The sequence below is a fragment of the Erpetoichthys calabaricus genome, chromosome 4 (genome assembly GCF_900747795.2).
Source record: "Erpetoichthys calabaricus chromosome 4, fErpCal1.3, whole genome shotgun sequence".
NCBI classification, from domain to species: domain Eukaryota; kingdom Metazoa; phylum Chordata; class Cladistia; order Polypteriformes; family Polypteridae; genus Erpetoichthys; species Erpetoichthys calabaricus.
Genome location: NC_041397.2, coordinates 136,579,569 through 136,814,103, shown reverse-complemented (window position 1 = coordinate 136,814,103; position 234,535 = coordinate 136,579,569). Strand labels below are relative to the sequence as shown.

General features: G+C 38.8%; 1 protein-coding gene across 4 annotated transcripts; it reads left to right on the top strand.

The window, feature by feature from the left end:
- The first annotated feature begins 85,533 nt into the window (after nucleotides 1-85,533).
- Nucleotides 85,534-233,974, top strand: phka2 (phosphorylase kinase, alpha 2 (liver)). 4 transcript variants are annotated; one of them, XM_028799823.2, is made up of 33 exons: nucleotides 85,534-86,001; nucleotides 144,781-144,939; nucleotides 149,202-149,249; nucleotides 150,587-150,755; nucleotides 160,202-160,284; nucleotides 161,828-161,908; nucleotides 163,652-163,750; nucleotides 166,176-166,322; nucleotides 170,764-170,817; nucleotides 172,483-172,605; nucleotides 176,221-176,316; nucleotides 176,572-176,679; nucleotides 183,249-183,327; nucleotides 184,399-184,533; nucleotides 187,900-188,009; nucleotides 190,667-190,811; nucleotides 195,743-195,821; nucleotides 196,049-196,218; nucleotides 203,753-203,929; nucleotides 204,454-204,545; nucleotides 207,311-207,444; nucleotides 209,089-209,245; nucleotides 211,637-211,716; nucleotides 213,835-213,913; nucleotides 219,733-219,862; nucleotides 220,141-220,242; nucleotides 220,326-220,444; nucleotides 224,007-224,030; nucleotides 225,147-225,200; nucleotides 227,608-227,781; nucleotides 230,617-230,670; nucleotides 231,258-231,458; nucleotides 231,637-233,974. In XM_028799823.2, the coding sequence occupies exons 1-33, from the start codon at nucleotides 85,924-85,926 to the stop codon at nucleotides 231,808-231,810; spliced, it is 3,714 nt and encodes a 1,237-aa protein (XP_028655656.2). In that variant the 5' UTR covers nucleotides 85,534-85,923; the 3' UTR covers nucleotides 231,811-233,974. The 4 variants fall into 4 exon arrangements, with proteins under 4 accessions (XP_028655656.2, XP_028655655.2, XP_028655657.2 ...); XM_028799822.2 differs by having other exon boundaries at nucleotides 207,308-207,444; XM_028799824.2 differs by lacking the exon at nucleotides 224,007-224,030 and having other exon boundaries at nucleotides 207,308-207,444.
- The last annotated feature ends 561 nt before the right edge of the window (nucleotides 233,975-234,535 follow it).

Sequence of the window (234,535 nt, the reverse complement as noted above, 5' to 3'; positions counted from 1 at the left end):
AAACAAAACATTCACAATCAATAATACTTGAGCATTCTACAGCTGCCAAATTAACCTAACATGAACATCATTATTATAAATAAACAGAAATCTCTGGAGGAAACTTACATGAATACAGGGAGAATGTACAAATTCTCCTCATTGGACTCCTGGCCATCTGACCTTATCATCGTACACATTTTTAGTGACTTGCAGTATAGTATTATATATAAGGACTCTACTTTTGTAATAATTATCTATCTATGTTATGTTAATCTATATTGATTTATTTTTGTTACATATTAATTATTATTCTTCCCTAAATTAATTTGCACCTATTTATATGTCGTTTGTGAAGCACTTTGAACTATATCCTGTGCCTGAAAATGTGCTATAGAAATAAATGTTGTTAAAATCAATGGAATATGAGGTTACAGATATAGCTACTTCACAACCATGTCATTTCAATTCTATTAAAATTAATTATTTTATTCTTGTATTGTATACTTCACATTATACTATTTAAAACTGAAACACAAAACACCATGTAATGGCATACATTTAAATCTACACTATGTCACACACGTGCACTTAGGAGGCAGTCAATAAGCCCAGAAGTGAGTGAAATATCGTGAGACAAGGGGTTGATATATGGTACTAGCGCCTCTCTCTCACTCTCTCTCTCATCAGACAAAAAGAAGAAATATAAAGTACCTTTCACACTTCCGGGTTCCCAAGATGGCGTCCAACTGTCACTTCCTCCGCTGACTCCCAAGGACCACGTCACTTCCGGCGCCCTCGACATGACCTCACTTCCGGTTCTTTCCCAATGACCTCACTTCCAGTTCAATGTCATTTCCAGCTTTCCAAGATGATGTCACTTCCGTCTGACAGCAATGACATCATTTCCTGCCAACTCACTTCTGTCCACTATTTTGACACTGTATAAATACGCCATTTTTCCTGATGTATGTTGTTGAATGACTGTTAAGTAATTTAACCACATTTATGGCTTTTTTGCATTTCTTGTCCTTTGAACATTATACAGGGATGGTCCCCAAATCTTTTTTGTTGTTGTGGAGTATTATTTTTATCACAACTGTCATATCGAATCATATACAGGTGTGCTCCGTGGGGAGCTCCCACAGAAGGCATACCAGACAAGACCAGACAACTGCCCAAATAATATTAAATAAACTAAGATAAGATACATTCAACTTAGGCCTGCTTGGAGAGGAAACAATCTTATTTCTATGGACCTTGGATAAAAATGTACTCCAGAGCAGTGCTTTCCAAAGTTTTTCCATGGCAACCTTCTAGGATCTTTGAAATTTTTGCTCAATACCTATGTGTACTCGCACACTTAACTAATTTTTAGGTGAGTAGAAAAAAATCCATGTTTACATTAAAATCAAATTGTGTAATGAGAGATTCTCTACAGTTAGTGACTCACATATGACTGGTGAGTATTACAAATTCCTTTGATGTTAGATCGAATGTTTGACAAGTTATCTCTTATTTCTTCATCAAACATTTTAAAGTTCCACATTTTAACCTTTTTATACAGTTTAATTTCTGGTAATCATTTTGTTATTAAAATGTCTTTAAAGTCCCAATTTTAAAGAGCCTTTTGCAGTAAAGTTCATTTTAACTACCTCAGGCAAAATGCAGTTAACACTTAGTCTGTGTCATATGCCCTCATTACATTATACAACTTTTCCAGCAATTTTTAGTTGTAGACTTGGTTTACATAGTCTTAGTGAGTGGAGGCAATCATGGTCAGATCCCAAACTGGCCTGGGACTTGCTCTGAAAATCTTTGTCTTGGGTTGTATGGGCAGGTGCATGCGTGTGTGAGAGCTGACAACCAATAAGCCCACACCCTAAAACAATAGTGTATATAATGCATTTGCAAGGAAAGGAAAAAAATGGGTGTTTTGAATCCTGAAGAAGACAGACTTGTCAGTCTGATGTCTTGTATCTGTAGTTATACCACAGAATGGAAAAAATAAAAAGATAGGCTGAGATTGTAGCTGAACTCCCCGTATCTGGAAAATATTAGTAAAGCCTCTGGCTCTGTCAGGCAACACATGACTTGGCTGTTAGCGAGCATGAAATACTTTATGCAGAGTACATGTCAAACTTAACAACTGCAGTAGCTGGATCTCATCACTTTGAAGGTGTCAGATTTCTTTACTAGGAATCAGAGGGGATGACAGATTACACAACTGCCTCATGACTTCTCAGCCCAGTTTTGAATTCAATCACAATAATCGCCACCATTACACTTAAAAAATAAGTTACATCTGAAAATTATGTATTCTGAATGTCTTCTGCAGCATCGCTCTAGATTATAATAAGTTGAAATAGTTATCAGTCTTAATTTAAATGGCAAGTACAGTTTGGATGTCATATTACTAAACTCTCTGTCTTCTACACTAGTTCTGTTTATCCTTTTGATATGAAGCAGGCTTATGTCTTGAGATTGTAATCTACAACCTGAAGTAAAGGAGTTATAAATTCTTTAAGGTAAATGGGCTAAACCCATTATGGCATTATATGTAAAAAGGTGGGTTCACTGGCGGCCAATGGAGTAATTTAAAAAGTAAGGCTATATTGTTGTTCTGCATCCATTCACCCATCCATACTTCCATTTTCTAAACCTGTTTTTCCAGAGCAGAGTCATAGAGAAGCCTGAACTTATCTACATACCTTTAATTATAATCCGTGCTGCTGTGCTTTGAATTAACTGTTCAGTAGAAAGCAAATTATTTGAATGTGTTGACAATTAAGCAATATGGTAGCTAATTCTACCTGAAAAGACTGAATTAAGTATTTGTTTTTCTTAATGCTGTATATTAAGAATCCACTATTATTTTGTGGCCTTCCTAAGCTGCAAGAAACAGATCTTTGAAGATTTCACAAGTTACAAATGAATTACATATTTTTTTCACCATTATCATAGCTTGCTCAGTCTCTGCATGATGACAGAAAAGGAAACTGAGCACGCTGAATACTTCAGGGCCCGGCCTCTTCTTGCAGAAAGACAACGGAAGTGCATATACTTGTACCAGACACACCCATGAAGGACACCAGGAGCAAAGAGAGCCTTGCTCCACCAACACAGGTTTGAGAGGTGAAGAATGAAGGGAGAAGGTCATTCAGGCAACACCTTTCCTGGGTAGTATAAAAGAGGGCAAATGGAAGTGAAGTTCAGTTTATCTATCATGTCTCAAGAGAAAAGAAACTCTGCTTTTAGGGGGCTGCTTCAAGAATTCTGTTAAGGAAAAGCCTTTCAGTAGTTAAAGAAGCAGCCGATTCTATATTTTAACTGTAAATAGACACATATCGGTATGCCTATGATAGATTAATTGATTCAGAGTTCTGTCTTTAGGTTTACTAGGCATTCCCTACAAGTGATGAACTGGCATATGAAGATACTTCATTTTAAATAATATACACTGAACATAATTAAAATGCTTTTTTTTATATCTATTGCGCAATTGTTTCCTCATTTTCATTTACTTGCAAGTTAGTTTACACTTTGATCAGCATTATACCTGCAAGTTTGTGGTTTACATTTCACAGCCTTAAACACTACTTATACTATGTTAAGCAATTCTTCAATGCTTTGCAGTATACCCAATGCATGCATAATATGTAGAGCTGCAGTTTCAAACAGGAAGGAAAATTTGGCAACCTTATCTTAGGAGTGGCTCATTCTAGTTAATAAATGAAAGGCATTAAAATATTACATTTCTTGGTAAAAGGGCATGAATTGTTTAAGCTAACAAATAAATCTGATTAAAACTGAGAGCCAGTGGACCGCAACGAGACTTAAGTATCCCATACTGATCCTCTTAGACTCTGAAGGTTTATGCTTGACTTGTAGCCGGTACTGCTATAAAACATGAATATCAGCATCCGTGTGCTCTGCACACTTGAATAAAGATTAAAGTTAGCGAAATAAATTCTGAGCCTGCTCCATTACCAAAAAACAATACTGCAGGCACATGGTGTATTTTGGCAAAAAAACAACATAAAGACTTGACCTCAGCATTTAAGAGGTTTATTTGCCTCCTTAAATTAGCACAACAATCCCCATGTTTTTATCTTAACACAGGCTTTATATGAAATGTTATGTAATGTAAGTATTTAGCTCAATCATTATTTTGTGAATCTCATCTTTATACTTTTATGGACTCCTTCTTCTTATTGGGGGGTCTGAAGAATTCTGAAAAACCATTGCTAAATTCTAAAGTAAATGGGAAATAAATGAAAGGTGATCACATTTTAGACACAATAATAGTCAGTAGTAAAGGCAGAAAGTAGTCTTAACACAACGCCCTGCATCCGAATAGAAAATTAGTTTCTATAAGTAAGAATAGTGCAACAAGAAATAAAACTTATGCTTTTTTATTTATTTGTGGTAGTCATAATTTCCCTTTCCAGTAACGGTTGCTGCTTTTCATCCAACATTGTATAGATATACAGCAGTCCTATGACCATAAAAGGTATTAGGTAGATTTGAAAATGGATGAATTAAGGGATGCATGGATAGATAGTCAAAGTCTCACACAGTGTTTTAAAGCTCCCTGGCTATTTCTGAATGTGTGAAAGAAATATAACTGGATACATCTGAATGAGCGAAGTTCATCCATTCATTTCCTGAACCTGCTTATTCCAATACTGAGTTTGAGGATCCCGTCTCAGCCTGATTTGGCACAAGCACAAGAACTGTCCCTGCTTAAGATACCAGTCCATCAAAACACCCTTACACTTTAGGAAATAAATGAACCACATAAATTCTGTATACTAAAAATACAGTTCTTTAGGCTATAGTATTTTTCCTACCATAATGTCCTCTACTGGAGGCATCCCCACCTCAGCCTGCTAACCCTGCGAAAAAGAAAATGGCAATCTCCCCACACAAGATGCCCTATGTCTACTTTATTTTTTCAGTCAGTCAAGATATGCAGACAAAGTATAGCATAATAAAGTGTTTATTAGGATAGAATAATAACAAGTGAACAAAATTAAATAAATGGTGGAAAATATAAATAAATATTAAATAACAGAAAAGTCTGGATGTGACATCTTAATAAAAATACACTCTTGCTTTCAAATAAAAAAGCTTAAACAATAATGTATGCAGAAATACAAAAACTGAAGAGTAACATCAAAGGGAATAACTGTGTTAAAGAACAGCCTTAAGTTTAAGTAGTGGGTTATCTTCAATGTCCATGAGGATGGAGTCTCTCTCTCTCTCTCTCTCTGATGGAATGAAGTCTGTCTTTTACGCTGAGGCAATCCATTCTTTATGCCAAAAAGCTCATGTGACGTTCCATACCTCATGAAGTCACATACAGATCATTGGCTAGCTACTGTGGTGCTGGGCAGAATTCCCTAAAAGCTTTAATCATGAAAATATGTACAAAACACTATCTTGTCAAGGATGTCAAAGATATTTATCTCTAATACCCTTTGGAAAGGTACTCCCACCTAATATTTTATCAATAAACTGGTTATTCTGTCCTAAGATTTTAATTTGAGTTATACACTTAGGTAACATAAAAAGGAAAATGAATTAAAAAAGTCTCAGTTTAGCATAAACTTCTGTAATTCGGGTGTTCATGAGAATAATGAGGTAGAAGTACATAATAAACAAGAACAGTTGCATCAGATATTTGAAATATTAAAATGTGTGTTTCAATTTAAATATTTAAAGTTTAATTATTCTCAACTGTAATAGATAAAAATGAAAATTTACACCACATTCATATAATTGACCTTGAAATAGTCTAAAACAACACTCCATATACTTATGTTTTTTAATTGATCATTTTTAATTTTCTGGGAATGGCCTTTAGAGGGCTAATACAACCAGTAAGAAACCACATATAAAAACATATATATCATATTTATGACCAACAACCTCAAAATAGCATAAAATGACCATACATGCCTATACTAGTTTTATAAAAAGGAGTAAGTTTGACCCCATGTATCCCATTAGGGGGTAAATCCCTCGGGTGTGGTGATGTGGCATGCATAATTTCAAGTCCTGGTAATCATTTTCACTAAAGAAACCTATTGGCCTACTCATTAACATAAAGGTGTAGTTTCCTGCACAAAATAAAGCCCAAAATGACCTAAAATGAGGGGTGTTCCGGTCTAGAGAGCCAAAAACAGGGAGGGACCCCCAAAAAGCTGGATGTCTTGCATAACTAGACATCAAAATTAGTTGAATATCATATGTGGGGGTGGTGAGTCAGGAGGAGCAGGACTAAAAAAGCAGAAATGATTTTTAAAGTGTTCATATGTAATTCTTATTATCATAATACAAAACAGAAACATTCTCACAGTGCCACTCCCAGTGCCTCATTGCACTGATCTGTATGAAATAATTTTGATTAAAGCTCCAGAGTAAGTTATTTTACCTGTCACAGCAGTGGTCCAGTCCATCTGGGCAAAAATTTGTAAATGAGGCAGATTGTAGATGGCTTTTCATATAGTGTTTGTGGTCCCTAAATGATGCTTGTCCACTCCATAACACATGGTAAGGAGTCCTGCCCAGGTTTTAGCAGCAGCAGAAGATAGTTAGTTAATCAGATGAAGTTAGCTGGAAGCCACTCGGCTCATTTTGTTTTGTTAGTTTCTGTACGCATTCTGCAGAGAAGACTTGACACATTGCATGGAAAGACATATTTTGATTTTGGAGTGGTAATGTTCATACAAGCTGATGTGGATTCTTGGAACAACACACCATTGTTAATGATCCCGCAAAATACATAATTCTGTGCCCTAGAGGTTGTTGCTGACAATGTAAGATCACATGGAAAGATATTCTTATAAGTCAACATCATGACGGTCACGTCATTATGTACTCCATGATTTGAGGGCAAATTTTTCATGTGCCACACAGAATAAAGCTGACTATCATCAGTTTAACAATGAAACTAAATACCTGATGCATATTTGAACCAAGAGGGAGACAAAATGTAGTAAAGAATACAATGTTATTGTACAGGTCACTGAAACAAGGAAAGGTTGATCATTTCAGTTATCCTGCTGAATAAACTGAAATGCCTTAGTTAAGAGTGAAAAAGTAATGAAACCTTGATGCCAGAATTATGTAAAGAAGAAAGACATTATAAAAGTAGTGCATGGAATATGGTGTCAAATACTGCACTGAGATCCAGAAGGATGAGAATACTAAGTAATCCAGAATCAGTAGCTAAAAAGACTGATGTATGTGAATTTTATCAAAGCTGTTATAGTGCTAAGTACACAGCATGCTTCAAAGTTTTGTTGAGAAAGTGAAAAGTGGAAATCTGGTGGCAGATGCTGACATTATTGTATTTACTACTACCATTTCTGATTACTGAGGCAATAGTGTGTACTTCTAAGACAATCTGAAACCATAACATAGGAAAGAACAGAATTATTAACAGCAGTTAAGAGCAGAATAAGAGGTTGTAAAAAAGCTTTGATTAAAATTGTAGGAATGAGGTTAATCTGACACCAGCTGATTTTCAGATCAGCTCAGATACCAAGAGATCACTGACTGGAGAAAATGTTGAAAGAAATCTACTTTAGATTAAGGAAATACCATAAGAACCAAGAAAGAACATTAACAAATCTATAGAAACAGAAAAGAGAAACCTTATAAAAGGTTTAGAATCTCCCTGATAAGCACTAATAATGTAGGAGTAAAAGGTGCATTTAACAGATGACAGCACTTCTTTATTTTCTATAAATTGTTCAGAATATTGTTTAACACATACAGTTTGGATGCTTCATTTGGAAACTAGCATATACTATGGTGCACTATGACTAAATGAAAAACACCAGGTTTAAACATATGTGTGCAGACAATGAGATCAGTAGTTATTATAATATACAACTAATTCAGTAGTGAAAATGTTAATTTTAGGAAATGTTTCATGGTAATAATACAAGATAGGCCAGTCAAAGGCTGGATTATGAAAAGAAATTATATGTTTATGAAAATGGTCCTTAAAAAAACACCTGAAGAATGATGAAAAATAAACTTAGGAAAGCCACTCCTTAGATGAAGAAAACATACAAGTATGAAACTGAAGAAAATAAAAGAATCTCTAGATAAAACCATTGTTGGGGGCTTCAAATTACAAAGATACACAGGAAGTTACTTGTGGTTATGGAAGTGAACTGAAGGCAAGACATTTCTGTATATGTTATCTCTACCATTTACTACATTTGTGTAACCTTGAGTAAGTCATTTAACTGGCCAACTACATGATATAATTATGAATCTGTTAAAATTGTGCCATGCTAAATCTATTCATTTTTGAAAATGTGTTAATTCATTTTACAGGGTTTAGAAAAGCTGAAGCATATATCCAGCCTATTATTTAAAGGACACAATCCCCTACTTACTCAGGATAACTATGGAGTTGCCAATCAATCAAACATACACATCTTTGGAATGAGAGAGTACATGCAGAAAACCAGCCCACATAATATGAGGATGCCACTAGAATTTGAACCTAGGTCTCTAGAGCTGTGAGGCAGCAGTGCTGAACTGTAGTGTTTATTAAAATACTGTAGGTCGCAAAATAAGACAAAAAAGAACTTCTTTAGGGAGTTAAAAACTAAATTATTTCCCTTCTTCTTAAATTTAAAGCTAAGGTTGGAGAAAGAAATAAAATAAAGGAAATAAGGTTAACGTGGTATGGGCATGTAATGAGAAGAGACGTAAATAATGTGAGAGGAGAATCATGGGTATGGAAGTGTCAGGACAGAGGAAAAGAGGATGACCAAAGAAAAAGTGGATGGAGTGTATGAAGGTGGACCTAATAAAGAAAGCAATATCAACGGAGGAAGTATACAACAGACTAGAGTTAAATAGGCTGATCCAATATAGAGCTTCACGTGAAAGTGTGAAGAGCTTAAGAAGAAGAAGAATCCTGCAAAAATGTTAACTATTAAAACTTGCTTGTTTTTTTCATTATCTAGAAGTAAACTAGAAGCACTAAATATGTCAATTTTTTTCCCATTTAGTTTGTTCCTTACCCCATATTTTCCAGACTAGGACTGTAGGGTACTAGAATCTGTCTCATAAGAAATGAATGCTAGATAGGACAATGCCCTGGATGGTAGGCAAAATGACCTATTCACACCTTTCCAGCTTTCGTTAATCAATCTAAAGGTCTTTAGAGATTTGAAAAAAAATGATACCCATGTAAGAATATGCAACTCAATATAGAAGGTACCCCAGTAAGCAAATGAATCAAGATCCAAGTGCATTGAGGCTACAATACCACCTGAAGTTCCACCATGCTGGCCACATCAAGACTCAGGCACAGCCGAGAGTGGAACCCTTTTCAGCAGCTCTGTGTAAGACTTTACTTTTGTGCCTTTTATTTTTCTCTTTTTTTATTATTTTTTTATTGATCACTCCTATCACTTTCTTTTATGTGGATTCGTTCCCTGGACACTTTTACTTTTACAACATGGACATGGATTTTAACACACCGAGACTCATCTATTCAAGCAGTCAACTTCAAGCGCTGAGAACAAATGCCAGTGTCGTTGTGGTTCCCTATTTACCCGATGAGGTAAGAAGGCAGTATCGTGGCAGCAGAGCCGGCACTAAGCTAAAAATGAAGCAGCTTGCGAGAAAGTGGTGTTTTAAGCCTTCGGTGCCTTCTGTGATCCTTTGAAATGTGAACTCAATATCAAATAAGATCGACGAACTGGCTGCGCTGGTGAAAAATGTCAGAACCTACAAAGAATGCAGTTTGTTGTGCTTTTGTGAAACGTGGCTAACTACCACCATCCCAGATGCTAACGTGGAGCTACCCAGGTTTAGCACAGTTAGAGTGGACAGAGACGCAAGTACCTGCGGGAAGCACAAAGGAGGAGGTCTAGCTCTCTATGTCAATACAAGGTGGTGTAACTCTGGACATGTTAATGTCAAAATCTCCACTTGCTGCAAGGACATCAAACTGTTGGCCGTAAGTTTGCGTCCCTATTACTTGCCCAGAGAGTTTGGACACGTCATTGTTGTTATTGTTTACATCCCTCCTCGGGCGGATGTGGAGATAGTGAGTGACATCATCCAGCATCCTGAGGTGCTTGTGCTAATCGCTGGAGATTTCAACCATGTGACACTGGACAAAACATTACCTGCCTTCTCCCAGTATGTGGACTGTAACACCTGGGGAAATTAGCCTATTGACTTTCTGTATGCAAATGGTAAAGACACATACAGCGCCACCCCGCTGCCTGCGCTTGGGAAAGCAGATCATAACCTGGTTCTGCTTTAGCTTCACTACAAACCAAGAGTGAGGGAGCTCCCTACAACCACATGCTCATTCAGGAAGTGGTTCCCTGAGGCAGAGAAGGCTCTGAGAGAATGCTTTGGAACTACGGACTGGGATATCCTGTATGGGATCACATAGTGAGAGCATTGAGGAGGTTGTTGACTGCACTACTGACTACATCAACTTCTGTATGGAGAATTGTAGTTCCAGTAAGAACAGTACGCTGCTACGCTAACAACAAGACATGGATTACAAGTGACATCAAGGGCCTTTTGAACCAGAAGAAAAGGGCTTTTAAAGGTGCTGATCAGCATGAGCTCAAGCGCGTGCAGCAGGAACTCAGAGTCCAGCTCAGGGTGGTGAAGGAGCAGTACAGGAGAAAGCTGGAGCAGAAGTTGCAGAATAACAGCATGAAGGAAGTGTGGGATGGGATGAAGATCATCACTGGCTGCAGCTCGAAGCAGGGTGCCACCATCGAGAGAGATATGAAGAGAGCAAACCAAACGTCACATGTGATGAAGACCATGGAGCAGCTGCTGCTTCACCACCTGAGGCCACAGGTATGCCACACCCTCAACCTTCTGTAGTTCACATACCAGGAGAAGGTGGGAGCGGAGGATGCCATCATCTATATGCTACACCGATCCCTCTCCCACTTGGACAGAGGCAGTGGTGCTGTAAGAATTATGTTTCTAGACTTCTCTAGCGCCTTCAACACCATCCAACCTCTGCTCCTTAGGGACAAGCTGACAGAGATGAGAGTAGATTCATACCTAGTGACATGGATCGTGGACTATCTTACAAACAGACCTCAATATGTGTGTCTCGGGAACTGCAGGTCTGATATTGTGGTCAGCAACACAGGAGCGCCACAGGGGACTGAACTTTCTCCGGTCCTGTTCAGCCTATGTACATTGGACTTCCAATACAACTCGGAGTCCTGCCACGTGCAAAAGTTTGCTGACGACACTGCTATCGTGGGCTGCATCAGGAGTGGGCAGGAGGAGGAGTATAGGAACCTCATCAAGGACTTTGTTAAATGGTGCGACTCAAACCACCTACACCTGAACACCAGCAAAACCAAGGAGCTGGTGGTGGATTTTAGGAGGCCCAGTCCCCCTCCTGGACCACATGATCATCAGAGGTGACTGTGTGCAGAGGGTACAGACCTATAAATACCTGGGAGTGCAGCTGGATGATATATTGGACTGGACTGCCAATACTGATTCTCTGTGCAAGAGAGGACAGAGCCGGCTTTACTTCCTTAGAAGACTGGCGTCCTTCAACATCTGCAATAAGATGCTGCAGATGTTCTATCAGATGGTTATGGCGAGTGCCCTCTTCTACGCGGTGGTGTGCTGGGGAGGCAGCATTAAGAACAAGGATGCCTCATGCCTGAACAAACTGGTGAGGAAAGCACGCTCTATTGTAGGCACGGAGCTGGACAGTTTGACCTCCGAGGTTGAGCGACGGGTGCTGAGCAGACTCCTATCAATTATGGAGAATCCACTGCATCCACTAAACAATGTCATGTCCAGACAGAGGAGCAGCTTCAGCGACAGACTGCTGTCACTGTCCTGCTCCACTGACAGACTGAGGAGATCGTTCCTCCCCCAAACTATGCGACTCTTCAATTCCATCCAGGGGGTAAACGTTAACAGTATTCAAAGTTATTATCTGTTTTTACCTGCATTTTTATTACTCTAATTTAATATTGTTTTTTTTGTATCAGTATGCTGCTTCTGGAGTATGTGAATTTACCCTTGGGATTAATAAAGTATCTATCTATCTATCTATCTATCTATCTATCTATCTATCTATCTATCTATCTACATAATCAAAATTCACCTGTAGGATGTTTTGCAGCTTTTTGTTACCATAATCACATCTGGTAACATTACGATACCCAGACAGCTTATAAAATGAAGAACATGCTAGTATTTTCATGCTTTTATTTATACATACAATTATTTATTAGATGTTTTTAATTTCCCTAAATATACCTTTTTTGTCTTTATATTGAAAGAATGACCACAAAGTGACAATCAATTTTGAAAAATTCTTGACAAGATATATTCATAGACAGTTCTCAGTTTGTGAAATTATACAAGCCAGACTACACTCAACAACTACTTTTGACAAAACTTCTGATTTCAAAATTTTCCTGAAAATGCACTGGTATGCTCTAAAACAGTGTTTCCCAAACTCAGTCCTGGGGACCCCCTGTGGCTGCAGGTTTTTGCTCCAACCAGATTCCTAATCAGTGACAACACCTGATAGCACTGGGCTCATTTAATTAGCTGGTATTTTTGTTTATTTTATTCTACATTCAGAAAAGAACAGCAGCATGAGTTTTACATTTATAAGACATTTAGAAATATTTCTCATTTTTGCTATTGATTTAAATGCTTTACTCTTTTGTTGATTTCATTATATTTTGTCCTTTCTCTGTGCAGTTTTCCCCCTTTATTGTATCTTATTAATGACAATTAAAAACGAGAAGAGCAGACACCCAGGCAAACAACACTGAATAATCAAAGGCTGCAACTACTTTAGCGTCAGACTCACTAATTAGTAAATAATGGATTAATTAAGCAATTAGAACATCTGGAAAAGTAGAATGAAAATCAATATGAAAATATTGTTAAAAAGAAAAAAAAAACATTATTCCCATATGAATGCTTAGTACATTTTAATATATTTTTTTTTTACCAAACTTCTAATTTCTATATTGTTCCCAAAACACAGAACTTGGGAAATAACAGTTCATTTAATTAGCCCAGGAGTTCAATTAAAAACAGAAGCTGGATGGAACAAAAATCTGCAGCCACAGTGGATCCCGAGGACCGAGTTTGGGAAGCACTGCTGTGGAACATGTTTTGTCTTTGTATAAACCTGCAGAAGCAATCACTTCACATGAATTAGCTCATGCTCTTAGGGGATTCATTACAGTTGCTTATAACTGAGATACAAACAGTTTACTAAGACACTGAACACCTCCACTAACAACATGCAGAGGTGCTCCAGACACTTCATAGAATTCAGGGCATACACTTAATGTCATGGCAAATAAAGCAGTTTGGACCAGGAAACTGAAATGAGAAACAAAGGGCATGCAAGTAAGCTTTCTTTATTTCATAAGTTATTTTTGTAGCGGAAAATAGCATTGTCTCAATTTTTTTTTCCATGATGAAGCGAGACCTTCATTTCAGTTCTAAGCTGTCTTCATCTGATAAGGCAATATTATTCACAACAAGATAACAGTATCTCACAGACAGTCATGTGTCTCCTCATGGCCTGGCAAATAATCACAGTAGCCATAACACTTAATGAACAAACCTCTGCAACATTAATGCCTAAAAGAACCTGGGCCTGCTTGAGAACCCAATTGGAAATGTCAGCTTCACTATTCATAATGAAGTACAACAACCAGCTTCCTCCCTATTACAGGCAAGTTTAGATATTCTTCTACTCCAAGGAGAATTGTAATGCAAAGACCTCAGTTGCATAGAATAGTCTGTAACTGAATTTGACATGGGTTACACATTGAGTCCTCATGCAAGGAAGTGGAGGTGCATAATGCAAGTAACACAACATCTCGTTGAAGCAAAAACTAATTACTAGTGATGAATGAAATGATCAGTTTAAAACTGAATTAGCATGAATACTTAGGATTTCTCTCTATTATATAAAAAAATCCTGGGACAAGATGTGACTGTTCCAGAAACATACTTTCAAGTCCCGCGAGACGAGACTTTGTGCCAAGAGATTTAACCACACCCAGGGCCGGAAATAAAAGACAAAGAGTAGATGACAAAGTAGAACATTGTAAAGAATACAAAAATGTTGGCGCGATACACATATAGAGCAGGTTAGAGATAATGAAAGTACTAAAATTCGAAAGTCTCAAAAAATGAAATTAAAGTATCGCATCAGCATAAACAAACAGAAATTATTAATTGGTGAAATAACGGAACAGCAAAGAGAGATTGAGTATATTGTTCGGATTTAAACTTTAAGTGAGAGACTTGTAGATCATCTAATTTGTGTGGCCATCAGGGAAAAGTAGTGTTTCTTCCCAATGAAGAATTAAATAAATGAAAACATTTGTTGTTTGGTGAAAGTGAAATCCACATACGTGAGCGGCAAAGACACGAAGTGGCTGGCGCATAGCACAAGCTGAGGGGTTAGCAAGTGGAGCGAACAGGGGGCAAAGCCCCCTAGTTGTTTCACAAATAAATTCTAGGAAAAAATATTTTTTTTCTGACCAGTGAAAGTCATTCCACTGATACTGGAAGAATGTGTTTGCAGTAGCCCCTGTCTGGAAGGGTTTTCGTGCCTTAAGTTCATGTGTGTCTGCGTGTCATTTATTGTTTAAGTAAAGTTCTCCAGTGAAAATAAAAATTCTCTGGACTCATTAACTGTCACATGCAGACATTTTTTGATGATCTGTGGCTGTTCTGGTAGTATGATGACCACTTTGCCAATTACAATGACAATCTAGACAAGCATAGTCCTAAGAATGAGTTGGATATGGAAATGAATCTCAGCAATTGGAGCATGCATATCTTCAACCTCATGTGCAGGAATCAAGAAATATGTAGCAGCAGTTGCTAGAAAACCTGAGGGACAAATTACCATGAGGAGAAAATACAGAAAACATGTACATGATGTCACATTTTTGAAAAATGCAATGCGCTCCTCCTATGTGAATGGTATCCATAGCACAGTATAGATTTCACCAGTGAGTTGTGGATTATCTATGTTATGCTAATGTGGAAAAATGCCTGAAAAAAACTAAATACCCCAAAAAACTACCTTTAGCAAATTTTACATTTTGCACTGATGAAATTGCAAGCAAATTAAATTTTAGTTTCAATTCTACAAAGCTGCGTGCAAAACAAAAAGCATTGTTGCTCATCTCTACAGATTACTCAGTGTCTGCAGACTTATATTTATGCTAGCAAGAGAAGATCACCATGAAAGAGTATGAAAAACTGTAACTGCAGTTTGGAGGCTGCAAGATGCAATTAAACAAAGAGACCTAGACAACATAACGCAAAGTACACTGTCCTTCCACATGTCCCAGTGAATCCTATCTGTTGATTCAGAAGACTTTGGATAAAGCATTGCCTTCAGCTAATGATATGATGGGAACTGAGGAAAGTCTATTTAATACTGATTTGTAGGCTAATACCACATTTTAACCATGCAGCTAGAGTAAACATTAGCAAACATATTAGTATGTGTGTTTCTTGTTATAGGTGGTACTTAATGTGATGGTAATAATCTTTGCATAAGGAACATCTCTAGCTTCTCCAAGTTCTGTTTTCTGCAAATGTATTAGGAAAATGAAACTCATGAAATCAAAAGTTTTGTACATTAAGCCAGCAGCTGCTGACTCCATGCCTACAAAGTGATATCAGGCTATTTGTCTGATGTCACACACATATTCAGAGACAGACTCTGAATGAAACAATCTCATTTTTAAAACAATGTAGGCACTGAAGAATAAAAAAAAACAAAATGAAAGGTTTCTCATATTATTAACATACTTTACTGAAAACCTAAACTAATTAACCAACAGGGATCAAAGTATCACAAGGAGCTAACTAAACCAAACATCAAAGTCAGAGTGCAGACCACAGCTGAACTCAAAGAAAGAAGTACTGTATGGTTTGTAATATTAACTTGTTTTTATTTCCATCATCTATCTAATCAAGTGGTTTATTTTGGATTTTCTTTACAAAGTTGATCCAGCATTTAGATAATGAATAGCTGTATCCAGAATCTTATGCAGGGGAAGCACATCAGATCATGTGGTCTCCAAAAATGTGACCAGCAACAGACATAAACAACAGAGCTACAAAATGGTGGCAACCAAACAAAAACAGCAAAAAATGGCATCACCACAATAATGATCAAAATATAATATACCACTTCAAATAATTACACAAAAAAATCTGAAAATGAAATAAATTGAAGCAGACGAGTCAAAAAACAGGGATTCACACATGAGAAATATTGCAAGGGAATTACAGTCTGGATCAAAATGGAAAGTATTTTCCAAGGCAATTCTTTGGACAAAAATTAAAAATGGAAATATCTCTCTATTATATAAAAAAAACTTGGGATGAGATGATACCTGTTCAGAGAGACAAGACGTGACCTTCTCAAAAAGACGCTTTGACGTCCTGCGAGCAAAGCGAGCAGAGGGCAAAGCCCCCTAGTAATTCATAAGATTGTATATTTTTATAGCAGAAAGAAAAAAATAAATGCTGTCAGTAAAGATATTGTGTTGTTTTTTTATTTTCTTTTGTATTGATATTGTAACAAACCCTGAAGAAACCAATTTCTTTAATAAACCTGGCCCTACTGCAGTTTCCTTTTGATCAGAATGGTATTAAGGTTTTCAGAATCCCCTGAACAAAAGAGAACACAACCATCTATGGCCTGACTCTCTGTCCTAGCTAGCATTATTCTTCATTAGCTGTGTCAGTCTACTCTGTTGCTTCTGTCTTAAATCATTTTGTTTCAAGCTTCATCTTCTCTCCCTTCTTTTGTTCTCAGGACTCTGCCCTCTTTGTTTTGCTGCTTATTCTGTTCTTCCTCTTAATTATTTTATTACTATTGTTTTTTTTTTCTATAAATAAATTGAATTATTTTGTTTATTGAAGGAAGACATTTTTTGGATTATTTGCAGAAAAATAGTCAGCCTGTTCTTTCATGAAGGAATACAAAAGTTAATAAATCAAAGCTTATTTCTCCCCATACCTTTGTATAGTGAAAAACCAACCCATGGCAAAGGCACTTAACAATTTCAGAGATATAGAACAATTGTTTATCTATATTCTTTTAAACTGAGGCCAGGAAAGGTTAAATGACTTACTCAGAGCCACAGGGTTTAGTGAATTTGAGCACTGAGCTGTCAAATGTCGAGGATTAAAGTCCAATGCCTTAACCACTAAACCTCACAGTTAGAGCTATAAGAAGGGAATAAACAGAAGAAAAGCAAGAGACATAGCAAAGTGCTGTCAAAAACCTATGGCATAAGGTAACAAACATGAATGTCAACTGGGTTGTAAACCAAAAGTGCTACAAATTGAAATAAAATGAACACCAAGATCAAACATTGGCATAAAAGTATGCAAATTAATAATTAATGTAATGAATAAATTAATTAAGTTAATACTAGACAGGATATATACCTGCATAAGTTAAAGATTGATTGTAGGAGCAGCTTACCCCCTTTAAATCATTGACTAATTGGATGAGGAATGAGGCCTACTAGCACAAAAGTACACATTTGTAGGATAAAAGTCTTCAGCCAAAACCATTTGATAAGGTCATGAACTGACCTCCCTTGCTGAAGTGCAAAGATATCCAACCCAATTATTACTCCAATGGAGAAATATTTGTATTATTTGACATTTTTCAATAGCAGCTGTCAGCACAACCTGTTCTTACTCCAGTAAACAGAATGGGATTTGCAATACTGTATACCTCAAGACTGACCTCCTATAGCTACAACTGGAAATTTTGGACTCCACAATAGGATTAATATTTTTTTTTGCAGCAGTTCCTGTTTTTGTCATAACAATGCAGGATGGAGATGCTTGTCTCTTTAAATATTTAGGCCAAAACTGGGTTTATCAGACTAGATTGGATCAGATTAGATTAGAAAAACTTTATTAATCCCAAAGGGAAATTTGGATGCATATAGCAGCAGAAGATTAAAAACACAACAAAATTTTGCCGTCTGTATGGAAAAAATTAAGCAAGACTTGCATAGATGGTCAACCCTTCATCTCACTCTAGCCGGAAGAATTAACGTTGTTAAGATGAATATCCTTCCTAAACTTCTTTTTTTATTTCAAAACATTCCAATATATATCAATAAATTGTTTTTTAAGCAATTAGATTCAACTATAACCTCATTTATTTGGAACTTAAAACACTCACGTATCCGAAGAGCGACCCTACAAAGACCTCAGGCAGAAGGTGGCATGGCTTTACCTAATTTTCAGTTTTATTACTGGGCAGCAGACATACAAGCCATAAAAACCTGGACACAAACAAACGAACATACACAGGCTTGGCCCGCAACAGAAGTAAAATCCTGTAGTACTTTTTTATACTCCCTGCTCTGCGCTCCAATAAATGCAAGTTATCGCAAATATACTAATAACCCAATTGTGCTTTACTCACTCAGAATATGGAACCAATTTAGAAAGCAATTTAAGATGGAAAATCTTTTATCTGTGGCATCCCTGCAGGAGAACCACCTCTTTTAACCCTCACAAACATATCCAGTTTTTAATACCTGGAAAAGATTTGGGATTAAATTGCTCAGAGATCTTTATATAGACAATATCTTTGCATCCTTTGAACAATTACGTTCCAAATTCAACCTCCTAGCTACACATTTCTTTCACTATCTTTAAATTAGAAACTTTGTTAAACAGAAACTGTCCGATTTTCCTCACCTCGTACCCTCCACCATGCTGGAAAAAATACTGCTCAATTTCGAGGAATTAGACACCATTTCCACATTATATAAAATTTTATTAGAGTCCCTTCCTTTCAAAGATCCAAGAGGACAATGGGAAAAAAATCTCTTAATTAATATATCAGAAAAGGAGTGGAAGGTAGCATTGCAGAGAATTCACTCGAGCTCCATATGCGCAAAGCATAGAATTATTCAACTTAAAATTATATATCGAGCTCATCTGTCTCGCTTAAAACTGTCCAAAATGTTTCCAGGGCAAGATCCAACCTGTGAACGCTGCAACCCAGCTCCTGCCTCACTGGGTCACATGTTTTGGGCATGCACCAAATTAACATCATTTTGGACCAAAATTTTTAAGTGCCTTTCAGACAGCCTTGGTATCACAATCCCTCCTAACCCATTAACAGCTGTGTTCGGTGTTCTTCCAGACGGAATTGAAGTGGAGAAGGACAAGCAAACTGTGATTGCATTCACTATACTTTTGGCATGCAGACTTATTTTGTTAAATTGGAAGAATCCTAACTCTCCTCTGATAAGTCAGTGGGAAACCAATGTTTTATATTATTTGAAATTGGAAAAAATCAAATTCTCAGTTAGAGGATCTGTACAGAATTTTTTCAAACCTGGCAGGATCTAATCAATAATATTTTAGAATAAGAAGAAATAATTATTTCCGCATTTCTTTCCCTTCTCCATTTATATATATATATATATATATATATATATATATATATATATATATATATATATATATATATATATATATATATTTTTTTTTTTGTTTTTCCTTTCTTTTGTTTATTTTTGCCCTATTAAAAAGCCCTAAGCAATTCTCCTTTGGCCATGCTCTCCTTCTCAAAGGTGGGGTTTGATTTGTCTTCAATTCTTTTTTGTATAAATTGATCTATTTGTATGGAATGATTACAATAAAATTAATAAATAAAATTAAAAAAAAGAAGATTAAAAACAAAGATACAGACTCATAGGACAAATAATACAATCAACCAATCGATCGATTGATCGATCGATGGATCAATCAATCAATCAATTAATAATAGATAGATAGATAGATAGATAGATAGATAGATAGATAGATAGATAGATAGATAGATAGATAGATATTGTGCAGAAATTGCAAAATTAATTTAAAAAGCAGAAGCATTTAGTTTGGGATGCTAAGAGGAAGCATTGAATTACCTGATAGCAAAGAGCAAAAATGACACCCAGAGGTGCACACAGTATAGGAATGGGCATGAAGCTAAAAGTGTTCCAAGAGAGTGCATCCAGTAGGACATCCAATTTTGCCACCATCATCATTTCCACAACAGCTTCCAGCATATCCATTGTTTGCCCTGTCAAGAAGAAGGGCAGCAGCAAACCTTTTAAGTTTGTTTAGGCATTGTGTGTCTTTTAAGCACAATTTACCTCCCAGGAGACCACAGTCTAGAACAATACACTGGCTACTATGGACTGGTAGAACATTTTCAGCCGTCTATTGCATACCTCAAAAGACCTGAGTCTCCTCAGGAAGCACAGTTTGCTCTCGCCCTTCTTGTACAGCACCCAGTGTTTTGACAGATCAGTCCAGTTTGTTATTTATATGGACCTCTAGTTACTTGTAGCTCTGCACCACTTCCACATCCTTTCCCTAAATAGTGACTGGCCTCAGAGGATCTTGGCATGCTGGAAGTCCAACAATGACTCTTTTGTATTACTGATGTTTTGCTGCAGGTAGTTTTCCCTGCACCACAAGACAAAGACCTCTACAAACCTGCTGTATTCTGACTCACTTCCATTTGTAATGCAATGTATCATCTGAGATTTCTGCAGGTGGAAAGCACGAGTATTATACTGGAAGTTCATTGTGTAGAGGGTAAATAGGAAGGAACACATGACAATTCCTGTGGCATTCCAGCATTACACACCACCATTTATGACAAAAAGTCTCTGAGCCTCACAAACTGCTTTCTTTTGGTCAAGTAGTCCATTATACAGTTATCTCAGCCAAAAACAATGCAGCATATCTTATTTAATAACAAAGAATTAATCTGAATTAATAAAATGTGTTTGATATATATTTGTTTGCCACGTGTAGTTGCATCTTAGCATCCTTTGTGAATCAAACCACATTTCTTGGCTAGTACAATTTTCTCCATTTTCTGGGAACATGAAAAGATTGACGCATTCCATGCACAAAAAGCTGACTATGGCATAACGTTCAATAATGAGAAATTTAAAAGCAGAGCTAAAGAGATTATTTCTTGAATGTGCAATGCAGAAAACTGGTGAGACAAGATTAGACTTGCCTTACAATGTTGGTATGATCACCTTGGGAGTATTTAATTACTTAAGAGGTTAAAAGCACATGGAATTATCCCTCCCATATATTGGACTCTATTAAAATGCAGAGATAAACAATATCAAAATGTTAAAAATTTTAAAATGTATGTTATGATTATATCATTGTTCTTAACTTTTTTGTTTTCATTTTTTTAACCCGTATATAGTGTTGGTGACACCTTCAAGTGTTGCCATTTTCAAATTGGTTGCCATCATGCCACATGTCTCCAAACATTGTGTTCTGCATACAAACATGAGTGCATAACAGTCTTTGATACTTGCCTATAGAGTAGTCAGTGGGTTTCAAATCTCAGACCAAACTCTTTTCATGTGTAGCTCTTGTCTGGTGAAACGAGCTGCCCACCTCCATCCAAACTGCTGATCATCTCAATGTATTTAAGAACTGTGTGAAGACTCTTTTGTTTGGTAAATTTCTCTGTAACTAATATTACTGTAGCTGAAAAGTTTTATGATCTAGAAATGGTTTTTAGCTTGTAGTTTGTCCTGAGCTCTTCACTTGTGATGATCAAATTTTTTCCCTTGTCATGTAACACTTGTCCCCAAACAGTCCCACGGATTAATGTTTACTTGATTATGTTGGCCTCCTTTGTAAGTCACTTTGGATAAAAGCTTCTGCTAAGCAAATAAATGTAAATGTAACCATCAACATAACTACCCCAGAATGGCAGCACCCATTAGACAAGCAAAATAGTGCCACGTGAGAATATGAATCATATTTAATTGGTCACTACTGAATATGCCCCGGCATCCCAAATCAGGGTGGTGTGGCATAAGGTGTATCAGACATATGCAAGTAGGGAACAAGTACAAGGCTATGGTAAGTAGGGTAATACAAAAGTCCTACTCCATCCATCCCAGATGGAATATAAGAAAAACTTAAGTCGGTGTTCATTGTGGAACTGAAACTGAGTGTGCAACATCACCACACCAGCAGCGACTTATTACTGAGAAAGTTTAATTTACTATGATTCTTCATTTGTTTTCTCCTCATAACACATAGCATACCCTAATGGTACCCCATCCCTTTCTCTTAATTTGTGCTTTACCATGCAGGTGAAAACCAAAGCTCAACAAGAGGCCAGTTCATTATTGAGCTGTCATGATTTTGAGTTTTGAACACTGTATAGTGCATTCCTTTGCATTATTTATGCTTTAGTTTTATTGTTGTAAGAATATTTTATATTACAGTATGTTTATGTTTCTAAACCACCATTTTGGGTATTGTTTTATACCACAACAACCACTGTCTGTTTTGTGAGAGATTATGGACATATTATTGATAGCAGTGGTGCTGTGATGCTACCATATGACCACTGGAGGTGATGATATGTGGTGTCAAGGATTATTTAAGGTGGCAGCATTCTGCTTTTGTTTTTCAACTTTCCAGATAAATAAATAATCTTTCAATAGATAGAACTAGTCCCCAGGGGGAAATTTGGCTTTTTTACAGAAGCTCTTTAAATAAATAGATATACACACAAACACACACACTTTGGACTGAACACAGACCAGAATGTCTATAAAGTAAGAAAATTAAAATGACAGAAATGTTTTGACTTGGCTGTCACAGTCACAGTGAGCCATTATCCAGATGTATTGCTGTTGGTATAAAGTAGCCCCAGTAGCATTTCTTGACACACTTCTGCTGAATGATTTGTTGACTGAAAGTCCTCAGTGTTAGTGAGAGGATGTGCAGTGTTGTTCATAATGGCACTCAGTTTTGTTTTAATTATCTCCTTCACTACTACATCCAGGGTGTCCAGCATGTATCTTATAACTGAGTTTGCCCTTTCAATTAGTTTGTTGATACGGTGGGCCTCTCTTGAAGTAATGTTACCAGCCTAGCAGACCCCAGTGTAGAAAATCACTGGCCATTTTAGAGTTATAGAAGATGTGAAGGATGCCACTTCCCACATTAAAAGAATGCAGTCTCCTAAGAAAGAAGAGCCTGATCTGCTCTTTCTTTCTTTCTTTCTTTCTTTCTTTCTTTCTTTCTTTCTTTCTTTCTTTCTTTCTTTCTTTCTTTCTTTCTTTCTTTCTTTCTTTCTTTCTTTCTTTCTTTCTTTCTTTCTTTTATAGTTCCTTTGTGCTCTGATACCAGCCCAACCTGTCATTAATGTGGACCTCCAAGTACTTGTAGGACTGGGCCACCTTCTCATCATCTCTTTGAATAGTGACCGGACATAAAGGCCCTTTTAGTGCGGAGAAACTCAATAACCAGTTCCTAGGTTTTGCTGATGTTAAAATGCAGACAATTCTCTTTGCACCAAACAAAAAAGTTCTCCATCTGACTTCTATACTCTGTCTCATCCGCTTTATCAATACACCCCAATCTTTGCCATACATTTAGTTAATATCAAACTTATGGAGCTAAGAGCTTTGCTGTTTTTGCTGTCTTAAAGTTATGGTACACATCCTGGGTTTAGGTATTTACGGAATGTTTAACCTCTGGGTTTTTAACCTTAGTATGTTCTGTGACCATGATTTTTCTTTTATTTCTTGGTCCTTTATTTTCTGGTTCTTCTAAATCATGATGGGCTAATTTAGAGTCTTCAGTTAACACTACCTGTAAATATTTGAGATGTGGGAAGAAAATCTACACAGGTAATTTGTAGGCCAAACCTACAAAACCAGGACTGTGGAACAGTGTGGTATTGTTATGAACACATAGTGTGCCTGAAGATTTCAGCCATTTACCTTACCAATAAGACAGCCACCATGTACAGCGCCATCATGTCTGCCAAAGCTAGTTTGCATCAAAATAAATGAATGATGGGTTGACCTAGGCCACAGAGACATGATATTTGCCAGTCTCATCTTGGCATCACAAATGACTTGTGCATTAATAGAACATAACACTTTAAAGTTAACAAAAGCATCTTCATTCTTGCTAGTTGCCCTTTTTGCAATATGAGTGCAGTAAAGTGCTCCAATAACATTAGGAGAATTGTATACTGCTGCAAATTGCCTTTTAATGTTGGCAAAAATATGTTATATTTTATGTATAGTATATACAAAATGAAAACTAGATATAGTGCTTCCTCGCTCAGCTAATGGCGTTCAGTATAGCAGGTTTGATGGAGTGAAGCTTGACTGAGATATTCCTGATCAATTCCCTTAGAAGTGACAAACAGACAGACAATATTAACTGAAGAGGAACCAAAAAAGTTGTATTGGGCCTCTTAAAAGGGAACTAAAAAAAGAGTCTGTACATCATATGCACTTTTTAGGTGCAGTAGGAGCATGGGCATCCTTGCTGGCAAGGAGGATGGTTTATTATCTGGACAGGAGGCCAGAGGGAAACGATAAATGCATTGGCCGGCGGGATGAAAAAATATCTCTGTGTCTGACTAGTATAAAAAAAAAGACAGACAAGTGGAATCTGAGAGTTGGGACCTGTTCCATCCACCATACGCCAGGTGGCAGTGGTCCTCATATGGTAGCCCAGTCAGAACACCCACAGGTGTGCTTGGGATTTGGAGCCAAAAAGTGCAACCCTGTCAGGGTTCCTGGGTACCGATAGAGGGCACTGTTGGGGGAGAACATCCCTACTTTTTTTATGGCCTGGAAGTGCTTCCAGGAAGACACAGCATAACCCCAGAAGCATTCCCAGGTCCAGCTTAAAATGAAGCTCACTGCCTCACAACTCTGACTCATTAATGTGAGGCAACACTGAATGGGAGGGAGCCGTTATTATAATAAACTAGCTGTATACGCCAGTGCTGTAAAAAGCCCAGGCTCCTAGAAACTATTGAAATCGTCAGAAAAAAAATTGAAATGCAGAATTGTCGGTTTCGTTTTGCGAGATTGTCTCCGACTCGTTAACTTGGGGCCGCCTTGCTGGCTCTTTGAGCTTCATGCTGGAGCCTTGCACTTTTTTCTTCTTTCGATTCATTAACTTTAGGCCACCTTGCCAGCTCTTTCAGCTTCATTGCTGTAGCCTCGCATTTCCGGGCCACCTCACACTTCCGGGCTGGACAGACAGACACACACTCACTTTCACATGTAGACATTTATATATAAGATTATAAGATTATAATCATGCGTGCAAGTTGTCATTTAGCTGGTTTGGCTGCATTTCCCCCCTTGATCAAGAGTGTCCTCATTTCCCATTTTCCCCTAAATATTGCGAATGCATGGATCAGAGTTGCAATAAATATATACAAGCTTTCAGGTCATGTTTTCTTATATAAATCCTGACATTTGCATGGGAAATTATGTGTGCTCCTTTAGAGTCTGTTTTTTACGCGTATGCAAGTATTATAAATAGTCCCCTGGGGTTAATCAGAATGTTGGGAAGACATGATCATAAAGGAAAAGCACAGGTCAAAAGCCAGGGTACAGAATGACAATAAGCAACCAAAATGAGAGAGCAAAATGAGAGTTGAAGTCAAAAAGGAATTGCAGTTCAAAACCAGACAATCAAATCTGATTTCAGGGCCTTCTAGCATCAGAACAAAAGCTAATTAATTCTTGTAAATGCCAGAGGAGTTGGACGGTCATCTCCACCAGAGAGAGAGATGGTTCCTTACCCAGACGGGAGGCTCTGAACAGACAGATGGGCATCCTGAACAGGAAGAAGGCAGGAGCCAGGCCCGGAAGTGATGGCTGGAGTGGATGGACGGACAACCCACCAAAGGATGCTGAAGGGGATGTGTTATTCCCCCAGAACGAGCAGAGAATGCTGGGAGATGTAGTCTGGCAACACAGCCCTGTTGGGGACCATGGGCGCTGCAAGGGGGTGCTGCAGGGAGGTGAGCTCCGTAATAAGTGGGACTTCTGCGTGACCCGGAAGTACTTCCATCGGGCAGTGGCCCTGGCACAAGGAGGTACTCCTAGGTCCTTAATAAAACGGACCAAACTCCCTTATCTAGGTGAGTCAGAGCTGGGAGGACGTGGAGCAATACTTAACTGGAGGAGAGTAGTGCGGAGGTGAAAGGATAGGTGAATTGTGAGGCAAGAGAGAAATTACTTGTGCTTGTGTTAATTTGGAATTTGGTAAATAAACTATCCTTATTTTAAACCTGGGACTCTGTGTGATCGTGTTTGCGGTTTGCTGACGCCCATGGTTCCATCACACACTGAAGAAATTGACAGTCTGCATTCATCGAGGGATAACTGGAAAGTGCAATCAATGTCATATCTATATGCAATGCATAGTGACATTGACGGTGCAATGGTCATGTTCACATGATTAAAATTAATACAATGTGTAAACAAGGAAAATCACAGATTAAAACCCAAGAAAAATCTATTTTTATTTCATCTGAAATGAATAATAAATATTAAAACAAGATTCTGCAAGTATAAAATCAAAAATTACACCGAAATACATGCATAAAGATGTGTGAGCATTACAGCTAACAGTATTATCCACTGAGCTGTCTTGCTAAATGGTATATAAAACAGGTATTTCAAAAGATGCGAGAATGTATTTTGTTCCACACAGAGTGGAATGATATACATTTATTTAACATCTTGCCTGCTTTTTTTATTATTATGACATTATTATACATAATGGTAGAAAATGCTTTGAGTTGGAGGTACTGCATTTTGCTACAGTAGAACTGATCTACAAGCAACTTAGTAGTTCAGTAAAACAATGCAGAATATTGTTCAATAAGTGAGGTTGTATTGTTCATTTCATTTGTTATTTTAAAAGTATTGTTTTTCTGTTGCAGAGTTGCTTTAAAAAGGACAGGTTGTGAAAATGGGGTAGAAAATGACAGAACAAGACATAATTTGGGGATTAGGAAGGAGCTAAAATCATGAAAGTGATGTGTTGTGATGTACCTGCTTTAACATTAGAAGTAAAGAAAAACTAACTGTTTCACCCACAAGCCTGTCTGTTTCTTTTCCTTCAGTCGCCATCAGGACAGGTCATGTTGGGGAGCATGCACTGGTGCTGCACGTTGCCACACCGACACACAACGAAGCGGCTCAGGATCCCAGTTGGCAATACCCAAGGCAGACACACGGTCCAGTTCCACCTTCCAGAAATTACCCTCTATTTGCCACAGCCAAGTGCTACATGGGTGTCCCCTTTGCCTGGTCCAGCCGCTTAGGTCCTCAACAAAGAGGATCCTGTGAGCCAGTTCGCCGCCGTGGAATTGTGTCGCATGACTGTAGTGCCATAACTAATGCTCCCTCACAATGCAGGTAAAGTTCCTCATTTGGGACTCCGTGAGCAACCACATTTAACACAAAGTCAAACTGGTGATATCCAAGGATTCTCCAAAGAGATACTGTACCAAAGGAGTCCACTCATTGTCTCAGGTCACTGGATAGCATCTATGTTTCGCAATCATATATCAAAACAGGAAGCACCACGACTCTAAAAACTTAGACCTTTGTCTTTTTGCAAAGATACTGGGAGCTCCACACACCCTTTTCTTGCAATCTCATGACCTTAATAGGAAGATTCACCAGGGACATGAATGTCACTTCCAAGGTAAGTAAACCTCTTGAAAAGGTCAGCATTTACTCTGCAGACAGACACTCTGCTGATAGCTATACCCAAGAGGTCATTAAAGGCCTGGTTATTGGTTTTTATCCAGTACACTTGCAAGCCCAGACACTCAGACTCCTCTTGAGAGCCCTGATCATAGCCCCCATTGACTTCAGGAAGATCACAGTACTATCAGCAAAGTCAGGATCAATGAATCTTTCTTCACCAACAGACGCCCCACAGCTGCTGGACTCAACGACCCTGTCCAACTCCCAGTCCAAGCAAACAATGAACAGAGTAGAAGCAAGAACACACCCCTAACGAACCCCAGAATTAATTTGGAAAAAACACAGAGGTTCTGCCTCCACTCTGCACAGCACTCACAATACCAGTGTACAGGCCAGCCATGATATCCAGCAACTTTGGAGGGATCCATGAAGTCTCAGGATGTCCCACAAGGCAGCTTGATTAACTGAGTTGTACGCTTTATGAAAATTGACAAAGGCTGCAAAGAAACTCTGCCAATATTCGTGTTTGCATGCAATGAAAACCCTCAGTATCAGAATGCGGTCCATGGTAGACTTTCTAGATATAAAACCAGACTGCTCCGGTCGCTGGTAGGTGAATGCAACAACATCTCAGCATCTCACCTTTCAGGCCCAATCATATCCCATAAGAACCTGTGAATTAAGTAATCATTTTGGGGCAGGTAAAAGCTGAAGAAATAATATAATTTTCAGACTCTGTGGTAATTTATTCAGTAAATTATTTCTTATGTTAATTATTGTTTAACATTTGCAGAAATAATTTAAATTAAAAATGAAATTAACATAGAGATGATACAAAGCTTTCCAGATGTGAATATTTCTCTCATTTTCTACTGTGGAACTGCAATGGCTGTAAGTATCATACATCTCCTTATAATGAGTAAAATTTAATAAACTGTGAACAGATAAATGCTTTATATTATTTTTAATGAGACATTTCTTTATAAAGGTGCAGAATATATGGAGCTCTTAGGATCTTTTGAGTACTGTTGATGTGGACATAGTTTGGATTATTTACAATAATACATAATAGATCTGCAAAATAAAACCATGGCCTTGGAGACTCTTGGGGGCTGCAGGTTTGTGTAACAATCAGCTGCTTAATGAATGAGTAATTCATGTCTGTGCTTAATTAGATTACTTGTTCATCTAATTCAGCCTGCATAGACAATTGTGGTGTACTTTTGCCTGCAATATTCTTTGTTACATAGGACAGAACAAAAAAATCATTGTACATTTTAGTCAGTTGTCACAGTAGAATAATGAATTATTTTTTAACTATAAGTAGAGTCTTCAATGGATAGTATTTGTACTGTGTGCTGAAAAGAGTCATCAAGCCTAGTTGAGTGTAAGGAAAGGAGTTATTCATCTATTCAATTGTTTAATGAACTCACTCTCACCATTAAGTAGCGAATGGGCTTATCCAGAGTTTATTCCAGCAGCATCATCATTAAATGGGTCATCACAATTGGTCAGGTAGCAAGTCTTTTTGCTTGTCTATGTGCCTCAGTGTTTTATCTTCATATTGTTTCACGTTCTTTGCCACTTAAGTGCTTTTTGTGATTTGCTTGGTGCCCAGCAGATGTGTCTGCTCTTATTCATCTTCTTCCTATTATGGGGTTCTTTGTCATACAATTGGCCTTTGTGATTTTCTTATTGCTCAGTAGATGCCGTTGCTTTTTTTTTTCTTTCAGTCATGCCACTTGATTTTGCAACCTCTTGCTATAATAAACCAATGGCCACAAACTACGTTGCTAAGGTTGCCACTACCTTAAATTTGTTGAACTTCTAGAATGCATCAAGCCATAACTAACTATTCAATTAAGATCAAGATGAAGGTTCTAACATCAGTAATTCAAGAGTGTTTGTGCAAGAGACCTTAGCACTCTGCCAGCGATCAGCAATCCGCTTTATTTCAAAAGATCAGGTATGGCTCTGCTGGTAGAGCTCATAGCACTCACAGCAGCAGTAATATGTTGCCATTCAATATATTTGTACTTGTTGGTAACACCTATGCTTAAGTTACCAAATAAAGGTTCTTTGTGTGCCTGTGATTTAGAGACAAGAATTTCTACCTTGCACTATTGGATGCATCATATGGAGGCTACTCTACCAACCAATGAAGGTCTGCAGCTTTGTGGTTACATATGTATGATGAGGTTCATTAGAGCTGAGGACAAAGAGCTCTGTCCAGTAATGAATAATATGTGAAAGTAAGACATTCATTGGTTGATAAATGGCCTATAGCCAAGGATGTTGAGCCTTTGTATGTTCAAATACTGTATATTCTTGGAGACCAAAAGTAATATTTAGTTCTAAGATATATCTAAGACATCGTATGTTGTTCATGCCTATGATAAGTAAGTCTCTTGGAGTAGTAGGGAAAGTGGACTGTGCATGTGCTATTCATACGGTACTTGTGTGGGTTAAAGTGCTAGGGAATAACATGCATGTCTATACATCTTTCATATGGCACTTTTGTGGTTAGGGTCTGTGTGTATGCGTATATCTATGTATGTGTGTGTTAATCTTAAGGTGCAACAGCAGTCCAACTCAGTATTGAACCTCATGAGTATGCTTATCCCTGAAGAAAATAGGTAAAGGGTAAGAAGAAGGAAACATCATAATAATACACCATCCTTAGAATATTTTGGCCAAAAGCTGTATGGAATGCTATTAGAAGATGTGGAAGCTGTTTTTTTTCTTTTCCACTAACACAAAACATTTACTACCTTCATAAAATGCATACTTTTCCTTATTTGCAAAGGTGCATTAGATCACTCAGTACAAATGAGCGATTGATTGCAAAGCAGTGAATCAGCAAGAGAGGTGTCTAATCATTATTTTGACTATTATTACCAGTGAATGACTTAGGGTATGCTTATAGAAAATATGTATGATAAATAGGCTGATTAATCTGTGATTATGCATCCATAATCCACAATTAATTGTCTTTGCTTGGACCCATAAAGGCAGCAGTCCAATCTGCAAGTGCATAGTCGGCATACCCAATTGCTATGTCACTGGATACCAATGTATTGCATCCAGCACAGAAGTTACAGAAATTCCTCATAACCTATCATACAATATTTTGTTCAAATCAAAGTCTCTTCTCTTTTAATACTTAATGCATTCTTCTTTTCCTTTTTCTGTCTTTCTTTCCTGTCTGCTTGCTCTTTGTGATCTTCAGTCAATGCAGCAGAGGAAACAGAAGTGTCATTGTTGGAGATGGACTGTTCAGGACAACATTGCTTTAAAACTACTATAAACAGTGTTAATGTTTGTAATTGAGAAATTGTCCTTGTTGGTTAAATAGTGCTCCATCCATGCATTTCCTAGACCTGCATAATCCAATTCAGGTTTCTGGTCAATTAAATATAATCTCAAAAGTATTTTTTTCCATCCATACATCCATCCAATACCAAGCCTGTTTAATCAAGTTAAATGTTGCTGGACCTGAAAACTATCCCATCAGCACTGTTTGCACAGTAGCAAATTAATTTTTGTACACACACCCGCACACACTCAGACAAAACTCATTTAAAGTGAAAATTTGACCTAATCGCCATGTGAAGGAAAACTGAGAACCAGAGATTTGGTGCAGTTATGTATTTTAAGATTATACAGTACTAACTGTGCTACCCATCTAAGACGAAATCCATATCCAATGCATATGTTTCTGTTATATGGCATTAGATATGGGATTTGTAAAAGCAGTGCTAATATTTGTGATGTGCCATCAATTGGAATGACAAATGCAATGAATTTCATTACTTGTGAGAGAATAATTTTAGGGTAATATAGCATTTATCTTAAGAAACAGCATAAAGGGTTAATAAATGTCCGAAATCTGTTCAAGTATATTTGCTTATAAAATAGACCTCTGGCCTTATTTCTTTGACCATTCTGATCAACCTGTGACAGACTGCTGTGATAAATGCTCCCTCTTTGGAATTTGCTGTAGAGTAATTAAAGATGCAATGAAAATGTTTCCTCCTGCCTGGTTTCTGACATTTTGTGAAACTTGTCCTAGTATAGGATAAGTTTATTTCCTTAATTAATATGTCAGTTTATTTCACATACTAAAAATGTGATGCTAATTTTTTAGGAATGACAGAGACATAGAAACCAGACAGAAACACAGACAGACACAGACACACTTATCCTTTCATTAAGGTGGATTAATCCAGTTTTTGGAATATAAATGCTGTATCATGTAAGGTCAGCTAAGGTGCATAGTTTTTTCATTTCAATACAGTTAATTTTTGTATGGTGCGTTTCATTGAGTGCAGGCTCAGAACACTATAACAAATTCACATTTAAAGTACAATTACAAACCTCAAAAAACAATAATTACATAATGCATTCAATTAAAATACAGATTAATCTAAACACAAAGAACAAACTAATTTGTTCAAATTCCAGCTGGAATGAGGTCTGTGTGGAGTCTGCACATTTTTCCGATCTCTGTGTGCATGTTTATCCAGGTGCTACTGTTTCCCACATTTTATAGACATACATGTTAAATTAATTAGATTAACATTAAACTGACTCCATGAAAGAATATTTGAGCATACCCTACAATGGACTGACACTCAGTCCAAGGCTGGTTGCTGCATTATGCTTGAAGCTGCCAGGATAGGCCATGGCCCCAATGACCCTGTACTGTATGATATAAATTTAACTGTTATGTGAATGACATGATGAATAAGTTATGAGGTAAGTTTGGATTTACATTTAGTACCTGAAAGCTTTCACACTACTGGAGCTTTCTGTCTGAATTAAATATACAGAAATGCTAAGAGTTATAAATTTATTATGTATGTAAAATATATCCTTGCATTTTCTTTGGCATGCCTTTAATGATGAGAATTCAGATTTATTAAAATCCTCAAAAATAATATACATTTCACTACCACAACATCATTTATTCATCCATCTAATTTCTGAGAGCACTATTTTTTAAAATGTCACAGGAGGACATGACCAAACAATAAGCCATAGAAGAGACACCAATCCATTTCATTCACAAGCACATGTTTGAAATGTGGTTAGAAACAGGACTGCCTAGAGAAAAAACAGTTGACCAGAGAGAGAACATCCAAATTCCATACAGTGACGAGGCTGGAAATTAAACCCAGATCCCTTTAGTTGTGACATGGCAGTGCTAGGAAGTGTTTCACTGTTCCACCTTGCAGACTCAGCTTTGTTGCTACATGCTGTGATAGGAGAAGAAATGATACAGTGGTCAATATGTGCTGCTGCTGTACAGCCCCATTTAGACTGGGTTTGATTCTTAACATAGTTGCATAGTTGGAGTTTAGGAGTTCTACCCTTGTATTCAGAGCTACATCAACCTTTCTTCTATATTCCACAAATGTTGTACATTAAGGTTTTTCAATTCAACCCCCACCCAAGAGAAAGAAAGGAGAGCCAGCAACCAAACCTACTTTTTAAAAGCAGCCAACAAATGAAGAGTATCCTTTTCCCCAAAATGGAACCTTATTCTAAAATGTTTTTGATTAGATCCTGCCATATTTAAAAAAAAAAAGTTTTGATCAGATCCTCTAAGTAAGAATTTGATCTTTTCCAATTTCAAATATTTTAGAACAACAGTTTCCCACTGACTTGAAAGTGATGGGGTGGGATTCTTCCAGTTGAGCAAGATAAGTCTGTGTGCTAGTAGTAAGGTAAAGGCAATTACGATGTGTTTGTCCTCCTTCACTTTAAGCCCATCTAGAAGTACACCAAACACAGCTATCAATGGGTTAGGAGTGATTGTGACACCAAGGCTGTCTTATAGGCATTCAAAGATTTTTGTTCAAAATGATGTCAATTTGGTGCACGTCCAGAATACATGACCCAGTGAGACTGAAAGCTAGATTACAACATTCACAGGTTGAATCTTGCCCTGGAAACATTATGGACAATTTTAAATGAGATAAATGCACTCAATAAAAGATTTTAAGTTGAATGATTGATATGGAGCTAGAGTGTATTCTGTGCATGGCTACCTTCCACTCTTTTTCTGAAATACTGAGTGACAGATCCTTTCCCTAATGTACCCTGGGGTCTTTGAAAGGAAGGGACTTCATAAAATATTTGTATAAATTGTAGAGATGCTATCTGAGTCTTCAAGACTGATCAACATTTCTCTTGGAATAGAACAAGGTGGGAGGTGACAGATAAAAGCTTTTCTGTACTTCCTACATTGGTTTCATATTCTGAGAGAATGAAGGGCAATTGGATTATTAATGTATTGATGATCATTTGTATTAACTAGAGCTCAGAGCAGGGAATATAAAGAAGTACTGCAAGATTTAATTTTTATTGCAGACCAGGCTTGTGTATATTCATCGATTTCTGTCAATGTCCATGTCTTTATAGCTTGTATAATTGCTGCCCAGTAATGAAATTGAAAGTTAGGTAATGCCATGCCCCCTTCTGCTTTAGGCCATTATAGAGTCACCCTTTTGATATATGGATGTTTTGAACTCCAAATAAATGAGGTTATAATTGAATCTAATTTCTTAAAAAAATTATTTGTTAATGTATTTGGGGATGCTTTTAAATAGGATGAGAAGCTTGGGAAGGATGGTCATCTTAACAATGTTGCCTATCCCTGCTAATGTAAGATAGACAATCTATTCATGGCTTGTTTAATTTTTTCCATGATGACAGCAAAATTTTGTTTAAAAAGAACTTATTATTTACTTGTGATATTTACCATTAGATATTTAAACTGATCTGATAAAATAAATGGAAAGGTGCCCAGTCCAATATTGTGTGCTAGAGAATTCACTGGAAAAAGAACACTTTTATTCAAATTGATTTTGAGTTCAGATATCTTTTGAAAATCTGCTAATGCTTTTATGACTGCCTTCATGGAATTTTGTGGGTCAGATTTATACAGTATCATATCACGTGCATATAGTGCTCAAGTCCTTCTCTGAAAATCCCCTTTATCATGGATGCATTTCGAAAGTTTACAGCCAGTGGTTGAATGGCGAGTGCAAAGAGAAAAGGTGATAAGGGGCATCCTTGTTGAGTACCATGTTCTAGTTTGACATAGTCTGCAATAACGTTGTTAGTACAAACTGAGGCTTTTGGATTAGTATAAAGTAGTTTGATCCATGCACATATGTTTGGGCTGAACCAAAATTTGTGCAATGTAGTGAATAGGTAGTCTCATTCAACCATATCAAATGTTTTTTCTTCTTCTAAAGTAAATAAGATCTCTGGGGTGTTAGATTTAATGTGTGAATATATTAAACAAATGTTGAAGGTTAGAAGTTAAGTGTCTGCCATTAATAAATCTGGTTTGGTCTTGTGATATTACAAAAGGAAGCACTTTCTCAATCCTTCTAGATAGAACTTTGGAAAGTATCTTAACGTCATTATTCAGAAGTGAGATTAGTTTGTATGATGCATGTTGTCCATTAAGTTAATTAGAGAATGTAAACTATCCTGATGTGGAGGACTGTTGGTGTGTGTGTGTGTGTGTATTGCCCTGTGATAGACTGATGACCTATCCTCAATTGGTTCCTGTCTTACACCTGATGTTGCCAAGATAAGCTCCAGCCTCTACAAACTAGACTGAGCAAACCTGAAAAAGAATGGATGGATGGATGGATGGATGGATGGATGGATGGATGGATGGATGGATGGATGGATGGATGGATGGATGGATGGATGGATGGATGCATGCTGCAAACTAACTCACTATAGTGATAGATTTCAAACCAAAATTATGCCAGACCACAAATCAAACTACAAAGTGGTCCAGAATTTCCATTTGTAGTCTGCTACACACAGATCATAAAATACCATTACTCTTTACTACTATATGTGTTTGGGCAGGGGTAGGATAGGAGTGCTACCATTAAAACAAATTCTGTAGTTTTGCTCATTGTGGTGTTGTGGTAAAGGCATATAAATGGCAAGAGTGTTGGATCAGTTTCTGCCTTCAACTCACAGTGTGACTGTAAGAAAGTAACTTAAGCTGCTAGTACCCCAATTTTATTTTTTAAAAATATGCTAACAATCGTAATGCAACCTTTTCTAATATGCTTCCTTGGGTAGAGGTATCTGCGAAATACAGTATATGGTAATATATATTTTTTAATAAATAAAATGCTAAATGTGCATAGGAGTAAAATAAAGTTCATAGTCACTTTCAGACATTAGACCAAAATAGACATGTTTATTCACACAAACATACCTGCTGCTCAGTAATATCTAGATTACTACTAGGCTATGATCATCAGCCACAGATATGGTTGTAAATTAAAAGCATGTATAAAACTTCACTTCTTTGGGTTGGGCAATGTCTCCACACTGAGAACCAGGCAGGCAATATATGAACAAAAGTATGTGGACACCCCTCCAAATTACTGAATTCAAATGTTTCAGCTGTACTTATTGTTAACAAGTGCATAAACCTAAGCACATAGCCGTATAATCTCCATTGACAAACATGGGCACTAGAATGGGTCATAGTAAAAGGTGACTTTAAATGTGGTACAGTCATAGGATGCCACCTTTGCCACAAGTCAATATGTGAAAATTCTGCTTTGATAGATCTGTCCCAGTCAGTTGAAACTGCTATTATTGTGAAGTGTAAGTGACTAACAGCAGCAACAACTCAGCCACAAAATGGTAGACCATGCAAACTCACAGAGTGGAGCTGCGGAGTGTCGAAGTGCATAACATTGACAGTTGAGTTCCAAACTGCCTCAGGAAAAAACAACAGCAGAAGAACTGTGTGTCGAGAGGATTATGAAATTTATTTCCAGGGCAGCTACACAAAATCATAAGACCATTTTGTGCTAGCATTGGCCAGAGTGGTGTAAAGCACACTATCATTGGATTCTGGAACAGTGGGAACTTGTTTTTTGAAGTGATGAAACACGCTTCAATAACTGGCAGTCTGATGGATGAATATGGGTTTGATGGTCACCAGGAGAATGCTACCTTCCAGGCTGGATTGTGTCTACTGTAAAGTTTGGTGGAGGAGAGAAAAAGGTCTGGAGCTGTTTTTCAAGGTTTAGGCTAAGATTCTATGCTGTCACATACAAAGACATTTTAGATTGTACACTTCCAACTTTGTGGCAACACTTCAGGAAAAACCCTTTTTGTTCTAGCATGACTATGCCGCTGTGCACAACAGTAGGTCCATATATATAGTACAAAGTTTGAGGAGTTTGCTATGGAGGAACTTGTGTGGCCTACACAGAGCCCTGACCTCAACCCTATTGAACACTTTTGGAATAAATTGAAATGCCAATTGCAAGCCAGGTCTTCTTCTCAAACATCAGTACTCTTTGGGTGAATGGACACAAATTTCCACAGACATAGTCCAATATCTTGTAGAAAGCCTTCCCAGAAAAGTGGATGTTGTTATAACGGCAAGCTGAACCAATACTGATTCTCTGTGGAAGAAAGGACAGAGCCGCCTGTACTTCCTTAGAAGACTGACATCCTTCAACATCTGCAGTAAGATGCTGCAGATGTTCTATCAGATGGTTGTGGCGAGTGCCCTCTTCTATGCAGTGGTGTGCTGGGGAGGCAGCATTAAGAAGAAGGATGCCTTACGCCTGGACAAACTGGTGAGGAAGGCAGGCTCTATTGTTGGCATAGAGCTGGACGGTTTGACATCCGTAGCAGAGCAACGGGCACCCAGCAGGCTCCTATCAATTATGGAGAATCCACTACATCCATTAAACAGTGTCATCTCCAGACAGAGGAGCAGTTTCAGCGACAGACTGCTGTCACTGTCCTGCTCCACTGACAGACTGAGAAGATCATTCCTCCCCCAAACTATGCGACTCTTCAATTCCACCAGAGGTGGTAAACGTTGAACATTATTCAAGTTATTGTCTGTTTTTTACCTGCATTTTTTATTACTCTTTAATTTAATATTTTTTGCTGCTGGAGTATGTGAATTTCCCCTTGGGATTAATAAAGTATCTATCTATCTATCTATCTATCTATCTATCTATCTATCTATCTATCTATCTATCTATCTATCTATCTATCTATCTATCTATCTATCTATCTGAATTAAAGCTGAAATGAAAAGAGTCTGAGCTGTTGCTGCTTTTCATATTGAATTCCTTACAAACAGAAGGATATCCATGCCTTAATTGAATCTAAAATGGTCTGTTTTTCACAACCCACTAGACTCCATCAATGGACTAAAACATCTTGCTTTTATTTAGTAACTAGCCGACGCCCGCCGTATGTGTCAAAAACATACGACTGTCCATAACCTGGAGATGTAGAAGTGTTAGCGTATAGTGGAGAGATTTGGTGATAAATTTGCCCATGTATTTTAAAACAGTATGGTCCGTGGCCAGGAGGTTGAGATATCTGTGCTCCCATGGAAGCAAACGCTAGAGAAGAGTTAAATTCTCAAATGTGTTCACGATGATTTTTAGCTTCTGATGTTTGCTGTGTAAGAAGCTGTTGTAAAGACACAGGTGGCTCTTGCAAAGGTGGTAAAGCTACTTTACCGATGTGGCAGCACCTTGAGTATTTGTTGGATGTATTATGCTCAGCAGGCCAGTATAGTGCATGACAGTGTTTGCACTGCTGGTCTGGAGTCCCAATGCAGCGTGGGGAAGGGTTTGGAAGAGGACAAATAGGAATCGAGAAATGCTGTGTCAGCTGCGTGTGGGCGAGACCGGTTTTGAAGTGGAAGCAGAACGAACCAGAAGAGAAATATATATAAGAGATGATCCTACAGTACATGTCTCCATAAGGCTATTCTATGTTTTTGTGGTAGTGTGGAAGAATAATTTTAGGGTAGCAGAGCATTCATCTTAAAGAAATAGCATAACCAGAAAAAGATCAAATGAACAGCAAAATGTACTGAAAGATGACTAAGAAATCAGCAGATGTCCTCTAAAGCAAGGATTTACAAGGTCAAGCTTAGATTTGAAGTATTAGTGAGGGCTCAGTTAGCAGTGGGAAGAGAGGCCAAGGTGTGGAGAAAAAGTACTGTACCGGAATCCTGGAAGGTGAGCAATGCTTAATTATGTACTTGTCAATAAGTGAACCAGCCATCCCACATGATAGACCCTTTAAGTTCACTCTACTGTTTCAACATTCTATTATAATAAAACACCTTCATATTTTACCCTTATTACCTCCTACATTCTTATCTTGGTTCATGGATAGCTAGTGAGAACCTCCTAGTCTACATACTACCCATTATTAGGTAAATCTATCTATCTATCTATCTATCTATCTATCTATCTATCTATCTATCTATCTATCTATCTATCTATCTATCTATCTATCTATCTATCTATCTATCTATCTATCTATCTATCTATCTATCTATCTATCTATCTATCTTGCTCCATCTTATATTTTGGAATGTCTTACACCTTACACTCCAAATCGTAACCTTAGATCTTCAAATAAGCGTCTACTTAGAATTCCAAGAGCTAAACTCAACAGAAGTGGTAAGGCGGCCTTCTGCTCTTATGCACCTAAAATCTGGAATAGTTTGCCAATAGGAATTCGCCTGGCTAATACAGTGGAGCACTTTAAAAAACTGCTGAAAACACATTACTTTAACATGGCTTTCTCATAGCTTCATCTTAGTTTAATCCTGATGCTCTGTATATTCAATTAATTATCATTATAATTCATGGTGGCTCCAAAATCTGTACTAACCCCTACTTTCTCTTCTGTTCTTTTTGGTCTGTGCCACCACCACCTAATCAAAGCACCGTGATGTCCTTGCATTGATTGATTAAAGGCCAGAAGTCCACATGACCATCATCATCAAATTTTTCCATAAGAACCCTAAATACAATGAGGACTGATTGAGGTCATTTATGTTAGGTACAATGCCTAGTGAGGGCTGGGCGGTCTTGTGGCCTGGAACCCCTGCAGATTTTATTTTTTTCTCTGGAGTTTTTTTTTATGTTTTTTCTGTCCTCCATGGCCATCGGACCTTACTTTTATTCTATGTTAATTAGTGTTCCCTAATTTTAATTATTTATTTTGTCTTTTTTCTCGTTCTTCATCATGTAAAGCACTTTGAGCTACATTGTTTGTATGAAAATGTGCTTTAGAAATAGATGTTGTTGTTGTTAGATCAAACATGATCCTCCGTTTAGCCTGTGTTATCAGGGTAACAAGGCCCTTGGATTCAAATTTACACCTTTGGCTAAGCACCAGTGGAGTTACTTCTTCTAGCTAACCCAGAAGTTAATTTCCTTTTTTCCAGTCTTACCTTCATAAAGTTCCTTGGTCCATGACCTGAAGAGTTATATTTGAAGCATCTGGAGATTCAAGTGTTTTTGTCTATGGTTTTCCTTCTGCTCCTGGTCGGTTCTCAAAAGGAGCTGGAATGAACTGTAACACTGTCTATCTATCTATTGTAAAGGGTTCACACATACAAATTCAGTAAAAATCAGTTTTTCCTATGGTCCTCTGCAAAGACAGCTGGCAGCTATCATAGTTGTCAGAAGGGACAGTATGCCTACTTATACCTGTACCTATTAACCCACCCTTTCAACTTTCATTTATTCATTCATTCATTCATTCCCTTTTTTAAATGTTATTGATTTTTCAAGATTTCATTAAATTTACTAGCATGAGGAAACAGCTTTTACTACTACTGTAAATGCTTCAATTTCTAAAATGAAGTGGGAAGAGTGTTGAGATTTTTGGGACATCAGCCATGAAGGATAGCTATTTTCCAACATGCATTCATGATTTTATAGACTACATTTGTTGTTTGAGCAAAATCCCATGGTTGATGAATATAAGGGCATATCTAGGATATTTCTTTCAGTCGAGGTCAGTTTTAGCTAGGGAGCATGCACTGGTACAGTGCATTAGCGTACCCACCACATGGTGAAACATCTTGGGATCGTGATTGGCAACCCTCCTGGCAGACATGTAGTCTAGTCCCACCCTCCGGAAATTACCATCTCTCTGCTGCAGCCAGGTGTTACGTGGTCATCCCCTTGGGTCCTCAGAAAAGAGGATCCTGCAAGCCAGATCTCCTTTGGGGAATTTCGCCACATGTCTGCAGCACCATAACTGATGTTCACTCACAATGCAAGTAATGTGCCTTGTTTGGGACTCCATGAGCAGCCACTCATTTAACACAAAGTCAAACTGGTGGTACCAAAGGACTTTCCGAAGAGACACAGTACCGAAGGAGTCCAAACTTCATCTCAGGTCACTGGATAACATCCTTGTCATGAAACCATATTGCAAAACAGGAGGCACCACGACTCTAAAGACTTGGATCTTCATCCTTATGCCAAGATATCAGAAGTGCCACACATCCCTTTCTATCCCAGTCCGTCTACTGACTTCATAGGAAGAGTCACCAGAGACATAAATGTTGCTTCTGAGGTATGTATACCTCTTTTTCAGTATTTTTTCTTTACTCAAGATGGCTGCTGTATGTTTTGTTAATTAACAAAAATGTGTAGTTAGTAGTTTAGGCTCTGCCATCATATTAGAAAGAGAGTATCGATGCATCAGTGAATTGGGTGTGGCTGAGTCACTGCTCTGCTGTCATGTTCTAATTTAATGCCTAGAAATATAAATAATTTTCAAGGTGATTTTGGGCATTTGTAACTTTATCATGATTCTGTTATACAGTACACCCCCAAAATTTGCGGGAGTTATGTTCCTAAAGCACCCGCGAAATGTGAAAAACCGCAAATTTTGGATGTGGTTAAAAATGCTTATTTTTATAGTTTAAACCCTAAATATGCACCCAAAACACTTTAATTTAATTTCAAACTCAGCTTAATACATTACCTAAAAAAACGAATGTAAAGGTAAACCCGTATACTGTACAGTACTGTACTGATATGTCACCCGCAGTGCTAGAATGTAAAATACCGATGTTACCGCTATATGTACTGTAATTCACGCAAGCGCGTTTTCATTGCCAGAAGCCTTAGAAGGTGCAGGGCGTTTCAACGGCATCTTGGGGCTTTAACCCTTAAACTGCCACATACTTGGGGGTTAATGCATCCCTGGACGCCAAATACTTTTGCTGCACTTTTTAAGTAAACGTCATAATTAATAAAGAAAAAATGAAATTTTAATGGAACACATTTTTTTTTTCATGCAAACAGTATCACAATTACTGCAACACTGATCATTTTACACACTGCTAATGAACCGTAAAAACTATTAAAAAAACTATTGGAACAAAATGTACAAGGTGCATCTGACGCCATTGATGAAATCCAGTAAATCATAGAGCCAACTGCGCTTGAGTTGGCTGCACGCGAGCACACAGAGGTAAACGCTGATACTTGCAGGCTAGTCTAGTGCAGCGGCTCAATCCCAGAGACAGTGAGGCTGCAGTGCTGTAGAAGGCTGCAGTGGTTATGAATTGCCTGCTCAACAAATGTACGGCACTGACTGATCAGCTCTGGTGTGCTGGTAAATTGCACTAGGAACTGACTATAGCCAGTTACGGTGTTCAATGAATGTACGTTGCTGAATATACTCAGCTGGAAAACACGAGAACAATCAGCTGGAGATACGTCACAGGGTAGCAGTCAATCAGCAGCAAGGAGAATTAATAATGCTCTTGGATTGGCTAATTTTACCATCCCAAGCCGCGTTTTCCTCTACGGTTGCTTCCTGTTCTCTCTACAGTACAGTATTGTCACAAAAAAGGCCATAAAAAATTGTGGAGAATATTTGCGGTTTTTGCTAACAATTATTAATTAAGTTCTAAGGAAAAATCCGTGAATGACTGAGGCTGCGAACTCTGAACCGCAACTTCGCGGGGGTCTACTGTATTTCTGTTTGTTTATCCATCTTATTTATAAATTTACTGAATCCTGTTTAAGGTATCGGAGACTGAACAAGCAGGACACACTCAGACACCCACTCATTTACTCAAATGGGACTGTCTGTAGTCATCAGTTGATAAATCTAACATGCATATTTTGGGGATGAGGGAGGAAAATTAGATATCAATATCAATTATTTGAACCCAGTAGTTTTGATAAACAGTATGAGAAAACATGGCCCTATTAACGTTTCCAGAAAAATTAAAATATTAAGCTATTGACTAGTGCTCACAGATCTCTTATCCACACTCAGATTATTTAGCCTGTGGACCAACTTTAGATGAACCTGGGAAGGCAGCAGTCAGTGAGTGCAGTTTAACCCACTGTTTTGGACCTACCAGTGAGTCTATGTTTTCTTATTTCTATATTTCTCTGTATTTTATGTTTTGTAAAGATATTTTTGAGTCTTGCAACTATTGTTGTAATTTAGATACACAGTATAATTTCTTTACCAACTATATATTGTAACAAAAGGCGCTATATAGGCACCTGACCTGACACAGATTCACACTGGAGGCACGTATAAAATAAATAAACTTTATTTTTCTTCAGCTGGAGGACACATCTTCCCCATGTCCCCCAGCCACAACACAGTCCCAAAAAGACAACCACACAAAGCAAAGCACTTTCCTTCTCCACCACAACCCAATTCTGGCCACTGAGTGGTGGTTGCTGGCTCCTTTTATTGGGCACCCGGAAGTGCTCCAGGTGCTTGATTGCTGACATACGCCTGCACTTCTGGGTGTGGCAAAACTAGTGCCCAGAAGAGTCCAGCAGCTCCTGCTGCAGCAACCCCTGGCGGCGCCTGCAGAACCCAACAGGGCTGCACAAAACTCCAACCCCCATGAAGCCCTGGGGGAGTCTGAGGCACCGCTGCAACCCAGGGAGGCTGCCATCTAGCGTCCAGGGGGAGATGTTGTGTTTCCCATGCTTGCTCCCCTGGTACATATACTGCAGGGGCATCCCGGTTGGGCATGGGCCCCAGCCATCCGTCACAATATACAGGGAGATTCACTCAAAAGAAGCCCCGAATATTCTGTAATAACTGTCACTAGCACAAAGCAGTCTGAGTGAAACAATGTGCAATGTGCTCCTCAGTATATGGAGCTTCGAACAAGCTTGGATGGCTGTGTGTCGGAGAGCGATGAGGTAGGCGACAGAGAGCCGTCGCAACATTTAACCTCTGTTTGCAACTTCTGGGTGCATACTGCCTCTGCCCCTTCACTCGGTCACTCAACTTCTCATCAGGATGGTGGTGTACAGTTTTGAGCAGCACACCTTCATGGTGCGAACCTATTGGGCCACCAATTTGTTTAAGCAATGTCAGACTCAACTGGATGATTGTGAGTTAACAGAAAGTTACTTCCAGCAAGATGAAGCAACGTGTTACACATTGGCAAGGAGCATGACAGAAATTGAGTCCTTTGGCAACAGAGTAATTTCAAAGGGGCTTTGGTCACCATGGTTGCCGGATCTGACACCACCAGACTTTTCCCTTTGGGGTATGCTCAAAGGAAAAGTCTATCGGAACAAGCCTCCCACTGTGGAAAATTTGAAGGAAAACATTCAACATGAAATTGCTGCTATTCCCCCGGAGATGCTTGCAGATACGTTCAGGAACATGGAGCGCCATGTCGAAATGTGTTTGGTAGAAAATGGAAACCACTTCCAGCATTGCATGTAATTCAATCGATTACACATACGTCAAGGTATATAGCATATTTTTTTGGTTCAGATTGCTTCATCCTAACAGGAGTTACAACAGAATATTTGGGGCCTCTTTTGAGTAAATCTCCCAGTATTTTGACATATTATAGTAAGATCTGCCCTTTAAAATGATACATAATGATACAAAATCCATAGGTTTTCAATAATGGATATTTATATACTATGGATACGTATTTGAAAATAGTAAATGCAAAGAACAAGAATCCTGTTTTTTTTTCAAAACAGTAAAACTAGATATTTGTTTACATTTTTTTCTGTGTGTTCCTGACACATTCACTGACAATTTTATAGTGTTTGGAAATGTTAGTGTTTTGAAATAACTTCCAAAGTACATTTTTTGGTAAAAACATTACTGGATTTTGAAACTTACTCTAACATAACATATGTGTAGAACTTAACTACTAATTCTCCAGCTGTAAAAATTCTGAAACAGAAATGTCTGACCTTTATTTTAATGAGTAGAACATCAATATTGAGAGAAGGATGATGATGTTATAGCCAATGTGGAAGATCAGCCCATCCCAGACAGAGACGCAGACTCACAATGTCCAAACAGCACACACGGTTTTATTTTGTTTTCTCCTTAACAGCATAATGAATCCAACAGCCCAAATACTACTCAGTCCTATCTTTATTTTCTTCTCCTTTCTCTCATATCTTTCTTCTGTCGCCTCCACTCCTCTCCCGCAAGCTCTGTCCTCTGCCTTCCGACTCTGGCTCCCAGAATGGAGTGAGGTGGCCTCTTTTATATTGCACCCGGATGTGCTCCAGGTGCACCCTGATGATCTTCCTGCGGCACTTCCTGGTGTGGCAGAAGTGCTACATGGGCACCAGGAAACACTCCAGGTGCACCCAGATTCTCTTCCGGCACCACTTTCTGGTGTGGCGGAAGTGTTGCAGTCCATGGCTCCAGGAACTGTCCAGGCGCACCCTGCTGCAATCCAGGAGGGCTGCCCTCTTGCGTCCTGGGGGAGATACTGCCTCTCTCCCAATCTTTCCATTCTCCAGGCGTCTCACTGGGGCACGGTCCCCGGTCGTCTGCCACACCAGTTAAATTAAAGTAGCAGAAAAGAGCCAAAAATAAGGCTGAGTTTATAAGGTTAAACCTTTATTCCTTCTTCTGCAACACACTAATGCATTATCTTTTTCAAATGCTTGATGTGATACAGTTTTCAAAATGAGGAAATTAAGAGATTTATTAAACATGTACCAGTATGGCAGATGTTTGAATATAACAAATACTGTATCATGGCTCCATCAAGACTGCAAATAAAAGAGGGGACCAGCTGCTTGAATAATTTTAAGGACAGATCTGATGACTTGATGGAACTACATTTTAAAAGTGGCTACAGATCAAGGAATAAAATAAATAAAAACAATACAAAATTAAAAGAAGACCATTTCATTTCTTGCATGCTATCCTCTTTTCTCAGTTGCTAGGTGATGGATTTACAGAAGTGCAGTAGGTCATCACAAACCTGTAATCAATTAATTAGGATGAACATTTCAACGTCTTCATTGCTTGTAACCAACTGGTTTCTGAACACATTCTAACCAGATTGTAAACCCATTTGGGACTACAGTATAAGGAAGGAGAAATGGTGTTCACCATTTGTCACTATTCAACAGGAGAGTTCTTGATTCAAAGAAAACAAAGTTTACCTGTCTGCCAGGATGTGCTTCCTGGACTTGTTTATTTCTTGGTAATAGTCTTCTCTTATGTATTATGATTATATGTAAAAATTATGTTCTCTTATCTCCCTTGCATATTGTGGGTACCCCAGAAGACATGGCCAACCTGATGTCACCACTCTCTGTTATTATTTGGAGTTTCCTCTGAAGAGCAGTACGATGAGGCATCCACAAAAAAGCTACAAAGCAGGCCAGAATCCAGCCTGGTCTACCAAGAAAAGGCTCACCAGACTTCATCCAGGCTCCAAGACAATCTGCTGACTCCTAATGGGGCAGAAGGAGCTGGCAGAGCAACTGAAGCAATATCAAAAATATATAAAAAGCCGTACAAGAGGAGGATGACTGAAAACCTTGGCTTGTGCACAGAAGGGCAACAAATTATCTTTATAAATGAAAGCGTTCATTTTCTAAAATTCAAAAATACAAAGAAAAAGCTAACAAGAGCTGAAAAGAAGCACAAAGTTGCCTAAAGGCAGTTCAAAGGCAACCAAGTCCAAATATGCAAATCCAGTAACAAAACTCAACAAACAGCAGAAAAATTAAGAAGGCCAGAAAATCCAAGAGAGAATAATACACTACTTACAATTCCTTAAATACCCACAATGATTTCCACTGAACTACCAGTCTCCACAGGCCCCAAAACGGACTCTTGGGGCTCCATCCACAAGGAACATGGAAAATATTCACATTTAAAGAGACAGTAAGTAATTACAAAACATCAGAAAATACATTAAAATAAAACACATAACTCCAAAACAATAAAAACAACAATAAAATACGAGGGCAATCCCAAAAGTAAGGTCTCCTATTTTTTTTAGAAATACAAACAACCGTTTATTTTCTATAATCTTTACATCATTTTAAAGGTTAAACACTTATTTATTTTTCTACATAATCGCCATTTCGGTTGATGCATTTTTGTACATGCTGTGGTAGTTTTAGAATGCCCGTGTCATGCCAGCTCGCCGCCATGTCCTTCAGGAAGTGTTGAATATCATCTTTCACCTCTTCGTCGGAGCAGAATCGCCTTCCAAACAAATGTTCTTTCAACTTAGGGAACAGGTGGTAGTCACTGGGTGCCAAGTCTGGACTATAGGGTGGGTGGGTGATGAAGTTCCAACTGCTGATCTTTACGCATGTTTTCCTCAACCTTCGTGACTGTCTCATCGGAAATTGACGGTCTCCTCCGCAAATTTCACACTTGGCGGTAGCATTCAACGGGAGCTCCATTTTCAAGGGCTGCCAAGCCAAGATTGAGCATCCCAGCGAAGCTGCACATGCTTGTTTGGGAGTGGAGAAAGCACCAATCACAACAGTGTGGCCAACAGCCATACGAACAGTTTCTCTACGTCCCCACCACTTTGGAGACCTTACTTTTGGGATTGCCCTTGTACATAAACACATGGAATACCATAAAACTCCCTCTGCCTATTTAAAAGTCTGCTGAGAGGGATCAGGATCTGGAGATCAATTGTTTGATTAGTATATCTGTGAATGTTCCTATTTCTATTTGGCTTTACTTTTTTTGTGGTTGTTGTTCCCTGTTTTCTTGGGTTCTGTCTATGAATTATGTTTTTGGTATTCGTTTCTTGTGAATTGTATTTTTAGGCACATCCTTTTGCCTTTATGATCTATTGAACATTTTTGCCTAATTTTCTATTTTGTTAATAAATCTTCATTTTATAAAGATTCTTTGTTATATTTTACATTCACAAACTGGGGGTTGAAAGTTATCCTCCCTCTTGTGGAGCTGTTTGTTAGACTTTTATGTTTTTGAGTTGTTTTGCCCGCTCCCCATTTTTGGGGCCTGCTCGGGTTGAATCCAGCAGGTTTTATATGAGGCTGGGCTAAGTTAAAATGTACCATTGTGAAGTCAGTTGAGGAGCAGTGGAGTGAATCTGCACAGTTAAACAAGTTCATCTCAAAATTTAAAAGCAGTAAAAAATTAAAGAGATCTCTATGGTGGATAAATAAAGACCTGAAAAAGTACCCATCTACCTGGCAGGGAGAAAATTCTTTGTTAGTTGTTGTAATTACAACTCAAAGACACATGATATCCTATATGGTGTTCCACGAGGCTCTATCCTGGGTCCGCTGCTCTTCTCAATCTACATGCTTCCGTTAGGTCAGATTATCTCAGGGCACAACGTGAGCTACCACAGCTATGCTGATGACACACAGCTGTATTTATCAATAGCACCTGATGACCCCGATTCTCTTGATTCACTAACACAATGTCTGACTTGTATTTCAGAATGGATGAATAGGCTATTAGAAATAAACTGGATACATTAGGATTAAAAGTCAAGACGGAGGTAAAAAGCTTAGGGGTAACTGTTGACTGTAATCTGAATTTAAAATCGCATATTAATCAGATCACTAGGACAGCATTTTTTCACTTAAGAAACATAGCAAAAGTTAGACCTCTTATATCATTGAAAGATGCTGAGAAATTAGTTCACGCGTTTGTTTTCAGTCAACTAGATTACTGTAATGCAATCCTCTCAGGAATACCCAAAAAAGACATAAATCGTTTGCAACTAGTGCAGAATGCAGCTGCTAGAATCCTAACCAGGAAAAGAAAATCCGAGCACATTTCTCCAGTTTTGATGTCACTACACTGGTTACCTGTGTCATTCAGGATTGACTTTAAAATTCTGCTTATGGTTTATAAAGCCTTAAATAATCTCGCCCCATCTTATATATCGGAATGTCTGACATTTTATAATCCAAATCGTAACCTCAGCTCCTCAAATGAGTGTCTTCTTAGAATTCCAAGAGCAAAACTTAAAAGAAGTGGTGAGGAGGACTTCTGCTGTTATGCACCTAAAATCAATAGGAATTCGCTAGGCTAATACAGTGGAGCACTTCAAAAAACTGCTGAAAACACATTATTTTAACATGGCCTTCTCATAACTTCACTGTAATTTAATCCTGATACTCTGTATATCCAATTCATTATAATAACTATTCATGGTGGCTCTAAAATCTGTACTATCCCCTACTCTCTCTTCTGTTTCCTTTTCTGGTGTCCTTTTGGTGGTGGCTTGCACCACCACCATCTACAATGCATCCAGAAAGTATTCACAGCGCATCACTTTTTCCACATTTTGTTATGTTACAGCCTTATTCCAAAATGGATTAAATTCATTTTTTTTCCTCAGAATTCTACACACAACACTCCATAATGACAACGTGAAAAAAGTTTACTTGAGATTTTTGCAAATTTATTAAAAATAAAAAAATTGAGAAAGCACATGTACATAAGTATTCACAGCCTTTGCCATGAAGCTCAAAATTGAGCTCAGGTGCATCCTGTTTCCCCTGATCATCCTTAAGATGTTTCTGCAGCTTAATTGGAGTCCACCTGTGGTAAATTCAGTTGATTGGACATGATTTGGAAAGGCACACACCTGTCTATATAAGGTCCCACAGTTGACAGTTCATGTCAGAGCACAAACCAAGCATGAAGTCAAAGGAATTGTCTGTAGACCTCCGAGACAGGATTGTCTCGAAGCAGAAATCTGGGGAAGGTTACAGAAAAATTTCTGCTGTTTTGAAGGTCCCAATGAGCACAGTGGCCTCCATAAGTGGAAGAAGTTCAAAACCACCAGGACTCTTCCTAGAGCTGGCCGGCCATCTAAACTGAGCAATTGGGGGAGAAAGGCCTTAGTCAGGGAGGTGACCAATAACCCGATGGTCACTCTGTCATAGCTCCAGAGGTCCTCTGTGGAGAGAGGAGAACCTTCCAGAAGGACAACCATCTCTGCAGCAATCCACCAATCAGGCCTGTATGGTGGAGTGGCCAGACGGAAGCCACTTCTTAGTAAAAGGCACATGGCAGCCCGCCTGGAGTTTGCCAAAAGGCACCTGAAGGACTCTCAGACCATGAGAAAGAAAATTCTCTGGTATGATGAGACAAAGATTGAACTCTTTGGTGTGAATGCCAGGCGTCACATTTGGAGGAAACCTGGCACCACCCCTACAGTGAGGCATGATGATGAGTCTCCTCTCTTGCTCCTCTGTGATTTCAACCTTCCAAGAGACGGAATACACACCAGTGGACTTGTGATGCTTCTGTCGTCCTTTGGTCTATCTCTTGGTGACTCTCCTCCAACCCATAAAGCTGGCAACACTCTTGACCTGGTATCATTCAGATCACTTCCTATGTTCAATATATTGTCTACTCCTCTACATGTCTCTGACCACCATCTTCTGTCCTTCAGATTTCCTCTTCTGACTTACTCTTCTCAACCACCTTCTACCCCCATGACTACCCGCAGAAATCTCAATTCTCTTTCTCTATCTTCTCTCTCCTCAGCTGTCCTATCATCCTTATCTCCCCCTAACTGTGCTGAACCAAGCACAGCAACTGTTGAGTCTGCTACCAACAGTCTTCTCTCCTCTCTCCACAACTCTTTTAATCAACTCTACCCTTTGTCTTCCAGGCCAAAACGTACTTCTCCTCCAACCCCATGGCTGTCGGAGACACTACGAAACAACCGCAGACAACTAAGAGCAGCAGAAAGAAGATGGAGGAAAACGCATCATAACAGTGACCTCCTCTCTTTTCAATCTCTCTTATCAAAGTTTGCTACTGACCTAACTTCTGCCAAATCTTCCTTCTACAGAACCAAGTTTGATGAATCCATATCCAACCCTCGCAAACTTTTTGCCACTTTTTCTTCACTGCTTAAATCACCATCTCCTTCTGTCTCCCCAGCTCTCTCGCCAGAGGACTTTGCTACATTCTTTGAGGATAAGGTTGCTACTATCCGTAGTTCCTTCCCTCAGACTGACATGTTGCCCACCCACTCTCAACCAACCTGTGCTACCCAGCTTCATCACTTCACTCCACTTTCTCACGAGGAAGTGTCTCAGATCCTGATGGCCAACAACCCCACAACATGTTCACTCGACCCGATCCCCTCAGGTACGTTTCAGCTCATCTCTCAAGATTTTCTCCCACACATCACACACATAGTTAATGGCTCCCTAACGACTGGCCATGTTCCCACTGCCTTTAAGTCTGCTGTTGTCACACCAATTCTTAAGAAACCTACTCTGGACTGCTCAGATGTTAACCACTACAGACCAGTATCCCTGCTCTCTTTTCTTTCTAAAGTACTGGAACGAGCAGTTTATAACCAACTTATTGTGTTTTTGTCTAATAATGCCCTTCTTGACCCTCACCAGTCTGGATTCAAAGCAGCTCATTCTACCGAGACTGCACTTCTTGCTGTCTCGGAAACACTTCACACAGCCAGATCTACCAACCTGTCCTCAGTCCTCATACTTTTGGACCTATCTGCAGCCTTTGACACGGTCAACCATCAGATACTTCTGGAAACTCTCTCTAGTCTTGGGATCTCAGGCACTGTCTGGCAATGGTTTGCTTCTTACCTTGCTGACCGGACATTCCAGGTTGCCTGGCAAGGCTCCCAGTCAGCTCCACGAAGACTGACCACTGGTGTTCCTCAGGGCTCTGTCCTAGGACCCCTTCTCTTCTCCTTATACACAGGTTCTCTTGGGAAGGTAATAGCTGGACATGGATTCTCTTACCACTGCTATGCGGATGACACTCAACTCATTCTCTCCTTTCCACCAGATGACCAGCAGGTCTCAACCCGCATCTCAAACTGCCTTGCTGATATCTCCTCTTGGATGACTTCCCACCACCTCAAGTTGAATCCCAGCAAGACTAAACTCTTGTACATCAAAGGCAACTCCTCTCCGAATCTTGACCTTGCAATCTCTTTTGACAACTCGGTTATCGTCCCCTCAAAAATGGCAAGAAGTCTTGGTGTCGCTCTAGATGAAGAATTGTCTTTATCTCCACACATCAGCAACCTCTCTAGGTCCTGCAGATATCTTCTTTACAACATCAGGAGAATCCGCCCCTTTCTCACTACAGAGGCTACTCAGCTTCTCGTCCAGACCTTGGTCATCTCTAAGCTGGACTACTGCAACTCTCTGATGTCTGGACTTTCACTAAAGGCAACACGACCACTTCAATTGATCCAGAATGCAGCTGCAAGACTCATTTTTAATATTCCCAAATTCTCACACACTACACCTCTGCTGCGGAACCTGCACTGGCTCCCTGTGGCTGCCCGCATCAGGTTCAAAACCCTAACACTTGCCTTTAAGGCCAAAACTGGAACTGCACCACCTTACATATCAGCACTGGTTAAGAAGCGTGTCACTTCTTGCTCTCTCAGAACATCAAGCACTGCTCGTCTTGAACCACCCTTACTTAAAAGAAGAGGACGACATGCATCAAGACTCTTTGCAGTATTGGCTCCTCAGTGGTGGAACGAACTTCCTCTTGCTGTACGAACAGCGGAGACCCTCGCTGTCTTCAAACGTCGTCTGAAGACACACTTCTTTAAACAGCACTTTTTTTTCCTACCCTTTCTCAAAAAAAAAAAAAAAAAAATTTTTGTACTTAGTATTTTCTTCTAGCATGGTTTTGTGTACAACTTGGTCAGCGGTAACTTGTTTAATGACAGTAGATTTAATCCTAGCCTTAAAGACTGAAGAACAGTCGTAGACTACTAAGCACTGTTGTAAGTCGCTCTGGATAAGAGCGTCTGCTAAATGTTGTAAATGTAAATGTAAATGTGGTGGCAGCATCATGTTGTGAGGATGTTTTTTGGCGGCAGGAACTGGGAGACTAGTCAGGATAAAGGGAAAGATGACTGCAGCGATGTACAGAGACATCCTGGATGAAAACCTGCTCCAGAGCGCTCTTGACCTCAGACTGGGGCAACGGTTCATCTTTCAGCAGGACAACGACCCTAAGCACACAGCCAAATATCAAAGGAGTGGCTTCAGGACAACTCTGTGAATGTCCCTGAGTGGCCCAGCCAGAGCCCAGACTTGAATCCGATTGACATGGCTGTGCACCGACGCTTCCCATCCAACCTGATGGAGCTTGAGAGGTACTGCAAAGCGGAATGGGTGAAACTGGCCAAAGATAGGTGTGCCAAGCTTGTGGCATCATATTCAAAAAGACTTGAGGCTGTAATTGCTGTCAAAGGTGCATCGATAAAGTATTGAGCAAAGGCTGTGAATACTTATGTACATGTGATTTCTCAGTTTTTTCATTTTTAATAAATTTGCAAAAACCTCAAGTAAACTTTTTTCACGTTGTCATCATGGGGTGTTGTGTGTAGAATTCTGAGGAAAAAAATGAATTTAATCCATTTTGGAATAAGGCTGTAACATAACAAAATATGGAAAAAGTGATGCGCTGTGAATACTTTCCGGATGCACTGTACTCAAAGCACCGTGATGTTCCAACAGTGATGGATTAAAAGCCAGAAGTCTGCATGACCATCGTCATCAAGTCCTTCCGTGAGAACCCTAAATACAAAGAGGACTATTTCATTTATGTTAGGTAGAATGCCCAGAGGGGACTGGGCGGTCTCATTGCCTGGAACCCCTGCAGATTTTATTTTTTTCTCCAGCCGTCTGGAGTTTTTTTTTTGTTTTTTCTGTCCGCCCTGGCCATCGGACCTTACTCCTTTTCTATGTTAACTAATGTTGTCTGATTTTAATTTATTTTGTCTTTTATTTTTATTTTATTTTCTTCATTATGTAAAGCACTTTGAGCTACTTTTTTCTATGAAAATGTGCTATATAAATAAATGTTGTTGTTGTTGTTATTGTTATTGAAAAGGACATTGCAAAGGAGAAAACAGTATTATAATGCGTACAAGGTAATTAACTTTAGCACTTAATGTAGAGCTTATATGAGCACATGGGCAATGATTAAAAATGATTTTACAAAATAGAGAAATTTTGCTGAAAAAGCAAAAGATAACCCAAAGAGTTTCTTTGAGCATTTTAGTGGTAAAATAACAGTCAAGGAGGAGCTACAAGGAAAGAAGAAAAAAATGGGTGTTTTGAACCACAAAAACAGAAGAGACTCATCTGTCCAATGTTTCATGTTTGTCTTACCATGGCAAAATGGATATAGGAAATTGGCAGGAGAAGAATGCAGCTAAACCCACCTCACTTGGAAAACAATTATCCAACTACCAGCATTATCATGCAGTTGCCTGTCAAAATGCAACAAGCTTATGATACTGTACTTTGGAAATTTGAAACTGTACTTTGAGTTGTGTAATCTGGCACCTCCTATGATTCCTAGTCCTGTAATGTGATTATCTTCAAGGTCATGTGATCCAGCAACTGCATTTATTAAGCTTGGCATGCTCTCTAACTGAAAGTCATATAGTGTGCATCTGGTCGTAGAATAAATAGACTGAAATCTAAAATAGTTGGCAGGAACAGAAAACATTTATCCAAGAAAGCTTAATGGGGGTTAGGGAACATGTATTGTAAGAAAAATAATAGGGAGATGAGAAAAAGTTGGGGGACCAACTGGGTACACTGTTTACTACAAAATCAAAATAGATGTAAACAAAACGTTCAAATAATATTGCAGACGTCACATGTCCTCTGTACCTTTCCCTAAAGCTTGGTTAACAACTGCTTGGTGTTGTGGAGCCCCATCCTCTGTGTGAAAACAGAACTGTACCTTCAATAGGGTGCAATTTGAGAGCTTAGGCATTAAACTAAACTGGAATTCAAGATGTAGTGTTTAGATGGGTGTAAAATAGGTTTATATGGTCATTATTGTCACTATGCACTAATATAATGGCACTGGAGAGTGGCAACGTGTTGCATTGTTGTTTCAAATATGACATTGGCTTAAACATCAGGAACAAAGGGTTATAGTGACAAGATCTTTTTCAGAATTAGGTGAGTTAAAAGAGGTGTCCCTCAGGAATCAGTGCTTGGATTACTATTCTTTTTAATATATGCAATATACAGTGGTCTTGATAAGTATAAAAAACAAGCTGTATGAGTTTGTAGATGATACCAAAACTCAGAGGAAAATTTTACTTCTTGAAGGCTCATCTTTGATGGATCATGAGACTTAAAAGAAATTCTCATTTATGTTTCATTTAGGAGAAATAACTTTAGATAAAAAGGAGACATAAGATACAACTAAGGTAAAAGGAGTAAAAATTGAGAATTTGGTTTGAAATACACATATACATAAACAGTATATACTGTATTTATATATACTGGGGGTGGGCAAAAGTAGGTTTACAGTCATGAGTACGCAAAGCATATATTTTTTAGGTAATTTGAGCCCTTACGAGACTGTACCTAAGTACACTGTGCTATTTTGACATTCTTTTGACTTAATAAAGCTGTTGTAATAATCCTAACCTGCATGTCTTTTTTCATATGAACAATTGTAAATCTACTTTTGCTCGCCCCTGTAGTGTGTGAAAATTCACTTTATATTTCTTTGAAAGTTACAGCATGTTTCAAAAAAATGAAAATCCATCATTAATTTTTGACCTACTTAAAAAATTGCAACACTTTTAGAGTCTTGCTGTTTTCATTTTAGGAAAGATGGAGGAGGTCCAAGTCAGGCATCTGAGCTACTGTAGATGAGGATGATAATGAATAAATCTGAATAATGAAATAAAGCATGACAAGCACTGGTGTGTCCGCTGCAACACAGATACATGGAATTCCAAAACCTATTCTTACAGCAAATGAAAGAAGCCACCAGACAGCTGGCAGCCTATAACAGCAAAGCCACATTTCTACTAGATATTGTGTGCTCTGCAAAAGATTCCAACCACTAATTTACTGAAGTTCCAAACAGGAAAAAATAATACATTTTCCATTTTGATATTACATAAAATCACCAAGTAATATTCTCCTGGCACAATGTGAATTTGTTTTCTGCACATGGACCATGAGACATGATAAGCATGTTCAGGACAATACTTAAGACCTTTTCATATTTACCTAACCTTTGTTGCAGTTTTACTAATATATTTATTTTTCCTTTAGCTGTGTTATTCAGCATCGTAACACCTTTTACACATAAACCAGCAAACCAATAAGTGTGTTTACACCTGAAGTTGTGCAACACACTCTATTGTAGCAGTCCTCAAAGTGTGGGAGGATTTGCTTGGCAGAGTGAAGCTGTACAAGGCTGCTTGCTAACAAGAACAAACATGCCTGAGCAGCCCTGCTGGCATTCTCAGAAATGCTGCTGGGGGAGTTCAGTCATAGACAGAATGCCTCTCCAATAACAGACTCCAAGTTAAGCCGCCTGGAATGCTTCATATCCGCTACCTGATGATTGGAATATTAAGCTTCTTGCACCTTTTCCCCCTAACTGGCCCCTTGCTAAATCACTGAATAATTTTAAGTACATGAAGTGGTTCAGAAAAGGATAATTTACAGTGATTCAAGGAACAAATTATTCATCTTGAATCAAGGCTGCACCCCCTAATGCCATGTAGCTCACGTAAATGTACTAGCATCTAGCAATTACAGCTCTACGAAAGTGTATTCTCCTAAGTGCTAATGCAGGGGTCCACAAATGTTCTAAAAATGTATCTACTGGCAGCAAAACCTTGCATTTAGCTGTCAAGAGTCAACGTGAGCAAAGCATTCTAGCATTTCCACTCTTGCTGTAATTTGTTACTTGCCTCAAAATCTTTAACCCATCAGGATGAAGTGGATCTTAGAGTCCACTACTTCCTTTTATGCTCTGAAGCCTTAATAATGCCTTTTCCTATTAGGTATTCCAGTTGTACTTTCACTAAGATACACACATATTAGTGATGTGTACTTAAAGCTGTCAATGTGCAAGTAGCAACTCTTAAATCTAATGTGAAAACATCAAAAACTAGATTGTCTATTTTGGCTTCTGGTCTTAGTGAATATGCATCACAATTTTAAGAGGTGTCGTAAACTTAATTGTATACCACACAAGCCATGAAATGTGCCCATTCACTTCATACAGGAACAGGCTTAGTATTTCATTCATAGAGAGAAAATTTTGGTAGTAAACCTGGAATCTGCTAGAAAAACTAGTTTAATTTACTGTAGTTGAGTGTCAGAGGGTACATGAGAATCTGGGCATAATAGTTAATAAGAAGGCAATGGTTTCAAAGTTCAATCCATTTCATTTGAAAGTCTGATGAATAATATTTAAGGTGAAAAAGACAAACACTGCACAGTAATTAAGGCTATGCAAAGTGGGACCAAAAGTCTCTGGCAAAAATGTCATAACTCTGGAGGCATGAGAAATACAGAAAATTCTTGAAAGGAATAAAATTGAATCCAAAGCTTAGAGCAAAAACCAAATACTGCTGAGATTAATAGAAAGGAAACAAGTGCTAAAGGGAAGAAATAAAACAAGGATCAATACTCCTCTTCTGGGTTATCCCCCACTGGTCTGAACATCAACTTGTTAGGTGGCATGAACTGTCCATTTGCCCATCTCCCAAGTGCCATCCATTGCTCTCTCTCTCTCATCTCCAGGTTCTCCTTTTGAGGCCAGCAAACTTTCACCCCAGCTTTCTTGTTGAACCTAGACACATTGCATCCCTGCCATTTTAGGGTTACTTCTGGGCCAACGTCCCAAAGCACTTACATGGGTCAATATTTTTGGCTACAGAGACATAAGGTTAGTGTCTGCCAATATTCTTAAGCCTCTAATCCCAGCTAATACATTAAAGGACTAGGTCTGTTACTCTGAAAGAGTTCCATTGTCTTCTTTGTTTTAGTCAGAAACTAAATAACTGTGAAACTAAATAACTGCCTGAGGGTAGTGCTGCAGTGTCACCCTTAAAAAATGCAAGGTGGTCCTAGACTCTGTCACTAAAAACCAGGAATAACACTTTAGAATAGGAACAACTTAGAGCACCAACTAGTTAGTTACTGTTCTATAACAAGGTCTTAACAAACTGTTTGCTTGACCTTAATAAAACATACAAAGCATCAATGACACTTTAGAACAGGCAATACCTATAGAGCATCTATTAATTATGTACTTACTGCTGTGTAACATGACCTTGACATGTTTTTTTTTGTTCTAAATACAATACAATTTACTTTTATATAGCCCAAAATCACACAAGAAGTGCCGCAATGGGCTTTAACAGGCTCCTGCCTTTTGACAGTCCCCAGCCTTGACTCTCTAAGAAGACAAGGAAAAACTCACAAAAAAAACCTTGTAGGGAAAAAAAATGGAAGAAACCTTGAGAAAGGCAGTTCAAAGAGAGACCCCTTTCCAGGTAGGTTGGGCATGTAGTGGGTGTCAAAAAAAGGGGGTAAATACAATACAATACACTGAACAAAACAAAAGTAATTCTCAATACAATATAATAGTGCAATAGAAATATTACAAGTACAGAGCAGAATTCAACAGTAGATGATATAACATAATACAATTTGGATTTGTTCAGAATCCTGGAGACCTTGGCCATCAAGCTGCCTCCCCCTATTGGCCATTCCTCAGCTGAATCAGTGCTGGGCCAGGCAATCTGATGAAAGGACCCTCTGCCCGACGATTCCTGTGATCCTCCATCAGAGATGACTTTACCTTAGGTAGGCAAAACAACTTGTCAGGTGGGCAGTGGCACCAAGTGCCACATTTGTATACCAAGAAGAGAAACAGAATAGGTAAGGGTTAGTAACAAATTATAACTATCATATTACTTATGTTTTAGTGCTAATAACTAACAACATGGATGCAGTCTGTACAGTTAATCAGCAGCTCTAGTCAGAATATGCTAAACTGAAGTAGTGAGTCTTCAGCTGGGATTTGAAAGCTGAGCCCAAAGGGGCATCAGTTATGGTAGCAGGCAGACCATTCCACAGTTTAGGGGTTCTGTAACTAAAAGCTTGACCTCCCACTTTATTTTATTAATCTTTGGAATCATAAGCAGACCAGCATCTTGAGATCTTAATGTGTGCTCTGGTTTGTAAGTCATGATAAGTTCAGACAAGTAAGCTGGACCTTGGCCATTTAAGGCTTTATATGTTAAAAGGAGGATTTTGAAATCTGCCCTAAACTTGGTAAGGATTTAAGAACTGGAGTTATGTGTTTGTATTTTCTTGTTCTTGAAATAATTTTTGTAGCAGCATTTTGGATTAACTGGAAGCTGTATAAAGAACAGTTTGAACATCCAGTGAACACAGCATTGCAACAGTCAATCCTACTAAAAATAAATGCTTGAATTAATTTCTCTGAATCCTGCTTATTTAGAAAACGCCTTAATTTCCCAACATTTTTAAGATGGAAGAAACGTGATTCAGACAACTTTTTAATGTGCGTTTCAAATGACATGATAGAGTCAAAAATAACTCATAGAATGCGGGCTGATTCAGTAAAATTAATGGTGATTCCAACTAAGTTAAAAGATGACAAAATATTGTTATGATCAGCATCATTCCCTCCAATAATTAACATCTCTGTTTTATCAGTGTTTAAAGACAAGTAGTTCTCATTCCTTCCACTCCTTTAATTCACTAACTAATTAAAGACAACATTGGTGAAACTTCATTTGGTCTAAAAGAAAGGTATAACTGGGTGTCATCTGCGTACGAGTGAAAATTAACATTACGTTTCCTAATTAGAGATCCCAGTGGAAGCATGTAAAGTGAAAAGAGTAAAGCTCCCAGGCCTGCGGGACACCATATCTCAGTTCTGTGTATAATGATGGAGTACTGTCAGCACATTTCTGTGCGTATTATTACAGGGACAGTGCCTGTAAGCCCAACATCATTTTCCAGCCTGTGCAGTAATATAGAATGGTCAATGGTATCAAACGCTGTGCTTAAGTCTAACAACATAATTACAGTGGAGTTTTCTTTATTAGAGGATATCAGAATGTTGTTTATAACACGCGTTACTGCCGTTTCTGTACTATGACCAGTATGGAAACCAGACTGGAATTTCTCAAATAAATTGTGATACATAAGTTGTGACTGAAGGTGATTGGCGACTACTTTTTCAAGTATTTTAGAGAGAAAGGGTAAATTTGAAATGGGTCTATAATTAGTAAGTATATGTGGGTGTAAGTCTGACCTTTTAAGTAATGGTTTGATGACTGACACTTTTAATCCACCATTTTCTCGTTAAAGAAGTTCATAGTCTGTACTGCTAATATCTGTTGGTATTTTGCACTGTAGGTCTGAATTCCCTTTTGTTAAATTAGACACTGTTCTAAACAGTACCCAAGGATTTTTATCATTGTTATCTACTATTTTAGAGTAGCAATCTGTGAGAGCTTTAAAGAGAGCTTTTTATATTTTTAACACTCTCTGTCCATGCAATTTGAAAGACATGCAGTTTTGTTGTTCTCCATCCCCACTCGAGTTTTCGACACTCTAATTTAAGAGCTCAAGTGTTTTCATTAAACCAGAGTGAGTTTCTATGTGCTTTGATCACTTTTGTTTTAAGGGGATCCGCTGCATCCAGAACATCTCTCAATGTCGTATTATAATGTGATGTTAGCTGATCTAAATCAAAGCACCATGATATCCCTACATTGATGGATTAAAGGCCAGAAGTCCATGTGACCGTCATCATCAAGTCCTTCCATAAGAACCCTGAATACAATTAGGACTGATCATTTATGTTAGGTAGAATGCCTAGAGGGGGCTGGGCGGTCTCATGGCCTGGAACCCCTGCAGATTTTATTTTTTCTCCAGCCGTCTGGAGTTTTTTTTGTTTTTCTGTCCTCCCTGGCCATCAGACCTTACTTTTATTCTATGTTAATTAGTGTTCTCTTATTTTAATTCTTACTTTGTCTTTTTTCTCTTTCTTCATCATGTAAAGTACTTTGAGCTACATTATTTGTATGAAAATGTGCTATATAAATAAATGTTGTTATTTTCCATGTTTACATTTGATGTTAAATGATCTAAATGATTTTCCACAATTACATTTGACTTACTCAAAGTATCTATAAATTTTGAAGCAGAATTACAGTCTAGATGTTGCACTGTCTTTGTTTTAATCTGTGAGTGTATTGATAAGGGAGGAACCAAATCAAACTTAATTAAGTAGTGATCAGAAATAACTTCATTTAATGGAGTAATATTTAAATTTTGAATTTCAACTTTGTAAGTTATAATTAAATCTAATGTGTGTTTATGATTATGAGTTGGACCTTTGACAATCTGACAAACTCCTACTGAATTTAAAAAATAAGTAAAACATTTCCTAAAAGTGTCAGTTTCCACATCAATCTGTACATTAAAATCCCCCATCAATACTACTACCAATGATCATAATTTATAGCCAAATCAGATAAAATGTTACCAAATTCAGTCATGAACAATGAATATGACCCTGGTGGTCTGTAGACTAGCACTACAATTGTGTTGAATTGTGTTTTAATATTTAAAACGAATGCCTCAAAGGATGTGAAGTCGCCTACATTTTTAGAATTGATTTGCATTTTGTTACAATGAATTATTCCAAGGCCTCCTCCTCAACCAGAATCTCTAGACTTATGAAGGAACGTGTATCCATCTGGTGATGCCTCAGCTAGGGGAACAGTGTCAGATTTACTAAGCCAAGTTTCAGTGAAAAGACACAGATCAGATTTTATACTTAATATAATATAATTTACCAAAACAGCTTTACTTCCAAGAGTGTGAATGTTCAATAAGCAGCATTTAAAACTGCATACTTCTTTATGAACTGGTGATATATTTTTGGTTTTAATTTGAGCTAAATTTCTATTACAGGTGTCCCTGGTGGAGGGTCTGGTTTTATCTCTTGGTCTAAAGAGATATATACCAATAATTTAATAGATATACTACAGGAAGCAATTATAGCCCCTTCTATAAAGTTTTACTGGACCATATGTTTCCACATACCTCAGTCTCTCACTGCCAGTGTGTAGGTTTCCTTTGACACTTCCTTGCTTTGAGCCAACATGTAGGTATCCTTGCATCAAGAAAAACTTTACAGCTCAAGCTACTGAAGTACGCTTACAAAATAAAGCAAACTCTGCATGCAGCGAAAATGTACTTCTCCAGCTAGATTCAATGCTCAGAACCATCAACCCCTTCGCTAAATCATATAAACACATGCATGAAATCGCTCACTCTAATCCAACAGCATCTGTACGAATGGTTTTCAAGGAAAACCCTAGGCAGGATTTACGACGATACAATGCCCCGACATGTCACACCGATGTTACAGCGATTTTCGTCGGAGATGGCGAAACGCCTGCCGAAAGGGACATTTGCATCTATCCCATAGGCAACTCCTGTAAACAGATTTCCACGCTCAATATGAACTGTGATCCTATGGTTTACCCACTTCTATTCCCTTACGGAGACATTGGCTGGCACAAAGATTTACAACATGTTCTCGATAAAAGAACAGCCAAGCGAATAAGGCTTACTCAATGCCAATTTTACGTGTACAGATTAGCAATGAGGAATAAGTTTAGTATTTTGCACTCCAGCGGCAAACTATTCCAACAGTATGTCGTAGATACGTACGTTAAAACAGAGGGTGCGCGTCTCAACTATTTCAATTCCATGCGCAGATCTTGTTGATGTAATCTATCAGACGCACTGCAAGCAAACGCTGAAAATAACGTACGTGTAGGCAAAATGATCATATTACCGTCCACATTTCCAGGAAGTCCAAGATACATGCAACAAAACTATCAGGATGCCATGGCCATAGTACGTAAATTCGGAAAGCCTGATTTATTTATCACTTTCACATGTACTATAATCCTACTTGGCCGGAAATTTTACATGCACACTGCGTCTTTCAAGAAGTATTTATTTCTTCTTGATTTCTGAATTCCTTTCTCACCATTTTCCGTTCCTATTCTTACACCGTCGTATGCTACGGCGGGCATCAGCTAGTAATGTATATAATGCATTTGCAATGAAAGAAAAAAAATGGGTGTTTTGAATCTTGAAGAAGACAGGCTTATCGGTCTGATGTCTTGTATCTGTAGTGAGACCACAGAATGGAAAAAATAAAAAGATAGGCTGAGAGTGCGGCTGAACTCCCCGTATCTGGAAAATATTAGTAAAGCCTCTGGCTCTGTCAGGCAACACATGACTTGGCTGTTAGCAAACATGAAATACTTTATTCAGAGTACATATCAAATTTAACAACTGCAGTAGCTGGATCTCATCACTTTGAAGGTGTCAGATTTCTTTACTAGGAATCAGTGGGGATGACAAATTACACAACTGCCTCATGACTTCTCAGCCCAGTTTTGAATTCAATCACAATAATCGCCACCATTACAGTAATCCCTCCTCCATCGCGGGGGTTGCGTTCCAGACCCCCCCCCGCGAAAGGTGAAAATCCACGAAGTAGAAACCATATGTTTATATGGTTATTTTTATATTGTCATGCTTGGGTCACAGATTTGCACAGAAACACAGGAGGTTGTAGAGAGACAGGAACGTTATTCAAACACTGCAAACAAACATTTGTCTCTTTTTCAAAAGTTTAAACTGTGCTCCATGACAAGACAGAGATGACAGTTCCGTCTCACAATTAAAAGAATGCAAACATATCTTCCTCTTCAAAGGAGTGCGCGTCAGAGAGAGAGAGAGAGAAAAAAAAGCAAACAGTCAAAAATCAATAGGGCTATTTGGCTTTTAAGTATGCGAAGCACCGGACAAAGTAGCTGCGAGGAAGGGAGCAAGCATTTTTCAACATTTTTTAGAGGAGCATCCGTATCCTCTAGGCCAGTATGCGAACAGCCCCTCTGCTCACACCCCCTCCGTCAGTGCGAGAGAGAGAGGAAAGCAAACAATCAAAAATCAATACGTGCTGTTTGATCTTTTAAGTATGCGAAGCACCATGCGGGAAGCATATCGCTTGCAAAGCAGCCACATGTAAGCCCAGCAAAGAAGGGAGCACTGTGAAGGTAATCTTTCAGCGTTTTTTGAGGAGCGGCCGTGTCCTCTAGGGGTGCGAACAGCCCTCGTGCTCACAATATATTTGAGGAATTTTATTTAATACATAATATGCGCTGTGGTTGGGTAGCTTCTCAGCCATCTGCCAATAGCGTCCCTTGTATGAAATCAACTGGACAAACCAACTGAGGAAGCGTGTACCAGAAATTAAAAGACCCATTGTCCGCAGAAATCCGCGAACCAGCAAAAAATCCGCAATATATATTTAAATATGCTTGCATATAAAATCCGTGATAGAGTGAAGCCGCGAAAGTCGAAGCGCGATATAGCGAGGGATTACTGTACACTTAAAAAATAAGTTACACCTGAAAATGATGTATTCTGAATGTCTTCTGCAGCATCGCTCTAGATTATAATATGTTGAAATAATTAGTTATCAGTCTTAATTTAAATGGCAAGTACAGTTTGCATGTCATATTACTAAACTCTCTGTCTTTTACACTAGTTCTGTTTATCCTTTTGATACTGTATGAAGCAGGCTTATGTCTTGAGATTGTAATCTACAACCTGAAGTAAAGGAGTTATAAATTCTTTAAGATAAATGGGCTAAACCCATTATGGCATTATATGTAAAAAGGTGGGTTGAAAAATCTGCGCTAAATTTCACTGGTGGCCAATGGAGTGATTTAAAAATTGATGCTATATTATTCTGCATCCATTCACCCATCCATACATCCATTTTCTAAACCTGTTATTCCAGAGCAGAGTCATAGAGAAGCCTGAACTTATCTACTTACCTTTAATTATAATCCGTGCTGCTGTGCTTTGAATTAACTGTTCAGTAGAAAGCAAATTATTTGAATGTGTTGACAATTAAGCAGTATAGTAGCTAATTCTACCTGAAAAGACTGAATTAAGTGTTTTTTTTCTTAATGCTGTATACAGGGCCGTGCTTAATAGTTTGGGCACCCTACGCGGTTCAGAAATCTGCAGGTCCCGGATGGGGGGGGAGGGGGGGTTGGGTTTAGGGGGGTCCAGGGGGAAGCTCAGGAAGGTGTTCTAATAAAACATCTGGAAAAGGCTTTAGATGACCAGTAGGCCTATATGTACGCTTGTGTGTATGCAGAGTGGTAAAATATTGATTTTGTTCTGGATCTGGTCAAGGCCGGTAATATAGGGATATTTCATGATTTTATGGGGATCTCTCTGAATGAATCCGAAATGAATCTCTAAAATTAACGTTTGCTATAGTGCATTTGGCAAAGTTACGACGGCGTGACAATATTATTAGGGATTTAGCTGAAGATTGCAATTTGGATAACAAATTACCATTGTTAATAAGACTAAGAGATGCACTGAACTGAATTTCCTGGGACTGGCACAGACGGCTGCAGTGCCAGGGGCATGACAGGGGCCCCAGGCCCACAGCCCGAAAAAAAAAAAAAAAAAAAAAAATTGTAGTTCAACAAAACCTCCATGATGAATACAAAATTTGGACAGCGTTTTCCCTTGACCGGACGCGGGTCACCGGGGCCCCCCTCTGGAGCCAGGCCTGGAGGTGGGGCTCGATGGCGAGCGCCTGGTGGCCGGGCTTACACCCATGGGGCTCGGCCGGGCACAGCCCGAAGAGGCAACGTGGGTCCCCCTTCCCATGGGCTCACCACCTATGGGAGGGGCCAAGGAGGTCGGGTGCAGTGTGAGTTGGGTAGTGGCCGAAGGTGGGGACCTTGGTGGTCCGATCCTCGGCTAGCGAGATCCTGCCCCAAGTGGAGGAGTTCAAGTATCTCAGGGTCTTGTTCACGAGTGAGGAAAGAATGGAGCGTGAGATCGACAGGCAGATCGGTGCGGTGTCCGCAGTGATGCGGGCTCTGCATCGGTCTGTCGTGGTGAAAAAGGAGCTGAGCCATAAGGCAAAGCTCTCAATTTACCAGTCGATCTATGTTCCTACCCTCACCTATGGTCATGAGCTATGGGTAGTGACCGAAAGAACGAGATCGCAAATACAAGCGGCTGAAATGAGTTTTCTCCGCAGGGTGTCTGGGCTCTCCCTTAAAGATAGGGTGAGAAGCTCAATCATCCGGGAGGGGCTCAGAGTAGAGCCGCTGCTCCTCCGCATCGAGAGGAGTCAGATGAGGTGGCTCGGGCATCTGATCAGGATGCCTCCTGGACGCCTCCCTGGTGAGGTGTTCTGGACACGTCCAACTGGAAGGAGGCCCCGGGGAAGACCCAGGACACACTGGAGGGACTATGTCTCCCGGCTGGCCTGGGAACGCCTTGGGATTCCCCCGGAAGAGCTAGAAGAAGTGGCCGGGGAGAGGGAAGTCTGGGCACCTCTGCTCAAGCTGCTGCCCCCCGCGACCCGACCTCGGATAAGCGGAAGAGGATGGATGGATGGATGAAAAAATTGTAAGTTGGGGCCGGGCCAGAGGCCCCCCTCATGGTTGGGGCCCTACGCGGATGCGTAGTTCGCGTATGCCTAAGAACGTCCCTGCTCACACCTCTAGAAATCTTGCTTATTTGTAGTCTTACCCCAGATATTTGTGGTGTTTATGTTTTCTCAGTGGCAGAACTGACTTTCTCTGGTTTCCCAGTATGACTTCCATATACCAAGAATGTGAATGATAGTCTTTATGTGAATGAATGAGCCCTGTAGTAGATTCCCTTCCACAGTTGTTTCCTATCCCCACCCAATGCTAGTAAGAGTAATATTGTATGAGAAAATACTGGTTTACAAATCCATATTATTAACCGAGAATGCTAAACCGGATGATGGACGCAGGCACATCCGGCAATGGGCCGTAGCTGCAAAAAGACGTACTGCGCAGGCGCAAAAAGAGTCCGCGAGAGTCGGCTGAGGAGCCGAGAAAGGCGGACAAAAGAGGGCGAGAGAGGCGGATGAGGGGCCGCGAGAGGCGGACAAGACCACAGAAAAAAGGAGTGAGCACAGGAAAAATGGAGAAACGAGGCGCAAAGAGCACAGAAAAAAGGAAAAGGCACATAAAAAAGTATTCAAACGCAAGCAAAGCACGAAACACATTGCACACGAAACTAGACCCAAAAAAAAAAAAAGAGGCTCGCGCACAACAGCAAGGCACCCCCCCCCCCCCGCCCCCTACAGGCACCAGACGGGACACACACCAAGAGGGGGATTCAACAAGCCCATAGAACACAAAAAAAGAACACAAAACCACCCCACAGACCCTACAAGCAAGGGACGGGACACACACAAAGAGGGGGATTCAACAACACACAGGAACACAAAAAGAAAGAAGACGCTCGCGAGACAACAATCCTCAACACCCCCCCCCCCACACACACACACACACATCCATAAGAAGTGACACCCAAAGCCACATATTCTAAAGTGAACGTCAACACCTTCACACTAGACAGCATACGTGTCAGCATAGGTGGATCTCCTTACAATAAAGCACTATTAACCGTTCAACTGCAGAAAAGGAAACATATTAACAGTGACTGCGATCCTCCTTATTACTTATCCATATTTCGCATGCTGAGAAAGAAACAAGTCATGAATACACGGTCACGGGTACAAAACGAAAAGGAAAGGATAACAGGAACAAACACACGAACACGAAAGAAACAACAAAATAGACGGCTATGCAGCATAGGTGGATCTCATTACAATAAGGCACTATTAACCGTTCAACCGCAGAAAAGGCTCCATATTAACAGTGACTGCAATACTCCTTATTACTTATCCATATTTCTAAAAGAAAAAATGTCTCGACTCCAAAAACGCAAAGCTCAACTAAAGCTTCTAACTAACGATGTACCTAAAAGTAAAAACTTTATGAACTGCATTAGATCCTACAATAGTTCATTTGCTTTTGCATATACCGGAGTAAATATCAGGCCACCAAAAGGCAATGGCCCATACTGCTTTCGCATATGTGCACAAATACTGCATCGCATTGGAACAGTGCACCCTGAAACAAATCAACAACGCAAATATGCACAAATCTACATCCTAGATCCACATTACGCAAACTATCAATCAAAGTGCTGCATCGCAACAGGCACGGATTCAAAACGAAACACCTCCCGTCTCAGACATATGTTAATGGCAGCGAAGGCTACAACGGGCTTCTCACACAGCACAGGCAAATCGATTACAGCTCCAAAACAACACGTCCCAAATACTACACATGCAACAACGCGCCTCTCAAACGGCACAAGCAAAACATACACCAGGAAAATTCATTCGGATTAATGAATGTCATTTGCAATCATTGTCATTCAGTTCACTTCCCTGAAGAAACAACTGGCAATACAAGTTATACATTTACACGTTGTTGTCAAAATGGTCAAATTAGACTGCCTTCTTTACATTCATATACTGAATATCTACAGAAGCTTATAACTGACGATGTACCTGAAAGTGAAATCTTTATCAACTGCATTAGATCCTACAAATCGGTATCCACTATGAACATTAACGGTGGCACTGCACGTGACATCCGTCTTGAAAAAATGTTGTTTATTGATGAATGTTCAATGGCATGAAGTCACTTACTCAACATCATTCATAAACTTCTACAAACGTTTAGGAATAATAATATTCGATTTGGAGGAAAGGTACTTTTATGAGGAGGAGATTTTAGACAGTGATTAGCTATTCTTCCAGATGCCATGCACTCAGCTATTGTTCAGTGCACCTTAAAATACGCAGACAATTGGCATTGCTTTCAAAAGATACAGTTAGTAAAAAAGATACGATGTCCAGAACCAGATCATAACAATTGCTTATTACAACTGAGAGATGGTACACTCACCAATACAGATGGACTTCAGCCACATATTATTACAATTCCTCAAGCCTTTATCTGCGACGACTTAGTTACAGAGACATTTGGAACAGCAATCTCATTAGACCAAATGCCCCTTTTAACACAACGCACTATATTATGTCCAAAAAATATTAATGTGGAAAACATTAATACCCAAGTCATTCCATTACTTCCTAGAGAGACACAACTCTTTCTAAGCTCTGACAAACTTGACTCTGATCACAACAATAACCATCTTAAATGACCTTACAAGTTCTGAGCTGGAATTACCTTTTACACTTAAACGGCGTGTACAAAGAAATTTTCAAATAAACCTTTACACTGTGCCACACACTTTATTGTTTGCTTTCTATTTGCATCATCTACACCGTCACACTATTCTATATCTCATTCATACATCACGCTCTTTGTCATTCCCAACACCAGGGGTTGGCGAGCAAAGCGAGCAGGGGGCGGAGCCCCCTAGTTGGATTAGATTGTAAGGCTGCTAGGACCAGTCTGAACAAAGGGTGTGTCTGATGCAAAAGCATGCTGAGAATTATATAGACAAAGGTGTAGAGAGAAAGAGAGAAAAAGAGAAAAACATAAAACGTTTTGGACAATGTTTGGAGTTAGGTAGGCTAACCAGGCAATCAGGGCAAAACCTGTGGTTGTAAGGACCAGAGTTGATTGTGGACAGTAGTTTTTAATTGTCTATGTACAATATTTTATTTGCTATTCAGTGTTCTTCCTCTGGTATGCATTATATTCCTGATAATGTGAGTTCTGCCTGGCATTTTACTCTGGGATTAAGTGAACAAGGGGAAATGTTTTTGCAATACATGTATGACATGTGTGTGTCAGTTTATCATTGCATTTAATGATTTAAAAATATTGTCATCCTTTTAAGATATTACTGTATAATAAATTAACTGTTTATGCATCAGAACTGTCATGGCCTTCAGTTCTACGGGTTTCCTGCTATTGTGTATGTTGCCAGCAGGTGACAGCCTATCATCATAATTACAGAGTGACAACAGAGGTCAGATTGGTTAAAAGCACTGACTTAAAAATCAGCCAGTCATTATTTTGGCCTCCAATTAATCAGACAATAAATTACTTTTTATTTTATTCAGGAAAATGGCATCACTTTTAGCTTACTTTCTACAGGAAATAATTTCACCAAATAATAATTACCACTTGCAGACAAGCTTAATTATATATAAACAAATATAACAATAATTATTTGAGATGGAGACTGCAATGGACATTAAGAAACTAGAATATGAGATGAGAGAATTTATAAAAAACATACAACAGAACAATATTAGAGGCTTGATCATAGAAAGTAGCTGTAATCCCAGTCTTAAAATGTATACTTTAAATGGTAAGGATAATAAGGATTCAAAATACAAAAGAACACTGCAATGCATTATTTTAAAATTACATCTGTGTTTACAGTAATGGGTTTTTGGGGGCAGAACTCTGCTTTTCCTTCCAGGTCACAATGCTTTATCCATCCATTTTCTCACATGCTCTTCTTTTTTGGGTTCCCAGGGAGCTGGTCCCAAGGCTACAACTGGCAGGGATGGTTCACAAGTTTCAATTCATGTGTGTTACGTCAAGTGGCAACTCTAAATTGGCCCATTGTGCCTGAGTTCATGAGTGTACCATGTGATTTTTAAGCACCCTATCTAGGGCTGATTCCTGTCTTGTGCCTAAACATACCGAAATTGGGTCTGACCCCTCATGACAGGGAATAATATAATATTGTTATTTCTTCTAGGCTGATACATGAGACAGTAGTCAAGGAAATTCATTGGAGTAAGATAAAAAGCAACCACAAAGATAAAAAAGAAGGAAAAAAGAATACTTCTGTATGGGTTAAACTAGGGAGGAATAAACATTGGAGCCTAATAATTGAATTGACATCTATGCTGCTGTGTCAGGGGCATGGTGGCACAGTGGTTAGTGGTGCTACTTTACAGTTCCATGGACTGAAATTTGATTATTTGCCACTATTGTCTATTCATGTCAATTTTGCACATTCTCCTTTTGTAAAGGTGGTGTATCTCCAGGTATTCTAGTTTTCAATCCAAAAATGGGGAGGTTAGGTTGATTCACAGCCTACAGTTGTCCCCAATATGAGTAAGTATGGGTGTTCATGACCATACCATAGGAATAATAAGTACTGTGTTCAGTTCTGTTACAAAAGGCTCCGGCTCCCAGTTGTTGTGTTATCTTAGAATAGGATTTTTTTTCCAGGAAAACAGAACAGATTATTTCAGTGGCACAGATCAAATTAAGTCTTTCTTTAGGGCTAAGCAGAAGAATTGTCAGGGACTAGACAAAGGTTGAAACACAAGACATTAGATTGCTTACAAATGTACTAGTGCAAAACTAATAGTCTAAAGCAAACTGTTATTTAAATGAATCAGGTTTAGTGTTGTTTTTACATAACAGACCATCTTACATATCATGGCTGCCATAATCTTACAGGTTACATGAGGCATATGTCATTTGCCTAACAACCATGCAGTGCCATAGCAACCAGACACACAAAAAGGTGGTGTCGCTGTGAACAAACCCTGCTTTGGAAAATAAAGGATCTGAAAACTTGATGAACGGAGCAGAAGCGGAAATTATGGATACTTTAGAGTTCATTTGCAACAGAAGTTAAGAGTGAGTCACCTGCAAAAGAGGAAATAGATTTTCTATCTAAAGGAAGCTTTTTTCTTTCTAAATCTATCAAATCATTGCTTGTCTTTGTGCAAACAGTGCAGAGCCAGTGGAATGGGTAGTCTGCAGAATTGTATCCAGATGAGGGCAAAACCTTTGTGGAGAAAATAGTCTGTGAATAAACACCCATCCATCCATCCATCTCCTAAATGTGCTTTATGCAGAGTAGGGTTGTGCTGAAACTAGAAAGTAAGCACAGGGAGCAAGGAGGAACAATCCCTAGACGGGGTACCAGTCCATTGCAGAGTTTTACACAATGACATACACATCTGGGCTCACCAATCCACCTAACCTGCAGGTATTTAAACTGGGGGAGGAAACCAGAACACCCTGAGAAAAACATGCACAGTCTACGAAGAGAGGACCCAGGCTATGAAGCCCAGTCTTCTTGCTCCAAGGCAGCATCACTACCACTATGCTACCATGCCACCCAAGAATAAACATATAAGCCCATAAAATTCTAAATTAACCAAAAAAAGCTCCCAAAGTACAGAGAAATAACCTCACATGATACCAAATAATCACACCATCAGGGCTACACATGTACAGATATCATGTTTCCTAACAATGAAGTCAGGGGTACTCTCTGTAAATATACAAACATTCATAAAAAGCACCATATATGCAATAATTTTGGAAAGTCTGTGTTTTAGACTGAACTCCAACACTTAAGAAAAGCATTATAAAATGTAAAAAGGACACAAACACTGTTCATTAATAGACAGCAACAGTTGAAAGACAGTCTAAATGAACTTCAGACAGACTAATCCAAGAATATTCAAGAACATATTTCTGCAAACAAAATAAATATGTTAGAACCCAAGAGTGTAAGACATTATATGCATGCATCCACTTGCAGATTTCATTTAATTTAGTTTTATGCGTTAGGGAGATAGAGCTTATCTCCACAATTTGGGTACATTATGGGACCAACCCTGGAAGAGATGCCAGGCAATTAAAGGCCACAAAAAATATTTGCTCTATTGATCCAATTTATCTAATCCCTTCTGGTACATTTTAATTTTCCTGTGTCTGCAGTGCTACACCTACAGGTTAGCTTGGTGCATAATTATATTTATATGTCTTGATTTAGTATTTAATAGGACAGAACTTGACTTATTGCATTAATTTAGGGCTGACATAAATAATGGTGACCCAAAACACACTGTTATATTCAAAATGTGTAGCAGCTGCACAAAAATGTGACTTTTAGAATTTTTTTTTTTTTAAAGTCAGTGAGTTTTACTAAATGCCTTCACAATTCTGAGATGAAAAGATAACATTTAGGATGTAAGGTGAGTTGTAAACAAACAAACTACCCTAAATGCAGCGGAAAATCCAATACAGTCAATGCTGGGTCAAATTGTCGTGAAAGATATGGAAAAGTTTAAAAAAATTGAAACTGTACAAATTATGAGACACAGTATTTAACTTTTTTCACTGCTCATTAATATGGGGAAATATGATAAACGACACAAAGTTTCATTCTGGACAGATGAAATTTATGGTGCTTTTACATTTCATACTCAAAAATGAGTCAAATTTGACCCAAAAACATTGTAAGGCAGGATGATGAAAAATCAAAACTTATCCTGACAGCATAAGACTCAAATTTGATGAGATGTCAGTCCACTGTAGGGTGCAATTATACACACATACACATACACCATTTATACACAAATTTGGGATATGGGAGGAAAAACAAAAATTCCACAAAAACAGTACCCTGGTTTGGTAAAAAGTCTGGTCTTGACGCTGACAATCTTAACAACTTTCTGCCTATCTCCCATTTACCTTTCCTGTCAAAAGCTCTTGAGCGTGTTGTAGCTTCCCAACTCACTAACTACTTAACTTCTAATAATTTGATGGAACCCTTTCAGTCTGGTTTCAGGGCACAGCACAGCTGTGAAACTGCCCTGCTATGAGTAACCAATGATTTGCTTATGGCAGCAGACTCTGGACAAACCAGCATATTGATTCTATTAGACCTCAGTGCAGCATTTGACACTGTCAAACATGACATTCTTCTGTCCAGAATGGAGAACATACTGGGTATCTCTGGCACTGCCCTCCAGTGGTTCAAGTCCTATTTGACTGATAGGCTAGAGTTTGTTAGTCTTGGAAACAGCAGATCCAGCTCAGCGCCAGTCACACAAGGAGTTCCTCAGGGCTCCGTCCTTGGCCCTCTTCTCTTCTGTATTTATATGCTTCCACTTGGCCATACTATTCGTAGCTTTGGACTGGGTTATCATTTTTATGCACATGATACTCAACTTTATTTCAATGTTAAAAGTGGAACTTCATCAGAGCTCTCTCAGCTCACAACCTGGTTCAGTGAAACTAATACCTGGATGGACCAGAACTCTTCAAAATTAAATTGCAACAAAACTGACCTCCTGCAAATTGGGACTAAAGTGCAACTTAATAAAATGAGCTCCTTCCCAGTCTATCTTGGTAGTGATCTCATCAGACCTGCCTCTACTGCAAAGAATCTTGGTGTCATTTTTGATTCCTCACTTTCTTATTCTGCCCACATAAACCACATTAAGAAATGTTCTTACTTTCACCTCTATAACATATCCCGTGTTCACTCCTTCCTCTCCTTTTCTAATGCTGAAAAACTTGCCATGCTTTTATCACATCCTGCATCGATTATTGTAATTCCCTACCCCTTCTAATCTTATATCACAGCTTCATCTTATTCAAAACTCGGCTGCAAGAGTCCTTACTCGAACCAGCAGCAGCGAGCACATCACACCCATCCTGCTCCGCCTTCACTGGCTCCCTGTGTCTTATAGAATCGAATTTAAATCCTACTAATAACCTACAAAGCCTTAAATGACCTTGTGCCAAACTACATCAGTGACCTTCTCCATTACTATGTGCCTGTCCGCCCAGTAAGGTCCTCTGATTCTGGCAATCTTGTTGTGCCCCACACTAATCTACATTCCATGGGTGACAGGGCCTTCAGCTGTATAACGCCCAGACTCTAGAATGACCTACCGAAATTAATCAGGTCGGCTGACTCCATGAATTCTTTTAAAAAAACAACTCAAAACTCATCTGTTCAGAGAAGGCTTTTAGCTCTACTTGACTTTATTACCCTTCTCTCAGTTTACTTCTCTGTCAAGATGCTCATGTAACCTGTATGTGTGTGTGTGTGTGTGTGTGTGTGCGAGACCATCAGTTATGTTGTCTGTTAGGCTTTTTCTCTGAATTTACTGTCGTAACCTTCTTTATTTATTTATCTGGTTTGTACAATGCTATATACAAAATGCCCTGCTGTTCTATCTTAAACTCTGTGAAGTTCCTTGAGCATGGGAAAGGTGCTATATAAATAAAATATATTGTTATTAATATTATTGGTACTGAACCCTAGTGCCTGGGGCTATGTGGTGGTATCACTATAGCACATGCTCAGATATATTGTGAAGGATACAACAATATTATCAACCATATTTTTTATGAAATATCTACTGTAAATACATTTTTAGTGATTGTTTTTGCATTATGATGGGAATCAGTTCTATGTTGTATTGTGTTTATGTCATAGTAGAAGATTTTCATTTTGCTTGGACTATCCTGCCTCACAGCTATGTCCTTTCAGGCTTAAGTGTTAAATTGGTTCTCCCTTTTTTCACCTCCTGCATTTCTGGCACAAGTCAAAGGAACAAAGTTACTTTGTTTTGTGTCCAGTAATGTACCCAGTGTATGCAAGTCTGTGGTGTATTAGCATCTCATTCAGAGAGGCTTTCCACTTGTTTTCACTGACAGTTCCATGCACATTAAGGGTGGAGATAAAAACCTATTCTCTGATATGGAATAGGTTGGGCTAGGTTATGTGATGTAAGGACATGACTTTTTAGTTGATACCATTTGTGGGGATAATTATGCACTAGTTTAGCCTACATCACATACCTCTGTCATAATAAAGTAATAGCTGACATCACTTTACTATACACTGTTTTTAAAAGAAAACTTACTTCAGTCAGGGAAATTGTTTTACTTGTTAAAGCCAGTCAGTCAGTCTCCCATTCTCATACCTGCTTAATTTAGCTCAGAGAGTCAGGGGGCATCAGAACCAATCCCAGTAAGCTGGAGCACAAATGAGGAAATATCCCTGGATATGGAGCCAGTCTACTACACATCCACACTAATTTAGAGTCACCAATTAACTTAACATGCATGTCTTAGAGATGTGGGAGGAAAACACAACACACGCAGAATTTGAAAACTCCACATGGCCAAATACTGGGGAAGGAATTTGAACTCTAAAAGGTGGATCTGTGAAACAGCTCTGCTAACCAATGCTAACAACTGAGCTGCCAACCTACGCTTCACATACTTTAATGCAGAAATTAATATGGATGTTAAAAAGACAGTTCTCAAAGAATAGCAACCATCCAATAACAAATAATACTTGTGGAATTTGCAACAAATCCATTTTCACAAAGTTGAGACAGAGTCATAAAAAGGTTTGGGGCAGCCACCCGTATAATTTGTTTCCTGGCTGCAAAATTGCTTCTTTTAAAGTATACAGCACTGATGTGCACACAACCAAGTCCAAAACAAGACTGACAAATAGGGAAAAGGGGCAGGCTTTTAAACGGGAAGACAGGAAGTGAGGTCATAAGGATCGGGCCCATGTTCTTCAGCCATTGGTTCGGTCCCGGAAGTGACGTCAAGAGAGCCAGATGGAATCTCCCGGGAATGGTCTACAGCAGTGGTTCCCAAACTCGGTCCTGGGGACCCACTGTGGTTGCAGGTTTTTGTTCCAACCAGATTCACAATCGGTGATAGTAATCGATAACAACTGATCTCATTTAATTTGCTGATCTTTTTTTACCCTTCTCTTATTATGCATTCCGAAAAATACAACAGTATGATTTTTACATTTATAAGACATTATTTCTATGTTTTTCTAAAGGTATAAATGCTTAACTCTCTTTTGTTATTTTCCTATTATTTTCCCCTTTTCCTGTGTAGTTTGCTCCCTTCATTTAACCCTAATAGTGACAATTAACAACCAGCATAGCAGACAACTGGGATGATGAAAGCAGCAACAACTTCAGTGTCAGACTCGCTAATTGGTAAATAGTCAATTAAATAACCAGAAAAAACAGAATGAAAATTAGGTTGAAAATACTGTTAATGACTTAAAAAAACTACATATTCCCCATATAACTGCTTAATACATTTTAATAAAAATCTACCAAACTTAGTTTGTAATTTCTACATTGTCTCCAAAACACAGAAACTAGGAAATAATAACTCACTTAATTAGGCTAAGAGTCCAATAAAAAACAGAAGTTGGTTGTAACAAAAACCTGTAGCCACAGTGGGTCTGCAGGACCGAGTTAGGGAACCACTGGTCTACAGGAAAGGGAGAAAAAGAGTCAGTGCACTCTGCCACATCCCGGCATGCCTCAAAACTGCCTTCACTCAAGCCCTTTAGCTGCCTCCCATGCGCACGTGTGTGACAAGGCCCCCCCCTTAGACCAGACCCGTCGGTTCGGGCGACCCTAACTGAGAGGTCGTGAACCCGAGAAAGAGCATCAGCGTTGGCATGGAGAGCGCCTCGGCGATGAACGAGCGAAAACTTATACGGCTGTAGGTCAAGAAACCACTGGGTGACCCGCGGATTCGACTCCTTGTGCAGGGCCATCCACTGTAGAGATGCATGGTCCGTGACTACCAACAGGTAGTACCTAAGCTGAGTAAATCACCCATTTAATCGGCAAAGCCTCCCTTTCCACCGCTGCATACCTGGTCTCCCGGTCCAACAGCTTCCGGTTAAGGAACATGATGGGGTGTTCCACATCATTGACACTTTGGCTCAGCACGGCCCCCAGGCCTGTGTCCGAAGCGTCCGTCTGGAGGATGAAAGGCAAAGAAAAGTTAGGTGCCATCAAAATAGGTGCGGACGTAAGGGCCTGCTTCAAGTCAACAAATGCAGCACCTGTCTTCTCAGTCCATACCCTCTTCTTTGTTAAATCAGTCAAGGGCGCCGCTCTCTTCGAGAACCGGGGTACAAACCAACGGTAGTACCCCGCTAACCCGAGAAAGGCTTGGACCTGCCGCTTGGTTCGCGGACGGGGCCATTTCAAAATGGCATCTACTTTGGAGAACTGTGGCCTTACGGTACCCCGACCCACCAGGTAGCCTAAATATTTGGCCTCACTCAATCCAAAGAAGCATTTCTTGGGATTAATCCGGAGCCCGGCCTCACCAAGTGTCCGCAATACCGCTCGGACATGCTGTAGGTGTTCCCTCCATGTGCTGGAATAGATGACCACGTCATCCAGGTAGGCAGCACTGTATGAGTTATGAGGCCGGAGCACTTTGTCCACCAGACGCTGGAAGGTTGCTGGAGCCCCGTGTAACCCAAATGGAAGGACACGATACTGCCAGTGTCCACTAGGGGTAGTAAACACGGTTTTAACCTTCACGGAGTCCGTTAAAGGAAACTGCCAGTACCCTTTTGTCATGTCCAGAGTGGACAAATATCGAGCCTGCCCAAGCCTCTCGAGGAGGTCGTCCACTCGTGGCATTGGATAGGCATCAAATTGGGAGACTTGATTAAGCTGACGGAAATCATTGCAAAACCTCCAACTCCCGTCAGGCTTACCAACCAGCACAATGGGACTGGACCAAGGACTATAACTTTCCTCAATCACACCCAGTTCCAGCATGCGCTTGATCTCAAGCTCCACTTCAGCCCTTTTTGCCTCGGGAAGACGATACGAGCGTTCACAATGTTGTGCTCAACCAGAGAGGTCCTTCCAGGGTTCTCACTGACTACCTCCCGAACGGACGGGATAACTGCTTCCATCTCCTGCCGTTGTCTGGGACTTAAATCTGCACCGAAGTTAAGGCTAGCTGTGTGAGCGAAGAGTGAGTGGGGCTGGCTGGAGGAGGGATCGGGATCCCTGTCCTTCCACAGTTTCAGCAGGTTCACATGATAAACCCGCTCCTTCGGCCGACGATTGGGTTGACTCACCAAATAGTCGACGAGCCCCTTCCTCTCCTTAACTTCGTAGGGGTCTTGCCAATGGGCAAGCAACTTAGAGTGGGAGGTAGGCACTAGTACCATGACACAATCTCCCGGGCGGAACTCCCGGAGAGACGTGCCGCGGTTGTAATAACGGACCTGTGCTGCTTGGGCCTCTTCCATGTGACTTTTAAGGAGGGGCCGAATCTTTCCAAATCTATCATATAATTGCGCAATATACTCTAGTATGTTTGTAGAGGGAAGAGCTTCTTCTTCCCATCCTTCTTTTAGGATATCTAATATGCCCCAGGGTTCTCGCCCATACAGTAATTCAAAAGAGGAGAACCCCGTGGAGGCTTGTGGGACTTCCCGATAGGCAAAAAGGATGAGGGGGAGGAGCTGATCCCAGTTCCTTCCATCCTCGCTGACCACCTTACACAGCATTTGTTTGACAGTCTGATTGAACCTCTCCACTAAACCGTCGGTTTGAGGATACACCACGGTCTTTAAATGCTTTATTTTCAGTAACCTGGCAGTCTCCTTGAACGTCTCCGAGGTGAAAGGTGTCCCCTGGTCCGTCAAGACTTCCTTGGGGATACCCATGTGCGCAAAGACCCCTAGTAATTCCCGTGTGATGGCTTTTGAAGTGGCTGAGCGCAACGGAACAGCTTCGGGGTATTTGGTAGCATAATCCACGAGGACTACGATGTACTTGTGTCCTCGGGCTGAGGGCTCTAGAGGTCCGACTATATCGACCCCAATTCGATGGAAGGGAATGTCAATCAAGGGAATAGGAACGAGAGGAGCACGGTCCTTTCTTGTAATTTGTTGCAATTGACACTCCGGGCAGGAAGTGCAAAAGCGACGAACCTCCTCATTGATTCCCGGCCAGTAGAAACGGAGCTTGATCCGCTCCAGGGTTTTTTCGGTGCCCAAGTGGCCACCTAGGAGGTGGGCGTGTGCTAACTCACAGACCTGCCGCCAGAAGGTTCGCGAGATTAGCAGTAGCCTTCTGTCCTGTCCGTCATGCATTGCTACGCGATAGAGAAGGTCGTTGTCTAACACAAAGTGAGGACCCTGTGGCATTGACTGGTTAGCGCGCTGGCTGTTGACTAGGACCATTGCATTTTTTGCAAATTTCAGGGAATCATCACTCCACTGCTCCCTTTTAAAGGAGGCCTGCGTCTCTCTAAATTAGAACCGTAAAAGGGAAAGAGGGTCTGTACCGACCTCAAGGGGTGTGGTTTCCTCCTGCTCCACCGCGGCGCTGGTGGGATGACGTGTCGGCACGCGACGGCCCAGGAGTTGCCACGTCACTCAGGATGGCCGCTTCGTCTCTCTGTGCTGGCTGATTACATGGCATGGAGGCAGCTTGAGACGGCTCATCCCCGTCCATAACTAGGCCCAAGTTAACCCCAGGAATGGTATGTGTCTCGCCGCTTTTGATATTAGATCAGTCCCGCCCTAGTATCACCAGGTGTGGAGGATCAGGGAGGATCGCCACGGTTAATTTCTGAACTGATCCTCCGTAACTGATGACACAAGCGGCGGTCCTGTACCAGCGGGTTTCTCCGTGGACACAGGTTATACCAGTCTTAAATTTCAACCACTGTTGTGGTAGCATAAATCAGCGGGCAACAATGGAAATGTTGCTGCCGGAATCAAACAGAGCAGAAGTTTTATACCCGTTAACGATCACCACGCCTGTGTGTGGGACCGCCAACGGGTTTGTCAGAGCACACCAACCACTCCACCTCCATTCCACCTCATTCCCAAACGGTTTGCATGCCTGCGACTTCGGGGATGTCAGCACAAGCTCTGGGTTGTACAGGGGGATGCTAGGCTTTGGGACGTACTCCGGTTGAGTTCGAAAAAGGGACAGTTCAGCTCCCCCAGGTTGTGAGGCCGTCCTTTGTATTTCTACGAGCTCTATGAGCTCTGCCATGTTTTTGAACTGTTTACCCCAGACTGGCTGGGTGAAGCTACGGGGTAGTGTTTCCAGGAGCAGGTAGCAGGCCACCTGCTCTATTATATGGGAGGGCTTGTTTTCCTGTGGCCATAGCCACTGCCCTACCTTTGTCCATAAGGACCAGGCTTGTTGAGGGGTCGGCCACTCTGGGTCGAACCTCCAGTTTTTCAAACTATTCACCTGCCAGTCTGGGACACCCCTAGGTGGAAATCAGGGCTCTGGCTTCACAGGGAGGCGGGCACTCTCATCCGAGAGAGCATAAATAGCCCTCTTTGCCTCCCCCTTCCAGAGCAGCCCAATTCTGTGAGCCCCTCTTGCACACTCCCTGGCCTGCCTAGGTTGCCTAGTGAAGCATGCCGGGCGCAGAGCCTGTACCGGGTCACTCCAAAATACGGGACACCCTCCCCGCCTGGAAACTCGGCCACAGTATGCTCCCACCTGGGTGTGTTGCAGGTCCTGTCCCCTTCTCCTCTGGGACTTCTCCATCCTGCCGACTGCGCCAGTGTCACAAAGTTGAGACAGAGTCATAAAAAGGTTTGGGGCAGCCACCCATATAATTTGTTTCCTGGCTGCAAAGTTGCTTCTTTTAAAGTATACAGCACTGATGTGCACACAACCGAGTCCAAAACAAGACTGACAAATAGGGAAAAGGTGCAGGCTTTTAAAGGTGAAGACAGGAAGTGAGGTCATAAGGATCGGGCCCCTGTTCTTCAGCCATTGGTTCGAGCCAGGACGTGACATCACAGGGGCCGGAGCCGGTAAGGTCTCCTTCCATTGGCTCGGTCCCGGAAGTGACGTCAAGAGAGCCAGATGGAATCTCCCGGGAATGGTCTACAGGAAAGGGAGAAAAAGAGTCAGTGCACTCTGCCACATCCTGGCATGCCTCAGAACTGCCTTCACTCAAGCCCTTTAGCTGCCTCCCATGCACATGTGTGTGACACCATATATGACCTTCTCCACCCAATACCAGCCTGGGCTGTATTGATTCACAACTATTTTTTAAAACCCTATACCTTGTTCATTTCTCCCTCATAAACTGATTGCTTTTGGTTCATGGGCATTTGCTTGGTGTGGCTAGCAGCCTTCAGAAAAGGCTTAAACCACAGTAAGTCACTTCAACATACAACTCTAAATTGCCCTAGTATGACTTAATAAAGTTATTTGCGTCTAAATATACCACAAGATGGAAGATGCCTTGTTAATGGTTGGTTCCCACCTTGTGTTTTTGTGCTTCTGAGATAGGCTTTAGCTCCCCACTTCCCTTAAAACTAAGCATAATACAAATATGCAGCTTGTGTAAAAGTAACTAGTGTATGTACATATAACAGAGAAGAAAAGCTCAAAATGTCCAGGATGCAGGAAATTCTGAGCAAGAATGATTCCCCAATGGCCTGCATTTCTTTGCATGAATATACTGTAATATCGAGAGACTTGAACCACTTGACTAATGAGCACTTTACTGAAAAGACTGTCCAGGTGCGTGTATAAAAATTATGAATGGAGGTGGGGATTAATTTGTAACCTCTATGAATTTGGAATACCAAGAAATAATCAAGGATCTCTGTTTCTACAATACTAGGGGGCTCCGCCCCCTGCTCGCTTCGCTCGCCAACCCCTGGTGTTGGGTAACCCGAAATACATTGATGTATGTATGAGATATATTGGAGTGTAAAGGTGTAGATGACGAACAAAGGAAGTAAAGAACCCATAGCATGGCACATTAGAAAGATTTATTGGAATATTTCTTTATACACAACATTTGTAGTAAAGATGGTGTGTTGTCCTTGAATGAGTTTTCCTTGGTATGGATTATCTATACACGTGATCGTTTCTGTGCTTGATGTTTTTTATATCTGGAAATGAGATCACTCCATCCTTCTTGGCCAGTTGGAAACAAAATGGGGTATGTCAAAGTATCAAGTTTTGGAAAACAAATGTTTATGCGTTGGAAGATAGGTTTGTTGGTTCCATCAGGACGTAAATGCAGGACAATATCGCGGTCAAATGGAGGCTCACCATCTTTACTTTGAAAGACAATTGCAACTTCATTAACGATGGGAAAATTGTATCGTCTTGGAACTTGTTCTTTGTCCTTTATTAACACTAAAGCAATTGTAGTTGGCGCTACACCTTCTACTTCTGCTTTTGTATTGGCCTCTCTTTCAAACTCATGTAGCATTTTTATAGACTTAGCTAATGGGTGATTGTTTATGACTTCAGCAACGTTTCTCATTATCAGCTCTGTGCATTGCTTGTTTTCAGGAAGGTTCATTCGTTGATAGATCGCGTCATCTGGATCTAACACGCAGATCTGTGCATATTTGCGTTTGTGATTTGGCTCAGGGTGCACTGTTCCAATCTGATGTAATATTTGTCCACATACGCGAAAGCAGTATGGGCCATTGCCAGCTGGTGGCCTGATATTTACCCCGGTAGATGCAAAAGCAAATGAACTATTGTAGGATCTAATGCAGTCCATAAAGTTTTCACTTTCGGGTACATTGTTAGTTAGAAGCTTCCGTAGATATTCAGGATATTCATCTAAAGGAGGCAGTCTAACCTGACCCTTTTGACAACAATGTGTAAACTCATTAATTGTATTGACAGTTGTTTCTTCAGGGAAGTTAAGTGAATGACAATGACAGCAAATGATATTCATTAATTCTAATGAATGTTCATTAGTTGAGATGTTTCGTTTTGGAGCCGTGACTCCTTTGGTTGCGTTGTTTGAGAAGCGCGTCATAGGCGCCTGCGTTCATTGTTTTTATCCAGGCGGGCCCGTTTTTGTAGCCTCGTCAGTCGAGCTCTTTCTTTTTGGAGCCGTGCCTGCTTTGCTTGCGGCATTTCAGACGCGCGTTGTAGGCGCCTGCGTTCATTGATTTTATCCAGGCGGGCTCGTTTTTGTATCTCCGTCAGTTGTGGTCTTTCGTTTTGAACCCGTGCCTGCTTTGCTTACGCAGTTACAGATGCGCGTTGTAGGCGTCAATGTTCATTGTATTTGTCCATGCGGGCTCGTTTTTGTAGCTCCGTTAGTCGAGCTGTTTGGTTTTGGAGCGGAGACAGTTTTGCTTCTGCGGTTTCAGACACGCGTTGTAGGCGCCTACGTTTATTTTTTTTATCCATGCGGGCTCGTTTTTGTACCTCCGTTAGTTGAGCTGGATCGTTTTGGAGCCGTGACCATGACTCCATTAGTTATCCGTTGTCTACCGTTAGTAATATGGATAATTGCACTTACTGTTAATACGGAGCGTTTTCTGTGGTTGTACTGTTAATAATGCATCACTGTAATGTGATTCACATATGCTATATGGTTTGGACGTGTGAGGATGCCGTACGTTTAATACAGAGAGTTCGTTTATTCTTATTACCCGGACCATGCTGTGTAGTGTGGACGTTTAGTTCAGAAGAGCGTTGTAGGCGCCTGTGCCTTTCGTACTTTCTCGCACCTTCCGTACTATCTTTCTGGACTTTTGCGGACTCCGTAGTGTCTTCCGTTTGACTCTGGGGTGCAGTGCAGAATCCTCTTTTCTGTGTGGCTGTGTCATTAGTCATTAGCTATGGGCGCGTTGTTGCTTCATGTCTTATTTCGTTAGTTGAGCTCTTTCGTTTTTGAGCCGTGACTCCTTCGTTCGCGGTGGATCAGACTTCGCTTGCGGTTTATGAGACGCGCGCTGTAGGCGCCTGCGCACTATGTCCCCTGGGTCCATCGCCGTACACCTGCGTCCGTGCCTTCCGGTTTACCATTCTCGGTTTGTAATATGGATAGCACAAAGATAACATAATCTAGTATTTTCAAATCCACTTAATCAAATTCACTGTTATGTGAGGCAACAGCCTATCCAGACAGGAATTAAGCTCTGGAGAAGACACTCCTATGAACACCAATACTCAAACAAGACCAATTTGGAATTACCAGTTCATCTAAGTATGTAGAATGTTTACTGTTCATTCATCAAAACTCCTTGAACCTGGCTTAAAAACCCATACTCTTTTATTAAAATTGGTCCCACCACACTTTTTCACCGATTTCAGCAATCTTATTTCATCTTTACAAAATCTTTGCAATGAAACTTTATTATGTCGGTTATTCAGAGAAAAATGGCAGCAGTTTAGCTGGAGTTTATTAACAAACCATGAAGCCTGAATCAAACAGTGGATGGAGGGGTTGCAAGTACATACCTACTAATTAGTTCAGTCATTGAGTTCTTATTTCATATGGCATCATTAACAGCATATGTCATCGCAAAACATGTAACAGAACAAACACAATTACAAAACAGCAACAGATATACAAACTCATCATCCATAAGCTAATTTTCCGTACTTGCATTTCCAATTCAGGACGCGCTGGGTCATTCCTTGAGCATCAGGCACACAGATACCAATAGTGGATGGGATGCTTATTCAATAAAATTAGGATATTAAAAAATGCAGGAGAAAGAGCTACTAACAAAATATTGGAATTGTCTGGACGGGATGCCAGTTAATCGCATGGTATGCGCCCTCACTCACTCCAGGCCGCATTAAAATTCCCAGTTCACCTAATCTGTACGTCTTTGGGATCCGGGAGCATTTCCAGGGTACACTGTGACCTACTTACAGCAATCCCAGCACAGAAAGTGCCTGAGGATGATATCGTCGATAAAAATATTCACTTTGTGTTAATACATTGGGTCTCAGGGGGCTGGCATCGGGGTCGAAGCTGAAAATGCCTCTAGACAATTGACAGACTCACTTGTTTATAATAATACTGGTTTAAAATGACAGTTAAACGCAGACACACTCACTTGTTTATAATAATATCGGGTTATAAAGAGGCAAGCACAGGTTAACAGTCTCCATTTCCAAAGTGGGGCACACAAGGCAGAAAACAAGGACAGGGAAACGGCCCATAGTGCACGAAATGAATATTCGCATTTTCCAGGGCATTTATTCGAGCGTTACCACACCTAGCTAAACTATAAGAAACCCAGAAGCCCCAAGTGAGGCCCCAACTCATGTCGTCTAGTTGCGGGTTTCTCTTGAACATACTAACCTCAGCGATCTGAACTTGAGTTCGTAATCATATCCGATACACACACACCAGCCGTACTGTCTGACTAAATAAAGCCGCGTCCTGTACATTGTCAGGTCCTAGAAGCGGTGTATACGAATTACTCCCAACTTGCACATCAGCGCCTCCCCAAGTTGAATCTTCCGCAAATGTATACGTTGCTACATTAGCAAAACTGGATAGAATGCGTTTTTTTGTATTTTCTAGAAAGATAAATTATTCAGTAAGGACACCCTCTTTACTGTTCATGTAGCAGGACCTTCTTATAGTTGCGTGCTCATCCTCACAGTTTGTCTGTCATTGTCAGCTCGACAGCGCCCCTGTAATGAAGGCGGATGAGCATGGGGACCGTAGTCTACGGCGTATAGATCGCTTCTGAGCACTAGCCTGTCCCGCTCCGCCCCCCTACCGAAGCTCTTCATTTGATCCAGCCAAGCCGAGATGGCAGCGCTCCGTAAGTCAGACTGGTAGGGGGCAATATCCTCCCGATCAAGGCACACAGTGGCCGGCCCGCCGCCGTCTTATTTGCCTGTTAAGGAGGAGGCGGTGGTCATTCATTGTGATTTTACTGCGGAAATTGTATGTGGACCTAATCCCTGCACAATGACAGTTGGGAGGTGCAGTCTATGAGAAGGTCGTCTGTCTGTGTGTCAGTACAGAGAAGACAGTGAAACCCTCCCCAACGGCAAGAGACCTAAAAAAATGAGGAGCCGCAGCAACTCCGGAGTGAGACTTGATGGCTATGCCAGGCTGGTACAACAAACCATTCTCTGTCATCAGGTCGGTGCGATGTTTTGTTTGTTTTCTTAAACGATTTAAGCATTGTTATTGCGTAACTGTTTGCACAGTTTAAACAGAGGATGGATTAAGCGGGTTAGAAAATAACATGACTTGGCATGAGTAAGGTACTCAATGTGCGGTGCGCAGCTTTCATTTTTAAATGGTACAGTTCCTTATGTAGTCAGTGTTCACCATTCTTGTACCGGGAAGTGCGTCCTGGTTATGTGATCAATTATTTATTTAGTTCATTTCAACGAGAAAAGGTAATACTTTCAGGTACACCTTGAAAACTGACTAAGTGATTTGCCCTGAACAACTAAATGGACACAGTTCAAAAACATGCAGTTTGACTTACTGACAACTTTAAACTGCTCCGTTGTGAGTGGCCCCACAGTGCTACAAAAAATTATTTACTCCTTCCTGATTTCTTCGATTATTGCAAATTTTAGATACTGAATATTTTCAAGTCTTCTGCAAAAATTCCAAAAGTAGACGAAGGGCACCTGAATGAACAAATTACCCAATTTTAAATCCATTTCATTTATCTAATAAACAAAGCTTTCCAACACCACTGATACTGTGTGAAAATATAGTTGTCATCCAGTTAAATGAAACTAATTAAAAGACTATGAAAGTCGGCTGGCTGAACACAGCCAGATTTCAATATGGTCATCCCTGCTCAATGTAAACCTCATTTATTTTGACCTTTACTGTCAGAGTCAAGGTGGATGCACAAAGGTTCAACAAGTTCATGATGCTGCAATCCATGGAAATTCCTGAAGAGATCAGGGAAAAAAATCTCTGTCTGAAAAGGGCTACAAACATACTTATAAGGCTCTGGGACTGCAGCAAAAAACAACGAGAGTCATAATCTCCAAATGGAAAACACTTGAAACAGTACTGAATTTTCCCATGAGTACCTGGCCTATGAAAATTATACCGAGATCATAGATTGCAATCATCCAGGAAGAACATGCAAAGAACTGCTGGCTTCTATAGCTCAGTAAAGATCAGTGATCATGACCTCAAAAATCCAAAAGGCACAGAGCAAAAATTGGCTTAATTGACAAAACAGGTGTGTTAAGTAATGCTGCCTGAGACATTTTTGCCTTACCCCATATCCTTACTAGGCATGAGCTGATACATACACATACTGTATAATCCCTTAATCTCTGTGTTGTGATACAGGGTTCATAATAAAATATTTCCATGATAAAGCACATCCTCGGAACAGTGGGAAAAATAATAAATACTTTTATTGTTAAAGAAATGTTAAAAAAAGTGAAACTAATTAGCTTAAAATGAATTAAACACAAAAAAGGCTTTAAAAACAATATCCATGTATACATTTTCACTGGTTCAGTTTAATCCAAGTATATATTTTTATTACATTTTGTAATGTCACAGTTGAATGCAAAATGAACATTGAGTGTTTTACTCCTCCTGCATTCTTCTCCAAATGCCTCCAAATGCAGTTAGTCCTGTAAGCTTAAAGGCACCTGCCCTTTGTAACTGAACACTTTATTGAAAACTTGAGAGACATTTAGTAGACATTGTACACATGACTGACACCTTAGAAACATTCCAAAAATAAATACAGTTTTACAAAATAACAGTCAATGCATACACAGTACAATATGTGAAAAATTGGTGACACAAACTTTAATATCAGTTACAGCCCTGTGGCTTTTAAATACACGGGTGCCGTTTTGATGCTCAGACACTTCCAGTGTCACAATGAAGTGCGAAGTGTTGTTCTGTGACATTTGAAAGTTTTAAAATGCAAATGTTTCTTAACAAATTTTAAAGACAGTACATAAATTAGGCACTTGAAATGTATGTAACTCTTATGGTTCATATTTGTGATTCATTTTTTTGTATTATTATTTCACAATTAAAAAAAAAAGAAACTCTTGTATGAAGATGCCACTCTAATCGTCTCACACCACATGCCAGCCCTGCTCATTGGAGAGTATCAAGGTGGAAGCCAACTAAGAAGAAAATAGATGTACTTCTTCCATTTGCTAGAAACACCTGGATTGACTACTGTCCTTCTGGGATATTATTCTCAGTACATATACTGTAAGACAAAACTTGAGCATTTTGGACAATATGGTCCCATTATGTCTGGTGTAAGTGAAACACAGCATTGCACAGTGGGAACATAATATTAACAGTCAAACATGGTGGAGGTAATATGATAGTGTGGGGATGCTTTGCTTCTTTAGGACCTGGATGATTTGCTGTAATTGGAGGAACCAGGAATTCTGCTCTGTATGAGGAATAATCTTAAAACTGAATGCATCACCATTTGTCTATAAGATGAAGCTGATCTAAAAATGATCCAAAACAAATTAAAAAGTACACGAGGCTGGTAAGAAAAGACATTAAACATAGTTACAGAAGTCTGGACCTAAACAAAATAGAGAAAACCCACCAATTGCATGGAACAGCAGGCAAACTTTTTGCCACAGTAACGTGAAAGGCTGATTTTGAATTATAGAAAGCATTTGGTTGCAGTCATTGTAGTTAAAGGTGACTAATCCAGTTATTACATGTAAGCGGAATTACTTTTTCACAAATGCAGGTTGATGCTGGATAACTTGCTTATTCAAAACATGATATAAGTAAAAATGTGCTATTGTTTCACTTATATGTCCTTCATCTAATATGAGATTTTGTTTGAAGGCATCCAGTGCCAGATTGTGTGTGATTTTCATTGTTGGTATGAATGCTGTAATTCTGCTGGTACTACAGCAGCCCAGTTAAGTGTCAAGGTTTTAAGTTATTGTATTAATATTCAGGTTTTACAACCCTCTTTTCAGTCAAGGTAGCCTTACTGAATAATACACATTCCCAAACCTGGTTTCAAGGATGGATGGATAACACCTAAGTCTGTTCAGTGATGTCCATTGTTTCTTTAGGGATATTACATTTAAATAGCTTTAATTTTTTTAACTTAACCTACTGTGGACTTCCAGTGCTAAAAAGTAAGATGAGTCTTTGTACTTAAAAAATATGTTTTAAATACAAAACAAAGTGACTTTGTTTGAATGGTCAATATTTGCTAATACTCCACTCTATAGTTTTTATTTCACTCTAATAATTTTCACAATGGGCTTGGAAAAATTGGTAAATTAGTCTGACAATAGCCATTAACTTTGTGCAGATATAGGTCACTGTGCTCAGTGGGGCACTTCTCTAGCCATTTTTGAAAGTGTAACTCTTTTGACATTCAATGAGATATTACTTTATGCAAGTAAATTTGGGCACTGTGGACACTGAGCAATTTTTGTCTTGCAATTTTAACCTAGAATGACCACCACAGTTTGGCTGTTACATCATCAGAATATTATTCACTGTTATGCTCTGGGCAACATTAGATTGAGCCGTCTATTGCTATTCTTTTGGGAGCTGCAGTGACATGTTATTTGATTTCACTAATATCATTAGCAAGTGGTTAGCAGAGTCTCAGTTTGTAGTTGTTTACCTCAATTTAAAGCAAAATGGATGAACAAATAGTTAATGCATGCAGATTTAGTAGGTTTCAGCCTTTCATTCATGTACACTTAGGGATTATGCAAATTTAGCCAATAATTGGCCAGTTAATACGTACATTGGGACATTTCTGCGGTGATACATTCTCACCATTCTCCAATATAAAACATTGTAAGTGATCAGTTTTTCAGTTCTGGTGGATGCATTTGCCTCATCATCAAAGCCTACAAACTACTTTACTTTTTATTGTGCTTTTTATTCACTTAATGTGGTTTTTAGTTTTTTTTCCTTAATCTGCTGTGAATAGTGGAGCAGCATGTTCAGTGACTGTAAAATTCATAAAGTCAGAAAGAATAATTACATTTATATAGGTGAAAGATACATTCGATGGATGCGCTGGGATGCATCATCAGTGATGTTTCCTGGGTTCATAGGTTGTTTCGGGTCTCACAACATCATACACCCTCACCCAGGTGTCCCAGCCAGGGTTGATCAAACCCTGACTTGCGTCCCAGCAACATTGAGCCATGGCTCACCCCTCGTAATCCAGAGACACCTGGAAGCACTTTCTGCTGTATCCGTTGCAGTCCTGATGGCTGTCCTTCTAAGTGGCCCACTCATGCCCAGCAGGGTGTAGACTCTGTAGAGAGAGCAACTAGCGAAGCCTCTGCAGCCTACTTCCTCTGGATGGCAGTGTGTTTGCCACCCCTATCTCCGGCATTCTTCCAAAAGCCCCTGGTAATTAATCAGTTTCCTCTCAAAAGCCTCCTCTATACCATCTTCCCAGGGCACAGTAAGTTCTATCAGGGCAAGCTATTTTGAGGCCTCTGACAAAATGACAATGTTTGTTTGCAATGATGTTGCTGCGATATGTGCCGGAAACTTAAGTTGCTTGCCCAGATCTACCATCATCTGACAGTTCTGTGCAGTGGAAAGTAGACCCGCAGTAGCTCTCGGCTGCAGTTTTGGCTGCTTTCCTGCCTTGACGAATGTTATCTGCTTCCTAGGCTGGACAGTGTGGCCTGCTTATTGTTATGGCTGAGGAGACACTCTCAGCAGCTGCATTCAGCACTTGTTCATGGCACCACTGGTAGCGACCGTCACTTAGAGCCTTTTGACAGCTGCTCAGGATGTGTTTGAGTGCCCCTCTCCCAGATCAGAGTGCACAGGAAGGAGTTTTTGCCTTGTCCCATAGCTGGAGGTTTGCATGGATAAGGTAAAATGTCACATACAGCTTGGATTAGGGATTTAATGCACTGGGGCTCTGTTCACCAGATGTCCATCAAAGTGAGCCTTCGTTCTATTGCAGTCTCCCATTCCATCCAAGGTTCCTGCTGCCTCATGCCGGCCATCCTGCCTGTTCTTGTCTCATCCATTGCTGCTATCATCTCTTCCTGTATAAGCATTTACCTCTCTTTGCCCTAGACCTTGTTTTATTGAGGCATTGGAGAGCTGCCCAATCCTAATCTTCCCATTGCCATTGCTCCCTACAGCTTTATGTCTCAGTCTCACTTCAGCTGTCTCTAGCTCCCTAGTGGCACTCCATTTCCTGTCAGTCTGGATCTCATTGCCTTCCTCTGAGACTTTGGGGTCCTATGAGTCTCTGTACTGCAGTTCTTCTCTAGTATGGGAGACCTTAAACTCTTCTGTGATTCTACTTAAAGGAAGCTGCAGAATATTATTTTTCCCACGCAGAGCTGCACTGCTCAGGCTACATGGTAAACCAAGCCACTTGTGAAGATTTCCACTGATTCTCCTCTCCATTGTCTCCACTGAGGTAATGGGAACACCATGAACCAGCAAAGGCTAGAGAATCTGAAGTAGGATGTCATATTGCAATACCCAGTCCTTGAATTTCCCAGGCTGTCCCGACTTGTGAACTTTGCTGAGCCACGTCTCCAGTACTTGATGGATTTCTGGATGGCTACCACATCTCTGAGGCTGTGGTTAAAATTTTTCCCAAACTTTTGACTGGCTTCACATTGATGGATGGAATCTTGGTGCCATCCAGGGAAAAATGGAACTTGCCTGAACCTCTCCCTTCAAAACAAGTGACCTAGACTTAGCAGGCTTAAAGCTCATCCTTGCCCACTTGATGAGTCTCTCCAGCCCTTGGAGTATACATCTGATCCCTGGTACAGATGATGTAGTGACAGTGATGTCATCTATATAGTGTCTGAACAGAATTGTTTCCTTGGTGAAGAAAAAACAATTCATGACATTTAGCTAAACCAAGAACACTCACTAGGATGTAGCCAAACTCTACAATCAAGAGAAGACTTCATGAAAGTAAATACAGAGTGTTTACCATAAGGTGAAAATCACTGGTAATCCTCAAGAATAGGAAGAACAAATTGGACTTTGCCAGAAAATGTAAAAAAAAAAACTAGTTAAGTCTGGAAAAGTTTTCTTTAGATGAATGAAATTAAAAGATCAATATGCTCCTGAATGATGGATAGAGAAGAGTATGGAGAAGAGAAGGAATGGTTCATGATCTGTAGCATACCACATCCATCCAGCCATCCATTGTCCAACCCGCTGAATCTGAACACAGGGTCACAGGGGTCTGCTGGAGCCAATCCCAGCCAACACAGGGCAGGAAACAATCCCGGGCAGGGTGCCAACCCACCGCAGGACACACACAAACACACCCACACACCAAGCACACACTAGGGCCAATTTAGAATCGCCAATCTACCTAACCTGCATGTCTTTGGACTGTGGGAGGAAACCAGAGCACCCGGAGGAAACCCACGCAGACACGGGGAAAACATGCAAACTCCACTCAGGGAGGACCCTGGAAGCGAACCCAGGTCTCCTAACTGTGAGGCAGCAGTGCTACCACTGCGCCACCGTGCCGCCCAGCATACCACATCATCTGTGAAATATAGTGAAGGCAGTTTTATGTCATGGGCATATGTGATTGGCAATGGAAGCGTGTCACTGGTGTTTATTGATGATATGACTGCTGACAAAAGTTGCAGGATGATTTCTGCAGTGTACAGGGCTATACTGTCTGCTCAGATTGAGATAAATGCTGCAAAACTGATAGTATGGCGCTTCACAGCAAAGATGGACAATGAGCCAAAACATACTGTGACAGTAAACCAAGTGCTTTTCAAGGCAAAGAAGTGGAATATTCTTCAATGACCCAGTCAATCAACTGACCTCAGTACAAATGGACATGCATTTTACTTGCTGAAGACAAAACTGAAGGAAGAAAGTCCAACGAGCAAGCAGCACCTGAGGACAGCTGCAGTAAAGGTATGGCAAAGCATCACCAGGGTGGAAGCCCAGCAATTGGAGAAGGCCATGAGTTCCAGAGTTCAAGTAGTCATTGACTGCAAAGGATTTTCAACCAAGTATTGAAAGTGATTGCTACATTCATGACTATGTTAGTTTGTCCAAATACTTTTGAGACCCTGAAAATGGGAGGACCAAGCATAAAAATGGCTGTCTTTCCTAAATGGCTCATACAATGCTTTTGTTAAATGCCTTAAATTAAAACTGCAAGTGTACATTTCAATCACATCTAGATTTCATCATTTCAAATCCATTGTGGTAGCACACAGAGCCAAAATTATGAAAAATTGTATCACTGTTTAAATACTTGCTAACTGTAGATAGTTTTAGTTAACAGTACAGTGCTTTTAGCATTCTGTCTAGTTGAAAATGAGATACAGTATATCATAGTGGCATCAGAGCAGTAGTCAAAGACTTTTAATTTTTTTCTGACTGCTTTAAGCTGGCAGAGATAATGTGAAGTAACCATTGATGTTCATTTTACATTTTCTAGGGATATGTTGCGCCACGTGTCTCATTTTCTTACAGTGCATACTGTGTTTGCCTACTTGTAGAGGTCCCAGATTTCCACTTACTGATTAGAAGTATTGATTGCTATTTAAATATTTTACCTTGATTTTTATAAAATACAGCACAACTAATTCTTGCTCTGTGGAGATTATCAGATTACATTGGTGTACTGAATTTAACAAACCATCTTCAAATCTACTTTGCTAGGTTAATAGAGACATGTCACGCTCTTTTGACCATTGTTGACCATTGTATCTGCTGAAAACTGATTCCATCTTAACAGCTGTGCGTAGTCTTTAGCAAAGCCTTAGTGCATTTCCCCCATTATTTAATCAAAGAAACGTATTGTGAGCCTAAATACTTACAGAAATAGATCATTTACAGTATGAATACAAAGGACAAATGTTATTTTTCATAGAGCTATTTATAGTTCACATCACAGGGTTGTTAACATACATGTACATACATTTCACAGATTTCTACAAGTAGATAAATTAACTTTCTCAAGCTCACTTTTAGAATAGGTGTTCATGACTAGTGTTGAGCAATTTATACTCTATAATCATTAGGCTGCATTGCCTAATGGTTAATACATTGCATCAGAGATGTCTGATTTTGACAAAGTTATAAATGCAATTATTTTTGTTGATATTACCAATTCAACAACAGTGTACATTTCAATTAATTCTCATTATTTCATGTTGAAAATATGACAAAGAAAGCATACCATTTTTAATGAAAATATTATACTGAAAGTTATAATAATTATTATTATTACACTTGTTTGTCAATCAGAGATATTATTTAAACACACGCTACACCAATAGATAGAAACAAGGTGAGGGTTAAAGTAAACTTTACTACCCCATAACAAATGTTTAATTTGCCCATATGTTTGTAAAGTACATGACAAAATATCAGACAATAATAAAGAGAAAACTATCTACTGAAAGATATAGGTAAAAAGCTCATCTATGTATAAAAATAGAATTGTCATTAAATTATTTTGATCTTGTGAATTTAACAGTTTTACTACATCATTATCAAAGATACTAATATGTTTTTGTATTGCATTGCTATTTTTCATTTAGGGTTCTGTTACTTGTCCAAGTGCCAAAACATAATTTATTTGTAAATTATCAGCAATTACTAAATTGAAGTATGAATGTCACTGTTTCCAAAGATGCCCTCCTTACAGTATACTCTCCTCATACTGTATCTTTAGTTAAGCTTCAGATGGGTGAATAACTTTGTTTTACTTTGCCTACTTATGCTACAGGTATACAGCTAATAGGAATACATTGGGGCAGAGTCAAAATTTCAAGTTTAAGTGTTACATTTTAGACATCATTGAACATGATTTAGATATTTTTGAGTGACAGCCATGTGTGTCCTAATGTGGGAAGTGAATGTGGACATGATACCCCAAAACTAAATTATTCAATCTAAATTAGCATTGTTTTTTGCTTTGTAAAACATTATATTTACATTTGTTATAAATATTTATTATATAACTGCTCACCAACTACAGCACAATTGAGAATACACAGTAGGTTATTTTAAGCAAGATACTTATGATTTGATTTTTCTGTTTAATTCCACATAATAAAATATCTGCTTACAGTATTTTGCTGCTGAATTTGTTGACTTACAGTAGGTAGGGTGAGTCATGTTTAGGACGTAAAATACATTCATCCATTTATTCTTCCATCCATCCATCCATCCATCCATCCTCAAACCCATTTATGGACTTCAGGGTCTTGAAGAGTCAGTGCCTATACTGTGCACAAGGTAGGATCAGACCTAGGGTGCTAGTCTATTGTGGGGCAGTCTCCTGCACCCACCTGAACGTACTCCAGCTAGGGTAATTTAGAGTCATCAATTAACCTAGCTTGTCTTTGGGATGTTGAAAGAATGCTTTAGTACTCAGACATTAGAAGAATTTAAAAGCTCCACATAGGCAGTGCAATTTGATCCCAGGAATCTAGAGACGTGAAGCTGAAACATTTTCCAACACATCCTTATGCTTCTTAGCAAAGTTACTGCACACTCAAAATGGAACTCTGTATAATTTGTTTGCGATCTGCTGAATCATTAAAGCAGCACTGAAGATGAAATACAATTATAAATTAAACAAAGTGAGTACCATACACACTGAATTGAGTGGTTTAATGCATAGTGTTGAAGTTTTTCAGTTGTTTGCGAAGGCTTTTTAAAAGATTTTTGGCAGAAAAACCCTAGCAAGTGAACAAGAAAGAAGAATATATGTTGTTATAACTGGTGGAGATTCCAAAACAAATGTAGGCATTCTGTTAATAGAGGCCATGTCTGAACTTAAGGGCTGGTCTCTGTTTAGAAAGTGCATTGAAGAATGAAACACACCTCACAATATTTAAACAGCTTGGTTCACTAGACTTAATTGTTCACTTTTTCATTCCTGAAGAGGCACAATGCAAGATTGAAAGTTTAAAGTGTTGACAGGGCATTCCATGAACTAGCATAGGGTAACTGTTTCTTTATTATTATTTTTATAAATTATATTTATTTTGTCAACTTTAAAATGAAACACTATTCTGACATTTGTAGCTAATACCTTAAAGCCTAACAGTCACATTAGGTGATGTGGAGGTCTCTTTTAAATAGTATTCATGCTTCCTATTTGAACTACTTGTTCTCCTTGGTTATAGGAAGCTTTTTTCTTTTGGGCCATTGATAATCTAAAGTTCCATTTTCAGCTGATAGATGTTTATGCTGAAAGTCTTGCAACTACAATCGAATCTCTTTTTAAATTATCTTCATTCAACTTAAAAGAACAGCTTTATACAAGCAGAGAATCTATATTACTAACTGAGAATGGTAAACCGGATGGCATGGACGCAGGTACAAGGTGATGGGACCATGAGACATGCTGCGCAGGCGCGTACAGCGCGCGTCTTATAAACTGCACGCGAAGTCGTATCCACCGCGAACGAAGGAGTTACGGCCCAAAAACAAAAGAGCTCAACTGATGTGAATGAGAAATGAAGCAACAACGCGCCCATAGCTAACGACTAACGACACAGCCATACAAAAAAGAGGATTCTGCGCTGCAGCCCAGATTCAAACGGAAGAGGCTACGGCGGCCCCACAGGTCCACAATGATAATGCAGAAGGCGCAGGCGTCACCACCATATTGTGAGTGGCACTACTACGGAAGGCGCAGGCGTCACCGCCATATTGTGCGTGGCACTACTGCGGGGTGAAGTTAGGAATAATGTGCTGCTTGGGATTGTACAAACTGCTGAACGCTTTACACTGAATTCAAACACAATACAGCTCAATGATACAAACATGAGCCTACCTAGATAACATCAATGAACGCAGGCGCCTACAACGCGCGTCTGAAACTGCGGAAGCAAAGCTGGCACGGGTTCAAAACGAACAAGCTCGACTGACAGATATACAAACACGAGCCTGGCTGGATAAAATCAATGAACGCAGGCGCCTACAACACGCGTCTGAAATGCCGCAAGCAAAGCGGGCACGGCTCCAAGACGAACGAGCTTGACTAATGTATTTCAGGATACCCAACGCCGGGAGTAGGCGAGCGAAGCGAGCAGAGGGTGGAGCACCCCTTGTGGAATATAATTGAAGAAGAACAGAATTGGCAAAACTAAAAATAATGGTTAAGTGCAGCAGTGAACACTTTCTTATATTTTGCAAGAAGAGGATGCTGTAGTTTAGCTTTGTGCCACTCACTAAGATGGTGTAGGAAAGATGGGTATGTAGTTTTGCTTTCTTACAGTTACTGCTATACATGGTAGTTTCAGAGTGAGTTATGTATACCCGTAATCTCAATCTAAAGCTGTTACACATTATACAGAACTCATTACATCATGTCAATGTAACCAAAGAATCAATGGGTATGTGATATAAACAACAAATCTGAAATCAGATAACTAACCCACATGAGCAAACATACATAAAGACCTTTACAACAGGCAATCTCTTCCTCACCAGAAGATATTTAAACTTTATATTTGAAACTTCTTCAGTGTTGTTCTCTATCTCCAACATTAACTGCTTTGGAGAGTCAGAAAGTCAAGACAAGTTTCTGAGAGAATATCTGCACTGATAATTAGAGGTATACAAAATGAATCCTGTATGGAAACATATTTTTGTCTTGCCACTCTTCATTGTTTACTTTTCTAGGTAAGATTTTTAAAAATGTGATCCTGAGGTGGAGCAAACCATGTTGTTATCAAAGAAAAATGTTACAGCTTTAACATTTCAGTACATTTAAATATAAATATTAGAAACACTGTTGAAGGGCAGCACTGGAGTACCCAGTGCTCCAGGAAATGGCTCAAGTCTTGTGACCTTATACTGGATTAAGTGGATTTGAAAATGGATGGATGGTGAAATTTAAAAAAAATAAAATTCAGCTCTTTGTGGGACTTTTTTTTTGCTTCAATGTTTCTGTGTGGTTGTTCTGTGGATTGCCCCACATCTAAAGGTGATCAAGTTAAGTTGATTGTGAGTATGCCCTGCAAAGACTGATTCCCATTCGTGATTGGTTCTGACCTTGTTCGCACCTCCATTTTCATTCAAACCTGGCCAGTTCAGATTCTACAGTTATACTATAACATATGTCTGTCCAGTTGAATTGCAGAAAAGACCCACACAGCAAAGGTGAGACTGTGCACCCCCCACACAGACAATGACAAGGCTTTAAACAAGGCTACAATGATAAGGTACATTGGTGTTGTTAAATTGGCCCTAGTGTGTGTGTTCACTCTGCGATGAACTGGCATCTTGCTGGGATAGGCTCAAACATCCCCTGTGATCCCAAGATTTTTCTGTGTCCCATCCCTGGATAAGCTGATTAAGAAAATGGATGAATGGACTGTGGCTTATCTTGCCTCTGAACTGGATTAAGAAGATCCAAGAATAGATTAATGAATTTTTAATATGAACTTTTTTCTTAACTGATTGACTTTTTCAGTATTCTCTCTCTATCTCTCTCTGTGTTTCATTAATCAATCAATTTTAATGAATATACAACCCTTCAAAATACTGCTTCAGGATTTGGTACAGAATGCTGTATTTAGGTTTGTTAAGTTGATTGTGAGTGTGTGAACTAAAACTGACTTAAGTTCTTAATTTCAAGATGGTGGTGCTCGTGCAGGCTGCAATTTACAGAGCTCCAGAGTACGCAGTGTTAAGTGTTAATCTTTGTTCTTCTTTATCAACTAGTATAAGAAAAGAAGTAGATTTAAGTGACAGTGGCAAATCCTGCTCGATTTCTGAAGAAACTGCGCCGAAATATCCAGCGAGGTGACAGAGACGCTCCGCAGCCTTTGCTTACTTCGGCAGCCAGAGAAGCTGAGCTGGCAGAAACGCAAGCGCAGCGATCGAAGCAGAAACGGGGGAAACATGGCGGTGTTAGCACAAGGCTAAAAACTAAGCCCACATAACCTGCGATACCGTCCATTCTGCTCGCGAACGTCCGATAGCTGGACAATAAGCTGGATTACATAAAGATGCAGAGGGCCAAGCAATGGGAAATGAGAGACTGTTGCATCTTTATTTTCACTGAAACATGGCTTCAGGATAACATTGCAGACTCGGCCATCCAGCTAGACGGACTGACCATCTTCCGAGCGGAAAGAGATACCTCTTTGTCCGGTAAGACCCACGGGATGGGGGGGGGGGGGGTTACTGTGTGTTTATGTGGACAGAGAGTGGTGTACGAACGCTGCCTCAGTCGTGCAACACTGTTCCCCGCTGATAGAGGATTTATCGGTAAGGTGCCAGCCTTTCTACCTGCCGAGGGAATACAATTGCGTGCTGGTGGTTGCCGTCTACCTCCCGCCTAGTGCAAATGCTAACCAGGCGCTAGTGGAACTCTACGAGAGTATCAGCAAACTGTAAATGACGCACCCCGAGGCATTTTTCATTATTGCTGGAGACTTCAATCATGCCAACTTGAAGTCAGTTCTCCCAAAATTCTTCCAGAATGTGAACTTTGCTACTAGAGGGGGAAGCTGTCTGGACAATGTTTACACAAGCGCTTCTGATGTCTACAACGCCCTACCCCACCCCCACCTCAGCTATTCATACCATATCAGCATATTTATGGTTCCTGCATACAAGTCCCTGCTGAAGCGCACTAAACCAGCCCGCAAGAACATCAGAGTGTGGCAGGTTGGTGCTGTTCAAGCTCTCCAAGACTGCTTCGAATTGATAGACTGGGACATTTTCAGGGAGGCTGCTATGGATGGTGACTCCATCAATCTGGAGGAGTACACAGACTCTGTGACTGGCTACATCTCCAAATGCATAGAGGATGTTACTGTTACCAAGAATGTTACCACAAGAGCCAACCAAAAGCCCTGGATGACGAGAGAAGTGCACAAGCTGCTCAAGATCAAAAATGCAGCCTTCAGATCTGGAGACAAGGCCACCCTCAGGATGGCCAGAACCAACCTGTCTCGCGCTACAAGGAGAGCTCAGTGGGCATACGCGCAGAGAATTAACAAACATTTCAGCAGCAACAGAGACACACGTCGTTTGTGGCAGGGCCTCCCTACCGGATGAGCTGAACAACTTCTTTGCACAGTTTGAGGCACAGAACAAAGAGCCTGCGAGAAAAGCAACACCTCCCTCCACTGACCAGGTACTCTGTCTCTCCATAACTGATGTGAAGAGGACTCTGTCCAGAGTCAATCCACGCAAGGCTGCAGGACCTGACAACATACCTGGTCGTGTGCTCAAAGAATGTGCCAGTCAACTGTCTGGTGTCCTCGCAGACATCTTCAACACATCTCTGAGCCAGTCGTCAGTCCCAGCATGCTTCAAGTCACCATTATACCAGTCCCGAAGAAGTCATCAGTGACATGCTTGAATGACTTCCGACCAGTTGCACTCACGCCAATCATCATGAAGTGCTTTGAAAGGTTAGTCATGTCACACATAAAGACTAATCTCCCTGCCTCCCTTGACCCTCTTCAGTTTGCATACCGCTCAAACAGGTCAACTGAGGATGCCATACGCTCTGCCCTTCACCTCTCCCTGACACATCTGGATAAAAAAGACACATATATCAGGATGCTATTCATAGACTTTAGCTCCGCCTTCAACACAATCATCCCTCAAAAGCTGGTTGTAAAACTGAGCAGGTAGGGCCTGAACACCACCCTCTGCAGTTGTATCCTGGACTTCTTGACAGAGAGGCCCCAGTCAGTTCGGATTGGGCTGCAACACTTCCAGCATCATCACACTGCTATTCACCCTGCTGACTCACGACTGCACGACTGCACGGCCACACACAACACCAACCACATCATCAAGTTTGCAGATAATACAATGGTGCTGGGACTGATAAGCAGGGATGATGAAACAGCATACAGAGATGAGATGGAATGGCTGTCTGCATGGTGTGAAGACAACAACCTATCTGTCAGTGTCGACAAGACAAAAGAGTTAATCGTGAACTTCAGAAAATCACATTTTGTCCTCATCCCACTCAGCATCAATGGTTTAGATGTGGAGACTGTTAAGAGTACCAAGTTCCTCGGTGTGCACATAACTGAGGAACTTACGTGGATGCATAACACCTCTTCACTAATCAAGAAAGCCTAGCAGAGACTATACTTTCTGAAGCGGCTGTAGCGAGCAAGTCTTCCCCCTTCCATCCTCACCATGTTCTACAGAGGCACCATTGAGAGTGTTTTGACCAGCTGCATCACTGTCTGGTATGGCAACTGCAACATATCCGACTGCAAGCACCTGCAAAGGATAATGAAGACAGCAGAGAACGCTATTGGGGTGTCTCTCCCTTCACTACAGGACATATTCTACAAACACAATGTCCGCAAGGCCTTCAGCATTGTGCATATATCTGTAGGCCTAGTGATTGTTATTTCAATGCCCACCGTTGGCTCACTGTGTCATTCTGAACAAGTAACCTAGTCTGCCAAAGCTCCAAATGCAGAAATGAACATTCCAAATGGACTTTTCACACTTCTGCCATCCAAGAGAAGATACTGCAGCATCAGAGCCAGATCTGCCAGGCTGCAGGATAGTTTTCACCCCCAAGCTGTCAGACCCCTTAACAACATGCTGCCACCTGGGATCTTCCACACTGCCTCAACCACCTCTAAAAACACTTTCCTGCAAAGACTAGTGTGCATGTAGAAAAGAACTGAAAACCTCTTACTGATTTTACATATTTTGACACTCTTGATATCCTTCTGCTGTGAAACACTCTGACCTGTCATTGTTTACACATGTCTTAAACAACTATTATCATACACTAATAACTTTTGTATTATCTATATCTATTATTTACAGTATATTACATATCTATTGACTATATTTATGTATCTAGATTGCAAATACCATATATTGCATCAATGTTCATATTGCTTACTACACGTCAATATTGCTGCTACTTCTTTGCCTTGTCTTTGCACAATGTCTTGTCTTGTTTGTGTTTTAATTTTAAATTTTAATTTTAATTCTATTTTTAATTTATTATTGCACTTCATGTTGTTACACTGTGGACCCTGAGCTTCACAATTTCGTCTATCTGTATACTTGATATGGTTGAGATGACAATAAAGTTCACTTTGACTTTGACTTAATTGTGTATTAGAAATACACTGCAACACTGAGGTTCATCTTGTAATATGTTACATTAGTATGTAAGGTAAAAACAGAAACTTTTGGAAGCTGCATTCATATGAGAGATTTATTGGCTCAAATGTCTCATTAATAAAGATAACTGGAAGCTACTGCTTTGGGGAGAGCAGAGCACATTGTAGTGTTATAAAAGTAATCTCATTAAATTTATACATTTTATAACATAACCCTTCAAACATACTGAATCCAATACAAGTGCATGAGGGTCATTAAGAAATTCTGTGCAGCACAGAGAACAAAGCATGAATTAGCCTCGTACAGACTCTCACACTCATACAGGGCGAATTTGGAATTTCCATTTAACATATGCACATTTGGGGATGTGGCAGGAGACACAGGGGTAACAAACAAATTCCATAAAACCAAGGACCAGGCATGGGAATTGACACCTATGAAAAAGCAGCACTAACCTCTGTGCCACCATACAACATATAATTTAGATCTTATGCTTTTACGTATCTGGCAACTTTGAAAATAACTATATTCATCTGTCCATTTTCCATTTTTGAAGTCACTTAAGCCACTTTAAGATTATTGTAGACAGGAGCCCATTCTTGCATTTGCACAAACAAGGCACGAACTAACCCCAGAATGAACACCATCCATATTACTAACCGAGAATGCTAAACCGGATGGACGCAGGGACATCCGGCCATGGGCCGTAGCCGCAAAAAGACGTACTGCGCAGGCGCCCCAAGAAATGAGGCTCCGCGAGAGGCGGCCGCGACCACAGAAAAAAGGAGTGAGCACAGAAAAAAGGAGTCAAAGAAATGAGGCCCCGCGACCACAGAAAAAAGGAGTCAGCACATAAAAAAGGAGTCAAACGCGGGCGACGCACAGCGCCGCACGAAACCGATTGCACACGAAACTAGCACACAAAAAAAAAAGAAGCCGCTCGCGCCCACCTGCAAGTACCCCCCATACCCCCCCCAACCTACAGGCACCGGACGGGACACACACAAAGAGGACGATTCAACAAGCCCCTGGCACACAAAAAAAAAGAATCCAAAACCACCCCACCCACCCACCCTACAAGCAACGGACGGGACACACACAAAGAGGAGGATTCAACAAGCCCCTGGCACACAAAAAGAAAGAAGACGCTCGCGCACCACCAATCCTCAACCCCCGCTCAGACGCCGAAAAAGCACACAACGGCGCACGAATCCCATTGCACACGAAACGGGACCCACACAAACAGGAGGATTTAACAAGCTCCTAACGCACCAAAAAAAAGAAGCCGTGACCGCCACGCCAGGCCCATTAGAGACGAGACATGGTACACGAAACGTTCACAACAACGACGAATCAGACCCACAAACACACTAACATCAATAAGAAGTGACACCCAAAGCCCCATTTCTAAAGGAACCGTCCATATTAAACATACGTCATCTCAACACCTTCACACTAGGCAGCATAGGTGGATCTCCTTACAATAAAGCACTATTAACCGTTCAACTGCAGAAAAGGCTCCATATTAACAGTGAGTGCGATCCTCCTTATTACTTATCCATATTTCGCATGCTGAGGAACAAACAAGTCATGAATACACGCTCACGGGTACAAAACGATTCGGCTCGGATAACGGGACCAAACACACGAACCCGCATGAAACAACAAAATACACGGTGGCGCATCTGCATTACATCCTACAATAGTTCATTTGATTTTGCATCAACCGGAGTAAATATCAGGTCACCATGTGGACAATATTACATCGCATTGGAACAGTGCACCCTGAAACAAATCAAGAACGCAAATATGCACAAATCACGTCGGCAGCTACAAAGCGCTTCTGAAACCGCGGAAGAAAAAATGTCTCGGCTCCAAAAACACATGTCACTCCTTATTCCAAATACCGGTCCCAATCACAGAAACATCGGTATCCACTATGACAATTCACAGTAACAATGCACGTGACATCCGTCTTGCCACACTATTAATTATAGATGAATGTACAATGGCATCCAGTCACTTACTCAACACCATTGATAAACTTCTACAAACGTTGATGAATAATGATATTCCCTTTGCGGGAAAGGTACTTTTATTAGGAGGAGATTTTAGACAGTGCTTAACTATTACTCCACTTACAATGCGCTCAGCTATTGTTCAGTCCACCTTAAAATACGCGGACAATTGGCATTGCGTTGATGAATAATAATATTCCCTTTGGAGTAAAGGTACTTTTATTAGGAGTAGATTTTAGACAGTGCTTACCTATTGCTCCACATACCATGCGCTCAGCTATTATTCAGTCCACCTTAAAATACGTGACGACGTCATATAAACAACACGAGACCGAACTACAATACATATACAGGCGCGAGACCTGATTGGTGATAATACGAAGAAACGAACAGTCCGCATATTAACAGTGAGTTCGATCCTACTTATTACTTATCCATATTCCTAACGATAAAGATCAAACAAGTCATCAATTCACGATCACGGATACAAAACTAGACGGCTCGAGTAACGGGACCACAAACACGAACCCGCATCAAACAAAAAAATTCACCTCGGCGCGCTTCTAAAACCGCGGAACAAAAAATGTTACGCGAACAATTGGCTTTACTTTCTAAAGATACACTTGGTACAAAACATGCGATTTCCAGATCCTGAATATAACAATTCGTTATTACAACTAGAACATTGTACACTCACCAATACAGATGGACTTCACCCAGATATTATTACAATTCCTCAACCCTTCATCTGCGACGACTTACTTACGGAGATATTTGGAACAGCGGTCTCATTAGACCAAATGCCCCTTTTAACACAACGCACTATATTATGTCCAAAAAATATTAATGTTGATCACATTAATAACCAGGTCATTTCATTACTTCCTGGAGAGGCACGGCTCTTTCTAAGCTCTGACAAAGTTGACTCTGATGACGAAAATGAACATCTGAATTTCCCCTTAGAATATTTGAACACTATTAACCCAACCGGATTACCACAACACAATCTTAGCCTTAAAAACGGAACAATAATCATGCTATTAAGAAACCTTAACACTAAACAGGGTTTATGCAATGGCACACGTTTAGTCGTCAACACCATGACACACAATGTTATTCAAGCAACAGTTCTTACAGGATCACATGCTAACAATACTGTTCTCATTCCTAGAATTGACCTTACGAGTTCTGACCTAGAATTACCTTTTACATTGAAACGCCGACAGTTCCCCATTAAACCTGCATTTGCCATGACCATCAACAAATCACAAGGACAAACCATGGACAAGGTTGGCATCTACCTCTCTGAGCCCGTTTTTGGACATGGACAACTTTATGTTGCCTTCTCACGTGTTCGACGTTCATCTGACGTTAAAGTTAAAGTTATAAATGCTCCAGGCCAAGGAAGACTCATTCAAGGACAGGACACCATCTTTACTACTAATGTTGTGTACAAAGAAATATTCCAATAAACCATTACTCTGTGCCAAACACTGTATTTTTTGCTTTCTATATGCATCATCCACACCTGCACACTATTCTATATCTAATTCATACATCTCACTCTTTGTTATGCCCCAACGCCAGGGGTTGGCGAGCGAAGCGAGCAGGGGGCGGAGCCCCCTAGTTCTATTCTAAAGCAAACTTAGGCATATACAGACAGATAGAATGTTAGATTCCCAATTAACATTACAATAACATGTTTTGGAAAGGAAAAGAAAGAAACAAAGTACCCAGAGGAAACCTACATGGTCATTGAGAGAACATGCAAAGTGCATATAGTCAGTGACCAGGGGCCTCATGTATAACGCCGTGCGTAGAACTCACACTATAGCATGGCGTAAGCACAAAATGTGCGTAGGCACAGAAAAATCCAGATGCAGGAATCTGTACGTACACAAACTTCCACGTTCTTCCACTACATAAATCCCGATCAGCGTGAAAAGTAACGCACGTGCACACGCCTTCTCTCCCGCCCCAACTCCTCCCAGAATTACACCTCTTTGAATATGTAAATCAATATAAATAGCCTTCTGTGAAAAGACAATGGGAAAAGCACAGGGGAAAATATAAGAATTTCAGCGAATACCAAGTGAAGGCAAAGGAAAAACGTACTATTCGTTGGTTTAAACAGTGGTATAATCAACAAAAGGAAGTTGATCGAGTGACAGAGTGTATATATCTTTTTCATGATGATATGAATGAAAGCATGTTATTAAACATGGGAACACGGTGGCGCAGTGCTTGTTCATGTATCACGCAAAAGGCTTGCTGCGCCTTGCGTGACCTTCAATGAAATAATTTATTACAGAAGTACTGTCTCTTTCAAACGTACTAACCTCCAGTTCCTGTCCTTACTTTTCTTTCTCCAAATACCCAATCGCCACACAATCAGCTCTGTAATAAATGTGAAGCCATCTGTAAGCTTAGAACGCCGATTCTTCAAAACTTTTAAGGAACATTGAAATATCTTCGTAGTAATTGTTTAATTATTCTATCCGTCTATCCTTCCAGTGTCGCGTCAGCACCAGCAAGAATACAATGCAATGCAGGAACAATCCCTGAACTAGCTAGAGCTGCGGCACCGTGTCCTCACATGTTTAATTATTAACAATACAGATTATTTAAATGAAGTTAAAGTTTTATCTGTATAATATAATCAACATATTTTGCTGCATTTCATCTTAAAAATGATATCGTCATCATATGTAAATACGCGCTTTATAAAGTGGCACAGGTTGTGCAATATTATAACTGTAGTGCAAGTTTACAGTGAGGTAATTGTACTTATAAGTACAAACAGTTCTACAAGGAGCACTTGATGGACTGATTGAGTGTGTTTATAGTTCTTGGGATGAAACGTTTTCTAAACCGTGAAGTCCGTACAGGAAAGTCACTGAAGCGTTTTGCAGTGGCTAAGGCAGTGTCTGCTTCATGCTGTATACCGATAATTCTCTTTCGAATCAGCTGCTGCTGTGATTCCCCACTCAGATACAGTGAGAGTAATATGGAAAAAGATGATCTGCTGTGGCAACCCTTAATGGGAGCAGCTGAAAGAAGAAGAAGATGCAGTGAGAGTAACAGTGCTAGCAGTTATGGTATTTGGAATGCTATGGCTATTCCCTGGACCATTATATTGCTGCAGGTTAATTACAATCAGATGCATTACACTAATAAACAATATGCAGTTAGTTTCAGTGTATTTATAAAGCCCCGTCAGGAATGTGGATCTAAGAAAGAAAAGGTGACCACACAGGAACAGTAGCACTGCTTTGACGCTGGGTGCCGCCAGTCTGCAAAACCGAGAGGAGAAATTGCGTACGCCAGGGTATGAGGTACTGTGGAAATGTGCGTGGCTTTATGCCACATTTAGGTTATATACATCGCGATTTGAGCATGGAAACGTTCGTACGCAACATTTCTGTGCGTACGCACCATTTATACTTGAGGCCCCAGAACAGGATTTAAGCTCAGGGCTCTGGATCTGTGAAGTAGCAGGGCTAACCTCTAAAGCAAAGTGCCCCCCAAGAAGTGTGCAAGTGTTCAGAATGACACAGTGAGCCAATGGTGGGCATTGAAATAACAATCACTAGGCCTACATATATATAATATGAAAATGATTTTAAAAATAATGAGACTTATGGTCAGTAACCCAAAGATAAATGAAATGTTTTTGAATGCCACAGTACAGTGGACCCTCGGTTTGCGAGTAACTTGGTTTACGAGTGTTTTGCAAGACGAGCTAAAATTTTTAATAAATTTTGACTTGATAAACGAGCGAGGTCTTGCAATACGAGTAGTATGTATACGCTTTGTCTGCTGAGCATCATGTGATCACAACTGAGCTGATGGTTCTTCTCTCTCTCTCTCTCTCGCTGTGGGATTGTGGGCAATCGTCTCCTATTCTCCATCTGATTCGGCGTGCCTCACTCATATAGTCAACATCCGTACAAGCGTATACTGTTTACTACAGCATTGTGACTGTGTGTATGTGTGCGCGTGTGTGCTGTGACGTGCGAGTACCCGTCTTGCACCCCAAAACACGAAGCTGAGTCTCAGTATTTTAGCAACACCAGCTTTATTCAGCTTGAAACAGCAACAGCACGGTTATTTATTGTAGCGGGATCTGCCACTCGCCTATACACAGACACAGCGCCAAGTAGTACTGTGCCCTGCGCATTTATAATGTTCCTTGTTCCTTGTATCACCCATCGACCACAGGCGCTTATAGCATGTCCGCGATCTTTTCGGATTCACTTTTACGGTGAACTGCTACAGCGCTGGGAGACTGTGATTGCGTTGGGACGCTCTTCCATATGTTGTCCCGTTGGGTGGAATCCCACAAGAGTTTAGAAACTCACTCACACCAGCCATGATTCTTTTCAAAGATAAAGTGCAGGTTAATTTGTTTTATGTATTTTTACTTTATATTTTGTATTAATCACTTTTATATGAATAGTTTTGGGTTGTGGAACGAATCATCTGAGTTTCCATTATTTCTTATGGGGAATTCACTTTGATACACGAGTGCTTTGGACTGTGAGTACGTTTCTGGAATGAATTATGCTCGTAAACCGAGGTTTCACTGTATTTGGAAAAAATAAGGAAGCAATCAAACCCATAACACCATGAGATCCATAACCTTGTTTTCTAGATTCAGCGCATTAAAATATTTGAAGTCTGTATTTATTAAAGAAGTTGTAGTTATCTCATGAGCAAAATAAGGACCATTAAGACTAGACGTATACAAGAAAGGGCGTTTTATTATAAGATCAGCAGACTAAGGAAGAATAAACTATAACTTTAAATAATAATACAGAATAAGGGCAAATAAAAAAGCCTGACAACCACTCATGTTCCTAGGTATACAGCTTTCTTCTCCCTTACAAATAATGGGGGTTGTCAAATGCGCTTAGCCATAGTATACCACAGAGACTTCTTTAAATTACCTCCTCTACTTCTTTCACCACTTCGGAAATCTCATTTATAAAACTTTGCGTGGATTTGAGGGTAAAATATGCTTATGTCAAAAAACATGAAAATGCATAAATCAAAGAAAATTTAAAATTTTTAAAACCTGTCGTATGCACATTTCTACACAATTTACCTTCATAACTACAATCATCTTGTAAATGTGCATATATTAAAATGCCTCGTACTCTGCCTGGTTGCCACCGTGAAACAACCATCCAAGGACTATGCTAATCAATTCTGTCCATATGCAGTCACAATGCTGATAACATAACTTTGGCTGGTAGAGCAGCCTTCCTAATTATGTATTCTAATGTGCTCCACAACTGTATGTGCCAAGAGCATGTGCGGTATTGTAACAACTCTCCTTTGTGTTCTGGGTTCAGAAGGCATGACGTGCCAGCATCTGAGATGGTATCCATTATCACCTGACACATGTAATAACATGGCTGTTGTTACAATGCATAGTATAGGCCATATGAAAAACTGAGAGTTCAGCCAATTATTTTACCAACAATCCAGCCATCACATTACGGCACCATCAGCAAGTTGTCTGCCAAAGCCACTTTGCCTCAAAATAAACACGTCATGAGTTGACCCAGGCCACCAAGTCACAACATTTGTCACTCTCATTTTGGCTGCTCAGATGACTTGTGTGTTAATGGATTGTAACTTTACAGTTAACAAATGCAGCTTAATGCTTGCTTGGTGCCCATATTGCAATATGAGTGCATTACATTGCACTGATTACTTAAGGAAAACCGGAAAATGTTCCAAACTGCTGTTGTGAGAGCCGGTCCGAACACCATCAGACAAACACCACTTCTTTATAAAGCACACGTTTATTTCTCTAATAAAGTCTAAACAGCACACAGTGCTCCCAGCACCAATCACCCTCAACACGGGCCTTTCTCTCAATGTCCGTGGGCCACCTTTCCTCTCCTCACGGGAGCTTCGTCCTGCTCCCGCTCCCGACTCTAGCTCCCCAACCATAGGAAGGCGGCCCTTTTTATATTCAGCCGGATGTGCTCCAGGTGCTTGATGACGTTCTTCCGGCGGCACTACCTGGTGTGGCGGAAGTGCCGCATAAGTGCAGACCTCCCGGGCTTTAAGAGACTTAGGGTGCCACCTGGCAGTAGCCACGGGCCCCCACGGGTTTGTGCCTCCTTGCTCCATTCCCGTGGTCCCCTGCTTATCCTTCCAGGCATCCCAGCTGGGTCTGCCCCCCTGCCTCCTGTGACACTGTTTTATGTAGGCAGAAACCTGTTAATGTTTTATGTACGTACACCCACACCAAACAAAAGCTGAATGTAATGCCTTGCTGGTTGGTTAATGGCTTCCAGCACAGGGGGCATGATGTAGCGAAGCTTGGATGTTTGTCATGTCAACACACAATCTAATATTCTGTGATATGATATGCGCATGAGTCATCATTTAACTGGTTTGACTGCAATTCCTGACTTGATCAAGGATGTTGTAATTTCCCGGTTTTTCTGAAATGTTGTGTATGGATGGGTCAGAGTTGTCTTAAATACAGTATACGCATGTTCTCCCATCTAGTTTTCTTTTATAAATCCAGACATTTGCATGGAAAGCTGCACTTGCACATTAAAAACCTTATTTTGTGCATATGCAAGTTTTATTAATTTGATCCCAGGCCACTCTTTTTCTGGTCAACAGAGCCAACTTGGTGCCCAAAATATCATCAGATGTAGCTTGGTGGATCCAGATAAAACGCTGCCTTCACCACTTCATATTAAGCATGGTTTAACAAAGCAGTTTGTCAAAGTCCTATCAAAAGATGGAGCCTGCATTATATATTTCTGCCAAAAGGTTCTGGGTTTGTCTGAGGCTAAATCAAAACAGGTCATTTTTGCCAGCTCTGATATTGGAAAATAAAATTTGATGGTGCGATGAATTATCTGGAACAGAAGACTTGAGTATCATTCAGAGATGTAATTAAAATTTAGTTCTTAGATAGCATTAAAGATCCAAATTGTAAAGATATTGTGAAAATATTTAGTTAATTAGTTAATTTTAATGAATTGCAACATGAGTTTCAAAGTTCACATTTTGGGTTCAAATTTGGAAGTTTTCCTTGAAAATCTTGGAGCAGTGACTGAAGAGCAGGGTGAAAGATTCCATCAGGATATCAAAGACATGGAAAAAAGGTACCAGGGATGTTGGGGTGTCATTATGATTTGGGACTACTGTTGAGTAGTTCAATGGGTTGCACCAGAAAAAGTATAAAAACGACAAACCACCAACTGAAGTTTTGGATCAAAAAAACTAAGAAGAGACAAAAAATGAAAAAGTTATATGTAAATTAATGAATATGCATTTTTGTTTTCTTTACGTGTATGTTTAAAAATATTAAATTGGCTAAATAGTTTCATGTTAAATTGATTTAGGAAATATTGTATACATGAATAAATTGTGTAATTTGTTTAATTTTAATTAGCGTATATACTCATGTATAAGTTGGGTCTTGAAATTCAAAAATACTTTTTTTTTTTTACATCTTCTTGCCTCCTCCAATCTTGCACCAGTTTCTCAGACACATCGAATTTTGTTACAGCAGTGCAGTTACTAGTTTTTTTTGCTACAGGTGGGAGTTAGCATATCATAATCTCTTGGATCAATAACGTGAGGTTTCCACATTCGACTTATACAAGTGACATTATAAAATACCGGAAATTATACAGTAAAATCAATCCCTGACTTATCCGTGTGTATATATGGTAATTTTTTAAAAAGTTTGTACTTAAAATGTGACATGATGGAAACATTTATGTTTTTATTATGTTCATGAATGCAAATAAAAGTTGCTACTCACAGTTAAAACATTTTTTATGAGTTTAATTTTGAAAACCTATGAAGTATGGTAACAAATAAACAGCAAACAGAAAAAGGTTTGGGGTTGGCCACTCCATATACAGAAAAATCAGCAAAATAAAGAAAACAAGTATTTACAGATTCAAAGTTTAAAACTAAACTAACAGGTTGTTGGCTGGTGTTTAAATATGGCTGAAGAGAGGAAGAGGAGGAGTCAGGGAGTCCTGAATATCCTGAACTGATGTGGCAGGAAGATGGATTCTGGGTTCTGAAATGACATCATCAAGCTGCCGGAAGTGACATCAACTGTGGGTGAACCGGTGGTGATGTCATTGAGAGGCAGTGTCTTCAGCTGGTCTGCAGAGTGACAAGGGGACAAGTGACAAATGACTAGAGCTGTTTCTAGCTCAGGAACATGACATCATCGACACTTTGGCTCAGCAAGGCACTGAGTCCTGTGTCCGAAGCGTCGGTCTGAAGGATAAAAGGCAGAGAAAAGTTAGGAGCCATTAGAACAGGTGCCAACATAAGGGCCTGCTTTAAGTCATGAAAAGCTGCATCTGTTTTAATATCCCATGCTGCGTTTTTAGGGGCTTGCTTCTTTGTTAAATCCGTCAAGGCACCGCTCTATTGGACAACCGGGGTACAAACCAGCTGTCGGACAGAGCCACTTCAGTATGGCATCTACCTTGGGACACTGTGGTTTGACTGAACCACCACCCACCAGGCAGCCTAAATACTTGGCCTCGTGCAATCCAAAGAAACATTTCTTAGGATTGATACGAAGTGTGGCTATTCCAAGTAATAGGAGCACAGCCTGAACCTGCTCTTCCATGTGTCAGCATGGATGACTGTGACATCGGGCGTAGGGACCAATACAATTGGGCTGGACCAAGGACTATGACTTTGCTCAGTTACACCTAGTTCCAGCACACATTTGATCAAAGCTCAACTTCATCATCTTTTAGCTCTGGGAGGCGGTAAGGCCACTCACGAATGATTACCCTGGGGTCTGTTATGATATGTTCAATTAGCGAGGTCCGACCAGGTTTCTCACTTACTACCTCTGGGACAGACAGGATTACTGCTTCGAGCACCTGTTTCTGTTGGGTCATCAAATTAGGGGCAAAGATGGCTTCAGCAGGTTGAAGTGATAAATCTGTTCGCTCGGTCGATGATTTGGTTGTTTCATCAGATAGTCAATGAGCCCTTTTTGATCCTTAACTTCGTACAGGCCCTGCCAATGGGCCATTCATTTGGAGTGTGAGGTGGGAAAGAGTACCATGACACAGTCTCCAGGGCGGAACTCCCAAAGTACCATCCCATGATCTTAACATCGGGCCTGCACTACTTGAGCCTTTTCCACATTCTATTTTAGGATCTGTCTAGTTTTAGCAAATCTATCACATAATTACGTGATATACAGTAATCCCTCGCTATATCGCGCTTCGACTTTCGCAGCTTCACTCTATCGCAAGTTTTATATGTAAGCATATTTAAATATATATCGCAGATTTTTTGCTGGTTCGCATATTTCTGCGGAGAGTGGGTCTTTTAATTTCTGGTACATGCTTCCTCAGTTGGTTTGCCCAGTTGATTTCATACAAGGGACGCTATTGGCAGATGGCTGAGAAGCTACCCAACCAGAGCGTGTATTACCTATTAAATAAAACTCTTCAAATATATTGTGAGCACGGGGGCTGTTCGCACCCCTAGAAGATACGGCCGCTCCTCAAAAAACACTGAAAGATTACCTTCACATTGCTCTCTTCCTTGCTGGGCTTAAATGTGGCTGCTTTGTCAAGCGATATGCTTCCCGCATGGTGCTTCGCATACTTAAAAGATCAAACAGCACATATTGATTTTTGATTGTTTGCCTTTCTCTCTCTCTCTCTCTCTCTTGCTCTGACATTCTCTTCTCCTGACGGAGGGGGTGTGAGCAGGGGGACTTTTCGCACCCCTAGATGATACGGACGCTCATCTAAAAATACTGAAAGATTATCTTCACGTTGCTCCCTTTCTTGCAGCTGGTTTGTCAAGCGACATGCTTCCCGCATGGTGCTTCGCATACTTAAAATCTCGAATGGCACGTATTGATTTTTAATTGTTTGTTTTTTTCTGTCTCTCTCACTGTCTCTAACATTCCATGCTCCTGACGGAGGAGGTGTGAGCAGGGGGGCTGTTCGCACCACTAGACGATACGGACGCTCCTCTAAAAAATGCTGAAAGTCTACCTTTATATTGCTCCCTTCCTAGCAGCTGCTTTGTCCGGCGGTGCTTCGCATACTTAAAAGCCCAAAAAGTACCTATCGATTTCTGATTGTTTGCTTTTTTCTCTCTCTCTCTCTGACATTCTCTGCTCCTGATGCGCACTCCTTTGAAGAGGAAGATATGTTTGCATTCTTTTAATTGTGAGACGGAACTGTCATCTCCGTCTTGTTATGGAGCACAGTTTAAACTTTTGAAAAAGAGACAAATGTTCGTTTGCAGTGTTTGAATAAAGTTCCTGTCTCTCTACAACCTCCTGTGTTTCTGTGCAAATCTGTGACCCAAGCATGACAATATAAAAATAACCATATAAACATATGGTTTCTACTTGGCGGATTTTCACCTTTCGCGGGGGGTTCTGGAACGCAACCCCTGCGATCGAGGAGGGATTACTGTATTCCAGAATGTTAGTCGAAGGGAGGGCCTCTTCCTCATCATTCTCTTAGAATATCTAATATTCCTTGGGGTTGATGCCCATATAGTAATTCAAAAGGGGAGAAACCCAAGGAGGCTTGAGGCACCTCCCAATAGGCAAATATGACTGTATCGGATAAATGGATTAGAAAATGAATGTATACACATTTTATAATAGGCAAAATTCCTTGAATACCCCAGTGTGTCTCAGAAAAATTGTAAATTTTAAATAGGGCTCTGGGTCTATGGTAACTGAGCGCAGTGACCCAGTAATCAGCATGTGTGTTTAATTCAGCTTTACCTTTTCCATTGCATCAGGGACTAGGAGCTGGTATCCTCAGTTTACAAAGGTGGAGACAAACAGGTGACCCTAACAACTGTTCTACTGTAGTATCTGCATGATCACTAACTTCAAGATTGTGTTTTACTGTCTTTTCATTAATATGGTATTGGCATTCCATACCAAATACAGTCCCTCGAGTAAGAATTAAAAAGTTACCCTGTACAAATAACCTACATGATAAAACAGGTCGAACTGTTTTATTTCATTCCTTAGGCCGCTAGGTTAATATTATATAATTGTTTTGCATTGGCTTAATGGAAAGTCATTTTCTACAATCATTAAATCCAAACCATGCAGTCCAAAAGCAAATGTGCATCAAAGGTATGTGAAAAGTGCACCAAAGGTATGTGAGAAGGGCTTCTAGCAGTATGCTGAATGTAGTGATGTTGTAATCTGAGCCATGTGCTTGTCAACAGTAACATTAATAATATGACCACAATATACGAACCATTTGCAGTCTTTCCTATTGCAGGATAATTCACAAGCTACATTTCTTCTCCAAAATAATTTTCTGCACTTTACACTAAGTGAGTGTTGCTAATTTTGTGCTATGAGGTCTAAATCATTGTAGCACATTTGAAAGAAATTAGGCTATAAACCCTGGCAAACCCTCTTGTTGGAATTAAAATTTACTTAACACACAGTATTTAAAGCAAGACCTTCAGAGTAGACAGAAAATCATAACATGCTCAAACCTACTTCATCCAATAAAGACTTAAACAATGGAGCAGTGAGAATGTTCTTCCTCATATTACATGTGTACCCATGTGGTACTTTTTGCTGTCAATAGCTGTTGTAATAATAAGGACGCAAAGTCGTATAAAGGTTTGGGGTTTCTGGCCCTGTTTACTGTACAGTTTTCAAAAAACAAATAAAGCTGTCAGTGATATGACTTGTCACTGTGACGATGCGGGTTCTCTCCATGCTCCCAATGTCCTTATGGGAGCCCTAAACCCAACTTTGTTGGTAATGTCACCGAGATGAGCTGACAAAATGAGGACAAATCTCACATGAAGCCAGGGGATATATCCAAAAAGTGCCAAAGTGCTTTTATTAAAAACAACAAAAACAGTCAGTAATGTCCAAAGTCCAATGCATAAAGGTTTCAGGTTCAATAAATAATCCATCAAAACAAGAGTCCAGTGGGGATAAAATCAAATAAATAAATCCTTTAAAATACAAGGTTAAAAATACAGTAGTTAAAATGCAGTCTGTCTCTCTTTACTCTCCGGCCCACCTCCGCCTCTCTTTCTCCCCGGCTCACCTATTGCTCCCTCAGCCATACGGATGTCACTACCAGACCGTCCGAGGTCGGCTCTCCTCCCTTCATCTTTCACGCTCCCACAGTCGCTCCTCAGATCCCTCGGGTGGACACCTGACCTGCTCACCCCACTCACTCGAACTTTCAGTGGGGTGAACTAGCCCCCAGAGCACCACAGACTAACGCCCCTTCGCGGGGCCCCAGCTCGTTCGGCTTCCTCTTTTCAGGTGTCCAGATCCTCTAGCTAAGACTGCTCTTTCCTGTCCATTAACCTCCTTTTTCTTCAGCTCGCTCTATCTCTACATTCTTCCATTTATCTCTCCCCTTTCTCTGGTGTAGACCCGTATATATACACCCCTGTGCGCCTCCATGGGCGCAGCTCCTTAACCACACACCGCAGGAAGCCAATAAGGCAATCGAGAACGACCGCACCCACACGTGCAGGTGCGACTCGCTCCACCTACCTCATTAACTCCCCGCGGTCATGCAGTCTCGACCCACGGATAACAGCACGGCTATACGGATTTAAAACCCAGCCTTTTTTATTGGAAGCCGCGGACCCGCTATACCACAGTCACCATTACAACAGACAGACAGCATATGTTGGAGGGACCATTTATGGGGTGGGAACAGAAACTGGTGAATGGAATGCTGGGAAGGAACTGAGGTGATGTATGGGAGCCATGATGTCATCAGGAGGGGACCAGAGGAAGAGATGGAATGCGGAAGTGGTAGCGCGTGGTTTTGGGAATCCAGGCAAAGTTATGGTGGCATTGTTTCTGCCTTTCTATGAAAATAAAAGAAAGAAAAGTTAGTACCCCGCCTTTATCCCCTGGCACAATATTTTATGTTGCTCGTCGGGTCTTTACGTGGCTCCTTATACGTGCGTGCGTGACAATGTCTATAAAAGTGAATCACTGTATGAGAGTAGATTAAGTGAATAAATACATGAATAAATTTATAATGTCTGAAATAACAGCTGAATAACAGCTAATATTAGTAATAGATATAACATCTCAAGCCAGTATAGCACAAATATTCAAGTTTCAATGCTAATGAACAAAGCAGAGGAGAGAGAGAGAAGGAGTCTTCCTATTGAAAAGACACTTTGGTTATATGATTCATATCCTAAAATTTTATTAGTTGTTTCAGGTACATGATCAAATGAAATGTTTGCTAGCTAAGTAAGTGTACCATCATTTTCTTCTGCATACATAAGCAGATTCTACATAAAGTTTCTTCTGTAGAATATTTTTCTATGTTTAGGAAAATAGCAGTATAATTTTATAATATAAAATAAGGTCATTATTATCATGTGTGCTTAGTAAGGTGAAATTCTTACATGCATGTGCTAATCAGCATACAATACATTGCCACACTGTAGCACCATGATTAGTTGACTAACTACCTTACATTGAAGCCTAGCCTTCAAGGAAAGTGGAGACACTTGTGGGTAAGCCTGTCAAGCAAGTAGCACATTTCAGAATAATGAAATCAGATATGTGAAAATTAAAATTACTACAGTATTTTCATACCTACTCCAAGGGTATGGCTTATTTAAATGATAAATGGGAAAATAAAACTTAACAATTACAGGTGGGGTGGAAACTGATTTAGAAAAGTATTGCAATATATACTACTACAAAATATCATTGATACACCAAGTGAAAAATGCCTTTTTTTCACAATATATGGGAATGCAGAAGCAATGCACCATACTAATATTTGCCTTCTAAATTGCATTTCATCTTTATTCATCATATAGATGATGCACTGGTAATGTTAGAACTGGTGCAGAAATTTTATTATAAATATGCTGTCCATATTTGAGTTGAGCATTTGAGTTAATTCTGATTTTCTCAGTAGTACAGGGAAGAAAGAACTTGTAATGCAACTAGCGATGCAGAAGTGCAGTAATCCCTCGCTATATTGCGCTTCGACTTTCGTGGCTTCACTCTATCGCAGATTTTATATGTAAGCATATCTAAATATATAACACGGATTTTTCGCTGCTCCGCAGGATTTTGTGGACGATGGGTCTTTTTACTTCTGGTACATGCATCCTCAGTTGGTTTGCCCAGTTGATTTCATACAAGGGACGCTACTGGCGGATGGCTGAGAAGCTACCCAATCAGAGCACTTAGTTAAGTTCCTGTGTGCTGATTGGCTCAGCGATGGAGCGCCGAATTCGATTCCGCTGTGTTAACCAGGAAGTCTCGTCTCGCTCATTCAGCATCAACGTGTTTCACTGTGTAAAGAGTTAACTTTTCTGCTCTTTTGTGTTTATTTTTGTGCATAGTCAAGCCCTTCGTTATGGCTCCAAATCGATCTGCTCCTGCTACTGCTTCAGGGGCCGTGCCCAAACGCCAACGGAAGATGCTAACAATTGCCGAAAAGGTAAAAGTTTTGGATATGTTGAAGGAAGGGAACATCTACACTGCTGTAGGATGCCATTACGGCATCAATGAGTCTACGATTCTTTTTATTTAAAAATGAAGAAAAGAATATAAGATCTATGGTCGCAGTGTTCTTTAACCAGGGTGCAAAACGAGTTGTAAGTGGACGTAATAAAGCAGTAGTCCAGACGGAATCTGCTTTAGGGATTTGGATTGAAGACTGCCAGAAGAAGAACAACGGCGGTGCTACACAGTCGCCTGAAGAGGCTCCTTTAGAAGAGCTGTAACGCTCTCCTTTGTTGTGCAGTAAAATTAAACTCATCGTTATTGGACAAGTCGTCGTGTTATTGTTGGTGAGTAACCATAATTAATTTTTTACGTTCAGTACTTAGTACATGTACGTACGTTTAGTGTCACTGTACACACATTTTACTGTATACAATTTTTCTTGCATTGTACGTATTTATTGCTGGTGGCCTGTCTATCGTAATGGCTGTAACATATGTGATATCGGAGACGCTCGATATCTTTAAAATAATATTTAGGTTATAGGTATTATTAGGTATATGAACAGTATGTTTACATACATAATTTCAATGAATCCTACCTAATATCTAAGAGAATACAAAGGGTTTATGCTGTATAACTGTGCGGGAAATGTTTATAAGGGCTTAAAATATATAATAATAACCATATGAACATATGGTTTTTACTTCGCAGATTTTCACCTTTCGTGGGGGGATCTGGAACACAACCCCCGCGATCGAGGAGGGATCACTGTATAGTATTAGCTAAAAATCAAATTCTCCAGCACATTACAGAATAGGGATATTTCATCCTATTAAGGTCCTTTTATTGCAATGTACTCTATATATATATATAAAGTCCTAAGCCTAAAAGTACAGCGATTTAATGTCACGTTTTTATGTCACTTTTTTGTCACTCTTTAAATCAGGCTTATTTTAAAACCTACATATATATGTTTGGTATCGTTCTTTTCAGAATTTATTGAACTTTAATGTGATGTTGTTAGATTTTCAGATTCTTATTCTGTTTTTAAACTATAAACTAAAAAATATCAAGACGAAACTTAGTGCCAAGAGATTTAACCACGCCCGGGGCCGTAAATTAAAGAGAAAGAGTAGGACAGCTGCTGTAGAGGCTTTTAAATGTTCGAAGCACAGCATGAGATGCAGATCACACGGCATGGCAGCAGCAACAAGCCAGCAGCTGATCAATCAAAGAGGATGTAAAAAAAAACTGTATTTGTTTCCCATTGTATCATTGTTTAAGAGGGGGTTTCAGAGGAGCATCTGCGTCTCCTTGGGGTGCATTCAGCCCCCTTTTCACAACGCGAGTGGCATAGATGCGAAATGCCTGGCAGGTGTGGGGGGGGGGGGGGGGGGGGGGGTGAATTTGGTCGAGCGAAGCGAGCAGGGGGGAACCCCGTAGTATTTATATAATAGTTTTGTGAAGAAGAAACCTCACCTGTAATTGACAAATTCAAAAGTGTTATCCTATATGAACCAGCTTCCTGGGGTATTTATTTAACAATATTCTAGCAAAAAATTCAAGTATTTTGCATGTTGTGAGCATAAGACTGGATGACTTGACATTTGGATTATGTGAAATGAGTAACATAGATGCATTTTTATTCTTTGCTGTTGTCCCGCGTTGGCCACCATAGGCTCCCATTCTATGAGAAACATTGTATCCTCATTCTCCATGAAAACATGATATTAAAATTTTTTCTTGGCCATCACAGCACACGACATGAGGCAAATAACATATAAAAATATATTTTTGGGTGGAGTATTCCATTAAGTTAATGTGTTCATACACGTCTTATCATTGACAATGTTTGCTTAACCATAAAACATAAATCCGACCTTTTATATAACTAGCAGAAAAAGCAAATGTTAACTTTTAAAAATATATACCGTATATATACCCTAATGGTAATTAATGTGGAACCATAGTAGCATTTGAGAACTAAAAGTGTAATAATAAATAATACAATGTGAAAATAGCAGTGTAATTATGTAATCATATATGCCACATATAATAATGTACATTTACTGTATGTAGCACATAGAATTTTAAATACATATAGATATATGTTTAAACTGTATATGTTAAATATAAAATATTCTCAATTTTAATAGCCTTTAAAAAGAACTTGTCTGACAAAGAATCTTCAAGAGTAAGTTTAAATAATGTATCGGTTTGTGCTATGTACTGTAACTGAGTATTTCGGTTTAATGGGGAGACTGCTGGGATACTTTAAATGAATTTATTTAATTAAAAATATTTGAATGCGATGAATAGACTCAAGGGTCTTTCTTATTTGACATCAATGTACACATTTTTGCCTATAAGTATATATTTTGAACTTTAACGTACAGTATGTCAAATAGACAAATGAAATAGAAAACTGCAATATCCATATTACTAACCGAGAATGCTAAACCGGATGATGGACGCAGGCACATCCGGCAATGGGCCGTAGCTGCAAAAAGACGTACTGCGCAGGCGCAAAAAGAGTCCGCGAGAGTCGGCTGAGGAGCCGAGAAAGGCGGACAAAAGAGGGCGAGAGAGGCGGATGAGGGGCCGCGAGAGGCGGACAAGACCACAGAAAAAAGGAGTGAGCACAGGAAAAATGGAGAAATGAGGAAACGCAGGCAAAGCACGAAACTAGACCCAAAAAAAAAAAAGAGGCTCGCGCACAACAGCAAGGCAACCCCCCCCCCCCCCCCCCCCCCCCTACAGGCACCGGACGGGACACACACCAAGAGGGGGATTCAACAAGCCCATGGAACACAAAAAAAAGAACACAAAACCACCCCACAGACCCTACAAGCAAGGGACGGGACACACACAAACAGGGGGATTCAACAAGACACAGGAACACAAAAAGAAAGAAGACGCTCGCGCGACAACAATCCTCAACCCCCCGCCACCCCCCCCCCCCCCACACACACACACATCCATAAGAAGTGACACCCAAAGCCACATATTCTAAAGTGAACATCAACACCTTCACACTAGACAGCATAGGTGTCAGCATTGGTGGATCTCCTTACAATAAAGCACTATTAACCATTCAACTGCAGAAAAGGAAACATATTAACAGTGACTGCGATCCTCCTTATTACTTAACCATATTTCGCATGCTGAGAAAGAAACAAGTCATGAATACATGGTCACGGGTACAAAACGAAAAGGAAAGGATAACAGGAACAAACACACGAACACGAAAGAAACAACAAAATAGACGGCTATGCAGCATAGGTGGATCTCATTACAATAAGGCACTATTAACCGTTCAACCTGCAGAAAAGGCTCCATATTAACAGTGAGTGCAATACTCCTTATTACTTATCCATATTTCTAAAAGAAAAAATGACTCGACTCCAAAAACGCAAAGCTCAACTAAAGCTTCTAACTAACGATGTACCTAAAAGTAAAACCTTTATGAACTGCATTAGATCCTACAATACTTCATTTAATATGCACAAATCTACATCCTAGATCCACATGACGCAAACTATCAATCAAAGTGCTGCATCGCAACAGGCACGGATTCAAAACGAAACACCCCCCGTCTCAGACATACGTTAACGGCAAGGAAGGCTACAACGGGCTTCTCACACAGCACAGGCAAATCGATTACAGCTCCAAAACAACACGTCCCAAATACTACACATGCAACAACGCGCCTCTCAAACGGCACAAGCAAAACATACACCAGGAAAATTCATTCGGATTAATGAATGTCATTTGCAATCATTGTCATTCAGTTCACTTCCCTGAAGAAACAACTGGCAATACAAGTTATACATTTACACGTTGTTGTCAAAAGGGTCAAATTAGACTGCCTTCTTTACATTCATATACTGAATATCTACAGAAGCTTCTAACTGACGATGTACCTGAAAGTGAAATCTTTATCAACTACATTAGATCCTACAAATCGGAATCCACTATGAACATTAACAGTGGCACTGCACGTGACATCCGTCTTGAAAAAATGTTTATTGATGAATGTTCAATGGCATGAACAAACGTTTAGGAATAATAATATTCGATTTGGAGGAAAGGTACTTTTATGAGGAGATTTTAGACAGTGATTAGCTATTCTTCCAGATACCATGCACTCAGCTATTGTTCAGTGCACCTTAAAATACGCAGACAATTGGCATTGCTTTCAAAAGATACAGTTAGTAAAAAAGATACGATGTCCAGAACCAGATCATAACAATTGCTTATTACAACTGAGAGATGGTACACTCACGAATACAGATGGACTTCAGCCACATATTATTACAATTCCTCAAGCCTTTATCTGCGACGACTTAGTTACAGAGAGATTTGGAACAGCAATCTCATTAGACCAAATGCCCCTTTTAACACAACGCACTATATTATGTCCAAAAAATATTAATGTGGAAAACATAAATACCCAAGTCATTCCAGTACTTCCTGGAAAGACACAACTCTTTCTAAGCTCTGACAAACTTGACTCTGATCACAACAATAACCATCTTAAATGACCTTACAAGTTCTGAGCTGGAATTACCTTTTACACTTAAACGGCGTGTACGGCACCGGAAATGGGCCGTAGCTGCAAAAAGACGTACTGCGCAGGCGCAAAAAGAGTCCGCGAGAGTCGGCTGAGGGGCCGAGAAAGGCGGACAAAAGAGGGCGAGAGAGGCGGATGAGGGGCCGCGAGAGGCGGACAAGACCACAGAAAAAAGGAGTGAGCACAGGAAAAATGGAGAAATGAGGAAACGCAGGCAAAGCACGAAACACATCCATCCATCCATTTTCCAACCCGCTGAATCCGAACACAGGGTCACGGGGGCCTGCTGGAGCCAATCCCAGCCAACACAGGGCACAAGGCAGGAAACAATCCTGGGCAGGGTGCCAACCCACCGCAGGACACACACAAACACACCCACACACCAAGCACACACTAGGGCCAATTTAGAATCGCCAATCCACCTAACCTGCATGTCTTTGGAAGGAAACCGGAGCGCCCGGAGGAAACCCACGCAGACACGGGGAGAACATGCAAACTCCACGCAGGGAGGACCCGGGAATCGAACTCAGGTCCCCAGGTCTCCCAACTGCGAGGCAGCAGCGCTACCCACTGCGCCACCGTGCCGCCCCGCACGAAACACATTGCACACGAAACTAGACCCCCCCCCAAAAAAAAAGAGGCTCGCGCACAACAGCAAGGCACCCCCCCCCCCTACAGGCACCGGACGGGACACACACCAAGAGGGGGATTCAACAAGCCCATGGAACACAAAAAAAAGAACACAAAACCACCCCACAGACCCTACAAGCAAGGGACGGGACACACACAAACAGGGGGATTCAACAAGACACAGGAACACAAAAAGAAAGAAGACGCTCGCGCAACAACAATCCTCAACCCCCCCCCCCCCCCCCACACACACACACATCCATAAGAAGTGACACCCAAAGCCACATATTCTAAAGTGAACATCAACACCTTCACACTTGACAGCATAGGTGTCAGCATTGGTGGATCTCCTTACAATAAAGCACTATTAACCGTTCAACTGCAGAAAAGGAAACATATTAACAGTGACTGCGATCCTCCTTATTACTTATCCATATTTCGCATGCTGAGAAAAAAACAAGTCATGAATACACGGTCACGGGTACAAAACGAAAAGGAAAGGATAACAGGAACAAACACACGAACACGAAAGAAACAACAAAATAGACGGCTATGCAGCATAGGTGGATCTCATTACAATAAGGCACTATTAACCGTTCAACCGCAGAAAAGGCTCCATATTAACAGTGAGTGCAATACTCCTTATTACTTATCCATATTTCTAAAAGAAAAAATGACTCGACTCCAAAAACGCAAAGCTCAACTAAAGCTTCTAACTAACGATGTACCTAAAAGTAAAACCTTTATGAACTGCATTAGATCCTACAATACTTCATTTAATATGCACAAATCTACATCCTAGATCCACATGACGCAAACTATCAATCAAAGTGCTGCATCGCAACAGGCACGGATTCAAAACGAAACACCTCCCGTCTCAGACATACGTTAACGGCAAGGAAGGCTACAACGGGCTTCTCACACAGCACAGGCAAATCGATTACAGCTCCAAAACAACACGTCCCAAATACTACACATGCAACAACGCGCCTCTCAAACGGCACAAGCAAAACATACACCAGGAAAATTCATTCGGATTAATGAATGTCATTTGCAATCATTGTCATTCAGTTCACTTCCCTGAAGAAACAACTGGCAATACAAGTTATACATTTACACGTTGTTGTCAAAAGGGTCAAATTAGACTGCCTTCTTTACATTCATATACTGAATATCTACAGAAGCTTCTAACTGACGATGTACCTGAAAGTGAAATCTTTATCAACTACATTAGATCCTACAAATCGGAATCCACTATGAACATTAACAGTGGCACTGCACGTGACATCCGTCTTGAAAAAATGTTTATTGATGAATGTTCAATGGCATGAACAAACGTTTATGAATAATAATATTCGATTTGGAGGAAAGGTACTTTTATGAGGAGGAGATTTTAGACAGTGATTAGCTATTCTTCCAGATACCATGCACTCAGCTATTGTTCAGTGCACCTTAAAATACGCAGACAATTGGCATTGCTTTCAAAAGATACAGTTAGTAAAAAAGATACGATGTCCAGAACCAGATCATAACAATTGCTTATTACAACTGAGAGATGGTACACTCACGAATACAGATGGACTTCAGCCACATATTATTACAATTCCTCAAGCCTTTATCTGCGACGACTTAGTTACAGAGAGATTTGGAACAGCAATCTCATTAGACCAAATGCCCCTTTTAACACAACGCACTATATTATGTCCAAAAAATATTAATGTGGAAAACATAAATACCCAAGTCATTCCAGTACTTCCTGGAAAGACACAACTCTTTCTAAGCTCTGACAAACTTGACTCTGATCACAACAATAACCATCTTAAATGACCTTACAAGTTCTGAGCTGGAATTACCTTTTACACTTAAACGGCGTGTACGGCACCGGAAATGGGCCGTAGCTGCAAAAAGGCGTACTGCGCAGGCGCAAAAAGAGTCCGCGAGAGTCGGCTGAGGGGCCGAGAAAGGCGGACAAAAGAGGGCGAGAGAGGCGGATGAGGGGCCGCGAGAGGCGGACAAGACCACAGAAAAAAGGAGTGAGCACAGGAAAAATGGAGAAATGAGGAAACGCAGGCAAAGCACGAAACACATCCATCCATCCATTTTTCCAACCCGCTGAATCCGAACACAGGGTCACGGGGGGCCTGCTGGAGCCAATCCCAGCCAACACAGGGCACAAGGCAGGAAACAATCCTGGGCAGGGCGCCAACCCACCGCAGGGACACACACAAACACACCCACACACCAAGCACACACTAGGGCCAATTTAGAATCGCCAATCCACCTAACCTGCATGTCTTTGGACTGTGGGAGGAAACCGGAGCGCCCGGAGGAAACCCACGCAGACACGGGGAGAACATGCAAACTCCACGCAGGGAGGACCCGGGAATCGAACCCAGGTCCCCAGGTCTCCCAACTGCGAGGCAGCAGCGCTACCCACTGCGCCACCGTGCCGCCCCGCACGAAACACATTGCACACGAAACTAGACCCCCCCCCAAAAAAAAAGAGGCTCGCGCACAACAGCAAGGCACCCCCCCCCCCCTACAGGCACCGGACGGGACACACACCAAGAGGGGGATTCAACAAGCCCATGGAACACAAAAAAAAGAACACAAAACCACCCCACAGACCCTACAAGCAAGGGACGGGACACACACAAACAGGGGGATTCAACAAGACACAGGAACACAAAAAGAAAGAAGACGCTCGCGCAACAACAATCCTCAACCCCCCCCCCCCCCCCCACACACACACACACATCCATAAGAAGTGACACCCAAAGCCACATATTCTAAAGTGAACATCAACACCTTCACACTAGACAGCATAGGTGTCAGCATTGGTGGATCTCCTTACAATAAAGCACTATTAACCGTTCAACTGCAGAAAAGGAAACATATTAACAGTGACTGCGATCCTCCTTATTACTTATCCATATTTCGCATGCTGAGAAAAAAACAAGTCATGAATACATGGTCACGGGTACAAAACGAAAAGGAAAGGATAACAGGAACAAACACACGAACACGAAAGAAACAACAAAATAGACGGCTATGCAGCATAGGTGGATCTCATTACAATAAGGCACTATTAACCGTTCAACCGCAGAAAAGGCTCCATATTAACAGTGAGTGCAATACTCCTTATTACTTATCCATATTTCTAAAAGAAAAAATGACTCGACTCCAAAAACGCAAAGCTCAACTAAAGCTTCTAACTAACGATGTACCTAAAAGTAAAACCTTTATGAACTGCATTAGATCCTACAATACTTCATTTAATATGCACAAATCTACATCCTAGATCCACATGACGCAAACTATCAATCAAAGTGCTGCATCGCAACAGGCACGGATTCAAAACGAAACACCTCCCGTCTCAGACATACGTTAACGGCAAGGAAGGCTACAACGGGCTTCTCACACAGCACAGGCAAATCGATTACAGCTCCAAAACAACACGTCCCAAATACTACACATGCAACAACGCGCCTCTCAAACGGCACAAGCAAAACATACACCAGGAAAATTCATTCGGATTAATGAATGTCATTTGCAATCATTGTCATTCAGTTCACTTCCCTGAAGAAACAACTGGCAATACAAGTTATACATTTACACGTTGTTGTCAAAAGGGTCAAATTAGACTGCCTTCTTTACATTCATATACTGAATATCTACAGAAGCTTCTAACTGACGATGTACCTGAAAGTGAAATCTTTATCAACTACATTAGATCCTACAAATCGGAATCCACTATGAACATTAACAGTGGCACTGCACGTGACATCCGTCTTGAAAAAATGTTTATTGATGAATGTTCAATGGCATGAACAAACGTTTATGAATAATAATATTCGATTTGGAGGAAAGGTACTTTTATGAGGAGGAGATTTTAGACAGTGATTAGCTATTCTTCCAGATACCATGCACTCAGCTATTGTTCAGTGCACCTTAAAATACGCAGACAATTGGCATTGCTTTCAAAAGATACAGTTAGTAAAAAAGATACGATGTCCAGAACCAGATCATAACAATTGCTTATTACAACTGAGAGATGGTACACTCACGAATACAGATGGACTTCAGCCACATATTATTACAATTCCTCAAGCCTTTATCTGCGACGACTTAGTTACAGAGAGATTTGGAACAGCAATCTCATTAGACCAAATGCCCCTTTTAACACAACGCACTATATTATGTCCAAAAAATATTAATGTGGAAAACATAAATACCCAAGTCATTCCATTACTTCCTGGAAAGACACAACTCTTTCTAAGCTCTGACAAACTTGACTCTGATCACAACAATAACCATCTTAAATGACCTTACAAGTTCTGAGCTGGAATTACCTTTTACACTTAAATGGCGTGTACAAAGAAATTTTCAAATAAACCTTTACACTGTGCCACACACTTTATTGTTTGCTTTCTATTTGCATCATCTACACCGTCACACTATTCTATATCTCATTCATACATCACGCTCTTTGTCATTCCCAACACCAGAGGTTGGCGAGCGAAGCGAGCAGGGGGCGGAGCCCCCTAGTATTGCAGAATTGAAATTCAATGCATAATACCCTGAAAATAATTTTTAAAAATCACAATAGATAGATAGATGATAGTTAGATACTTTATTAATCCCAAGGGGAAATTCACAAATACAATATAATATAATATAATATAATATAATATAATATAATATAATATAATATAATATAATATAATAAAGATTTGTGATGATGAAACACACTAATGCTGAAGCAAGTGAACAAAGTTGGAAAATCTTTGACAAACTAGGTGAGTTTCCACCAAAGTTTTTTGTTTATTTTACAAGTTTAGCTGTGTATTCAGATACTGGCATGCACCATTGGTTTTGTAACACTTCCATTTAACCTGTTATATATATTTTCTACTAGTGAAGGTAGCTGTGTGCTTGGGTACCTGTGAAACATTAGTGAAATGAATGAAGCATGAACCTTTGTCTAACAGAAACTGAACTCTGTACTAATTACTGGAAATGTAAAAATGCAGTGGCTTAAGTGACAGGCAAATGAAGATGTTCCACAGAACTTCATAAAGTGTAAGAGCATGCCACTAGTTACTTTGACTACAAGGTTCCTCTGAGTGTAAGCAACATGCTAAAGGGAAGAATTATTAAGAGATTTAAATTTGTAACTGGAACTTGTCATTCCTCTGAGCTGTATACTGCTTCATGAATGAGATAATGAACTTTGGCATTGGCACAGCAATATTTCAGAAGAATTTATACATCTTAATCAGGAAAGCCATGATTCAAGTCAAAAGTCAGAGCTGGTTATTGAAGGGATAACGGGTCAGTGATAAAAGCAAAATTAACAACATAAATGGTCTGCAATGTATTGTGTTTAGCACTGTTGGAAAATATATTATAATACAATGTGCTGAAGGGTCATTAACAAATTTAACTACTAGAACCCTAGAAAGTCAGTGAAAAATAATGACCTACTATATATCTATTAACACACAAATACAAAAATACCTGTGTAAGTACAGTATGTGACACATTTCTGAAGGGCTCAGCCCATGGCATTGGTTTTCTTTAGTTGAACTGAAATGTGACAATGAAGATATATCTCCAAATCTCAATTATGTGTTTCATTTGGCCTTGTAACTGAAATGTCAGACCATTAACAAAATGCCTTCTAAAAGCATGTGTGTGAGCCCTGTGCACCCAAAGGAAACACTATGTAAAATAGCACCTTTATTAAATGAAAATACTAAAGGGAGGGATGAACTCAAGTAGAAAAATAAAGAGAACTAAATTCTAAATGTATAGCCTGTCTGGGCCTGCACTAAATGACCTTTAAATCTTTGCCTTTGTGATTGTGTGGCTCACCCACTTACCCACAAAGTGCTGCTCAGCAAGACACTGACACCGGAGCTATCATTTGCAACACAACTACACGCTTTATCCCAGCATATGGTTTATGTTGTAGTAATTTCCAGACATGCCTTCAGATTTTTGATGCATGAACCGTTAGTATACATTTTAGACTTAAGTTGGAGGATTTGTTAGGCAGAAACAGAGCAACCAAAATATTTTGTGGCTGACCTTTACTTTTTATGTAGTGGCACTCTTTTCTTGGAAAGATTACAACCTCTGACAGTTTCCTATCCTGGCTTATATAGTTCTTGGTATGTAGAATATGACAAACACTCTTATAGTGAAACAGACTTAGGGTCTACTGATTTGTACACCTGTTGTTTTCTGAACTATAGTAAACAGGATGGCCTATTTTAATAAAAAAAATGTCTGCAACTTGTGAAAGGTCATCTAGAGTCAGCTGTGCTGCCAGTAAGTCACATATGCTCCACTGTCTCTTTAGGTATGTCTACATTTTGTCTCTTCCTTGCTTTTAAAACAGTTAACACAGAGTGTATATTTATTTAGGAATTTCTGTCCATATCCATCCATTACTGATGCTTTGTGATTCAACAATAGATGCCTTTTTATATCACACACACACACATCAGCCATCTATCTATCTATCTATCTATCTATCTATCTATCTATCTATCTATCTATCTATCTATCTATCTATCTATCTATCTATCTATCTATCTATCTATCTATCTATCTATCTATCTATCTATCTATCTATCTATCTATCTATCTATCTATCTATCTATCTATCTATGTCTGGCTCTGTGAGACTAGTAACTGTGAAGTTCTTAATTCAATGTTTAAAATGTCCAATGCTGCTACAGTCAAGACCTTGCTCTGCCACAGTGCAAACGACATACATTTTAAACATTCAGAAAATAAACCTCTGTTTGTATGGCTGTGGCCATATCTGCAGGTTTCCTCAGTTCCTCAGTTCCTTTGATAATTAGGTGTATTTCTTAATCTTTATCAAATAGCCATTTTTAATTAAAATGAAAACTATACAGAAATGGCTCTCTCAAAATAAAATTGAAGTAAGTTACAAAAATTAAAACTAAAATAGAAGCAGTCAAACAATTCATAAAACTAAAACTAATCTGAAAATGAAATGACAGATGATAATAGCATAGGAATATTAAAAAAATGCAAGTAAAATAACTTTTGTATGCAAGATTCTGTTCTTTGATGAAGTAGCTTCTCATTCAGATTTGGATTTTGCCTTATTTCTGACACTGCTTGATTAGACTTTGGCCCCATAACAATCCTGTATTGTGTGGCCACTGGGAGCACTGCAGCTTCCCAAACACTAGACACAAACAGGCTCTGGACACAAGTGCAGCACACAAGAGTTTTTTTTATTGTGGGAAACCCTTCCAGCAAGTGTTTCACACCACAGCATCACAGTTACAAAACACAGCAAACACTCTTAAGTCTTCGTCTTCTTGTCTCTCTGCCTCTCTGTCTGCCTCCTCTGCTCCTCCATGTGAGCTTCATCTTTCTCCTCCTGACTCTGGCTCCTGGAGCAGTGGCAGGTATCTCCTTTCATAATAAACCCAGAAATACTTCCAGTGTCCTGTAATCATGGAGTGCTTAGAGCTTAAGCTGGAACCCAACAAGGTAAGGCTCATTATTCCCCACATCTCACCCTGGTGATGTCCATGGAATCCAACATAGCTAAGCCAAAACACTCCAGTTCCCATTAGGCCCTTGGGGAATCTGTGGCACTGCCACAACCCTTGGGGGGCTTCCATTTAGCAATCTGGGGGAGACAAAGCCCTGTGCTTGCTATCTCCCCTGGTCCTTCCTTTCTTAAGGCATCTAAGCTAGGCAAGGGTCCCAGCTGTCCCTTATAACTATTTCAGAAAATGTCTGAATAAATAAATGATTGATTTGTGCAATTAACATGGTATTTTCCCTTAAAGTTAAGTCAAATTACATTTTCCAGTTTCTAAAATGATGTGGCACAATATGAGTAAATAAGTAACAGGATATGTTGCAGTCTTTGTAATTTTAAGTCTAATAGATATCCTGGTTATGTCTTACATGAATGTGTCAATAAGATTCTCTGCCAGTGTTGTGTAGCTTCGCATGTTAGTCAGCACTGATGACTTGTGTCTACCTCTAGCCCAGCTCAATTAATAATTATGATATTCATTTCTCAAAGGCCTATAAACGATCTTTGCTAAATATCCATGAGTTATAAATACTGAGCAATTAGTCTTTTTGGCATTAGTTCAGTAATCTGATATTTTTATACTAGTCATTTACTGACTCACTCTTTATATATCTTGTGTAGTGGCAAAATACATTTGTGGTAAACCTCCCACGGGAAGCACTTGGAAATAGCCTCACTAGATGCTTAGAACAGTTCAGCTGATGCCTCTTTATCCAGATAAGAAAAAGTTGTACTTCAAGATCCTTATCATAGTTTAGAGTGCAGTAACCCTACACAATAGCCTACTTGTTCTGGATTTAGGCTTCAGTCTCTCAGGAGGTGTGGGTTCGAATCCCACTGCTGCCATCAAATGTGACAATGCGGGTTCTACTCCATGCTTCCATCAGGCTTCTGGGAGCTCTTGAACCCGACACCGTCGGTAATGTCACTGATGAGCTAGGCAGTGAGGCACAACAATGAAGCAAGGGGATGGTGCAAAAAGTGCAAAGTGATTTTATTTAAAACCAACAAAACAAAACAGTGTTCAAATAAATAGTGCAGTGCTTTAAATATACGTCATTAAATAAATAATCCATAAAATAAGTGAAAGGTGGAGGTTAAAATCCAATCGAAAAAATCTTTTAAAAACAACAAGGTTAAAACAATGGTTGGAAGCTATCCTTTTAAACAAATCCCGGTGCCTTTCTTCTACTGGTGACTCCCCTGCTTCTCCCGTCCAGGCCATGCACCAGGGGAGCCACCCTACCTGCAGCTGATCTTCTTTCTGCCTTCTCCTGCTGGTCTGTTCACCTCGCCTATTCCTGGCTCCGGTAGGCTTCACGCTGGGGCTTTCACGTCCCAAGTCCCGACTCCCACTGCCTTCTTGGCGAGCCATCCTCCTTCCGGTCACTCCCGCTCCTCACTAAATGCTCAACGGGAGCGACCACAATCGACTGCTCCCAGAGTGCCGGCCAAACACCCAGACTCACTGCTCAGCTGCTTGCTCTCGCTCTCCTGCACTGGTTTTCCTCTACTTGCTTCCAGCCTTCTACTCCTGCAACCTCCATTCATCTTTTCCTTTTCTTCCCCATCCTAGCCGCCTCGCGCTTCTATTTATTACGGAGACATGGATCAGATGTGGCAATCAGCAGCTCCTGGCACCAATTACGGATGCGGACGACTCCTCACCAATGTTCCCTCTAAGCTGAGCGCGTGAGCGATCGCTCACACGAATTCAGAGCGTCGCTCATACTTCCCGCACGATTGCTCATTCCAACGGCGTCGCTCATACTTATCGCACGATCGCTCACTCCGACCGTCGGAGTTGGTGCTCATAAATTTTTGGCTTAAACAAAATGTCGCTCATAAACAATGTTTTTTGCTCACTATATGCTACTCCTTAGAGGGAACATTGCTCCTCACCTGTGTACTTAAGCGAGGACCGCCCACATCACGAATTCCCCCTGGAACCGCTTCCGGCCACACTCCCACCCCCCCTCTCTAAGCCGCGAGTGCGGCGACTTATTTATTTAAAAAGTGGTCCTGTTGACTTGAGCTGTGGACCCGCTACTTCTCTATTTTCTTCAGCCCGGAAGCATATCATTTCTTCCGTTCCCGTGACTTGGAAATACTTCCGGGCTATACGGAAAATATAAATCCCTGGGCCTCCCTGCAGCGACTCCTGGCGGCCCCCATGGTATCCAGCAGGGCTGTGCATTATAATTCCACTGTCCATGATTCCCTGCTGGCATTCGGGGCACCTCCATGCTGCAAAGAGGGCTCCATCTGGCAGCCTGGGGGTATTTGTCGGGATGAATGGCCGGCCATATCTCATAACATAAACTTCTCTAAGGAAACACAATTGTTATCTTTTGATAACCGGAACATATTTCTTCTTGTCCTCTTGTACCGTTCATTGCATGTTAATCCATTAATATTCACTTATTTCAAATTTTGACTATATCTCAACTATAATTGTAAACTGTGACTACAGAGCTTCTCAAATACTATGGTGACTCCAGAGATAGAATTTGACCCTGATCCACCATATTCTACATTTGTGGATGGCAGAGTCCATTGATTTTATGTTTTTCACTGTTTGTTCAATCAGTCAAGATCAACTTTTTTGACCCTTGCTAAAGGCAACTTACAAAATGTCCCACCAAGTTATTAAGTGGTTTGCCAGATCCCCTTTAAGATGATCTGAAAGCAATTTACTATAGCCTCACCACTCCCAGTCTTTGGGTTCAGCAGTTGCCACAGCTGACTCCTTCTTGGTCTTCCAATGCTTCTGTGTTAAATATGGAGAACTCCCCACTACCAGTGCAGAGAATGCACCTTTCCAGGGTTGGTGTTCCCCAGTATTGCTGCAATGGTCACAGCTTCTGGCAGCAGTATCTGCTATAGAGTTTTTAAAAGGGTCTATTCACACTAAATGTTCCTGACCTCCTCTGAATTGCAGAAGAAGCCCCTTCACATGTAAGGATTCCTCTTGAGAAAATGAAAAACTGCTCACAATATTTGATGAAACCAATGCAAAATGAGGACATGGGATGTGAAAACGTATTGATAATATAAATCAATCAACAGTTCTTTTGCCTTTGTGGGTGCTAAAATTGCTACGCTTGCAGAGAATGGACCATACTGCTTTAGAATTCACAGTTGGATATAATATAGTTGGATATAATAGAACCACAATGGGAGGTCAGTGTCCCCAGTCCTGGCTAATTAATTTCAAACTGATGTTGCTGAATCACTTAGATTTAAATGTTTGACGAATAGTCTGTGATTAATGGTGAACTGGGCAAGTTAGTTTATGTATATAACTATTGTTAAAATCATAAATTTTTACCAGTATCAGATCACTTGTTATGGTGCTCTGATTTCTGTTTACATTTTTCTAATTACATACTGGATTTGAAGACTATGCATGTTGGTATATGATGGCATGGAGAAACAGCAGGTGTTCATTGCAGTCCATTTCTTAATTGCAAGATATATGCCATGTTGTAAATAAACTCTGTCAGCCTCCTTTTTTAAAAGGCTTTCTTAATATATTCATTGTCAGTTCCCACTGAAATAGTTCAAAGCATACTTTCATGAATGCTGTTTGAAATAGGATTTTTCTTCATGTATGACAGTAGCAATGAGGTAGGAAAGTTTAAGTCCTGGATGATACTCCAGCCTGTCTCATTTGTGCCAAGTAGACACATTTAACTACATGTTTTGAACTATATGGTGTGGCGTACAGTTGGGGCTCTTGCCCAGCCGGGATGCCTGGAGGATGGAAGGACCGGTAGAGAGACAATACCTCCCCTGGGACACGAGAGAACAGCCCCCCTGGTTTATCTCGGGGCCATGGGAATGGAACTTGGAAACTCAACCCCGTTGGGTCCCGTGGCCACCGCCAGGGGGCACCTGGACAATTCCGGAGCCCTGGACTGCAGCACTTCCAGCACACCATGAGATGCTGTTGGAAGAGATGCTCCTGGTGTACTTCCGGGTGCCCATGCAGCACTTCCGCCACACTTCTGTTAAAAACTAAACTATGCTTTGAGGCTCTTCATAGGAAAAGGCAGGCTCTGCATTCAGAGCTCAACCTCTTAACAACTAAAGAAACTGAACAACTCATTTGTAAATCAAGACATCATTACTATGAACATGGAGAGAAAGCTAATAAGCTTTTAGCTCAACAGATCCACAAGCAAGAAGTTTGCAATGCAATCCCAGCAATTACCAACACAAACAGAGACATAATCATTGACCATAAAAATATAATGCACACATTTAGAGACTACTATAAATCCTTATATTCTACTGAGTTTAAAGAAGACAAGACACAATCTAAAGTATTTCTGGATGCATTAGAGATACCACAAATAGATACTCTTAGTGCAGAGGAATTGGATAAACCTCTGGCACTACCAGAATTACTAGATGCTATAAAGTCACTTCAGAGTGGGAAAGCAGCATGCCCCGATGGCTACCCTGCCGAATTTTATAAGAAGTTCTCCACTCAGCTAGCTCCCCTCCTATTAGCAACATTCACAGAAGTTAGAGACAATAAAATTCTAATTCAAACTTTTCATCAAGCATTAATCATCGTCTTTTCTAAACAAAATAAGGACTTATTACAATGTGCATCATACAGACCAATTTCACTTCTGAATAATGATGTTAAGATACTCTCCAAAGTCCTAGCTAGAAGAATGGAGAAAGTGCTGCCTTCAGTAATATCACAAGATCAAACTGGATTTATTAAAGGCTGACATTTAGTGTCCAATCTTCGACGCCTGTTTAATGTAATATACTCACCCGCAAAGTCAAACATCCCAGAGATTTTATTATCCTTGGATGCAGAAAAAGCATTTGATATGATTGAATGGAATTACCTTTTCACTACTTTGGAAAACTACTGTATACCAATCCAGAAGCTTCAGTTTATATTAATAGCATTAATTCAGACTACTTTAAACTAGAATGTGGTACCAGACAAGGATGCCCCTTGTCACCACTACTTTTTGCAATTGCCATTGAGCAGTTCTGGCAGTTCACTTTCGAAATGCTTATGAGATAAAGGGGATTATCAGAGAAGGACTTGAACAGAAAATTTCTCTATATGCAGATGATATGGTACTGTATATATCAGACCCACAAAATACTGTGCCTACAGTCCTAACAGCACTAACAGAATTTCAAAAGATTTCTGGTCTCAGCTTCTCTTTTTATTTCAAAATATTCCAATATATATCAATAAATCGTTCTTTAAGAAATTAGATTCAACCATAACCACATTTATTTGGAATTCAAAACATCGACATATCCAAAGAGCGACCCTAGAAAGGCCAAAGGCAGAAGGTGGCATGGCTCTACCTAACTTTCAATTTTACTACTGGACAGCAAACATACAACATATTAAAACTTGGACATTGATACAAATAGATGAACATATGCAGGCTTGGTCTGCAATAGAAATAAAATCCTGCAGTTCATCTTTATGTTCCTTGCTTTGCGCCCCAATAAATGCAAACTATCACCAATATACTAATACTGCACGAGAACCACCTTTTTCAACCCTCGCAAATATATGCAGTTTTTAATGTCTGGAAAACATTTGGGATTAAATCACTTAGAGATCTGTACATAAACAACGTCTTTGCTTCCTACGAACAATTACATTCTAAATTTAACTTTCCAGCAGCATATTTCTTTCACTATCTTCAAATTAGAAACTTTGTTAAACAGAACCTGCCCAATTTTTCTCATCTCAATACCTCCCTCTATGCTGGAAAATATATTCATCAGTTTCAAGGACTTAGACAGCATCTCTGCAATATATAAAACCATTTTACAGTCCCTCCCTTTCAAAGATCCAAGAGGACAATGGGAAAAGGATCTCTCCCTCAACATATCAAAAAAGAAGTGGAAGGTAGCAATGCAGAGAATTCACTCAAGCTCCATATGTGCAAAGCATACAATTGTTCAACTAAAAATTATATATGAAGCACATCTGTCTCGCTTAAAATTGTCCAAAATGTTTCCAGGGCAAGATCCAACCTGCGAACACTGCAATCAAGTTCCAGCCTCACTGGGTCACATGTTTTGGGCCTGCACCAAATTAACTTCATTTTGAACCAAGATTTTTAAATGCCTTTCAGACAGCCTTGGTGTCACAATCCCTCCTAATCCACTAACAGCTGTGTTTGGTGTTCTTCCAGATGGGCTTAAAGTGGAGAAGGACAAACAAACTGTAATTGCCTTTACTACACTATTGGCACATAGACTTATCTTGCTCAACTAACTCTCCCCTTTTAAGCCAGTGGGTAACTGATGTTATATATTATTTGAAATTGGAAAAAATCACATTCTCACTTAGAGGATCTGTGCAGAAATTTCAAAACCTGGCAGGATCTAATCAATAACATTTTAGAATAAGCTTTCAAAGCCCTGAGGAAGAAGATTCTCTCCCTATTCTCTTTTTTTTCTTTTTCTTCTCCATTTATCTATATTCACTTATTAATTTATCTACAAGTAAGCCCGCGATTCGCTAGCGAATCGGAAATCCAAGAATGGCAATCAGTTTCTGTTCCGTCCGATATCTGGATGGATGACATATCATGGAGGGTGGGTGCGTCTGGGGAAATGTCATTTAATTACATAAGCACATCTGTACTAAAGTGGTTTCGTTTTGTGGAGACGTGATTCCGTTGCCTTTGCTGACACCGACTGCTGGCAGAGTGGAGCACAGCAAGTTTAGTTTACAGGTTGTGGTGTTCGTGTGCCAGCCACTGAGTCTGGGAAGCCGCTGGGTTAGAGTCTGTGACCGTTATGTGATCTATATTACAGGCACAGTGGATTAGAGCAAGTGTGGCTCACAGGTTGTGTTGTTTGGTCGCCACCTACTGACTCTGGAAAGCCGCTGCGTTTTGGGAAGCCGCTGCATTTGACTCTGGGGCGGGCGCCACGGCGCATTACGTTGTGTTATTTGGGCGCCACCTACTAACTCTGGGAAGCTGCCGCGTTTTGGGAAGTCGTGTTTGACTCTGGGGCGGGCGCCACCATGTTTTGGGAGGCCGCTGCGTTTGACTCTGGACTCTGGGGCGGGCGCCAAACTGAATGACCGTTATGTGATCTACATTACTGGCACAGTGGATTAGAGCAAGTCTAGTTTACAGGTGGTGTTGTTTGGGCGCTTACAGGTTGTGTTGTTTGGGCGCCACCTACTGACTCTGGGAATCTGCCGCGTTTTGGGAAGCCGCTGCGTTTGACTGTACAGGTTGTATTGTTCGGGCGCTCAGAGGTTGTGTTGTTCGGGCGCCACCTACTGACTCTGGGAAGCCGCCGCGTTTTGGAAATTCACTGCGTTTGACTCTGGATTCTGGGGCTGGCACCAAGGCCGCAGTGCGCATGCGACTCGGTGCGTCCGCCGTGCATATATTAACTGTGGTTTAGTAAGATAGATTTGCTTATTTTTACTAGGTTTAAGTTTTATTCTGCTGCCCATGCTCTCTTTGTCAGGGGTAGGGGTCAATTTGTTTTCAATCCTATTCTTGTAAAATTGATCTATTTGTATGTAATGTTGTGTGATTTCAATAAAATCAATAAAAAATGAAAAAAAAAAAAAACTAAACTATGCTTTGAGTACAATTAGACAGGAGCAGCATCCACTGCATTAACACACATGTCCATTTGTTTAAAGCTTCAGTTTGACCATCCATTCATCCATATATTCATTTATTCATTTTCAGAACCCAGTTATTAAATTACACCATCAACAGAAGCCAGGGCCATAGCTAGGAATTATTTTTAGTGGAGAATGAGAAAGAAATGAATCATAATTCCAACTATGATGAATTAGTTCAATCTTTCATATAATATATTTCAGTGAGTGTTCAAAGTTGAAATCCACCACCCTGGCCACACTTTTCCAGGTGGTGTAATTTATCTGAATACCAGCCATTTAAATAGTGTTCTGGGCTATCACAGCAGTGAACATATCATGAACAGATGATCACTTTGCCAGAAACTGAACCCAGATGAGGCAGCTATGAGGCAGCAGCAGAAAGCATTGCTCTTTTTTTAAAACTGAAAAAGATTTAATCCAGTAAGTGGTCTTTTTTCTATCAGGACTGTGTTAGAGTCTAACATCTTTTTTAAAGTACACTAAATGTATTTTTTTACATTTTACAGTTGCGTGGACTTGATTAGGTGCATGTTGAAAAAAAGCATTCATACTAATATACAGCATAAGGAGAGCAGTAGTCATCTTTTCAGATTACTGACCCAATTACTGAAGATTTGATGTGTTTTCATAATTCTTCCAAATTATATAGTTAAAAAAATACTCTTTAAGTTAATGCATTCCAAAACATTCTTAAATTTTACATGCTCAGCTAATTATAATGTGACTAAAATAAAGTGCAATGTGTTTTTTTAAGCCACTTATCATTTATGCTGCATAATATAATGCAATTTCTCTGCTTACTTATCTAAATTCATTTAGTTAAAACAGAACCAAACTAAAATAGTGACATTGTCTTGCATTTGCTACATTTGTTTCTTCAAGAACAGAAACAAGTGCAGTAAAATTGTTTCTTTTGGTTTCTTGATTGGACAAATGCACCAGAGTGGACTCCCCTCTTTTCAGCCACTCAGGGTGGATGGAAATTTTCCCCTGGAATATTTATGTCAGGTATTTCCAGAAGTAGAGTGCATCTGTCTAGAGGAGTCTGTTTGATAATAGCTGTAAACTGATAGGCTCCATACACCACATAATGGCTGTAAACTGATAGGCTCTAGAGACGGAGCCTGGATAATCTGCAGAGGACAAATGTCAAAGGAGTAGCTGACAAATAAAACAAGATTCAGAAACTGTATGAATTTTAATTTTAACCAGAGGGTAATGTAGTAAACTGGACATTATATTTACTAGAAAACATAAAAATCAGTCATGTACATAAACAAAATCTCTAGACATTGTAATTGTGGTTTAAAAATAGACATGAAAGCAATTTGATCATAGGTCATGCTAAAGATAGACTGAGCACTTGAGAGAACAATTTACTGAGCTTCTTTAAACACAGCAATTTTTTATTACTGCTGAGAGAAAACTGAACTTCCAAATGAGAGTAACCCTTAAGTTACACAGTTTTTAATTTTACATTTTTTACAGTAGCAAGTTCAGTGTTCTTTACAAATTATTTTAAATTATAGTGCAATCCATGGGATGCAAACAATCCATGACAATAAAAAAAAATGAAAGACCAAATGACAGAAGAGGGAAACCGTCACAATAGGTTTCTCTGCAAAACTCACACAACAGATTTATGAAAATACAGGTACTGTATATGAGGAAAGTCATTTAATATCCTTTCTGTTTTACTAACCTTAACAAAGCTCAATTTTCCTGGTTAGGAATACCAGTGTTTACACATGCACCTCTAATACTAGTTATTTTCACAAACAACGTCAGTCATCTTATTATGTGAATGGTTCTCAGGTGTGGTAGTGGTCTTGAGCATTATGGCTCTGAAAGATAGGAAAAGACCTTTCATTTGAGTTTGAAACTTAATTTGATTAATCATATTGAAGCAGTTTTATAAAAAAAGATGTGCAGGCTCTGCACTTGTCAGAATGCACTGTGTGTATGATTTATCTGACTTTTTCACCTCCTCCTCCTCCTTCTCCTATGTAAAATTACCCATTTAATTCTGATGTATTCTTGAATCATTTTTTCCTGTTCTGTTTAATGCTATTGTTGGCTTATGTGTGAGAAACTAGTGTTGATGGTGATGTGCTAGGTGTTCAACTAACAAGTAAGTGTAATGAGTAAATAGCCTTACTAAACTGTAAATAATAAAGGGAGGTTGTATTGGAAGATGTTTTGGTTTGAAAGCTTTTAACTAATTTTCTCAATTTGCGTGTATTTTGGCATTATTTGAATAAAAAAGAGATAATTTTATGGAGACAGGAAATGTTTAAAAAAATTTTTTCATTTAAAATAATAATAGTATGTGTTTGTGAACATTCATCTTACAATAACATTTATTTATATATAGCACGGGTTGGAAAATGACTGACTGACTGACTGACTGACATTCCAATAGAAATGGTAGTAATTAGAAAAACAATAATTAAATAAAAATTTATAAACAATCAATATAATTCATATAATAAACATTTATACCAAGAGCCAGATGGCCAGTGCAGAAAGGAAATAATAAAACCCCCAGTGAAGGAAAAAAATACCTCTTGGATTTCATGACCAAAAGGAGTTTTCAGAAACACAGTACCTTCAAAACAAGAACAAACCTAGAAGGTATTAATTATTCTTCTTCTTTCGGCTGCTCCTGTTACAGGTTGCCACAGCAGATTATCTTTTTCCATATCTTCCTGTCTTCTGCATCTTGCTCTGTTACACCCATCACCTGCATGTCCTCTCTCACCACATCCATAAACCTTCTCTTAGACCCTTCTGTTTTCCTCTTGCCTGGCAGCTCTATTACATGTCATATAGACACATTAGAAAAGCAAAGCAAAATCGACAACGCAAGCAAAAAAAAAAAAAAGATCATCAAAACCAAAACTATTTGCAGGAATTGCTGTTAAAGAGTATAAACAGAGGTCAAAATCAAATACATAGTCACATAATTGCTATGTTTATATCTAAATCTTAGACAGAGAAGGACTGTTGTGATCTTTATAGCTTCACACATGATGTTGTTACCAATCGTGTCTTCCCAAAGGATTATGGGAAATTGCAACAGCAATTCAACAACAGAGAATGCTAACCTCACAATGTGGTGACATACAATAATGAAACAAAATGACATCAAAATTCACAGTAAAAATTATGAATTTTAAATAAAGTACTAAATTACAGTACAAAACTGCGTTTATAGGTGTGAGGCAGGACAGTGGAGTTCTTATAAATGCAACAGATCTCAAGTGTTTTTCATTTACTTTTTTAATATACTCATCAGACACTGAGTTTGCCTATTATATTTGACTAAAACAAAATTTACTGTTCCACATCATATTTAAATGAAGAAGAAAAAATGAGCTAAAACTTTTACCATTTTGAAGTGTTTTTATAAGTTGTCTTGGGTATTACTGTCAAGCAAATTTCAGTAGCAGAACTCACATTTCACAGCTTGGTTTCTGAATCTCGTCAGGGAGTCCAAAAGCATTTAGCTTTCTCAAAAAGTGGTTTATTTAACAATATTTTATTAAAATACTGCAGATGTGTTTGTGGCTTTGTGAGCATCCAAATAGATATGTGGATTATACAACATGAATAAAGTGAGATTTTTTTCATGGTCATTTTTGATAGTGTTTACTATTGTCCAGCTTTGGTCACCACAGATGCCTATTCTATCAGAACTTTTGTTATCTCCATTGTGCATGAAAACATAAGATTAAACATATTTCTCAGCCATTAGTGCAAATTGCATAGGATAAGTAATATATAAAAAAGTATTATTTTTGTGTGGATTATTCCTTTAAATGCTGGAAGCGAAATGACATCATGTGCAAGATAGCGTTATAACCTCATGTCTAATACTGAATGGCACTAAAAACAACAATATGGTAGCCCCCATTCAAAAAAATCCCAAAAGGTGAATTTGCAGAAAGGCTGCTGCAAAATAGTGCTGAATGACATCATAAATATAATCTGAAGAATTCATAACATTAGTAAAGCTAGAAATACCTTTGCGTTGGAAAGACTAATTCCAGTGCTAAGCAAAGCATGCTGAATCTAGTGTATGTAACAAGAACTTTTCAATCTCTTGTACAGTACATGTTATTGCTGCTTCCTTATCAGTACGGTGACATTCAGCATTCTAGGTCATTTAGACCTGTCCTTCTCTTGTCTGTTATTCAAAAAACATTACACTTTACCTACAACCATTTCTAATGCTTCAATACCCTACTGTTATTGGGTAACCAAAGTATCAGACTCTCCCTAGTTAATACCAGCCTGCCCCCAGGCATGGCTGCTTATTTCTGTGTCCCTTGTGAAATCTTTTCATTTTTATTTCAATCTGTTTGATGTGATACTTTATCAGGCCCCACCTTTTAAGACTACCAGGATCACAATAGTATATTTCTAAGAACCTTTGTAGATTGTAAACCTGTCTTTCAAGACAATGCCACAATTCTAAGAGGCTATCTTTCAAGACAATGCCACAATTCTAGCAGGAAAATTTCTTCTGTAATTCAAAATAAAAAGGATGCCCTTTGTAAACTGAGCTTTATCATTTGCATTCAAGATAATTAAGCAATCCAAAGCCTTTCTAAGACCTTTACTTTTCAAAAGTCACCAGCAAATTTTAGAAGACTTAAAGCTGTTCAGTTTAGCAGTTGAGATTTATTAAGGGAGGTAAGTGAGGAATTACCAGTTAGTAGAACTGCATCAATTATTATGTTCTCAATTATGGTAATTTTAACTCAGGTTTAGATTTTGCCCTCTTGCAACATACAGTAACTACACACACATTTTGTCAATGTGAACTGCTTTGCTTTGTCTCGTGCTAAATATTCCCTTAGGGATAATTAAAGTACTAAAACAAGCTGCAATGCATTGTTTGTTCAGACAACCTTTTCTCATGGTCTGCAATATGTTTTTCACAATTTGTCCTAAAGTAGATCATCTGTGAGATCGACCCAGATGGTTGCGTGTCAATGAACATTGGGTGTTCGTGACCCTGTAGCTGGTTCACCAGTTGCCCTTCCTTAGACTACTTTGTGTAGGTAGTAATCACTGCATACCAGGAGCACTCATCAAGACTTGCCATTTTGGAGATGCTCTGACTCAGTCATCTAGCCATCGCAATTTGTCTCTTCTCTATCTATATACCTAATATTCAAAATATAACTGAGCTTTGTAAACTTTTGTCACTTGACAAATACTATTCTTAGCTACAATGTGGCACATGTGGGGTTTGGTCAAGCAAAAAGGGAGCATTACTGTAGTTCCAGTGGAATTCAGAACAAATGTTCTGTGGGTCGTTTTTTGGAATGTCATAATGTGAGCCCCCTCAACATCCCATTACGATAGTTGTAGACAAATGGCAGAGTTTTGCCAGTAGTGCTGACATGATCAGACAATACTTAAAAAAAATTTGTCAGTAAGTTGTGTCAAATTGACCAATATGATTTTTAAACAAAGATTCATATGTGAGTAGGAGAGAGTACCTTTAATTTTAACTATATTGCACTATATTAATAACAACAATTTCAGACTAAAAACACATAAATAGGCATTCAACCAAGAAATGTGTCTGTTATCTAGCATTAATATTCATCCATCAATTTATGAATGAATGCACAAAATCTGCTTTAGGGTTGTGGGAAGCCATTATCTATCCTGGCATTAATGGGCTTATAGCAGAAACCATCCCTGATACTGCCATATAAATTATTTATTTATTTATTTTAAATTTCCCAATTCTGTAATTCACTAATTGTCATAACTTTATGTGTTTGGCATAATTTCAACATATTCACTGTCTATCTTCCAACTTTCCAGAACCCTGTAACAGGCCTGCTGCCAGCAAGTCAGGAACAGAAAGATGCTTGGGTCCGAGATAATGTCTACAGCATCCTGGCAGTCTGGGGATTGGGAATGGCGTACCGAAAGAATGCTGATCAAGATGAAGATAAGGCCAAAGCCTATGAACTGGAACAGGTATCTCTTTTACCTTTTACTTTTAATTCACAATTAGTAGTTGCTGTAGATGACTGAATTTCATGTGCCAAAAGTATTTATCATTATGCCCTGAGGTGAACCATCTGTTTTACATATTTTTTTCACAATATCTTATGTTATTTGCTCTTAGTCCACAGTGTGGTATCCTAACTGTATTATATCCCAAACTCCTATATTTTCCAACAAAAATATTTATGTTAATTAATCCAGGTTTAAGGTATCCACTTATGGTTTAGTTGGAAAATTGGGCAGTGGTTTCACAGGTAGATGAAACAAAAAATCATTACAGATCTATTTATGTTTTGTTTTTTTTTATTAATGTAAATGAAGTCAGTTAGCAACATTAAATTTGTTGTGCTTCAGTGTGGCCTGTCCCTTCATTTAAGGTTGGTGGTTTCTGGTGCTAGCTAGCTTTTGGAGTTCCAGTCATGTCTGCATGTGAGAGTACTCTATACCATGCCATATGTCTTTACCAAATAAACTCTCATTTATGGGCTTCTTGTTCATTCCCACAAAGTGATCCTGTTGTTTCCTTTCAAATCCTACAATTGGCCACTCCGTGTAATCTTATGTGAGGGATGTGGTTATCTCAAGTCAAAATTCTCATTGTACAAGTACAGTAAAGTAGATAGATAGATAGATAGATAGATAGATAGATAGATAGATAGATAGATAGATAGATAGTACTTTATTAAGGGAATATTTACAGCATTTCAAGAAATATAGAAATATTACAAACAACAAAAACCCCATTCAAACACATTCATGAATTTTCCAACCTAGAAGACCTCTCTTGAGATCCGTTTAATCGCCTCGTTGATTGCATGTTTTCCAAGGTAGTTTCAATACCCATTTCCTGCACCGAGTCATCTCCCCTTTTATGAGTGACTGTGTTAGTGGCCGTACTTCGTACAGGTCTTTGAATGTACTGAATACTTGTAACTGGTGTCGCCCGTCGGCTACTTTCGACAGGGAATGAAAGCAATTGTCGAGTAACAAAAATAATTTGTAAGTGATTTCGCATTGAAGACATAGTAAAAACTTGATCACTTGGGTCAATACCTAAAGAAATACACACATCAAATGCAATTGATAATACACCAGATTCTGTATGATTTAATTGTTGCTGTGCGTCTTCATAAACTATGGGAGGTTTGTAAGGAAACAAAGCATGAAGGAAACGAAGCTGCTCTTTGGTGAGGTTGAATTTTTTATCAGAGTTTAAACTGTCATAGACATGAATTACAGCACCATCATAATAGGTACACACCCAGTGAGTCACTCGTTCAGTAGCTGCAGAAGGTAATATTTGAATATGTTTTACATTTTGTGGAATAGGCATTATAGGTATGTCAGGAGTCCACATTAGCAAAACCTCTTGAGGTTGGAAAATTGTATGCGCAGCTAAAATTTCGTTGAATTTGCTCATGTGATCTGTTGATAAATAATCATTATTTACCAACTCATTCATTGCAAAATCTGATAGTGGTAAGATCACTCCTTCCATAACACTAAACACAAACACTAAGTATACACTAACACTAAAAAACGGCAACACCTCCGGGAAGAACACTAAATGAGATAAAGTAAAAGTCTACTAAACTTCTTTATTATAACTGCTTTATTATAGCAGGTGAGGGGACGCTGGCGCACGTTTGTTGTTGCCGCTCCTCCCTGTTAACAACACTTTTCGCTAAATACGCCTTAATTCTGCACTTTCTGACGCTTGTTTTATTTCGTTTATTGTACGTATAGTTCGTGGATACAGCTGACTCGAATTGCATGGATTTGGCTTAATATTTACAGGATTTTATGGACTCCACTTTACTGGGAACAGCTGAGTCTGTGGATCACGGGACGAGACCTACGAACATTTCTTTGTACCTGGCGATCTAGCACCTCGGGATGATCTGTCTCTGTGATTATATTCGCTATGCTGATCTGCTCCCGTTTCATCTTACAGTACTCTACGACCGGGAACTGATCTGATGTTCATACTAACCTGGCTTATGGCTTATGGCTCCGGGGCGATCACGCATGAAATTACCAAGCCTTACTGTTTATGGCTGTGTATTGTAACATCCAAATCCTGCTTCCTCCTCCTGCTGTGCTTTCTGCTGCTTGCTATCGCCGCTCACCTACGCTACCACACCCGCCTGTCCTACCGGCTCCGTTGTGCTGTGCTGCTTCTACACTGCTATCAGCTAAGTATCACTCACTATTTTAGCACTTTGAGTACTGAGAAAAGCGCTATATAAATGTAATGAATTATTATTATTTATCATTAAACACTAAAGTACAAAAACGATGTAGAAAATAGCACTAAACCACAACACCGCCGGGAACACTGGCACACCGCATCTACTAAACACTAAGAAACACTAAGTAGAAACACTAAAGGAAAGAATACTATTCAGTAAGTACCGCGTCTACTAAACAGTAAATCAGTAAAGGAGAACGGACTAAACACTAAGGAAAAAGAACGGCAAGACCGCGTCAGCTGCGGAGCTCAGCTCGGAGTGAAATGAAGTGAATGAAATGAGGTGAATGGGAGAGGAGATGATCACGTGACTCCAACATCCGCCTTAACTCTCCATCCTTCCACAAACACACAAACACAGTCTCTCGGATCCCAACTCTCCTTTATATATATATATATATATATATATATATATATATATATATATATATATATATATATATAAATGTTATACAGTATCTGCCAAATAATACAAACAGTACATAACATGTGTTTCGCCCTTGCAACAGTGTTGTCAGCTTTGTCCAGATTTGAATAAGCCTTGTGCAGCAGATAGATAACTGTGTCTTCCACTCCAATCTTTCTCTGAAAGGTAAGTCACAGAGTCGAAGTGTCCTTTCACACGTGGACTCATATGGTCCAAGACAAGCCTCTCAAAGTTTTTAATGATGTGGAAAGTAGGGGCCATTAGTCTGTGCTTATTAGATGAAGAGGTGCCTTCCATCTTTGGAACTGGAAGAATGCAGGATGTTTTCCACAACAGTGACACATTCTTGGAGCCTTAGTAACAAACTGAACAGGTGATATAGGATACAACAAAGTTTGTCAGCACTGGCCTTAAGTACTGAAAGACGTCAGGACTGTTTCCATCCAGTTCAGCAGCTTTTCCTGTGTGCAGCCTCTTCAGTTGTCTCCTGTCTTGGTAATCAGTTAAAGACAGACCGTACTAATAATCAGAGATGGACTCATCATTTGCCATGCCAGTTGAAGTGTCAGAAGTAAAATACTACATACAGGGAGGTGATGGTGTTGGGGTGACTGGCTATTGGAAGATTGTGTCTGTGGTAGAGAGCATCTATTAAAAAGTTGTTTCTCTAAATTGGAGTAAGTAGGTTTACAAAATGAACAATGGATATACAGTATATGTTAAAACAATACAAAATACAAAATTCTGATATGTACTTTTCTGCCAGTAGGTGGCAAGATAGAACAACAAAAAAGGTAATGCTCATTATTCTGCCAAAGACTGTGTGCCTACTCTTTCCCAGTTTGTGGATCTCAAATGTGTCACACTGCTTTATTTAATACATAACCAAACACCACCTGTAAAAAAAAATAGGCAAAAATGATAAAACCTTTCAGTTAGTTGTTCACAAACACAAATTTGCAGAAGTGCTAGACCAGCCTAACAAATTATTATTTTGTTTTGTTAGAATGATAGAATATTTTATAATAAGTGGTGTGACATGGTAAGTAATAAGATCAATAATATTACAGTTTTAGAGGAATGACATACTCCATAAAAACATTAGTCAGTATGAACATTGGCATAACAAAAAAGTGGAAAAGCAGATTTTAGCCATTGTAGATGACAGGAACAAGTATGCGAAAAATTATGTTCAAGTTAATAAACAAGAATGTCATTTATTGAAGGTAGCAGCTAAGATGTTGGCCATGGATTTAGACAGTTAACATTTATTTGCTTTTGTTAGTTTCACACCAAGCTTATGATTAGGGGAACTATATAAAATAAACAATGAAGGAGAGAGATTCTACATTTTTGGATATTTACTTCTTCAATTTTTTGATTCATTGGGCTCTCAGTAAAGAGTAATACTCTACCCATGTCTAAACAGTCTATATTTGTGTATAATAATATTTATGGTGAACAAGTGTAGATTACTTTCTTCTAGGAAAATTTTCAATTTTGTTTATTTCTCACTGGCAGACACTAGAAATATAAATCTGGTTTGTATTTCAGAGCGTTGTCAAACTGATGCAGGGACTATTGCAGTGTATGATGAGGCAGGTGAGTAAGGTTTATTTCCACTTCCTCCCATCTCACAGTAATGATATAATGTCTTATACATTTTCAGTTTTTTATGAAATTTTTCTTGACTTTAGTCTTAATTTGCTTGAAAAAGAATAGAATAAGCGCTACTTAAATTAAACCGAATTAATCCTTTATATTCAAAAATTGTTTTACATATGTATTAAAAATAATGTTTACTGTACTGAATGAGATTGACACTGAGATGTACTTGTCAAACATACATTCTTGCAGCTCCAGAATCTCAGTTTTGAGTCCCAACATGGTCACTAGTATGTATCAAGTTTGTATATTCCCTTCATGTTTATGGTAGTTTTCAGCAGGTTCTCAGATTTTTCCCAACATTGAAAATGTGTTGATTGACAATTCTCATTTAGCCCAGTGTAAGTATGCTCTGTGAAGGTCTAGCATTCCATCTATTGGTTGATTCTTGCCTTTTACCAAATGCTGTGGGGATATGCTCTGGCTATTTGTGATCCTATGTTAAACTAACTAGTCTTTAAAAGGAATAAATGATTTAAAGCCCTGAATGTATCTACTGAAATTCTTGTAGTGTATCACCACCTTCATAAAGCTATTAAAACATAATAACATGAAATCAAGCTGATATTGGCTTTTCAGAAAACAAAAGATGTGAATTTTTTTTTATCAGACATTGCTTCTGCCACTTTGTGTTGCAAGTGAAAGTGAAAAAGGAGAATTGGCTTGCAGACTTGACAGTGTGTGGCCTAAATGAAAGTTTATTGTGATTGGAAAACTTTGCGTCTTAGGTCAAATACTCTGCAAATTCAGCTGTTCATTGAAATGATTTTTTCAAAATAAAATAGATGAAAATTACAGATAAAGGCCTTTAAAAGAATTTGATATTTGTTATTAAAATTATTTTAAATTCACCCCTTGGCTCTTTCAGTGGAAATTTATTCTGTTGTAAATGTTTAGCATTTTTATTTGCTGATTGGTTTATATAAATCTGACAGCGACATTATGTTTATAATTCACAATATTTTCAGGAGTGTATTTTATTTGTAAATCTTTGCCACCTTATCGCCCTCAACTTAGTTGCTTGAGGAATTACCTTTTTTTTGAGTTTGACGGTTTTTTCTTTGTCTGTATAGATTTCCAGGGAGTCTCTGGTTTCATGCAGTTGGTTTCTTTGGCATTTAGTAGACTGATTTAGCTTTCTGGACAAATTCCTGTCATGCTACCTCTGTTGATTATAAGTCACAGAGATTACAAAATTCCAAATATTGTAACTTTAAACAGTAAGAGTGTAGCATCATTTTCTGTAAGTTGTATAAGCAAAACCTTTGTTTCAGGTGGAGAAAGTGGAAAAGTTTAAGCATACACAGAGTACAAAAGACTGCCTTCATGCAAAGTACTCCACAAGCACTTGCAGCACAGTGGTTGGAGATGACCAATGGGGGCACCTACAAGTGGATGCTACATCTCTCTACCTCCTTTTTCTGGCTCAGATGACAGCTTCAGGTAAGATGCTGAAAATTAACCTGGTCATTATTTCAGGAAGGAGGGTGTGAATAATGTGTAAGTAGAGTGGTCGTTGAATTGAATAACACCACTATTTTCTTTTTTAGGATATGTTAAACACTTCTTTTCTCATCTACAAAATGGTTACATCTGTTTAGAATTTTTTATTACTCTTTCATCCAAAGGAATGCTAAAAACACTATTTAATGAGCTTGGTAAGTCCAGTCAGCATAGCTGGAATTAACATTCACCCCATATTTAAGCATTATTGGCAGTTACATATTTCAATAAGCTCATAGAAAGAAAGGAATAGCATGGCTGCCAATGTTCAATATGTGGGTCATTTCAAAAATCTGAGGCATATAGCATAGGACCTTCCCTACTTAAAGTTGTGATTTTAACATTATATATTACTGGCCAGTATTTTATTAAGTGAAATGAAAAGAATCACACATTCTCCAACCCTTGTAACCCAATTTAGAGTCACTGAGGAGAGAGCAGCACTGGGCTCAAAGCAGGGAACAACCTTAGTCGGACCACAAGTCCATTGCAGGATCCATTCAGACATGCGCCCACATTCGTATGTGGATATATTTTTAACTCCCAGTTAACTTAACTGGAGCATCTTTGGGTATTGTCAAGAAGCCTGAACCTGGAGGGAAACCCAGGCAGATAGGGGAAGTGGGCAACAACTGGATTCAGGGTTTGCATCCAAGATATTGGCTGCATAGAGAAGAAACATTAACTGCAGCTCTGTCATGTCAGCCACATGCAGAATCATATGTTGCTCGAAAAAATGTTTTTCACTTTCCTCAGATGTTCTGCAGTTGGAGCACAAATGTGCCTTTTTCTGATTCTGGAAAGACATTAGTGTGAAGTTAATTGAAGATTGCAGGTTGACCTTTTGTAAGTGTGGGTGAATAGGCTCTGTGATGGACTGCTGCCCTTTACTGGGCTAGTTGCTGTCTTGCCAGTAGTGACCCTGAACTGAATTAACTTGTTCTAGTTCTGTGTCGTCAGAAGGGCATTTGGGGAAGAGGCACAGCTCACTCACATTTATTTCGACAGATCAGTTATAGAATCATCAATTAGTGGGACCTGTGTCTAAGATACAGGAGGACAATTGGTATACATCCATCCATCCATTATCCAACCCGCTGAATCTGAACACAGGGTCACAGGGGTCTGCTGGAGCCAATCCCAGCCAACACAGGGCACAAGGCAGGAACCAATCCCGTGCAGGGTGCCAACCCACCGCAGGACACACACACACACCAAGCACACACTAAGGCCAATTTAGAATCGTCAATCCACCTAACCCGCATGTCTTTGGACTGTGGGAGTAAACCGGAGCCCGGAGGAAACCCACGCAGACACGGGGAGAACATGCAAACTCCACGCAGAGAGGACCCGGGAAGCGAACCCAGGTCTCCTAACTGCGAGGCAGCAGCGCTACCACTGCGCCACCGTGCTGCCCTACTACTGGTATACTTAGAGAAAATTCACATAGAAACAAGAAGAATGTGCAAATTTTTGTATAGAAAATGACCAAGCTGGGACTTAAACCCTGTGAGGCAGCAGTGTTAACCACTATGGTACTGTGCCGCTCACAGTTAATTTCATATGCCTAATACTGTAGAACTAGCAGATTAATTGGTTTGTTTAGAGTTCCATAGTGAGTCAGTAGAGGCCTGGTTAGTTTGTGGTCTTCAATACAACCTCTTGCTCACTCTACTTTGGTGCCTGCAAAAGAACACATTTTTTTTTGTTATTAAAATGCAGCTTTGCAAATACAAATGAATGTGAATTAATTAATTTATACAAGTAGTTGTACAGTCAAATTAACATATATTGTATGCCTGTTATGCCAATCAAAATACACTGAACTAAAACTATCAATAAAGTTTTATTAAATTTTTGTGCTGATTCCTTGTTTATTTATTTTTTTTTATTAATATAAATGTTTAAATTCTCATGTTATTTTTATTTTATATAACTCTGGTCTGTCCCAAAATAATTCCCAGCAAAAATGTCAGTATATTTTATAGATTTATGTATGCTGGATCTATTTCTGAATTTGGAATTTCTCTACCACAAACTGTTTCGAAAAGATATTGGATTCAGTGAAAATGCCATTTTGAAAATAATCGATTATTTCTAAAAATAAGTGACACTTGTTTTATGGTATATAGTTTAAGCTGAAAAGAAGTAAAGGTAGAAACAACCCAGAATTGAGTATTTGCTACACATATTTTGATCACAATCAGTAATTTTTTCCTCTCTTATTGTTCTTTCAAGAAAGAACCCAGCCACAGGGGATGCACAAACCAGTGTGTTTCTTCGTGCCGGTCCCAAGCCCAGATAAATGGGGAGGGTTACATCAGGAAGGGCATCTGGTGTAAAATTTTGTCAAGTCAATATCCGGACAACAATACAAATTTCCATACCGGATCAGTCAAGCCCCGGGTTAACAATGACTGCCACAAATACTGTTAGCCAACAGGGTGCTGGAGGAAATTGGGCTACTGTTGTCCAAAGAAGAAGAGGGGGGAGACATGTCCGGAGGCAGGAGGTGAGGAGGAAAGTAAAGAGAGTGGAACTGAGGGTAGGAACTTTGAATGTTGGCAGTATGACTGATAAGGGGAGAGAGTTAGCAGATATGATGGAGAGAAGGAAGGTTGATATATTGTGCATGCAAGAGACTAAATGGAAGGGGAGTAAGGCCTGGTGGATTGGAGGTGGATTCAAATTGTTCTATCATGGTGTGGATGGGAGGAGAAATGGGGTAGGAGTTATTCTGAAGGAACAGTATGTCAAGAGTGTTTTGGAGGTGAAAAGAGTGTCAGGCAGAGTAACGATTATGAAGCTGGAAATTGATTAATGTTGTTAGTGCATATGCACCACAAGTTGGGTGTGCAATGGGTGAGAAAGAAGATTTTTGGAGTGAGTTGGATGAAGTGATGAACAGTGTACCCAAGTGACAGAATGTGTTGATTGGAGCGGATTTCAATGGGCATGTTGGTGAAGGGAACAGTGGAGATGAGGAAGTGCTGGGTAGGTATGGTGTCAAGGAGAGGAATGAAGAAGGTCAGAGGATAGTGGATTTTGGCAAAGGATGGACATGACTGTGGTGAATACGTATTTTAAGAAGAGGGAAGAACATAGGGTTACGTACAAGAGTGGAGGAAGATGCACACAGGTAGATTACATCCTATGCAGAAGAGTTGATCTGAAGGAGATTGAAGACTGCAAAGTGGTGGCAGGCGAAAGTGTAGTTAAGCAGCATAGGATGGTGGTCTGTAGGATGATGTTGGAGATAAAGAAGAGGAAGAGAGTGAGGGCAGAGCCAAGGATCAAATGGTGGATGATGAAAAAGGAAGACTGCAACGTTGAGTTTAGGGAGGAGGTGAGACAGGCACTGGGTGGCATTGAAGAGTTACCAGACAGCTGGGAAAGTACATCAGATGTAGTAAGGGTGACAGCAAGAAGGGTGCTTGGCGTGACATCTAGAAAGAGGAAGGAGGAAAAAGAAACCTGGTGGTGGAATGAGGAAATACAAGAGAGTATACAGAGGAAGAGGATGGCAAAGAAGACGTGGGATAGTCAGAGAGATGCAGAAAGTAGACAAGAGTACAAGGAGATAAGGTGCAAGGTGAAGAGAGAGGTGGCAAAGGCTAAGGAAAAGGCATATGATGAGTTGTATGAAAGGTTGGACACTAAGGAGAGAGAAAAGGACCTGTACTGATTGTCTAGACAGAGGGACTGAGCTGGGAAAGATGTGCAGCAGGTTAGGGTGATAAAGGATGAAGATGGAAACGTACTCACAAGCGAGGAGAGTGTGTTGAGCAGATGGAAAGAGTATTTTGAGAGGCTGATGAATGAAGAGAATGAGAGAGAGAAGAGGTTGGATGATGTAGAGATAGTGAATCAGGAAGTGCAACGGATTAGCAAGGAGGAAGTAAGGACAGCTATAAAGAGGATGAAGAATGGAAAGGCCGTTGGTCCATATAACATACCTGTGGAAGTATGGAGGTGTTTAGGAGAGATGGCAGTGGAGTTTTTAACTAGATTGTTTAATGGAATCTTGGAAAGTGAGAGGATGCCTGAGGAGTGGAGAAGAAGTGTACTGGTGCTGATATTTAAGAATAAGGGGTATGTGCAGGACTGCAGTAACTATAGGGGAATAAAATTGATGAGCCACAGCATGAAGTTATGGGAAAGAGTAATGGAAGCTAGGTTAAGAAGTGAGGTGATGATTAGAGAGCAGCAGTATGGTTTCATGCCAAGAAATAGCACCACAGATGCAGTATTTGCTCTGAGGATGTTGATAGAGAAGTTTAGAGAAGGCCAGAAGAAGTTTCATTGCGTCTTTGTGGACCTGGAGAAAGCATATGACAGGGTGCCTCGAGAGGAGCTGTGGTATTGTATGAGGAAGTCAGGATTGGCAGAGAAGTACGTAAGAGTTGTACAGGATATGTACGAGGGAAGTGTGACAGTGGTGAGGTCTGTAGTAGGAGCGACAGATGCATTCAATGTGGAGGTGGGATTACATCAGGGATCAGCTCTGAGCCCTTTCTTATTTGCAATGGTAATGGACAGGTTGACAGACAAGATTAGACAGGAGTCCCTGTGGACTGTGATGTTTGCTGATGACATTGTGATCTGTAGCTATAGTAGGGAGAAGGTTGAGGAGACCCTGGAGAGGTGGAGATATACTCTAGAGAGGAGAGGAATGAAGGTCAGTGGAATGGTGAGGATGCAGGGAGTAGAGTTGGTAAAGGTGGATGAGTTTAAATACTTGGGATCAACAGTACAGAGTAATGGGGATTATGGAAGAGAGGTGAAACAGAGAGTGCAGGCAGGGTGGAATGGGTGGAGAAGAGTGTCAGGAGTAATTTGTGACAGACAGATATCAGCAAGAGTGAAAGGGAAGGTCTACAGGACGGTAATGAGACCAGCTATGTTATATGGGTTGGAGAAGGTGGCACTGACCAGAAAGCAGGAGACAAAGCTAGAGGCAGCAGAGTTAAAGCTGCTAAGATTTGCAGTGGGTGTGACGAGGATGGATAGGATTAGAAATGAGTACATTAGAGGGTCAGCTCAATTTGGATGGTTGGGAGACAAAGTCAGAGAGGTGAGATTGCTTTGGTTTGGACATGTGCAGAGTACAGATGCTGGGTATATTGGGAGAAGGATGCTAAGGATAGAGCTGCCAGGGAAGAGGAAAAGAGGAAGACCTAAGCGAAGGTTTATGGATATGGTGAGAGAGGACATACAGGTGATGGGTGTAACAGAACAAGATGCAGAGGACAGAAAGATATGGAAGAAAATGATCCGCTGTGGCAACCCCTAACGGGAGCAGCCGAAAGAAGAAGATTGTTCTTTCAAGAAAGGCCAGGTATTTATATTTTGAAGGTTAGAAAGATGCCTTTTTATTGTTCAGAAGAGAGAAAATTATTGTTTAAATAGTTTATACAGATAATACAATGTCAGATTGATGCATCCATTGTCCTGACCAGCCAGTAGGTAAGCAAACAGTAAAAGAACACCCATCCTGACTTTATTGAGACAACAAAAGGTGCAAAAATAAAAGAAGGTATCTTCTAATATCTGGGAGTTTTTCAAGGACATAAATTTCAAATTCAAGCTTTATAAAGTTGCAAAAAGAACTTGAGAGGCATTTAAAACTGTGCTCCACAATTTCCCTGGGAATACAAAGATGGAAAACTATGAGGGACTAGTTGAGCTTGTCTCTTCACTTGGGAGAAACATGTCTTTTCATTTCCTACAGTCTCATTTAGATTATTTCCCCAAGAACATGGGAATAGTCTCTGATGGATATGGAGAGAGATTAAATCAGGACATCGCCCCAAAGGAGAGATTTTATAGTGGCAAGTTGAGTAAGCCTATGTTACCAGACATCTGTTGGCCATTATGCTGTGAAACATGTATAGAGGATTATAAGAGTTGTACTACCAAGAGACTACTTTTTTGTAATAATGTACATTTTAGTATAAATGTAAAAATATAATTATAAAATGCAACAGCAGAACATGTACACTGGCATAATATACAACCATGAAGCTTATACACGATTATGTTTTTAATAGTCTTAAGCTTTTCACAAGAAGGGACATGCTTTGATTCTAAAATAGTTATACAGATTATGCTGCTTAATGAAATCATGCAGTAAGTGTGCCTTTCTAGTGGACTGTCTGGATTTTCTAGTTAATTACTTTGTTGATCAGTTTTTAGGTTAAGGGGTAAATGTAAGACTACTGTATACAGTAACCAAGAGTATTATACAGTATAATGTTTTGGAACTTATCACACTGCATCTAATACCTACGATAGTTATGAGTAAAAGTTAAAAGTAAATTAATTTTTTGGACACAATCTGCACAAAAATAATCAGGAAATATAAAAGTAGGTCCATTTTTCAATTTGTTTATTTTGAAAGGGCACATGGTAGGCAGCTGGTTTAAGTGGTGAGGTGGAAGCTGAGAAAAACAGGTGTGAATGAAAGTTTATCAAAGTGTAGTGTCTGTATGAGTATCTATATATATAATTCACTAAGCAGCCGACCATGGCAGGCAAGACGCAAGACAGAGCCATGCCCGCCAACTCACAGAGCCCCGCCCACCAATAATTCACTAAGCAGCCGACCATGGCACGCAAGACAGAGACCATGGGATACGCACGGCAGAGCCATGCCCTCCAACTCATAGAGCCCCGCCCACCAACTCTAAAACCATGGGATACGCATGACAGAGCCCCGCCCGCCGACTCTAACCCTCCTCCTGCGTCCACCCTCGCTCTCGAGGCATGAGCAGGCAGTGCACATGGGGTATGCACGACAGAGCCCCGCCCGCCAACTCTAAGGCCATGGGGTACGCACGACAGAGCGTTGTTCTTAGTCACGGAAGCATTGTCATACAGTCTGCTCAACAATACTCTGACTACATGAATACTTCCGGAGTTTATGGTGGCGAGGCAGAAATTGTGGCAATGTCCCAAATGCTTCCAGCTACTATCACCATTCACTTCCGAGATATCCCTGACCCCATCAGATTCAAATTTGCCTTTTACTTTTACACGCAGACAATTTCCTGTTAGATTGGTCTTTGCAATGACAATTAATAAGGCACAGGGCCAAACTTTCAAAAAGATATGCCTGTATCTGCCAAAACCAGTTTTCAGTCACGGACAATTGTATGTTGCTCTCTCCAGAGTTCCATCTTTTCATTCACTCACAGTCGTATCCTCAAACCCACCTCATTTGGACAACCGTTTCTTTCAGGAAGTGTTCACCCATCAATAAATAATTATGCTGCGTATGCTACGCCGTGGGTTGGCTAGTACATGAATAATGACTAGATTAGCAGATGGCATCATGTTCTAAGTCTGGAGCTGTTCTAAGTAGTAATGGAGTATTGGTGACCAATAAGGTATAGAAGAGACAGCAGTGGAAGCTGTTGTATGCCAGTAAACCTATATTGATGGTAAAAAGCAAAAGTAAATTAGAGGATACTGAATTGGACACACTAACTGGCATAAGAAAGGCCTAAAGCAGAATTTAGAAAACACTGAGTTGATTAATAGTGGTAAAGGAGCAGGTAGCACAGAGATAGTAGATGTTTGGCGATGTTGCAGATGCAACAATGTGGTTCAGAGACACTTGCTTCAATGCATGGGCCACTAGAAGTTAGTTTATAAAAAATGTATATAAGGAATAGTCTTCAGACAACAAATGCTGCATTTCTTTATTGAACAAATGTGTCAGAAAGGTGCTATATGCTGATGTAAGGCAAAGCTAGAGGAGTTATTTTTATGGGAAATAGGAAAATTTAATTAAATAGTTTAAATGTCTTGTGTTGGAAGTGAATACTCTATTGGTAACAGGGATGAAGTGTATATAGAGAAAAAACCTGGCAGAATTCTAAAGGAGACTGTCTGGCTCTGGAGGTGTTTATGCAGCTACATGAGAAGGAAAATGATGGCTGGGAATGAAATGTGACTAATGAAAAAAAAAACATGAAGGAACAATTGAAAGGAGTGAGAAAATGATGAGGTGGAGGTTCAGAGTTTCAGTAATAAAGACAGGAAAGGGAGTGAAACCCCTGGCTAAAGAGTTACACTGTGATGAGTCCAATGGGAAGACAGAAGAAGACATGGCAGGAAGGGCTGGTGTCGTGAAATGAATGGATCATTCCCCAAGACTACACAATGTTGAGGAGGGAAATTTCTGTGGCAAACCATTGTGGGTAAACTCAGATATTATCCTTTGAGATATGTGTTATTGCATAAATTTTAATATTTGTCCAAGGTGAATTACAAGTTCAGAATACAGTACAATTCAGCACAAATGTATTAAGTGAGTTGTTCAAGATCAAACAGCAAGTCAGAGGTGGAAAGTGAACCAGAAATCTTGTGATTTAAAAAGTCAAATTCCTTGGCCACAATGTCACACTTTCTGTATTCAAATGACTATTCTCTATAGTGGATACTCATATTTGCTTTATTTATAACCATTATAGGATATGAATGATCAGTTAAGATGTGTTTATGTTTTTCATGTAGCTAGTAGAAATCTAAATGTAAAATAAAAAGTGGTTAGCTCTTTCTCTAATTTTAATTAAATCAATTCAGTACAGATTAAAACTGAGCTATTAGAAAAGCTGTGTGTTAGGGAGAAAAGAAAATGACAGGTATCAATATTAAGGACAAAGGCATAAACAATGTGCAATAAAAAAGGGTGCTCCAATCTTGTGAACTACATTGGCTACAATTTAAGCTGCAAATGTGAAAGAGGTGATAAAGTAAAAAAAATGGTTCTTCATCTGATAGTGTTATTTTTTCTGTCTATTATAATTTTTATAAAAGTCACTTATAACTTTGTAGCGGTTTTGGATCGCAGAGATTCCAAGTTTATTATTATTTACTTTATTATCTTTGGACAAATGATATTTTTTATTAATAGCGCGGTTTATATATATCATGTTTCTGTTTCATTTATCATTGGGCTGACGATTTTGTGGTTCCATTGCCATGCCCCAATGTGCACCGATGTCTTAATGGGTGAGACTCCCAAAAGTCATGCTCATGAAATCATTCCTGTGATGCTTTATAACCCACCACAACATGTCAAGTGATAGCTAACATTCTGGTCATCTCCTAAAAGACTTAGTGTGTGTTTCTTTATACTTCTTTCTGCTATTTCAACTTCTTGCTAAGCTTATTTTGACTTTGAGTTTAGCTTAACTTTTTGAAACTATCAAACGATTTACAGACTTACTTTTTTTGGCCTTAGCTACATTTTTGACTCAGACTTATCTCATGGTCCCATACTCTGCCTTGTGGGCCTCTCTCTATACATCCATTCTCATGGCAGTACAAATAGTGTAATGAGTTATGTTTCTTTCTTGCTTTATCTTCACCTTTTTTAGGCCTGCGCATCATTTCAAATTTGGATGAAGTAGATTTTATTCAGAACCTGATATTTTATATTGAAGCAGCTTACAAAGTTGCAGTAAGTACTCTATACTGAAATTTATTGATTGCTGTAACTTGTTGGTTGTTGTTTTAGTGTCTTTTGGAAAGAACTGAGTTTCATCCTTTATAATATGTTAGTTTTACCTTAAATGGTCTGTCGGTTTATCTCTGCTGCCTAGCACTGTATCTAGCAAGAGTGCAATAATAAAGTGTCTGGACAATATAAAGTTCTTAAAATGAATCAGAATGACCCTTATGTGTTATAAGTGTATGTATAAGAAAAAAGGGAAAAATATATGCAAGCAAATTCATAATAAAAAAAAGACACTTCTTAAAGTATAATCCAGTTTTAGTAAGCTGTATGCTTACTGACAAAAAAAATGGATGGATGCAAATATAGAATGTAATGATGCGTGCTATTACAACATAACAAACCCAGTTCAGCTTCACCATTTAGCAATGTGGATTCCGCTCCACAACTGATCTCTTAACTTGAAAATTGCTCTGGGGTGCTGAACAATGGCTGATCCTGTGCTTTGATCCCAAAGGTCATGCAAAAAGACATTTTCCCCACAGGGATAAACAAAGTATATCAAAATCAAAAAAAAAATTATGCTAATCTTCAGATGTCACCATCTGTACTGAAAAGTCTTTGGGGTAACCACTTCTAGGGATAGTGAAGTGCATGTTTCTAGTTAACAAAAAATAGATGCGTCTTCCACATGCCTGGCTTCCTCTCCTTTATCTCACATTTTTCTCTGCTTTACTGGTCAAGGCGACATTTTACTTTCTGCCACCATCTGAATGTTGCTGTGGCAACCCCAAAACAAAATGTTTTTCCACGTGCAGTAAGTGATACTGTTAGGGGTTTTGCATCCTATAAGGTCTTCTCCATCTGCATTTTCACAATCAATAAACAATAAGACATATATGTAGATGTTGGGGGTGGTGAACAGGTAAACAAACAAAAAAATGCATAGCATCTAAGTCTGTAAATGTTTTGAGCAGATTTACTTACTACCATTTATTTGGCTGGAGGTCTATTATTAAAATATCTGTTGTCCACCATGGCCCTTCTCCAAATTATGTGTCTCTGGATTAGTTACTTTTTTTGGAAATCATTACCTCCTAGTGGCATTATTCTGTTACTGGCTTGAAGATGTTTGGCTTTTCTCTTATGAGCAGGGTCTGACAAGGAGACTGTAATTCAATTTCTGACCAGGTCCTACATTGCAGTTTTAGTTGTAAGAATATAACTAAGATAAATGGTAATCAACGCAATAGGCATTTGCCCTCTCCTTCCTCCTTGCTCTGCCTTCCCCCATTTATAATCTTAAATAAAAATCTAATGCTTGCACACTCATACACTTGCTAATTCAATCACCTCTCTATACAAATGTAACCCATTGTTTTTTCATTATTAGTTCTTGTTGTCTTTTGTGAATGTCTTATTTGTTTGTTGCATTCATTTCTTTCCACACTTAATATGAAACAAGAAGAGGTAGAAAATCACTTTTGTAACAAAGAATGATTATCATATGTTTTAAATCACTTCTGATTATAGTGAATTTGTTTTTCAGGATTATGGAATGTGGGAGCGTGGAGATAAAACCAATCAAGGAATTGCAGAACTGAATGGTAGCTCAGTTGGAATGGCCAAGGTATTGGTGATTGGCTGAATATAAAATATATATAAGCAACAGGATGAATTCAGCTCATTTAGTATGTTTGAACAGATAATAAATTGTTTCAGTAGTTCATACAGTTGCTCTTTAAAACCTCTGATGCAATTGATCTACATGACATTAGGCATGTTCCCACTAAACATTTGTGTAAAGAAAAGATTCCTTTTTGTGTTCACAGCAATTACTTATGAATGCTTTGAAATCACTTCATTTTTTTTTGTCCTGACTCATTACAAGAAAAGCCCCCACATAAGATATATTGTTCACCTCGTTGTCTAGTTATGCAAGATGTCAAGGTTGTGGGGGTTTCAACCTATTTTTGGCCCTCTAGACCTGTAAAAACATATGTTTAAGCCATTTTTGGACTATATTTTGTGCAGGAAAGTGCACATTTATGATAAAGAGTAAACCAGTAGGTGTCTACAGGAACCCCAAGGGTTCATCCCCTAATGGGATATGATGGGTCAAAGTTACTCCTTTTCACAAAACTTCAAAAAAATGAAGATTGTAGTTCAAACATGTGGAGTTTCATTTTATTCTATTTCAATGTTGCTGATCATGAATATGATAATATTTTAGATGTTTTATTCTTTACCAGTGGTCTTAATGCTCTAAAAGACACTCTCTGAAGATTAAAAATGACAAAGTTCATACATAAGCATGTAGGGTATCATTTTAGACTGTTTCAGTAATAGTTACATTTATTTTTTTTATCTTTAACTTAGAGATCTAGCCCTCAACAAATCTTTATCATAAGGTAAAAAATGAAAAATTTCTATTACAATCAAGAATATTTAGACTTTAAGCATTTAAATTGATGAACACATTTCCATCCATCCATCCATTTTCCAACCTGCTGAATCCGAACACAGGGTCACGGGGGTCTGCTGGAGCCAATCCCAGCCAACACAGGGCACAAGGCAGGAATCAATCCTGGGCAGGGTGCCAACCCACCGCAGGACACACACAAACACACCCACACACCAAGCACACACTAGGGCCAATTTAGAATCGCCAATCCACCTAACCTGCATGTCTTTGGACTGTGGGAGGAAACCGGAGCGCCCGGAGGAAACCCACGCAGACACGGGGAGAACATGCAAACTCCACGCAGGGAGGACCCGGGATGTGAACCCAGGTCCCCAGGTGTCCCAACTGCGAGGCAGCAGCGCTACCCACTGCGCCACCGTGCCATTCTGAACACATTTTAATATTACAAATTTATGATACAACTATTCTGATTTATTATGTACTTCTATTCCAAGATTTACTGTGGTTTATGCTAATTCAGACTTTTTAGTGTTTAATGTGATACCCTATAACCTCTAGTAGATATATGATATATGACATTTAAAATGGATATTTGAAATATAAGTGTGGCATTTGCTGTATGAGTTGCAAATTTGGTATATAAGAGAGAGACTTGCTATATCAATTGTGTAGTTGAAATTAAGTGATTTTGCCATAAAACTGAGACATTTATCATCATCAACCTCATACTTGTTAACCCACGTCTTTATGGACCTGGCTTTGTGAACACTGGCACAGTCATACTTTAAAAGATAACTTTTTAAAATTAGAATTATGTCCTTTTAATTATTAGACATCGTCTTGTATATGAGAAGTATGAGGTACAGTAATTCTGATGTCAATTGTTCTGCATAACATATTAATACATTTAAGTACAGTGATCAAATGTCATTTACTATTTTACAACAGGCAGCCTTGGAGGCCATTGATGAACTTGACCTGTTTGGAGCACATGGAGGTCCCAAGTCAGTGCTCCATGTGTTACCTGATGAAGTGGAGCATTGTCAGGTAGTCATTGTTTAAAGCATTGGTCATTTCTGCTGCTTTACGAATATTATTGGTAATTACACTATTTTCTGTTCTAATGAATAATACTTGCAGAAAGTTATTTATTTTAGTACTTCGTGCTGAGGTACTTGTGATGTAATTCACCTTAGAGACACTTTTTAAAATAATTGTACTAGATGAAAGTATTCATATTCATGTATGTTGGAACTACATCATTCACTTTTGTAGGGACAGAGTAAGAGAGAAGATCGGAAGAGAAGCTTTTGTGTGTTTTAGCTTTTCCCAGATCTTTGTTGTACTCAAGAATTTCTATTCTTGGAATGGTATAACAACAGTGCCCTCTCATGGCAACTGATACGATTGCACTCTTCAGCTCGTGCACAAACAAATAGACACACATTACAGCTACCAGGTATATCCTCTTGTGTTTCCAGTAGAACTCAGCAAGAACACTTTTGGCCTTGTGAGCTGCCACATAATTTACAAGGATTCAGCTTCCTTCCCAAACCACTAGTACTCCTTAGATGTTTTCTAGCATTGCAGCTCTTGCTATTCCCTGCCACCTCTTATGTACTAATACAGGCATTTAGAGAAGCTTCCCACTGGCCAAGGTGAATTGGTGTCACCCTTCCAGCCCACCACACCACTACTTTGTCTCTGGATGTCAACTTGCACCACCTTCTCTTGATCTATATCAGCTCAAGACCCCACTGTTTTCCTGACAGCCCTTTGCTATTACATTTTTAAGACCATTACTACATACTGTATCTTGAAATTTGTCATTGCATAATTATTCTGAATGAATAAATAGTTTGGAAAAGTAGATCTACAATTAAGTTTGTTGTGCACAATGCCAATACTCTTTTTTTGAAACACATTAAGGAATGTGCCCCACTGGAAACGTCATGCCATCAAGATATTAACATATGACTCACAAATTCTTGGCCTATTAGTCTATGTGTTGTAGCTCTTTCTGAATTATTTCTAATGAATGTAGTTCAAATGTTTTAGTTCTCACATTTCACAAATACAACACAACAGATTTGACAAACTTTGAAGCTCAGTGATTTATATATAGACATTGGTCTATTAATTTATATAGGCTGTTTGATCTAAGTGACTCATATAGCTTTTGAGTTTTCAGGGAATTTTAAAGAATTGAAAATATTAGGCAAGCTTTAGTATGGGTTTTTAATAGTGTTGCTTAATTTTAAATTACAAAAAGTTAGGGTTTTTTAATGTTGCTGACAAGTCATGTAGCAGCCACAGAGAGAAAAGCTTCATTAATTTTGTTGAATGCTATACCTTCCCTAGTTGAGCAAATTCTTTAAAATAGCCTGAATATTTAGTACAATTATGAAATTAAAAATCAAACCTTCTTTCCAAACTGGTATGTGTGTGTGTGAGTGGTCTATGTTTTAGATTATTTTCCTTGTACAAGATTGTTTACTGCTTTGTATCCACAAGTGACAGGATTGGCTCCAGCACCCATATAATCCTTATATGGATTAAGTTTATGGAATAATAATGCTTTATGAGTATGTCCAGTGATGCACTTTTGTTCCAGGAAGACTCTGTTCTTAGCTCTTACCCTGTGCTGTCAGGATAGACACTGGCCACTAGTAAAGAATAAAGGAGGTTTAAAAGATAAATGAAAATATTTATTATTCTTTCCTACCAAAAAACAATTAATTATTATTAAAAAAATCTATAAAAGTTAAATTTCTTGTAAAATTAGCCATCTTAAATAACCATGAAGTTTCTTAAAGTAATACTACTCCCAAAAATAATATTTTTTTAATCTGTTACTTACCCTATGTTATTTGTAGTAATGCCCGAACTAAATACTTAATTTCATGTTTTCATGAAGAACAGAGATCACAAAGTTCATGATACAGTGGGCTTCAATGGGAGTCTGCTGACTTTTGATGTGAAGAAAGGATTCTTCACCAAACAATGAGGGGTAAAGTTGATCTTTAATTTAACAGATTAATTTCCTATTGAAATAAATGTCCTATTCATGCACTACTCTGATTTTACTGAAGTATTTTTAACAATACTTTAGCTAAAAATATGCATGCTTTGGATGTTTTGAGCATACAAATGGATAACTGACATGTTAATTATACAACATGAGCATTTTTTTCATAGATATTTTAATATTGTTTGCTGTTGTTCAGTATAGGCTCTTATCATGCCCCATTTGAAACTTCTTGTATCGTAAACTCCTAATTTCTGTTCTTCATGAAAACATGAGATTAATTTTTTTCCTTTACCATCACTACAGACAACATGGGGTAAATAAAAGATAAAAAGATATTGTTTGGGGTGAAGTATTCCTTTAAAATAAAACAGCTATTTTGTAATGTGGAAGTGGTAAATTTTTTTTGTATAACGCATTTCAATATTTTTCTTATGTTGTTAGTCAATTCTTTGCTCCATGCTGCCAAGAGCTTCCACCTCAAAGGAAATTGACGCTGGACTATTATCTGTTATTTCATTTCCTGCCTTTGCTGTTGAAGACATAGACCTTGTGAATCTGACAAAAAATGAGATCATTACTAAGCTACAGGTAAGGCAGTCTCTTTGTGTTCTTTTTGGGCTTTGTGAACTCTAATTGCAGTTGTACTGTCTGATAGTCACAGAATAAAGGAAGACCATGTATCACTGCCATGTATGACTGTCAATAATTTTCACATACACACAACTACACAGTTTTGCAATTGACACCTTTTTCTAAATTTAGATATTTTTAGGTAGAACTAGAGAAAAGTCAAGCAAAATGACACCTTTTATTGGCTAGCTAAAAAGATTACAATATGCAAGCTTTCGAGGCAACTCAGGCCCCTTTTTCAGGCAAGATGTAAACTAGAATGGCTACATTTTCTTTGTCTCTTTATAAAACACAGGTCTGCAATTTAATTTCTAAAGCAACCTTTTAAATACATAACTGACATGAAATTTTCATTTTTAACCATACCTCATTGAACAATCGATACATTTATTCATTTTCTAAACCTACTTATCCAGAGCAGAGTTACAGGGAAGCTGGAGCATATCCCAGCAAGCACTGTGCACAAAGACACAATGCCAGCTCATCGTAGGTTGAACACACACAAACACTACATACACACACACACACACACATATCAGGAGGCAATCCATTCGACCTTCACGTCTTCAGACTGTGGGAGGAATCCAGAGCACCCAGAAGATACCCATACGCAAATTGAGAGAAAATGTAAACTCCAAAAATGGAGCAGCCATGATATTAACCCCTGCCATTTAACAATTTGAACCAAAATTGAAGGATTTTCTATGTGTACCTGTTCCTATATAAGCTGTTCAGTGTTCTGTAAAATTTTTGATGAAGTTAAAATCAAATTTCAGTTGATGTGGTACTATTCCATATCTAATTACTTCATGAACTGATGAGGACCAAATGAAATTTGTTACAATATTTAATAAGAAAAACATTTACTGTTCTTTGCTCATTTGACCTTCCATGTGTTTGTTCTGATGAGAACCACCCTAGCAACATGCAGAGCTGGACTGACCAAGCTTTTTTTTGGAATTCGTAGGTGCTCACAGGTTATCCAAGAGATACCATCCCTCCAGAATGTCTTGAGTCTGTCCCCTTGTCTGCACAGGGGATATCATAATATGTTCATAACACCCACAATTCTATTCTGAGGTTCTCCTTTATTTCCGGGTATTGTACATGTAATGGATAAGGGTTTTACTAAAATAGTCTTCTTCTTCTTTCAGCTGCTCCCGTTTTGGGTTGCCACAGCAGATCATTTTCTTCCATATCTTTCTGTCCTCTGCATCTTGTTCTGTTACACCCATCACCTGCATGTCCTCTCTAACCACATCCATAAACCATCTCTTAGGCCTTCCTCTTTTTCTTGCCTGGCAGCTCTATCTTTAGCATCCTTAGCATCCAATATACCCAGCATCTCTCCTCTGCACATGTCCAAACCAACGCAATCTCGCCTCTCTGACTTTGTCTCCCAACCATCCAACTTGAGCTCACCCTCTAATGTACTTATTTCTAATATTTAAACTCATCCACCTTCGCCAACTCTACTCATTGCATCCTCACCATTCCACTGACCTCCCTCTCCTTTACACACATGTATTCTGTCTTGTTCCTACTGACCGTTCATTCTCCTCCTCTCTAGACCATATCTCCACCTCTCCAGGGTCTGCTCAACCTGTTCCCTACTATCGCTACAGATCACAATGTCATCAGCAAACATCATAGTCCACAGGGACTCCTGTCTAATCTCGTCTGTCAACCTGTTCATCACCATTGCAAATAAGAAAGGGTTCAGAGTCAATCCCTGATGTAATCCCACCTCCACCTTGAATGCATCCATCACTCCTACCGCAGACCTCACCATTGTCACACTTCTCTCGTATATATCCTGTACAACTCTTACATACTTCTCTGCCACTCCCGACTTCCTCATACAATACCACAACTCCTCTCGAGGCACCCTGTCATATGCTTTCTCCAGGTCCACAAAGATGCAATGCAACTCCTTCTGGCCTTTTCTATACTTCTCCATCAACACCCTCAGAGCAAACATTGCATCTGTGGTGCTCTTTGTTGGCATGAAACCGTACTGCTGCTCACTAATCATCACCTCACTTCTTAACCTCGCTTCCACTATTCTTTCCCATAACTTCATGCTTTGGCTCATCAGTTTTATCCCCCTGTAGTTACTACAGTCCTGCACATCCCCCTTATTCTTAAATATCGGCACTGGTACACTTCTTCTCCACTCCCCAGGCATCCTCTCACTTTCCAAGATTCCATTAAACAATCTGGTTAAAAACTCCAATGATACTCTCTCCTAAACACCTGCATGATTCCACAGGTATGTCATCTGGACCAACGGCTTTTCCATTCTTCATCCTTTTCATAGCTGTCCTTACTTCCTCCTTTCCAATCAGTTGCACTTCCTGATTCACTATCTCCACATCATTCAAACTCTACTCTCTCTCGTTCTCTTCATTCATCAGCCTCTCAAAGTACTCTTTCCATCTGCTCAACACACTCTCCTGGCTTATGAGTACGTTTCCATCTTTATCCTTTATCACCCTAACCTGCTGCACATCTTTCCCAGCTCGGTACCTCTGTCTAGCCAATCGGTACAGGTCCTTTTCTTCCTCCTTAGTGTCCAACCTCTCATACAACTCATCATACGCTTTTTCTTTACCTTTCGCCACCTCTCTCTTCACCTTGTGCCTTATCTCCTTGTACTCTTGTCTACTTTCTGCATCTCTCTGACTATCCCACTTCTTTTTCTTCTTTGCCATCCTCTTCCTCTGTATACTCTCCTGTACTTTACCCGTTCCACCACCAGGTTTCCTTTTCCTCCTTCCTCTGTCCAGATGTCATACCAAGCACCCTTCTTGCTGTCACCCTTCTACATCTGCTGTAGTTTCCCAACTGTCTAGTAACTCTTCACTACCACCCAGTGCCTGTCTCACCTTCTCCCTAAACTCAACCTTGCAGTCTTCCTTTTTCAGCTTTCAGCATTTGATGCTTGGCTCTGCCCTCACTCTCTTCCTCTTCTTGATCTCCAACATTATCCTATAGACCACCATTCTATGCTGCTTAACTACACTTTCCCCTGCCACCACTTTGCAGTCTTCAGTCTCCTTCAGATTGACTCTTCTGCAAAGGATGTAATCTACCTGTGTGCATCTTCCTCCACTCTTGCATGTAACCCTATGTTCCTCCCTCTTCTTAAAATACGTATTCACCACAGCCATGTCCATCCTTTTGGCAAAATCCACTATTCTCTGACCTTCTTCATTCCTCTCCTTGACACCATACCTATCCATCACCTCCTCGTCTCCTCTGTTCCCTTCACCAACATATCCTTTGAAATCCGCTCCAATCACCACTTTCTGTCCCTTGGGTACACTGTTCATCGCTTCATCCAACTCACTCCAAAAATCACCCTGTTGGCTAACAGTACTGGTGACGGTTGTTGTTAACCCAGGGCTCGACCGATCCGGTATGGAAATTTGTATTGTTGTCCGCATATTGATTTGGCAAAATTTTACACCGGATACCCTTCCTGATGTAACCCTCCCCATTTATCTATCCGGGCTTAGGACTGGCACAAAGAAACACACTGGTTTCTGCATCCCCTGTGGCTGGGTTAGTTTTACTAAAATAGTGATGATTATTTTTGGACTAGTAAATAAGATCATTTTCATGGGCACAAATTTGAATTGTCAGAGAAACTAACAAGAGATGAAAATTCCGAGAGGATTTCAAAAATGCCAAATTGACTAAGCAAAAAATGAGAGGCAACTTAGTGGTGAAAGAAATTTTTTATGGAATCCAAAATCTTGAACACTGATTTAAGCATGTGGTTATCTTTTATAATGTCATAACACTGACATCATGAATCACAGAGATTTTGGTCATAACAGCCAACATGTTTGCTGACAATAATATGGCCACTGTTATATGAAACAACACAGGCAATGGCTTTACCCAAACAATGTTTTTAGAACAGGATGGTACTGAAGTGATGTTACAGTAATAAAATTATTTTAAAGACTTCGAGCTCACAGTCTCATTCTTTTTAACACTAGCAGAGCTCATGACCATAGGTGAAAATGACAAACTAGATTAACCAGTTAACTGCAAACTCTATCTGAGGACGTGACTTCCACTCTACTGCAAAGATACAACATTTTACAAAATTACTGCAGTGAATTGTTGGTCAATCTAATGATAATTTTACTCCCACTTGCTAACAATTTTGGCAACACATGTTTATCTTTAATTTACTATCCTATTGCTACTAAAAGCTAGGCAAACAAGTGACATATTTTTCCCTTAGTTTTTGTCTTAACCATTATTGTCATTCAGTGTTAGTTTTAATTGTGATTAAACACTTGGAATTGTCAATCAATATGAACATGCATTACACATTCGTATAAATAAAGTGTACTTTATTCTAGCCTATTTTTCTCTACAGGGACGTTACGGTTGCTGCCGATTTCTCAGAGATGGTTACAAGACACCAAGGGAGGTAATGAACAGCATCTACTTCTACCATCTTAACAATGTCTAAGAGGATTTTGTATCGTTGCTGATTTGTTAATGTTTCTGATTAATTCTTGTTAACATCATAATAGGCTTAATCACAGTAGCATTTATATAAGCTTTCATCAGTTTTTTTTGTTGCACAAAATAAGAAATAGCATTGTATACAACAACAATGAGACATTAATAGAGTATGCAGCACAAGAATTAAGTGTATGAATGATAGTGGAAGATCAGTGTAATCTGAGAAAAGCGCTATATAAATGTAATGAATTATTATTATTATTATGGCACTTAGAGGATAGTACCATAACATTAGGACAAAAGGTGGACTAATCACAATTCTTTTTCCTTGGGCTTGATCCTGAAATTAAAAAAAAGTTTTTTAAAACATATTATTGTTTTAATTCTATAAGTCATGATACTTTTTTATATTCCTCATTTCTCTGGAGTTGTTTTTCCCTTAAAGTGAATTTACAAATAAGAACCTGAATCTGTTCTCTCAAAAGTCATGTGATCTACTTATATTCAGTTGTATGAATAAAATATTGATGAATTCTAAAGGCTTCTCTCACAAATGCTCTTATCACACTCACTAAGCCAAAATCAACCTTCTTTAGTGATACTGCATGCAGTTAGTTACATAGTACTTCTAATACATCTGATTAACTTACACCATTGTAACTGAGGCCAGTTGTCTTATAAAATGTAACACAGTAACATGTAATGTGATTTGTTTTCCTTTGCACAAGAAACCAATTGAGAAAGCTCACATCAATCCCTAACTGAAAATGTACCCATTCATTATTTCATGTTCTTATGCAGGATCATCATGAGGCAGTACTGATCCTAGCTTCAATAGATGTAAAGCAGGAACTTGCCTCAGCTCAGATGTAACAGTAGCAAGTCACATTTATGGATAAACCCAGAGTAATTAACTCACAGAGCAATTTACAGTATTGGGTGACTTAGTAGTATATTTTAAACTGGGAGAGAAAATAAGAACTTAAGCCAAAAATTATGCAAGCACAGACATAGTGTACAAGTTAGGCTATATGAAAACAGAACTATAACCTTTGATATATCACACACAGTGCCCTGTGCATATTTGCTTAAACAGATCTAGTATACTTGCTCAAAACAAATGTAATAGGAACTTTTTTGCATTTTTGGTATAAAAATATTTGACTCTTTGCCAAAAAGTGCTTGTGTTTAACAAAAAATAAATAAATAAATAACATATACAGTATTTAGCTAACTAATATAAAGCATAGGGCAGCTTGTGTAGCTTCTGAACCTATACTTAATTTGTATTTAGTCTATGTGTTATATATTGACCATTTTCTCAATAGTCATTCCTGAATCTGCCATAAGCACTCCTTTGGACTGAAGCATCATGACTGAAATGCCATGGCACATGGATTACATTGTTTTACTGTAGTTTCCCTATCTAGATGGACTGTTTGTGATGATGCTTCTGCCTTATGATATTAAATTTATCTTATATCCTTGTTATAAAAGAGGAAGTAGCAGGCTACAATAAGAGATCTTAGTAATACCTAAAAGATCTTCAGAGAAATAATCCTGGGATATTTCTGTGTTGTAATTGCACAATTTTTGAAAACATAACATTTTCCTGTTCTTGTTTTAGGACCCTAGGAGACTGCACTATGATCCTGCTGAACTTAAACTCTTTGAAAATATTGAATGTGAATGGCCAGTTTTTTGGACCTACCTCATTTTAGATGGTCTTTTCAATGGAGATCAGGTTCAGGTTAGAATTCTTTTTTAATCTTACCTTCTTTCCATAAGTGTTTAAAGGGTTAAATAAAATAATGATGTGTGTTTTTTTGGATATGTTCATAGGTACCTATATTTAACTGACAAAACAGGGAAACATCAACTTAAGTTTACATGGGGCTCAATGCCTGGAAGTGAGTTGGAAGGACATGACAGTATTCTTTCTTTCTGAAATGCTGTCATTTGATTTTGATGATTTTCGTACAAAATATTTTATCAGGAGCCATTCCAGAATCTCCCATATGTACTCATTTGGACTGACATCATGAAAGACATATCCATAGCCCATGGATTACATTGTTTTATCCCAGTTTTTCCTATCTAGGTGGACTGTTTTTGATGATTCTTTTGCTACAGAATGATGTTTACAGTGAAATAGTCCAGTGTGGTCAGCAAAGTGGTGAAGTGGAAGAGCTGCTGCCTCACTGTCAAGAAACCGGGGTTTACATTATGTTCCCTTCGTGGAGTTTGCATGTTCTCCACACTACCAAATGAGTTTCCCTTGAGTGCTCAGGTTTCCTCCCACAATCCAAAGACATGCAGGTTAGGCAAAATAGTATTGCCAAATTTGCCCTAGAATGTGTGAGTGTATGTGTATATGTATTCTTCCTGTGATGGACTGGCATCCAGTCCAGGTGTTGTTCCTGCGTTGCTCCCTGTGATTGCTAAGATAATAATAAAATAAACTGTATAATTAATTACATGTACGTACATAGTGCTTTTTTATAATTTTCACAGCAGTTTGCATTGATAGTGGGCATCTACTTCAACATCCACCAATGTGTTGCATCCACCTGGATGTTTTGATGTTAAGTCATTTTTGTGATAGTACACCCTCTACAAATTAGTTATTAGGTGGCTAAGGGGTGAGAGAGATACACTATAGGGACATACCTCTTAATTATTGAATTCAGTCAGACCCATTGCCCCAGGTGTATAAAATAAAGCACCTAGCCATGCAGTTCCCATTTTCAAACATTTGTGAAACAAAATGGGTCACTCTGAGGAACTCAGTGATTTCAAGCATGGTACTGTGATAGGATGCCACCTTTGCAACAAGATGGTTCATGAAATTTCATCCCTGCTGAATATTCCACGGTCAACTGTAAGTGGTATTATTGGAAAGTGGAAGCGTGTAGGAGCAACAGCAACATGACCATGAAGCAGAAGACCACGTAAAGTCACAGAGCAGGGTCAATAACTGCTAAGGTGCGTGGTTTGTAAAAATCGCCAATGCTCTTCTGATTCCATAGCTGAAGAATCCCAAGCTTCCACTGGCAAAGACTATGCGGCAGGAGCTTCATGGAATGAGTTTCCATGGCCGAGCAACTACATGCGAACCTCACATCACCAAGGTCAATGCCAACGGTTGGATGGAGTGTTGTAAAGCACACTGCCACTGGATAGTGGAAATTTGTTCTATGGTGTGACTAATCACCCTTCTCTGTTTGGCAGTCAGATGGGCGAGTCTGGGTTTGGCAGATGCCGGTATAATGTCATCTATCAGGCTGCATTGTGCCAACTGTGAAGTTTGGTGGAGGAGACATAAAGGTGTGGGGCTGTTTTCCTGGGTCTGGGCTACATTCCTTACTTCCAGTGAAGGACAATTTTAATACTTCAGCATACCAAGATATTTTGGACAATGCTATGCTTCCAACTTTGTGAAAACAGTTTGGGGCCCTTTTCAATTCCAGCATGACTATGCCCCAGTGCACCAATCAAGGTCTTTAAAGACTTGGTTGGATGAGTTCAGTGTGGAAGACCTTGACAGGCATGCACAGTGCTCTGACCTCAACTCCATCGAACACCTTTGGGATGAACTGAAACAGAAATTGCGAGCCAAGTCTTTTCGTCCAACATCAGTGCCTGACCTCATAAATTACAGAATGAATGGCCACAAATTCCCGCAGAAACAGTCCCAAATCTTGTGGAAAGCCTTCCAAGAAGAGTGAAAGCTGTTATAGTTGCCAAGGTTGGCAACCTCATATTGAAGTCTATATATTTGAATGCAATGTCATTAATGTCCCTGTTGGTGTAATGGTCAGGTATTCCAATACTTTTGTCCATGTAGTGTAGTTATCCAGTAAGGGACGTGAGAGGATTAAAGAGCCAGAATGACCAGGCCATGGTAGGTAATTTAGCTAGGAAATTGGGAAGCATTTTAGTCTTTTCAAAAGATGCCAAGGGATCTTTTATGACCACAGAGAGTAGCCTTCAGCAGTTCTACAACCCTACTCTGGATAAGCATATTATAAAGATGGATGTTCCAGTGCTGTTTTCTTGTTTTTTGTTGCACTTTCAATGAAGGAGCTTGTGCTTTTATCCAGTTTTGGATTATTGGTGATGTTTCTATGTCAGCAACTTCTAAGCCACTTATTCATTGTGAAAAATCAGCAAAGTAACCAGTGTTCCTCACTCAAGTTGATGATAAATGTATCTTCATTTAGATTTCTTCTTCATGCAGTTGTAGCCAACATAATGAGCTTATGTGTCTGCTCAGCATTTCTGCACTTAATGTTAGGTCCAGCAGGGTGTTCATTGACTTAATTATATCAATTTGTACACCTGTGCAAACCATCTGACTTCAGTAGAGTTTTTACCCTTCTGTAATTCAAGTGTTTTTTTTTTTTGTTTTATCAAGTACTTGTTTTTGAAACCACAAAGAAGTACAAATGAGTAGAGGTCTAGTGATCCATATTTCCCCAGCTATTTCATTGACCAGCTACTGCTCATCCTACTTTGTCCATTGTGGTCTGGATATTACATAAAAACATAAAAGAACTCATCAGTCTGAAATTAAAAAGACTTTTTTTCTCTGTCTATGACAAGTAGACGAGGCCTTCTGTAATTTTGAAAGATTAATAATCTGATATCTTCTTCAAAATGACTAGTTTGTCTACCCTCTCTGTGACTTTCTGTAAAAATATTGTGTTGTTCCACATCTGCCTAATCTGCCAGATCTAATTTTCAGCTTCATACAGAAACTTTATTACTCCACAGTTGATTTGATTTAATTTGTAAAGATGTATTTATATATACTAATACCCATGTATAAGAATGGGTGGCTAGATATGTAAATTTTTAATTTATTCAATATAAATTACAGAAATTAAATGTGTAAGTATATATTCTACTGGGAAATACAAATGGTTATGAAAGATCCTCTAATTAATGAGTTGCTTAAAATGTCTAAAGAAATTAATTTGTACCTTGGAAAGCTTTAATAGTAAAAAGTCAAGCCTTCCCAGTATTTCTTATTTCCATCCCCTCACATGACGTTTGCTTTGTAGGTTTTGCTTTCTTCTTATCTGAGGAATAAAGAATTGCTCTCCTTTTTATTTTCATTTCACTGCCCTTCTGTGGTGTAACTGCTTCAAATTCAATTGATCTCATCTAAAATGTTTTGATTTTGCTCACTTATCAAACAAAACTGCTGTCAGTGAAGTATGAAAAATTGATCAAGTCTTGGCATTTGGGACAAAGTACACAAACAGAAGTGAGCTCTGGTTTGACAGAATTTAATTTGGTGATAATGTGGCAAGGGAGTAATGTTATTATACAGGCTAATTTATCCTTTTATCTTTTACAGGTACAAGAATACAGGGAAGCTCTGGATGGCATTCTGATAAGAGGAAAAAATGGCATCCGTCTTTTGCCTGAGCTGTATACTGTCCCTCCAGACAAGGTAGATGGCTTTAGTGGGATGCTGATTCTTAATTTGTATGCTTCTTAGTCCTTCTCCACAGTAACAATACTCATTTTGAGCCTTAGCCTCTTCATATTTGGTTTTGTATTTACTAGAAGAGTATAATATGTGAAGGTGTTTCAGACAAATTAGGAGGGTAAATGGAGAAGTCTAAATTTATCATTCCTAAAATATCAGTTGAAATTATTTTATTTCAGTAATTAACTGCTTTAATCTAAATGTATTCTGATGCAGGTAGAGGAAGAATACAACAATCCTCATACAGTGGACCGAGTACATGCTGGGAAACTGCCTCACATGTGGGGGCAGTCACTGTACATTTTGGGCTGCCTGTTAGCAGAGGTTTGTAAATGAGTGTGAGACACTTATTCTTTAAAACTATCAGTAGCTGGACTTATAAACTTTGATGTACCCTAAGATGTAGAAAGAGATATATCATTGAAAGTCAATGACATTAAAATGGGCAAAAAGGAGGCTGCAAACTGAATTGTTTATTATGACATTGAAGTATAAACCTAACATAAAATTGCCTCAAAGTTTTAGGAGACTGGGTTGAAAACTTAACTTGCTCACTGTATGTGTGGAGTTGCATGTTCTCCAATTGTATGCATGTTTTTCTTCAAGTACTCTGTTGTTAGGTTAATTGGTGCCTCCAAATTGCTCTTGTATGAGACAGTGTGTGAGTCCTCCAATGAACTGACACATCACCCAGATTCACATTCTGCCCTGTACACAGTCTGACCATATAATCAGTCATTCTATAGTTTATTTTTCCCATTTTGTAATGTATAGTATTAAAGTAACTGTATTGAAGTGTAGTAGAGATGACAAACAATTTTGTGAATTTCAAAATAGCAATTGGATTTAATGAATTTAGAAATATTTAATTCTCATTTGCTAGTCAATTCACTTGCTGAAACATTTGATATAAAAAAGTATTTTTCAGCTGATCAGTGTCAAATAATTCTAAATAAATCCACTATGATTGAAGTTTTGTTTACAGTTTTTTACAATTGCTTTGGCACTAGTTTCAGAACCTTGATGTCATTTTTCAAAATTCTATACCCAAAGCTCAAAATGTTCACCACTTATAACAAAGGCGGTTCAATGTTCAAAACATTGCATTTTGCTTTCATATTGTTAAAGAAACCCTACACTTACGGAATCATTGAGACATTTCTTCAGATCACCCACACACAAGATACCAATAGTATCACTGTGTAGTTGTTCATATAACCTTTAGATATTGTAGTTCAGAATATGTGATGCATATGCCATCGTAGTGCCACATGTAATATCACCGTAAAAGGATCATAAGAGAGAATACTACAGATGCAATGGAATCATTGAACAAATCTGAAATGTATTGATGAATTACAACACTATAAATCACAACATGGGCTCCCTTTAAATGAAAGCAACAATTACCTACAAAAAAACTAGTACTACAAAAAATAAAAATTCAAACTGCAGTGTTCCTCACCTGCCTTACAAACAGCCAAACAGAGGATTACAGCTTTCACTCATTTCCATCATCCCTGTCATGTGGATTGGGTCACACGTTCTCATCCACATCAAAATGAGTGTTCTTTCTTGCCACATCTTGGAAAGAACCTTCAGGTATGGCGAGTCCAAGCCTGACACTGGTCTGTTGTGATGTCATAGAATACTTCATCCATGGCCTGGACAAGGGTCACTTGTTGATGCGGCCACCTATCATACACTTTCCAACACTATGTGGAGAAAACTTCCTCTACCAGGTTGAGGAAAGGAGAGTATGGGGGTGGTGGAAGGGCCTGAAACCATGCTTACACGAGTTGAGCATGGTGGAACCTGACATTGTCCCACACAATAGCACAGGTAACACCAACAGCTTTATAAACCAGAGTTAGCTCATAAAAGAATGCTACAAGGAGGTCTGCATTGTACGAGCCAATACAAGGTCTGCGTACCACCACACCATCTTCTGATACAGCCGCACACACGGTGAAGTTGTCTGTGTACAGTGATTGCTCACTGACTGACAAAATTCTGACCTCTCGTTCTTGTCTTGGCCAAGTTGAAGCCTGCCTCATCCATAAAAATAAATTAATGTTGGTTTTCATCAGTATCCTGGGACATCACCTACTAAGTCAAGAGAAAAGAATCACTGATTACAGTGCAATGTTGGGAAATCTTTCACAAACAGACATCATGACACTGTACTTACCTGAACATACTCAATCCTCACTTGCTTCACTCTGTCTGCATTTCTCTCAAAAGGCACATGGTATAACTTGTTTAGAGACACTTGGTGCCTTTTCAGCAGATGTGCAATAGTTGACAAACATGTGGCTTCCACATTGTTGAAGATGTTTGCATTGTCCAGGATGTGCTGTCTGATTTCTGTAAGGAAAATATTGTTTCTGTCCCAAACCAAGTTGACCACAGCCTGATCTTGTTTGTTAGTTAGGAGTTTGCCTATTTGGTTTAGTCTGAATTCTGTAGGAAAAATTACAGGAGAAACATAACTTCATACTGTAGAACACATTTATATACAGTAGTCACATAACCTACTTTGTGCTACACACTTGAATGCAGTATACAGTCAAATGGCAACTACTAATAGCGTACAGTACTATAATGTTCACTGTAGTGCATGCTGAAGACTTACCATTTCTCATTGTGGAAGGTTTTGATGACTGAGGCCACAGTTGATTTTCTGAGGTTTGGTCGAATCATTCTAGTTGCCTCAGTCATTGTCGTACCATGATCATTGACATGGTCTACAGCCATTGCTCTGCTGTTGTTGGATACTCTTTGCTGTTCCTGCTGCTGTCTTGGTCTGTGGTCTTGTCTTCGACCACATTCCCCCTACACTTCTCAAAAGTGGCCCATGGCCACCTTTCTGGTAAGGCCCAAGTCCTCCTCTAAGACAAGGCCCACAATCATCTTTCAGATATGGTGCTTGTTCCCTGCCATTCCTGTGACCTACACATCTTTCTCGTCCTGCTTAACCACATACCTGCTCCATGTTAGAGTATCACTATGTTGCTTTGGATTCCACTTAGTCATACTCATACTTCGAGGTGAAATCAATCGTCATTATTGAATAGGTGTCAGTGGATCTCATTGTTCTGACACTTTCATGATGTGAACATGGGATATTGTTCCTCAATTTCCATAAAACTATGCTTTAAGAGGAATGCAACAATTATTTGTCATTTAGAGTAGTTGTATTAATTGATAATTAGATCAATGTAATGAAATGAATAGTCATCTCAAATGCAATGTGTGAATTGCATTTTGAAATGGTAATACTTTAATGTTAAGGTGTGTCATTCTGAACTTGTGATTTCAGTTCAATAAACAAATATTTGCATTTTGATCATCGGTTGTGAATTTTGGGTCTAAAGTTTTGAAAAATGACATCAAGGTTCTGAAACTAGTGCCAAAATGATTGTAAAAAACTGTAAATGGCATGCTTAAGGTCACACAGTATGAAGCAAATTAGAGAAGATGTGAACTGGAAATGGCCATTATGCTGGTAATGTTGTCCTGTGGTTTTGTTAAACAGATTAGCTTTAGCATGACAGATGAAAACTGTAAGAATAACAAACAAAAATAATCAGGTTGTTTTCTGAAAAACTGTTCATTTGCCTACAGCATACTGTCATACAACAAAAGATAAATCATAAAAGAATTTATAACACAATTCTATGCTATACTTTTTAACTTTATGAATTTAACAATTTTGTAAAGATTATGTCACTTGAACCATCTTTTGCTTATCCTTGATTATGGGAGTTGTAGAAAACCAAAATATTAGTGAATCTTTTCCCCATCTGCTATTCAAGTGTCATGATCTAAACTCAAATCTGGCTTTTGTTTGACTTCCTGTCAAATTATATCTTTATTGAGAAGGGAAATTGACTGCCAACAATCAGTTTACTTGAAGAGGAAGGAGCTTCCTGGGAAGGAGAGAAAGAGAGAGAGCAGACAAGGAGGCTCCCAGCGCATTGAGGTAGAAAAGCCTTGAAGTAAAGCTCCCTGCTGGTCTGCTGCATCCTGTAGCTTGACGTTCCACATAATTAGTTTGCTACAGCAGTAAGCAAAATACCATACTTAAAGAGGAAAGTCAATCTGTTGATGTGATGACATTACTGCGGAGTCCATGATAAAAACGATTTAACTGTATAGCCTCTTGAGACAGCATCTGGGGATCAGTATATACAGAGGAAAATTTCTGACAGGTGTCCTTTTGATCCTTCTTTTAAGAATAAAAGTAAAAGTTATTAGATAAACATTCAATGGTATAACAAGTTTAGGGAAACCCCCTATATTATGCAGTAGATAGAAGAGTATGACACTTTACTGACTGTGCTACTCTTTCATCAAGCCCTTGCTGGAAAACATCAGATCCAGTGAAGAAGGTTGTTTTCTGTCTTTATTTCTGTTAAATTTTTAGAAAGCCCCATGTTATGAGGTGAACACAAGGCAGAGATAGTCCCTGATGTTGGGTGTTCACATGGTAGAAAACAGACACACAACAATAGTGTCATGTGTTTAAACCTGTTTAGACTTGATGCTGCAGCTTGCACTTCAGGGGTATTTAAAGTTTAGAACTTATGAACTCTCCTTAGAGTGACCACTAGATGATGCAGGAGAGGCAGACCCAGTGATACACCAACACTTTATTGAAAATGTAAAATTCTCTGTTTTATGACTTTACAGAAAATGTAGGCAAGTAACAAAAGTAATCTGAATATGTGTTCAATCCAAAACTAAGTGATTATTTGAGAGGAATATGTGATATAAAACAAAAACATTTAGCTTCCATCTCAATAGGAATGGACTAAATATGTTTTGTTTTAAAGGTCATTGCTTATCTATTTTTAATTCACAATGTGGGTTAGCTTCCCGGTTCCTCCCTGTGTGGATAGCGCTTTGAGTACTGAGAAAAGCGCTATATAAATGTAATGAATTATTATTATTATTACAATCCAGTCCTAGAGTGGCAAAGGGTCAAAACTTATTCCAGGAATATTAAGTGCAAGGCATGAAATAACCTGGATCAAATCTAAACCAATTATACAGTACAATGTTTCATTTTGGGTCAATTCAGTTCAGTTAACCTCACATGTATATCTTTGGAATGTAGGAAAAAAACTATTGAACAAACTATAGAGTGAAAATGTATTACTTTACATGGTGACTGGGCCAAGATTCATCCTCAGTTTCCTGGAACTAACCACTGCAACACTCTGCTGCATATCCATGAATTAATAATAATATATACCTTTAGAACTGCAAAATCTGTGACCCATTTTCTTTTAGCGACACACAATATCACTACATGAAGACTATGAGGGTCCATATGTTCCACCTTTTTAAAGTGGGAATACTTATACTTACAATTATGTGTGCTTATTAGATCATACTGTTGCACAGAAAGGAGATATCTTTACTTGTGAAAAAAAATCAGGTAAACTTTTATTGTGGTCTTATCCTTTGCAATCATGAATCAGAATTCTTCAGTAAATCATAAAATTTCAAAATATATTTCACATTTTTCTTTTTTCACAATTAATTTAATGGCCATGTAGCTGCATTCCAAATCAGAGGTTTTACTGTTCCTTCCCCTTGAAGGGTATTTTTGTGTTTCTGGAACAATTAAAGTGTATTTTTGAACTTTGAAAGCCAAGCCCCATTTTAAGGCATGTGTAGTCTGAAGCCCGCTAGTTGATTTTTTGGGTCTGGTTTCCTGGGGTGAGGCCTGCTCCTGAGGTTGATCAGTGAAGGTTCTGGTCAAACTGTTTTTTTGTGAATTTGGAGGCATGTTCACCCCTTTCACCATTTTATGTCAAATAAATCATTACAGTTTCCTTCCATGCTGATAGGCTCATTAGGAGTATTACCTTTGGTTTGTCAAATTGAGGGATGTATATTCTATGATGTAAATATAAAAAAATACCATTTGACAGTTGAAGGATTAATCACAATCAGATAGCTTACTGCCCACTTTACTATTTAAAAACTTTGGCCTCTCACCTCTCGCCAGTTGAGTGCTTACCCCAGGTGCCTTAATCTACAGTTCTGGCACTTTATACTGAAGTGATTTTATATACCTTTCCTTGGTCAATTCTCGTCCTATTCAGAGTCACTTCTAGTATAGGGATGGTCTTAAATTTGCAGCAGTGTAACAGGTTCAAACTCCACCTAACAGCTCCCAGGGTCTCTAAATGCTCTAAATGTTTTATTAAGCTTGACAGGCCAGAAATGCAAAGTAGCTCCATGATTGTCTCATGTAACTGTTTTTTGCTTATATTGGGTTTTTGGCTTTTATTGGCCCAGGTTTTATTTATCTTAATATCTGTACTGTGGTTTCCATTTATTTTTTGTTTGCCCAGGTTTTATTTATCTTAATAGCTGTACTGTGGTTTCCGTTTATTTTTTGTTTTCTGTTTTCTCCTGACTCTTTACCCTTTGTTGTGTCACTTGTCTGCTAGAGTCATTTGGGTCGCGGTTACCTCTTTGCTGTAGCATTAATTCTTACAATCATGTTCTTTGGTTCCCTTTTTATCCTTGTATTTTTCATTTTTTTTAATCTTTATCCTATTTGTTTTTCTTGATATTTTTCTGTTTCTAACCTTGATTTTGACTTTCTGAACAACATTTTGGATTAGGAGAGTTGGTGCAGATTTTTATGTTAAGTAGTAACGTGCTAACTAATTGTTTACATTTTTGTAATATATATTTAAGCTTAAGTCATGCGGAGGCAGAAAACATAGAGCCTCCAAGTCTTTCCTTTCTCAATTATCTGAGTATCCCCTGAGTACTGGAAAATTCAGAGTCACCTGCTTGTACTGTACTGGGAACATTGTATTATTCCCCTGATTACCCCTTTGTTTATTTATTGTTGTTTTTTACAGGGATTTCTGGCCCCTGGAGAGATTGATCCTTTAAACAGAAGATTTTCAACATCATTTAAGCGTGATGTTGTAGTGCAAGGTCAGTGTATTGTTTCTTTTTGGAAAAAATAGTTGTTCTGTGTTTTTTTAAAACATTTTGGGTGACGTTTTATTAAATACTTAACTCAGCTTTAACTGAAAGCTGTAAAAAATGTGTACATTGAGTAGAGTAGATAAATAGTCTTGAGTTGTTCATAAAATTTTATTAACCTTTAAATATTATTCATGCTGATTTATTTTAATTAATTGTATTTAAAACTCATTTTTAAACTTACCTCTAGAGTTTTTAGTTTAGTTCTGTGTGCCTTGGGTACTCAACCAGTTTGAGATTAATTTTATTATTTGGATAATATGAGGAAATAAACATCAACAAGTGCCAAAGTGAACATATGCACAACATTCATCTGTTAGTAAAAGATCACCAACTTTCACATATTGTGTTCACTAACTTCAACATCAAATACAATTTAAAGGGGAAAGTTTAAAATCAAGCAATTCAAAGTCTAAGAATGCATTTTAATGGTCAAAGTAGATATTCTCATTCATTCCATCACCGCTTCTTTTCATATCTTTTTTGTTCACTCTTGGTTCAGCCCCTTCCATCTCTGTGGAAGTGCACCACAGTCCACAATGCACCTCTTCACCAAGTAGCTATAAGTCTTTTATTTCACGTCCTGGTAACAGATCATTCCATATGACTGTTGTGCCTCGTTCTTTAGTAAGAAACCTTTTGGCTATAATGTTTATTCTGGACCCCTAAACTAAATATTGCTGTTTTGAAATACTGTCTGAATTATGTCTAGCCCTCATCGTTTTTACACATGCAGGCCTGTTTGCATGTTAACATGGCTTGCTGCGATTTATACATGAGAGCTCAGAGTCCAATTACCCAAGTGTATCCCAACTACCTGACCGTTAAGTCAAGCATCTGAACTGAGACCAGGAAAAAATGAATTAAATATTTTATAAAGGAAAAATTAGTATAATTTTAAAGAAATGTATACTTTTTAATTTAAGAGATAGCCTCCTTTTATATGATGAAGTTGTAATACTATTGTTTTTTCTTTATTATTCATAATTCTGTATTAGGCTGTTTCTCTTTCTTGCTTAGTGTCTGTTCTAGCAGAAACAGAAAATATTAAGTCTCTTTTGCTGAACAATGGTGTAAATGCAGAAACAATTGCTGAAGTCCAGCCTATTCGTGTCCAGCCGGCACGTATTCTGAGTCATATATATGCCAAATTAGGTAAGTAATCTGTTAATAATATCATTAAGGTGTTACATTCCATCTTTAATTAAAAACAGGCTCATGGATCGACATCTGTGCTATCTTTAATAAGGTTAATAGCAAAAACTGTATATCACACACAAGAAATGTTTTTTGAAATGTATAAGTTCACTGTTATTTTACAGCCATATATAATAGTATATACTGCATGAAAAAACATTACATACAGTTAATCAGCAGTGGTGAAGACAGAAAATTCAGGGTTATACAAATGTCTAATGTAGTAGAGAAAAGATTGGTGTCTCATCAATTATAATATACCAGTAACGGTGCACTGCACGATAACGTGCAGTGAATACACTTGACTTGAGCATTCATAGTATTCATCCTCTTTCTCTGTACGTTTAGCATTCGTTTGCTCAGAGGTTAATGTGCTTGCTGCTTCCTGAGCAGCTCTTCTTTACTCCACCCTAGCGACCCGCTGCTTCTCTTCTTTTGTCGGCATTTTTTCACGTTAAAACTAATTACGTTAGTCTTTGTGTTGCAATTACTTAGTATGTTTTCTTTAATTTTTCACTTAATCTGGTACTTAAGTCTTTAATCTGCCTCAAGAATGATTAGCGAAGGTGGTAGGAAATGAGAACGGCGCCCGTACGTATGCGCCACACGGCCGCCCTGCTGTGCACTGCCGAGAGTTGATTCTACAATAAAATAAAAATAAAAAGAGTAATAAAATCATCACCCCGAAAACAGATAGTAGACATCACATAGTATATGTGTACCAAATTTCAAGTCAATAGGTGAAACGGTTTGCGAGCTACTGGTGATTTAAAATCCTGGACAGACAAACGAACAGCCACGTTATAGAAGAAGAAATGCTAAAAAGAAACAAGGTAAGGTAAAATAGTTCCAGTGAGTGGATAGCCTAAATGTGTGGTATGTATTCGAACTGCCCATTAGCCATCGCAAACATGCTGTATTGCACCAGCTTCTATCCAGTGCCTTTACTTTTTGATTAACCCTCATATAATACAGTGTACATGATACATGCAGCATAAAAAAGGCAAAAGACAAAAAACAAAACAACAAAGAACTACAGAATTGGGAGTACAATACATAATACCTTTGGCTCGTGTATCCAGAGTGTCCAGAATAAAAAAAACTGTGCTTTTTTGGAGTTTGTAATGTTTCTCTGTGTCTGCATGGGTTTCCTAAACTATTTCAGCTTCTTCTTACATTCATAAGTGAGTGCATGTTGGGTTAATTGGTCATTCTATATTAGCCCCATTTGTTTGCTTGGGTAAGTAGGTGAATCAATAGACTAGAGACCCTTCTGGTGTTCCTGCTTTGTTCCCAGTGTTGCCAACGTATGCTCTGGCCTTACCCATAATGACACTGAATTTGATTGGGTGGGTTTAAGAATGTGTAAGAATATATTTAGTTCTTCATGTCTTCCTCACTTACAGGTACAACTTGCAGTCATACAAATTAACTTTGCCCTCCATTTGAATTTCATCAACTCCATGATAACTTTTCCTACTCCAACCTCATATTCGTCGGCTAGGCAAAATTTAATACCAAAGTTTAATTGTAATTCCAAGAGAATTAAACTACAATTGAAGTTTATCCCTTAACAATCTAAAATTAGAGCATATATTCTATTCTCAGTCTGCAACTGGGTGAACTTTGCACTTTACACCTTCTTCATTACAAATACAAATTTTATAGTATATCCTAATATTCTGAAGGACCTTCAATTAAAAAAAATGAAACAGAGATCCCTTAAAACCTATTTTTCCCTCATAGTCACATCAAGTCTATGGATTTGACAGTTGGTTGTGCATGAGAGTGGGCATTGTCTGCAGTTATCTGTTAATACATCCATCCATCCATCCATTTTCTAACCTGCTGAATCCGAACACAGGGTCACGGGGGTCTGCTGGAGCCAATCCCAACCAACACATGGCACAAGGCAGGAAACAATCCTGGGCAGGGTGCCAACCCACCGCAGGACACACACAAACACACCAAGCACACACTAGGGCCAATTTAGAATCGCCAATCCACCTAACCTGCATGTCTTTGGACTGTGGGAGGAAACCGGAGCGCCTGGAGGAAACCCACGCAGACACGGGGAGAACATGCAAACTCCACTCAGGGAGGACCCGGAAAGCTAACTGCGAGGCAGCAGCACTACCAGAAAGAGGGTACATTTACTTTTTCAAATAAAGCCACATGTCACCTGAGAAAATGTTGATTCTGGAAAGTGTAACTGTAGAAACATGAAGCTGAATGGATGCTTCTGTGTGTCAGGATGACCTGTGATGCTGAAAGGCAAAATTAATGTTGAAGATTATAGTGTAATCATTACGATTGCATCCAAAGACAAGTGAGAAAATGTCCTCTCCATTTTGTAAATTGACCCAAAACATACAGCCACCATAATCTTATAAACAAAAAGGTTAATATTTTGCAATGGCCTGGCAAATCCTGAACCAAGAGCAGGTCTCCACATAGCCATCATTCAGTGAGATTCTTCCAGTGCTGTGCCTTTTAACCTTTAGTAATGTTTAGTAAGCATTAACAAATGTTTTTTGTAGCAGAACTTGAATAATTTTCTGAAAACAAAAATTCAGCTTTCACATGTGAAACACTGGTAGATATTTTTTACCCAAGGTGTCTCCACCAAACAGAATAAACTTCTCTAAACCTTTACCGTAAATCAGTTTTTTAATGGATTTTACCTGTGCTATTCTTAAATTACCTGTGCTATTCTTAAAGTTCAAGGTCAGTTTTAGTGGCACATGCATATAGTAAAGTGTCTGACCAACAGGGAGCTAGTCTTGCTCTTCTTGGGGTAGCCAAGATCACTATACGTTGGGTGATCCATCTAGGATGTGTTTTGGACATCTAGTTTTTGATTCCCAATCAAAAAAGAAGATAACAAAGATGTTGAAGTACCTAGGGTTCTTTCCCTCATTCCAATGTTTTTTTTCCCTGTGTTTCCAAGGAGTTCAACAGCAGCATTTGGATTGAACAGTCACAGCAGGTTCAGGCTGATCCCTTTCAACAAACCTTGACTAGCCAAAACGTTTTGTTTTAAAGTGTTTTCCATAGTTATTTTTGATTAATTGATCTAAAATACTCTTCAGAAGACTTTTTTATGTAGTGCCCAAATAAATGTTGTACGAACCTATATATACACCTTTGTGTATATATTATAATTTCAATAAAGAAATGTGATTATAAATAAGTAAGAAAAAAATTTTTTTTCAAAAGATCTTGAGTTGATTATGTTACTGTGCAATTAAAAATGTACATTTAGTTATTTTATGTTTACATAATTAATTATGTAGCAAGAATTCATCTAATATTTCTTTTAAGGTCATAACAAGAAGCTTAAATTGAGTGGACGGCCATATCGTCATATTGGTGTTCTTGGAACTTCTAAGCTGTATGTTATCAGGGACCACATTTACACTTTTACACCTCAGGTAAGAAAGGATCTCTTTTTTTATTTTTTGATTTGATACACTTTGTTAATCCCCAGTTGCCCTTCAGAGTAACATTAAATCTCAAACAAATTGCTATTCAGTAGGCTATTGATGTTTGCTTCATTTGATTTTGTTCTTATTTTTATTTAACAAAATCTTAAAGGATGAATCCAGAAATCAGACTAATTCAGTATTTTACAAAACAACCTTTACATAGACTATTAATAACTTTTCAAATTATACAATGATGCCCATGATGAACTTAACTCCACTACCATCTGCTGTAGTGTGTTATACTTGCACCCTTATTCATTTGTTCCTCACTGGTGACTTCCAACATCTTTTCTCTTGTTGAAATGAAAACCTGGACTAGCAGCACAGTGTTTAGTGCTGCTGCCTTACAGCTCAAGAGTACTGAGTCCAAATCCCTCATCCAAGGTACATTCTGCATGGATTTTGCAGTTTCTCATCATGTCTGTATGATGTTTTCTTTGTTTGGATCAAGAGTCGGTCATTCTTGGACTCCATTTCATTTATCTTTGCTGCCCATTGAGTGATTTTTTAATCAGTCTTTCAGTGTATGTTATATCACTAAACAGACAGCCGGTTATACAATATAAGTTTGCAACCTGCCACTGACTGCTACATTTTTCTGCATGGCTACTAGGCTGATGATTTTATTTTCTGAAAGACCTACAATAAAATGTAAAAATATTATTCCATAAATACCTTTATTTCTTATTGCTGATTATTGCAATACAGTAGTTGAAAATTCATGTCTCATTCATAAGAATGAAAAGGCCTCTTTCTGAAATATTTGCTAGAGTTATCCTAATTTTTTTCACCAAAATGATGAAAACTATTGTACACTTTTTGTACATTCATGTTTTAAAAGGAACATAGCTATCTCATTCTAATTACCAGCTTTTCACATACCCAGTTGTTCATCTTTTCTCAGTATATATTTTCAACCATCATTAGAAATGTTTAAAAAAATTTTTTTACTTCTGTTTCATTTGTCAATATACTGTATATTAATTTTCTGAATGGAGTAAATCTTTATTTAGGACTGTAAAAAAAAAAAAACTCAAATGCAAGTAAAGATTCTCTTTTATCTTACCTGTGTGGTAAAATCTATCTCTTTTTGCTGTGTCCTTTACAAATACAAAAAAATTCTCCTTTGGGCAGGCAGTTCCTTTTCACTCATACAATGTGGATCATAGGGACAGCCTATAAGACAAAGGTGACATGGTCTAACTATAGTTATGAAACATATATCATGGGTGAATAAGGAATCTGCTATGGAAATTACATCAACAAGTGTGTAGTTAGAGTTAGAATCTGACTACTATCATGGTGCAATGGCTTATGACAGAAACATCCTAAGCCATTACAGTTTGAGTAAACTGGTCCAGATACTATAGTGGAGAGTGTTTCTTTTCTTTTGTACTTCAGCAAAGCTTGCAAAAAGGGTTGTACAAAGAACAATACACATCCTTTAATAATAATTAGTTGCAACAATCCCTAATAGATTGAAATGGTGATCAGTAGATACAGGTTAAATTGTCTTTTATTGGAATAATATCAAATCCTGTTTGTTTATAAAGTCATAAACCTAGATGTGATAGTCTATTACTTTTCTGTATTTTTGTCCTAATATGTGCACTGACTGTTATGTGTAATTGGATATTAATTAGAGCTGTTATGCTCTAAGACATTAATGAGTATATAAATGTTTAATGTCTAATTAAAACATTACATCCACAATAAAACTGAAAAAATACATTCAATTTGTACAATGAAAAGCATTAGCTGTTCAACAGTCCTGGTGTTTAGATTGAATGAATGAATAAGTGGTTACTGAATGATTATCCCACAATACAACAAATAAATAAAATATATGTTTCTTATGATAAATGTTATCACTTGATAAAGTTTGTCATGATACAATTGGTAATATTCTGTATGTAACAAAATACTAATGTTGTTATTTAAATATAACAATGTAAATAATCCACCTTGTGCAGGATTAGTTCTCACCCTACATGCAAAGTTTCCCAGAAGAACAATGTCCAACCATGTCCCTTAAAATTCATATGTAAGTAGGTTAGAAAGTGAATGGATGAAAGAAGATGATTTAGTGTTTCAAGTCACCTCAACAATTAGAATGTAAATAATAGTGCCCGGGGGAGTAAGTTGCCTTTAACAGGAGAGAGAAGAGAGGCAGAAACGACCAAAATGCAAGCCAAAGAGAAAACTGATGGTAGCAGAGAACGTGGGTGTAAGTGCTTTAGCCCTTCTAGGTGTTGGTACAGTTCTGCTTAGAACTAGGTCCAATAGCATTTGGGTAAATATGTTTTTGAGAGACATCAGACATGCACTGCTAAAGAAGGGTGTTTTCTTATTATAGTATTTTATTCCACAAAGTATACCACCTGCTTAATAAAATATGAACAGTTTTGAGCAACAATCTGTGTGTTGAGGTAGTTATGCTAAAGAGGACAAAAACAAAGACAACTAGAATCATTATATATTTTAATATGTCTGGAATTGCACCTTGTTCATTGTATGTTTTTTTACTGTCTGCTTGTTTTGCCATCATTTTTTTATGTTATTCTATCTCTAAAAGCATTCTATACCTGCTATCTTATTTACAGTTTCTGGACCAGCATCACTTCTACCTCGCCTTAGATAATCATATGATTATAGAGATGTTACGGAATGAGTTGGCATACCTCTCTTCTTGCTGGAGGATGACAGGACGTCCCACCTTAACATTTTGCATCACTCGCAGCATGCTTAGTAAGAAGGTCTTCTTTATTTATTGACAAAATATTTCATTAAACATTGAGTTGCTAGTCTAGCTGCTAATAAAGTGATCCATTTGATCAGCATCACTGGGCAGTCTGCTGCTCCCACTCACTCTACTTATGTAAAGAAAAAGTTTAAGTCACTGAGTATTTTTATCTCACATCTCATAGTACTGTTCACTGTATTATTTGTATGACACTATTATTATACCATTCACTGTTTGTCAATCAAACAATATAAATTTTAGTGAAAATAACTTTAAGTTTGGTTGCACAGCTGTTAGCACTGCTGCCTTCCAGCTCCAGAATCCTAGGTTATAAATCCTACCTCAAACAATGATTGTGTTGAGTTTGCATGGGGAACCCATGGGAAGAGCAGTCATCTGAAAGGACTGTTTCCATGAGCAGTAGTCCCATTAGGTAGTATCCAGTATTTTGTTGAATTTGACAGATGCCCATATGCATATCCAATTATGCCTTTTGGAGTTAAGACAGGAGCAGTCCTTGATGTGTGGTTCCAGAGTGTTGAAGTACCACCAGAGTGTGGTAAGAATTGGTGGTCTTATAGCTTTAGAGAACTATGCAGAAGTAAACATGAGCAAACAAACAGCCTTTTATCTTATATTGCACCTTTCTATAGTGAACACCATCCAAGTTCTGATTACAGCTGCTCACATGCAGATTTAGTATGTCCCTCTGATTGTCTAATTTGCTTTACAACTACTGAGTAACAGTGGGTTTTTCTTCTTCGTTTTTTACATTGAAAGCATGGTCAGATAAACCACTCTGAATTTCAAAGTGCAGGCCATACTAGTTACAGTGGTATTTCAAACAACTACTCCCTTCCACTTCAGAATTTAAAGGAACAGGACAATGGCTTTCAGGCAGGGAGATTAAAGGTCTGATTTTGAGGTGAGAGGACCAGACTAGTTGCCTGAAATTTCTCTCACCATCCATTATTGCAAAATAAAATTACCCCAGAAAGTAAAGGAACTCTGTCTTTGAGCACATGTTGGGTTTGAAGGCATAGTCTGTGCCAAACCCAATGATTATAAGATTGCTTTGTCAAAAATGGAGGAGGCTGAAGTAAATGAGAATTAAAAACAACCCTGGAACATTCATTCTGTAATATTTTCAATAATCATTTTGGGTTGTCTTTTTTCAGCATCTGCTATGAAAAACATCAATCTGCTATATTTAATGATGAAGTATACTCATTCATAAATTACGTAGTGTGGCAGTAAGAATATTAATGTGGAAGTGTATATTTATATATGGATTCAGGAGTGCCTAGTTTTTCATTTAAAGCATATATTAATGTCTTATTAGCATATAGATATTTCTCTGGTACTTAATGTTTCTAATATTTGGTGTGCTAACACAGTATTTACACTGCTGGAAGTGGTAAGTTCTATTAATGTCAGCAGTGTTCTCTGAGTTCTTCCTCCCACAATCCTAAAAATGAGTCTTTTATATTATTTTTGACTCCAAATCTGTCCCGTGTTTGAGGTGTCTATGATGGACTGTCACCCTGCCCACGGTTGATTCCTTCTCCTGTGACCCTGGAGTGGATTGATAGTAAATGGTGAATATTTGGCTAACAAATTTATCTTAAGAGCCTTAACATTGTTTTGAACCCCATACAATTTTCTGTAAAGCAAAAAGCTGAAATTTGAGAATCAAATGTCCACGTACTATCAATTTCAGCCTCAAGGTTGGTTATACAGTGAATGATTTGCTTCCATACATTGCAACAAAATTATTAGTTGTGGTAGCTGTGTCCTATTATACAGTAGATATATGTGCTGCAATCTTAATTAATCTTATATCCATTTTCTGGTGAGTCACATTCAGGTTATATTTATACTATAGGAAAGAAAGGTCCTCGCATAGATTAGTCTTTGGATATTATCTATACTAATAAAAGGAAAAGCCCTCACTGACTGACTGACTGACTCACTCACTCACTCATCACTAATTCTCCAACTTCCCGTGTAGGTGGAAGGCTGAAATTTGGCAGGCTCATTCCTTACAGCTTACTTACAAAAGTTAGGCAGGTTTCATTTCAAAATTCAAAGCATAACGGTCATAACTGGAACCTCTTTTTTGTCCATATACAGTAATGGACGGCAGCTCGCTGGCCATGGGAGGAGGGGTAATGGGGGTTGCGTATCGCGTCATCACGCCTCACACGTAATCACGTGAACTGACTGTGAAGGAGAAAGGACGGCCTTATATGGCGTTCGTTTATAAAACAGCGGACAGGCTGTGTAAAGGCAGCTTCACAAAAAAACAGATCCTTAACAAATTGTTATTGGTATATTTTCCCTCAGTTTAAAAAGGTTTTCTTTTCTTCTTAATAAAAATTTAAAAGCAGAACTTCGCCGCTGCAAAGCACGCCTGACTTTATTGAAAAGAAACTAAACTTGCAGCGCCGCCGCTATTCAATGACACTTGCCTGTCGCCTGACTTTATTGAAAAGAAACTAAACTTGCAGTGCCGCTATTCAATGACACTTGCCTAACGCCTGACTTTATTGAAAAGAAACTAAACTTGCAGTGCCGCTATTCAATGACACTTGCCCAACGCCTGACTTTATTGAAAAGAAACTAAACTTGCAGTGCCACTATTCAATGACACTTGCCTAACGCCTGACTTTATTGAAAAGAAACTAATCTTGCAGTGCCGCTATTCAATCACGCGCCGCTATTCAATGACACATGCCTAACGCCTGACTTTATTGAAAAGAAACCAAACTTGCAGCGCCGCTATTCAATGACACTTGCCCAACGCCTGACTTTATTGAAAAGAAACTAAACTTGCAGTGCCGCTATTCAATGACACTTGCCCAACGCCTGACTTTATTGAAAAGAAACTAAACTTGCAGTGCCGCTATTCAATGACACTTGCCTAACGCCTGACTTTATTGAAAAGATACTAATCTTGCAGCGCCGCTATTCAATCACGCGCCGCTATTCAATGACACATGCCTAACGCCTGACTTTATTGAAAAGAAACCAAACTTGCAGCGCCGCCGCTATTCTATGACACTTGCCTAACGCCTGACTTTATTGAAAAGAAACTAAATTTGCAGTGCCGCTATTCAATGACACTTGCCTAACGCCTGACTTTATTGAAAAGAAACTAAACTTGCAGCGCTGCTCTTCACTGACGCGCCGCTATTCAATGACACTTGCCTAACGCCTGACTTTATTGAAAAGAAACCAAACTTGCAGTGCCGCCGCTATTCTATGACACTTGCCTAACGCCTGACTTTATTGAAAAGAAACAAAACTTGCAGCGCCGCTGCTATTCTATGACACTTGCCTAACGCCTGACTTTATTGAAAAGAAACTAAACTTGCAGCGCCGCTCTTCACTGACGCGCCGCTATTCAATGACACTTGCCTAACGCCTGACTTTATTGAAAAGAAACTAAACTTGCAGTGCCGCTATTCAATGACGTGCCGCTATTCAATTACACTTGCCTTACGCCTGATGAGCCAAGAATTAGGGCGAAACACGTGTCGCGTACTCTTTGCATTATTTGACAGTAAACTATTTTCAACCATTCTATGATCTGCTTCTCACAACTGAAGGCACCGTGGCTGATGTTAGCTGACTTGCTGGCCAACCATAAGCATTACCTGGTAGGTAACCACCCATACAATCAGATTGTGATTCAGGCTACGAATGCCATGAATGTAATTACCCCGATCTACATACTAGAGAAAACCTCAATGAAGAAGAAACAGTGTGTAAGCATACATATTAACACATGTGCAATTAAACGTGTGCATTTACGGGGTGATTTCTCAGGCTTAAAAGCTCGCCTTTTATTAAAAAGGTAAATGCAAACTGTTTTCATTCTGAAGGGCACAAACCACATTGGATTTCAGCCGTTAAACGCGAAAATTGTCGGTACACCAGATAAATAAGCGCAACATATTATCAGTTGTATTGTATGCTTACAATACATATAGAAATGTGTTAATCGTTAACTAATAGTATGGGATGGTGTTTTTCGACTCGCGCCTTGATTTAAACGATTCCATGTCTTGGTGGGTTTGCGTAGCTTATTGTCAATATCTTTACACCTGTTTTTAAGACTTATTGACTGAAACGGGCTTTCACGAAAAAACTTTATAAAGTTATAAAGTTACTTTATAAAGTTATTTTACACAATGCTGAAAAATTAATAAGAAAGCTACATATTTTGGCAGCTGCTGCTTTAATTTTTAATGAAATGAAAATTCATGAAATTCATTATTCGCCACGCTCAATTGAGGTCGCACTTTTGAAGCTCACCTTTTTGTGCGTGCCCTTATTGAATAGAGCCGTACAAGACAGTATTACTGTCACAGAAAATTAGACACACAATACACGGCGGCAGCCCACAAAGAACAGTCAGCTCAGCAAGTAAACATCAACAAAAGAAAGGCTGAAAGAAAGAAAAATACGACCAACAAAAAGAATGAGGTCAAAGTACCTTGCCATTTAATATAGACTGTTCCTACTAATGTTTATGCACTACTGTTCTAGCGCCCGTTATTGTAACGGGCTAAATGACTAGTCGTTATATATTTAGTTAGTGCCATTATTCAAGATTGCTTACAAGATCAAGTTATATTAAAATTGTTTACAGTTTTTTTTTTAATGGCACAACCTACTGGTTTAAAGTCCCCTTGTCACTTCACCACCAGAATCCAAAAGTAGCTGAGGGCATTTGCTTGCTTTTTCCTTTCTTTGCTCTTTGTAAGACAGGAAGTGCATCTTTCATGTAAAAGAAAACCCTTAATAGATGAAATGCAAAGTAAGGTGCAATGGAATGATGATTTCTGGAAGAGAAAATGTGTGCAGTGAAACCTGGAACTCTGCGTGGGAAAACATGTACAAATAAACCATCTTACGTCTTTCTTTTCAGATGAGGATGGGAGTGATATTGACCCTGCAGTTCTGGCCACACTCAGAAAATTGCAGGATGGATATTTTGGAGGAGCAAGGTCATTAACTTATTTCATAAAACAATTTCAGATAATTTGGTTTATTCAAAAATAATTTTGTAATATTTTCTTATGTTATTTATATATTGTATAGATTGTTAAAATGAATCAGATTTCAATGCATTTTTCTAACCATCTTAAGCTAATGTGGGATCACACTTCTTTTCAGTGTCAATATTTTGATATATCAATACATTGTTTATGTATGCTGTGCTTTGTATTTGCAGAGTCCAAACTGGAAAACTTACAGGTTTCCTCACAACCTCATTTCTTACTCACCTGAGCTTCCTGGACACAGACTCTGATAACCGGCTCCTTGAGGATGAGGAAGACACATTTAGTCTTGATGATGATGAATATGAAGACAGAAACTATTCAAGGGAGTATGGTAATACAGGTAATATACTCTAGAAATGAAAGTTTTTTTTTTCATTTTAAAATAATTAATAAATACCATGTTTCAGATGAAGTAGTCCATCACAGTGCACAAACATCATGCCAGTTTAAAGTGGTCTATTAAACCAGTCACAGGTAATATATACAAACTCTACACAGAGATTGACTAAGCTGAGATCAAATTTTCTGGAACTGTGAGATTTAAATTACATTTAAATTATAGTATACTGGAGACTAATGGAGTTTATCGCATGGAGTATAAGTCATTGGTTTCAGCTATATAAATACAAATGTATTACCGTTTATCTGTTTTTTGTATTTTTCAGCTTTGTTTGATGTTTTATGTCTGACACATTCAGGATAACATTTTCACAGATACTGTCTTTTTTCAATTTGTTTGTCCATTTGCGCCAATAATGCAAGAACAACTTGGTGGATTTTAAATGAATTTTGCATCTAAATTTTCATTGATTCATCTTAAAATACAGGCTAAACTGTTTTTCAAAAATGTTATCCGGGAAGGGACTATAATGAAAGCTGTGCAAAAAAAAATGTCACTCAAAAGTTGAAGTTCATGAAATATTACATGCATGTTTCTGTTGACAACTTCAAATCTTTACTTTAAGGCCTTTGAAAAAATATATAAAGAAACAGGATTATAATTGGTGGATGTGCAAAACCAAAACCATACTGTCACAGCCAGATGGTTCAGCCACTCAAAAATAGCCATATGTACTTTCATGGAAAATTTGTATTTTTATTATCATTCAAGCAATTTAAAATATTGACTTCATGGAGTTAAAGAATTTCACAGTGGAATCCTAATATAAGGGACCAACACCACATAAACCATGCCTTACTCCAAAATAGCTGAGAGGATGTTCATGAAATGTTGCATGTCTGTTACAGTTAACCCAACTTAATATGAAGAGTGTATGCAGTTTCAAAGACTTTTTCAAGTATAGAGGTTCAATAGAGAGAACAACACGAAAATGGTAGTTTTACCCAGCTTTACAGTACGTGCTGTATCAATGATTCAATTATTCAACAAACCATCCAGTTTCTTAGTGCAGGATTAAACATATATTTGTGAAACCACAGTAAATCATGAAATGCTGTACAAAGAAGTAACATTGATTGTTCAAACCCAACAAGGAGTTACAACAATTATGGACTCCAATCATACACAAAAAGAAAAGAAATACAGTAATCCCTCCTCCATCGCGGGGGTTGCGTTCCAGAGCCACCCGCGAAATAAGAAAATCCGCGAAGTAGAAACCATATGTTTATATGGTTATTTTTATATTGTCATGCTTGGGTCACAGATTTGCGCAGAAACACAGGAGGTTGTAGAGAGACAGGAACGTTATTCAAACACTGCAAACAAACATTTGTCTCTTTTTCAAAAGTTTAAACTGTGCTCCATGACAAGACAGAGATGACAGTTCTGTCTCACAATTAAAAGAATGCAAACATGTCTTCCTCTTCAAAGGAGTCAGGAGCAAAGACTGTCATAAAGGCAGAGGAAAATCAATAGGGCTGTTTGGCTTTTAAGTATGCGAAGCACCGCGGCACAAAGCTGTTGAAGGCGGCAGCTCACACCCCCTCCGTCAGGAGCAGAGAAAGAGAGAGAGAGAGAGAGAGAGTTTGTTTTTCAATCAAAAATCAATACGTGCCCTTCGAGCTTTTAAGTATGCGAAGCACCGTGCAGCATGTCACTTCAGGAAGCAGCTGCACAAAAGATAGCAACGTGAAGATAATCTTTCAGCATTTTTAGACTAGCGTCCGTATCGTCTAGATGTGCGAACAGCCCCCCTGCTCAATCCCCCTACGTCAGGATCAGAGAAAGTCAGCGCAAGAGAAAGAGAAATGTAAGCTGCGTAGCTTCTCAGCCATCTGCCAATAGCGTCCCTTGTATGAAATCAACTGGGCAAACCAACTGAGGAAGCATGTACCAGAAATTAAAAGACCCATTGTCAGCAGAAACCCGCGAAGCAGCGAAAAATCCGCGATATATATTTAAATATGCTTACATATAAAATCCGCGATGGAGTGAAGCCGCGAAAGGCGAAGCGCGATATAGCGAGGGATTACTGTAGTGTATTCCCGCCAAAAATAACAAAAGGTTCGACATTTAAAAAAACATATAACTGTCTACATTCTTACCTTAACCCATTATGCACATATATCCAGGCAATGCCATGTGCTTTACCTTGTTTTAGATAAAGGTTTTGAAAAAATAAGGGGAGCACTTTCCAATAGTACTGGTTCAGAGTTGTATAGGGGCCCCTTTGCTTCTTGTGTTTGAGCCAATTTTGTCCCCACCTACTCACCACACCTTGAATCTCCACTTGTTTTAGTTTTACTTATTGCAGGAATAATTCCTATTGCTATTGGTTAAATTAAATCATCTTTATATATCTACTTATTAAATAAACATTATGCTATAGAGTGAAAAAAGGTTGTCAAATTAATAATAATAATTCTTTATTTATTTGTCACATACATAGTTATACAGGACAACACGCAGTGAAAGATTACAGGGTCCATTATGTACTTGTTTAATCATGTAAGCCATTGTCAGTCAAATCTGTGCATTTATTGTAGTGATTAAGGTAACTTTAATTTGTTTGGTGAGGAACATTGGTGTGAGTAAATTGCTAGGGTATGTGATATTATTTTGAAATGGAATTGGCCCCTGCTTTTTACTCTAAACTGCTGCAGGTGATACCTGCTTTCTATCACCTTAAAACTTTAATTAAAAAATCTATACTTTTTATGAAAAAATAAAGCACTATACTTTTTCCTTTCACTTTTCCACATGAGTGTCATGATGGCACAGTTGGTTAGTGTTGCTATTTCATGGATTCAGCATCCAGTGCCAGGTGATTGTCTGTGTGGAGTCTGCATGGTTTCCCTCTGTCTCATGGGTTTTTCTCCCACATTCCTAAATTCTCTAGATTGACACCAGTATGTGTGCGTGGTGTGTCTGTGGATCATGTGATGGACTAGCAGACAGTCTGGTTCTGTTTCCTGCCTTGCACCCAGTATGCCAGGGGTAGATTTTAGTCCCCATAACCTTGAATTGGATTCAGTAGGTTTGAGAATAACCGACTGACTGGCAACATTTCACCAAAAACATCTGTCCATGGTAAATATCTTTTTATAACAGTGGGGTAAAGTGGTATTAGGCAGTTTTATTGCTTGGTTGCCAGAAACATTTTGTGAATTTCAGTGATTTCCTGTCAGCTTAATTATTTCTTTATATGACTAAAAGCAACATGGAATAGCTATTTAAAATCACCAGGTCGAGAGAGAGATATATTCTCCTGCTAGAGCTCTCTGTTTCTTTTACTGGTTTTATAAATGTTTGTTTGTTACCTACAGCAGTGAGTTCATGTCTGATGAGACACGCTTAAGTTGAAAAAAACATGTTCTTGATGAAGATGAAAAGGCTTAGTCTACAAGAAGCCAAGGGTTCATGTGTGTTTTCAATTTCTTCCTTTTTGTTTGCATTAATCTCTGCCGATATTGCTAATTTATTTTACAGTAAGCAGCATTAGACAATGTTCTTACCAGGGCATTGAGATGTGCACAGCTTCTAAGCAATGGCAAAGTTTAGAGTTCTCTTAATAATGTACAGTATAGAGTATGTATAGGAGGAATTGTAAACCCATTATAGCCTTCAATATAGTTTTACTGGCTGCTTTGTTGCATGTTTAAGATTCACGTGATATAAGCAATAAAGCATCGTAGAAAAGTGGACAAAATATTAATATATCAAACTGTAAGAAGCTTAAGGAAGGTGGGTTAGTGCAACGGGTCACCTCATAATACTAATGTTTCATGGATAAAACTGTTTGTATTATCTCTCCATATTTGTATACTTTATCTCCATGGACTGATGTGCTACATGTTGTACTGCAAGTGTCTTAACAGAGTGCACAGTTCCATTGAATAAAAAAACTGAAAAATAAGTAACTATATAATTAAACTCACACTAGTGCAGAGGTACTCAACTGGAGGTCCACAGTGGCTTTTGCTTTAACCAATTTTTTTAACCAAATTTTTTATTACAACCTATTTATTTTCTACTAAAGAAATACATTTTTGAGCTTAGTTTTTGGTAACTCATTTGTTGTGACTCATTACCCTTAATTGCTTATTTTAGTTTTAAACAGGTGCATTAAAGTTTTAATTGCTGCCTGTTTTCTTAACCAGCCATTAGTTAATAATGAAGTGCAAATAACAAAGCAACCAGCAACATGCTTCCATTTACACTCATGTATATGTATTTTGAATATATCTGTGTTAATACATTTTTTTTAAATAAAGCATTCAGAAGGGAAGGACCAAGAGGTACATATGTGTTCTGGATAATATGGATAATGCTCTAAGAAAATGAAAAATCTACAATGTGATAAAGATTTGTGTTTGTAGAATGAAAGCAATACTATATAAGAAACATCACCTGGATGCACTAGGACACATCATCAGTGATGTATCCTGAGGTCATCGGGCATTTCGGGTCTCGCAACATCATACACCCTCACTCAGGCGACCCAGCCGGGGTTGATCAATCCCCAGCTTGTATTCCAGTAGCGATCCACGGATCAGCCCTCTTCATCCAAAGCCTCCTTGAGGCTTCACTTGTGGATTTAATGGCCCTCTTCTTGGCCGCTCCTGTTATGCCCAACCGTGTGAGGACTCTGCACAGTGAGTGCCCTGCAAATCCTCTGCAGCCAATTTCTATGGGCTCATAGAGTACCCTTCAGCCTCTGACCCTGCACTCCTCCACCAACTCCTGGTACTTGGCATGTTTTCTCTCGTTAGCTTCCTCGATACGCTCTTCCCAGGGCACTGTCAGCTCCAGCATGATCAGCTGTTTTGAGGTCTCTGATGTAATGATCATGTCTTGCCAGAGTGTTGTTGTTATAATTTGCTGCGTGAACTTTAGCTGGTTTCCCAAGTCAGCCTGCAGCTGCCAGTCAGAGGCTGTGTGCTGAGTAGATGTTCTAGAGAGCCTCTTCCTGAACAAAGTGGGCAGGATGGTGTCTCACTCTTTCCCCAGACGTGGAGGTTTGCTGGGCTTGGTAGGGCATCGTAGACCGCCTGCACCAGGAACCGTACACGAAAGAAATCTCCCTGCATGATGTCCGCCCAGGTGACCCTTCGCTGGAGAGTACTCTCCCACCTTGTCCACTCACCCTGTTGCCGGAGTCCTACTGCCCTGCTCGGTCTCTCTTCCTCCACCCCTGATTGGACCTCTTCCTGGAATAGATGGATTCTCTACTTGCCCTGGGCCTTGCCGACCTGGGTCTTTGGGAAGTAGCCCAGACCTGCTCTACCTGTTGCCACGGTTCCCACCAGAGCCTTCTGTCTCAGGCGTGACTCTGCCAACTCCACAGCCTTCTCTGCCCTCCATTTCCTGCCTGTCCTCATCTCAATGCCAGCTGCTGACACCTTACAATTCTTGCAGTCCCTGTACTGTAGGGCTTCTCTGGTGCGTGCTACCATGAATTCTTCCGTGAGGCCGCTAAATGGTACAGTGCTGTGGTAGTGAGGCTGCGTGGGAGTCCCAGCCACCTCAGAAGAGAGCTGCCAGTCTTCTTTTAAAGGGACTCAACTGTTGAAAACGGGACTGCGTATGCCAGCAGAGGCCATAGGACCCGGGGCAGGATTGAGTGCTGATAGATCCAGGCTTTAAACCTACCAGGCAGGCCAGACCTATCAACCTTGGTGAGCCATGTCCCAAGCTCCTGGGTGGATTTCTGAATAGCAGCTGTGTCTTTCAGACTTGAGTCAAAGACTTTCCCCAAACTCTTGACTGGCTGCTCTGTGATGGATGGGATGACTGTTCCCGCGATAGCAAATCGATACTTATTAGTCACCTTCCCCTTCTTTAGTACCATGGACCTTGACTTGGAAGGCTTAAAACTCATCCTTGCCCATGTGACGAGTCTCTCAAGTCCTTGTAGGATCAACCTGCTCCCTGGGACCGATGTTGTCGTGATGGTTAGATCATCCATATATGCTCTTATCGGTGGCTGTCGTTCACCCGATTTAGTCAGGGGCCCTCTGCATTCTACTTCGGCGGCCTTGACTACCATATTCATGGCAAGGGCAAAAAGAATAACGGAGATGGTGCACCCTGTTATTATTTCCTTGCCAAGCCAATGCCAGTCTGATATTTCTGACCCAGAAGTGACCCTTATCCTGAAATTGTTATAGTAATCCAGGATCAGATCCTTGATTTTTCTGGGAACATGGTGGCGATATAGTACGAGCTCAACCAGCTTGTGTGGTATAGACCCATAGGCATTGGCCAGGTCCAACCACAACACAGCAAGGTCGCCTCTGTTTTCATGAGCCTCTCTGATCAGATGAGTTACCACACCTGTGTGCTCCAGGCAGCCAGGGACTCCAGGAATCCCCCCCTTCTGGACAGAGGGGTCGATGTAGTTATTCTTGAGGAGGACCTCTGTCAGTCTTTGGGATACGATGCTGAAAAACACCTTTCCTTCTACACTCAGCAAGGAGATCATTCGGAACTGGTCGATGTTCCTGGAATTCTCCTCTTTAGGCACCCAAACTCCCTCAGCACACCTCCACTGGTCAGAGACTTTCCCTCTTCGCCAGATCACCTTCAAGTTCTACCATAGGTACTGGCGAAGCACAGGGCAGCGCTTATAGACAAGGTAGGGTACGCCGCTCGGGCCTGGATTAGAAGCTGATCGGGCTGCCTTGATGACCTCCTCAACCTCCTTCAGACTTGATTCACCCAACTTGAATGCTGTTATTAGGAGGGCAGGGTTGATGAGGGCTTTGTTGGCATCGAGATCTTGATACCTCCTAGGATTGCTCAATGTGTCCTGGAGGAAGCACATGAATACCAATTCATATAATTAAACACCAAGTTACAAAATTGGTTAGAATTAAAACTGGCAGCCACTGCAACCCTCAAGGACCACAGCTGAGTATCCCCTGTTCTAGGGAAACAAAATATACCTCAAAAATCAGGTATTGAAAAAAGTTAATAAACCAGAAGATAACAAGTGTAATCCAAGCAATAGTTCAAACAGATATGTGTTTATTATGAGAAAGTGAGAAACAATTTAACTAGTGGAACAGTTCTCATAAGTGCGTGACATAGATTTCAAGGATTCTACAGTAAATTACAATATATTGCATCTATCTATCTATCTATCTATCTATCTATCTATCTATCTATCTATCTATCTATCTATCTATCTATCTATCTATCTATCTATCTATCTATCTATCTATCTATCTATCTATCTATCTATCTATCTATCTATCTATCTATCTTCAGTGATGTGAAGAAGTTAAAAGCATTATATGCAACATGACTATGAAACATCCTACTACTATAGCCCAGCTTAAAATTGTCCCTTACATCCCACCAGCATGATCTCCCCTGTGACACTAAAGTATAAGTCTACCACAGTATATTTTCTTTTAGAAATAAATATTTATATTACATATACATATGTGTAAATATTTTCTTTCCTTAGAACATGTCAAGGATGAACTGGATCAGTATATCAACCACTTACTACAGAGTACAACTCCAAAATCCAATCTTCCTTCTGTCTGCAAAATTCCAGGACAGCAACATCTGTTCAGTTCAGAGCACACCACACGGGATGTCTTCTCCTTGGTGGCCAAAGCCAAGGGCCTTGATGTTCCCAGTATGTTAAACCATAAGATTTCTTATTGTAAAGGCATGCTTTGAGAGGGTTAATTCAGTTCTCAGGGAGCTGGTGGAGGTGTGACACATAAGAATATTTTTTAACTCTTTATGATTCTGTTGCTTATTCAAAGTATGGTAACAGGTGTGCATTGCAATTCCAAAGTAAATACATAAATGTGGCGCTCGTGTTTGACAAGAGGATAGTAGCCTAATAAATCTGAAGTCACATATATTTGTAAAACAGAATATAGTCTGTTGAGTGAAAAACATTTTGAAAAAAATACTCTGGAGGTTTCTGGTGCCTGTGTTTCATATTAAGAATGTTTTACCATATGCTGCTTGCTGCTTCGTGTTTCAGACGTCTCAAGGCAATAATTTATGTTTCTTTTTTCATTAATTGTCATTTGACTTTATTTGTACTGCAACAGTGTAGAAAAATTTGAAAACTTGCGTACCAGTTTACTATAATTTACAACTTAATGCATGAGACTTCTTTCCTACAAATCATTCTTTCTTTTACAGAAATCTCAATGTATTTGCCAACGATAAATGTTTTGAATAAGCACCGTAAGTCTCTCAACTTGTTGGAGGCTCCCCATCCACATCATGCTAAGGTTAGTTGGGTTAGTTTCTACTGCATTTTGAAAGATTATGTTTTTATCAGAACTTGTGAGATGTGTTAGTGACACAACACTACTTGTAGCATTGATGAATTCTTAAATAAATTAGGCAGAAAGGACATTCTGCTAAGGTGGCTGATCTTGTACCTGGTTCCTTGATTTAGTACATAACATAGCATAAGCTAATTGACCAAAACAGGATCACAGGTGGCTGGAGTCTCTTTTGGGAGCACTGAACACAAGACAGGGCACACTTACACTCAGACTCACAAAGGGTCCATTTAAAGCCACTCACACTTAGGGAGAATTTGCAGATTCCACACAGTCAATAATTGGGCATGGGATTCAAACCCAGAACACTGGATCTCTGAAGCAGCAACACTAGCCACTGTGCCACCCATGAGCTGGGAGCCAGTCACATCAGCATTGGGTGAAGGGCAAACAGCAACCTTTGGGTAGGAACCACTCTGTCACAAGCCACAGTCACATTCACTCAAAATGGGTCAAATTTATAACTGCCAGTTAACTACATGCCAAATTCTCTTGTGACAATCCATGGAAGCAAGGAGGGAATAAGCACTCTCCATACATAAAATGACAGGGCAAAGATACAAACCCGGTGTCTTTGAGATATCTACAATAGTTCTACAACTATTCTTAAAAGAAGGTTGATTTGTACAAATGTATTCTTTTATAGTTTATCTAAAATGGATACCCTTTTGCTGTCAACATTTTCTGTCACAGTTTATATTTCTCTAAATATGCATTCTAAAAGTATAGAAATGTCAGCAAATTGTTTCATTTAGGGTCATCTACTTTCAAATGCAACTGCCACTGTCATGGATTTCTAATTGTTGTGCTTTTAAGAATTCCTTTTTAATTATTCTATACTGTACATGTGTTATAAACTGTACATCCTAAATCAATGGTTAGTCACAGTGATTAAAGATTGGTTTCATTTATGATGTGTCATAGCACCTGTCATTCATTTGGAGGTGCTATACTAAGTTAATAAGCACTTTCTAAATCATTATAATAAAGCTGGGTGACAATCACAAACTTTGGAGTTCAGCAAGCCAGTGCAGAGTTAGGTTTACATGTTCTCCCCATGTGTACATTGGTTGTCCATGTACATCCCAAAAGTGTACAAGTTAGGCACATTAGTGATTTTAATATGGCCCTACTTGAATGATTTACCATTTACCTTGCTTGAAAAACTTCCAAGATAGGTAGGAATCCCAAATCCCAAACTGACAATGTCATATTACACTGTAATACAATTGAACTGTATGTTACCTATGCCACATAACAGTTAGTTAAAGTCATCCCACATCTTGTCATCTCATCTTAGTTTGCCAAACTTTCTTTTTGGTTGGGACTTTTGGTTTAAGCAACTACAGATTAAAGCTGCTAGTGCCATTGTTCAAGGGTGAACTAGATTAGTGAGATAAACAGTGACTGGGGAACATGAAGATAAAGTCTTTACATTGAATTCATAAAATCCAAAACAAAAGGAGCAGGGCGGGATACAGTCATTAATTAAAGATTAATGCAAATAAGATTGCAAAAACAATTATGAGGTATGAAGACAAAATTAAACATAATATAAATAACATTTGCTTAAACAAATTCAGGTTACAAAGATGCCAAAGTCTATCCCAGCAAACCCTGTACAGATTATTTTGGAGTTAACAGATAATGTATACATAAAAGCAAAGATCCTGAACATAATTTTGCACTTAATTTAGTTCAATTTAACCTAGAGTTTGGAATCCAGCTATTGCCATTTATGTGTGGAGTTTGCATATTTTTCTCAGGTTCTTTTGGATGTTCCTCTGGATACTCTAGTCTTCCCCATTCATCCTCAAGTCATGTTGGTTAGGTTAATTGGTATCTCTAAAGTGGTACCTTTTGATTGTGAGTGGGTGTGTCCCTGTTACTGACTGCCTCCTTATCCAAGGACTTCCTAACTTGCTGTCAGTGCATTTGGGATAGGCTGTAGACTCTCACAACTGTAACCTGGGCAAAAAAATGAGCATTTTAATTACAAATGTTAAGCCCAGTACAATAACGAACTGAATGATTTAAAAAAATTAAACAACTATTTTTTTCAAGGTCTATGTGTATTCTTATCCTTTGATCTATACTCTATAAATAAGGAATTGGTACAGTATAGCCTAAGTAAACTCTGTTTTTGTCTTTGTTTCTGAACATACCATCTGTATATTATATTATATTACTGTATTGAGGATTACTTGTGTTTTGTTCTGTGTATTGTATTGTATATACCCCCTTCTTTTTGACACCCACTGCACGCCCAATCTACCTGGAAAGGGGTTTCTCTTTGAACTGCCTTTCCCAAGGTTTCTTCCATTTTTTCCCTACTAGAGTTTTTTTGGGGGAGTTTTTCTTTGTCTTCTTAGATAGTCAAGGCTGGGGTGCTGTCAAAAGGCAGGGCCTGTTAAAGCCCATTGTGGCACTTCTTGTGTGATTTTGGGCTATACAAAAATAAATTGTATAGTATTGTATTATATTGTATTTCCAGCTTGTAAAATTCTGATTAGTTTGATGCAACTTGCCCCTTCTAATTCCATGGTAATTTATGCTTAGAATATTACTTTCATTTTTATTTCCTTGCTTTTTTCTGACTATAGTTTTCAATTTTTCTTTTTTTATTCAGGGTTGATGTAAGGTTAAAATGTAAACCTGTTTTACATCTCCCTTTTTCACTTAATTTTATTTCGTTACATTTCCAGCAGGACCATGGATGTAATTTGAATTTACCAATGGATGCTCATGGAAATGTGGACTGCGAGTACTTGGTGCAACAGTTAAAGGAATGCCCAACATTACAAGACCAAGCAGATATACTGTATATTTTATATGTCATCAAGTAAGCCATGAAAGAATTTTAAAAATACAGTTTTTTTAAGGTGGCATGTGTAACAGGCATTGTTGCTACTGTCTCAAAGCTCCAGGCATTTGGTTTTGATTTTTTTTTGATCACACTGTTCATGTAAAGTAAACACACTCATAGTGTGCAAATTTTTTTTTCTGAGTTTTCTGATTTACTACTAGAATTTACTTTACTTTATGTTAGGTTGCTTGGTGATTCTGTTGGTGGCTTAGGGTTCCCTGAGATGTATTGGTATCACATCCAGGGTTTGTTTGCACCTTATTTTTGTTTCCACCATAAAACATTCCAGCACCCCTTGGCCCTACAATAGAAAATCAGGCTTAGAAAGTGAAGGGCTGATATTAAAGTGTTTAAATTAAAATTGTTCCAGGCTCCCGCAATAATCATGGCAGAATTCCAAAGTTTGGTTTTGATGGCAAATAAACGAAACATGTACTGTAATTCCATCTTTGGCCAGCAATGAAGCTTAGCAGATACCATTTATCAAACCATGTCATTAAGCCCATTTCAGGTCATCAATGATTCTGAGGCACATACAGTACAAGACAGAATGTTGTTATAGTTACATTATAATCATGGAACTAAGGTTGCATCAAAGTATTCAAGTCAATTCTTGGAAGGTTGAAAGATTGTACATATAAACAAGTGACATGTGTAGCCATAGATAGGCTAAAAGATATCTGGAAAAGTCAATGGACAAGGACATGAATTGTTCCTATTGCCAGTGCCACACATAATAGAAAGATGCCATGCATAAAAAGTGTCATAAATTCTAGGTGGTGTGGCTGAAATATATGCAAATGCTCTTGAATTAAAGTCTTCAAAGTGCACTTTCATCACGTCTGAATTGTTTGATTTGTAACTTTAAACTCTGGAGCAGAGGGGTAAATCAAGGAAATATATGTCTATGTCTCAACATATATGGAGGGCACTGTATTACTCATATATCTAATGTTACATTTGTTCATTAAATGAACCTACTTAATTCAGTATTAGGGTTATAGGGGAACTAGTTTCAGCAATATATGAGTGAAATGCAGGAAACAACACTAAAGCACCAGCCCATTACTGGGCTTTCTAATGATATAATCTAACTTAATGTTGCTGTACTTTCCTCTGACTTTTATGTTTGTGTTTCAAGTTTTGTCATATTATAGACCCAATTCAAGAGCACTTTACTGGAACATCTGAAAAGAATGCCTTTCCATGCAAATGTATTCAGTCCCTTGACAAATTTTCTAATTTTACTGAATTCTACATTAAAATTGTGTTCACTGTAATATTTTTTAAATCACCAATAATTTATTAATTTGACATTGTCATACTGTGTTGTTTAGTAAAATTAGAGAAGTGGTGAAGGAACAGAATACTTGTGCAAGGCATCATATGCATTTGAATTTCAGTAATTTAACATGAATTCCGCCAGGTCAAATGAGGAGCCTAGAATGAGATTTGAATATGTGATATTATGATTTTAAACTCAGTAACTCCTAGCTTTTTATGTAACACCTCCTACCTTTTTCTTAGACTGTTCAAATCACATTTCAAATCTGCTGAGACCTGTGCCCTGATCTTTCTTTATATATTTGATCGATCATATGTTAACTTTTTTTTGTACAGGGGCCCAGAGTGGGACACAAACCTTTCAAGCCAGCATACAGTAACAGTTCACAGTCTACTTTGTGAGCTATACAGTAAGGCAGGAGTCAGCAAAGAGTGGGGACTGATCCGCTACATCTCTGGCTTGCTTCGGAAAAAAGTTGAGGTTCTGGCTGAGGTACAGTTCAGTTTTTCAAAAAGTAGCAGATAAACCCATTCATTCCATTCTCTACCAAGATTCACTTTTATAACTGGAGTAAATTGAAGTTGAACAAACACACAACTGTACACACTCATGGGAAAAGAACCCTGATTCACTTCCCAGGTGCAGTGCCATTTCTATAGTATTTGCATGTTCTGTCAATTTCTCCTGTACTTTCCAAAGCCCAAAAACATGTTAATTTATGTTTGCAGCCAAATCTAAATAAACACAATTTGTGTGTGTGTTTTCCTTGCAGTAGACTGGCTTCAAGTTATAATTGGGTGCTGCAGTAAAGTGGTAGACAAGCAGAGCCTTTGTGTCCAGTTGTTACTGTAGGCACGCTCTTAAACACACTAATAATAATAATAATACATTTTATTTATACAGTGCCTCACTAGAAGGATCTTATCAAACACCTGTAACAAGGAAGTGCAATAAGACTATTTAATAATAAAATATTACTTAGAATGCTAACCTCTGACGAGTTTGATATTAGGCCATTTTTTAGCATATCTTCTGTTTGCATTTCAGGGCAAATGCAGTATGCAGTACAAATGATCTATCTATCTATCTATCTATCTATCTATCTATCTATCTATCTATCTATCTATCTATCTATCTATCTATCTATCTATCTATCTATCTATTGTTTATGAATAATCAACATTAAGAAGTCTCATTGATTATTTATGGTTATGTATGTTTAGTCAGTTGTAATGTTGTTAATGGCATCTTGGAATTAAAAATTGTTCTTGAACATTGTGGCCTCAGCTTTATTGCTTTGGTACCATCTGCTATACCTAAAAGCTGAAAACAGTTTGTGGTGGAGTATCTAAATGGCAATGGTCTTTCTGTCTGGATCATTGTGTTACCACACTGCTGAGAGTAATAAAGCCTGGACACTATCTAAAGTGCAGGGATCAAACTTAGAAGTATCTACTTACAGGCTGATAATGTTTTATTTGTACAAAGTTTTACTGTTGGCATGGTGTTACTCACTGTTGCTTCCTAAGATTCTGAAAGCATCTTCCACAACCACCATAACTTATTTTTTACCATATGTTTTAAACATTTTGTCTCATAATATCCACATGTAGAGAGAAATGTGGAGGAAGGGAGTTGAAGAGAGGGGTAAGTTAATACAACGTCAAATAATAAAATAAGAAAACAATGGGGTGGGCCACATTTCTCTGCTATAAGTGGTTGAATCATAACTATTAAATGCTCAAGAGTAATGCCAAAAATAAACAGGATTACATGATGAATTTTCAGAGATTACTGTGTCAAATTATACTCTGTGCTACGGGACACTTATATGGACTGTGGACGAAAAAGGCACACTGACAGCAGGCAGATAATATTTCTTTAGTTCTCTTTATTATTCATTCGGAGTCACAGTAAGTAGAGATTCAAAGAGCATAACATATTGCCGCAAAGCTCAGTTTGAACCCCCTAATAAAAGTTAGGAGGGTTTTTTTTATAATTCAGCATCTCGTGATTAATAAGACAGAAAAACATCCTTATCATCTAAGTAGAGTTAAACAATATGTCTGTTGAGCTAAGCATTACCTGTGTTCTCAAAGCTAAGCACAGGAGAGATGCCTTGCATAAACTACATGTACTTTTCTGCAGCCTTGTGACCTTGTCCCTGAGACATTCACTCTGAGAAAGGGAAAACAAGAAACAGCTTAGATTTTATTCATGTGGACACTATTTCTCCTGAACCCTGGAATAACATATTTTTGTTAGTTCATAAGCCAAAGCGTCTCTCACTGGCAAGTTACAAAATAGTTGTTATAAAAATTCTACTTTACTAAACACAGAAAATACATGGTGCTGAGGAGAACATTCTTCTTCTACAGGACTGTAGGACACCAAACCACAAAACTTCCTTTCATTGCCCCCTGATGCCATTGCATCCATTGTTCTAATTTTTCATGTTAAATACCTCAAAGAAAAAACTGTGAACGCTCTGCTATGTACACAGATAATAAGTAAAAAATATCTAGTCTCATAGTAATCTCTGAAAATTCATCATGTAATCCTGTTTATTTTTGGCATTACTCTTGAGCATTTAATAGTTATGAATCAGCCTCTTACAGCAGAAAAATGTGGCCCACTCCATTGTTTTTCCTTAATTTTACTTTACAGTTATTCTTGTACACTCTGCAATCCATTTGTAGAGGCCTTATGGCTGTTACAATTAAAGAAGTTATATGATCTCTATATTACTATGCAATATTTGTCATATTTTGGGCATTGCTAAAAAAATCTTTCAATCTTTCATACTGCTCATTTGAAAACTCTTTTTATTTTTAACATTTGTCCTGTTAAAAGCAGTCATGTGCTTCTTATTTTATATTATAGGCATGTACGGACCTTATCTCTCATCAGAAGCAGCTGACTGTTGGTCTTCCTCCAGAGCCTCGTGAGAAAGTTATTACTGCGTAAGTATTTTTGTAATTATGATTTTTATATAAATGTGCCTTTCAGTTTGAAATCAGGCAGATAAACCAGAAAACTTTCACAACACGTTTATAAAATAGGATGGCATAGTGGGTAGCGCTGATGCCTTGTAGCAGTCCTGAGCTGCTCAGATTCACAACTTCGATAGGATGGTGATTAATTTATTTTTTCGGTGGGGATTCCAGGAACACATCCACTCACAGACAGAGACACAAAATAACAAACAAATGTGTAAAATATATATTAAGTGAAAAATCAGTTAATAACATCAAAAATCACACATCTCACTCAATCCCCTTTAGTGATGTAAATATTACACACAACAGTCAACTCCGCAATAAACACTCACAACAATGTACTTATCACAGTTCCAATGTGGCAGAAACGGATGAAAATGGTATGAAGCAAAGATGATGATGACAATCCCAGGATCACCTTCCATAAGAAATTAAATAAACAGTCTTACCAGTAGTCCTAAATGGCGAGGGGTGAGATTTGTGGGAACGCTCCCTCCAAAGATGCACAACGACTAATCCACCATTACAGGCAAGAACGAGACAGTCCATTCATCCTTGTGAGAAACGATCCAGGGTATTAATGACTTCACAGTTGCTACGAGGGGCGGGATACACAGAAACACAGACCTTTCCCTTGCTGCTTCGCCAGTCCCTTTTCAAGTTTCCCCCAGGCCCTTCTTGTCCGCATCAGCCCCTGCACCCCTTTCAGACATCCAGTGAAGGCAATCCCATTCGGGACTGCTGGGAAATGGAGTCTTTTCAGGGGTAGCACTGCTACAGGCTCATAACTCTTAATCCCTGCATTCAAGTCCTGTGTAGAGTATACCTGTTCTCCCTATACTTGCTATTTATCCATACAATGGACTGTTTGTACCACTGCCTTCGGGAAAGCGGTACAGAAACATAAAAACACGTACGAGCAGACTGAAAAACAGCTTTTTCCTCAGAACTGTGAAGTCCATCTGCCCCTGCTGATACACACACATACATCTACATCTACCCCTAACCTGCCCCCCTGTATTGACATGCACACGCACTTTCCCTCGTAATCCTCCCTCAGACCCAAGCACACAGATCACTGGTCTCTGCAGGCGTACTACCTCAGGAAAAGTCTGGGCTTGATGATGTTTTATTGCTGCTGTCTTTTATACTTATTATGTTTATTTTATTATTTATAGTGTATTGTGTATTTTAAGTATTCTGCCTTGAAGCCGAGTCCTACCAACAAAACATTTTGTTATGTGTATGCATAATGACAATAAAGAATTCTACTCTACTTATAGTAGTAGAAGGGTTCAAAACATACAGTAAATTAATGATAATTATTGTGAATACACTCAAAAATTTAAGTCATAAACCAAGAAACAATAACTTGTCATTTTTTCATATATTTTCTGTTCCCTTAGTGAAATTTACAATACAGCAAAACTTCACCTCAAATGTTTCTTTATACCACAACAGAAACTGTATATACCATGGATATTTTTAAATGAACAAATTTTCATCCATCTTTCCATCAACTTTGTCTTCTGTGATTTTTTTGCTTTTTCTTACATACAAGCGTACACCTGTGCTCACTCACAGTGATCCAGTTTGGTATTGCCAGTTAACCTAGTATGCTTGCCTTTGATATGTGGGGTGAAAAATGTAGTGCCATCCATACAAAACCAAAGAGAACTTGCAAACTTCACACAGATAGCGATCAGGCAAGAAATCGCTCCTGGACTGGAACTGTGAGACACTATTAACACTTTTGTCAGCTTAGAAAAGTCTATTGCATATACTGCATTATTTCAAATACCAAATATGTTCTAGGTCTTAAAATACTGGACATTACTTTTACTGCAACATTATGATATCATTACTATGAGTATCCATGAGTGTACTGTATGTCTGGAAGTGTGCCTGATCATAAGAATGTATTGTATAAAAAAGGAGAAACTGCACATTTGTACTATCCAGGCCTGAAAAACAAACCTGTGTCGAGAAACTCTAAGGCAGCACTGTGCAAAATATGAGCATATTGTGAATAATATTTTTATTTGCTACAAAATAATTCCTACGTGTCTTTCTAACATGTAGACCACTGCCACCAGATGAGCTGAACAAACTGATTTATGAAGCCAGTGGGCAGGACATAAGCATAGCAGTTCTTACCCAGGTATCATTCAAATTTTCTGAACCCATGCCTTTTGAATTTGAAAAGTTTAGTTCCAACATGTGCTAGTTCTTTTTTTTACTTTTATGACTTGTATTACTTTTATTATTTTATTGCTAGCTTGCAGATACAAGTATTATAAAATGTTACACAGTAGAATAACATAAGCATCTTAGCATTTCTAAATAAGATTTAATTGATTTAAAAAGTTTTGGAACTAAACCTTGTTATATACAAATCTAATAATATATACTACGAAAATCTTCTGAACTGAAAGATACATTTCAACTCTCTTACCTATGGACCTGCTTCTGATCATATAAGCTGACCATTTGTTGCTCATTCTTCAGTTGGGCTTATTACTGTGCATTGCATTACTCATGTTCTCCATTTTCAGTATGTTTGATGAGCTTTCCTCTTGAAGTTGATTTCCTGGCTGTTTTTTTTTTAAAGCTAGGCTTATTGAGGTGCATTACATAATTGTGCTGATTCTATAGTGTATCAACCTTAAAGTTGATAAATATACTACATTAAGTAACTTTTTATCCTTTCATCATAAGCAATTTACTGCTGAAGTCCTTAATACAGTCCAAAATCACAAATATCTCACATGCATCTACAATTGTGTATAAAATCAGAAAAAAAATTAAAAATACATTTGAGAGAAAGGGGAGAATTATGCTTAATGATAATTCTTACTTTTGTCACTTTTAGGTCTTAGTAGTATATTTCAAGTTTAAGAAAGTGGTTTCACAATGCAAATAAAACTGTAGTTTTAGCCTTAGGACCAATAACTAGATGGAACAATTTTGAAAACTTGGTCAAATGTAATTATTTTTATTTTCATTTGTGCAGCATTATTATCACATTATAATCTAGTGTCAGTATTCCAGCCTCTATTAAAAAAATGGTAAACCACTCTATTATACTGTATTTCATGTGGAAATTGTTATGGATTTCAAATGGACTTGCTCCATACATGCTTTAAGGGAGAAATTAACAGTTTTAGGGGACTGCTTTCTCTAGCAAAAAATATTAAATTTAATTTCTGAAGAAACACTACATTTGATCACTTATGTCAAAAATTAAGTTGTACATACATACATAATTGAAAATAAACAATATAGCAAAAATCAGTTGATTTTTTTGAGAAGCCAGTCAAGCCTTTCTTCTATATTTGCATTAATGGGTCATTTATTTCCAGTGACTTTATAAGTTGCTTTTCATATTTGATTATCCTATGCAAGAGCAGCTGCTGTGATGCATTGTTGGAACAAGCAAGTTCAGAAAATAAATGAATAGATTAAATATCAGCCAGGCAGAAATTCAAGACATATTTTGACCTGCTTAAGAAAATGCAGGGATTTTAAAAGTAAGTCCCTTTCACAGCAGCATTATATATGTTAGAAATAAGGCTGATAGTCCATTGCAGGGTACACTCATCCCCCAACCAATCTAACATGCCTGTTTTAAAGATGTGGAAGAAAAATTAGAGCATCCAGAAATAATTAACACGTAACTGGTAGAATATCGCAAATTCACTCCGCCAATGATTTTGACCTAGTCTGTTTAAACTGCGAGGCAGCAGCAGTATCCAATATGTAAATTTTAAAGTTGTGACTTTTTTTGGAAGAGTGCATAAGAGATCCTTATGAGCCCCAGGATTCACAAGGCAACCAGAGTGTATTGTTAAAGTTGTGACTGTGCATGTCTGTGGTGGATATGAGTGCAAGAAAAACTTCTTTAGAATTATAGAGCAAAGCAGCTACTTTAATTCATCCATCCATCCATCCATCCATCCATTATCCAACCCGCGGAATCCGAACACAGGGTCACGGGGGTCTGCTGGAGCCAATCCCAGCCAACACAGGGCAGAAACCAATCCCGGGCAGGGTGCCAACCCACTGCAGGACACACACAAACACACCAAGCACACACTAGGGCCAATTTAGAATCGCCAATCCACCTAACCTGCATGTCTTTGGACTGTGGGAGGAAACCGGAGCGCCCGGAGGAAACCCACGCAGACACAGGGAGAACATGCAAACTCCACGCAGGGAGGACCCGGGAAGCGAACCCAGGTCCCCGGATCTCCCAACTGCGAGGCAGCAGCGCGACCCACTGCGCCACCGTGCCGCCCTACTTTAATTCATGAAGCTGTGAAATCATTATCGTCTTAGGAGACTGCATCTGAAGTGCTTACATTAAATGTGATGATCAAAGATTTACATCCATTCCACTGATGATTCACCATTCAAAGCACAATACTCACTAAAGTCCATGGTCTCATCTGTGCCATTTTCATTTTAAGACATATTTTGTGTTGTGTGTGGTGACACTGAAATACAAAAATGATGAAATAATTAAATAAATACATAAAGGAATAAACAACAAAAATGCATTTCATGCCCTTTTTAACTATTTATGCTCACATATAATTTTGTAATTATTTGTTTTATCATATTTCACCCATAATTGTTTATTTATTTTTTCTACCATAATCTTGTACTAACTTCAGTCCTACAATGTTTATCTTTTATATAAACTGACAAATATTTTAATAATAATCATAATAAATAATATATTTTATTTATATCGCTCCTTTTAACATTTTTTTTACATGTTCTACCTCCACTTCTTTTATGGTTTGGAAGAGCTCATAAACTTAAGGCCTTTCCTTTCATGTTCTTCTTCAGTAATCTCCTTAGTCCTTATTTATATAAACTGATTATCTTTCTCTAGAAGAAGTTGAAAGTCCTTGGAAATTAATTTCTTCTTTTTTTCTGAAACATCAGTAATGGCTTCTATTTAAATTGTTCTCAAACTGTTGGACAATCTTTAAATATGATTTCAGTTTCCTATACAGGTAAATCTCACCTCACATTAATTATGATGTTCCAAAAGAAATTCAAATTGATACATTTCTTTATTTTAAATTCTAAAGTGATGTGTCCCCCATTCCATCATTAAAAGCAAGTTTTCAAAGAAGTCAACATTGTCTGTTTTTTTCTTTTTCATAATTTCATGCTTTTCACAAGGTCTGAAACTCCTCCTGCCCCATGTTCCATTTTATGTTGTCTGTTTGTCTGTTGTTTTTATTAACTTCAAATCATTATTTTTCAGGTTTGTGTGTTATTTGTGTTGGTTATGTTTATTATTCATTATGCAGTGTAAATTTAAAATGGTACCCATTCCTTGTTCTCTGTGGGTGGAACCCCAGGAGTTGAGACCACTCTGACATCACTGCAGCTGTGTCCTCCCTCTGGCTTGATAGGTAACCCAGAGGAAAGGATTCAGCAGCAGTTCATTGAGTTTGTGATGGTGTTTAACAGTTTATATTGTTATTTCTTGATTGTTCTGGTTCTTGGATTTTTTTGTGCTACTGTTCATTGGATTCTGATCCTGAATTGAGCATTGGGACCTGTTTGCTTTGGATTGCCTTTTAGGCAACTCCATTTTGCCTTATTTGTACTACTTTTCCCTTTTCTATCTTTGTTAATGAATCCTTCTTTTTTAAAGATTCATTGTTTTGGTTTATATAGATAAAAGCCAGAGTTTTTCAGCATGCCTTAGTCTTAGTCCTAAGATATCTTTAGAAAATATTGTATATTAGTTTTATACTATATTATACTAGTTTCCCCATTTTGGGTCCTGCTAGTCTGGAGGCCAGCAGACAGTTGTTGTGAAAATAGGTGGAATGGGGTGAACCCTCTTTTGGGCTGACCTCTGAGGGTCTGCTTTGTGGCTATTTTTGAATGATTCATCTCTTTTTAATTATGGTCCTGACCCTTGTTTACAATAACAGAATTGTGTACAAATGTTTGCACATTTCTGATTCTTTATACATGTATAACAAACTTTTTGGATTTTAACATTCTTAGTTCATAAAGTCCAACAAACGACAAAGAACAAATTAAGGATGTACACAAATTCATTTGTGCAGACTAGAATTATTGAATGGTGCTCCAACTAGAGCTGATTTACAATTTTGATAGACACCTGCTCCACAGTCCTACATTATCTGGTTTGAAAATAGATGGGTAAGTGGATAAAATTACTGGTGAATGATGTAACAATACAGTAGGTGGAATTGCTGTCTCACAGAGATTCAGCCATGGTTTAGTTTCTGGCTAGTATGCCTTGAGTCTGGAATTCATATTTTCCCCTGTCTTCATGTGTCATTCTGCTCCTGCTTCTTTGCGTTATGAGATGCCCCAAGGGTCTGTTCTGTGACCTATCTTGTTTTCACTGCATATGCTTCCTCTAGCTCAAATTATCAATTTTTTTAATGATATCTCCTACCGTTATGCTGATGACTTTCAGCTTTATTGTTCTTTTAAGCCAAAAGAACTAGCTGTCTTCGCTGGTTGGCTGTCTGAAGGAAGTCAATAATTGGCTACTTGCCAACTACTTAAATACCCAGAAAACTGAGGTTTTAATCTTTGCCCTTCCTGATCTGCACCCAGCAGTTTCTCAAAAACATTCCACCATCTCCACTTCTTCTAATGCATCCCTACATAATTTAGGTGTCATATTTGACCAACTGCGATGGGTTGGCACCCTGCCCGGGATTGGTTCCTGCCTTGTGCCCTGTGTTGGCTGGGATTGGCTCCAGCAAATTATGTCTGGATTATTGTAATTCCTTCTTTGCCAGTCTAAGTAAAGCTCGTTTGTCTCGTCTTCAGACTGTCCAAATGCAGCTGCCAGGCTTTTAACACATTCACACAAATGGACCAATATTTCCCCAATTTTACATGCTCTACCCAGTAGAATTTAGGATCCAGTTTAAAATTCTAGTTCTTACTTACAGAGCTCTGTGTGGTCAAGCTCTCCAATATATTATGAACCTCCTTCAACATTGCATCTCAGGCCATGCTCTATGATCTGCTCATTTAGATCTCCTTTCATGTCCTCGTACCAGATTCAAGTCATGTGGGGATCACGCATTTCAAGTAATTGCTCCGAGGTTATGGAACAGTTTTCCACTGTAGTTGACCTTAACTGTTTAAGGGTCAGCTTAAGACTCATTTGTTCAGACAGCCAATTGGGTATCTTTATTTTGTTTTTTGATACTTCATTTTATTCTATGTTATGTTTTTGATATACATAATGTTTTTAATATTTAATTTTATTCTAGGTTTTATTCTTCAGCACCTAGAGAATTTTGTCTGCGATAGGCGATCCATAAATAAATTTTTACTTTCTTTACTTACTTACACTTTTAGAAACAACTGGTTGTCACCCAAAGACACTAACTTGACCAATTGTGTTAGACTGTGATTGTGGCCTGTAATAGTGTGGTGTCCTATGTAGGCTTTCTGGCTGACTGCTGCCAGGGTATATTCTGAGTTCCTCCTATGGATGGTTCAAAATATAATTGGAGAGAATTACTTATATTGTATAGTACATTCTGGGATTACTGTAATTATACTACCAGATATAACCTTGTGATATTAGTTCTTTGTGGGTCATAATTATTGTTCACTCTTCATTATGATTTATGACTCAAACCCTGCTTTTATTGTTTCTACCAGCCTTGTCAGAACTCTTTTACATCAGTGCTCAGCATGCTCTTTGGCATCAAGTCCTGAACTGATGTATTTATTTTTTCTTCCCATTTGCTGATTTAACGTCTGAACCTTTTAAATATGCCTCCATTAAATGTTGTCAACTAAAACATAAAAACATAAACCCATAGAAACTAAGACCTTAGCTTATTAATCTCACTGGAGTCAGTTTTTTGGGAAGGTTTGGTTGCTAGCAGAGCTGTAAAAAAACTTAATTTCCCAGACCTCATTTGTTTATTAATGTTTTTGCTGCAGGAGATTCTTGTGTATTTGGCAATGTATGTAAGGTCTCAACCAAGCTTATTTGGAGATATGTTAAGGATGAGGATTGGACTCATCATCCAGGTGATGGCAACAGAACTGGCTCGAAGTCTGCGCTGTTCAGGTACATCCCCATTATTGTGTATTAGGAATCCAGAGTAAAATTTTCACTGAGCTTAAGGAGGCTTTGAGGCAAGATTTTTTTTAAATGAACACCTAACAATTGGTTTTGGCAATTACTAGAATATTTGTACCCTCTTGTTTTCCTATGGCCCTTGGCCATAAGCTTTGTTGGCCATAAATTAGAACATGACTGTATTTTGTTAAGTGACATAATAGCATTTAATAGCCATTGCTGTATGGAGAATTAATTATCATTTACTGTTGTCATTTCTTGTCCAGGAGAAGAAGCCTCAGAAAGTCTAATGAACCTAAGTCCCTCAGACATGAAGGACCTCCTCCATCACATTCTAAGCGGAAAAGAGTTTGGTGTCGAGAAGAGTGGTAAGCATGATCCACACAGATTGTATGGTTTTCTAGTCTGCTTAGTAGTCCTTATTAACTTTTTCTCTGTTTGCTTTTTAAAGTTCGACCTTTTGAGTCTACTGCTACCAGTTTTGCTATTTCCATTCATGAGGTAGGCCATACTGGAGCCACCAAAACTGAAAGAACAGGCATCAGCAGACTGAAAACTGAAATGAAGCAGGTAAGGAATGCTTGTGATAGTAAGATTGTCTCTACAAAATGAAGGCAAAAGTTTCTTATTAATATCATTTTCAAAAATTCAAAATGTTAGGATAAGCAATTGAAATGAGACCACCATTATATATATTTTTAATTATTACACTAATTACAAGGATTAAAAAAGAGCTAATTGTGATGATGAATGCGATATCAATTAAGAATTGTGTAACTGAGACAGAAGAAAGAACATCATTGTGGATAATTTACTAAAATCTGATAGGTATGATTTCAGAAATGTATGAGCAAATCAAGAGCGTAATATGGAATATGTAATCCAACCACATGCTTTAGATATCATATGACTTAATACTGGGACAGACTTATCAGTTCTTATGCTTTAGAGCATATCTTCCCTGAATGCTTAAAGGTTGTCTCATTTATTTGAACTTATTGTATCCCAAAAACATTGAGAATAACTGACTGGACTCAATAGGATAACATGATGGAATATTGGTTAACACTGATATTACACAGCTCCACAGCTCTGGGCTGATTGTTGCCCTGGTCACTGTTTGAGTGGATTTTGGTCATTTGCCATTTGTCTGCTTGAGTTGTTCTCCAGGTACTCTGTTTTACCTCCCCCATCCACAAAAAGTGCACGTTAAGTTAACCGATACCTATAAATTGTTTAAAGTGAGATGATGTTTATGTTTGAGTGTGCCCTGCTGTGAACTTATACATGGTTCATCAAACATCCTGACACTCAAAGACAACCTTAATAGTGCATTCAAGATGTGTATGTTATACAGGTATTCAATGATGAAATTAAATGAGGCCAGAAAATGGAAGCACGTTATAGGTAATGCTTAATTGTGACGAGATGCGTTATTCTGTTCTTTGGTACATTTGTATAGCCATGCCTAAACTCCACATAGCCCAAAAGAACAAAAGTTATAAACATGGAAATACTGCAGCATATTGGTTATCTTGCCAGAGACCTACTGTAACAACAAATTTTAAATACTCCATAACCATAGTATTTGCTTCTTATAACTGATCTTTATAATTCACACACTAAAACAGATCATTGAAAATAAAAAAAATAATGCACATTTCCTGAACATTTTGTGTACAGTGAAAAACTGTGTCTTAATTTTTTTCGTACAATGCTCAATGACACTTCTCCACACCACAGCTACAGATAGTAGGCATTAACCACCCTCTACACCCTGTCCTGGGTGTATTCATACCTTCAAACCAGCGGTTCATATTCTTTAAAAAGACACACGCAAGATAAAGGCAAGCAAGCAGCTAAAAACATACACACTTAAGCACTACAAACTGGTTTATTTGTTTATTTTTTGGGATGGTACCACATGGCAACTTACTATACTTACTACACCTGATGAGGGTCAGAATATTATTGATTTTTATGAGAAACTCCCAAGCTGCTCAAACTTGTGCCATGGGCCAAATCTTTCCATCCATGCTCTAACCCATACTTGATAAGTTCATCTCCATTGCTTTTAACTGTCTTTATTATTATATACCCAGTGATAGTATACTTTATGCAATGTCTAGTGTCCATTAGGTATCTGTATCACATGGTGGTTGTATTCAAGACGTCTGAAATAATATTTTTAAATGCTTATTTGCCAATGACAACTGCATTAATGACAAATTTAAAGCAGTTTCTCAGCAAGTTAAGGTAAGTTTCTCAGTAAGGTGTGGCAGCCTCTCATTGACTATATAACATAATACTTTAAGAACAACACTGTAAATATAGTATATATACAGATATATATGCTCTTGAACAATAAAAAGCACATTCACCAGAGGGTCAAGCTTTTCATTTCATCTGAAAGTAGCAGGCTAACAAATTTCTCCTTAAAAACCTCTGTTGGGGATTTCTTAGCATAACTTAAAGGGGAAATCAATGTGGACATGATGGTAAGTCATTCCAGTTGCTGATTTATGCTTAATGTATCTTGTGTCAATCATTTTTAAAATATCAGAACTAAGTCACTTCATAGCTGTTTTCATAGCTGTGGACTTTGATCCAACTTAGACAAAGGCTATAACTAGAAATGTACCATAACTAATTAATTTAATATTTTTTGTAATATGTAATTCTTATTTCAGAATCATTTGTTCTCTAAGTAACAATATCACATCAAGGTATAAAAATAAATCAATATATATTAAAATAAGCACATTATAGATAAGTAGTACTGAGAATTAAAAGTGTAATGCTAAGTATAACATGTCTGATACTCTATATGGAGATGAAATCTGTTTCTGAGCATGCTGGTCTAGAAATCAATCTTATTCTTAAATCTTACTTTTTAAGATTTGTTTCTTAATTCTTTAAAATTTTAGTCCTAAAGAAAAGTGAAATATAATAATATAGGATGGCATGGTGATGCAGTGCTCCCTCACACATCTAGGAAACAGATTTCAATTTCCAAATCATTACCTGTGTGTTGGACTTACATATTCCCCCTTTGTCTGTATGGGTATTCTGTTTTACCTTTCATATCTCAAAGATTTTCTTTAGCTTTACTGCCATATATGAATTATCTTTTTTCCACCATGTTTGAATTAAGTAGGCTGAAAAAAGGTTTGTGGAATAATATACAGTATTATCTGTTTTTCCCTTTTTGAAATCCTCATTCATTTAAATGATTAAAACAAGTTAATAGATGCAGTGCATTTGTAGTAAAATGTATGATAATGTATTATACTCACTAAATTATACTTCATTTCCAACATTTGTGAAAAAAATTATAAATCAAGCAAACCTTTTACTTTGAGGCAGGCATCAATTTCAGAATAAGGTTTTGCAGTAAAAATCACTAATTACACTGGCTTTCACTGGTGAATTTGATATATTTTGATTCAGATAGGAAAACAACACCATCATATTTCTCAAAAACAGTAATTTTCTGTGCTAATAAGTTCAAACCTATGAGTATTTTTGCTGTTGTGTACAGCTTCATGGCAGGAAAGACCTGTCTATCTCTTATTGTTGCATCTGCGTAGTGGCCAGCCTGTTTTGTGGAGCAACTGATAACCAGCTTGTCGACAGATGACTGCAGGTACAAAAGCATATGGCATATAAACCTCACCCTAGCAAGTCTTTGGACAACTTATTCAATTATCAATACATAGTTTTTTGTTGCCTGTATACCTATGTAATGTTTCTAAAAGTGCCATGATCATATACTGTACTAACAAAGTTATATATTTTCTTTTTAAAGATAGTGTAGGTTATCAAAAATGTATAGATGTAGATTAATTTATGAAATACTAAAGTTGCTATAAATCATAAATTGGGATAAATTAAAAAGTTTGTGTTTAGTAGCTGATGAGAAAAAAAAACGTAATTAATTTTCTGTGATGAATAAGGGCAATATTTTTAGCACTTTTGTGATATAGTGTTATATTATAAATAATTTGAATTGTATTCATAATTTGATTAGCCTACGTATAATAATATAAGGACAACTCTATTGTGTCCTGTATATTTACATTTTCAGAGGAAGATGTTCACTGTTACTTTATTTTGCAAATTTCTATTTCAGCTGGATGATCAGACATCACAAAGTGTGGGTTAAGTTTGTTGATTAACTGAGCATGGTTTTTCTTTTTTCCTCTCACATGCTACCGTCATGAACATTAGTTTTCCAGAATGAAAAATGTATTTGTGCTTTCACTATTCTTTCAGTAAACCATTCTGCGTGACTCATTAAATTAAAAGTGTACGATCTACTGTACATCAAGAAGGCATAGAAAAGAGGTTTTAATGAATGCTTTTCTCATGTGGGAATATTGTAGCTCACCTGCTGGTCCCTAATGCCTTCCTTTGAAACTACATCAAGATTCACAATCATTAATATCCTTTAGCACAAAAATAATTGCCTAATCTAAACTGGAGTCCTCCCCCTATCCTGTATTTATCTGTTGCTAAGTACTTCAAGCAGCTGTTGTAGCATGCCATGTATGAAAACACATAAGTTAGATTAAAATCAGTTGTGTTCTGTAAAGGCACTGGCACTCTGCATAAGGTTGGTTCCTGCCTTGTGCCACTTATAGCTTGAAGAAATTCCATCTCTTGGTGACCCTAGACTTCGTAAACAGTTTAGAAAATGGTGGATTTTTAATGGAAAGTCCTTATTTCTTAAATACATATTGTTGAAATAAACAAATAATAACCCTGCTAAAGGGCTTCACTACCTGATTATTGCTCTGTCATGACTACTTATAAGCCAAGAGAAATAATGTCACAAATCATTTAACCAGGTTATGAGATTAGATTTTTTTCCAAAAAAAAATAAAAAAAAAAACCCCAGCAATTAAACATTTTTCTGATTTAAAATTAAATGTCTAGTGTCACATGTTGGTAGCCAATGAGAAGATTATTCATCAAACATATACTATATGCTACATCCAATGCTCATTATGTGCTATTTGAGGAGATTGCTTTTTGATTTTGTCTGAACACTTACAGTAATATTTTGTTTTTACAAATAGGCATCACTGATTTTTTTTTCTGCTCTGACATTTGCTTCTACTTCTGTGCTAGATTTGCATTTTGCATGATATAACTTGCTATGAATGGATTTTGCTGCATGTTGTATGCTTTCTTTTTTGTTTGTAAGTTTATAGATATCACTTTATGTTTGATTGTCTTTGAATTTCTTTGCCTGTCCTTTTCTTTTTAGTTTTATTTCACTGGTCATTCCACTGGCAGCAGTGTCATCTCTCCCCGCTCAACGGTAAATATACACTATAAAAAGCAGAGAAGAGCAGAGACTGATGTTATCTTGCATTTCTGTCTGTCTTCATTCTAATCTGGTTGGGTCTAAAGAATTCAAATTAACTAGATTAAACTTTCTAAAGCAATGAAATCTATCTCATTCAATCACCAAAGTGCCTTTCTCATCTATATATGTAATGCAACTAATTTTTATTTTTTTATTTTTATCATAGTTAAATCATTTTTCAACGTATATTTGCAATATATTTTATACATTTCTCATGATTTATAAAACTAACAAAGGTAAAATTTCTGACATATTGATTTTCAATGCAGTACTCCAGTGACGCATATTTGTCTTAATACCACAGAAAGCAAGCATTCCCAAACAACTCATGAACAAACAACTTTGTGCTGATTCCAAACTGGTGGTAATCTGGTAAAACAGGATCAGAAGATGTTAGTAAATGAATCAAGGAACTTGAGGATTCAGCTTCTTCACTGTTAGCATAGAGCTATTTTTATGTTAAAACCTCAGTGTTAAGTGCAAGGTACTGATTGACAGATCATATTGATAGTTATCCTCAGTTTTTCAGCATCATGAGGCTATTTTAGATGATTCAGTTCAAGATAAGAAAACACATTAACACAAACTCAATGTTCTTACACTATAGCAAATATACTTTAGTATACTTAAACTCAAAGTAAGGAGTAAATTGTGAAGTTATTCTGCACTTTCTAATCTTAAAATACAAATTAACCAGAAGGATCAAACACTGAGATTAAGAAATGAAAAAAGACAAAGCAAATATGGATTTAATAAAAGGTCCTATTTAAGATACAAAAACAAAATTACAAATTAAATTATAAACAACAAAGAAATGTATGATGCATGATTTATGAAATAATGTAAATACAGAATGGTAAAGTAAACATATACTGGAAATGATGTTCAAGAGAAAGTATTATGGAGTCTCTAAAAGAATTGCAAAGAATATTCACTACAGGAATGATGGTGTGAATCAAATAATGATATGATGAGTTTAATTAGTCTAGTTAATTTAATAATTGCTAAATAATGCACATATGTATACTTAAACTGAATTCAAAAGGTTTCCGCACTTTTTTAAACTGTATTTATTAAGAATTTCAAAAACAAATTATATCACTTTTCTACATAGTGACCATTGTTTGTGATGCAATTTTCCCAGCGTCATACCAGCTTTTTAATGCCCAATTACTACTTCTCTCCGCCTTCACCAATTCCAACAAAATTATGAAAGTGCGGAAACCTTTTGAACGTCCCTCATACATTCACTGAGAAAATAGTATACTGTTTTTGAGTAGGGCCTCCTTATGCTCACAAACAGACTATTTTTTTCATAGAATGGATTTCACAAACTGTTAGAAAAATTCATTTGAGATTCTGGTCCATGTTAATATGTCAGCTTCATATAGCTAATTATTGGATACTACGCTATTGGGTATACTTTTAAAAATGTTACATTTAAGAAAACGTCACAGATCCTCCACCACTAGCACACATCAATCAATGCCATTATCAGTTGAATTGCAATCTGCTGTGCTTGAAAGCTATTGAGCCACATTTAATGTAGTCTTCTAAGACATGTAATTGCATTTTATTATCACTATTATTTTTTAATATGACTTATTGTTACAAAAATATTTAATAAACAAAAATGTGATAACTGACTCTTGGATGAAGTAAATAAAAATGTGAAATGCTCCAACTTTCATATCAGTTAATTTAGTCACTGAACACACCTGAATGTTATGCCACATGTACGTTGTCTAAGTTGTCTAAACTTAAAGCAGCTGTAGAAGCTATCTTCTGTACAAGCAGGTCCTGTTGTTTGACTAACTTCTATTATGGCTCTGTAACCATATAATTGTTGCACAGAATGTTTGTCTGTTTTAACATAGATAGGTTTTGATATACACCAATGTTTGTCAGTGTGTGATTTTAAAATTAAAATAATTTGTGCAGTGTGCTGTTTTTCTAGATAACTCAAAAAAAAAAAATTCTGAACAATTTTTCTTCAAAAATAAGTTTGCTGAATTTCAACAAGATTAGTCTGATGGGAGCTTAGTTGCTATATGTAGACAGACAAACAGTCAGATAGACATGGAAACCACAGTAGGTCCTTTTTGCATTATATGTTTATACCTAAAAATGGACAATGTTCTTGCTTTATTAGTCATCCAGAGTGCTGTTTATTCCTTTTTGGGCCTTGAACCCAGTTTACATTATATAATGCACTGTGTACTCTTTATTTGCATATTCTCTAGGTATATATACAATAGAACATATATATATATATATATATATATGTGTGTGTGTGTGTGTGTGTGTGTGTTTGTGTGTCTGTATGTGATATGTAACATAAAGATTTCTTTACTTTTAGAGGTGCAGCAGCCCCTCTTCCCCCAGTGGTGGCTTGTCCCCTACAGGTTCTGTGGGCATACACATTAATTGGGATGATAGACAAGGCCAGTGGTTACGCAGGAGGCGTCTTGATGGAGCAATCAACAGAGTTCCCATGGGATTCTACCAGAAAGTGTGGAAGATTTTGCAGAAGGTAAGCATTTACATGCAATATTAGGAAAGGTAAGGCAAACTAGCATGGTGCAGCCTGGCAGAGTAGTGCAGTAGTTAGCTCACCTGCTTCACTGCTCCTGTGTCTTGTGTTTGACTTTCAGCCTGGATACTGCAGTCTATGGAGATTGCATGTTCTCCCGTTGTCTGCATGTGCTCTTCTGTAGGTATTTCTGTAATGGTTCTGTAATGCACCAGGTGCACGCAGCTATCACCATATATCTTCCAAATCATTGATGGTTAGAACCGAGGATGGGCAAGGGCAAGTGAGGAGGCACCAATAGTTATGTTGCAAAACAGTGTGAAAGTACAAATTTATTCCAAAATAAAAAAATTCTGTTAACCTGGTTTATGCATTTCAGATAAATATCCTTCAAAGGTAGATCTTTTAAAACAGTGACTTTGACAATAAATAAATAAACATTTAAATCACAGTCAGGTATAATTCCTTCTTTGCCAGTAACCTCCCATTCCCTCTGCTCCCCCTCAACAATAAATCAGCACACTTGACAGTCCAAGGGTACCAGTCTTCTCGGGTCCCTCCCAGCCACCTCCACTGGTGTCTGCTAAGAACTCACGACCACCTCTGTCAGCATCTTCATTGACCCTAGAGCTCTCTGTCTCCCCAGCACTTTCTAATCATCAACATGGCTCAATCCATCTCCTTGGATATCTACTTGGAATATCATTCCTCACTCACTTGCCTTCCAGAGACTTCCACCTGACCAGTCCTCTGTCACTCTCTCAGGGAACTTAGGTTCTCACACTGGCTTTCTGGAAAATATGTCTTCCTTTCTTTATTTCTGTTTTTATCCATTTCTATTCCTGTACTTGGATCTTGAATACAGTAGCATAGGCACTGCAATATCAACATCTGTAACTGCAAATGAGGGATGACTGGTCTGTCGATTTCATGTGCGTACTTAATTTGTCAATTTCCCCATTAACTGCTCCATGCCAGCTCATATTCCAGCCATTGCCTCACCAACTCTACCAAACCAAATCAACACTCTCTTAATAAAAACTACATTTGCCATCTTTAGTCCAAAGATGTGTTTTGGATATTCTGGCAAATTTGATTAAAGAGAGTGTGACATGTGATGGACACATCCACAGGTGGTTCCTGCTTTTTGGTTCCTGTTACTGGAGTAGGCTACAACACCATGAAATCCTCAGTCGAATTAAGTGTGTTTAGGTCAAGGATTAATAGACCACTGCAGTCTAACAATTAGCCTGTAAGATATTGTTTAAATGATGAAATCTTGAAATGTCCACATATTCGTGAATTTCCCCTTGGGATTAATAAAGTATCTATCTATCTATCTATCTATCTATCTATCTATCTATCTATCTATCTATCTATCTATCTATCTATCTATCTATCTATCTATCTATCTATCTATCTATCTATCTATCTATCTATCTATCTATCTATCTATCTATTTTAAAATAGAACAAACATTTCATGGGGTTTACTTACTTTTTCACAAATATGAAATGTATCTTCTCTCATGTTTTACAAATGCTTTTCACTGCCTCCACATAGATTGCATTTCTTGTTCACTTCCAAGATCTGGATTAAAACTGCATTCTACTAACTTTCACTTGACTCCTGATTGTTTTCTGTACCATCCTTTCATCCACTTCCATTGACACTTCATAAACCCAGCAAAAATGAAATTTGTCCTTTATACAAACTATTATGTGTATAAATCAAACAAATCATTTGAATTCTCCTTTTAAAAATAAAACAAACCTTGTTGAGCATCTCTAAACTGATACCATTCAGTGTTGGTATGAACAAATCAGGAGACCTTTTAAAAGAATGATAGGTAAAAAACAAGCAACCGCATTGTCAAGCCAGTTGGCTCCAGGAAATACTGCTGAATTGAGTTGTTAGGTTATTATGGGATTTATGGAATATGGCACTCTCCTTCTCTTTCTTCTGTAGATACTCAACAGAAATTTAAAGAAAAACAACCTTTTGATGGCATATCAAACTCTGCCTTCTGTTTTGTGAATTTATATCCTAACTAGTCATTTAGCCCGTTACAATAATGGGTGCTCGAACAGTAGTGCATAAACATTACTAGGCAAGGGACTTTGACCTCATTCTTTTTGTTGGTCGTATTTTTCTTTCTTTCAGCCTTTCTTTTGTTGTTTACTTGCTGAGCTGACTGTTCTTCGTGGGCTGCCGCCGTGTTTTGTGTGTCTTTAATTTTCTGTGACAGTAATACTGTCTTGTGCGTCCGCTGGCTTGTACGTCCATAATATACCTTTAATTTTCTCTGGCGGTAATACAGGCATGCGCGTCGGTAATATGCCTTTAATCTCCTCTGACAGTAATACTGGCTTGTATGTGGCTGTAATATGCGTCACTGTATTGTGTACCTTTAATTTCCTCTCACAGTAATACTGGTTTGTATTTCCGTAAAACACCTGTAACTTTCTCTGACAGTAATATTGCGCATCGCACCATGCCCCGCGCATGCGCACTTCACCAGAAGACACACACACACAGACACCTGGATGCACACAGGGATTTTATTAAAGAGGATATTAATTTACAGTAGCAGTATATTTAGAGCAAACCTAGGGGGTGGAACTGATGGGAGGAGCATACAATTAGTCCAGCTATGAAAATTTTGGTTGCTGTGACAACATTATGAATGTGGAATTTCATTCTTATTTTGTTGTTTGAAGTAGTGTGCTCAACAAGACAATGAGTTGAATAGTTCGAGAAGAATGAATGGATCTAATGAAAGTTATGGAATGAGGGGTTTAATGGAGCAAATTTCATTCTTTGTTTCTCTTTCAGTGTCATGGCTTGTCTATAGATGGCTATGTCCTCCCTTCATCAACAACTCGAGAGGTAATTAATCCCAGTTTATATAATTTAATTATCATTTTCTGGGGTATCTTATCTTTTTGTTTCTTCAGTAACTAGAAGTTTTTGAAATTGAAGTAGAATGAATAGATTTTGTAATTATTTGTGTACAAGTAATATTGGCTGCTTATGGCTTTTGGCAAGCAGACTAATCTAGTGGAAAGTCTCTGTTTGTTGTATTGTTTGTATAGAAACTCTTCTCAATGCCTGGTGTATCTCTGTAAAATATTCTATTTTGCAATGTAGCATGTATGTGCTAATTTGTATATATACAATGAAAAATTTCTAATTTCTCTAATATAATTTGAATATAATTGGACAGTTTCTTGTAAAGAGAAGTTGATGATTTTTCCACAGTCTTATATTAAATACAACGTACATTCCCTACCATATTATGGTAGATGGTCTAGCATTGTTCCAGCTGAATAAGGAAAGGTAAAATGTTAGCTTTGTAGTGCAAGTTTCTACAACTGATTGTTTATAATATACTGATTCTATTAAGTCATTCACAATACACAACTTTTCTTTGCTGACTTTATATACAGTAATCTCTGTTCATTTTTGTTCTACAGATGACGGCTTGTGAGATCAAATTTGCTGTTCATGTGGAATCTGTATTAAACCATGTCCCGCAGCCAGAGTACCGCCAGCTTCTTGTGGAAGCTATTCTTGTCCTTACACTATTGGCAGACATGGATCTTCACAGCATTGGAGGCATAATCCATGTGGACCGCATTGTCCACCTTGCCAATGACCTGTTTTACAATGATCAGGTAAATAAAAATGGGACATGGAAGGATAACTGTAGCGATAGACACAATTACATTGTCAGTATTTTCCTGTTTAGGATCACAAGAAGTAACTGGGAAGCAGTATGTGAAACTTGAAATGAAGATACCATCCAGAAAATGCATTTAACTTTTTTGCTTTTGTCTTTTTTTTCTATCACAGAAAGCACATGGTGCCAATGAATTCTTTCTGGAGAAGGATCCATCCACAGGCATTTGCAACTATTTCTATGACAGTGCTCCCAGTGGCAGCTATGGCACCATGACATATCTTTCCAAGGCTGTAGCCACCTACATCCAGGATTTTCTTCCAAATGCAAGTTGTCTTATGCAATAGGATGTTTTAGGTACTTTTTTCTTAAAATAGAAGTTTGTCTTTGAGTGAGATGTAAAGTTCACTCCAGTGCATGCAAGCTGTACAAAATACAAGCGGAAAACGTTGGAGTTTAAATGCTATTTTAATTAGCTGCCACAGCAGACTAAATACTGTACCTTAAGGAAACTTATTTATAAAATATTTAATTTATTTTATGTTGATAAACAAAATAAGCTTTATTTTTCAGGGCCTCATGAGGATAGCACCACATTCCCTTTATAAAAGGTTTTATTGCTAAATGGTTGCTTATGTGCCCATAGTTATAGAAATTTTTTTACCTCATTTGGAGAGTGTTTTTGTGACCGTGTAGCAGAGTGAAAATCTTATATGTTCTTTTTCATTTCCTGACAGCCAGTAGAATGTTGCCAGTTTTTTGACGCACCTGTTTTTATTTCATAAAATCTAACAGATTTTTAACAGTAATGATCTTGAACATATATTAGTGCAGCAGTAATTTTAGTATTTAAAATTGCCTACTAAGTTACTCCCTGAAAGAGAATAGCAATTGCAGGCAATACCATCCTACTCTTATCTTCTCCCAGAGCAATAGTTCACTCATGAATTCATTTCCTTAATCTGCTTTCAAGAGGTGTTGCAAAGGTCCTAGGCCTTTCATGACAGCAGTAACATTTAAGGCATAAACCTTTTCCCCAGTGAAAGCTCATTTATTGGTAACTCTAACACAGCATTCTAGCATTTTCCACATAGTCACTTTCAAGGCAATATACTTTCCATTTGTCAAAGCATGCAGCAAAATCACCTTGAGTTAAGCTTTCAACTCATTCATTCACCACATCAATGAATTCATCACGTGTCTCAAAAAATTTTCCACACAAGTGTTGTTTCATTTTTGGGAACAAGCAGAAATCACAAGGCACTAAATTGGAGGAATAAGGAGGGGCTTCACCCAGCTGAATACCAGGTTTCACCAAAGTTTCAATGATCAGCTTTGTAGTGTGTTACCGCACATTGTCATGGTGGAAAAATTACTGGTTCAGTGTTAGACAAGGCTGACCTCCACTCCTCTCAGTCCTCCCCCTTGTAAAACTTGCTATGACTTCCTCTGGGTAAAAAATCAGTAAAGAATAAATTTGATCTCCATATTGTACTGCAGGGTCACTGAGGTTGGTTGGAGGGTCTGCAGCACATCTCAACCAAATTAAGTAAAAGTAGGAGCCCACTTTGCAGGGCGGGCCTGTCAATTGCAGGATACAGTCACACTACTTCCTACATAACCAGTTTAGATTCTCTAATTGGACTACAATTTACACCTTTGGGGTGGGCCATCAAATTGGAATATCCAAAGAAAAAAACACACAGGTACAGGAAAACCATGCAAACACATTAAAGTAAATTAAAATATTAGGTGACACAATTACTAGCACCACAGTTTCACAGCTTCAAAGATTTCAGTTTGATTAACAGCCCAGTCAATGTGTGGATGTTGCAAGTTTTCCTTGTCTCTGTGTGTTTTCCTAAATTTACATAACGTTTCACCCAGATACTAAACTTGTAAAGGAAAATGGATGGAAATAAAACTTTTCCAAATTTCACAGAACTGATATTCATTTGCCAATCATTATTCAATAAATCAAAACAAAAGTGTTTGGAGGAGGGTAGACAAATGGAAAGTGCCTGGTGAACAATATACAGTAAAGTGACATGATTATATAATACAATGGCCAATTGTGCCATTATCCCTCCTGAACATATTAGATCTCTCTATTAAAACAGCAGACACCTTAGCAGTGAACAGGACAGAGTGAAGGTTTGACCATATTCTTTGATCAGTTTCTGTTGAGAATAAAATCTAAAATGTATAAATGAATAGAAGTATTGAGAAGCCACATGTTGTCCTATTGTGAGGATCATTGTCTTCCAGTGGAAAAGCAGTAGTCGCGAATCATTTCAGAAATAGGTTACAGTGTTTCTCTATGTATGTACTTTGAAACAAGTAGCTGCTTACTGTAAGGATCTTCTTGTACTGTATAACATTAAAGATTCAAGAGAAAATTGCTATAATATAAATAGATTTTATATTGCTGTCAACTAGAGACTACTTGATTCATGTTCATAAATGTGCAAACTCTTCTCTTTTTAATAAAGATAATCTACAACACCTCAATCTGTTGAAATCTCTTTCAATAACTTTCTTATGTGTTTTATTGTATAAATAATTTTTTTGTGTCTTAGGTGGAGCTTAATATCATCTGGTTACATATAAAAAGACTCTGTTTTTTGCTAGGGATGTCATTAACAGTTAATAGTGTCACCTACATTGGTGGGAAAGTTGTTGAAAGCCTGAGCAGCTTCAAATTTCCTTGAGTGACTATCACAGATGAAGTAGGCACACCACATTTTGGACCTTATCAAGAAGGCTCATCAACATCTCTGTTTCTGTAGACCTCCAAGGGAAGCCCACATTTGTCCATCTGTTTTCACTACCTTCTAAATTTACAGGGTGAAATTCATCCTGGCTGCCTCACTTCCTAGTACGGCACCTGCTCTGCTCAAGAGCATATAGCAGTGCAGCGGGTGGTGAAAGCAGTATAGAACATTACTGGCACTGAGCTGCCTACTCTTCAGGATGTATACAACACTTGCTACCTTAGAAAGGCAAGCAGGATAAAAAGACCCCAGCCATCCTGCACGGTCATTTTTCTAATTTCTTCCTTCTGACAAATGG

Excerpts from the sequence above, each read along its gene's own strand:
- phka2 (XM_028799822.2), top strand. The coding sequence starts at position 85,924 with ATGAGGAGCCGCAGCAACTCCGGAGTGAGACTTGATGGCTATGCCAGG. Across the intron at positions 203,930-204,453 it reads CAAGGGCCTTGATGTTCCCA|AAATCTCAATGTATTTGCCA; the intron begins GTATGTTAAACC and ends TTTCTTTTACAG. Across the intron at positions 227,782-230,616 it reads TGTGGAAGATTTTGCAGAAG|TGTCATGGCTTGTCTATAGA; the intron begins GTAAGCATTTAC and ends TTTCTCTTTCAG.